The sequence below is a fragment of the Eulemur rufifrons genome, chromosome 8, assembly GCF_041146395.1.
Source record: "Eulemur rufifrons isolate Redbay chromosome 8, OSU_ERuf_1, whole genome shotgun sequence".
In the NCBI taxonomy this organism is placed as follows: Eukaryota; Metazoa; Chordata; class Mammalia; order Primates; family Lemuridae; genus Eulemur; species Eulemur rufifrons.
In genome coordinates this window covers 68,255,815-68,544,172 of record NC_090990.1, presented here as the reverse complement: position 1 = coordinate 68,544,172, position 288,358 = coordinate 68,255,815, and the positions used below count along the sequence as shown (strand labels likewise).

Sequence of the window (288,358 nt, the reverse complement as noted above, 5' to 3'; positions counted from 1 at the left end):
TCATAAACTTTTCTGTACCAGAGTTTCACACTCAAGCTTCACATCAAAGTTGTGACTCTGGGTTGTTGGTTTTTTTTTTTTTAAGAGGGTGGGTGTGAGAAAAGAGGGACTAAGCAAGACAACTTTGTTGGTTTAAACTTGCCTCATGAACATAATATTGATCAAATTTATATGGCTTGATTCAAAAGGGAATTGTTCAAGCTACTTCCAAATGAGAGTGATATCATTTTTAAAAAGGCACATAAGATGTAATGCTATCACCCAAAGGGCAAACTTTTGCTACCCACCAACCCTGCTTTCTCTCACACAAAAGCAGTTAGGATACTCTACAAGATGCAAGAGTAATTTAGAGGAATCCGTAGGTATTGTCCCTTAGCGGGGCTGAGGGTGGGACTCTGTAAAGCTTCATTTGGCTTTCATGTTTTCCTGATGTATAATGCAAGAGAAGGAATAAAAACAGCTATGAACAGGAAGGAAAGAACTTCCCTTTTGTTTCTGTATTTACATTTCACAAAATTTACCATTTTCCCTGAGGAAAAATCACCAGTGTGTTAATTAAGTTCACAACTGCATACACCAAGTCAGGAAATACCAAAAAAATAAATAAGTAAATAAGACACCACTTCTCACAGCAAAACTGAGTTGCTAGGGTTGCCCATGGCATATAAGGAAGTCAAACACTGCCCTCCTGTACAAGCCTTCCAAGTACTGAATGTGCCAAGTAAATCACTTCTTGATTATTGGGGGGTTTTAACTCATTTCTCCAAACCTCCTCTGCCCTCCCTCTGCCCAGTGCCCCTCCCAAGTCACTCTAAATATCTGTCTATTTTAACAAATTGGTTTTTAAGTCTTGAAGGTAGATTTTGTGTTGTATACTTCAATCAGAGAGAAAGGAATTTAGCACAAACATTCCAAAGGAAATTCTAGTAGGGCGATGAAATTTAGTGTGGAAATTTTTATCTCAAAGGGGACATGGATTTGGGAAAGTTCTTATTAAACAGCAATTTTTCATGGACAAAAACTGAACTCTTGTGACTGCTACTATGAGCATAATAATGGCCACATTTGTAAAGGTCCTTTGTATATCTATGCACTCATAGTTTTGAATGAAACCTCGACATGGAAACCTAAAGTCTATTGGGCAGTTGCTGCTTGAAGACTGGTGCGTAACAGATCACAAATTGCAAATGGATTGCCCTTCTTCCTTATTTAAAACAAAACAAACAAACAAAAAACTCTTTCCAGGTATGTCTTGGCATTTTCCTAGTAAAACTCTAAAAAGCTCTAAAAAGGATATAGAAGAACAGTGCACCCATAGTTTGCAGCTGAAGCTCAGACCCATAATTTCTAATGGCCAGCACTTTCTTCCTTTCAGTTCTTAAAAATGAGAGAGAATTGTGGCTTCCATTTTATAAATGAGGAACCTTAAACTCTCAGCAGCTTCCATAAACAGCCACAGAAAATGTTGGGCTGTCGGGCCAAACCCAAAGTTCAGAGCAAAACCAAGGTCTAAACCCTCCAATCTGATCATCTTGACTCTGAGAAACTTGTTAAAGTCATTCAGGCAATAGTTTGCTCAAATTTCTTCAGAAAGTCAGCCTCTCATCACATAGGAGAGACGGTACATCTTCCCATAGCATGTGATGTTCTGTTTTTGGCTGAGAAAGCTGTACCCTGCATCACACAGCTCTGCAGCAGGACCTCTCCCTACTAAACACGCTCGCTTCCCACATGAGCTGCCATATGTCTTACCCTTCAGAAGAAGTTGGGTGTGAATTCATTTTTATTTTAGCAAGGACTCTGATTCTGTTCGTCATTAATCTCCCCCCTTTGTCTCATCCCTCATCTCTTGCCAAATGACTTTTCAAGTACTCACTGAACTTATTTTAAAGGACAAAGCATTTCTACACTCCCTCTGTTAAGAGATGCCCTGAGAAATGAAGAAAATGGCTGGAGGACTTTTTTTGTTTAATAAGGGATTTGTGGACATTTTAGTAAACGCCTTTCACTGAGGGAGCCCATTAAAGACACGTAGTGAAAATTCCTCTCATGGTCCCTAAGTAGACACTCAAAAGCAGTGATTCTCAAAATTTAGTATCCTCTCAGAATCCTAAGGAATTTGTTAAAAATGCACAGTCCTGGGCTCCATTCCTGTCTGACCCAGTAATTCCTGGGGCCCAGGAATTTATGTTTTTGAAATCTTACCAAATAATTCTGATACAGGTGGTCTCTAGACCGCACCTTGAAAAACACTGATCCAGTGAATGTTTATCCACATCACAAAGATAATTTGCAGCCCTGGTTTGGGCAGAGCCTGGCTTCAGGATATTGGAATGTTAAGAGGTCAGGAACGTAGGGCTTGGGTTGACACGCGAGGGCCTGAGATGTCAAAGGTCACCTGCCCACTTCTCTTCTGAGTCTCAGGAATAACTTAGGTTGTCTTGTTTTCATGAGTTCCAAACTGACACATTAGGAAAATAAAGAATGGCCTGTTCAAATTCTTTCTGCGGATCTTTCCTGGGTTTCTTAGGAGCAAAAGGCCTATGTGCTCTGAGGAGCCGGCTGTGTTTTTTGTATAGCTCTGTGTTTTCTTCTCCCACTCAACCATCAGTACTCAGCCGATACAAAGCAGTTCCCTTGTTCTGAATCACATTTTCAGTGTGTACCATAACTAATCTGGATTTTGAAAATCAAACTGGGAAGCACAACATGTGACCTGAATGTGATTTTTTTTTTTTCAATAACTGGAGCTCTTAATATTTAGTTTTGCTTAATGACCCAGGACACGGGTCCACATAGACTACTCTTTCTGCCCTGTTCAATTCACACACAGAGTAGAATTCACGTAACCCGGATTTAATTTTTCTCATATAAATAATTAATTCTACATTTAAAAACACGTTAAGACGTTTTATTTCTTAATCAGCTAATTTGACTGGGAAACAAAGCTGCCTTTTATTCACATTTTCTTTGAGTCGTGTTACTGTAGTAAAAGTTCCCCACAAGATTTGGCCTTCGCTCACAAGTTTTGTGGCTGCCAATTAGTTTCCAGAGTCGCTATTTTACAAAAAAATGCTTCTCACTTTTAAAAAATGTAATTGAATGTCTGTTCATCACAGAGTTTCTTGTGTTCAAGCCCAGGGTGTTAAACATTTTTCGGGTTGACTTGGGTCAGCTTTGAAAAATTTCAGACAGTGAAACTTGAGAAGGGACTGTATGCTATAGTGTGTTCCTCACATCCTGTTAAGTAGTAAGTGGATATTTAAAATGGAGTTGTTATACCTCTTGACTGACTTAAAGTGAGCCATATAGTTTACAAGACTATTAATTAAATGAGAAGATTGCATGGGATGCACATGTATTTTCATAATCATTCACATTGGCCCAGAGCTGCCCTTTAATTTTCAGACTAATTAAAGTAACACATTGAACTGCAAAGGGTGGATGGCTGCGTTTCTGCATAGATGCTAACACTGATGAAAGTGGAATGGGGAATTTTTCTTTTTTAAAGGAAAAGGAGTGGGAGAAGAAAGAATTCGCCTGAGTGGACCTGACTCCATTCCATTCATGGCTTCCCTATTTGTTCCACTCCTGGATCAAGTTTTTAATTTAACAAGACTGCATTTTGGGGGGAGTTTTCAACCCCATCTGTTTGGGGCCAGAGTGTGCCCCACCTGGTGGTGCAATTGATTTTTGAATTAACTGGGCTTTATTTCAGTACAATAGAGCGATTGTTTAGTTGCTTTTTAAGCACTAGGATTCTTGGAATCTGATGGGCAAAAAAATAAATCAGACTGCAACGTGCAGCTCTCTGGGCTGCTAATTGCATCTGACCCATTATCCTCCACAGTCCTGGTTCAAACTTTGACACGGCTGACTTGGAGTTTGAAATGTAAATGGAAGGACTGCTTTTGCAGGTCATCGTGCTACAGAAAGTCTGTTCCTGGAACACTTTCCGAGGCCTGGAAAAGAGAAGAAACAGATATTAGCAATTATACAGGGATTGTGCAGCTGCTGGCATTTGGGGCTGGCAGACGCGGCCACTGGCCCCTTCTCCCTCCCTGCACCACCCAGTGTGGGGAGCAGTGTCGGAGGCGGTCGGGCTGCCCCAGAAAGCAGTGGCAGAGGTGTCAAAGGACCGTGTGTTCATCGCATCCAGGGAAAGCACCGCTGAGGGGAAGCCCCCTCCACCCTCCCACACCCCACCCTTAAAAAGCATGTTACACAGGCAACTCTTTTTCCTGCCATGCTAGCTTTATCCTCGCCACCCATAAAGCCTCCTGGAAAAAAAAAAAAAAAAGCACAGGATTTATAAAGATCCTCTCTTTCTTTACAAAGAAAAATCCCTCCACTCCTGGGAGGCTCATCCAAAAGAAATAGCTTGCGCTGCTGCCCAGCCTGGGTCTCACACAAGGGTACAGAGCGTTCACCTTCAGCTTCTGCTGCCCTCTAACCACAGCCCTCTCCCCGAGGGGGTGGATCTTAAGTTTACTTAACAGTGACTTTAAAAACAGCCGCCGGGATGGAGGTGTGCCCTGAAAGGAGTGAAGGGAGAGGGACGGAGCGTGTGGTGGGAGTGGGGAAGGGATGGTTTCCAATTCAGGAGGGGTTCTGGGGCCTCAGAGGCAAATTGCAGCTGGGAAAAGGAATGGAATCCAAGCCCCAGCTCTTCAAGCTGGAGAGAAAACAGGTCGGTCCTGGAAAGGCAGGCGACAGGGGACTCCCTGGGAGCAGGACTGCAACAACACAGAACTACCTGTGCAGGACCAGGCCCCGGCGCCAGCGTCTGCGGTCTCACTGGACGCTGTACCCAAGGCAGCAGTCTGGACAAGGGCTTCATTCAGGTCCACAGGGCAGTTCCACCCCAGCTTTGCTGCTGCGTAGCTGTGAGACCGTGGCTGAATTATATTACCCTTTTGCCTCAGTTTGCAAATTGCTCAAATGGGACAGTAATAAATAGTATCTATAATACAAAATAGCATTGTTGTGGGGAATTTGATGCTAAAACCTGGTACGTACTAAGTGTTTGACAAATCCCAGGTAATATGGTCATTAGAACCAAGGTTGGGCCTCATCTCCTTGTTTGCTGAGGAGAGGTCAAGGTCTCCCAAATGGGACCACAAGCCTGAGCTTCCACTGGCATTATCATGTGGCACGCGTGTAGGGGGCTGCTCCTGGCAGCTACACCTGTCACAGAGCAAAGGCGCTGGTGTCCTGTGCTCCTGGAAGTCCTGCAGACCTCTAAGTGCAGGGCCCTCCAGATGGCCCCTTTGGGATTCCCGCCCCACTCCGTGCTGAGCCGACAGCTCCTAGGTGTGCTCCCTGCCCACCACTGCTCTTGCTGTTTGTTGGTCTGATGGTTAATTTTGTGTGTCAACTTGACTGGGCTAAGGGAAGCTCAGAGAGTTGATAAAACATTATTTCTGGGTGTGTCTGTGCATGTGTTTCTGGGAGAGATTAGCATTTGAATGGGTTGGCTGAGTAAAAAAGAGCTCCCTCACCAACACAGACAGGAATCTTGCAATCCATTGAGGGCTCAGATAGAACAAAAGAGGGAAGAAGGGTGAATTCTCTTTCTGCTTGAGCTGGGACATCCATACTCTGCTGCCCTTGGACATCGGAGCTCCTGGTTTGGGGGCCTTCAGATTCAAACCAGGACTTACACGGTTAGCTCCCCTGGTTCTCGGGCTTGTGGGTTTGGAATGGAACTATATACCTCTGTCTTTCCTGGACCTCATCTTGCAGACAGAAGATCGTGGGACTTCTCAGCCTCTAATCCCTCCTAACAAGTCTCTTTGCATACATCTCTGTATAGCCTACTGGTTCTGTTTCTCTGGAGAACCTGGGCTGATATAGCTGGACTTGACCCTGATTTCTTTTCTCAGTGGGAAATCAGAAGATGATGCTTTTGTGAGAGTTTGATTACAGCTCCTATGTGTATTTAAAAAACGTGTAAGGCACTGACTTCGGCAGTAGTGCAACAGTCATCCCATCCTATCCTCGGCTCAGAGATGGAGAAGCGTACTATGCTTGGGGCCAGGTCTACACCGCACCTGGACCCCTATATTTGCCAGCAAATAAAAGCACATGGAGTTATTAATTAGCACTTATGAGTTCATTAGCATTCATAAGTAATGTCAACATAAGATGATGAACTAAGCCAGACTGTTTGGGAAGGGGATGTGAAGGAGAAAACTTCTCCCTCCACTTGGATTTATATAAATGTTACTTGCCCAGAATCGACCCCCACCTAGGAGTCAGCAGAAATAAACACAAACACACAGGGCAAGACAGTAAATTCCCTGCATATGAGGGTGGCCTCTCCAGAGTTTCTGGTTCCCATTACTAATCTACTTCATATTGAATGGATTTGAGACTCGGTTTAAAGAAAACATACAGTAGCAATATAACCATCCAGGGTGGCCACATGTGATTCTTTTTCATAAAATTTTCAAGTTGAAAGGAAACTCAGGGATCATTGCATCATCCCCTGCCCCCACCACCCCATGCGTCAGGTAAGGAAACCCCGGTCCTAAAGTTGCTAACAGAACTGGGTCTAGAAACTTTACATCTCTACCTCTATGATTCAAAAATGGATGAAACTGATACATAAGATTGGGGCTAGAAAGTCCATTTGGGGCCAATGCTATCACTTCATTTAAACAGCCATTCTCTCCACCAGGAAGGCATGCTTCTTTTATTTTCTCTATCGTCTTTTGGAAACCAAGCATCACTCACTCCCCCTTTCAGTCAATCTTTCAGCCCAGTTCAACAAGAATCAACGGCAGTTGGTGTCTGTACATCAGTCTCTTCTTGGCAGGGCAACCGAGGGAGCCACTATGGGAACCATGGGGCTTCTAATGGAAACAGGTTGGAAATCATACTGGGCTTAAAAAATCCAACTGACGAGGGACAAAAGAGGCCTGGTTGGGGGAGAGGAAGGAAAGCAGCAATCGAGACAGAGACACGATTAGAAAACTAGAAACCTCTAGACTTCTCAGTTCTTCCATCCATTTGGAAACCTGACCATTTTTAGGCAGATCTACAACATTTGAATTAAATTTAACAGCAGTTTTAATAGGTTAAAGAACATTTTATAAAGATTTCTCCCTCATTCAATCTGTACCAGGTGTTTTGCTCACAAAAAGCTACTCATAAGAGGATGTTCCCACAATTTGGGTTGTAGCATTCACCTTTCACTGTTGTCTTACAGAGCCTGGGCTATATTAAACTTGCATCTAATTTCTAAAGGGTACTCTGTATCATCACTTAGGATGCCTGGTTTCAAACTTAATTTTCAGTAGCAGAGCCTCTTTCTGGGTCTGCGGGCAGGATGTAGGTTGGCACCTTGGGCTATGTTGGAACAACATCCAGCACTATGTCTATGTGGACTAGATGGGAAACGAGGGAAGAGCAAGTGCTAACACAGGATACAAACGGTTCGGTTGTTAAAGAGTTTTATGAGTCCCTAATTTGGAACAGCTGACCCAAGCAGGACATCCTGCTGACATTATGATTTTTCAATAATACCACAAACCAACAGCATGGTTTCCGTCCCAGTAGACTGTCTGTAGTTCTCAAACCCACTGTTGATTATTCTAACCCACCACTATGTGTTCTGTGTGGTTGTTAGCAAAGAAAACCGCCAAGAAGCCAAAGGTGGTCTCTACCTCATATTTGAGTTCATCTATATAGAACACTAGATTCCACCAAAGATTCAGTGTCGACTTTTAACTCAGTCAGGAGCTTGTTGATAAAAATAGTTCATGCATCTGCTCGTCTCCTAACACCTGAGGGTCTTTCCTGACATTTTTTTCCTTCTTTGCCCCTCAGTTCAACACTAGATCATTGCCTGATCATTAGAGTTCATTGCTTTCTTTAAGCTCCCTTGCAACGCTGAAACCTCAGGGTGTGTGGCCAGGATTGTGTGGTAGTCTTGTGTGGATTCTCTGTCTTTGGAATTATCATCAGTGAGTCTGACTGACTTCAGCAAAGCAGCTCATGCCCAGGGGGCCTTTCCAAGCACTATCAATGTGCAGGAGCTTCTAGACAGCTACCTCTAAAATCCAGTGTTCTTCAGGAGCTCTGGGCCCATAACCAATCACCAACTTCCCCTGCTGTGCTTTTGAGCACTGCTGTTTTAAATAATTTGGGGGCTGGGGGAATGGGCAATTTTCAGCAATATAAAGAAGCTGAAAAGGCCTCAGCAACCCTGATGCTGAAGACCCTACCAATAGGCAGTGATCTCAAGAGTGTCTTTTCAGCAGCCAGATTTGCTTGGTATCTGCCAGAACTGAGATTTGCTGCCGGTGGAAATGCATCGCCCTCACATGCTTCAGGTAAGGCTTTTGCAAGGTGCCATATACAGCAACTAAAAGACACTCAAGCAGCCGCATTTCAGGGAACAGAGAGGCGACTGCAAGCAGGAGACTGAAGAAAAAAGGCTGAAGGACACTTGAGAACCACATTCCCCACCGAAAACCTGTCAATGGTTCCTCATTGTCCTCGGGATAAAGTTTGCTCCCTAGCATGGAGAAGAGGAGCCCTCATTATCTGACCCCTTCATTATCTCTGACCTTGTCCTCTATGCTACAGCAATACTCATCCTGCTATTTTTTAACCCATACCTTTGCTCTGCCTGTAATATCCTCCCACCACAACCTGATCTCTTTTTTCTTATTCTACAAGGCTAAGCTCAGGTATCAACTCCTCCTGGAAACTTGCCTCTCCCATCCTTCCTCTCAGACCAAATAAGGCATCATCCCCCAATGCTCACTGCTACCACTGCACTTACCATGGTGTTTATAATAGTTTGGCTAATTATCTTTTTCATCCACTTGACTGTGAGTTTCCTAAGGGCAAGGGCTATGTCTTATTTCTCTTAGTCATTTTCATATTCCCTATACCAAGAACAAAGCCTGATATCCATAGATGCTTTAAAAATATTCAGTGAATGAATAGTAGTCTTCAAATAATATGAAAAGGCTATGGAAAGATGGTAACGCTACCCAAGAGCTAACGTGGTACCTTGGAAATGGAAGCACTAAGTTTTAGCAGTGAGGTAGTCTGGAAGGTAAAGAAGTTGAGCCAGTTAGAGTCACAATATCTATCCCCCGCAGCCCCAGCCCTGTGGATGCAGACCCTGCTACTGTGGCTGTGACAAACTACATGTGCAGCTGGTCTCAGGATTGCCCCTGATACCATTCTCTCTCTCTTCCAATGACCATTGTTGATTCCCTTGACCCTCAGCTGCCTTCTCTTCTGATCTGGATGGCTTTCCTAGTGGAAAAGACCTCGTCCTTGAGGGATCTGAGCCCCTCAGCCTCTTTTCAGGCCATGGTTGCTACATTTGTCCATTTACCATCAAAATTGGGTGAAAGAATATCTAAAGACACCCAAGTGGTTCACCTGAGTGGTGAGCATAGGTCTCCCTGCCCCTGTTGTGCAAGAGCAGCACTATCTCTCCTTGGTGAGGATCAAATACCACTGCTAAGATGGTGTTTCCTTAGCATATGGAAGCTGAAGTGCCCCACCAGTATCTATAGCTTAGATTTCCATGGGACTCTGTTCCCTGGTGGAAGTTTTCTCTGTTTGGGAGCCAAGACCTCCAAGGCTGTGGAGCCCAGAATTTTGGGAAAAGACAGTACAAATTCCCCCGTGGGTAACTGGGAGTGATGGTAAGCAGAGCCACAGCTACTTTCACTCCTTGGCTCCAGAACCCATGTGTTCTGCCTATTGGGGAACATCTCCTTGTGTCAGCCATTGATTTAGAGTATACATTGCATCTTGGAGACGAGTGGCTGGTCCTCACAGACACCATCCCCAAGCTGGTCCTTCCATTGTGCCTTCAGCAGGCCATGCCATCACCCCAGCAAGCCAGATTCCTCTAGGTGGTGCTATGTGAGATAGGGCCAGAGGACCCCACGGCCATGTGTCCACTGGTACACCTCCCTTGCTGTGGAGTGAGTCCTTTGGTGCGATATGATGTGATGTGGGGCCCTGACCATGGATCAAATGCTCTAAACCCTCAGATGGTGGTGCAGGCAGAGGCGCTGCAGGCAACAAAGGCAATCTCATCCTGAAATATCATTTGTTTCAAGTTAAAATGAATTGGTGCTCCTTCCAGCCATGTAGTTAACTTGCCACCAAGTGGCTTCTTGGTGACCTCAAAGGAATATGTCATATTAGGAATTGTTCTCTGTTGCTGACAAGTCAGACATTTAGTAGCAGCAAGAGCTATCTTAGTTTGGTGAGTAGGAGCCATGCTGTGGACCCCTGGATAGCCTCCAACCCTGCCACCATGCTACGCCACTTACAGACCCATCGTGCCAACACTGGTGTGATCCATGGCAGAGGCTGACTCGTCATTCTATCTTCTTGGTTGTTTAATGCCTCTTCTGTGTTGGGTGCCCTCTGGTGGGTGTTAACCTGGGATACAAAGATCTTCACACTTCATGCCCCCTCCTACACAGTACCTCTTCCCCAGACCTCCCTGTCTTCTTCCTTCCAGACTCATGACTGTCTGACCAAGCCATTTCCCATTGCCTATATTCTCTTTCCACACAAAGTGGATACCACTTAAAGCTATGTCCATTGGGACAATTTGCACTAATTGGTGACTTCGAGGTCCCTCTGAGTAAGACCATAGTGCGATGGCAATCCATTTTCAGCTTGCACCCACATATCAGGCCAACCTACTCATACTCATGAGCCAAGCTAACCTTACATGTTCCATTAATTGGCCATAAGAGACGCTATGTGGCCACAGGTGTGCACTGAGGCAGAAGCAGTGTGATGGTGGAGGATGACGACCTGGGGGTCTGGGCCACTTGATCATGCAGCTTACTTGTGACCTCTGGCCCTGCTCATGCCTGGTACCAAAGGCTCCCTTTCCCTCTTACAATGCTTACTTCTGGTCTCACCTGACCTTATGACTACTTGGATCTGACAGAAAGCAGTTCTGGCCTCATAATCATGTGATAACTAATAGGCAGAATGCCAAAGCATGCCAGGAGCTGCTTTTCAAAATGTGCATAACATATCCTTTGAACCCTCCTACTGAACACAGTCATTTGGTGGTTTTCTGACCACGTGTATCACTTCCATCCTGTGATGCCCATTTCTCTGAGCAGGATCCCACGATCCTTGCCAGATGCCAAATCCTACATCCCAAGAGAATACTCCCTTGGCAGTAAATTTGCCCATAGATAACTTTATACTCCACCACCTTGATCCAGTACTCTCAAAACTAGTCCTCTAAACAATGTCCCATATCCTGCCAGTCCCCATTGGCTAGATCCTGCAGTTCCTCTAAGGTATAGTATCTTTCCTCCCCTGGCAGGCCCAGCCCTTCCCCAGCCAGACAATGCTGTGATTTCACCCTATTTATTAGTCTGGCTGCCAAGAGAGGGAATGTGGGGGCAGATCTTGAAGTGGGGAGGACACATTTGTCGGGTAAGTCAGAGGCCTCTGCATCTTCTTCAAGCAAGAGAGGAGTAACGCTAGCCTTTCACAGAGAAGAGTGGGCCACTTTTGCAGGCCCAGAGTGTTTAGGGGAATCTGGAGACTCAAAATGTTCAAGTGCATCAACTCAACCCTCTGCTATCTCAAGGTCTTGTTCTTTCCTAATCAGAATCCAGCCTGCCATGGCACCTTCCCTGGAACTCTGCCAATATTATGATTAGGTCCTGGCCTTGATATTAACTTGTTCTGCCTTCTAACTACAGGAGATGGGGCTTACTTGATATCCAATCAGTGAGGCCTTCTGGTTTGCACATTAATTGCTAATTAATTTCCCTCTTTTCCCAAAGCATTAATTGCCTCCAGTAATAGTCACTCAGCATCATTGTTCTTATCATTACTATTTTCCCATATTTCTCAAATCCCTGACACATTCACCCACTAGCGTATTTCCTTCCACCAGCATACAGTTCCAGTCCACCGTTGCTACCTTGTGCCAGGATCTATCTCTGCTCCACCTACCTCCAAAGAGGGATCCCCATTACCAGTGGCTGGCAGGTGATCCAGCTCCAGAATCCCATCTAGCATCACCTTTCTTGGGCTACTCCTGGTACCAACTGTTTAGGTTGGGTTCCCTGAGAAGCAGACTTTGAGTCAGAGATTTATGGACAGGAAGTTTATTAGTGCAGGCTCTTGGGACTGACCATTTGCAGAAGGTAAAGCAAAAGGAAAGAAACAGAACTGGGCCAAGGGAGAAGTTGGGCTCTGATGTAGTCACAACAAAGGCCTTAACCAACCTCACAGAGAGCTCTGAAGCTGGTTTTCACTTAGGAGTTGTCTGAATTGGGGTAAGGTGGACAGACCTTTATAACTCTGCAATGCCTGTCTTTGTATAGAGGCTACCCCAGCAAAGGGGTATGATGTTGAGTGAATACACTCACTTACGCAGAGGGCAATTAGCAGAGAAGGCTGTCAGCCAAGGAGGAGTAAGCCCTTTGATCCCAAAGAGGGATCTGTGTGGTACCAAATAGTGACTGCTACAGAACCCAGCTCCAGCTCTTATTAACATTATGACCTTGAGTAAGTCAGTCGTGCTCTCAGGGTCTTAGTTTCCAGATCTGTAAAATGGAAATGACAAAAATGCCTACCTCTTAGGGTTGTCATAGAGACTAAATGAAATAATAATGCAATGCACCTTAATACAGAGCCTAGTACCTAATAAGCACTGCAGCTTCTTTTAGCCATATGAAGCTCAGGGTTCATACGAGAAGCTAATACTAAATTATAGGCTATAACAGAAAGGGTTGCTAACTTGTGGGCATTAGGAGCTCAGCAGAGGTGGAAATTGAGGAAGCAAAGAAGAAGAGTTTCAAAGAGGAGATGGCCACTGGATATATGAAGTTTAGAAAGGTATAACAGAAGGAGACAGCTTCCAGGTGAGATATTCACAAGAGCAAAGGCCCAAGAAACAAACGCCGCCTTTGCAGAGCACTGATGAAGTCAGCCTGGCTGCTGTAGCGCCTCCTCCCACAGCACACAGGCAGAGGCGTGGGTTATGGGAAGCTCAGAAATCCAGGAAGAAACAGCAGGTCTGCACTCCCCACAGACCATAGTTCAGCTGGATTCAGACGTGGCTTCAGGGACATCCCTGAGGGATGGAATGTCTTGGCAGGACAGGGAAAGGGAGGAAGGTGGAGGAAGATAGGGAAGAGAGAGACAAGCAGAAAAGAGACATGTGGAAGAGAGAGAAGGCTGAGAACTAACTGTGGATGAAAAGCCAATCCAGACAGTATAAGAGAAAAATCAGAAATGAAGAAGAAATATGGAGTAAATAGATCTTTAAGAAATGATAGTCTTTTAATTTCAGAAGTTCCAATTCAAAGACTTAGACAGTTTAGCTGGGTTAGTTCATTGGGAAACAATACAAATACACTTATTAAGAAGCCCGTGTTTTGCTATATTATAAATAGTTCTGAATTAATGTCCCTTCCCAAAATGCCTACTTTTCCAACAGGTGCAATATTACACCATCTGCCCAACAAAAAAATCTAAATGTCACTAACTTCATAAGAAAATATAATTGACTGCCTAGGACCTTAGTTTATTATAATGATATTTAATAATTTGTACTTATAGCATGTAGGGGCATGAAATGAGTTATAAATGTTAACTCTCTAATTCACATAACAACTCCTCAGGAAAAGAAAGAAACATGACACTCCCTTTTTAACAGATCCATTCATTCAACAAACATTTATTGGGTTCCAACATGCTAGGCATGGTAATGATCAGAAATGTGGCTACATGGAGTTTGATTCATGTTGTTGGGTGCCTGCCTGCTCCCCAGGCTAAAGTGAAAGCCTCCCAAGAGCAGGAACCATGACTTTTACTTTCCAAAATCCTAGGGCCCAGCACTACACCTGGAAAAGAAGAGTTATTTGTAGATTTGTTTAAAAATGAAATACATAGAATTAGCTCTAAGTCTATGCTACTGTTACTAAAAATATAAACCCAGAAACTCTTGACTTCTGAGCCATTGGTGGCCACTGGACCTTACTTCCTGTGGAAACTCCTAATCTAGCCTTGTGTCTACTCTTTGAAATGGTCAAACGTTCACTCAACACTGGATTGTACGATTTCCGTAGGCCCCTGCATTTACTGGGGACAAGTTGAGGCTGAGACTGGGCCCCACGCTAAGATCTGCTCTTTTCTTGAAGACTTTTGGCTTCTAGGAAGATTTTTATATTGAGAGGAAAAATAGAACTCTGGATCTAGAAATTACTCCAAGTCAATATCCTCTTGTTAGTCTGCGTTGGGTGTGGGAATGTTCCATTTGGCAACTGGTATCAAACGGCCAGCACAGAAGAGAAATGAATTGGACACTGGGCTTCTCTCTGACTCAGGCCCCAGGGTCTCCCTGTGTGGGCAAGACCACACTTCAGTGAGATAAATTGCAGGTGTCTGGTAACTTAACCCCCTTATACAGGGTCCAGAACAAACCCATCGTGTGCCACAGCAAAGTTCTGGTGACCTGGGGAAAGAGATAGTCACTAGTTTGTGCCCAAATCTAGCACCCTCTGCCCTGACCACATCCCAATGTGGACACCATTAAAAACCTGGACTGCTAATATCTAGGAGATATCATTTGCTCCCAGAACTAAGGCCACAGCAGCACCTGGCCCTCATCACAAAAGCAGAAACTCCCCAAGGCTGAGGACGACAGTGGTACCCAAAGGCCCAGGTGCTCCAGCCTAAGCCTGGAGCTATAGCCCTTAGGTTAGTCACGGCAGGCGGTCCATTTTCACAAATGCCAAAAACCAGGCCCCAGACACTCACTAAGCTGGGGTACATCCTAAATTAGCTGCTGGCCATTTATATTATCCAGGTTATGCTTTCTTTTTACCTTTTGCTCCCTAACAGAGCTCAGCGAATGACTATATGAACTACTGCTCTCTAAAGAGCTTCAAACTGTAAGCAGTACCTCTGAAAAGGGCTGCAGAAGTTAAAAGAAGAGGATTTGGCTTCCCTCACTCCTTGAAAACGATATCCTGTATCCCTTGGCTGAATTTTACAGAAGGAAAAAAAAAAAAAAAAGCCCTCAGAGTTTCTTTCTTCTGTCTTCCGGGGAGGAAGATGGCACAGTCTGTCTACGGCTGAGCCCACAGTTGTACATGAAAGTTAATATTTCCAGGGCCCTGCGTGGGATACCTTTCCCAGAATTCATGTTCTCCATGGGAAACTGAAATAGCGCATGAGAGTTACCCTAAGTAGATTTAAATAATTAAATTCAAAAATTCTCAAACCACTTGCTGTTTCAAATTTATTTCTTTAATAACAACTCAGACTCAGCAACAGACTGGATTAAGGTTTCATTTATTGGAAATTTAAGGTATATCCAGCTCTGGGTGTTGTTTTTAAGTATTTAAGGGGAAATTTGTGCTTGGTGAAAATGAAGAGACTGCAGCATTATAAATTCATTTCCTCTATTAGAAGCAGGGCCGCGCCTGCACGCTGCAGCTGTTCCGGGAGGCAGTCCCGACAGGCTGGAGGGCCAGCCTCCAGCAGACGACCCTTTGTTTCCCCAACAGGGGAGATTTGGCCGGCCCCACACCCTCCGCAAGAACTATTTCCTCAGTGGCGCCAGGCAGTTGGGCAGGATCATCTGGGGTGGTTTTCATGTGGCAAAGTAAAGCATCCTCTGGGATTCCAGGGCGACTTCTAAGGATCCGTTTCCATCCGTGACCTCAAACCATGCCTTGGAACAGGCCCCAAAGATGGGGGGCCACCGTGGCCTGAGCCGAGTTCACTGACCTCTGAAATAACCCGCCCTGATACATTCGGCAAAGCAGAGAGCGCCTCCGAAAACAGGTGTTCCATCGCAGGTAACAGCCTCACGGTACTTACTATCCACGCTAACAATATTACAAACAAGTGAGTTTCTTAAACATTCATCGCCACCCCCAGGCATTCGTAGTCTTTTTAAGTACAGAAACCTTAATTAGATTTTGACCACAGACCCGGATTTGACTTACCCTGACAGGGTTTCCATTAGTGTAATCTGTGGGGGAATTCGCTGTTTTAACATCTGTGTGCCTGAGGCCTATCTCACATTTACTGCAAAACTCTGAAAAGCCTCCCTTGTATGGCTCTATGTTTCCTCATGCTCCCAATTTCACAGAAGTCATTTCAGCACCAAACGGTAATTAGCAAAGGGATGGGCCTCAGCTGACATGAATGCAATTTATTGTTTTCCACGAGGCCCTGAACCAAGCAAACAAAGAACACAGTCTAGCTGTCTGGCATTTTATTAACTTGTATTGTGTGGTGCACCTTACTGAAGGGAGATCTTCAAGAGAAATTCAGCAGTTTGTGTGTGGCAACACGCAGACTTTGGAAGAATATTAATTTCAGTTCAATTAGGCAAGTTTTGTGGTACCTCAGCCTGTAATATAGGACAGCCACTTTTATAATTATCTTCCATATTAACTTTATCATCACCAGACTTTTGCATAAATGCAACCTTTCATCTTTAAAATGCCAACACTTCTTCAATTTTGGCAACCGTACAGCACTGCTAATTATTTGCTCATTATGTGTGGTTAACTGATGAATCATTAATAAATGAATGAATGGCTAATATATTTTTATGGTAATTGGAGATATAACTGATTGCAGACTTCCTTAGCTTCTCAAAACGGCACTGAATGAGCAGTGGCTGCCTAATTGTTTACAGATGATATTTATGCCCCCACCCAGCGTTTCCCACAGTTGTGGTTTATCACTGGCATATTCTCATCAGTCCAGGGTGGCGGCTCGCAGAGGACCAGTCTGGGCAGAGGGGAGTGGGCGGCAGTATGACCAAGCTTCCTTTATTGTGTTTCTGTCACCTCATTTGTTTCAGCCCAGCTGACACGGACCTCATGACCGTGTGCTAGCGATTCGAAGACTGCTTGCGGACGCTATTCGCCTCGGCATTGGCAGGGCCACGGCTGTGACACTGATGTGGTTACCCCTGGACATCGATGCTGACACACAAACACTTGGGCCATCCAACTGCCACTTGTCTTGCTTGGCACACCCAAAGGAGCAGTGGCCAGTGGCCACCCAGCCTGCTGTCTCTGTGGCTGAGGAGCTCCTCAGCAAAGTTTGGTTGGAAGCCTGGAGTTCAATTTGCACCACTGACAAAAGTCCACAAAATAAAATCAACCAGAGATCCTTTAATTCCATTCACTGACTCACCATTCCACAGCTGGTTAATGGGTTTGGAGATTAACTGCTGAATTACAAAAATCGTACTTACCATGCATGCTGCAAATCAGTCAGCACCTATACGTTAAAAACAAATAGTCTGTAGTTGTTGACAATGCTTGTGAAAATGAAAGATAGAATACTGGCCAAATAAGGCTTGTTTAGCTTCATACAAACAGACGGAAGATCAACTTAAAAATGCAAAGGAGATTACCAATTCTTAATTATAATTATTTAACCAGGTGGGTAGTTTCTCCTAATGAACATTTCCATGAAAACAGAATAACTAATGACAGTCTTAAAGAAGCCTTTGTCTTTCCATGTACTAATGATCACATTTATAAATATGCAGCAAGGCCCCCGTGTACATTGCTAATGATAAGTAATTAAGCACCAGGCGTGGGAAGCCAGTGAAAAGGGTCATGTTAATGCAAGAGAGGAAATTAAAACTGCAATAAAATAAGTTGCCTAGAAAAGATTAAATAAACTTCTGGCTTCTCCACCTTCCAGAAGGAAAAGGACAGTTTCCCCATTCTCACAGTAAAGCCATGTCAGGCCATTCAACAGCTGGCTATAAAGTCAGACAATACAAGTGATCTGCTTGCTTTCTGCTCTCATCCCCATTTTATCCTGTAGGATTGCAGACAGAGGGTGTGGCTCAAAGTAAAGGCCCCTCTGGGACTTCCCTGGACAAAAGGAAGCAGTGGGCCCTCAAAGATAGATACCTGCCATTGGTGAATTAAGTGGGTCTTTGGTTGCTATTGCTAATGTACCATATTTATAAAACCAGGCTGACCAACCTGGGTTTTCACAGCTTCTAGATGAAAAAGAGAGGATAGATGGTACATTTTCCAATAGAGTGGAATAACCTGTGTCTCCCTCCACGTGGTCGGCTTCCCCACAGACTGCGAACTCCTAGCAGGTAATGACCATGTTATTAGACATTGTGTCCCTCGCACCTAGCACCACACAGGTGCAGTGAGTGCTTAATAAGCACTGGTTGAAGAAGTGCATGAAGGAATGTTCACAACAGACCATCTCTAAGCCCCGTAACAGTCTGCCCAAGAGCCCTTTAACATCACACCCGTCCCAGCAACCCAAACACAGGCCCACTCCAAAGACACAAGGTCTTTCACTCATTCAGTTCCTGAGAAAGGCACCGATTCCCTCTTCAACATAGCATCCTCAAAAGGAACAGAAATTTGAGGCTTTAAGAAAAAAATTGGTCTTTGCAAAAAAAAAAAAAAAAAGATACAGTTGGTTGTAAAACGCCTGTTTAGGGACTGAATAGGAATCCCAGCATTTCCTTTAAGCATGAAAGACACACGAAATGAGTAAGTGGCCTTCTTGGCAAAAGAAAAGGGACTTATATTTGGATCTCCAAAGCTCTTAAATAAGGGCAATTTTGATTCTTTTTTTAAAGTGTCTTAGTGAAGCTCTCAAACCACTGAAGATTTTTTTCTTTCAAACATTTCAGACTCGTTGATCTCCACGTCTCTCAAGACCTCCACATCCCCTAACGCTTCTATGTGGTTAATCCCTCAGTGGGGGGAGTCTAATTTTCTGCGGCTGCAGTCTAGGGTTAACAAGAAGGCAACCTTGATCTGAAGAAAATAGCAGCCAACGAAAATCTAAACCTTGGTCGGCAATTTTGGGGAGTTTTTCTTTTTTAAAATTTTTTTCCTCCTTTTTTTTTTTTTTTTTTGGTTTCTTGAACAAGTTCTAAGAAACAAGTCACAAGGCAGAAAATCCAGGGCTTGGCTGTTTCTGCCTTCTTTTAAGACTCCTTCGGAATTCAAATGAATCATTTCCTTTTACATAAAATCTTCAACAAGGCCACACTTCTTTTGTTATCTGAGTGTTGTCATCAGCAAGCCTGCTTGACTCTCATAAAGGCAATTTAGGACCTGACACTGGAGCAACGCGTGCGCGGGCCCGGATTTGCCTTACAAATAAGGGCTGCCAAGGGAACCTCCAGGGAGGCCGGCGGCCCCGCTCGGGGACACCTAAGGTGCGTCTTTCATCACCGGCTCGGGCAGGCCTTTGGCGCCCGGGGCGCGCCCTTCCGCGCGGGCCGCCTTCCCCGGCGGGCGGCGCGGGCGGCGGCGCGGCCTCTCCGCGGGCTTATCCTGACCCCCAGCGGCCGCCCCGGTCCTCGGGCCGCGCCGGCCGCGCTCGCGCGCGCGGAGGCGAGCACCGCCCTCAGGTTCCCCAGATCCCGGGGACCCGGGCACCGTTCGCTTTAATTGACAATTAAAACAAACTTCAGTTCTCACAAGAACCAACCGAGTGAAATGTCGCAACTGCGAATTTCACAATTCAATTCCCTCGAAGCAAAACCAACAGTTTCCCTGAGGTTTCACTCCACACCTCTCCATTTGTTGTTTAACTTCCCCCTCAAGTTTCTCTTCCCACACGCGATTTTATTTTCGAGTCAGTCATGGAAACAGTTTAATTATGTTGCTGGGGGTCCCCGCAGCCTCCCTGCCCTGGTGCTGAGTCAGCACTTCCGCGCAGCCCCGGGACGAGAACTCGGTGAGCGCGTTTATTAACGGAGCAGCGTGGCGCTCCCAGGGACCGGGGCCCTGAGGTGGCTATTTATGGCTTCTGCCCACCGGCCTGCCTGTTCAAGCTGTTTCATATTGTCAGCCACCGAAATCAAACAACCTGAAATTAAGCCTCCGTGGCCACGAATAGAATGGAGTCAGCACACACGCCTGATCCTGGCAGTAGGGTTGCCAGATTTAGCAAGTGAAAATACAGCATGCCCAGTTAAGTCTCAATGTCAGATAAACCACAAATAAGGTTTCAGTGTAAGTATGTCCCCAATACGGCACGGGACATATTTATTCTAAAAAATAGTTGTGGTTTTATCTGAAATTCAAATTTAACTCGGGGGCCCTCTATTTCATCTGGCAATCCTAGCTAGCAGGGAAAAAAGAGGTTCTGTTTTATGGTTTTACAGCTCAGCTTCTGACCAACCCACGTATAGTTCAGGGGGCCTGGGCTCGCCCTAAGAGGTGAGGACTTTTTTAAAAAACTGTAGGAAAACAGAATGTGGATGCCCAGAGCCTCTCCCAAAGCTCAGACCTCCCTGGACTTTGGCCCGTTTCTCAGTCCTGCCCTCTCTCCTTCCTTGTGTCTCCACAGCAGAGGAAGGACACGGTCCCTTTCCCACAGTCAACCTTCTTAATCTACCTCAGGTGTCCTTGCTCACAGATGTTGAAGCAAAAGTCAAAACCAAGGTAACTATTTTGGGGAGGTAATAGATTAAACTGCAGCTGGGTCTTCAAGGCACAGAAGTGGCTACATTCTGAACTGCTGTTTGTATCCACTGAAATGTAAAAAAGATCAAAAAAGCAAGTTTTGAATTACTGTTATCTTCCATTTAAAAAAAAAAAAAGAGTATAGCCTTGGGAATACTGTACATATCTGTTACCGACAACTCTGAAAACCACCACTGCAAGCTTGTCAGTTAAACCAAATGTTAAATGGAAAATATTTGGCGGGATTTAAAATTAGACCCGCACACATTACTTACAGATGTTTCCATGCAAAACACTTGAAACTGAACCACACCAAGTCATAAACCCCACAATGGTGTATTTTTTATACCCCAAGTTAATTTTTATTATATAAGTAGCCATATGAAGAAGGTATTGCATACTGCTTAAATTAAATACGGAGGAATGAAATCAGCAGTATCCCTTTACAGCATATGGCCCAGCAAATCAAATTACAAAGCTTTCCACATCTCATTAACTGCAATGAGTACAGTGAGTTTTCTAATAAGTCACATCTTTTTCATGTGAGTGGTGAGCAGTGACTTATTGTAAGAATTCACAGGATGACCCTTGTGCTGAAATTAAGAACTAATCCAAAATGGGCAGGGTCATCTGGTCAAGACTGATCATAACATTTCCTCATTATTGTTTTAGTTAGCATTGAAGCATATGTTTTCCTGGTGCCCCAGCTGAAAAATGCCTTTGATAATTTCACTGACAGCAAATAACCCCCACACTGCCATTTAATGAGTTCAGGCAGGATTAGCTGACAATAAAGAATATAGTATAAATGTTTTTATTAGAACAGATTTATTTTCTTAGCTAAAAAAAGAAAAGTCAGGCAGAAATGCTGAGCTGATTTCTACCTTTGGGACAGCCCCGTTGCAGGTGAGAGGCAGAAGACACACAGGGCCCAGGGTTGGCCAAGGCAGTGCCTTTGGGCTGCAAATGGTGAAAGGCAAATACCAGCTGGAACCTACACTCAGATGTCTGGTTCCTCCTTCGCACAACAAGAAAAAAATACTTCTACAATTGCTCATCATGTGGCCTTTGGTTGAGATGAATTACCAATTTACAACCTCTTGTGTTTGCAGAGAAGCAAACTGTGCTCTTTTGAGGCAAGAATCAGGAACCTAAAATCATTCAAGCCTTCTTGTATATGAGGCCATAGTGAGGCCAAAAATCCATTTTCCTCTGTGCTCTAAGCCCTTTCAATGATGAGTTTCGCACCATCTGCACTAATAAATATGGACTGGTGTGTGTATAACCATACACTGAGGAGAAGGGAAGAGTGAAAGGATTTTAAATGGTTGCAAATTGCTCTCCTGCTGAGATAACAGCAGTTTGCATGTGAGCCTCAGTTGTCACACATTAAGAATGGGCATTTGGCTTCTTTTCACACAGCTGTGAGAGAAAGGGTGAGTTTCAGAACGACTACAGAGAAAAGCGGTCTGTTGTTTGTAGGGAGACAGGCTTTCTAGTGGCATCTTGCCCAGAAGCTCTTGCTCTGCAGCTCCAGCCATGGGGGCTGGAGACGGGAAAGCAGACCAGTCCCAGCACATGGAGCAAAGGGATCACTGAAGCCCTGAGAGGGGACTCTGCCCAGACCAAAGGGAACAGGGTTGGAAGCAAGGCCAAAAGGCTGAGATGCTCAGTGTGTGAGAAAGTTATCCTTGAGGTCAAGGTGAGTTTTCTGGGAGGACCTAGAGGGTTAAGACTGGCCCATAGGCACAAGTGGTCACAGGAAAAGCTCTGACTGGGAAAGATGCAAAAAGCAAGCAATGTGTGTAGCAATGTGTGATGCAAAAAGCAAGCAGTGAGTGTAGCGCAGGAAAAGCAAGTCCCACATCGGTGAAAGCTGGGCACCCAGGGGTACCTGAGCCTGACGAGATGCAGAGGTCTCTTCCCAGTCAGAGAGAAGTGACACCCTGTTTTCAGCATAATGTAATGACGTACAACTATGGAAGCTTCAGACACTGTCCAGCCAAACAGGAAAGAGTCTCAGGAGCAGAGTAGCAGCCACATTTAGAGTGGAGCACCCAGGACATCTGCAAACGCAGGTCAGCAAATGCTGAGGAGCGTGAGAAGACACTTCCAAGTGCATCCTCCAGAAGGCAACCTGCCCCAAGGTGGGGATATGAAACCCAAGTCACCCACTTCCCCTCTCAAGTGATCACAATGGGAGGGGAAGGACCCTGGGAAGCTAGGGGGAGTAGGAAGCACCAAGCCCAAAGGAGGAGGTGGAAAGTACAGGCTGAAACTGAGCAGAGCCAGCACTGAGCCCAAGCAAGACAATGGGATCAGCTTTGGGAGACAGAGCCCAGAGACATCACCTGAGCAGGACAGACTCTTAAGGAGCACCTGTGACTGAGCCCCTGGGAGGAGAAGGCACTGTTAGTACCAAGCCTTCAGGAACACCCAAGGTCGAACGCTGAGAGGTGGGGAAGTGGGGGTGGGGGTAGAGCACACTATTAAATACATGACCAACCCCTGGAGAGAAGGCCTTGCTAGTTACCACCCAAAGCAACTGTTCAGGAGAATTACACATGGTTCACCCTTAGTGTTGTTTTAGGGCTTCAAAATGAAACCCATATTAAAGCCTTTATCACCTAATTTCACCCTTCACTTGTAATTGAAGGGGCCAAGCCTTCAGTTATATGGACCCTGATTACTTCACTGGAACCTAGATAAGGACAATCCCTGAGTATTGCTAGGTAACAGTAACAACTAATATTTGCACAACTTTACAGTCTACAAAGTGTTGTCATAACTTGTCTCGTGTGTCCTTCATGCCCAGGCCGTGAAGAAGGCAACTTACCTGTAGCTAGGAAGTAAACAGGGCCAGATCTCAGACCCAGGTCTCCAGATTCCAAGCCCAGTGTAATTTTTGTTACAGCAAATATCTTTTATATACTAGTCAAATAACACTCTAAAATGCTCTGGCAGGCTGAGGAAATATCCACTTTGTACTCTTGCAGGAATGTATTCAGGGATTCAAGCAAAGTTCTCCAGAAGAGACCATCTCTTCCCAACCTCCCTGAGAATAGCTCTGTACCTAAAGTGTATGTGACAGGCCTCTGCCTCAGGATGTAGTCACCGTCTAAAAGCAAGTGGGAAATTCTCCCTTCTCTTTGCATTCCTGCCCCCCAACTTTAGTGGGTGAATGGGGCCAAACTTAAAGATGGTTCTTGTTGAAGAAATAAATGCTTCAGATGAATGTTAAAGGTTGATTGTGCAAGTAGATTATAAGGATCCTGCTCTCATGTAGGAGGCCTTGGAGGCCTCATCCTCTACCATAGCTTCCTGAACTTGGCATTAGACACTTTTATCAGTTTACCCAAAGCAACCAAGCACAGTACAGAAGCCCAAGACATACTTATGCAAATAATCGACATAAGGCACAGGGCATACATTGATGAATAAGAAAAAGGTTTAAACCTAGGAAAACATTCCTCCTGACCCTATCTCTTCTACTTTCCCAAACCTCCCAAATGCCGACAGTGGCCCTACAGTATTTGTTGCAGCCCTGCACTTCAGCCAACTCTGGCTTCCTGTAGTCCCACCATTCTCCTTCATGTTACCTGTGAGCTCCCACCCAAGATACCCTCAAATGCTGGGAGCATCCCTTTCATATCTCTGTGCTGCTTTCCCCTCTTCCTTAGAAGTTCCTCTCACTGACTCTAGCAAGTCTTCCTGGCCCCATATTCTCAAACACGCAGCTTGCCAAGCCCCTAACATGTACATTTAGTATTGGAAAATTCAACAGTCATTTACAAGATTCCTATGTCTGCAGGGCTGGAAGCAACACTTGAATCAGAATCTGACAAGTCTTCAAATATTCCTCTAGCTTGTGACAACTTTCTGAGATTCGGTTTTTTTCAACCGTACAATGAGAGTTCTGGGTCTTCATTCTAACGTTCTGGAAGTCCAAGGCCTGGTCAAGGTCACACAGGTAGAGGTTCTAAATTCACGCTAGCTCCCTTCCAAAGGCCACCCTCTCTACCACATCATGTTGTGAGTTCGTGCACAAGCATGAGACAACTCGCCTGCCTCTACTCCTCTGTGAAAATACATATCAAAACCACACAGAACTGCCACGTGCCATATGGTTCAGCAATCCCACTTTTGAGTGTATCTCCAAAGGAATTGCAGTCCGCACGTTGAAGAGGGAGCTGCAGCACTATTCACGGTAGCCAAGAGATGGAATCAACCTAAGTGTCCCTCAATAGATGAATGGATTTTTTTAAATGTAGCATATATACACAGTGAAACACTAGTCAGCCTTTAAAAAGAATGAAATGTTGTCATTTTTGACAACATGGATAAATCTAGAGGACATTATGCTAAGTGAAATAAGCCAGGCACAGAGAGAAAAATGCCACATGATCTCACTCATCTGGAATCCAAAAAAGTCAAACTCATAGAAGTAGAGAGTAGAATAGTAGTTACCAGAGGCTGAGGAGGGGAGGGTGGGCAGGAAAAGGGAAAATGTTGGTCAGAGGGTACTAAGTTTTAATTAGATAGGAAGAACAAGTTCTAGTGTACTATTGTACAGTAAGTTGACTATAGTTAATAATAATGTATTATATATTTCTAAATTGCTAAAAGTACAGATTTTAAATGTTCTCAACACAAAGAAATGATAAGTATTAATATGTAAGGTGAATAATATGTTAATTAGCCTAATTTGATCATTCCACAATGTATAAATGTATTGAAACATCACATTGTACCCCATAAATATATACATTTATTTGTCAATTAAAATATATATGTATTTAAAAGCATACTAGTTTGAAACCAAGGAGCAATTTTTGGTTTTTATACCCTTAAATACTTCGTAGAGTATCGGCTACTGAACTGTGTCCCCTTGAATGCAAACACTCTATATTAACCATCTCTATATCCAACCACTAGCCCCTCTCTTGATGACTTGCACATCGAAAATGCCTAATAAGTGCCTTTGAAGGAGCAAAAGCATTGAATGAATTAAGGACCTCCCATTTGGGGTTATCTCAATGAGTACTGCTTTCCAGTTGATTGGAACTGGATTCCTGAACTCCCTGGCAAGTTTCACCCTCCCAGATATGTTTGCCTGGATCCACCATTAAATAGCTGCGTCGTTCAGCAATTATACAACCTTGGTGAGCCTCTGTTTCCTCATCTTTAAAATGAGGATAAGACAGTACCTATCTCATGGGGTAGCTGTCAGGATTAAGTGAAAGAATCCATAAAAAGCACTGAGAATGGTGCCTAGCAGTACACAGTGAAATGCTTGATAAATATTAGCTCTTGTTGCTCCAAAATACTTTCATCTAGCACAATCTTTATCACATATCACTGAGACTCCCATTTAATTTGTCCACTTTACAGAATGACTGGAAGCTCTGTGAGGTCAGGGACCATGTCTGCCTTGGTCTTACACCCAGCACAGAGGTCTGGCAGGTGGTAGGCAATCAATAAATGTCTGAATGCATCTCTGGAGATGATGAGTGGTGTACCTCCCTAGGCTATGTGGATGAAAGTGGGGACTGTCCCCTGGTACTTTGTAACTAACAGAAAATTTCACGACGTTTGAAGGCATAGGTAATGGTTCTGGCTTGCGCTCCCATGCCAGTTAGGAACAGAGGAAACCAGGGGCACTATTGCAAAGTGGAAGAACACAGACCGGCCAAGCCCGAGTGCGTAGATTTGAATCCCAGCTTCACCACTTACCAGAGTGTGACCTTACGTGACTTAACATCTGTGCCTCTGTTTCCTCATCTGGGAAATGGAAATAATAGTACCTACTTCAAAGGGATGTCATGGGGATTAAATGAGTTAACATTTGAAATATGCCTGGTGCCCAGCATTGTGTAGTGTTAGCTGCTGTCATCGTCACCATCATCATTATCATCACTCGTGAGTAAAGATGTCACACAAAGAGACCTGCGAATGAAAACAGATGTGTGGTTGTGGTTGTAGAAAAACACTTTGCCACCAGTACAGAGAATCTGTGGATGGCTAAAAGGCAGTGTTCAAAATAGCCACGATGCTGTGCCATGACAACTTAGCTGTCATCAATGTACTGTTGGGATGTTTTAGGTCCACACAGTCAAGGCCACACGTGAGGGTAGGGGGCTACGGGAAGAAGGTTTTCAGAAGCATGCCTGATTTGTACGATGTAAGCGCTGCCTTGCCCACCAGCTCCCACCAGCTCCCACCAGCTCCCACCAGCTCCCACCACAAGCCCTGCGCTCCAGTGAGGTGGAAACACACCTGTGGCCCAGCACCACCCCTCAGGTCCTGCTGTGGCCGGGGACCACTCTTCCCTCCTTACCAGCTCCTCCCAACATGGATTTTCTCATCACACTTCAGTTCAAGGACCCTCCAGAAACCTAGGGCACCATCTGTCCTTTGCTGTTGTGTCCTTTGCTGGCCATCAAAGAAGCCCAGCAGCCAAGACACCCGCTGCCCCCTGGGTGTCACCATGGCTGGGCTACAGGCAGCCCAGGATATCCAAGAAGGTGGCAAACCAGGCCTTCCCCAGGGTCTTGGCCACCTGCAGCAGGAAGCAGGGGAGCAGCTTCACCACTGTGTGAGGAGGGCAGCAGGACCCAGCTCTGGGAACATGTGGGACACTCTGTAGCTTCAGGAAAAGGAATCTTAAATCCCAGTGCAATTAAAGAGCAGGACTGGGATTGGAGCAAGGAAGGAGGAGAGCTTTGCACCTCCTGCTTCCTACTCTATTTCACCCTAATGGCTTTTCCCCTCTACAGCCAAAAGCCGGAAGGTGATTTGAAGCCACTACAGTTAGCCACAAATTGATTTTTTAACTCATTCATGAGTAGCCATCTCACCACTATCTACCTACCTCAAGATTAGATGCTGCCACTATCTTATAATTCTCTTGTAAGGAGCTGAAATCAAAATCTCCTCATGAATGGAATTTATCTCACCAGTTGTAAATACACACAGTGGTTTATTATCATGGAGTTCTTTATCATAGTATTTGCTTAAGCTACCTATCCAATTTATCACATGCATTAGTTTTTATATTGCAAACCCTACATTGTGTGCAGAAAGAAAATCACAACAGAACCTGTCATAGTTCTACTGGAAACAGTATCTTATCTGCACATCTATTGCATTTCATGACCTTTTGATGTTTAATGCCCCATCCTTCCTCCCCTTACCCATACACACAAACCAAAATGGGTCTCTGAAGATACCTCATGAATGGGTCAAATTTGCTCAAGATTCATGGCTCTTACATAAACACACTGGTGTGCTTAGGTTAGGTAATTTTAACAAGATGTTTATAGGTGAAAATCATTTCCTTGGATAGCCAAACTATCAAATCATGACGGCAACATGAATGCAGACACAGGTGCCTGGCTGCCAACAGGAGTTAGAGAACTTAATACCAGGAAGGGTCCCAGGAAGGAAGGACCCAGGACATGGTCCAGTGGGTCCCTCACTCAATAGAATGAGATGGAAAGCTCCTCTCCCTCGTTTATCTAACCTTGTGCTCATTGCCTGACCTGGTGGGCAGATTCCATCCACGTAGCATACCATTTTTAATGTTTTAAAAGGGGGATGATATCGCTCTTTAAATTAGTTAATTAATGACACAAAGGCTGAAATCAAAATTCCTCATGGCCTTCCCGTGGACAGCATTACACTGCTTGGTGGAGAAGGAAAGGAGATCTGGGGCTGGAATGTGCTGGGTTCGTGGTGTTGCGCCTCCGGAATCCAAGACAGGCTCAAACCTCTTGAAGCCAGTCGGAGTCCAAGGTAAGCTGCTTCACAGACACTCAGCCAATAAAAAAATGTTTTGAGAAGCACTTAAGCTTAATGGGCTGAGGTGTTAACTCAGTGGAAGCTTCTGTTGCTATGGAAAGAGACAGTCCGAGAACAGAGTGATGCCATGGGACGGGAAAGGGAACGCCATTAGGAAGAGTCATGCCACATGCATGCAGCAGACAAGCAAGGAGGCCTCCTGTACGTGACGGGCACCCACGTGGGGCCCAGAATGATGACCATGGGCCCAGGGAGGTCTGGTCGGGACTGGGATGGTTTTCAGATCCTTTGATGCCTCTGGCTTCTTGATTCCCCGCTCTCACCAGACCACAGACCAGACCTCCTAGGACCAGCCCCTCTACTTCTCATTCTTCCGCCCACATTTGGCCATCAGCTCAGAAGCCACGGACCATCCTAGACTTTCTGACTAGAGTGTATAGACTGGTGTGTGTTGTGCACCTGCCGGTATCACAGATTTTCATGCTACATTCCTCCAGATTCTCTGATGCACAAAAGGCCAGGGAGATGTCTTCCGGGCCAGGAATGCGTCCTGCAAGAATGATGATTTTAGTTTTCCATGACTACTAATTCAGTGGCCTGGATTAGTCTTATAATATTGTTTCCTATCAAATGAAGCATTGCCTTTAAAAATATTTTTGTCTTCAAACTTCCTTCAATTGCATCCCAGCCTGAATGCTCATGTTCTAGCATCCTGAGCCACCTGGCAGCCATTCTAGTTCCTTGAGGCTGTGCACAGAGGGAGAAAACTGGTTCGTCCTAACACCACTCAACAACGCGTTCCTGATGGCCTCCTATGGTGCAAGACATTGGGAGGGGCTGCATGGGCAGCCGGTTAAGTGCCTTCCTGACCCACACTGTGGAGTCATTTGTACAGTAATCAGAACCTTTGCCGTTAGCTCAGCAACAATTTAATACTTTGCAACGTACTTTTCATCAGGAGCATCCAGTCTCCTAGCCTGAGATTTATAACATTCTTTGAAATAGATAATATATATTTTTAAATGAAAGAGCAAAACATGATTATTTACCTACAGAATGGACAGACCTCTGCCAACCCAGGTGCAGATGAAGAGCAAAGGGTTTGATTTTTCTAATTACCCACAGCTTTGGATAGGGGTGGGCAAAAGGACAATTCATTCCTCTTCTGTAGTCATAGTGCTCTGTTGCAGCTAATCTAACCCTAATTCATTAGAAACTGGGACATGAAATAGAATAGAAAAATAAATAATGGCTTCCACCAGTCCATAAAGTCCTCCAGGAACCTCTGATTGAATTTGGCACCTGGGCCCTCCTGGAATGCGCTCCATGTGAGTAGAGGGCTTGTCTGGCTCGTCAACCCACGGATCCTCAGCACCTAGGCAGGTGCCCAGCACACTGTGCTCACTTAGTAAGCATTTGTTGAATGAAGCAATGAATGAATGAATGAATGAACCAACAAGGTATAGTCATCCAGAGCAGCTGAGGGGTCATGGTAGATCAAATGTAAAATCAGAATCAAGTGCCTTGGGTTGAATTCTGTCTTCTTACTAGCTGAATTTGGGTCAATTACCTCACTGCTCTGAGCTATTCCCGCACCATAAAATGGAAGTAACAATAATATATATTCCTCAGGCTATTTTGCAGACTAAGTGATTAGATTCACGTGAAGGTATTGCATAAACTATCAGTTTCACACACGAGAAACCTGGAAGTCACCCTCTATCCCAATGCCTCATCGCCACCTTAGAACCCTGTTAGCCTCCTAATCCTACAGGTTCTGCCTCCCAGCAGCTCCCATCTTTGCTTCTTCTTCCCTCTCTTCACCGCTACCTTTGTGGAGGTTCTCATGACTCGTCCTCTTCCTGATGAGTTCCCTGGCTCAAGTCAGGCTCTGCTCCCGTCCCCTGCTGCCAGTGGACTTTGTGGGTGAGTCACACAGCACAGGGATCCACGCTCAGAAGGACCCACGCATGAGGTCCAATACTCTGTGGTTGCCATCCCGAAATTCTTAATGATTTAGTGGTTTGGAAGTGAAATCCATGGGACATCGATGGACCACGGGCTGGGGGATTAGGGCCTTGGCTCACATGTGTGTACCCCTCGCCACCTCCTTGCTTCCCAGGTCAGGTTCTCAGCTGCCCACTCTCCTGCCTCCGGCACCCTGGGCCCCACCTGGCCTGTGCCTCAACCCCTCCCAGTGACCACGGCCAACTGCACCCCAGCGGAGGCCTGGGCACAGTGTGGAGAAGGTCAGGGTTAGGTGAGCATGCCTCTAGGGGTGGGCATGGCAGTGGCTGTCCCCATTCTGAGCTGGCAATGCCACAGTGTATCTGGCAGGTGACTTGGTTTGGGCAAGCCTCTTGTCCACCCCCAATCCAGATACCTAGTGCATCTTGACAAGGAAGTTGCGTGATATTGTTGGGGGTCACCTGCCCACTGAGGGTGGGGGCGCTAGGCCTCTGGGAAGGAGAGATGCCTGGCTTCACTCTCCTGTCCCCAGCTGGGGCACAGCCCATCAGCCCCATAGCTACTGAGAGGGGATCCAGCTGCTGGTGGGCCACACACTCCCGAGTCCCGGGGAGGGCCCAGGCTGCTGTGACAGTCTGCACTTGCCCCATGAGTGTCCTACCGTGAGTGCCTGAGGGACATGGCATTAAGGAGCAAATAAAAATGCCATGACTGATTGAGAGACTGCAGGATGAATGGGAAAGCTTGATATTTTAATACCTTTAACAGCACTTTTCTCCCCTGGTTTTTGAACAAGGGGCCCCGCATTTTCATCTTGCATGCGGCCCTAGGAATCGGTCCTGGCTGCCAATAGGACACTCCTAAAGCTTGACCCTGATCATGCCACTTACCTATGAGACTCCTTCAGTGCCTTTCCGTCATTCAGAGCAGAAGTGCGGCCCCTGGACAGGCTCCCAACTCCTCCCTCGCCTGGCACGTGCTGATTTCCTGAGCCCAGCCCCTTCTGCTAACCCACCCTCGCCCCCCTCCTCAACCACCTTGGGACGTTAGCAGCTTCTTGAACGTGTCTTGCTGCCTTGTGTCTCAGCTGGTCCTCAGTATTCTTCCCTCTGATACCGTCCCCTGCCCCCACTTTCATCTGACCATATCCACTCCACCTCACTTCCTTCTGTGGCCTCCCCTGACTACCCCTGGCCCCCTCCCAGGAGACCTCTGTCATGGTCCTTGTCACTGTCCTGTAATCACTGATGTTCCTACCTGGCTTCATCATCAGAGTCATGCAACGTTGTCCTAGTAACAGGTAGCATGGCGCCTTCCACTCCCAACACCAACACAGTGTCTGATACCTGTGGGGAGAACGGATTCAACCCTCAGCTGAACATGCTGATTCTCTGCCTTCACTTCCTGCTTAGTGGGATGATCTGAAGCCAACAAATCAGTCACACTGGCCACTTTTTCCCGACAGAGGAGTCTTTTCCATAACCAAGATGCCCAAGGCACCATTTTAAGCCTATTTTATAGACCTATCCTTTCTGACCATGTTACCTCTAATGATCCTTGAGTTTCAGTCCTTGCTTATTAGCAAACCGTAGCCACAGGGATTGGAGATAGAAAACGATGGACTCATTTTATTAAGAGAATAAACTATTTTTTTTCTTTAGCACATTCATAAAGCTCTAACAATGCAATCCCAGTCCCTAGATCTTCTCTCCACCACTTTCCTACGGAGATCAATGCCCCATGCAATGAGGTTTATGATCTTGGACCTAGAATCTAAGCATAAGCTATTCAATCACGTGGTCCAGGCCCCCCTCTTACAGTGGAGGAGGCCAGGCAGCTGCTCCAGCCCAACCCCAGATCCATGCTCTTCCCACGGGCCCATACAGCATCCTGTGAACCGGGAACAGCATCTCCAGGCTTTGATTCACCCTTGTACCCACTTCTCTTTGAAGATACAAAGTCCTCCTTGCTTCAGAGTTTCTCTTCTCCAGGGTCTCTAGACCACAGTGTTACCCCCTCGAGTGTCCACACTGAACTAACCTGTGACTCTGGCATTCTCCATTGTCACTTCTCACTGGTGCTTTATTTTCTTCCTGAATGTTCAGCAGATGGTTTGTTAAAAATCGGGAAGGGAGAGGAATGAGACTATTGATGACCCATCAGTGATGAGGCACCACGATCTCCTTCACGGCGACAGTTTACTTCACTAACTTGTGGGGGAGCCAACGATAAAGAGAAGATCCCGGCTGGCGTGCAGTATTGACACGGCGGCCACACAAACCACATTCAATCTCTCTCTAAACCAGCTGCTGGCTTGCTTTTGGGGGCAATGTAATAGCTGCTGCTGTCATGTCATGAACAGTCCCTCCTTATTCCGCCACCATTCATGGATTAGTTAATCAGCTCGCAGGACTCTGTTTCGGGCTGAGAGCAATCTGCAAATCAGAAGCTTTCCAAATACACCGGAATGGGTAGTGATGTTATACACATTCCCAGTCCCCTTGCTAACAGTCCTCAGGTTTCAGAAATGCCATTAAATATTCCATTCAAGAAACATAGGAACCCCTAAATGGGGCCTACCTCATCCCCACCCCCTCCCCACACCATCTCCATCCTTCAGGCATATTGTAAACTTAGAGAAATGTGGCCAGGAGAGAGTTAGACTATTTCGTGTGATGCAATACAGCCTGTTCAACTTTTGCATAGCAATTCAGCAAACACAGTTTTAAGCATTCAATTCTACTTCTACAGCTTCTTAAAATTCCCTGCAATATAATTATACTGATGGGAATGCAGAAAGATAATTGCTTTTAGAGGAAAGTTTCTCCTTTGTTCCATGTTCATCTGGCTTCCAGAAATGGAACAAGAGCCCTTGAACAGCAGAAATACGCATCCATGTGTCTCTAGTTATCATTTATTTACAAAGATAGACCTTGACAAATGTAATTTGTTCAATAAAATTAAAAGGATGCACGATAATTCACTTAGACAAAGACACTTGAAAGGGGACGTCATCGGCAGCAGCGCCGTCCATCATTCCAAATGATCAGCTGACTTTGAAGAAGTGGCAGGTGTTCCCCTTTTGGAATGCAGCATTGAAATAGTATTTAGAAGGGGGAAGAAAGAAAGAGAGCTAGGAATTGGAGCAATTTTTTATTCAGGCAATAATTATACAAATTAGATCTATGAAAGCCAGAGAATGACTGTGCCTTGAACCCTGTCTGTGTGCATAGAACAATGGGGAAATTAATAATTAAATCTATTACATATGCTCATAATTCAATACAAAAGATACCTCAGTAGTTCAAACACTCCTGTATTTTCATTTGAATAAGGCTTTCACACATCCTCATTATATATGTATTATATTTTAAATTTAACAGCTTATTTTGTTGCCTTTATGTTTGAATTAATAAGGGCACACTTTAATGCACTAATGGGGAATTGCATTAGCCGGCTTTGCAGACATAACTTTGAAAAAATCTCCAGTTTCCCAAGGGTGAAATCAATTTGCCCCATAACGTGTTGTCTCACAGACACATCTGGAATCTTGGAAGAATAGCTCCCCTCTACAAGCTTCTGATTTGGGCGTCTGTATTTGAAAGAGGATCCCCACAGTAGATACCTTTGCTAAATTGAACAGACCCATCAAGATCATGTTCTGGATTTTGCAGTCTCTTAGCTGACTTAACATGGTTTTCATGCCTGGCCCATGTTAGTTTACCAGGTAGCAAAAATAATTTTTCTGTGAAAAAGTAAAGATTTATTTTTAATCCAATAATTCATTTTCTCTTTTTAAATTTTTCTTTCTCACTCCCTCTCTCCCTCTGGCTCTCTGCGTATTCCTATTTTTAACTCTTCGTACTACCTCTGAGTCACAGACAGTGAAGACGACAAGGAAATTAAAGAAAAAAGAGAGAGAGAGAAAGAGGGAGATGCGGAGGAAAGTACATCCTATGGTGAGTAATGGTGAGAGGGTGCCTGCAATTGTTGAGGTGCCAACTAACAGCACCAGAATTACTGGAGTTCCAGGATTCGGGCGCAGGGATCAGTGGTTGAACTAAAGCACTGACATCCCAGAGAGCACAATGACTTCCCAAAATGGGGTCCTCAAGTTCCTAGAAAACGAGGTGACTCCACTGGAGGGTTGAACGGTAAGGTTAAAACCGTTGGAAAATACCTACCCCTCTGCAATGCAGAAAAGAGACAAATAAGTCAGTAGTTGTGAAAAAGAAAGAGAGGAAGCCTAACCAACTGCTCACATCTTGGTGCAAAGTGGCTGCCAGCATACCCGGGGCCGCCGGGGCACACGTGGAGGCACTTGCTGCTGCTGCCACTGCGGTATGACAGGGAGTTTTGTGCCTTCAGAGGAGCGCCAAATCCAATGATGCTAATTGCATTGCAGATTTCTAGCATCATTAGCAATTCTTAAAATTACATTTGCCCTGCTTAAGTTCTCTATTTCCAGCCTGGTATACGGAGGGGGCAGGTCTCTAAAGGGGATGTGGGTTACAGAAGAAATTCAATTGGACACATTGGCTTCAGGTGTGCAGGTGGAGGCTGGCCGGAGGGGATTCACAGACCAGGAAAAATGCTTGTTTGTCTTATTTTAAATGCTGATTGCCGGGAGAATAAACAAAACCCGCAGCTAAATGGGCCTTAAAGGAACACTGGGAATTTTGGAAAGAAAAAAAGCCTTACCGAGTAACAGTTGGAACTAGCCCTGTGGGTCCTATGGTGACAAGCACCATCCAACCACCCCGAGCAATGGAGCAACTTGCATTTGAAATAGTTGGTGCAGAAATAACCAGTCTCCTTTTGTTTGTTTGTATTTAAAACAAATGAATAAAATCCAAACGAATTGGTGTTTTTGCTTTGTTTGTTTGTTTCCTTAAAGAGAATATATTCGCTCATTAGGAAATCTAGACAGCCAGCTCTAGGAACAAGAGCCTGAACTCCATGTTTCTCCTGAGCTGTGGCAAGGACACTTTGCTCCAAAATTCCCTAGCCCAGGCATCTCAGTACTGTTGGGAAGGGGAAGGGACACCCCAAGAGGAGAGCAGAGGTCAGAACCAGCCTTTCCCAAGGCTGCTGGCTCCTGAAACTTGGGCAGGGCTCTGTGCAGTTGGGATTCCCATTGCGGCGTCATTGAGAGATCACTACACCATCCCCTCCCAGCATAGAGAGTGGCCTCTGCTCTGAATCTAGCAACAGAAAGCAGGCCAACTCCTGAGTATTTTTTCCAACAATTTATCCCATGTAATTAAATTGCTAAGCCTATATATATACACACACACATACATCTACACACACACACTTACAAATATGTATTATATACACAGCTCTATGTATAAACACACACATACAGGGAATGTATAGCTTTTAATTGGGCAGTCTTCTCAAAATAATTAAGCCAGTTTTAATGAAATACTGTTTAAGTCTGCTGGCAAGCAAAGGAGCCATCTTTAGCAGAGCATTAATAAACTGAGTCATTCGCACTAGGGGATGGCTAGCTCTATCAGTCACGTTCATAAGTACTAATAAACCAGCTCAGTTCTCTGCCTCAGGCCAAGGACCAGAGGGTCTGGAGCACAGAGACAGAGCACTGTCCTCAGAGCTGCAGTGGAGTGCACATTCCCCAGCAGGGAAAAGGGTTTGCCTGCCCTCAGAAAGGATCCCATGCATCCCTGCAAGGTCTCAGAAAAGAAAGCAGAGGGGAGGAGAGGGGAGGGCAAGGGAGGGAAGGGGAGGGGAGGGGAGAGGGAGGGGAAGGGAAGGAAGGGGAGGGGAGGAGAGGGGAGAGGAGAGGGGAGGATCCCAGCAGGAATCCAAGGCCATTTGTTCTGCCCATAGAATAGTAAGGTGACCAATCACAGGGGCTGCTGAGACCTTCAGAGCTCCTGTGATAGCATCAGTGGGTGCTGCTGGTCCAGGACTGGGAATAGGGCAAAGGGTGATCAGAGTTTCCCCTTTTTGTGTCCCAGTGTCCTCATCCAGAGTGACTTGTCAACCCCATATCAATAACATAAACACGCAGAGAGGATTATTCAAAGGTAAAGTGTTGATAGTGTTAATGTTAACTCTTAAATGAGAGTAGACATTCTCTAACAGCACGTGGATGATCACCACAGAGCACAGCCAGGAACTGAGACAGGACTTTTCCTATGTGTTCAGCAGCAGGAGGCATTCACAGGCAAACAAATGACAGCTTGGTTTTTCAGTCGAGGAGATGGTTTACCTGGTCTCATAGCGAGACATCTTTACAAACTGGTCTGACTTTCACCCACAGCAAAGAGATGGACTTGCTGCCACATACAGGTCCACGCCAATGAGACGGTACAGTACCATCTGGTTTTCCAGAATATTTCCTGAAAGAGCAGAGACTGTATAAAATTCCCATTGTACAAATGAGGAGGCTGACATGTCCCCAGCTGATACCATTTATCCCCAGTGACGTGGCCACAGCCTGAATCCCTCTTCAAGAGTATTGGGAGAAGAAAATAAACCAATTACCCTCTCTTCCTTTCTATCATGGAGAGGAGGGGCATATAAAATTAAGGAAAACACTATCAGTTCAGGGAAATTTTCTCCTAATCCAAAACAAGGTGGGAAGAGAAGGAGACTTTTGATTTCTATAAGATCAGTTTGGTGAAAGACAAGAACAGGGGCTTAGATTAGAACAGCGACCATTTATTGAGCCATTTTATTTACCAGGAGGGCAATTTATATGCCTACTAGTTCATAATCCTCACCACAACCCTATGAGGTAGGTAGTTGTATTCCCATTTTACAGAACAGGAAACTAAGGTTCAAGAAGTCAAGCAACTTATCCACAGTCCTGGAGCTCTCAAACAGCAAAGGCAGGATTTAGACACCCCAAGGCCAGCACATATGGGGTCCCTGGTTCTTGTAACACTTCCTGGTCCTCCCCCTCCCTTTCTCCTCTGCCAGCGCTGTAAGCTCTGTCGGTCCTGCGGCCTCAGAGCTGATGCTGATGTTGACATGGCCATCAAGTGCCAGGCCTGCACTCCCAGGAACAGCCACAGGTCTGGAGCCCTGGGCACAGACATAGCCCTTACTGGTCAAAAGGCAAGTTCTGGGAAAGAAAAACAGCTCACTTTCCTCTCTGACAGCCCCGGAAACCAGGAAAAGGAGAATACCTGGAGTGCGTTCAGCACGAAGGTGGAAGGAAACACACTGCAGTTGGCCTAATTCTTGGTTACCCAGAATCCGGAGGTGGACGGCAGGCTTGGTGTGAGCAGGGACCCCGGATCCCGCTTAAACAGCGCCCACAGGGTCAAGCCCGGAGTGAGGTCCCCGAGAAAGGAACTGTGACCTGGCGGAGGGTCCCGGGGAGCACGGTGTGGAGAACCCAGTGGGGCTGAGGAGCCCGTTCCCCTGGACGGCGCAGAGGAAACAGGCCACGTGGAGATGGTGACGCATGGGGAGAGGAAGGGACAGCCGCTGACTGTGAGGAGGGAAATACGCTGGAGATTTGAGAAGCAATTGGGAATCTGCAGGGTATAGACTCGGACGGCCGGTCCCCAGCCTGCCTCGGTGGACGCGCAGGGCGGGCAGGCAGGGCTCGCCCGCAGCGTCCGGGATGCCCCTGGCTGAACAGCGGGTGCCACTGTGGCCAGGCCCCTGGCTGAACAGCGGGTGACACTGTGGCCAGGCCCCTGGCTGAACAGCACGAGCCACTGTGGCCAGACACGGAAACTCACTCCGCTCCACAGCCGCCCCCCGCCAACCTCTCCAGCCCAACACTGAGGCATCGGCCATGCAAGCACACTCTGTATCTTTTAAAAAATAGGATATGACCTTTAAAAAATAGAAAAAAATAGGGAGTATATTTAGCACCCCAAACCCTTGTAATGGTGCCACTCCAGGCTAATGAATCATTAATAACCCAGGGGGCGGAGGCGGAGGGGGGGCCGCGACTGTTGGGGAACAAACAAGCTTGGCCCTTTGATGTTTAAAATGCTGCACTGGAGGCGCCTCACACCAAATGGGGTACGAGCCCCAACTCCGGAGACAGCACCAGGCCTCTCCCGGAGAGGAGCTGTGCTTCTGACGGGAGGGAGGGTGGCGAGAGGTGGCCCGCCGGCCCCCTGACCCTGCGTGGAAAACCGGCGAATGCCGCGGGGAGGACTCCCTGGCTGCCACCGCGCCTCGGGCCGCGAGGATGTTCCTGTGGCGCCACCTAGTGTCCGAGGCGCAGACAACGCCCTGGCTGCAAGGACGGGCTGAGACCAGTCCTGGGACCACAAACTCAGACCTGGACTTTGGGGTGGGTCTGTCATCCTGGGGGCCTCCCTGTGGACCGGTGACGCCCTTCTGCCGGGCAAAAAACCCTCTGGACCTTGCTTCTTGCTGCCACCAAAACTAAAAAGAAAATTTGCCAGAATGAATGGAATAAATGACGCTCCTTTTCAAGGAGACGTCCATGAGGTGATGTCTGGTTTTTCCTAAATACAATGGCAGTCGATTATTAATTCATCCCGAAAAAAATATAGATGCTGTCATCACATAAACATGAGTCCCCGAGCAGATCCGAGTCTCAGACCATCTGGAGGGGCTGCATCTGAGAAACACAGAACTCAAACTTTAGGTGGGACAAAGAAGAATCTTTACTTTTTATTTAATGGTAAATTAAAGACCTCCCCAGAAAAAGATTCTGCAGTGTAATGGAAAGAAAAAAGACCTGGGAGTCCATATACTGGGGTTCTGGCACGGCTCCGGCCCCAGTTATCCGTGCGACCTTGACCAGAGGGAAACAGTTTTTACCTCTCACAGCAATGCTGTGGGGTCTGGGTTGTTCTCTCCATGTGGCAGGTAAGGAAAGACGAGCTCTGGGAGTTTACCCAAGGCCGGGCATCAGATTGGTGGCCACGCTAGGCTGCAAACGCACGTCTGCACAACCCTGAGGGTGTGTTCCTTTCGTAAGACATTGAATCCCGCTGTGCTATGGCTTCTTCACTACAGCTCGAAGGGGCTGTACCAAGTTGTCATTTGGTCCTTTCCACATACAGCAAACTGCGATTCTAAGGTTTCACTGGTCCCTTAAAACCCAGTTTTAGTGCTCCCAAACCCCATGGTGATAACAAAAGGGCCTTTAAAAAGGATTTATCCACCTATAAAAACCATTGGATTTTATTTTCAGCTATGGGCAAAAGAACACCAAAACAAATGTGTTGGAACATCAAACCTCCTTTAAAATTTAAGACAGCAGGGAAAGAGGAGAAAATCCACACAGGGCGAGGAGAGAGGACTTATGGATCCTGTGGCTGAGACCAGACTGCAGGGCACCGCTTATCTGGAGCCACTGTCCTCCCAGAGGGGTAATTGCCTTTTGACAATTGTTTAGACTTGATAAATACACGAAATGGGGCAGCCAACGGTTTAGCTGGCTACCAGTTCAGATCCAGACAGAACTAGATGAAGGAGTCAGGCACATTTGCAATAACCTCAAAGATAAAACCTTCCTATCTGAGGCAGTTTATCTCCTCCTCAAGGGTGATGTTGCCCAGTAACATCCTTCCAAAAGAAGGAAGGGGAGAACACTTCTAGCAGATGGTTCATATGGGCCTTGCTTGCCTTGAACCCTCTCTTCCTGCTAACTCAACAGCCCACCTGCTTGAGAGCAAAGGGGTGGCACTCTGCGTGGCTAAGAAAGTGGTGAGTGCCACCACTCACCCCAAAGCCAAGGTCACCTAACTCTGGGATCAATGTTCTCCTCGTGGGCTCTTCCTCGACCTCATAGGGACAAGCTAAAGGAACTTCAGGCCTCCCCAGCAAAGATAAGACCATGATCTGTAGCTCAGAGGATCTTGGACCCTGCTGGGCCACAAACCCACCACGTGACCAAAGGCAAGTCAAAACTTCTCTGGACCTCAGTTTCCTCAACTCTAAAATCAGGAGTTTGAGCTAAATAATCTCTAAGATCCTATGGAGCTATTTTATGGACCTGAATCAAACCAGCAGAACCCCTGATGGTTTAAAAGAGGCCAGAGGTTTCACGGAAGTACCATCTCCCTCCCTTGCATTCTTCCTCATCAGCTTTTCTCTTCCCCACACACAGCTCTCTCATTCCCTGCCCACATACCTCCATCCTCAAACTCCTTTCCCACTGCTCGCACCTGGCTGAGCTGGGCAGACCATCACCTGACAAATCAGCCCACTGGGAGGATCAGGGAGCACTTCCCCTGGGCTGTGGACACGCCCTTTATTGTCCATCTGTCATCAAGAAGTGAAGCCACCTGTTGCTCATTTCCTCCTCCCATGCTTCTCCCTTCCCACCAGCAGCCTCTTCCACTTTCAAAATACTCTGATGGGGGATGGTGGGAGTTTGCCCATAACAACGTCACGTGGGGTCAACTACTGAGCAACCCCAGCATCGGCCCCACCCCTCCCTCACCCTCCAATTAGTAAAGCAATTGGCTTGACAGGACAACAACCAAAATCATCTCCTACTGCCCCAAAGCCCTGGCCTGAAACCTCTTGTTTCCCCTAATCCTTCAGGGGCCTTTTGAGGACCCATAATTGAGCTATATTCCACAGAAAGAACTTTCAGAGGAAAGGAATAAAGCATTGTTTCTCCAAGAGCCTTTTCTCCCTCAAGAAACTCCAAGTGAACTAGGAATCCTGTACCTTACTTTCCCTTTGGGTAAGGAAGGAACACCACTTCCCCTCAGTGCTGGCCTCGGGATAGGTATTTATTGGGTGCTGGCTAATTGGGTGAGTGGATGCAACGCTCTGATGGATTTACTCAGTGTACCATTAATAGATTACAAAACTCGATGCCAGCAGAGGCCAACCACCCCACCCACCCTCAGCCAGCCCCACACATCCACTTCCCTCTCTGCCTGGCCTCGGACCAAAGCGAGGGAGGGATCTAAGCCACACTCTCTGGATGCCCGGCTCCGACAGGCCACCGGCTTGACAGCAAAGGGGTGGCCCTCTGCTTGGCAAAGAAAGTGGGGAACTGGGCGACTAGACCTGTGCCAGCGCCTTGTCCTGGGTGCCTCAGTTTTCCTTCTTCCTTCTGGGCTGTGATTCACAGCAGATACTAGAAAGGAAACAGTGTCTTTCAGTTCTTCCTACGGTTTCTCTTATCTTTACAGGGTTCTTAGTAAGCAATATCTTCAAACTTATTTATGTGATGTCTCGCTAGGAAGCAGTGTTGTCGACATGCCACTTTCCATGAGCACTGAATTCAACATAAATAAGAGCCAAGTAACTGTCACACTGTCTCCGTGCAGACTCTTCTCCAGTCATGAGCCTGGACATCCCCAGAGACAGGGACACCCAAAGGTAATCAGATAATGGTGACTTGCTTGCTGGCACAGTCCAAAAGCCCCCTTTTAGAACATAGGGAGCTTGTTTGTGTAAGTGGCAGCCCTGAATTCACCCAGCAGACACTGGGATGCAAAAATAAACAAGACCCTGCCTTGGAAGAGCTCGTAGTGTCTTGGGGAAGCCCCCTTTTCCTCTCCTTTTCTGGGGAGACTGACCCGGGGATGCCAGCTTCTTGTTGGGGCACAACCTCTACACTGTCTTGGAAGCCAGCCCAGGGTGGGGACACAAAATCATGGGGAGCTGCCTGTGGCCAATGAGTCAAGCCATCACCCTTTGCTTCACGTTTTGGTTAGTTGTTTTTTTGAATGTTATAAGAGACAAACACGTATGTTTTTGAGGCCTGTTTTCATATTGGAAAGGAATGGGCAGGAGGAAGAGCGGAAGGGGAAGAAACAAGCCTTGGAGCCCGCAGGTGTCAGGCACTGCTCCGGGAACTGGGCTCCCCGTTCCTATTTGCATAACTGCTGGTACTAGAAAGCGGATGAACTGCATCTGCGTGGGGGCAGCCCCCGCCCCCGCCCCCCACCATCTCCACGTTTTCTCTGACAGCTCTGTCTTCTCATCAGACAGGCCGTGCTTCCCCCTGCTCCGGGGCTGCTTTAGTCTTGCTGTCCCATTTGCCTCCAGCGTCTTCCCACTCTCCACACCCCCATTCCCAGCCCTTCCACTTTTCAAGACTTGTTGAGATGCCACCCCCAGGAAAGCTCCCCTGATTCCCCACTGCCTGGTCTCATCTGGGTGGGCACCCAGGGAGATGTCTTGTCCAGCATTTGTCACCACGGTGTTATAACACTGCTTTCCCACTTCCCTAAGACACTATGAGCTCTTCCAAGGCAGGGTCTTGTTTATTTTTGCATCCTAGTGTCTATTGGGTGAATTCAGGGCTGCCACTTGCCCAAACAAGCCCTCTATGTTCTAAGAAAAAGATGTCCTTTCTGGAAGAATGCAGACCCATCCCTCCTACTCACCCCACGCATACAGTATCGGCCTCCACGCAAGGCCATGTGACTCCCTTGTTCAAATCAGAAAAAGGCGCTCCTTGCTCATGGTGGGTGCAGCCCTACAGCAAGGAGCAAGGCTTGCCGAGTAGCATGTGAGCTGGGTTTCTGCACCCGCTCACCCTTGCCTGCAGGCAACCTGCACAACTGTACTGGGCAGCCCTGGTTGAATCAATCACTGGATCCTGAGCTTGGTGACCCACCTCTCCTGACCTCTGGCTCAGCTCCTAAGACACCAGGCTGCTTTTCTACTCTGCTGCCTACTACGCCCCTCACCACGGCTGCTCTTGAGCACAATGCCCCAAGAAACCCAAACACAGAGCCCAGGAGAGAGAAGCTGAGGAGGTCCCATTTCTCCCAGGCCCATTGCCAGCCTCTGTTTGGGCCTGAGCACATGGGTTCACTTACATGGCTGGTTTGGAGCCTTTGGCAGATGAAAGTGCTCAGATAGTTTTATATGTGTTGCTCATCATTAAACCTCCCCTTCAGGGTTTCTTGCCGCCTTTGGTTTGTGTCTCAATCTGGAGCAAATTTAAGCAAAGGTTTAGGCCTCTGCATTTCCTTGGTTTAATTAATAATTCATAATAAAAATTTAATCAAGGCATAAGCTTTTGTGGAAGGTTATAAAACACTTTTATTTTCCCTGGAGATCAGAATGACCACTTTCTAAATCTGTGAAATGATAGGTTTTTTTTCCCCCAAATGAGGAGATTTTACTCTCAACTGCAAATTTCAGCTGTTTGCCATATGTAACCACAGAGAATCTGTTTATTGACTTAGTATATTAGAAGTAGTTAGGCAGGAAGAGAAATAAACCCAAACTCCAGACGGGAGAAAGTGTGGGGAAGGAACGAAGAGCTGGAGTTAGAGTCTAGCAAAACCTAGCCTCAGAATAGCAAGAAGAGACAAAAGATAGAACCCACCTCCCAGAGGAGAGGAGGCAGACAGTACCCAGATCGGGAGACAAAGAAATTGGCTGGATGCTAATCAAAAGCCACTCTAGATCTTTGGAGAAATAAGCAGAGAATGCAAAGAAAAAAAAAAAATGGAGCAGTGAAAGGATGTCAGACCCTGGGGGGACTTTGCAGCAGGGTGTGCAGTCCTGCTTGTTAGAGTTTGTAAAGACAGGACGGGTTTCACCCTCCTGGGATAGCAGAAAGGAGTTTGTACGGAATGGCAGAGAGAGGGTCTACCAGGGTAGCTCCACTGGTGGACAAAGCCAAACCACTAGGAAAGCTCCCTAAAAATACAGATTCCTCAGCCTCCACTTTAAATGTCTTTTAAAGATGTCAAGGTGACTTTGATGTGCAGCCAGGCTGGTTTGGGAACCAGTGGTCCAGATGACCTTTTGAGGTTCTTCAGCACTAACTCCGAGATTTGTAAAAATTAGGCCAGGAGAGGAAGCACAAAGTTGATACAAAGGAGCTGGATTCAGGGGATAAGGTATCAATATAATAATAAGTTATTCTCCATAATAATTGTTGTAATAACATGTTATTAAGTGTGTGGTTACCCCCCTTAATCTGACAATCCTGAAAGAAGGGTATTACTAGTATCATCCCTCTTTTGCAGAGGAGGAGATGGCGTCTCAGAGAGGTGAATCATGTGCTCAAGGCCACACTGCTAGAGAATGGCAAAGACAGGTTTTGGGGTATCCTGACGGCACATACTGTCTCCACCCTTATAGCCCACTCGGACGGCCCTCCTTGAAGTCAGACTATGTGTAACAAGGGGGTTAATAGGTGGTAAAAATTATGAAGAAGAAGAAGGCCCAGCCCCTGGAATGTCCACAGCATACCCACCCAAGACTGATTCAGGCTTATGAGGCCAGCCCAGAATGGACAAAAAGAAATGGACTTCTCAGCCCTTAATGGCCACCAACAACTTTCCAGTATGGAAAAATAACTCTGAGAAAAATAACTCAGATCCTAGCTTGGTAGCATTAGCTTTAAATAAGAAATCTGGGCCTTTCCTCATTCCAGCCATACCCCTCACCTCCAACCCCCGCCTCAGCCTCAATCCTACTCCCCAAATTCCCCTGGTCGGAGTGGCTAGCTCGTAACTGCATGCAAAGAGCTTTTGAAAGAAAGTGTTTAGTGGACTCCCTGTAGGACCTAGGTGTTTGCAGCAAGACGCAGAATAGTTTTAGAAACCCACTAGCTTAGACAAGTACATTTAGTTATAAGAAAAGTTCCCAGCCTTCTAAACCATACTCTGATGCACTGACTTTGGAGTGGAGGGAGTCAGCATGGGAGAAGAGTGAAGGTCGCTCCACTGCCTGAGCCTGTGGGATGATGTGCCGTCCAGTGGTGCTGATGGGTCCAATCAGATGGGTGAGTGTCACGCTGGCTTTAAGAAGCCACTTCACTGAGTGCTTGGTCCAATCCCCTCAACTCCTCCACCACCACTTGTTAGCACAGGTTGACCATCCATAATCCAAAAATCTGAAATTCAAAATGATCCAAATCCAAAAGTTTTTGAGCACCAACATAATGCTCAAAGGAAATGCTCATTGGAGCATTTAGGATTTCAGATTTTATAATGCAAATATTCCAAAATCTGAAAAAAAAAATCTAAATCTGAAACACTTCTGATCCCAAGCATTTCAGGTAAGACATATTCAACCTGTATTTTTAAATGTATACCCTTCCTTGTTACAAAGGGGATTGGAGATGCCTTATAGAAATGTCTAAATGATAAAGAACTATATGATAAATTACAGGTAGGTTACAAATTAAAAAGCATAAGGCTATAAATAGAAAATGGAATAAAGGATGAGGCTACAATAAAAATTGTGACTACATATGCTCATTTTGGATAAAGCATAGATTTGGCTTGTTTTCTAGCTGCCATGGCAAAACAAAAAGGTGGGGGAGAGGAGACATCAGATTTGTTAGAGAATTCTGTGACCATGAGATAGAAACAAACCAGGCCCATGAAATAAGCCAGTCACAAAAGGACAAATATTGTGTGATTCCACTTATATGAGGTACCTAAGACAGTCGAATTTGTAGAGACAGAAAGTAGAATGGTGGTGGCCAGGGGCTGCGGGGACGGGGCATAGGGAGTCACTGTGCAATAGGCACAGGTTTGGGAAGATGAAAAAAGTTCAGGAGGTGGATGGTGGTGATGGTAGCACAACAATATAAGTGTCCTTAATGTCACTGAACTATACACATGAAAATCGTTACGTGGTAAACTTTATATGATGTGTATTTTACCACAATTCTAAAAAGTTACAACTTAAAAAGAAAAAAAAAAAGACCCTCCAGAGAATCTGAACTGCTTCTCCTGAGGAAGAAGTTTCTCCTTAGATTTCCAGCAAAAGGAGACTTTGGGGTTGTAAATGACAGCCGCAGCGACATGCGTACAGCAGATGCATTTCTCAGCCCGCAGTATAGGCTGATGGCCTCACTGCAGAGCAGCTCAGGGAAAAGCAAACAGTGGGGCACGGGGGGGGCGTGACGCAGCGCAGGGAACCACACCGCAGTGTTCGCGGAGGCAGAAGCGTCTGCTCACGTGGCTGTGGGAGCGCGACCCACTGTGCCCCGCACAGGCCCAGCGAGGGGGGCTGCCACAGCACCACAGGGGCCCAGTTTAAAAGTGAGATTTCCAGATACAGTCCCTTGGCCACCCACTAGAGTTAACACGGAAGTGATGCTGACATTCCCAAGTTCTCCTGCCTTCGAGGCTCACCTCTTCTCTTAACCCCCAAATAACTGTGGCCGTACTTAGCTCCCATCCCAGGAGGCTGAGGGAAATCCCGTCTTTAGTGAGCTCCTCCAGTCGCAGGTACTTCTGAGCATCCCCAAAGAATGCATCCAGGGTGCAGAGATCAGGCCTGTTTGCCACTTGTCAGACTGGCCTGCACGGACCAGTGCCCCGCGCCCAGTCCCTCTGGCTCCCCCACAGCATGGACACAGGCCCCTCCCGTAGTTCCCCCAGAACATAATCAAGATCAGACTCTAATACCGATCAAAGTTTTCTGAAAGCTTAAACATAGCAGAAGGGAACTAAAAAATAGAAACAAAAAGCTTAAACCCTGGAGACAAGAAGCGCTAGCTATGTTTGCCCTTAACCCCTAACCTGCCCACACCACTTCAGGGGCCAGCCTACTTTCTCTCAACTAAATGCTTGGGCCATGTTCCCTCCACCTACAATCTAGGTTCCCCAATACCTTTTGGGGTCCAAAAGGAGGTAGAAACCTCTCAGACCAGCCTCCAAGTCCAGTGCAATAGTCATCTCAGAGACACAACTCTGCCCGTGGAGAAGACAACCTGTAGCGTTATTTTACAGAGCTGCTCAGCTCCTCTTTGACTCAGATACCTCCATTCCAGATAGGCTTTGTGTGGAGTTGACTAAATGCCCGTTAAAGCGCTTCCTCCAAAACAAAGTGCCATTTCCCTCAATGATGAATCATGAAGGTGCGTTGAGTTTATCCCCATTCCTAGCTGTCATGCTTCCAAAACTGTGGGGCACCATCTAAGTCCAAGCATATCCTGTGTTCGCTCCCACTACGGCGGAGCGGTGGGCCCGGGCTCATTCCTTCTACCACACGTACTCCTGGCGGTGCACAGGATGGCTCTGAATGCTTGTGGCTTGGTAATTTTTGGACTCATTTGCAAGGCAAATACAGACTATCTAAAATTAAGGTTCAGTAATGTGGGGCACTAGCTGAGGGTTTCTTTTGTTTTGTTTTTAAAACCACAATCTTGCTCTATAAGATTGTTATCACAGATCCAGTAAGAAGACTGGTAGCTTTTATTCACTGTGTAAAATCTATTCCACTCTTCCCGCTGAAGCGTGGATGAAAAGGTCCTAAGGGAAGGGACTATTTAGGCAGGGTGGTTGGCTAGATGAAGCGGAGTGTCAGTGCCGTAGGGAAAGGGCCAGGCTGGAAAGTTGGCCTGGCCTGGGGGTTGGTCTCTGTACTGGTGTTATTGGTCACAGACCCCAGTGGGAGGCTTTGGCTCTGATTCCTCTTAGTGAAGTATGGGGTGGAGTGTTTGGTCAACTTCAAAGCCCAGTGCAACTTCCTCAGATCTTTATTTCAGATTCAACCCAAGTCTGATCCAAACCTGGGGGTGGAGGCGGGGAGGGGTGGTGCAATGTTCAACTTAGTTTACTCTTGGCAAAACAGATCTTTCTGCTTCTCGCGGGGGGTGGGGAGTTGGAGAAAAGCAGCTTAGACAGACGTAAACAGGCTCTGAGGCCTTTGGACATCAAATAACACTAGTGAAACAAGGTTTAGATGAGTTAAGTGTAAATCAATCAGAAACATATGGACTACATTTCCCTGAAAATACACAGGGGTTTACAAATTACAGGCACAGGGGTTTGGCAAAATGCAACTCAGGTTTTGCCAAACCTAAAATGTTTGGAGAAGATTTAAAGAAAGTAGAATGACCCCAAATGCCTTCAACTCCGCCCATCCCTGACACTGATAATATCCCACATAACCACAAACCTTTAAGTGCATGGGTTTTAAGAGATTTATATGTTGAATAAACTTAACTACTCACAACAAGCTAAGATGCTTTTCCAGATGAATGTTCACAGAAAGCTGAAACTGCCAAGCGATCATACTTACAAAAGGGAGAAAACATCTACCTTTTGAGTTGGCTCAAAGAGATATACCTACATGTTTTAACTTGTAACAGAATGAGATATTTTAAGCTTTGGATTCATGGAGCACAGGCTCTGCTATCCCCCAGTGTGGGTCTGTGTTTGCACGACTAGCGGCAGGCAGCATCTTGCGCCCATTTGCTGTGTATGGGGACAGTCTGTTGACATACTCATGAGTGTCCCTGTTGCACTGCAACTTTCCCATGTGTCCCATGTGGCAGAGAGCTATGAGGCATTTCTGTCTCAATTGTTCCAGTGGAACTAGAGCACCCAAAATCCAAACGTTTGGGTTTTGTGATTCAAAAGTGAACTCTGCCAAAGATATGAAAGATTTGGTGGATGCACCTTGCTCCCCACCTTGAGATGAGGCCAAGTCCCCCACATGGAGCAGAGACAAAGGAGCGCAGAAGGAAAAAAGAAGACTCCTCAGTGGTCCTCAGAAAGAGCTGTATCGCCGCTGCCTGCTGGAGGATGGAGGGGAGTGAGAGAACAACCAGAGAGGCTGGGGATTGAAGAGCAAAGGACACCTCTGCCTTTCTTTTTTATGCCACCTACAAGGGCAGCAACATCACAAAGGAACTGGGCCCGCAGCACGGGCAGGAGCCAGAGTAGAAGTGGTTCCTGGTGTGCCCAGACCAAGAGGCCTGTGACAGCCCCAGAGTCTCCGTAGCCCTGGAGAAGTGTGGGAGGGCACCAGAATTCCCTCCAGGCCCTTAAAACAGGAATGGAAGTACTTAGGGAAGAGTCAGACGTGTACCGGTCTTGCAAGGGGGTGCGAGAGAGAGCGCAGCCGCAGACCTGCACGGACCAGTGACCAAGGATAGGACAGATGATACAGACCTGGGAGGCTGGTGTGGACAGACAGCCTGGGTCACAGAGCCCCTGCACACACACTGCTGCGGCAATAAGCCACATAGATTGGAGACACAATCCCTGGAGACAGAATACCCAGCAATAACTGAAATTGTCAGCCACCAAACCAATGGGAACTAGAAGTTGAAATTACACTGGTTTACCAAAACAAAATGTAATGCTTCTTGTGCATGTCAGCTGTGGTCGGAGATTCTTGCCTTCTCTTGAGATCACAAAGTTGGTTAGGGGTGGCATGCCTTTTAGACTGTTCCAGACACACCCCGCCTCTAGGAGGCAGACAGAGCTTCCTCTCCTCAGTCCATCCCAGGGAAACTTGATCTGGGTCGTCAGAGATGAGTGGAGGTTGTGGGAGGGGACCGAAGGGGGTGCAGATTTTAGCTGAAGGCGCAAAGGGATTGTCAGTAGGAGTGGACACCCCACCAGGAGCAGGTGGGGAAGAAAAGAGTGCAGGCCTCCTGGGGATCAGGCAGATGTCAAAGGCAGATAGATCAGTGTTCCATCGCCCCTCCAGTAGAAATCCTGGTCTAGGCCACGGGCACTCAGGCCACCCAGCTCACCACAGCCACCTGCTCTGGGGGACAAAGGGAAGGGCTGGAGACATGAGAGGTCTTGAGATGGCCAGTCTGCTAGAACCAGGGGTCTGCTGGGAGAGGAAGCTTCTGAGGCCCAAAGAGGGGGTAGAGATGCAGTAACTTTGGGGAAGGGAGGAGGTGGGAATTGTGCCGTTGGCTTTGTGGGGCTAGCCTACAAGAGGGAAGTTAACTGGAAGAGAGGAGTCACTGACAGCAGAGGAAATTCTAGGTCTTTTCCCTGCTTATGTGGCACACAGGGTGGTTCGAGGGCCAGCCCACGATGTTTCTATTTCCCCCTGCATCTTGCTTCTTGGTTAGAATGTGGTTCTAGGCATATGAGGCCTGTAGCCATTGAACATGAGGTTGCATCCATGTTTATGAAAACACCTGGTGGTTTTACACAAGCTTCATCAACATGAAATATGCAATGAAGCTGCAATAACCACCACTACCACCCCCTCCCCCAACTGTATTCGTTTTCTATGGCTGCTATAACTACCTACCACAAACTTAGTGACTTATAACAATACAAGGGTATTATCTTACAGTTCTTGGGATCAGAAGACTGAAAAAAGTCTCACTAGGTTAAAATCATGGTGCCATCAGAGCCATGTTTCTTTCTGGAACTCCAGGAATGTTTTTCTTGCCATTTCCAGCTGCCCACATTCCTTGGATCACGGCCCCTTTCCATCTTCAAAGCCAGCAGTGGCAAGTCTTTTTCACATGGCATCACCTGGTGTTGATTTTTCTTCCTCTTCCATCTTTTAAGGACCTTTGTGATTACACTAGAGAATCCAGGACCACCTGGATAACTCCCTATTTTAAGGATGACTAACCAACTTAATTCCCTCTGTAACCCCAGTTTCCCCTTGCCATGTAACATAGCACATTCAAAGGTTCTGGGGATTAGGATGTGGACATCTCTGGGAGGTTGTTGTTCGGACTAGCACACTCCTCTCAGCCCTGCCAAACACTGGCTGGCATGCACACACGTGCACACACACACACACACACACACCCCAGACAGATGCCCAAAGAGCAAAGTTCAACAATGAGCTCACTCATTTCTAGTGGCTTCTGCATCTGCTATATATGGTCCCTCTTCTAAATAAGGCTGACCTTTACTTTTTCAGACATCAGAGATCCACAACTTGCTTTTAATCTTATAAATAAGTCAGAAATGCTTTACCCCAACTAGGAACAGCATGTTGCATTCAGATGTGATCTCAAGCCAGTTATTTATTTCACCTGGGCATCCTGAGTGGCCCTTTTTTACCTACACTCCTGGAGATGGGCCCGGCCTCTGCAGCAACATGTAGATGCTTTTCAGAGCTACTTCCTAGCTGTGGAAGTGTTAACTTCAGGATTACAGAGGATGCAAAGAAATATTTTTAAAACCTCACAGTTATCGATCTTTATTATAAAAATCATATGTGCCTCCCCTTCTGTAGTAGATGTGTTCCTGACTGGGTATATGTAAATCAAATTCTTTATAGATTGAGTCATATTTTAAATGCACTAGGGAAGCTGGCTATTTAAAGGGATCCTGCTGTGAATGTTTTCGTCAAGCCAAGAGGCTGTTTGCGATGCTAATTTTCACCCCTTAATTTGTCTGTTTTATAGGTTCAGATTTTCATAAAATCTCCAAAATTCATATGCCAAAGCAAGGCACACCTGTATTCTATGTTTCAAGGGTATCTTCTTCATAAGAGCTCAAAGAGCTGTCAGGTGGATTATCTCATTTATCTTCCCAACATTCTTCCAAAGGAGTCTGGGACAGTCATTATTATCCTCAAAGGAGGTGTAACTGTCTCCCAAACTGCGTTACAGGGGGCCACATGAAAGGAAAAGGCATGTTCAGCTGAAAGCTATTTATTTTCCAATTAACAATGGGCTCCGTCTTGGGAGGGGTACTTTGGGAAGTTTTTCTAAGAGCCCAAAATGTTTTTTTCTGCTACTCTTCATCACTACCATCCAGATAAACTGAGGAACTGAGAAATTAAGTGCTAACAATGTTTTAAATGTTTACTCAACGCCCACTGTACACAAGACCCCGTGTTGGAATTGGATGGGGTCAAGGTCAAGAGCTGGCCCAGGCCCTGGCCTGGAGCTTGCCACCTAGTGGGGAAGAAGGGCAGGTCGACAACACCTAGAACACAACTTCGGAAACACCCAGGCCTTCAGCTCCCCTACAATTGTTGTTCTCCCAAGGATTTTATAAATGTGACCTCATTCAATCTTTACAGCATATAAGGTAAGGTTGGCTTTGGTTTGGTCTTTTGTAGCACATGGCATCTTAGAGATTAGTGATTTTCCAAAAGTCATATGACAGGTGAGAGAGCCAGAACTTAAATCCAAGTCTGCCTCATTCCAAAAGCATGTGCTTCACGTCACTATTATTAAACATAGGCACAAGCAATGGGCTTTGTGGGTATAGTGACAGGAGCAACAGATTCTGACTCTCAGGATCAAAAAAACTGTCCCAGAAAGATTCTGTTTGAGCCAGCTCTTGAATGGTGAGACGGATTTCCATGGAGAACTGGGAAAAGAATACGGGCAAAGCTACGAAAGTATGCATAAGTGGTCCGGTGAGTCCAGGTTACAAGAGGGCTGCGGTGGTAAACAGGGCTGAAAGGGGAGTTAGGGACATACTGTAGAAGGTCTTGAATGCTTCCTTAAAGGAGCTGAAACTCCTTTCCATAGTGTTGGGAAGCCCCTGAGACTTTCTGAGAGAGGAAGCAACATGAACTCTCTCTGGAAGACAATTCTGTCACTACCATGAAGAATGGGTTTGGCGCTTCTCCCCTCCCTCTGCACCCAGCAATGCCAAGCACGGTGGTGTAGGCCATGGTCTGTATTTCTCTCCCCCAGGTGCTAAGGATAGGGGTGTGTAGCCAAAACCTAATCCTTCCCTTTTAAGCTAACTCTGTCCTTCAAGGCATCCGTTGTACATCATCCTTGTTGTCTGTCCTAAACCACAAAACAATAAGCCGGGCTCAGGGAGCACCCATTAGACCCACAACATCGGGGGGCATGAGAGGCAAACATCACCACATTGACCTTTATCTCTTTCTTCTAAGACATAAGTTTATCAGACTCATCTAGATGCAGTTCCAAGGTCTTTGAGCTGCAAAACCAGAGAAAGAGAAGATGGTTAAAGCTGGTGGGACCTGAGACAGTAAGAAAGCGTCAGGTCTTCTTTATCCACCCGCCCACCAAAGTTTATGAATCTTTAAAGATCCACGCTACAAAGCAACTATGCAAGGCCATGAAGGAAAAGAATTGGAATAAGGTGTATATTTTCCTTCAGTTTCTATTTTTTGGCCTATAGCATAATTTTTGCATTTGTTAAAGACCTCAAGGCTCCTGAAAGAAAAGAAATTTAAGTACAAAAGCCATTATAATAGCATTGCTATTAGCAGCAGTGGGTTTGGCAGGAAGCCTGGGCCACCCGGACTCCAGAGGCCTAAGTGACTAAATGGGAGGCTCAGTGTGACTCAGATCGATCTGGTCTGTTAGCCAGGGAGGTGCTGGGAAATCTCCCCTAAACACAAAAGGAATGTTGCAGCGGGGCGGTGGGGGCGGGTGAGGAGTAGGGGATAGAGGCAAGAACAGAGGGTATAACCAGATTCAGGGGCTCTGGAGAGCTCAGAGCAGGTGCCACTTGGGAAGTGAGCTTTCTAGGCGCCGGAGGCCCTCCTACTCACTTGCCACTGTGCCAGCCCTCCTGCTTGAGGATGCCTGGGCTCCCACAAGGCAGAGGTTTTATTCCTTTGGCTTCAGGCTGTGTATACACTGCAAAAATTCAGCTCTGCCCTCCCACCGTGGGAAGGTTAGACTGCCTGGTCATGGGTATCTCTGAACCCCTCCTTGCAGAAAGGCCCTTGGGCACATGGAGGGAGAGAGCATTGTGAACAGCAGCCACAGAAGGGAGCGAGGGGATGACTACAAGGACACTGGGAGACAACCAGGCTTTGCTGGGCGCACATGTTGGATCTTGGGCCAAATCTGTTCCATGTAGTAGTGGCTTCCACCTCCCAAGAACAGACTGGACGACCTCCTGCCATGGTGGCTGTCGTGCAAAGGCCAAGGTTTGCAACACAGAGACCCTGGTAAAAGCAGAGAGCCCTGGGAGAATTCACAAGATACTCTGGCCGACCCCCTGGGAACTGAGGATTTGGACTTCGCCTGCACTCACTCTCAGGGACATTGAAAAGGGACCCAAGGCACTTAGAGTCATTTTCCAAACAATGAATCTGAAAATCTGCTTAGTTTTTAGACAAGAACAACACTAACAACCATTTATTGACTTGGGAATGACGAGTGAAGTTAGAAATAAAGACTAGGAGGAAGCATTTCAAGAAAACAAAATGGCCTAACTTTGCCCCTCCCAACTCCCAGTCCTTCCCCTTGGAGGCCCCGCTGAGTTACAGCCACAGCTGTGGCCCACATGGGTGGGTGCCACAGCCCCAGGTCCTGCTTCCCCTCTTGCCAAGCCCTGTGGGGCTGTGAGAAAGAGGCTGAAAAAGACATGTGGCAAGACTTTCAAAACAAACCCTCCGCCTGTCACAGCTGTCAGAGCCTATGTTACACAATGGTTAAGAACAGAAAATTTGCAGTCAGACATGGATTTGAATCCTGCCTCCACCACTTTCTAGTTGTGTTAACTGTGAGAAAGAGTATGGACTTCTGTCAGCCTCACTGTCCTCACCTGCAAAATGGGGCTAAGAGTAGCACCTTCCTTAGGAGGTTAAGAGGATCCAATGAGGTAACAAATGCACAGCACGTGGTACAGTGCCAGTACATAAAAAGGAAGTATTCTATATGTGGGCAACAGTCTTTCTCTTTCAAAAAGAATGTGCTGAGGAAATGCATTGCACCTGAAGGCTCAGGCTGCTCCTCTGCTGATCTCTCCTTTGAGAGTGTGGAAGGGAGCCTACAGGCATTGCTACACAGTTCTGAATTCCCTGAAATCCCCTGAGCTATGCACTAGGCCTTGGTTTGGGCTCTTGCTTCAAGGAGAAAAAAAAAAAATGTAGGTGGAATTCTTAAGAAACAGGTAGGCACTTCAGTTTAAGGCACACAGCTGGAAAAGCCCACGTGTGACCACAGGCTATGAATCTCATCTGAGAAATACTGCCAATAAGGACAGCAGCAAGCAGGTATTCCCACATTGCAGTCAACCCATGGCTCCACATATTGCTAAGACAGGGCAAGTTGCCCTCTTGCTATTAAATCCATCATACTAAACCAGTAGGCATGGACAAGGAACACTGGGATCACACCTACCACAGGAAAGGTCCGATGAAATGTGCTCACTCCGGGTAGCCATTCTGGGCCCTCAGCTATGTTTCAACTTCCTGGCTTCCTTTCCTGGGCATTCCAGCAGCCACTTTGAGGTCCATCCTTCATGTTCTTCTCATTAAAGTAGAAACTCATTAAAAGGGGCAGAATTTGTGCTTTACCACACATAGAAAAGCACAGCCAGAGACCTTTTTCTTTATCGACCTGCTCTCCTCTCCCCAAAAGGACATTTCAGAAAGGAATTTACCAAGAATGGCATACATAAGATAGACTATAAGGCAGCCCGGTGTAGAAAACAGATGGTGTTGGAGTGAGACCTGGGTTCAAATCCTAGGTCCTAACTTTTGTTATCAGAGGCCTTGGACAGGTTACTTAATCACTTAGGTTAAGCTCAACTATAGCTTCAGTCATCTAATGTGGAAACCAGTGCTCTAGTTCAGTAGTTCTTAACTTTAGCCTGCAGCAGAGCCACTGGGAAAGCCTATTAACAAACATATTGCTAGATCCTACTCAGAAGGTCTGGGGCCTAAGAATTTGCCTTTCAACAAGTTCCCAGGGGATCCGAGGCTATTTATCCAGAGATGGGAGTACAGTCTAAGTACCACTGCAACTATTTAATCAGTATTAGAGCCCTTGCTCACTTGAGACACAGGCACATAGCAGCAAGGGCCCCAGGGTTTGGTGGACTGGGAATCTTGAGGGGTGGGAGTCCATCTTCCATTTACTAGCTGTGTCAGTTCCAATTGTAAAATGGGAATAATGGTATCTACCTTCCACGTGAGAATCTAATGAGAGGATAAATGTGTAAGTGCCTTGCAAAGTATAAAGTTCCCAACAATTCTAAAGGATTAAATATGAGGATTATTGTAAAGGTTAAAGCTCATGGTGCATAGAAAGTCTGTCTTGCACATAGTGAAGGCTTAATACGTACTAAATTAAAAAAAAACAAAAAAACACAGTAACTAAAAATTGCCACTGACTCCATGCCATAGATTTCAGTCTTTGTTATACATTAAAATTGAAAAAAGGTAACGTTAAAACACATTAAGTCCATATTCCAATCATGGGTGGCAGGGACCTCCTTTTTGGCTTCTGATCCAATTCATTATGCAAATCTCCACTGATTAATGTGGGACCAACTGTGGATCTTGATAAGAGGAAAAAGCTGGGCTCTGTTTCCACTTTGCTCTTGGCAGTCCTCAGGACTCCCGTATAACTTTCTCACAAAATGAATAGGGTTGGCTCCCAGAGAGACCAATCTAATCTCATCTTGTCCACTCAGAAGATCCATATCAAACATTACAGACTGTCTGACTGCAAGACCACAGCTGGGAGGGGCATCTCATTCCACCTGGATTTGAATCAGTGATCGGCGATTAAACGATCAAGTAGGGAGCCATTAGCATGGTAGAAATGGAGAAACAAAGTGTAAGTGGCCTACTTCTTAAACACTATTCTTGTCTGAGGTGTTTTTCAAGGAGCCGCCACGTGAAACACAGACAGAAACAGCAAGCATTTGAGAGAGAGAAGGGAGTTTAAAGTCCACAGCCTCCTTTAAAAACAGACATGAATGAATCAACATCCTGCATTTTCACTGTTTATGGGTGTGACAGTTTGATTAGATAACCATGCTATGCCAAGAGACCTAATTACTAATCCTCTGGAGAATTTTAAATTACCTTTAAAGGGGGGGAGGGGAAAACCACTCTGGTAACTCTTGGTTGAATAAAATGTCACTTATTTCCAGTCAGCCATTTCCCGAAAGGCTCTGCCCACTTCAGATGGAGTTACTGGGGAGCTCAGTTACCCAGAAAAGGTATATTTCAGCCAGTCAGTTTTGAAAGATGCTTAAAAACATCGAACAGTTTTTTACGGGCCAAACCTGGCTGTGTTACCAAGGGGGCACCTAGAATCAATGAAACGGATACAAATTAAATGTTATTGCCACAAGCACTTTAAATAAATCTCTAGGGATGCTACATGAAATACTCAGATTTAAGCTCAAATTGATTCACATTTGTGAAAGCAAACCAAAGTTCAGGAGCCAGATCACTTGGGGACTGTAGGTCTACTCTTTGCCAGATCTTAACACTTAATTAGATGCAGGTTAAAGCTTTAATCTAGTACTTTGAGAAGGCACACTCTTTTTAAAAAATCACAAATTAGGAGTTAGTAACTGACAGTTTCTTTGATGTCAAGTTTCTATGAAGAGATTGAGTGATTTAAATTGAAAAGAAAAAAAGAAGAGAGAGGGAGGTAGAGAGAGAAAGAGAAAGAACTGTGATTCTAGAATCCCAGGATAATCACTCTTGGCTCTGCTGCTTAGGGAAATTTTACATTCTGACCGTTCAAAATACTCGTTATCACGTTGCCTGTTTCATGGGTGAAGGGACGTATTTAGCAACAAAACCAGGACAGGGGTCAGTTACTGCATTTACAGCCCATCCTCTTCCTTTGCCAGCAGCACTGATATGATAGGCTGAAGGCTCTAGTTGCCCAAACCCTTGACTGAAACCCTAAAATGAAAATTGATCCCATGATGTTTTCTCTATTTCCCTGTAAACGCTCTGAGTGCTAATGATGTGAAACATTTCCAGGCATGACTTTCATTTTTAAGCTTCAGCTTAGAGAAGTCACAGACTTAAGTGAGGAGCTGAAGTTGATTAGTGTGTTTCGCTAGAAGCCTTCCTCATCAAACCACAGGGCAGTAGAAAAGTTTCTTGGGGTGGGAAGGGTGAGGGGAAGTTCTTTACTAAATGTTAACCCAGGTCACAAAATCTGGATGAGCAAAAGAGTCAAGGAAATCAAACATTTAATAGGGAGACTGAATTCTGTCTTTGTGATCCTAGATTCTTTGGCAAACACTAGTCCATCACTGCATAAATGGGGCAAAGGGATGCTGATATGTGTACAGATGTCGTGTATTATAAACCCAATTTATTGCCTTCACTCCTCATTTACTGTCACCAAATGTGGGGGTTTCTGGCCCTGAGATTCAGCTGCTTCTCCCCAACCTTATCACTGCTCTTGACAACTGCACCCACTTCTTTCACAGGTTTTTGTGTTCCTAGCTTTCAAGCCTGACAGCCCATTTTTTACATTGTTGCTGTTATCATTCAAAAACTCAAAATATGACAACTTCATCCTCTGCTTACAAACGCCATCACCCACCATGGAAACATCCAAACTACTTAGCTTGGGATTCAAGACTGAAAACCTCCTTTGGGAAAATGGCAGAAAAACACAACAAGCCTCAGGAAGGACACAGCACTTAGGTTCCTCTGCTCTTAGTAAAGCGATAAAGCCATGAATATTTAAGGGGACTTTTGTGGGTAGGTATAATACTGGTTCTACATGGATTCCACATAACCTGTTTATAATGAATTCTGAGAACACAACCCATTTGTAAGACTGGGACTAAGCATATTGCTTTATTTGTATTTCTTGTTTAAATGACTTTGCAATTTAAATAGAATTAAAAACTGCATCTGAATGTCAACAATACCTATCATGGTAAAATCTGATCATTTTAATATATGAACCCAATTAGGTGTCTGGAGAAGTGAGAGGACAAATTCGTCATGAAATTAAGCCTATCATACAGATGAATGTGGAGGTTCACATTTTAGAGCAAATGGGTACTGGATGTTTCGAACTTGATCACCTGGATAGGGTGATGCTTATGCTATTTCCACGTTAAAACCAAGAAATGAAGTGCATTAAATTAAAATGTCCAGGGGGTTTTATGAATTCTTAGCATAAAAAAAGGAGATAGTCTATCACAGTGCTTTGTGTTTCTTCTTTACCCATCTCTTCCCAAAAAAGAGAGGCCATGACTCTTTTGTTCATCCTTCTCATTCCTCATGCCTGGTTCATGTTAATGAATGATTGAGTGGATATACACTTCAACACACTTTGTGCAAAAAGATGATTCCTCACTCTTTCTTTCATATTTATCACAGAAGGTAACATTAGCATTTACTATACTTCACTTAATTCTCAAACTAACTGTTGATATTGTTATTCCTATTTGACAGATTTAAGGCAACTCAGCCTTAGGGGAGTTAATTTGCTCAAGATAGTAAGTGGTGGCACTCCAGAGCTCATGTTCTATCTATCCTATAAAACTGCCTCTTTCATGGCCAATCACAGATCTCTCTACACCTTCTAATCATATCTTTCAAAAGTGAATTTCAGTTCCTAGCTATGAGAATATCCAGAAACAATATGCATATGGTGAAGGGCTATAGGGAAAGAAAAGCAGTGAGTACAGAATGTTGTGGGAATATGAGAGATCAAATTAAACCTGAAATCTCAGTTTTCAAAGTAAAACACAAGGTTATCAAAAGTTTTTCAAACAAGGGTATGGTGACCTAACTACATTGGTCATTGGTTTTTTATAAACACAGGGCCAAAAGGTGGGAAGAAAATAACAACAACTAGACAACTCTGAGTTGTCTGTTCTGTCCCTGTGGGTACAAACCAAATTCTGTTAAGAAAATCATCATTTAACTGGTATTTTATTCAAACCAATATCATACCTTTTCATGAATCCCCATTGTTTTCAAACCAAAACTAATATATTTAAGGGACTTTATTCTTTCTTATAGAATAGGTGAAAGGCAAAACAAAACAAAATTCTTTTACACTTTTTCCGTTGTTTCCCCTAACAGGCTTTAAGTGTTATCTATATTATCTAGAAGTTCATTATAGGTTAAACAGGCCTTGAAATATCTTAAAACTCTATCTATTGGCCGGGCGTGGTGGCTCACGCCTGTAATCCTAGCACTCTGGGAGGCCGAGGCGGGTGGATCGCTCAAGGTCAGGAGTTCGAGACCAGCCTGAGCAAGAGCGAGACCCCGTCTCTACTAAAAAAAATAGAAAGAAATTATCTGGCCAACTAAAATACATATTTAGAAAAAATTAGCCGGGCATGGTGGTGCATGCCTGTAGTCCCAGCTACTCGGGAGGCTGAGGCAGTAGGATCGCTTAAGCCCAGGAGTTTGAGGTTGCTGTGAGCTAGGCTGATGCCACGGCACTCACTCTAGCCCGGGCAACAGAGCGAGACTCTGTCTCAAAAAAAAAAAAAAAAAAAAAAAACTCTATCTATTTAGTCCCATGCTACTAGGAGAAACATAGCAAACCACAGGGAGGAGTGACTTTGAACAATCTTCCATTATTTGCTCAACTATTCTTTAAGTAGAAAGGGGGTAAACTTACATTTTGAAGTCAGTTTTGTTATTGATGCTGTTTGTTATTTTTTTGTTTTGTTGCAAGTTGCCACAGCTGTGCTCTGTGGTAACAAAGGCAAAATACTGTAATGAAGACAAGGTAAGAGGTGGGTGATTCCTTCAGAGAAAGAAAACAGATGGACAGTGATTTGGGATTTGCATTTTTGCACTTGTTACCTGAAAACTCAGAAACTTCAAGTCCCGCTTTAGAAAATAGCTGATGATCATAAGAGTACCATGAAAATACGCAGGTTTAGGTAAAAATCACTGCATACTAAGTTTATTTTTCCGATATCTTAAAAGCCTAGAATTCTAACATGATCAACTAATTTATTACTCTAGGGAAAAAGTGTCCTCTTTTCTTGCAGAGTATGGATAGTTTCCTTTCCATTGAATGAGTGCTAATCATTTTACTCCTGGTATCTTGAGTTTTATTCATGTACCACTTGACAGTCCTTACTGTTCAAATATAACAAAATGTGGATTCAGTCACTTCTGGAATAAGCAAGTCCGGTCTCCTTTAGAACAATCAGTATTTTCCCTATTTTCTCACGGATGATTTATACATGAAAATAATAGCAGGAGTGAGGACCAGGAATATCTATGCTACAGGTACATAGTGAAGAGGCATCAAGACAATAGGTTCTTATCAATAAAAAGTATTCAGTGGCATTCAAAACTATTTATAAAAATATCTTTTATTAAGTGACTAGTATTCTGCAGGGTGAGAAGGCCAGGTCAGCTTCCTAACAATATTCCAACATAGCAAATAAAAGCTATCATTTATTAGTGTACTCTGGGCTAGCACTTTGCATCTATCATGTCCAACTTTTACAATAATCCTGTTGTCTCCATTTACTAAAGTCACACTGTTAAATGCAGGTCCATTTGACTCTCAAATCCATGCTCTCTGCTCTGCATCTGTGGGTATAAACCAAATTCTGTTAAGAAAATCATTGTTGAACTGGTATTTTATTCAACCCAATATCATATAACATAAATAGAATTAATCAAGCATTGCTCAAAACAGTGAGCCAGTGGCTGCGAACTGGAAACCTGTGTAACTGAGATTTTTCACCTTTAAGGGTGAAAAACAATCATTAGAAATGTGTTTTCTCAATGAAACATTATGGATATGTACAAACTGTGCAATAAATGTTAATCAGATTAATGTTTTTCTTTTCAATTTCCTTTTTATTCTAATAACGCTTTCTCTATTTTTCTTTTGGGTATGTATCTTAAATACACCTTGGAAATTTTCTATCTGAAATTTCAATACCAACAACGAAGTACAAAGCAAAAGTAGCAGAGAAGCATGTCAATCCGGGTAAAATGTTGTCACAAGTAAGTCATAAAATCATTACTAACCAATGATGATGCATGCCTTTCGGATGGCAACAATATCTGAGAGTTAAGCTGATGATGCCGAACACTGAATCAGCTTGGGAAATGTCCATCAGCATCAAGGCTACAGAAGAAAATATTAAAAGAGGACACCAAACCATTTTTCCCCTTCCCACTGAGTGTTTATTTTATGAGCTTTTGCATCAGGTAGTCAACTGAAACACTTCAACAACAGAAAGCTGGCAGAATGTTAAGGAAAAGGAGTGATTATCTCTCCAACAGATGTGACAAAATGGTTTCAAGCCGGAAACAGTATTGCATAAATGAATCAACTGAATGGGGTAGGGAAGGGGCTGGGAAAGAGAAGAGAGACGCATAGCAAGTAGTGAGCATCTTCCAACAGGATTGTGAGGGGGAAAAAGGCACTGTTTAGCTGTGTATTTATAAAATAAAAGTCAAAATACACAATCCATGTTTCTCAGAATTACATTCAGCACTGTTCCACAGATGCTCATATACCTGATTCTCCGTAGAAAGCTACAAAAGCTGTCTAAAAAATCAAGACAGACAGCATCAGTGTGTCTCACCATGGGCTTACCAGTAATGTGTTTTAAAGAGATCATCACCATCAGGGTCCACTTTATAAACAGTACTGCGAAGGCCACAGAGCTGCATGAAATTAAATTATAGGATAAATCTGACTAAATGATCATTCATTTCAATCTCTAAAATTCCTGCTCCATGAAATCAGAAAGTAAACTCCACTCCAGAGGAGCTGAATTGGCAGATTTGAAACAGGGTTGCTTTTCCTTTCGGAAGGCTGCCTGGAGAGCAGTTTAGTTGGCAACACACAGCAACTTTGCATAGGGTCAATGGATGCAAAAACTTAACAGCAATTGGCCCACTTCCTCTCAAAGTAAATAGCACTAATTTATGAAGAGGTAAACTTTCAAATCACAAAGCAGAAGCACCTAGGCCTCTGAAAGGCAAACTTCATAAAAGGTTACAGTACTGGGCGCCTCTCACAATAAAGGATTCTAGGACCATAGGTGTGTTTGAGAATGACCAATGGGAAATCCAGCTAGAGGATTTACACAGATGTTCTCTACCTATAATTTGAATATAAATTAAAATGCCAGCTATGCATTCGGGAACCAGCCTTTAGTTAAATTCTCTAGTGTTTTTAGAATTTTTATTTCATTTTATTGAAAAAGAGAATCATTGTCTACAAACTATTTTCTTTCTAACTGTGCAAATACAATGAGCAAATCATCTGCAATATCAAAATACTGTTCGTAAATCACTGATGGCACCAATAATTTTAGGAATTTCCAGTGGAACATATATTGAGAAAAAGAAACAGTAGATTTCAAATTATAGGCATTAATTGAATTTTAAGAGTAGAAAATAAAATTAAAAATTTAAAACTCAGTAAGTTTAAGTTCTCTGATTTTCAGTAGTTTAAATCCAATCATCAGGAATTCAGGAGCACCTCGTATGTTCAAAGTTACACAAATGTATATGGATGATAGAAAAGTAATAATCCCCATGCAATATTTTAAGTGTTGCTATCAGATATATTTAAGTGACATTTTACAGAATAAAGGTGGGTAAAATCAAAATATATCCTCCCATTACATTTTAAAACAATCACAATAATTTATCAACAGTTGCCATTTCACAGCAATTAGAAAACAGGAGTTAATACAAGTTGAACAAAAAGGTACCTTTTCCTCTTTTAGGAAATAAACATAGATATATACGTGTGTGTGTGTGTGTGTGTGTGTGTGCGCGCGCGCGCGCATACACACACATAACATCATCTTCAAAATTCAAAGTGGTTAATTTACTTTTATATTATAAAAAAATTATCTCCCTATGGTCAAAATACTGAAAAAGCACAAAGGCTGAAAAAAAAAAAAAACCACATTTTTCACTTTAAAAAAATACATTATTGTCTCAGTGGTTCTATTTATTTAACCAATTATAAAGTTAGGTATTATTAGGACTCAGACTCCTAGGACTGTACTGGACCAGACGGAATTAAATATGCCCCTTTCTCAGTCTCCAGAAAAGATACTCCTAACCCACCCTAAAAGATGATAAAACAAATGCCCCTATTCTGAACTGTTATACTGGGAAAGAAAACATGCCCACCTGGAAACAATACAAACCATAAAAGTTTATGAATCTATGAGAGAGCCTGCATGAATCAGAAAGCAATTCTTTGGATATAAGTAAGGAGATTTTAGAAGTTTATAAACTCTTTTAGGATACTAGAGTACAGATACAAAAATGATTTCTCTACAAATAATGATTTATCTGGTGCAAGGGTTGGTAGCCCAGGTCCATATCTCAAATGCCATCTGTTTTTGTAACTAAAGTTTTATTGGAACATGACAATGCTCACTTGTTTACATATTGTCTATGGCTGCTTTTGTTACAATGGCAGAGTTGAGTAGTTGTGACAAGAAACTTATGGCGGCCTGCAAAGCCTAGAATATTTATTCTCTGGCCTTTTACAGAAAGTTTACTGACCCTCGCATCTAGTGCACTAAGTGATGTTCTAGTTACCTAAAAGTGTTAATGTACCTCAAGAAGATTTTAGCATGTACTCCAAGAATAACCTGCATCGTGGGGTTTGTTCATAAGTAGGTAAATGTCAAACCCCACTTTAAAGTGGTACTTTACTTTTGGACAAGAAAATAATTTGTACACATTTTCAGGAAATACCTATAAAAGTTAATTTAAAAAAAAGGAAAGGAAAAATCCAATTAAGAAAATTATGTCTGGCTATGTTCTCTTAATACTTTTATACTATTGAGAGGAAAGGGTGCTCAAATGATTTTGTCATTCCTTCAGTTTTTCTTTAGTTTGTTTATAAATGTTTTCTGATAAGCAGTGCTCCCTCCTCCCCTCCCACACAATTAATAACCTTTAAGGTAATCTGCCTAAAATGTAGTTTGAAAAAGCCTTGTTCAGAAATATTTACTTACACTAAAAATATTAAAGATTATCCTTTTAGAAAATATTTCTAAAATTCTTTGTATCTGTTACTCTAAGAAGGGGAAAGAAGGTAAAGAATGCACAGGGAAATTAAACTCTGCAAAACATACCCTAAAATGATAGGTATAAAATAGCGACCATTTCCGAAAAGCAATGTAAAATAAAAACAGAAAAATCTTTCAAATTTTAAGGGTAAAGCTTCCCTAACTCTAGTAAGCTAACCAAGTCTATTTCCAAAAGGGAACCTCCACAACTCAAGCAGCTGCTCACGAATCTTTAAGAGTTCACAGGTGTTTCATATTTCAATAGTTGTTGAAACATGGAAGATAAAACACTGAGAAGATATTTATCAAACACAAATTTATATCAAGATTAACTTTTTCAACCAGCTTACAAGCGGACTTTTCCCTTTGTTTAAAAAATGAATGATATGAAACTATATGTTAAAGATGTTTCTATAATAATACCTTACATTTATATAGCGCTTTACAATTTTCAAAGTGCTTTCACATACCATCTCATTTAATCCTCACAACAGCCCTGTGAGGTAGGTACAGCAGGTATTATTATCCTCACTTCAAGATGAGGAAATTGAGGCAGAGAGAGGTTAAGTGACTTGCCCAAGATCACACAGCTGGTAAGTGGCAGAGCTAGGCAGGACCTAAAATCAAATTTTTTGACTCCTTTCCCAGTACTCTTTCCACTACGACTACTGCCTCCGGTTATGAACAATGAACTGTGTATCAAAATCAAAAGCTTATTGAAGTTCATTGCAGTGATGTTTTAACAGTAAAGTTAAATGAGAAATACAAGAACAGTAGGTCTGATGGTTTTACTTGACATAATAAAATTGGTGCAAAACCACTTTTGTCTAATTACTTATAACCTTTTGGTCCAAATACATAAAATATGCAATATTTACAGCATTTTCCTTTTTTTTGTAAATGCAATGCTTTAAAACACATTATAAAGCACCTTAGTAAAAATAGTCTACAGGTAAAAGTACAGAAGAAGTAGGAAAATCCTACCCATACCACAGCTCACTAATGGAGGCATAATATGGAGTCACCAATATCTCAGTTTACAGCTTTACAAATAACACATGGAAAAACAAATAGTAAACTTACTTTTTTGATATTAATGTGTAGAAGTCTTAACTAAAACTTCAGACAATCTCGATATTCTTTGAAGTATTTTCCCCAATATTAGATTTTGGGAAGAAAGGAATGAGAAATACTGCTTTGACTTTTCATCTTTTTACAGTATTAGTCAATGGTTTAAACTGGTTTTTACCACTAATGATTATTTTTAAAAATTAAGATCACCTACATAAATATGGGCAAATCCAACTATAGCAGAAACATTTTTTAGCAAACATGATCAAACATTCCAATAAATTTCATGAGACGTGATTCACAAAACAAAGCACAAACTGCCAAACAGTTATCAACACTATTCAGTAGAGGTGTATAATCCAAACCTTCGGTGAAGGCGGAAGTGGCAAATGGATTCTTCATTCATGGTTAGTTGAAAAAAATGCTTTATCAAAAACAAGAGTATCAGAAACTTCTCTGAAACTGTATTTAGCCTTTTGATTAGACCTGCCATGTGTTTATCTTAGGTGACGTATAGGTTTTTTTCCAGGCAGGAGTTTGTAACTCTCACCAAAATTTAACCAGAAAAAAGAAAAATGCCTGAAAATTTAAACTTCTTAGAACACTGACATATCAGTCAGTATCTACTTCCTTGACATTAGAGTTTCCTAATTCAACTCAATACAAATTGTCATATATACCTATCAGCAATCCAGGTTGTGGAGCTGAGAACAAGTGTGAAGACAGGGTCGAAGTTTTAGTTCAAGAATCTAATAACCACATCTTATACTCAGTTTGATTTAGGGTAAATCTTTTCATAGAAAAAGTTCTGTGCAAGGATGTAGAGGTCTCCATCTTTTTCTCGAACAGCATGGGCTCTGATGAATTGGAACTGCTCTAGTGCAAATTCATAGAACTCATTCTCCATTTTCCAAATGTCAGACTGCTGTAGTTTTGCAATGGTTTGTTTAGTGGGGAGTTTCTTCTCTGTGGTTTTCCTAAGATGAGATTTCTTTCCTACTTACAAAGGAAAAAAGGAGAGGTAAATAATTCTTGAAGAACACACAAAAGATCAATTCCTCTTTATTTAAAGAGATGGTTTAATAGGACACATTGAAGAGTAACATAACCGTCTTGTATTAACATAATTTGGGCAAAAATGGAACCCTAATCATACTTGAACTGTGATTTATTCCTTTAAAATGTAAATCTTTAACCTGTTAAAAACTTAACGAAATGTCATATATTAAATAGTAAATATGCAAGGACTACCACTCAGTACAATGTAGGCTGTCACCTCATACACTATAATCTCAAGTCCTTGGCGCTCTAACACTAGTTTATTTTTTAAAAATTGATAAAATAACTATTGTCAAACAATTCTACTTTCTCATAACCTATATTCTCTAAAATTATGTGTTAGAAGCTAGGGCACATGCATACATACTCTAGAAAGAGTTCCTATCATTGCATCTCATCAAATAGGGAAAAAATCGTAATTCGATTATACTAGCACGGTCACTTTCAGAAATGTGATACTGCTAAGGCTGCTAAAGCACCCTTTAGGTATACTATATAACAGACATGACACATGACGATTGTATTAGTGCGATTCACCTCTTCTTTAAAATGGCAGTAGGCAGGAGTATTACTTAGGCCTAATGTTTGATATCTGTCACTATTGAATATTACATATTTCTAAAGCTGGTTCTGTAGTTTGTATCATTCCACTATTCCTATAATGCCTGCTAATTTTCACCTAATGCACATATATTCATTCAAAAAATATTTAATGAACACTCTCTCTGTGCCAGGCACTGTTTTGTATTGAAAATGATGGGCAGAAACAGACAATATATCTGCCTTTCAGGAGCTATTTGTTGTGTTTTACTGAAGAACTTCAAATCACATATGTTTTACAAGTTGCAAACAAACCAAAAAAGTTAAAGACAGCTTTAAAAAGAAACCTTTCATTTATATACCTGTACGATAGAGTTCTGTAGCACCCCTAAAAAACCGGGGCAAAGCTGCCTCCAACAACATGATAAAATCTTCAAGCTCTTCAGTGACTCCCACCAGAAAATATTCATTAATTAGGTTATACTTGGCTTGATCCATAGCCCACCTGCTTCCCACATTCCTGAAACCAAAGAAAAGGAATTAAAAACCTAGTGTGAAATCTTCTAAGTATTTTTGATGCCTTTGACATTGTATATTATGGAGAAAATAGATAAACACATGTATATCCAAAGGCTTAATGCCCTTTTATTAACGTCCTCTGGGAAGCACACCTGTTTTTAATTTCCTTTGCTCCCATCTCCAGTTTCTGCTCAACTATGCCGTGCTAATAATTCAGAGCTTACTGGAGGAATCTTAATATGAACATAGTTTAGTTTGAGGGCACTTAAAAAAAAATATATATATACACACCCAGATACATACCTGATATAGTCCTCCCATATGATTTAGTGTGAGTGTGTTTAATTTTTTTAAACTACTCTAAACTAAACTTTGTTCATTTTAAGAGCTCTCTAGCAAGGTATAAATAATTGTGTCCAGTGCTTATCTTAATTTGTGAATTCAGGGGTATTTTTTTATGAACTTAGCATTTTCTGAAATTTCTGAGGCACAGAAAATAAATAAGAAATAGTTCTGCTAAGCATCTTTTATTTTTATTTTTGTTTACATTGTCAGCTAATGCTGCTAATAGAGATTTTAGCACTGACATTCCTTGATCCTAATTCCAGCTCTGCCTTTAAGTAGCAGTGTGATCCTGAGCTGGTGGCTTCAGCTTTCTAGATTTTGTTTTCTCAGCTATTAAAAAGGAAGGGCGGGGGGCGCCAGTGATTAATTGATTTCTAAGGTCCCTCTCATTTCTGTGAATCTATGAAACATACTAAAGAAGTTCAATTAAAATATCCTCAAAAACGCCCAATGATGCAATATTCTTTATTGTTCTAAGGCAGGGATTAGCAAACTTTTTCTATAAAGGGCCAGAAAGTAAACATGTTAGACTTTGCAGACTATATGGTTTAGGTCCCAATTATTCAACTCTGATGTTGCAGCATGAAAACAGCTATAGGCAATAAGTAAAAAAATGTATGTGGATGTGTTTCAATAGAACTTTATTTATAAAAACAGGTGATGGGTAAAATTTGCTGCAGTTTGTAGTATGCCAATCCCTGTGCTAAGGAAATGGCTAAAACTTGAGAAGACATTCTTCCTAGACTTCCAGTTCTTCTTGTACTGTTATAAGGCTTTGATACTATCTATTGAGCAGGACCTTAAGCTTCACAGTAATCTAATAATATATCTCAAATAATGAAGAAATTCCTTGTATTTCTCATTATGGTTTAAGGAAAAAACTAACTTTGAATATGTTCCTTTTCCCCCTACTTTTCCTCTTAAAATGATTGAATAGAACAAATAAATACGTACTAAGGCAATATGTTATTTCCCCAGAATGTGCCAAGTTTTGGCTTTTAAAAAATACCATCATTTTTGAAAACTGAAAACTTGGCACATTCTGTGGAAATAAATTATTTATTAAAGATAAAATATCTTTATTTTCCACCTGTTTTTTAGCAAACTAACCATAACCATAACCTTGGCTTCTCTTAAAGTCAAAATCAGTTTAATAGTAAAACCAGGTGAATAATTTTCCTATTTTTTTCTTGATTTAACATGAATGGCTAAGAAAGTAAGCTTAGGACAAAGTAAGGTTTATGACCACTGGTCTCTAATTAAGAGATCTATTGAAATACAGCAAAAACATAAGACCAAAAACAAACAAAAAAATTTAAAAACCAGCATCTGAGGAAACAAGCAAGTATATTATATATGAGTAATTTTTTAAATACATTTAAAAGTAACACAAAACTAGATATTACTTAATTACATGTTATTTTTAGTCTGGTCTTTCACTGATTTCACTAGACCTACCCCTTGTGAAATATAGATTATGGAAATATTAGGTTATTAAGTATGAAATGTTCGATTTCCTTAAGTACTAAGTTTGACAGTTGATATCTCTGACATTTCACTTTGACAATTTTTGTTTTATTTTTATTGTGAGGTACATCCTCAGTCTTGCAAACGCTTGGTTTGGCTTGTGATTATCTTTCACATTTTTTTAGAGCCATTTTTGTGAAACTACTTCTTCCACGTTTTGAACCACTTCTTGCAAGGAAAAATATTCAATTCTCAACAATGGATAAGTAAAAAATTTGTGTTATTTTTGGATATTAGTTCCATCATGGAATATCAATGAAGTGTTTGAGAAGGATGTGGCTAATGAATGCACAGTACATCGATGGTTTGAGAAGTTCCATTCTGGTGATTTTAATCCTGAAAATAAGCCACGTGTGTGACCTGAGACCAAGGTGGATAATGACAAGCTGAAAGCTGTAGTGGAAGTGAATCCATCTCAACCTACAAGTAAATTAGCAGCAAGGTTGATGTTACTATTCCAACAATATTGGACCATTTGAAACAACTTGGCAAGGTAAAGAAGCTGGATAGGTGGGTTCCACATGAATTAAACCAGTGTCAGAAAAGAAATTGTTTCAAAGCTTGCCTTTCTCTTTGCTGTAACAACAAAAAAGTGAATCATTTCTATACTGTATTGTTAGATGTGATGAAAAATGGATTCTTTTTAACAATCGCAAGCATTCAGCACAACGGCTGGATAAAGATGAAGTGCCAAAACACAGTCCAAAACCGAATATTCATCAAAAAAAGCTAATGGTGTCTGTTTGGTAGTCTAGCGCTGGCATTATATCCACTACAGCTTCATGAAACCTGGTCAATTGATTACAGCGATGTCTACTGCAACCAACTGGACAAAATGATGAGGATGCTTGTGATTAAGCAGCTGAGATTGGAGAATAGAGACAGACCAATCCTCCTGCTGGCCAAGAACGCTCGAGTACTTGTTGCACAAACAACGCTGCTCAAACTATAGAAGCTAGACTTGGAAACTCTCTGTCATCCATTGTATTCACCAGACCTTGTACCAACTGACTACCACTTCCTTCCAGGCTTTGGACCACTTCTTGCAAGGAAAAATATTCAATTCTCAACAAGCCATAGAAAATGCCTTTCGAGATTTCATCGCCACTCACCCTCCAGGCTTTTCTGCTGGCATAAACAAGCTTCTGTTAAGATGGCAAAGCGTGTCGATAGCCTAGGTACATACTTCAATTAATTGTACTGCTTCTGCTTTGAGATATAATAAACTTTTGATTCGAAATCAGACATTTCATATTTAATGACCTAAAGCTAAGGAAGATGATCAATTTAAGCCAACTTTATCTGCCTACCAGCATTCGGAGCTGTGTCCACAGAAGAACGGGATTTGAAGCCAGAGCTTCTCTGGAGCACAGTCTGAGCCGCCCTCAGCTACACATTCATCAAAGGTCTGGAGCAAAGACAAAGCAGCATAGGTAAGCCATAAATCCAAGTCTCACCTATCAAATATCTTAATATGGTAAGTTGTTAAATAAATGGGCATAAATAGGTGGGATGAGACAGTAAAATGAAAGGGATAGGCAGGTTACAAAAGTACACTTGAGATACTGAAGAAAGTTAAACATGAATTTTTCTCACGACTTTGTTTTATGCTTGCGTTTGTAAGAATTATTTTACCATATGAATGGAAACTCCTCTAGATAATCTGTCCCTGAAGATAAGTACGAGTTCATTTTGAATTTGTGTATTTATATTTTTTTACCAAAGGAAATTATCTGTTTGAGATGATATAACAGAAATACCAGAAAACAAACTTGGGAGGTTTGGTTGTTGCTGTGAGCCACCTACAAACACGGCTTGTTACTTCTGCAAGGAGGAAATATGAAAAAGCAGAAAGAGCCCTCATCTTCAGTGCCAACCAAGTTTCTAGAACCAAGTTTGACTCTATTTTGAGTAAGTTCTTTAAGGCCTCCAGGTCTCACTTTTCTAGTCTGTACAATTAAACTCAGAGGGCCCTTTCAACCAAAGTTCTATAAAGAATAAGGCCCCAAAAATCCTTAGACCTGGCTATTGTTGGAGCTACATTGGAATGATTCTCTTTATTCTGGCAACAGAGGCAACAGCAAACTGCAACCCAAATTTATTCACCCGTTTCTTTTACAGATGACCTTCACCATGATATAGTAAAAAGATTCATGACTTGGATTTGAATCCTAAACCTGGGAAACTTAAGTTTTCTGTTAGTTTCCTCATGTGAAAAGTGAGAACATAATCTTACTTTGAGGAATAAAATCACAAATGTAAAAGAATCTACCACAGTAACTGGTTCACAGGCATTCCATAAATGGAACGTGTTTATGTCTGTGTCTGTCTCTTTCCCACCTCTCCTCCCTAATAGTCAGATACAATATTTTGTTGGTTCTTGTTCTCTTTGACCTTCATAGCATTTGGCCCCACCCTCTCCTTTCGGAAAACTCTCTTGATCTCTCTGCCACTGATACATTCTTTTGTATTTCTTTGAACATTCCATTTTGGCTTCCTTTGTTGGTTCTCTTTACCTTTCTGAATATACTATCATCATCTTCTTTGAAGGCATATTTTGGTCCTTCTACCAAGTATGGCAATTAATCTCAACTATGTTCTCTTTGTCCCCTCCATTCCTTAGCCCATTTCCTTGACTTAATAATTTCTAGGCAAAAGACTTCGAAATATGTACCCCCAGATCTATCACTTCTTATCTATCTTCTAATACCTACTGTGCATTTTTATTTGAATTTCCAGTGTTACTTCATATTCAATATTACTGGCAATGGGATTATACTGCCCCTTGTAACTCAGACTCAAGATCTCAGAACATTTATTACTCTTTCTTCTCCCTCACTTTACATTTTTGAGGTTATGTCTTTCCAATCCATCTTTTCTTTTTCAATCCTTACTTTCATCAGGATCTCACAATTTCATGTCTTAATTCTTAAAATAGATTCCTAATTGGGCTTCCTTTCCCACTTTTCCTTCCAATCTGCTCTGTACAGTTACTAGATTAGCCTAAGTAGTCATTTCTAACAGCCTCTACTCAGAAACCTACAGTGGCTTTCAATACACCAAAACCAAAACAAAACAAAAACCCAAACACTATATCCTGGCTTTTAGGAAAGCTTCACAATCTGACCTCAACGTGCCATTCTAACTTCATCTCTGTGTAACTTCCATCTTTACCAGATTAACCTGTTCAGTAGTTTCTCAGGCATGTCATGTGTACCCCTAATCTATATAACATTGCTGACTACATTTTATTCCTCTAAAAGTGTCTTCCCTCTACAATCTAGTTTATATGAAGACTGTCTTTCCAGTGACTACTCTGGCCTAAAGTCACTTTTATTTTCTTTCAAGTCATAGAAATTAATTACATACTGTCTTGTAACAGCCAGCTCTTAGGATCTGGCTCAGGATGTCAGGACAGATATATCTGTGTCTATACATGTCTTTATCTATATAATTTGCTTCATGTACTTTTTTTTAATGAGTATTATGTTCTCTCTCCCCAACTATAGTGAAATCATCTTGGAGGGATCATGCAGTATGTATTTGTGTCCTCTATGACACACAGCACAGTGCTATATAAACTGAACAAATAATATTTGTAAGTGGCTACTGAAAAGACTATACTTTGGGGATCTATTTACATCAGTATTAAAGGGACAGTTCCAGTGGAGATGAAGACAGAGGCAATAAAATTTTTTCATGAGGCATTTGACAGTCCTTTAGAGTCCTCCCAAATTCTCATAGAGTGTGTACGTGTGTAATTTTTAAGTGAAAACACCTCAGCTTACACTTAAGCCTCAATAAACCCCATTTCCGGGGCCATTACATTATATCTGAATTTATTTAGATGGTCTGACTTAGATTTACTAGCCTAAGCCATTTTCTAAAAAGTGGTTTTATTATCATTTATGCCAACTGGTGTCTCATAAAAAATAAATAAAAACCTTATTTGTCTGTCTCTATGATATCCTAAATTATAGCTATTCAAACTTGGGTATTTGGTAATATTTTCTCAAAATGAATAAATTATGCCTGTCACTTGAAAGAAAATAACTAATAGTGTTGATAGTTCCGTGGTTCTCAACTGTGAGCTGTTCTGATCCCCAGGTGACATTTAACAGTGTCTGGAGACATTTTTGGTTCTCACTACTGAGGTGGGGGGCATGCTACCAGGTAGAGGTCATAGATGCCGTCAAATATCCTACAACCAATATGCAGTCCTCCATGACAAAGAATTATTGGCCCAAAACAAACAACAGTGTTGAGCTTGAGAATCCTGTGGTAGTCAATGACAAGATGAAAGTTAAGCTTTCAAGCAAAAAATAAAATTTTGGAAAACTTATATCTGCTACCATAAACTAGACTGTTTCTCAATCCTTAAAAGACTTTTTTGATGAGATCAGTGATGATATTAATGAATGTAAATTTTTGATACTGTATAATAAAGTGTGTTAACATCTGAAAGGTCTACATAACTCAGTGAATCAGTATGTTCTAAATGACCAATCCATGATGTTTCAAAATTATACTTGGTTAAAAAATCCATTCAAGTATAAAATGTTATCAATGGATTTCAATGTAGCAGAAGTACAAAAAGTTCACTGCTATGGTTTCAGATTCCACACTGCAATTAGCTCTAAGAAACTACCACTTGTCAAGTTTTAATGTAGTATTAAAGAATGGCCATACTTTTTTGAAAATATTAAAATCCTTTTTTCAATTATATATCTGTGTGAAGTTGGATTCTTTTTATATATTTCAACCAAAAGTATGTATTGAACAGGCTGAATTCAGAAGCAGATATGAAAATCTGCTTTTTATAGTAAGCCAAATACTAAAAAGATTTGCAAAAATGTAAAATGATGCCACTCTTTTTACTTTCTTTTGGATGCAGGGAGAAATGGCTGTTTGCATTAAAATATTATATATGTTAACATGAGTTTCCTACTGTTGTTTTAATATGTTATAAATTTCTTAGTAAATTGGTAAATTTAGTGATATTGCTAAATATCGATATAATCCACATAAACAAAAGCTCTTTGGGGGGTCCTTAATAAATTTTAAGAGCACAAAAGGAATTCTTAGATTAAAAGATTTGAGAACCACTGATTTAATCTACATAACTATATAACTATTCAATGCTGACCTCTGGATTACTTAATATCCCTATTTTCCAGGTAGAGGACAGAGATTAAATTAAGAAAAACTCTAGTTCTAAAATATGAAAATTCAAAATCTCCCAAATAAAACCACTCTTTTGTGCCTTACAAGATCAACTGAAAGCTATCCTAGGTGTACATATATCTGAAATGTGTTTGAAATTACTGTTTGTGTAACCACAAAGGAATTCAGATTACTGGAGTACTACAGTTTCAAACATAACTGTTGCCGTGAGTGCTGAACTGAATATTGTCTGATGTTTCAAAGTATCACTTGAGGTGCAAATAATCTACAATTTCATGGCAATGAAGCCATCTACATTTTTTTGAGAATAAGTGCCATTGCAAGGTATTTCCAGCATAATCATGGCCACCCTTTAATCCTCATTATCTTTTTTTTTTTTTTTTTTTTTCTCTTGTTGAGACAGAGTCTCACTCTGTTGCCCGGGCTAGAGTGAGTGCCGTGGCGTCAGTCTAGCTCACAGCAACCTCAAACTCCTGGGCTTAAGCGATCCTACTGCCTCAGCCTCCCGAGTAGCTGGGACTACAGGCATGCGCCACTATGCCCGGCTAATTTTTTTTCTATATAGATTTTTAGTTGTCCATATAATGTCTTTCTATTTTTAGTAGAGACGGGGTCTCGCTCAGGCTGGTCTCGAACTCCTGACCTTGAGCAATCCACCCGCCTCGGCCTCCCAGAGTGCTAGGATTACAGGCGTGAGCCACCGCGCCCGGCCTCTCATTATCTTTTAATATCCTTCCATTTTTAGAAATGTTATATCCATGCAGTCATACCAACTTTACAGATATGAGTTTAATGAAAACTCTTGCCAGTTGTAGATATTAAGGAGTAATTTGCAGCATAATAACATCATTTAACTTGGTAGGTCTCAGAATATTACCAACATTGATAACATGAAAAACAAGCCAAAATATTAAAAATGTCTAATGATCTATAAATTTTAAGATCAAAAAGGTCCACTCTATCACAAAACTAAGTAATTTTCACTTGAATAAATCATTTATTTATAGATGGCCCTGTTCTCATAAAAGTTAAACAATGCAATAGTATTCTGATGGTGTTACTAATACTACATCTAAACAAACAGGTATATTAATATGCATTTTAAAAGGACATTAAAAAAACGCCAGACAAACCAAGACCTATTAGGTCAGGGCAAAGAATAGTTGAAGCTCCAGGGTGCTATGAAAGGGGGAGATGATGTTAAAAGATCTGCCTGGATTTTTCTATGAGTATTGAATATGCAACTTTAAAATATCTTTCACATAAAAATGTTAAGTAACATGTTGTATTTCTTTCCTCCCTTTAAAAGGATAGAAAGAGCTTAAGACTATGGGCTCTAGAATTAGAGTGCTTGAGTTTAAATTCCAGCTCTACCATTTACCAGTTGCATGACACTGGGCAAGGTACTTAACCTCCGTGCCTCAGTTTCCTTCTCTGTAAAAACGATGACAATAGCAGCAAACATCCCATAGAACTGTTGTGCAAACTACCCGAAAAAATACATATAAATAACTTAAAATACTGCTTGGTACACAATAAACAGTCAATAAATATGGGCTATTATTCTTAATATTATTATTATCACCCAATCCCTCAAACTACATAGCATAGCAACCATAAGACCATGCTGGCCGGGCGCGGTGGCTCACGCCTGTAATCCTAGCACTCTGGGAGGCCGAGGTGGGCGGATCATTTGAGCTCAGGAGTTCGAGACCAGCCTGAGCAAGAGCGAGACCCCATCTCTACTAAAAATAGAAAGAAATTATATAGACAGCTAAAAATATATATAGAAAAAATTAGCCGGGCATGGTGGCATATGCCTGTAGTCCCAGCTACTCGGGAGGCTGAGACAGGAGGATCGCTTGAGCTCAGGAGTTTGAGGTTGCTGTGAGCTAGGCTGACGCCACGGCACTCACTCTAGCCTGGGCAACAGAGTGAGACTCTGTCTCAAAAAAAAAAAAAAAAAAAAAGACCATGCTATCCAGGGCTGACATGACAAATGATGCATGTAGAGACCTATATGACTGTAAATCTTTTCCTTACCAACACTAATATTACTTTGGTTGTAGGAAGGAGATGGATACTAACATTTACTGAATAAGAGCTAATGTAAACAATAGGGCTAAAATTTGGGGAGGGGGATGGGTAGTAAACTCAAGTAAATTTAGAAATAAATATCAATAAATTCTAAAGTAATAGGTCATAAAAGAGTTGCATTAATAGATTTTATAAACTTTTGTAGAATCTCCAAAATGACAAATATTTTTAGAAGATTAAATAATGCTAAGAGATAGGCAGGTGAACACTAACGCAAAACAATTTGGTCAGTTACCTGTGTTTGTATTAGTACCTTCTACCTGAAGCTTTGAGGCTAAGGAAAGAAACAGCAATTTCTAGAAATCATAAAAAAGGAAAGCAAAATAAAAAACCACTGCCCCTTCATGTGACACAGGGGACACATCTAAGTTGGAAAAACATTGTTGGATGTTGATTAGTACAATACACCAAGTATGAGGCATCACTACTGTGTAACACTTTAGGTTTAGAATGTGCAGAATTCACACTTTTGACCATGTGCTAAGCACTTACAGGTAAACTAGGTACCATGCTAAATACTGGGAAAACAAAATGAATGAAATAAATGCTTCAGGAAGTTCACCATATTTTAAAGAAGACAATAGGTAAACAGATAATCCAATTACTACAAAATAAATGCTTAAGGATAGATTTGAATGGAGTGCTCCGGGAGCCCTGAAAGGGGCATGACTAACTCTGCTTTGAGGCATCAGGAAAGACTTTATGGAAGAAGTATTACATAAGCTGGATCTGAAAGGTAGACAAAGAATTTTCTAGAGTAAAGAAAAGGCATTCTTAATATAGGGAATAACACATGTACAAAAAGTAGGAAGCAACAATAAGTTTGAAGGACAATGACATTTTATGTGGGTGAAGCACAGGGTGCTGGAAGGAAAATTAGGCAGGAGAGGTAGGGCTCAGATCACGTCCAATTGTGTCTCCTATGTCCTGGATAATCTTGTGAGCAATGAGGTCCCAGTAAGAGTATCCCACCAGAAAAGTGACAAACCAGTTTGTTTCTTAGAAGAATAACTCTGGTGATACTCTAGAGGATACAATGAAATGGAAGACAGCCCAAACCTAAACCTGATAAAAACTTTGTTGAGCCACTATTCTCTCTTTGTCTGAAAAAATGGCTGCTTTAGCAAGACAGTGTCCCTAAACCGATGATAACAAATATAAATTGTCATCATCAAGACTAAGAGAACCAAAGAATATACAAAAATACATAATATTAATAGTGTCATAGAAAATTATTAGTAGGACTATAATAAAACAAATAGCCCTAGAACAGAAGTACAATATTTTTAAAAATCACAAAAAATTATGTATCTTACAAGATATCAACTATAGAAGTAGTCTTCCTTTTGCTCCTTTATCCTTTGGGTTGTTTTCAAAATTTCCACAATAAGCAAATAGTATATTTATAATTGACAACAAATTTAAAAAGCACATTGTCCAATGCATTTCCTAAACAATTATCTTTGTAAAAATCTTAAAACTAAGATATTACCTTTTTGTCTCCTTGTTTTCGTCTCCTTAACCCTGGTCTATAATCATCTCCAAATCTCAGAAAGTAATAGTAAGAAACTAGCCTCTCAATAGGATCCCTTATGACATTAATGTAAATTGGCTTCTTCTTCACACCAAATCTGAAATAAAACAAAATTGAAAGGGTGAAATCAATATTTTCATTCTGTTTAGGGGTACCCTGAAAATATACATATAAGTTTGAAGTACTGATCCGACATGGAAAGAACAACATGAATTAATTTAAATAATTTGAATACATGGAGAATACGAAATATTTCATGATTATTTATGTTACAATCAAGTAAATAGGAAATAAGAATTTAGAAATTATGGCTGAAGATAAAGAAAAGAAGGGAAAAACGAATGAAAAATAATTTTAAACTTTACTGGCAAGAATTACATAAAACATTTTCATATTATACCCTTATTAGATTTCAAGTCCAAGTACAAAATTCCTTTTTAAATTAGTATACACATATTACTAAGAAAATTACTAAGAAAGAATTTAATATTTACAATTTTAAAATGAACTCATAAAAAAGTATTTTTATTACATTCCATAATCTATCATCTGGTGCTACAAAAAGAGTTTCAAATCTGCATTAAATATGTAGCAATGATTTCTCATTTCTAGCTCACCAAACTAGGTAAACATCATTGATGTTATCAAGTACTAGTCAACACAAGAGTGACCATTTGAATCTACCTTCTGCTGCTGATTTTAAAGACAAGACAGAAGTAAAAGACATTAGGTTTTCAGCATTATTTCTTTAGGGAATGATAAAGAGTTGAAGGAACACAGACTTTTACTTTAGCAATCCTTGCAGACCCTAGAATTGTCCAACTGGCTCTCTGTTCTAACATCCTTCCCTGCCCCAGTCTTGAAATGTTACAATTATCTTGATTCTTCCCTTTCCATTATTCTTCATTTAATAAAATTACAAAGTCCTTTTGATTTTTCTTTTGTAAGCTTTCTCACAGATGGGACCTGTCATTATCATTCTTTTTCTTTACCACTTTCTTTACTTCCTCAGCTTCTTGCTTAGATTATCACAATAATTTAGTTGGTTTTCTTATATCCAGTCTCTTTCCCTTTCAATCTACCTTTCATATCAATTTTCAACTGTTGTTCCTAAATCACTCTTCTTAGGATTCTTAGGAATCTGAAATAACTCTACTGATCAGTTAATATCAAACTGAAATTCCTTTGCCTGGTTTGTTTGCCTTATGTCTTAGGTACAACCTTATTGATATAACTTTTTCTTCAACTCTCCTCAAACAAGAAACCATCTGCTATTGTTAGGTCAGCCTCTTCTACCTTCTCCCATATTTCCATACTTAGTCCTATTTCTCCTTATATGTTTTCTCTTATTCTGTCTTCCAAGACTAGATGCCATTTCCATTTTTCTATTCTTTCATTCAAAAAATACTTTTCATGTACCCAATATATGCCAGGCCATGTTCTACATACTAGGGATACAAAAAAGGAAAAAAAAAAAAAAAAAGACAAAATTCCTTGTCCTTCAAGAGCTAACATTCTACTTGGGGGAGACAGACAATAAAATAAATAAGCAAATATATTAGATGGTAATAAGTACAAAGGAGAAAAATAGTGCAGTGGAAGAGAATAGGGAGTGCCAGGGGAGATGAGGCAGAATACAATTCAAAATACTGTTATTTTGGAAAAGCATCACTGGTATTATGTAATGAGGAAGGAACCATGCAGATATCTGGGGCAAAGTGTTCTGGGAAGATGGGACTTCCAAGTATGAAGGCCCTAAAGCCAGGTGTTTTGAAGAATGGCAAGAAGATCAATCTGGCTGCAGAATCAGGATAGTAGCAGAGGATGAGAGTAGAGAGGTGGGGGTAAGGTGGAGTGAACACTGATCATGTGGGCCTTGCAGATCATTATAAGCATTTATAAGGTTTTAAAGAGTCAGGAAGGACCCCATAGGAGGATTTAAGCAGAGAAGTATCATGATATGACTTATTTTAAAAGGCCACTGACTGCTGTTTTGGAATAAACAGAGAGGCAATAACAAAATCTGTGACTTCTCTTCCTGATGACTCTAGCATACAGTTCTACTTGCTTTTGTTTGATATCTCCTACACCCAAGACCTATGGCCATTAGGCAATTTAATGCTTAGCTTGTCCTACTAGGGTTTCTCCTGTAAAGTCTTTTCTCCCCGAGAATATTATAAGTCACCTGAGGATAGGCATACTACCAATAATGCAGTAAAAATTTCTTTCATAATTTTTTAAAAGAGGGAAACAGTATTATTGCAAATATATAGCACTGCCACATTAGGTATTAGAGTAGATGCTCCATAAAGGCAGGGACTGTTTCTTTCTTGTTTATGGCTTTACCACTAGTGCTCAGTACTATACCCAACACATAGGCGTTGAATATTAATAGAATTGGGTTGAACAGACTGTTGTGAATTAGCTTTGTACTTTTGCTAAGTACAAAAGCCTTTCTATGGGACAGTACACTCAGTAGTGAGAACAAAGTAAGGAGGCACCAGGAACACACAGTTGCTACTTTAGCTCACAGAGCTGAGAGTCTTTTAACAGGAAGCTACAAGAAGAGAACACAGGATGATGGGTTACTGATTCCATTCTTAAGACCGAGATTCCCTGGGAACCTCCTCTATCCTCTCCATTATTAGCCATTGCCCCATCCTGGGCCATTCTCTTGGGAATTACCTCCTGGCAAAAGAATATCTCCCAGCAATGTTTCCTCTTCCCCTTTCCCTTAGTTGCTGACAAGTGAAGCAGACAGCAATTCTTACCAGGCAGCAGTGAAAGGGGATATTGCATTTTACGAAACTCTTCTTGCTGTCTAGGAAATGGCTATCTTGGCTTTGGGTAGCATTTATCATGTATGAAATATGATTTTAAGGAGATAATCTGTGAACTCATTCTGAAAATGGATAAGAACTATTATGTGTAATTTAGGTAATAGTTATACAGACATGAAGAGCTGGAGGCAAGGGATTATAACATAATAGGCATGATTAAAAAATAGTAATCTGGGCCACTCAGCTCAGCCAGTTAGAAAACAAGATCTAAGAAGCATTGCCAGTTTAACTCTCTTGCCAACCAGGTAGTTTATAAAGGGGTAAAAGTAAAGAGGTCATAGACTCCACCCTTAACCTTAGCCAGTCATTTGAGCTGTTCAGCAGCAAGGTTCAGGTGGCAGAGTAGAAAACCCATCCCTACTCATTGACCTGTTAGAACATAATCTTCCCAGGAAAAGAAGTACATACTAGTAGGAATCTGCGGGTGAAAATCAAAAAGGGAAAAACATCATCTGAGCAGCAAGTTGGTAAGATGTTTTGGGAACCTCATTCTTGCTATGTAAGCATATGATGCATGGCAAAGCAAGGAACATAAACTAGGTTCATTTCTTTACAATTACCCTCTATAGATAGCTTCTATAATCAAGTGAAAAAGAATGGTTAAAAGAACAAATGCATTCTCAGAACATGTGTAAGAAACCTTGTCAACTGGCTAGACAAGTCTAAAGGGGAGATGATGAAGCTGAAAGAGGGCTTAATGGCCTTTGGGAAACTTTGAGATTTCTGCTACATACTAGGTTTAACATCTCTACTTAAGCATCAATCTTGCTGGGGGGACATTTATACCTTGTACATATTTATTCTGGACCAGCTTAGCCCTAAAGGATTCACAGATGCTTTCTAATCCTACTGGCAAGTTCACACTGTCTTATTTTTTAAAAAGTGAATGACCTGTTGGTATTTGTTGGTTCCACTGACAATAATGTTGTAAATAAATGATTTTTAAAGAAATTTATTTATGTCTTAAAAAGGGCATTCATCTACCATGCATCTATTAGAATGGCTCAAATTAAAAAAAAAAAAAAAAAAAAAAAAAAACCAAAGAGGGGGTTTAACAATTCCAAATGGTGGTGAAGATGCACAGCAACTGGAGCTCTTAAACACTGTTGGTGCCGCAAAACGATACAATCACTTGAGAAAACAGTTTGGCAGTTTCTTACTGTTACTATACAATCTAGCAATCTCATTTCTAGGATTTTATCCAAAAGAAATTAAAACATATGTCCACAAAAAAGCCGTATACAAATGTTCTGGCAGCTCTATTCACAATCACCAAAAGCTGCAAAAATATCCAGAAACTGGTGAACGGTTAGAAGGTGTGGCATATCTATACAATGGAATACCACTCAGCAAGGAACTAACTACTGATAGATGCATCCAACTGGATGAATGTCAAAAGCATTATGTTAAGTGAAAGAAAGCAGACTCAGAAGATTTGGTGATTAATAAGACATAGGTAGTGACGAAAAGAGTTGTCCAAGATGACTCTAAAGTTTCTTGACTGGGTGTCATGACAGATAAAAATGTATAAACTTTCTAAAAGGGAATAATGGAGACAAAATCTTGTGCAATGCCTAATTAAGAGTTGGGAATAAGAAGGACTAGCAGAGATTCAGACAGGGAGAAGAAGAAAATACCAGTTAGGACTGAAAGACAAGAAAAATTAAAAAGAATCATACCACTGCTCTGTAAGAGGCACAGAACTAAGTGCTTCATATACATTATCATATTTAATCCTCACTACCACCCATGAAGTAGTTACTTTAATTATCCTCATTTTACAAAAGGGGAAACAAGCTCAAAGATCTGAATTAATGTGGCTGAGATAACAGAGCTGGCAAGGAGTCAAAGTGGATTTAATGGCAGATCTGTCTGACTTCAAAGCTTGCTCCTTAGCAGTCTAAAGGATCAGCGCTGTAGAAAGAGGTAGCAAAACAAGGTAAATAAAAAAGCAACTCCCCCATATTGCCTATAATAAATAAAATACATTTTTTTTTTAAGACAGGGTCTTGCTCTATTGCCAAGGCTGGAGTGCAGTGGCACAAGCATAGTTCACTGAAACCTCCAACTCCTGAGCTCAAGTGATCCTCCCACTTCACTTGTAGCTGGGACTACAGGTGAGTGACACAATGGCTAATTAAAATAAAATTTTTTTTTGTAGAGACAGGGTCTTGCTATGTTGCCCAACTCTTAGCCTCAAGCAATACTCCTGCCTGGGATTATAGGAATGAGCCACCATGCTCGGCCACTGATTAAAATAACTTTTAACTTTCTATGGTATTATGATATATTTGTTAAAAGTCGTAGAAAATGGTACAAACTTCCCCTGGGTCAGCAGAGAAGTATTAGGTAAAAAGAACAATGTCACATGAATCTATATACTAACAAATTCTATTTAGGCCTAAAATATGGTCATGTATTATTTCAGACCTAGTGAAGCATTTAGTTATTTGTTTCTTGTCTTGACGCATCTGCTTCTTTAATGATTCAGGTCACTTGTTCTGAAAATAATAGAGGTAATATGGAAAAACCAAAATGACCCTGATGAAAACTCGTTGTTTCTGGGAACAACAACAAAGGCATACACCTGAGGTGTGTCTGAATAAAACAGTTATATCAAAAACAATTTTCAAATATCTTTCTAAGACAGATGGTAACATGTGACCCTGAGGTAGTTAGATCATAAAAAAAAAAAAAAATCACAGCAGTGTCTGATGGAAAGTACAGCATTAAAAGTTTTCTTTTAGCTAATCATTCATTATGAAGGAAAATGTTTATTACTGAAAAGGTTTATGGAAGAGATGTTCTACTGCTTTTCTTTTCTAAAGTTTGAAGAAAATCAAAGTGGGATAATAGATACCACTGAAAAATAAACAGTATACATTTAAAAAGGGGAGATAATCTAATATTTTCACTGTTTATAGTAAAACATAATGAACTGATAATTACAGAAAAAAATGGGGTTTCAGTGAACTCATTAAGGTCAAGATCTGCAACGTATCCAACTTTGTATTTCCTCTACACTAGTATATTTTGAAAATGTTCAACCTAAACAATTTTAAACTGGAAAATTTCTAAATTTATGACATTATCATATTAATACATTATTTTAAAATTGTGTTGTCCACCAATGAAAAAGAAAACAAAACAGTAACTGAACATTAAAAGGAAAAATAGAAAGAAGAAGAACTAGGAAATATGATAAAGAAAATCAAAGGATTCAGAGAAAAAGGAGCAAGATAGGGTAGGAATACAAAAATGTAAAAAGAGGGTATTTGGTTATTATTCTAAAGTTCTCAAAAAAACCCCAAATATATGTAACCAAAACACGGCTTGAGCAGACAAGCTTGTAAATACAATGTGTACTGCTTAGTGGTAAGTCTAAACTAGAAAGGACTTTTCATTTTTCATTTCTTATTTCCTGGAGTTCTTTACACTCTTTTCAATGTCTCTGCTAAGGCAATTGAAAAACTATGTGATTCACTATTTCTCTTGCCAGTTCACCATTTTCTCCTAAAGGCAAGTGTTTCACTGGACTCCACGAAGTACTATGCCATACAGTACTTCCAAACTGTATGGAAAAATAAAGGACCCTTGAACAACACAAGTCCACTTATAGGTGGATTTTTTTCAACCAAACACAGAACAATTATAAATATGGTATTTGTGGGATGAAGGAACCTGTGAATATGGAGGACTGACTTTAAAATATGAGGGTTCCGCAGGGCTTGAGTATGCAAAGATTTTAGTATATGGGTGGTCCAGGAACCAATCCCTGGTGTATACCAAGGAATAGCTATATTTTTAAAATTGGTAATCCCTTCTTGACCTTTTGGCTAAGATCAAGTGTAAAAATTGGTAAGGTGATGTTTCTTTCCTCTTACTTACTCTTCATGGAGTGCATGGCTATCAAGCTAAAGGATATTTTAAAAGATATTAGTTATATCTACAACAGTTCTTGACTACATACATATATCACAGTATATTTCCTTTAGTTGATTTTGTTTAGGTATTTGTTTAAAATCTCATAAAAATCTATCAAAAATTTTCACAATACTTTTCACCTCCAATAACCTAAGACCCACTATGAAAATACTCAAACTCTTAAAAATTCATGTCAGTATTTAATAAACAAGATTAATCTTTTCAAAAAGCTTTATACCTTTCAATTGCAAGAACCCCAGTATATACCCGAGCTTTGTTTTTTTTTTTTTTTTTTTTTAATATTTTTTTTGAGACAGAGTGTCACTTTGTTGCCCTGGCTAGAGTGAGTGCCGTGGCGTCAGCCTAGCTCACAGCAACCTCAAACTCCTAGGCTTAAGCGATCCTACTGTCTCAGCCTCCCGAGTAGCTGGGACTACAGGCATGTGCCACCATGCCCGGCTAATTTTTTCTATATGTATTTTAGTTGTCCATATAATTTCTTTCTATTTTTTAGTAGAGACGGGGTCTCACTCTTGCTCAGGCTGGTCTCGAACTCCTGACCTTGAGCGATCCACCCGCCTCGGCCTCCCAGAGTGCTAGGATTACAGGCGTGAGCCACCGCGCCCGGCCCCGAGCTTTGTTCTAAGTACAAGACTCTGCCAAAAGCAAAAGCACTCAATATATTATTTTAATAATGAAAACCTAAAATATTAGAAACCAAGCTGTGTGTGGAAAAAATAAATCATTTAGGTGAAAGGGTAACAAACATTCAATTCAAGGATAATGCAGCCCTGAGGGAAAATATGCATATGAATGAAGTTTATGAAATTGGTTCAATGCCTCTGCAAAGAAAAAATAATTAGTTTATTTTAAAGCTGCCTATAAAATGTTTTCAATATTACAGTATGAATTATTTATAGAAAAATGTACATCTAACTTTAAAGCTACCATTTTATTGTAAGATCTTGAGTACTGTGGGAGAAACTAGAAACAGGAATATATCATTTCATATATATAATATTTGGGTGATTCCTTTTTAATTACATTTTTTTTCCAAAAAAGTTAAGATTTGCTATCAATCTGAATCTATACTATTTCATTCTATTCTTTTTCTTTTCAAATTTAAGAAGTCAAATTGAGGGTGGGATATCACTTTCATTTTAAATTTCATGAAGAATGCCTTTTAAAGTTGACAAATACAAGAGAGTATATTACTTTGAAGTCATAACTGCTAATTTAAAAGCTGAATGAACATGTCTAAGCTTAAATAATTAAAAAAAAATGTTAGTTTTTTTTTTTTTTTAAATTTTTTTAGAGATAGGGTCTCTCTCTGTTGCCCAGGCTGGAATACAATGGCACGGTCATAGCTCACTGCAGCCTCGAACTCCTGGGCTTATGCAATCCTCCCACCTTAGCCTCCACAGGATTTGGGAACATAGGCATGTGCCACCATGCTCCACTAATTAGAATATTACTTTTAACCTACTTTATGATTAATAATGTGGCACAGACTCTAGTGGGAGCCACAGAGTGCTTGAATACTATGAGGAGGACTGTAGTTTTCTGAACTTTTGTTAACAGAATTATGATAGAAATACCCTGATCCTATTCCTCCCTCAAAATACGGGATGAGATTTATTTATCTCCAATCACAGACAAATTCAAACATAAATGAAAATCATTATTAATTTTTAAAGGCTCTTAAGAGATCATAATTTGAAAGCTAAAACAAGGTAGCCCAAGGGAAAGTGCATACTTCACTACGTCTTGGCTGAGAAACAGATGCACTGAGGCACCAATAGCTGAGTGAGGCTTCTTTGCTTTCTTAGTTCTCAACGATGGGGTAAGTCATAATCTGACTGGCCTCTAGGTTAAGACTTGAGCTCTCCTGAAATAGTGTCATTCTGTTTGTACAAGAAAGGTAACGTAATGATGATAAATAACCTTAAAGAGTATTACCTAAATTTAACATAACTCAAATTTCTATATTATGAGAATTGACAATTTATGAACACTAGAGGGCAGTAAAACACTAGCAGGTATTATTAATATATATTTAAATTACAGATCTAAAAGTGGTAAAGTTAGTGCATTCTTTTTTCAGCAAAATCATAACAATTTAATAAATTTATTCTTTTGTAAGTTGCTAAACCACAAAGCATTCTTTGGTGTGTCATTTTAGGTGTAACTTACTTTGCAAAATCCAAGTAAGAAACATGTCCATGATAAAATCCTGGTTTCATCTCTTTCCATGAAGTTATGTTTTTTACAAAGCGCACCTAAAAAGGAAGAATGCACTCATTACTTAAGTACAATTTAAGGAAAATGAAATTTAATGATAGCAAAATACTAACAAGTTAGGAATTTAAACCCCTTATACCACTTTGGCAATTAAATTGGACTAAGGAAAGTAGTGTAATCTGTAACTACAAATTCATCACAGAGAACGCTACTATCACGACACTCAGGAAAGAGTAAAGGATGATTCTGAAAACAAAATCGCACAATGAAATCATTCACAATACTGTACAGTGAGTGCATTTACATGGGGTGGTGGGCTGGAAGGAGAGTGGTGGCAGGTATATGTATCTATCCCCTACTAACACCCACGTTGAAGCACGCAACACTGTAATATAGGGACATTCTGTACATATTAAATGTTTTCTTCTCAGAAGCTTGTTATTCATTAAAAAAAATCATTTTTAATACTGACTCAACAAATAAAATTAATCCTTAAACCAAAGTGATTTTTTCTTTTTTTTGGAGACAGACACTTGCTCTGTTGCCCGGGCTAAAGTACAGTGGCGTCATGATAGCTCACTGCAGCCTCAAACTCCTGGGCTCAAGCAATCCTCCTGCCTCTGCCTCCCGAGTAACTGGGACTGCAGGCACATGCCACCATGCCTGGCTAATTTTTCTATTTTTTGTAGAGACAGGGTCTTACTCTTGCTCAGGATGGTCTCAAACTCCTGGCCTCAAGCAATCCTCCCGTCTTGGCCTTCCAGAGTGCAAGGATTACAGTTGTGACTCACCATGGTTGGCCTGACAAAATTATTTTTTGAAAGATGATGATTATCAGAAGATTTTAAAGAATGAAGAGTAGATACCATAAGTTTGTTGATAAAAAGATTAAGTTAGAGATGTGATATAGGTCAAATAAAAAATTTAAATGTCTAAATATTATTTAATTTATTGGAATTAAAAGTATATAAAAGGTTCATTAATATGAAAAATTCTATAAGTGTAAATATATTTAAAAATTTCCAAGAGCAGTGATACGAAATTTCTTAAAGGAAAACGGTACAGATTTGTGATAAGCAAATCTCTGCATGATAAATAGCAAGTAGTTAAGAATCTCTTTTGGAGACTAGATACAGTACAGGGGGTAGGGGTGGTGAGGCCCACCAAGCTATGGTGCACGGAAAGCATCTGCAAGCTGTGACCTCAGCTTCTAAAGCACAGAATTTTCAATTGTATAATTCTGACAAATTATCAATCTTTCATTTACATTTGAGAATAGTCACATGGAGACATTCTGGAGCATTTCACACCAGCAATGAAAGATGATGGCGACCTCCTAGATAAGGCCTACTGGTAGGGTAAGAAAGGGAAGCAGTGCAGAGGCAGCCATATGTCAGAGAAAGTGAACTAGGGAAAATGAAAGCCGCTGAGAAAATTTATTTTTTAGGGGAAGCATTAATAACTCATACACTAAAAGAAATAATAGAGCTTTTAGAAGGGAAATTAAATAAGCCTTCCTTGATATCCTCTCCATATATATACATACACTTAAAATAAAATCTGAAAATTGAATGTAGATAAAATTAGGTTGCATTAGAAAATATACAATGTCATTGTAGCAGATTTTTTCAATTTTTTCCCCACTGAAACCAAAAGAGCCAAACAAACGTGTGGTTTGAGGGTATCATGTTTTTTCCTATTTGTTCTTCAACTAAGGCACCAAATAGAATGAAAATATGAAATTTCAAACAAAAAGGAAACACAAAATATAAAATTAGATAATCCAAAATCTGAATCCTCAAAAAAATTTTACATGTTGAATATGAAAAGATCTTATAACTGCCACTTAATGGTAAATTATTTCATACAAACCTTTGGTGTTGTGAAAATCAGTTTCAGTATTTCAGCCAAAAGTGAGAGGAAAATAGAAGGCAAAGAGAATAAGGAATTGGAGGTAGTGGTTAAAGGGAGCTTAAGATATATTTAGCAGCTCAGTTCTATTTTCCAGAAGCTGAGATTTAATATGGATGTGGTGGTATAGGGGGGAAATGAAAGGAGATGCTAGACTGATATCTGAGAAAACAGTGTCATATAAGCCAAATGTTAGGCAAGATCATAGTACAAACTTGGAGTATATTTTGGTGAAGGACTCGGACAGAATAACACTCAGGTCTAAACTTCAAGCATCCTTTTTCCTCCAATCTTCCTAAGGATGGTCAATATTAAACCAAATCCTCTCCTGGAGATGAATGAAATGTGTGTCCTTCAACATAAGTTGAAGAGCCCAGGAAGCTCGATTAATACCTGGACTGCTACAAGGCTTCTCATACTTGAATGTTGAAATGAATCACCTAGGACTCTTTTTAAAATGAAGATTCTGATTCAGTAGGTCTGGAGTGGGGCCCAAGATTCTGCACTTCTAACAAGCTTGCAGGTGAAGGCTACGCTGCTGGTCCATGGCCCATACTGAGGAGCAAGGCTTCAGCAGCTGTGGGTCCAGGGCCTCGCTTTTGATTAACCTGAGGCTTGTTTTCACAGTGCTTGGAAAGGAGGCCTGAGGTCTATACAAACTCTTTAGCAAGAATATTCTCATAATCACTGTTTCAGTAAAAGTATACTGAAAAAGAGCAAAATTTTTGGTAATTTTATAAGCTACCATAATATATAAAATAGAAAGGGAAACAGAAGTAGGGTGAACCCTGCTTACTTTGTTTGCTCTTTATGGCCACCCGGCCCCAAGTGATGCCTGAAGCACTTTGGAACCAAGCATTTCATGAAACATAGTTTAAAAACCAATGAAATATGAGAAAGGTCTGTGCTTCCAGTTGGTCTCAGGGAAGACTTTGGTGAAGGCAAAGAACAGAATAAGGTACGAATTTTCCTCTGTTGTTGCCAATCTCAAAATCTCCTGTTTACAGACTCAAAATTTCAGAGGTGAATTTTAGAGGTGAAAGGGACCCAGGCATCCTGTACTCTTTATTTTATAATAAAGAAACTGAAGTTCAAGAACCACATACCTTAAGTTTTCATACAATCATCCTTCTATGCCATTAGCTAATTTCCTTAATTTATTACTGTCCAACTTAAACAGGGAGACAAAAAAGGAAGGATTTAATAGGCAGAGACAACAGACCTCATTCACATCATGATTCTGGTTAATAAATTTAAACATTGAAAATTTCAGATTTTATCCACTACTAAATTAATCCCTCAGGTCCAGTCACTCAAACTCCCTCACCTCTCTGAGATGTCAAAGCCTTGTTGATACAACTCTCTCAATTGTTTATTTCTTTATGAATTCACTCAGCACCTTCATCATAATCTCAATTGCTAATCCACCCTGATCACTACTCTCTTACTGGACACCCATTTCAACAATAACACTTGATTTATATTCCCCTCTCTTTATTGTCTTGGGTAATCCCAGGCATTGCTGAGTGCTGCTGGTCAAAACCAAAAGACTAAGTCTAAATATCTATATAGGATTTTGAACTTTATTTCCTAAATTTATGCTATCTGAAGTAAATTCAGGTAGATTATTATTACTTTTAAATTCTCTAGATTCTACTATTGTTAAAGTTTCGAAAACACATGGAATCTCTTTCTACTCTCCAAGTATTAATAAAAGAATACCAAAGGCTACATACTTCATATATATATTTATGTTTTTCTTTCATCTCATCAACATTTAACTAAGGCCATGAAGTCTCATTAATAATGCTGTGGCTGATTTACAAATTGTGAAAAATCAAAAGATCTTAAACTGAGATTTACCTTCCCTTTATGAGGAAGAAAAAAAGTGCTAAGCAAACAAAAGATGTCAATAAAGTGGTTGTTCACACTAATCTGGAAAATAGCCTGAGCATTCAGAAGTGCCATTTACATACTACTGAAATTCCATACCATCTTTATCTCTTCTTCAAAACTGTTCTCCAAAGAAATATTACCTGCTTTGAAAAGCAGTATTTTTAAGAAGTTTTCTTTTTAAATTCTCCTTTCAGCCATGTTTAATATTTATCCTTAGTTCTCCAGAATTCTCCCTGTCTCTACTCTTTCACCTCCATCTCTTTCATCAATCTAGTTCCAGGCCTGCTCTAACATTTTCTGTCTTCTCACTTCCCCTGTACCATTTGCTTTGTCTTTCAGTTTGTTTTCTTCTGGTGTTTTCTCTACACGGGGGCATTTTGCCCAAGACTTCGAGACAAGACTCTGGAATTCAGAGGAGTAAGAAGAGTAAACTGAGATTAGGTGAGTAAGCTTCTACTCAGTTCATTTTAGGGATTCTTACTGACTACACTTGGTAGTATAAAAAGCTAAAGTGATAGGCAAAAAAGAAGCAAAATTTAACGGCACCAAATGAAGTTAAGAATACTAAAGACATTGAAAACTCTGGCTCGGGGAAAAGAAATACACTATCAAGAAGAATGTTTCAGAAGCAGTAGTTAGATATGGTACACAAAAAGATGTTTTGACCACTAGCCTGGAGCAGATCTTAAACTGTGATTTTTGTCAGATTTTATAACTCAAGCGGAGTCAGGCTAGCAAGTAATAAGAAGAGACCTTTAGGGAAAACACAAGCAATGTAGCTAGCGTTGTTGTGATTTATTTGTTAGTGGAATCAGACCTGAACCAGCGCTACAGGAAAAGGCTAAGAGAGCACCATCTCACTAACCGTAGTATCTCGACCTACATTCTTAATATATTAACCTCAACATTATGACTGTGATCACAAAAGAGCTTGTTTTCACTATCTAAAGGAGTAGAAATGTCACCCTGAAAATCCTGGCTAAATTCCAACTTTGTAATTACTATCTATTGAAAGAATACTGCTATTAACTTGAATAATTACCATATACAAAACTCCTACTTCTACATTTACTTAAAATAGACATTTCTTGTATGGCCATGGGTACTTTTATGAGACTAAATGAGACAGTATGTTTTCTACACTAGGTGGCAAACTAAGTAGTGGCTGGATAAACATATAAGCAAAGTTTAGCAGTAACAGAACATATCTTCACTGAAGTTCAGAGCTATGTTGATCATCTTGTTTTGGGTGATGATGGGGTGGGGGTTCCCAAATCACCTGAGAGGTAAGGATAGATTATATTCCCATCAATAAGAAGGATTCACTCTGCCAGTAATTATCATTCTGGTATCATGTTTAGCTAAGAGCTACTATCAGAATCTAAATTGGTTCATTTGTTTTTTCCTTTGTTTTTGAGACAGAGTCTCACTCTGTTGCCCAGGCTAGAGTGAGTGCCGTGGTGTCAGCCTAGCTCACAGCAACCTCAAACTCCTGGGCTTAAGCGATCCTACTGCCTCAGCCTCCCGAGTAGCTGGGACTACAGGCATGCGCCACCATGCCCGGCTAATTTTTTTTCTATATATATTTTAGTTGGCCAGATAATTTCTTTCTATTTTTTAGTAGAGACGGGGTCTCGCTCTTGCTCAGGCTGATAAATTGGTTCATTTGTTCGTTCATTTATCATTCATTTAACGAAATATTTAATAAAGCACCTACCATGTCTCAGGCAATATTCTGAGCATGGGATACAGTGGTGAACAAGACAGACAAGGTTATTGCCCTTAAAGACTTATAATAGAGGAAAAGACAGACAGTAAACAAACCAATATATAAGATAATTTTGTAATCTGATTAGTACTAGGAGAGATACACAGAATGATATGGTACAGAGTAAGTTGGCAGAGGTATTTAATATATAAGATGGCTAGGCAAGGTTTTTCTAAGGGGATGTCATTTATGCTGAAATGTTAAACGAATAACATGAAGCCAACTGTAGGAGAAGCCAGGAGAAGTACATTCTAAGACGAAATGATAAGTGCAGAGGCCTTAAAATGGGAAAGATTTGGTGCAAGCAATGAATCCCGAGGCCAGGGTGGCCAGTGGATAAGAGGATGGAGCAATGGACCAGTGCTACATTAAAAAGGTTCTGTTGGCCTAGGTAAGGACTTGGATTTTATAGGGGAGGTAGAAATATGAATTTAAAGGTAAGTACCCTTGGGAAGATTATAATATTCATCTTCCCATGTCCCCACTGTGAATCATGTTCTTGATCTTTGCTACTCCAACTGTAGTTTAAGGACCAGCAGCATCAGTTTTGGCATCAAGTGGGAGCATTTTAGAAATTCAGAATATAAGGCTCCATTCTTGGTCCTTTTGAAGCTGAACCTGCATTTTAACCAGTGGTCAGCATACACTTTATAGGTTGAGAGCTCTCATCTAAAGCATTGCTCTGAAAAGTATCTGTAAGTCATAGCAAACTGTGAGATCTAATGTAAATGACCAGAAAATGGCTTGCAGGTGAATTAAAAGAAAAAATTTATATTATTTTGTTGTCCTACAGAGACTAAAAATTTTATATATTTCCAGTGTCTTAACAAAAGGAGTTAAACATAATCACAGACCTAAACATATGAGGGCAGAAAAGAATTAAGAAAGATCATAGGCTGGGCGCGGTGGCTCACGCCTGTAATCCTAGCACTCTGGGAGGCCGAGGCGGGTGGATCTCTCGAGGTCAGGAGTTCAAGACCAGCCTGAGCAAGAGCGAGACCCCGTCTCTACTAAAAATAGAAAGAAATTATCTGGTCAACTAAAAATATATATAGAAAAAATTAGCCGGGCATGGTGGCGCATGCCTGTAGTCCCAGCTACTCGGGAGGCCGAGGCAGTAGGATCGCTTAAGCCCAGGAGTTTGAGGTTGCTGTGAGCGAGGCTGACACCACGGCACTCACTCTAGCCCGGGCAACAAAGCGAGACTCTGTCTCAAAAAAAAAAAAAAAAAAAAAAAAAAAAAAAAGAAAGACCATAAAAGATGCTGTCAATCACGCCTATCTGGCATACTTTAAAAACAAGATGTTCTCTAATGTAAAGATAATTTCATGATAGCAGAATAAATTCCATTTTCAAACTGGAGGAATTGATTGGTTACCCACATCTTGTCAATTCCTGTGGATTAACTGAGTCCATCTCAAAAATATAACTCTCATGACTGAGACTACCTCATTCTAATTGCTTAGTTTTTCATGTCTTATGTTTTTAAATGTTTATTTTTTAATCTTGTTTTAGCTTTTCATTTTATTTCATCCCAACTTTTTAATTTTAAAAAATCCCTAAACTACAGAAAAGTATAGTCAAGTATAGTCCCTATACTCTTCACCTAAATTCACTAATTGTTAACATTTTGCCAATTTTATCTCTTTTTTCTCCATTTCTATATATGCACATACTCAATTTTTTCTGACCATATGAAAGCAAGTAGCAGACATTCATACTTCACCCCTAAATAGGCAGGTTGTATTGTCTATGAACAAGAATGTGATCATTTTTCATCAAGGATTTGGCAACAGATTACACATTACATTTGGTTTCCATGTCTCTTCAGTCTTTTCTTGTCTACAGAGGCCTGCCCTCCACCCTCATTTTTGGTTGTCATGACATAAGACACTTTAGAAGAGTCCAGGATAGTGTTCTGTAGAATGTTCTGCAATATGAACTTTCTGGGTCAAACGTTTTGGCAAGAAACATTTTTGGTTAAACATTTTGGGGAGATTGCCATAAACTGATATTTTCTTTTAACTGTCCTCACAGTTCCTGTGTCTATGTTTTACATTCCCAAGTAAATTACAAACAAGCTCCTTGAAAGATGTGGCCTTGCTTTTTATTTCTTTGGTATATTTTCCCACATAATATGGCACAATTTCTGTATATATTACATACTCAATAAATAAATGAGAAACTTGAAAGCAGAGTTATCAGCGACTTCTAAGGATAAGCAGAATATGAACAGCTGTTCGATAATAGTTTTTTTACCAGACTACAAATATTTGAGCTTTGCCTCTAAAATTTTTGAGAGAAATAATTAAACATGTAAATAAAGTTAGCACAGTGCTGGTACAGTATGCACGAAATATGTCTAGGAAAGAGCTGGGGCTAAAGGCAGATATCAAGCAGATTAAATTGCTGAGGTTGGAAGGTGAAAGAATAAAGAGTATTGTCACCTATTTGGAAGCTGGGGCCAACAGCAGATTTAATAAATATCTCATCTTTTAAGTCGCTCTTAAGTCAAATACTGATTAGAAACTATTTCTCAGAGAAGAAAAAGAACAAAATAGGTCATTTAATTCCTATTTAAGTAGCTAAGTACACAAAAACTTTAAAATTTTTATATGTAAAACACTCCAAATTATAAACATGTTATATTAAAATGGGCTTCAGTGAATATTTTAAAAACCATTTTCAAGGAATATAGTACATTTTTACAGCTTATACTTAGACAAAGCTTACCAAATTGAACGTGAAATAAAAATGCTAATATATCATGCAAAAGAAAGGGAAGCAGTAAATATAACTTGTTTTAACAACTGCTTCTATATAGAACTCTCTAATTGTAGATATGGTGTATTAGAGAAAATCGTTATATAAGCCATTATTAATTAAGATCAGATTTTGAACTACCAGCTGACATTTTGAAGTATATCAGCTAATGAGATCAAGAATATTCCTCTTACTCTGCTCCACATAAACATGTTTTATATGTTGTTCATTGTGTAATTCAACTGCTTTAAAGATAGTGTTTATACTTTTCTCCTGATGTTTTTTTAAATATATGTAACAAGTTACTGAAAGAAAAACAGAAGATTTATCTCATTCAAATGCAACAGGGAAAATATACTACTACATGATGTCTATAAATGTCCATATGGGGTGAGCTTCTGCAGATATTTTCAGTGAAGAAATGGTTGATGTCATTGCCAGACATCTTGTAGCTACCAGAAAACTCTGTAATGCTGGACACAAAGTAATTCCAAAAACTGAACAAACAAGTTAACTTTATTCTTCTAAAAAATACTACTGAGTAAATCTGAAATTATTATTTAAGTGTTAAAGACATGCTGCTTTTAAACCAAGGAATATTTTGAAAAGCAAAAAGATTTAAATCCTACTACATGCTGCATAAAAACAGAATATTAAAGATATTTGCTCTTGAGATATATAATATTACATAATGAATAGTTTTTATGACCCACTTAGCTAAAAAAGCTCATGTTTCTTCTCATTTATAGAAGAGTTATTGGTTTGGCCAACAGATGCAGACTTTTGGTTCTATAAAAAATAATATTGGAGGGTCCTGCAGAGAACCAAGATTTATGTGGGCAGATGATATGCCATACACCATTAGCCTTTACCAACAGCTCTCTAGCAAGAAAGCCAATCTTAATCAAGTGTATCAATGTTATTCTCTTGCTTCAGTGTAAGGATTATAGTTAAGATAAATAGTAAGATGACAGTTAATTTTGTAACAAAACAAGTTCAGCTGCTTTCAAACAGATAAATATCATTCTAACTTTAGGACTATTAAAGATCTTTCTAAGGCTACTCCAACATGGTATTTGATCCTAAACAGTAATTTCAAATATTACCTTTTCTTCTTACAGGGCCAAATTCCCATACCTTTTAATATTTATAGAGAAAACTTTATTTATGATTACAGTAAGAACTACAGGTATGGGGGAAATATGTGCCACTAGTGCTGAAGAGATGAGTAAACGTCATTTAATAAGACGATTTCCTCCACTTTTCTTAAAGTCATTTCATAAAATTTTCTATTCATCTGTTTATCTAAAATTTCTTGAGAATTTAAAAGGGAAGATTATAATGAAAATATAAGCCACACTCTCTGGTCTCCAGGACTTTATAGCTAATATTTATATAAATTATTAAAGATGAGATAAGATTCAGGAGGCTAATCACAAAATTGAGTACAAGGATTCATCAACTATTTCTCTATCTTATGTGGAGAAATTTTTATTGCAGGGTATGTTGCCAAAATTATTTCATATTTTTAAAATGATACTATACTGAGAAGCATCAATTTTCTCTAAAAAAAAATTCAGGCTACTCATTAATTCCTTTATTTCACAAATATTTGAATACATATTATATGGAAGGAAATGCACCAAATACTGTGAAGTAAAAGTAAACAAAAGTTGGTTGGTCCCTTCCCCTAAGAGGCTTATGATTCATTGAGATTAGCACACATATTCCATTAAAACACTTTATCTTCTTGAGATACAAAATTTGAGGAAGTATCAGAAAACGTTTGTTTATGCATTCCCTAAAAAGTAATTACCTGATCTTGCAGTGACATCACTGGATTATTTTTGGTAGTGTTGATGTGAAGAACATGGTATTTATTCTTTGCACACAGGTCATAGGCGATATTGGTAAATGAGGTGCTTGCAGTTTTGGGAACTCTGTTATAAATGATCACCACGTCCTCTTCCTCATCTACGGCTGCATCTTGCCGGGGGCCATCCATCGTATGTCGTTGCTCAATTTCTCGGACTTCATGTCTTGCAATAGCCCTTTCTGCAAAGAAAACCAGATACAAAGTTTTTAATGACATTAAACTATAAGGAAGTTATAAACACTGAACTTTGGACCGTGATAAGGAAAGATAAAAACATAAATAAACAAAATAAAATAAAAGCAAAGGACCAAGGCATATGAAAAATATGGGTAAATCACTTGAGTTTTTAAGATGATCAATCTAGTTGATTCTAAAACAGCTATAGCCTAGAACATAATTTTCCTATTCAAGAACTGGGTAAAGAGGAATGGAAGAAATGTTTGGAAGACCAAAGCTTCAGAATTACTTTTGAAGGATAATACATATGTATATCAAGAACAAAAAAATAAAGAAAGTCATCAAGTATAGAATAGCACAGACCAGAGAGTACTTCAGTGCAGTTCAAAAGTCACTTTACATTCTAATAGAATTTCTATAGCTTAAATTAATTCTCAAACATTATATGGAATACTAAACTTCATAGTAAAAAATGCACTTAGAAAAGAAATCACTTATAAAATCTTTAGGATTTTAAAATTTATTACCTAGGATTTAGTTACTCCCTTGTTTATGAAAATGTAGGACAATGATTATAAATGCTAATATGACTTTAGGTAACAAGAGTAGAAACACCACCACCACAAAACTTTTTTCTTTTTGGTGGTGCATTACAGATAAGCCCTGGCTATGTTTATCCCTTAAATTTCATGGTTCTTCTAATTTAAATCACTGTCTGCTACACGGTTTGAAAATCAGTTATATTTCGCTTTCTACTGTTCTCTATTTAATGTAAACTTCAGCTTCCAATATTTTTTTAAGAGGGATGCAAAAAAGGAAGAAGGGGAAAGAAGGAAACGAGGGGGAAAAATCTCTAATAAGACTGCATATTAGTTTGTACAGAGATAGTTGGTCACACATATAGGATACACCCTCCTACCCCTAGATCTCTGTACAAGCTGTCTCACCTGTCTTGAACACTCTTCCATTCCCCACCCCCCCAAAACCCAATTCTGTCTGGTTAACTCCTCAACCTTCACACTTCAATTCAGTCACCTCCCGGGGAAGCATTATCTGATCTCCCTGACTAGGTCAAGTCACCTTTTAAAAAATATATATTTATCTTATACTACACATATTATATTTAGCATAACTTCAATTTTACATTATATGTGCAATTTTATATTATGTTACATTACATTATATTAGTCTCCCTCCTATAATGCCGACAATTTAATAACGGGACATGAAAAAGCAATGTGATATAATTATAATAACAAGTCCAGGCTTCAAATATTATCAAAGCATGCATCTTAAATTTTGATTCAGAAGTTACAGAGAGTATACTGTGAGCTGAGGATTTGTATTCGAAAGACTTGTATTAAAAGTTCTAGGCCTGCTGCTACTGTAGTGGGGTTTCCAAAACAAGAGGAAAAGTACATATATGACAGATACATACATGTGTTATATATTTATATGCAAATATACATGCCTTTCTTTCAGGGGGAGGGATTGGGAATGGGGACAGAAATAGATAATGAGCTTAATATTGAACACATCATTGGACCGCCTGGGATCCAGGGGGTATATATAACATCCAGGAGATGTTACGTAAATAACAGGGCAAATAGGTCTAGAGTTGAGATTAAAGGTTCAAGTAGAAGACAGCTCAGGAAACCATAGGAACAGAGCAAGCTGCCTAGATAATCTGGAATATGTAGCATGGAGGGAGACCCTAGGAGGGAATCTTAGGAAATACCAATATTTAAAAGGCAGGCAGAAAAAAAGACAATCAATAAAACAGGCTAAGAAGAAAAAACAAGGATAAGAAGCCAGGAGAGATTTCTGAGAAGCACATACCATAATATTTTTCAAATCAACAGTGCTTTATAAATGAACTTATAAATCAAGGTGATGTTATGATAAGCATCCGCACAGGATTTGGAAGTTGTCTTCTAATAAATTCAACAAATATTTACTGAGAACCTATGAATCTATGAACATTGTTATATGCAATTTTAGAGGAATCTTATCTTCCACACAACCTCAAACCGTCATTACAGTTCAAAACTATTATGGTAATGTTATGTCCAAACATCTTCCCTTTTCTACTAATGGAACTAAAACCGTGCTTTTGACATTAGACTGTTGACAGAAGTGAAAGAGGTTTCCTCTAGCAGCCCAGATATGCATGAAATTGCCTTTAAAAGATTCACCTACAATCAACAGTGCTGAATTTACTCTCATTAGTTTTTTTTTTTTTAACAAAATATCCGGAAAAGCAGATTTTTATGTACTAATTCATGAATAGGTATTTTATCTATAAAAAACATAATAATTAAAGACAAACTGCAATATCGTTTTAAAAATTATTGCATGAACTTATAAAATTTTATATACCTAAATAATTACTTTGAAAATTAGCTACTAAATTAATAAAAATTACATTTTAAAAGAAGTTATTTAGTCTGTGGATTTTTTATTTTTTAAGGTGTCAAAACTCTAGCTGGATCATGAAACTAACATATTTTTAAAAAGTAACTATTATTCTTTGTTCATTATGTATATTAAAGTATATATACTGCATATTTCACACAATTTTAAAAGTCTTAAATTATGAAAAGGTACAAATATTAGAATAACTACTTTCCTCACTCAAATAATATTTACATGCATTTCCTATTTTTTCAAGTGTTTTTACTTTGCTTAAATATACAGGACAATTACATTGGGCTTAAAACTATATGAAAAGGTAAAAGTAGTGTAGAATATTAACAGCAATTTTGTTAATAATATTTATAAAATCGAGGCCGGGCGCGGTGGCTCACGCCTGTAATCCTAGCACTCTGGGAGGCCGAGGTGGGCGGATCGTTTGAGCTCAGGAGTTCGAGACCAGCCTGAGCAAGAGCGAGACCCCATCTCTACTAAAAATAGAAAGAAATTATATGGACAGCTAAAAATATATATAGAAAAAATTAGCCGGGCATGGTGGTGCATGCCTATAGTCCCAGCTACTCGGGAGGCTGAGACAGGAGGATCGCTTGAGCTCAGGAGTTTGAGGTTGCTGTGAGCTAGGCTGACGCCACGGCACTCACTCTAGCCTGGGCAACAGAGTGAGACTCTGTCTCCAAAAAAAAAAAAAAATAATAATATTTATAAAATCAAATCTCACTTAAATAGAAGTAACTATTATTGATGGTAAATTAATTCAAAATTATTATTATATTTAAAATCAGTATGGGTGGTTGCAATATGGACATAGTCTTTACTTACTAAGTAGTCAGTAGTTTCAATTTGTTTTTATCAAAGATGCTCTATATCTAGTTAGTATAGCTTCTTCTGAGGCTCTCTTAAATCATGGAGGAAGATTTATTAGAGCACATTTGTAGTGCACTTAAAGAACGTAGGCGTATATTTAAAATACTTTGATGTAATGTTTTCTTCGTGTTTGAGTAATAAATTACAGTTGACCCTTAAACAACATGGGTTTGAACTGCATGGCTCCACTTATACAGGGATTTTTTTTTTCCAATAAAATTACACCAAGTGTGCCTACTTCTCCTGCCTCCCACCTCCTCTGCCTCTTCCGCCTCTGCCACCCCTGAGACAGCAGGACTAACTCCTCTACTTCCTCCTCGGCCCGCTAATTGTAAAGATAACAAGGATGAAGATCCTTATGATCCACTTCTACTTAATGAATAGAAAATATATTTGCTCTTCTTTATGATTTTCTTAACATTTTCTTTTCTCTGTTACTTTATTATAAGTACAATACATAATACATATAGCATATAAAATATGTGTTAATAGACTGTTTATGTTACAGGTAAGGCTTCCAGTCAATAGCTGGCTATTAGTTAAGTTTGGGAAGAGTCAGTTATGTGCAAGGAGTTGGCACCTCTTACCCTCTTACCCCTACACTGTTTAAGGTTCAACTGTATAGAGAATCTGATATGCAAGCTATTTCAGATTCATTACAAAATGTATAGCCCACAAATAATGGGGAACAATCTGAGAGTCATGAAATTGCAGGCAGGCCACGCACCACTGAAGATGGACAACGAACTCCATGACAATTCTAGTTTCTCTAGGCTCCAGTTGAAGGTGACACAAGCCTGAGCTTGATGAACTTTTCCATGTGGCAGATTATCAACAAACTCAAGTCTTTTTTAAAAAACCATTAATAATAGCAATATTTACCTAGCTCATATTGGCAAGGCCTTAAAGGCCTTATTTATTAAAAGAATATAATGATTAGCTAAGTATGAAACATTACATTACATACACCAACGTAAAATCTACATAGCATTAAAATTATAAGGATGTATCTATCAGACTACAGAATATCGGAAGAGAACTGAAAATGCATATTTCTGTATTTTGGATGACATTTTAAGACTAGAAGGATAAAATAAACAGCAAAGAGAAGGAATAATACATTGTCTTGACCTCAAATACCAAAACTTCTGCATGTCAAAGTAAAAACTAACATAAATAGGTTGATAACAGGTAAATGGATAATAAAAGGCAAAGAATATTAAGAAAAATATATGACCAAATTTTAACATCTGTAATTATAGGAAGAAAACATAGAAACTGGCAATAAAAATATTAACTCTCCAGTAGATAATAAGCTAAGATGGTTTATAGGCGATTAAACTATATATGCATAATACAGCAGAGCAAAAATATACATTAGTGGCTCACAGTAATTTTTTGGGTCATAGACTCCTTTGACAATATGATGAGAAAACTATGGACTCTCACAAGGCTGGCTTATATATTTCAGGGCTTCTTCTTAGAGCCCAACCATAGGCAAGGAGGGTCCATCATTCCGGATTAACTACCCCTAAAAAGAAAATAGCTCTAGGAAAATGAAGGCTGATAATAACCTACCTAAAGACATTGCTAAGCATGCAGAAAAAAGAGGTTAATCACAAGTAAAGATCAAAGGCAAGGAGAAATCAAAGAGTAAACCAGCAGTGACTAAGAATTGTCTGTGGGTGAGGGTGCCTTGACATATGAAGTATATACTTTATATATGCCTTGACATATAAAGAAGCACCAAATGGAAATTTTAGAGCTCAAAAATATAATAACTAAAATAAAAGTCTCAGTGAATGAATTCAATAGAATGGAAAAGATGGAGAAAAGTTTAGCAAACTGTAAAATAAAACAAAAGAAACTGCTGAGTCTGAATAGCAGTAGGAAAATGGATTAAGAAAAGAAAAAACTTCAAATCACAACTTGTTAAGAGAAATTAAAATAAAAGAAAGAAAGGAAAGGAAAAAACAAAAGTAAAAATGAATAGAGCTCAGGGAATTGTGGTCCAAAACAAAAGAACATTGGTACCACAAAGTTTTCAAAAGAGAGAAGGAAGGCAGGGCTGAAAAAGTACTCAAGAAATTACGGGCTGGGTGCAGTGCCTCACGCCTGTAATCCTAGCACTCTCGGAGGCTGAGGTGAGAGGACTGTTTGAGGTCAGGAGTTTGAGACCAGCCTGAGCAAGAGTGAGACCCCATCTCTACAAAAAATAATAAAATTAGCAAATGTGGTGGCATGCACCTGCAGTCTCAGATACTTGGGAGACGGAGGCAGGAGGACTGCTTGAGCCCAGGAGTCTGAGGTTGCAGTGATGATGCCACTGCACTCTAGCCCAGGCAAGAGCGAGACCCTGTCTCAAAAAAAAAAAAAAAGAGAGAAAGAAAGAAATGTTGGCTGAAAACTTCACACAATTGGCAAGAGACATAAACATACAGTTTCAAGAAACTGAACAAACTCCAAAATAAGATAAACACAAAGCCATCCATGTCAAGATACATCATAATTAAACTTCTGAAAACAAAGGACCAAAAAAACTCCTTAAAAGCAGCTACAGAAAATGAAGCCTTACCTACAGGAGAAAAGTGGAATAACAGCAGATTTCTCATCAGAAACCATGAAGCCAGAAGGAAGTGGCACAGAATTTTTCAAGTGCTGAAATAAAAGAATCCTGCACCTAGGGAACATAATTTCAGGAATGAAGGGGAAAATAACTCTTATGAAATAAAGTTAATTTATTGCCAGTAGACCTACCCTAAAAGATTGGCTAAACAATATTCTCTAAAACAGAAACAAAAGGATAAAACAAAGAAATCTCAAAATAGCAAAAAGAACAAAAAATGGAAAGAGTAAAAATATGGGTAAATAAACCTTCCTTTTCCTCTTAAGTTTTCAAAATTATGTGGGACAGATAATACAAAAATTATTATAACACCGTGTGATGTGGTTCTAAATGTATGTAGAGCAAATATTTAAGACAATTATATTGTAAATGGGGGAGAATAAACGGAGGTAAAGTTTCTACACTTTACTTGAATTGGTAAAGTGATGATGCCAGGAAACTGTTAAATGGTATTTATATAATTAATACATAAAACAACCATGAAAAAAACTATACAAAGACACTCTAGACCTGCAGTCCCCAACCCTCAGGCCATGGCACAGTACACCAGTACCCGTCCCTAGCCTGTTAGGAACCAGGCTACAAAGCAGGAGGTGAGCGGGGGATGAGCAAAGTTTCATCTGTATTTACAGCCGCTCCCCATTGCTCACCATCTCCCCCTAACCCCCATCTGTGGAATCCTGGCCCTTTGGCATCCTGGTGCCAAAAAGGTTGGGGACTGCTACTCTAGATAAATCAAAATGTAATTCTAATAAAATACAAGTAACCCATGGGAATGCAGAAAAAGAAAATAGAAGAAAAAAATAAAAGAATAGGAAAAAATAAAAGAAGTGCCAAGGGAAATTTTTAAAACACACTGAAATGAATGAAAATAAAGCATATCAAAATTTGTGAGATACAGTTAAAGCATGACTGAGAGGGAAATTTATAGCACTATATGCCTACGTTAGAAAAGAACAGTTTCTAAACAAGAAACAAAGAAGATATATGAATAACCAAAACAAACACATGAAAAGATCCTCAACATCATAGTCATCAGGGAAATGTAAACCAAAATCACAACAGAGTACCACTTCATACCCACTATATGGCTGCAATTAAAAACAAACAGAAAATACAAGTGTTCATGAGGAGGTGGACAACTTTGAATCGTCACACATTGCTGGTAGGAATGTAAGGTAGTATAGCTATGATGAAAAAACTTGATGACTTCTCAAAAAGTTAAATACAGAATTACCAGATGACTCAGAAATTCTCCTTCTAGGTATATACCCAAAAGAACTGCAAACAGGTACTCAAATAAATACATAGAAATGTTTGTAGCAGCACTACTCACTATAGCCAAACGGTGGAAACAATCCAAATGTAAATCAACAGATGAATGAATAAACAAATTATGGTACTATATACATACAGTGGAAAATAATTCACGTATAAAAAGGAATAAAGTACTCATACATGTTACAATATGGATGAACCTCAAAAATATGCTAAGTGAAAGAAACCAGATACCGAAAGTCACATGTTATATAACTGAATTTATATGAAATACCCAGAATAGGTAAATCCACAGAAACAGAATATAGATTGGTGGTTGCCAAAGGATGGGGGAGGGAGGAATGGGGAGCCCCTGATTAATGGTTACAGGATTTCCTTTGGAGTGATGCAAATGTTTTGGAACCAGATAGAGATAGTGTTGTATGACATTGTGAATGTACTAAGTGTTCATGAATTGTTCACTTTAAAATAATTAATTATATTATGTTAGTTTCATTTAAAAAATTATCAAAAATAAAGTATTCTTAAAATATTGAGATCTTAGGAGTTCATTTTAATAACACTATCATTAAAAATAAAAATGTTTATAAAACACTCAATAGTTTATAAAATACTCATTTATTCTTAATTTAACAAATATTTATTTAGTGCCTTCATGTGTAAAGACTTTTTCTAGGCCACTGTAGATATATATTTTACATATACATTATGCCTGCATGTTAACTATAAATTAATCTTTAACATTAATGAAAATATATTACAAAAGAAAAATCAAATTTTCCTTCCAAACTTCACTAAAAAATATTAGCTAATGCTCCTGGGATGATCTATTAGGTAAGACTATTAAAGTGATTGTTATATATCCCATCAATCCAATAACCAATATAATCCTTTCCTTTTTTTTTTTTTTTTTTTTGCTAGGGCTACTAAGTTAAAAGAATATGAAGTATATTTTACTTAATGTACTTGCCAAGCTTGATTATAGTTTTTAACAGTTATTACACTAATTTAAAATGTGAAATTCTTATAAGTTACAACTCACTTTTATTATGAATCTGAGAAACATACTAATCACCTATGTAAAATATTAATACTGACAATAACACTGACTTCTTACTATGTTTTAAATGTTTTAGATGCATCATCTCACGTTTTGATTCTTAAAACAATCCTAAGAGGTGCCATTACTATCTCCATTTAAACAAGAAAATTGAGTCTCAAAAATTTAAGTGATCACCAGCTGATTACCTGCGTCAGGGTAGCATTCCAGGTTAATCTGACTCCAGAGACTGTTTCACATTATACTGACTGAGATTCAGTTTGTTTCTGTATTAGAAAGGAGTAGAGCCTCACAGTTAAATACATTACATTATTACAAAAAAAATCTACTTTTTTTGCAAATGCCTTTTAAAAAACTTTAAAGTATTTTATTCTAGAATTGTAAAACCATTTTTTCAATTGTTTTCTGTAAGATTCTTGTGAATTAGGCATGGTAAATAACATGTTATAGTTAGTGAAACAGAAGGACAGAAGACAACTGGCTTCCAGGGTTTTTTTTGGAAATAAAGAGACTTGATGCTTCTAGGTGTTAAAAAGCAAAATACGCTGTACTGTCTTTGCAACTTCCTGCAAATATGTATTTCAAAATTTAAAAAGTTAAACATCCACAAAGCCAAAAACAACGTAATTCTTGAGATTATATCATTCCCCAAATTAGTAATTGTATAATACTCTAAATACCATTCATGAACAATAGGAAAGAAATACCATACAAAGGTTTTCCTCCTTTGTGGGTTACTACAATGATTCTAAGAAGGTTGAAAGTAGGTCCAATATACGACCTAAATTTTTCTCTAAATGTAGCAGTATAAATATAGATATGAGACCTATTATTAGAATTATAAAATGAAATATCTCCCAATTCATAGTTCAGAAAAACACCAATTTGTCTTGATCTGATTGTATCTAATGCAACATAGGTGCAAGACCAGAGTCAGAATTCACCTGCATCCATGTTTGGGGGATGGCGATGCCATAGCATTTCTGGGGAAAAGATTCTTTACAGACATCTATGGTCCATTCACCCTTGCCTCTTATTTCTACCTGCCAATAATGCCTGTGCCAAGTACCCATTTTTAAAATACAAAATATTATAGTTAAAAATCGTAGATGAGCCGACTTCAAGGCTTCGTTCTTTACTCATCTCAATCACTTGAAATGGGTACTCTGATACAGAATGGGGAGTCCAACCAATCTGCTTTTTCTTTTTCTTGAGCTTTAGGAAGACATTAAATCTCAAATCATCCCTTACCTTTTTATAAACTTCTCAAGTGAATTGTTCCTATTTTCAATTTCCATCTTGTACAAATTTGAACAAATGCCATTGTAACAAATGGCATAAGTGAGAACAAAATACTTGTGTATCCCAAGAATTGGGGGGGAAACTTCCAGAAAGTACACTGAATAAGCTGAGCCTTAAAAGAATGGGGCTGGCTTTCAAAATGGGGAGATGGCTAATGGGGGAAGGTGAGAAAGTCTGGGTAGTAGCAAAAGTTGATGAATAACAAATATATTAGTATAATGATTATAAAATTATTTAACAATAGTAGTATGAAACAGCTGGCAAAAAAAATCTATGGCAATTTTAGGCTATACTGATAAGCTTAAAATTATCAGAGTAACAACTACTTCCACTTATTGGGCCTTTACTATGAGCCAGGAAAAATGCTACACGTTTAAATGTACATTATTTCATTTAATTCTTACAATAACCCTCTTTGGTAATACTACGGAAACTGAGAGATTAATGACACAGTTGTTAGGAACAAAGTCAGAATTCAAACCCTCATCTATCTGATACCAAAGCCTATATTCCTAACCAAAACACAGTAATTACTGTCTTAAATCACAGGAAGGAACAGTCCCTAAGAAATTTGTATTCAATCACACAGGGATATTATGTGTCATTTCAAGTACACACTAAAAACTAGAGTACATCCAGTATGGGAATGAGCTGTATGAATCATGCCACACAAAGAGCTGTTTAAAAAAACCAACGCACTTAGCTTAGAAAAGAGAAAATACATAAAAGGATTAAAAGTTATTGTGAAAAGGCAGCATCCTTTCTGTAGTATCTTGTCCAGAAGACAATACAGACTGTGGCTCAAGGGACAAAGGGCTTTCAAATAATTAGTGCAAAGTAAAGACCCAGGCAGTTTAGGGGGTGGTGAGCTATCAGTCTCTGGAGATAATCATATACAGGTTACATGAAGACCTGCCAAAGTATGATGTAAACAGGAATTTTGCACTGATGAGAGCTGAAACCAGTGGAACTCTGGGGTTCATAACCACTAGACAAATTCCATAAAGCTATATCAATTTCTCCTCTACAGTAGATTGTCTTTGGAGGAATCCCTCCACCCACTCAACCCCCAGGCTTAAAAAAAAAAAAAAAATAGAAAAAAGCAGAAATAGAGACATAAGCAGGCCAGTGACAATTGAGCCAGAAAAAGGCAATGGAATGCTTACTCTCCCACAATCCTATTTTATTCAGTGACACCTAGATATATCTTTATCTACCTTGAGAAAGATATATCTTATGATTACTGCAAGAATTCAAGTAACTGAGTAAAGTCATACTGTACTATGTAGCTTTGAGTAAAGAACGCTATGATCATTTATAACCAAGTTCTTTGCACTGAATTCATTAACTAATTCCTAAACATTTACTGGGAATCTGTTAATTTATAGGTATCGCACCAGGTTCTAGAGATAAACCTACCCTTGAAGAGTTTAGTGGCACAGTGCTACAATAAGTTTATACAAGATGCAATGGAGTTCCCAAAAATGGAATGGTTAGGAAAGGATTCACAGAAGAGGTGACTGAGATAAAGTACTTTCTGAGTAGACAAAGACACATTCTAGGCAGAGGGAAATGCATGAGCAAAGCCCTTGGAGACATAATACTGGATTTAGGCCCTAAAAGTGGTTCTCAATAAACTTAGAATATAAGAGAATATGGGAGAAAGGTTAAGAGCAAGGTAAAACATGAGGCAGACAAGTGGGCAGAGGCCAGATCACAGTGTCTTCATGACAATACTAGGAATATGAACAGTATCTTATAAGCCAGCAGTTCTCAAACTTACTGGTCTTAGAACCTCTTTGTACACTGAAAAGTATTAAGTACATCAAAGACCTTGTGTTTATGCAGGTTATATCTATCAATATTATATTATTAATTAAAACAGAGAACCTTAAAAAATTTATTAACTCATTTAAAATAACATGACATGGGCCGGGCGCGGTGGCTCACGCCTGTAATCCTAGCACTCTGGGAGGCCGAGGTGGGCGGATCATTTGAGCTCAGGAGTTCGAGACCAGCCTGAGCAAGAGCGAGACCCCACCTCTACTAAAAATAGAAAGAAATTATATGGACAGCTAAAAATATATATAGAAAAAATTAGCCGGGCATGGTGGCGCATGCCTGTAGTCCCAGCTACTCGGGAGGCTGAGACAGGAGGATCGCTTGAGCTCAGGAGTTTGAGGTTGCTGTGAGCTAGGCTGACACCACGGCACTCACTCTAGCCTGGGCAACAGAGTGAGACTCTGTCTCAAAAAAAAAAAAATAAATAAAATAAAAAATAAAATAAAATAAAATAACATGACATGTTAACATAAATGACGTTTTTGTAAAAAAAAAAAATTATTTTTCCAAAACCAAAAAAATTTAGTGACATTATTTTACATTTTTGCAAACTTTTTTTAAATGTCTGGTATTTAAGAAAACAACTATTGATTTCTCATATCTGCTTCTCTATTCAAAATGTTACCATATACTATTTGAGTTGGAGTCTACAAAGAAAATCAGACTCATACAGTTACAGTTGGATAAAGAAGAAAGCTTTTACAGAGAATTAGGAATATTCTTTTTTTGTGACACTACATTAAAACTCAAGTGTTAATTTCTTAAAGGTTAGTTGCAATGTGACAGAAAATCATACTAATGAATATATACCATTCATATTAGTGAATATATACTGTTATACTGATCTACCTTGTACTGCCATCTAAAAAATATTGGTATACAGAATTAATCCTCCAAATGTTAACATATTTAATTATACATTTAAAAAAATACCTTCATTGTAACACCAATCTCATCAGAAAAGTCTTCAATTATTGGGAAACTCATTCTTATGGAGGTAGATCTAATTTTTTTGAACTTTATTGACAACTAATACTGTCAGTTGTTTTCGTTAAAGTAACAAGTTCACTTTGTTCATTTTTGAGAAAATATCTCCCAACAACCCAAGTCTGAATAGACACAGTTTGTCGACCTTTCTTTTAAGTACAAACTGTTTTAACTTATCTTGGTCCATCTTCTGTTGCTTTAACAGAATACCTAAAACTGCATAGTTTATAAATAAAAGAGGTTTATTTAGTGCCTGGTTCTGTAGGCTGAGAAGTTCAAGATTTGGCAGCCACATCTGGTGCCTGCTGGTGAGGGCCATGTACTGTGTCAAAACATGGTTGAGAAATGGAAGGGGAACTGGGCATGTGCATAAAAGGGAGAGCAAACAAAAGAGGTATCCTTGCTTTTTAACAATCTGCTCATGCAGTAACTAATCTAGTCCCAGGAGGAGAACTCACTCACTCCCAAGAGACAGCATTAATCCCTTCTTAAGGCAGATTCCTCATCACCCAAACACTTCTTAAAAGTCCTACCACCTCGCAACACCCTTCCTTTGAGTCTCAGGCCTCAGCATGAGTTTTGGTGGGGACAAACTATATTCAAATCGTAGCACAACTCAATCACATACATGCTTTACCTCAAGATCACCACTGTACTCTGGTATGCAGAAGGATTTGACGTACTTTACATTTTGTGACAGAATACTAAAAAGACACATACTAAATAGTCAAGATTTAATAAAGTTAATAGATTTATTGCCTTATAAAGGACATTCCTACAAGAAAATAGAATTTGTTCCCAGGGGGAGGGGGCTGTAAGAGAGCAATATTATTGCAAGATCATGTTCTCATCTATTAATGAACATTTTAAGTGTTTTTTGATCACATTGTTCGCTCTTAAATATATACTTAGTACACTACTGACAAAGAAGTTGTAGACATATATGCTTGCTTAACATCTTATTGATATGCCTTTGAAATGGTTTTTGAAGGCTTGATGAGTTTTGCAATTCACAAAGCACATAGTTGGGCCTTACTACTATAGAATGTATTTCACTAAAATAAATCTCTGCTAGCATTTTTTTCCAAAAGGAAACTAAAGATGTTGATAACATAGAAAATGTGAGGAAGGCTGAAAGTAAATTATTCAGGAAGACACTTAAAAATTATTCTTAAAATGCAAATACTGGTGGAAAAATCAGAGCTTTGTAATTCAGCTAAAATATTAATTTTGATATTAAATTAGCAGGAAGTTCCAGAAAATTCCTCAATTCTTAGAAGTCCAAACTGCCATTAAAATAGATGTGCTTTGATTGTTGAAATAAATATCATACCAAGAGGATTTGAAGCATTTTCAAAATCAAGAAAGAGATGCCAGCACTGTCTACAAAGCCGAATTATTTTCACACTTCAGCAACTGCACCTGGTGCTCCATTCACTAGTAAGTATAAAAAATAAGAAGTAACTAGGATTCAACTCCAGCTGGGTTTAGAGATCATTAACTGAAACCTAATGCAGCAGCTGCTTGAAAATTAGAATTAGCAATGCTAAAAACTTGCTATTATTTCACTAGAATATGCGTCATATTCTAGAGCAGTGGCTCTCAACTTAAGCATGCATCAGAATCACTTGGAGCATTTGTTAAGATACAGATTCCTGACTTCTCATCCTTCCTAGCTACTAATTCAGGACCTAAGAATTTGCCTTTCAAGTTCCCAGGTGATGCAGATAAGATGGTCCAGGAATACTTTGAGAATCACTGTTCTAGATGGCATTTCTGTTGGCTTATTAGGAAGACAGATGTGGAATATTCTCTTTTGCACATGACTAATTAATTGGTACCTGCACCATTAATTTGAAATTTTAGATATAGCTTAGATTTGTGAAAAACAAGGCTACTCAACTTAATGGTATAAACTAGCTGTGAGGGTATTCTGGTCATCACATACATTACCTTTTTACTAACGGCATTGATTCTACTGGATTAGGTGGGTGTCCCATCTCCTTCACTGCTCCCCACCAACCATTAAGTCTCCTAAGGCTAGGTTGTTCCTCCTTAAAAGATGCTGTAACTTATCATTATGAGAAGTGTAAGTGAAATGTTTAAATTGTTCTTGAAAATAAACTGTTATAAAACCCTTTGAAAATGCAACATTTATTAAATCTGAATGACTTTCACTGCCCTCCACCCGTTTAATCTGAAATCATAATTTTTGGGTACAACCAATAATTCAGGAACCATGTTAAAGACATTCATTTGGCAACATCTTCCCATATATGAAGAAATTCTGAAGAGACTACTTTCTAGTCCTAACTTACCAAAATACTTAAGAACTGAAGTTCAAGTTTAAGTAGATTACACATCATCTATTGTTGAGAGTGAAAAAGTGAGTTGAAAATTACCTTTTATATTTTATAGCTTTATATCTTCTGAAAAACCATGTTATATTATAGATTTTTAGTTGAATTCATGTTTTTAATGGATCTTTAAAAATTAGTTACAGGTCCTAATTCCTAATAGTCGAGAGTTGTTTTGTTTTGTTTTGTTTTTTTGAGACAGGGTCTCACTGTCACCCAGGGTGGAGTGCAGTGGCATGATCATAGCTCACTGCAGCCTTGAACTCCACACATGGCTAATTTCTTTAGCTTTTGTAGAGATGGAGTCTCGTTATGTTGCTCAGGCTGGTCCTGAGTTCCTGGCCTCAAGCAATCCTCCCTCCTCAGCCTCCCAAAGTACTGGGATTACAGGTGTGAGCCACCACGCCTGGCTGGGATGTTCTTTTTTAAGTATCAATTTCCAAAAATTCTCTTTCAAAAAACAATTCTCTTACAAAAAACAATCATAATTCAGCATCCTGTTAACTACAATTCTCTACTAGTTGACACTTCCCCATGCTCACAGTGCAATGATAATTGGCATACTCAACAATGACCTGAGATACAGGAAAATTGTGGACAGTCATATCAATCAACAAAAACTAAAACTTGATCACCATTTGGGTCTTGATCATGTTTCACTGCATTTTAATTATGAACATATGAAACAATTCAAGTATCACACGGATAAAATTCTCAAGTAGAATATTATTTTACAGACAATTAACATTTACTATACAACACTATTTATAGTCATTTTAATGTCTAATTTAAAATAAGTTATTATGAAATGATCTGCCAATATACCATATTAGTGTAACTGGCTTCATGAACAAAAATGCATTTTTGCAGTTCTCTTATGTTTCAAGTTCCAAGGCCAGTAAAATTTGCTGACCAGAACTTCTTAACTTTCAGTTTCACTAGTCCATTCCCTTTTTTATGTTTCCCCAGAAATGGCAGAAACTTCCTGTAGCCACAAGATAACAAGGCCTTATACCACCTGTTTGTCCAGAGAGATAAGTTACCTGACTTTGCTCAAGAACCTACTCCCCACATCCTGCCTGCACACAAGACTTAAAGACTGACCAATATTAACCCTTAGCTCATTACACCGCTAAAAACTCTGCCCTGGGAGGGACTTATCGGCCACTTTTTGATCATGTAATGTATGTGCCAGTATAATTTCTCACTGCACTTGCCATGCCCTGCACTCTGCCCCAAACATGTAATAATGTCCCTTCACTTTATACATTATTCATTTCAACTCTAGAAAAACCCCTGACCCCCTCAGTCCAGTCTGAGAGGCATATTTGAAACAACCTATTCCTTCCACCGGCAGGTTGATATCCTCTGCAATAAATCTTTCTTCCTTGACAATCCTCATTATCTCAATAATTGGCTTTCTGTACAGTGAGCAACTAAGGGGAAACTTAGTTTGCATGTTTGTTAACATTAGCTTTCAAATCAATTAATATTTTTGGCTTATATTCCTATTCTAAAAATAAAACTATAATCATTGTGAAAAGGTTATGAGTTAATGAGATTAATGGAGATGAAGCAAAGTAACAACTATTCAAAACTGTTTATTCTATAACCTTATTTAATCTACTTGAATTGGGCAACATAAATTCAAGTACATTGTAATTCTACATTGGGACCAATCAAATTGCAGAAACTGAAAAATTCACACAGAATTAATGTGACTTTGGGTCATGGGGAGCATAATATTTTAAAAAGCTACTTCCTTCTCTAAAAGAAAGGTGATGACTATTACCCAGCAGAGTAGACACTCAAATTTGCTTAGTAAAAGCAATACAGTATTACTAAATTAAATCATATGGGAGATAAAGTTTTTTACTGAGCAATCTAAGAAAGGACAATGTTCCAAAGAAGTGAAGGTGAAGGTTTGATGTGATTTGATTCCCACTAACCTAGCAATGTTACACACATCATAGTCAAAGCTAAAGCTCCCTACACGTCAAGGCTATTTGGCATGATATTCTGTAACAGGGGTATTACATCTAATCCTCAGGGTTTTTCCTTTAATGGTGCCAAGACTGTATGAGAAAGAGATAAAGGGGCAGAGAAGTCAGAGATTAAAGTAGTCAGATAATCAGGCAGGACCATAGTTTCTGGGCATAGAGAAATCTAAGAATTATATGAAAAGTTATATTATCTTAAGATTCTAGGGTATAATGGATTCTGTAAGGCTGAGAAGTATTTGGAATCTGTGTTTCTAAAAAGCTCCCAAGGTGATACAAGAGCAAGTGACCTAAAACCTGTACCAAATAGAAGCCATTACAAAGCATACTAGAACGTCACTGAAACCTGGTTAATTATTATAATAGATTTTTGTTGACTCTGGTTTGTGACCCTCTGGGTATCATTCTCCATTTCACCCTTTTATAACTAAAATGTTATAAAAGAATTCTCTGTTGTTTAATCTCTCACCTTCGGAGGTCATTTTATTTCTAATGTAGTCCCACTTTATTTCTCAATTTTGGCTTTTTTTTTTTTTTTGGTGGCCTAAGATATCCTATCAATAATAAGTCTAAATAAAACACAGTTTTGAAAAGTAAAGAAAACTGAAATTTTAGGAATAAGGTTACTTGATGGGATCCACCATATTATTCAAATTCTTAAATCTTTATTTATAATTACTAAAATTGATATTTGCACATTAAAAGTAAATGACCCATATGTCCCAATGAAAAGGCAAAGATTGTTGGACAAAAATAAAAAAGCAAGATTCAACCATATCCTGCCTAGAAGAAAACCACTTTAAATGAAAGAAAAAAATGAATTAAAAGAAAAAGGATGAAAAAAGATATATCATGTTAACACAAACCAAAAGAAGGCGAGTATGGCCATAATAATAAAATGGATTCAGAGCAAAGAATACTGACAGAGATAAAAAGGGTAATTTCATAATGAAAAAGCGGTCAATTTATCAAAAGAACAAAATAATCCTAAACATTTGTGTACCTTTATCAGAGAGTCTCAAAACATACAAATTAAAACTCACAGGAAAAACAGACAAATGCATAACTATCCTCAGAGATTTCACCATTATTCCCTCAATAATTGATAGAAGCAGAGAGAAAATCAGTAAAGATACAGAAAACTTGAACAATATCATCGACCACTTGATCAATTGGCATTTACAGACACTTAAACCAGAATACAGATACCCATTCAAATGCACATGGAACATTTAATAAGACAGACCATATTCTGAGTCACAAAACAAGGTTCCATAAATTTGAAAAGATTCAAATCATACAAAGTATGTTCTCTGACTACAATGAAATTAAATTAAAAATCAATAAAAGAAAAGACATTTGAAATGTTCACAAATATTCGTAACTAAATAACATACTTCAAGTATCCCACAGGACAAAGAAAAACCAAAAAGGAAATTAAAAAAGTATACTGAACCTAATAAAACTGAGACATATCAAAATTGTGAGATACAACTAAAACAGTGGTTTAAGGGAAACATACACAGTACCACATGAGCACATAAGAAAAGAAGACAGGTCTAGTATCAATGGCCTAAGCTTCAGCCAGAGAAACAAGAAAAAAAAAAAAAAAAAAGAGCAAATAAAAGTAGAAATCAATTAAACAGAAAACAATATAGAAGGATCAACAAAACTAAAGCTGGTTCTTTGTGGAGGGAAAAAAAAAAATCAATAAAGCTGATATACTTCCAGCCAGACTAATAAGACATAAAAGAAGAGAGAGAGAGAAGACACAAATTGTCAAAATCAGAAATGAGAAAGGAGAGAGTACTACAAATAACAAGAGACTATTATAAACAACTTATGCCAATATATGTGATAGCTTAGACAAAATGGCCAAAATCCTTAAAAAGCAAAAATTAACAAAGCTTACATGAGAATAGGTAGCAAAACAGAATAACCTTTTTACCTATTAAAGAAATTAATAGATTAAAAACATTCCCACAAAAACAAATACCAACAAACCAACCTTTCACACAGATAAAACAATAGGCCACATAACTTTACTAGAAAATTCTACCAAACACTTAGGAAAACACCAATTCAACAGAAACTTTTGAAGAAAATTGAAAAGGAGAAAACACTTCCCCAACTTATTTTCTGAAGCCAGCATTACTTTGATACCAAAATCAGACAGACATTACAAAAAAAAAAACAAAAAACAAAAAACTAGAGATCAAATCCCTTATAAACACAGAGGCAAAAATTAACAAAATTCAATGAAGTGAAAAGACAATCACGGCCGGGCGTGGTGGCTCACGCCTGTAATCCTAGCACTCTGGGAGGCCGAGGCGGGTGGATTGCTCAAGGTCAGGAGTTCGAGACCAGCCTGAGCAAGAGCGAGACCCCGTCTCTACTAAAAATAGAAGGAAATTATATGGACAACTAAAAATATACATATATAGAAAAAAAATTAGCCGGGCATAGTGGCGCATGCCTGTAGTCCCAGCTACTCGGGAGGCTGAGGCAGGAGGATCGCTTAAGCCCAGGAGTTTGAGGTTGCTGTGAGCTAGGCTGATGCCACGGCACTCACTCTAGCTGGGCAACAAAGTGAGACTCTGTCTCAAAAAAAAAAAAAGACAATCACCATACCCATATAGTTTATCCCAGGAATACAAGGTTTATCCCAAGAATACAAAACAGTATGGTGATGAGAATTTGAGAGAACAGATGATGGGAAAGAATCGCAAATGAGAAGCATCATCTGATATATTACATGAGAACATTTTCCACAGGTCCTTTTATTCTTAATGTAGAAAGCAGAAGAATAGTAAAATAAATTTTATGTCATTCTAATGAATTATTTGAAAATGTTTGACCTGATAATATAAATATGGTATGTGATTTAGAGGAAAAAGGCAGTTTAACATTGAAAAGTCAATGCTCTATTAACAAACTAAAAACCTTATATTCATATTAATACAGGCAGATGAACAAAAATCTAACATCCATTCATAATAAAAAAAAATCTCAGCAAACTAGGTATAGAAGAGAATTCCTCAAACAATAAAAAGACATCTTTGAAAAATCAACAGTTAACAACATACTTTATTGAAAGACTGGATGATTTCACCTTAAGACTGTGACAGAGGCAAGAATGTCCACCCTCACTACTTTCATACAACACTGTCCTAGAGGCTCTAGCCCATGCCATAAGTAAAGAAAAAGAGAGAACTCAGATATAAAACCATCCACATGTTGTCATTTGATTTTTGACAAAGTAGATAGCGATATGCACTGGGTTAAAGAATCCCTATTCAATAAATGGTGCTGAGAAAATTGGATAGCCATATGTAGAAGACTGAAACAGGATCCACTCCTCTCACTGCTCACAAAAATTAATTTGAGAGGGATAACAAACTTAAATCTAAGATATGAAACCACAGAATTCTAGAAGAAAATGTTGGAAAACTCTTCTAGATACCAGCCTAGGCATAGAATTTATGAAGAAGACCCCAAAGGTAATCACAGCAACAAGAAAAATCAATAAATGGGACTTGATTAAATTAAAAGGCTTCTGCACATCCAAGGAAACAATCAACAGAGCAAATAAACAACTTACAGAATGGGAGAAAATATTCACATGCTATACATCTGATAAAGGCTAATAACCAGAATCAATGAAGAACTCAAGCAAATCAGCAAGAAAAAAATTAAACAACCCCATTAAAAAGTGGACAAAAGATATGAACGGACGCTTTCCAAAAGAAGATAAACTAATGGCCAATAAACATGAAAAATGCTCAACATCACTAATCATCAGACAAATGAAAATCAAAACCACAGTGAGATATCACCTAACCCAAGTGAGAATCACTTTTGTCAAAAAGTCCCAAAACAATAGATGCTGGCATGGATGTGAAGAGAAAGGAACACTCATACACTGTTGGCAGGAATGCAAACTAGTGCAACCTCTATGGAAAATAGTATGGAGATTCCTTAAAGAATTAAAAGTAGACCTACCATTTGATTCAGCAATCCCACTACTACTGAGTATTTACCCAAAGGAAAAAAAGTAATTTTATCAAAAAGACACTTGCACTAGAATGTTTATTGTAGCACAATTCACAATTGCAAAGATGTGGAACCAAACCAAGTGCCCATCAATTCATGAGTGCATTAATAAAATGCAGTGTATGTATACCATGGAGAACTAATCAGCCATAAAAAAATGAATTCATACCTTTTACAACAACCTGGACAGAACTGGAGACCATTCTCCTACGTGAAGTAGCAGAATGGAAAAACAAACATCACATGTAGTCACTATTAAATTGGAACTAACTGATCAGCATTCTTGTGCACAGATGGAAGTAAAACTCAATGGAAATCATGCAGGTGGGAGGGAGAAGAAGGAGATCTGTGAAATCATATCTAATGGGCCCAATGTACACTATCTGGGTGATGGGCACACTTATAACTTTCACTCAAGCAATACAAAGGCAATCCACGTAACCAAAACATTTGTACCCCTGTAATAGTCTTAAAAAGAAAAAAAAAAAAAAGACTTATTATATAGTATTGGCGTAAAGATAGACATCTGGATCAATGGAACAGTATAGTGAATCCAGAAATATAATTACACATATATGATAAATTTATTTTCAACTAAGTTGGGATGACAATTCAATTGGGGAAATGATCATCTCTTCAACCAAACAGTATAGCCATATGTTAAAAAAAAAAAAAAAAAAGAAAAAGAATCTTCATTCTTACTTCATACCATATACAAAAATGAATTCAAAATAAATCATAGACCTAAATGTTAGAGCTAAAATTATAAAACTTCTAAAAGAAACAATCCTAGTAACTTTGAGTTTGAAAAAGATTTCTTAAATATGACACAATAAGCAAGAACTACAAATGCAAACAAACATCAATATATTGGACTTCTCTAAAATAAAATAAAAACATAAAAAAGACATAAAAATGTAAAGGAAAGCCAAAGCCTACGAGAGAATATCTGCAAAATGTATAGTCACCAAAAGACTTGTATAATATCAAAAAAAAATTTTATCTTTTAACTTAAGAAAACAGCCAATCTAATTTTTTTTAGATGAACAAAAGATTTGGGCATTTCCCCCCAAAAAACAATACAAATGTGAAAGATGCTCAACATAGTCACTATGGAAAAGAAAACTAAAACCACAATAAGATACCACAAAAACTTATTATAATGGCTAAAATTAAAGACTGAACATACCAAGTCTTGTCAAGAACATAGAGTAACTGATTTTCAGAAGCCAACACTCAGGAATTCTTGTGAACTACCAGTGGGAATATAAAATGGGACAACCACTTTGAAAAACAGTTTGACAGTTCCTTAAAAAGTTAAACATACATCTAACTATACAACCTAGCCATTCCACTCCTACAGTATTTACCCAAGAGAAACGAAAGCCCATGTCCACACAAAGTCTTGTACCCAAATGTTCATTGCACTTTTATTTTTAATAGCTCCAAATGGTAACCCACATGTTGTTCAGTCATTGACAAGTAAATGACTAAACAAATGGTGGCATATCCCATACAATGGATTACTGCTCAACAATAAAAAAAAAATGTTGATATATATACCCCATGAATGAATCTCAAAATCATCATGCTGAGTTAAATCCAGACCCCGCCTCCACAAAAAGAGTACATACTGTATAATATATACAGTAACGAACAATTAAGTTGCTAATTTCATAAAGTTCTCATTTTAGTTGACTGTTTCTTCCCAAACTAGTTTATGATAGTTTTATCTGTCATTGTAATTGCAAAAATCAATAATATATGAGTCTAAAAAGAAAGAAGACTATTGCTTTCATGAAAATCAAATTGAATACTCTGGAAAGACCTAGTAAATACTGCTCTTAAATCAGATATTAACAATGCAACTGCAAAAATACTTGAGGAAAACAACCTGGAGATCTAGATTGTTTTGCAAAAGTCTTAAATTTTTTTGTTACATTTTAAAGAAGTCCAAAGTGGAAAATACAGACTAAGTATTATGTGTTTGCTTTATAAAATGAACTCCCACAAGTAGACCCATATTCAAAGAAAAAAATATTGTTTTACATTTTTGATATGTGCATAAATGAACATACATTTACATACTTTGACTTAAAATATTTAAAGTACAGTCCCACATGCATCAACTAATAAAATAGGGGCTTTATCTCAACAAATAAGAAAAGTTCCTAAGGTCTCTGAGTTCACCTTTTTCCCTATTGTAAAAGCAGATATACTCCTAAAAATGTGGATTAATGAAACCAGAAAGAAGGGAGAAAATAACATATAATCTCACCACCCAAATATAACAACTTTATATATTTGGGAACATTACTTTTTTCCTGTGCTTTTATTAAACACATTCATAACACATAAACATGTTTGTACCTTACCTTTTCCCCTTAACTTTACAAACATGCTAGTTCTCCCATATTGTTGAAAACATTGTTATTTTAAATAGTTACATCTGGTACAGGCTTTTAAAATTACAGAATCTATGCATACACACATTGATGTCTACCTGTAATAAAATACAAAGAGTCACTCATTTCTCACTCTTCTTGAATTAATAATTAGGAATTAAAGATAATACAGATTAGTAAGAGCTAAAAATTATATTCCTGATTAAGATGCTATAAACAACACAGTTATTTAACTGCTATTTAATTTAAAAAAAAAAGGCCTGACCTAATATTTCTCCCTTTATTCTCATGTATTACCATGGTTTATTCAAATTTATAAGAGCAGCTTCTCAGAAAAACTAAGACAACCAACCAGAAAATTACTGTTAACTCAAATAACAACCTGTGGCAGTTATCAACACACTTCCTACTTCAAAGGTGAACAGTAAAAGCAATTACCTATGCGGAGTTTTTAAAAGGAGTTTCAAAAACATCCCTCACTTATGTGTTAACACAGAAATATAAACTGACATTTCATTCCTGGTATCTAGCTGCTGCCTTCCCTTGTTTGCATTCTAGAGAATCGATATAATAAAAATGACAGGAATGGTGTCAACTAGGAAGCTAGGAAATAGTAAAGTTGTAATGTCCAAAAATGTGGTTAGTATTTATTTAATGGCATTTATTTTCTTATTTTCTGGTTCCACATAATAAAAATAATGCCATATTTCAAAATCATATAACTAAATAATATTAGTAGTCAAAACCACAGAACCTTTCTCTTGCCCCATGTTTTGGCCTGTTGAATTGGATATAGATTTACCAAAGATTTGTTCTGAACCCAACATGTCAATGGTAGTATATAAATTCTATAGCACTTTACCCTACTTACTCTGAGACTTAAAACATAAAGGCACTTTTCAACATTTACCAAATTTACTAAAATAAACATTACTATTAATATTATAAATCAAAGAGAATTTATTCTCACAAAATGTATTATGGTACAAATATAGTCACCCAGCTAAAATATGAAATATATATTTCTATATGTGTATTTTATGGCTACATGTATGCATTTACTGATAAATACTAAAGCTGATATATATATATAGAAACAAAGAACTTTTTGCATTTATGATAGTAAAGTCATATTTTAGAAGCATTTTTTATGCACATATAGACATACATATCCACTTTTTTCAAACAGAAAGATGTCATTTCAGGTCCAAATGACCACATTCGTAACAGGAGATAGACTAAGCATGCAGAATATAAGACAGGACTATAACAACAAAGTCTTCCGTTACTTTTCACTACTGACTGACTACATTAGAATGTCATAAGCAACATCATCTCTATCAGTTCGTTCTATGGAGTGAAACAAATAAATAAATAAATCCAATTACTACCTTGCTTTATAATAAATTTTTGTTGATTATTAAATCAGTTAAAGTATAAGGCACTTTAAACAGGTTTTTTAGTCTCATAAAAGGGTTCAATCTAAAGGCTTAATTTAGAGTCACCTACAACATAATCCTGTAGTCTATGATGTTAATTAATCTTAGAAGATTAATATAATAGTTCTTAAATTTCCATAATTTCTTTTCTACCTAGAATCATCAATGGGGAATAGGAGTAATTCTAATGAAATAAATCTAGATTATTTCCCCTTCCCATCAACCCCTCTCCCAACAAAACAGTAGTGAAATTATCACATAGACCCTGTCTTTCTAATAGCACTCATTTACCTTGGAGTACATTTAGAATTAGAAGGCACAATTAATGAAAGTGTTTTCTTTATAGAAAGATTTGTTATAAGTGTCCCCTTACGCAGGTGTATCTGTTATTCCTTTGGCAAAATCTAATCTTGAAAGGGTGGTGGAAAAAAGGAAGAATAACAACTCCTCTTCCTCTTCATTTTAAATGGCCATCAGGAAGAAGGCTGGGTTTAGACATGCTTTATAGCAAGCATGCAGTCATTTAACTTTTTCACGTGGGGCAAGCTTGTAAACAAAAAGTCAGAAAAGGAAATTCCTATGAATCATATACTTTTTACACAGCATTTCAGTTTACATATTCCCAGACATACAGTATTACAAAATACTGCCAATTATAATCAATCCAATGATGACTATGGAAATATACATTTCCAATGATACAGTCAATATTTATCATCTTGATACTCTAGAAACAGTAATATAGGCTCTTTTCATCAGAAGTCAATTTGTTCTGAAAGAAAAGGGCTTATATGTTTAGGCATGCTTGGTGGACACTACAAGAGAGTACCTCCTCTCTCTATTTAACACAGCTAAGGTCTATCCAAAAATATCAAGAGAGGGCATACATAAAACGGAGACGGTTTTTTTTTTATTTTTAAAATAATGGCTTCTTTAAAAAGCATTATCAACTAAAAAAATGGCTTAAAGATTTAAACATAAGACCTGTAACTTCAAAATTTCTAGAATGTAGGGTGAGTTTTATGACACTGGTCTTGCCAACAATTTATTGGATATGACATCAAAAGCACAGGCAAAAAAAGCAAAAGTAGAAAAGCATGATTATGTCAAACTAAAAAGTTTCTGCATAGCAAAGAAAACAGAGTGAAATGGCAACCTATGAGATAGGAGAATATAATTGCAAACGCCATATCTGATAAGGGTTTTTTCTTTTTTTTTTTCTTTTGAGATAGTATCTTGCTCTGTTATCCAGGCTGGAATAGTACAGTGGCATCATCATAGCTCACTGTAACCTCAATCTCCTGGGCTTAAGCAATCGTCCTGCCTCAGCTTCCCAAGTAGCTGGGACTACAGGAGCACACCACCACGCCTGGCTAATTTTTTGTATTTTTAATAGAGACAGGGTCTTGCTCTTGCTCAGGCTGGTCTCAAACTCCTGACCTCAAAGTGATTCTCCACTTGGCCGCCAGAGTGCTAGGATTACAGGCATGAGCCACCACGCCCGGCCTCATAAGAGGTTAATATCCATAATATATAAGGCACTCCTATAACTCAATAGCAAAAAACCAAATAACTCAATCAAAATTGAGCAAAGGACTTGAATAGACACTTTGTCAAAGAGGGCATACAGTATAGGAAAAGATGCTTAACATTACTAATCATTAGGAAAATGTACATCAAAATAATAAGGTATCATCTCATACTTGTTAGAATGGACATTATCAAAAAACAAGAGATAACAAGTGTTGGTGAGGATGTGGAAAAATTAAAACCCCTGTGAACTGTTGGTGGGAATGTAAAATGGTAAAACATTAATGAAAAATAATACATGGGTTCCTCAAAAAACTAAAAACAGAACTACCATATGATCTACTAATCCCATTTCTGGGTATTTCTCTAAAAGAACTGAAATCAGAATCTTGAAGAGTTATCAGCACTCCCATGTTGATTACAGCATTATACACAGTAGCTGAGATGTAGAAACAACTTTAACAGCCATCAACAAATGAGTGAATAAAGAAAATGTGGCAGGCCTGGAGTGGTGGCCTCATGCCTGTAATCCCAGTGTTTTAGGAGGTCGAGTGGGGAGGACTGCTTGAGACCAGGAGTTCAAGACAAACCTGGATAACAATAGTGAGACACTGTCTTTACAAAAAAAAAAAAAAAAAAAAATTATCCAGGTGTAGTGGTGTGTGTCTGCAGTCCTAGTTTGGGAGGATGAGGCAGGAGAATCACTTGAGCCCAGGAGTTCGAGGTTACAGTGAGCTATGATCACGCAACTGCAACTCCAGCCTCGGCAACAGAGCAAGACTGTCTCTAACAAATAAAATAAAAAAAGAAAATGTGGTATTCAGTGAAGTATCATTCAGCCTTTAAAAAGAAGAAAAACCCATCATATGCAACAACATAGATGAATCTTGAGAACATCCTGCTCAGTGAAATAAGCCAGTCACAGAAGGACAAATACTGAAGACTCCACTTATGAGGTATCTAAAGTAGTCAAACTCACAGAAGGAGAAAGTAGAATGGCAGCTGCCAGGGACTGAGGGGGAAGAAGTCACTTGCTAAGTTGCTGTGGATTGTATATTGTATAGAATTTGTCTATAGCAATGCTGGATACACAGTAAATATGTAAGAAACTGATACATATTATGATCTACACTGTAAGTGAAAAACGAAGCCAAGAAGCCGCCTGCCAATTATCATGATAATATCATTCTCTAATGTGCATTTACAAACATCAGAATATCTTCTGGGCCATGGAACTCAACTATGTGATATTTCTAAAAGTAAAAAAGTAATTTAAAACAGGGCTTTTTTATTTTTCCTGAGTACACGAAAAGTCTAAATCCAACAGAAGAATACATTGTTCAAGGAAAGACATATGTAAAAAAATAATTAGAAGTAATGCTTATAATACTAATAGGCTGAAAATTGTTCACGGTGTATCAGTTTTCGATTGCTGCTATAACAAATCACCACAAAATTACTAGCTTATCAGAACACATTTATTATCTTACAGTTCTGAAGGTCTGAAGTCCTAAAATCATGGTGTTAGCAAGGTTATGCTCCTTCTGGAGGCTCTAGAAGAAATCCATTCCCTAGAAGCCTTTTCTAGCTTCTGGGGGCTACCTGCATTCCTTGGGTCATGGCGTCTTCCACTATCTTCAAAGCCAGCAGCACAGCATCTTCAAATCTTTCTCACTGATTGCTACCCTTGCTTCCGTCATCACATCCCTTTTTCTGACTCTCCTGTCTCCTCCTTATGAGGACCCGTGAGATTACATTGGAACCGCCTACATAATCCAGTATAATCTTCCCATCTCAAGATCCTTAATTTTAATCACATCTACAGAGTCCTTTTTGCCATGCAGAGTAACATATTCACAGGTTCTGGAGATTAAGGTGTGGACATATATGGGGGACCATTACTCAGCCTACCAAAATGGGTATATTTGGCTCTTTAATGTTATAAAGATTATTGACCTTTTTACTCTTTCATCCAATTTTTAGTAGTCTTTTAAAGGTAAAGTTTAGTACATGTAGTTATTAATAAGAGTTTCTCAACCTATAGAATTTAGAAAGGTGTTAAAACCTCAATATTCTTTCAAAATGGGATTATGAGTTCTTAGAGCTCATTGTAATAGCCTGAGTAGAATATGTGCATTTTGAAATGTAGTTCATTGAGTGGTCACATTTATTAGCACATTTGTTAATACAACACGATCATTTTAGTGAATAAAATCTCATAATGGAAAGAATTACTGTAATTTGAAAAAAATTTTAATCCATTGTTAAAATGTATTTTCTCCCCTTCATCCATAAATAGTTACCCTGGAGGCCACAGATCACAAAACTTGAACTGGGGGGGGGGGGGGGGGGGACTCAACTGCTCTAGAAAAATGATTCCCCAAGTGTACACTGTATATTTGCCATTCTCTTGTAACATTATATTTGCAATGTAAAAGAGTTTATATTTTCATTTGTCATGAAATAATTTACCATGACTTTCCTCACTGTATCTCATCAAAGCCATTCTAACCACTAATTCCATTTTTGTTTCTTTTGATCCTTTAAAACTAATTAAAGGGTAGGTGGTCTACTAATTTTTTAGACTTGCCAAAGAGTAAAAACTACTACTATTTCTTTATATTTGAAAATAATTGTATATTTGCAAAATATCACTCATTAGATAGGTAACACAATATGCTCAGCTACTGTGTCACAACTGGTGAACCAGTAAAAGTAACTTTTTTCCATTCCTGTCTCTCATTATTGAGCTCATAATTACTCATTATGGTAGTATGCTGTTACTCAGTATAAGGAATTATAAGTCCACTAATCATAAGTCAAGGCATTCTGCAAACTAAAAAATTTAACATTTTTAAATAAAAATTACATTGAAGAATCAGAGAAAGAAGATAATTTCAGAGTCTTTGTGGAGCTCCTGTGAGGGCATTTCATATTCACACTGCACAGCATCTAAGTACTGTAGTTTTACTATGTGACATGGTCTTTGAACTGTAACAGAAAATCCTATGTTCCTGCTAGCAAAGAGTCTTCATTACCTATTACTTTTCAGCTTCAATGGGATTCTTGGATTTCATCCATTCTAGTTCAACAACCATGTTTCAATAATTCCCTTGAGGAATATTTATGAATAAAATGGTATCATGTCTGAGATATGCTGCATTGGGGAAAGGCAGAGATGGAATAAGGTTAGACACGAATCAATTTCTGTAGGCTGTTGATAAATATATATTAGGGATCCATTCTACTATTCTACTTATAAATATCTTTAAAATATCCATAACAATTCATAAACATACATAATCTCAGCTTCCAACATTTACTAAAACATTTAAACCAGGCATTTATCATATTTTTCAATCCAGAGTTCCATCATGATTAGAAGATGAGGTTTACAACACACTAAATGAATTAGGAGAAACCAAAGACTGAGAATGAGTCAGATAAAAGGAAGAAAACTATTTTTACAAAGAACAGTAATCACAGATGGTCAAACTGAATCAGCTGTTTGCCCAGAAAATCTGTGGGAGTTTACTCATCATAGAGGCTATGCAAAACTTTTAATTATACTGGTCTTCCATATAACATTTCATAGTTTTCTTGGGCCAAGAATATCTGTTATTGGGCCTACCTTCACTGATCAAATAGTTCTTTAAAAGCAATAAAAGGAAGAGAAAAGTAAAGTGCATCTTTATTAAAAACAAGAACTCAAAGCAATAGAAAAATAAGCAGGAACATGAATAAAGAGAATCCCAATTACTTTGGAAATTAATCCAATAGTATAGAGCTGTCACTGCCAATCTAGAACAATCTATGCATACTTGCCCTAAGATAGTTAATGCAAATAAATAATTTCCTATAAAACTCTATAAATGAATCATGACAAAAAAATAAAGTCTCAAATAGATAAATGAGAGAAATAAAGATGATCTTAAATTTGTTTTAAAAGTTAGTGGGAAGGGCTAGGCATGGTGGCTCATGCCTGCAATCCTAGCACTTAGGGAGACAGAGGTAGGAGGATTGCTTCAGGCCAGGAGTTCAAGATCATCCCAAGCTGGTGAGACCCCCATATCTACAAAATATGTGTATATATATATATATATTTTTTTTTTTTTTAATTAGCTGGGCATGGTGGGATGCACCTGTAGTCCCAGCTATTCAGGGGACTGAAGCAGGAGGATCCCTTTGAGGTTACAGTGAGTTATGACTGTGCCACTGCACTTCAGCCTAGGAGACATAGGGAGACTCTGTTGCTTTAAAAAAGAAAAGAAAAAAGTTAGTGGGAGGTTCAGAATGGACTTTAAATTAAATTAACATTGTGGTCCATTTTTGATCTTTAACAAAGTTATGTGCAGGGTGGGGAAAGAGACCTGACACAGTACTATTCCAAAACAGATTAATTTTCACCCAATACTACTCCCAAAACTACTATCTTCAAATACAAAGAAGTTTATAAATTAAAAGGTTCACATCATACAATCAATTTTAAATGTTTTTCTATAATAGGCAAAACTTTCTCATGAGCTTGGTATTCTCACTCCACTCATAAACAATCCTTTTGGTATGAATTAAGTTATTCGCTGAATAGCATTTATTGATTAACTGCTACATTTAAGAGCAATTATTTTCTTAATTTTATTTAGCTACCATTATCAGAATCCTATTAAATATCACTTACACAGAATTTTTTACATGTTAAAACTGCTTTGCAATCATTTTTAAAAATTAACCATGTGTAATTTAATTATCTCTTGTGATAATGAAGAATGGTGCACTGAACCAGTAAATTATGCCATAAAATATTACAGTCACAATATGATGGTAAGAGTGGACCATTTTCCATTTTAGAAGACTGACAACCTAAACTTTTCATTTGTTCTTAAAAAAATTGTTGCCCAATGTTTTCAACCTTCCAAATTTTGCCATTTCTATCATTTAAATAACTTCCTTCTGTTTATTATAACGTTAATTAGTACTGAAATAACATTCTAGGTCAGCACATTTTAAACCATATTAAGTATTCAATCACAGACTTTAAGAACTAGGAAAAATCTTAATGAAGTGTTACTTCAACTACTGGTTTGAGACCAAATAAGGAGTTTGCGCCAGAATGTAAATTAAATTCACCACTTCCTTAATCAACAAAGTCTTGCTACAAAAAAAAAAAAAAAAGGCCAATCAAACTAAATAGAACACTAGTGCTTTAACTGATTGACATCCTGGTGCAAGCTCCACGTGTCCCTGTGTAATAAACAGTTTGTATATTGATAGCCAGTCTGTGGGCCACACTCTGAGTTCTGAGTAGCACTGCCTTATAGATCATCTAGTCCTGTGGCTTTCAACCATGGCTCCCCACATGAGAATCATCCAGAAAACTTTAGTAAGCATGAAGATCTGGGTTTCACCTACAGAGACTCTGATTTAATTGGTCTGGGGCATATGTACTTCCACTGATATAGGTCCATCCCATTTTGCAGATAAGGACGCTGAGACTTAGAAAACCAAACTACTTTGTCTTAGTTTATGGGACCTGAGAATAAAACAACCGACTCTCAGAACATTTTGCTTTCTGTTATACCCCATACATAAGATTAGTTAAAATTAATATTATAGCCCCACCCTGTATTCACGACACTGGAAGAACAGAAAACATTTCTTTTTTCTTTATTATTATCAAAGTAAGAGACGATAAAGTATAAGGAAAGCATTACATGGTTAAATTTAGGTTACCTGAAGGATTAATCATATATTCCTTAACATACAAATGAATAAAATTTCTTTCTGTTACTTAGAAAAAATCCAAAAAGGACTACTACTAACTCAAAACTCTGATTTCTTCAAAATATTGGTTATTAATTCTTGAGTGACAAGCTATTAGCAAATTAAATTGATTGCTTTAATGTCAAGTGGAAAGGCAATATTTTTCCCAGTTTGAAAAAGATTCTAAAAACACAAAACCCAAATTGACTTTTGTATCTGTGTATCCTGATTTAATGCTCATTGTAAAACAGTTAACCAGCACATCCTGGTCAATGACAAGGATGTGTTGGTTAAATAATGAACCGCAGGGCTTTGTGATTTTTTCTCCAATATTTATAAACTGGTAAAAGCATACATGGGAGGAAGATGAAATTCATATTTGCAACTGCTGGGGTGCTTTGCTTCTTCTGCATTTGAAGGGAAAAATGTACACTAGTTTGCTTTTGTTTTTACTGAAAACACTTTTCTTCTGGGCATGAAACCAAAAAGCAATGTGCACATTCTAGAGTCAAACTCAATTCTACTCACAAGACCAATACATTTAAAACTTGCCTTATCCATTTTTATGTGTTCTTTAATGTTTCTTCACCTTTTAGAGCTTCAACTTCCTCATCTGGATAAATCTCTAGCCATTTTCCCTAACATCATCTTCTTGTTCTCCCCTAGCTGAGTTAGGCACCTCTCCTTTTTGTTCTTTTAGCTTCCAATATACAGAAGGATGTTCCTATAGATTTCACATAAGTCAAAACACAATGTTGAATACTAATTTTCCCATAGGAAAAAGAAATAAAGTATGCATGACATGGTGTGAGAACACATAAATCTATAATCATGGTAACAGCTTTGTTTTAATGTTGCTTTTTGTTTTCCTTGTGACTAATATTTTGTAGCATTTTCTCTCTCAAATTAACAGCACACTTGCTTGGTCTTCTTCACTGCATTTTACCATAAATGACTTTTATCCCAAAGTTATTGATTTCTGGGAACATGTTTTTCAGCACTATCGTTGACAGAACTGCGAAATGACCTTGTTAAAAGATATAAACAAAGACTTAAAATCAAAACAAATGTTTAAAATAACAGCACAGTAGTAAGAGAAGTCATTTGCAAAAATTCTAATGCAAAAAAAGAATTCACATAACACTGTCAGAAGGTCATTATTTCTATTTAACTGTTAAAACATTGCAACTGTGTGGCAAAAGCACCCATATGTGGTTATGACTCACATGATAATAATTTGTTCTTTAATCTGCTCTTGTACTAAAATATATTATTAGGTAGAATTCCTAATACTAAACCATTCCTGCATTCCAGGGATAAATGTTACTTGGTCCTGATTTGTTCTTTTAAAACACTACTGGATTTGATTTGCTAATATTTATATTATTTATATTATCAATTAAAATATTAAAAGAAACACTTGGAAAGGTTTTTTCCTTATGTCCAAACTAAGGACATCCAGTTATTTCAATCAGGAATAGAACACTAGGGCAAATTTTGCTTTGCTACCTTTGTTTAAAATGGGTTCTAATTTCAGTAGAGGTTAAAAACAAACAAAAGACACAAACTATACTTTTCAGAAGAAATTTATTTTCACTAAAAAAATAATAAAAGAATGGTGGCAGAAAACTTCAGAAGTATCAGCTTTCCTGTTTTTACACTCATCTTTTCCTATAATCCTTTTCAATCATCCAGTTTGAAAATGATGGGCCAATATTACCTTTAGCTCTGGGGAAAGAATGGCAGTATCTCAGTCCTATACCATACCTCTAAAATATGTACCTGCTCTTTAGAAATACTTTTAAGAATATGTTGCTATTCTCCCAAAATTAAGAGTTTGCAAGTGTATTTGTATATTTTTGTATCCAATAAATAGTATATACACCCACTGCTCAAATACCAAAAGTGAGAGGTTTTAATTCACTTTCTAATTTTCCACAATCTATTCACAGCATGGTAATTAAAAAATGTTGTCAGTTTCATGTGGAAGAACAGTGAGGACAGCTCTTTAAAAATGAAATTTCCCCAACTGGCTATGCCAGCCACAAGAGGGGAAAATGGTGGTACTTGTAGGAATGCTCTTCAATGGTTACCCAAATTATTTTTTTAAAGACAGTGGAATTATTTTCTTCCCCCAATAAAGTCATTTGCAGACAAACCAGTTAAGTAAAATACAGAGAAATGTGGAAGTGCTCTGATTTGAGGGTTGATAGGAAGAGCAGGTTTCTCCCCTAGCTTTCAGCGTTGGCACTGAGTCACTTTTGTGAGGCTCTGAGGTTTCCTGGGAAGTGTTTAGAAATCATGGCTCAGATGTTCCTCAGATGGGAGTTTTAATCTGGAGTTTTCCTGATGTGAAAACCAATTGCCTAGTAGAGATATCTCAATGGTCTACTTAAAGTAGTTAACCTCTATTGTTAGCCTAGAACTTGGTTTAGCCCTTCAAAGAAATTTTACTAGACCTGGGGGATAGAGGAGGAAGGCAAACAGTCACTACCAAAAGATACCCACCCAGTTATAATCTAAGGCAGCCCTTAACATTTTTAAAACTTATGTCCTATTCTGATAAACATAAAAATCTTTTTTTTGCCATCCTTCTCAGTTCAGAATCTATAACTGCTCATCCCCACCAGTTATCAAACTTTACTCCTGTGGACTGTGTTACAAAACAGTATCTTTTTTATTTCCATTTTCCCAGTATAAAATTATGCTATAATATTAAATATGCTTTTTAAGACTATGTTACCACCTTTTTTTTTTTTTTTTTTAAAGATATGTCGCCTGGGCTAGCGTGCAGTGGTGCAATTATAACTCACTGCAAACCTCAAGGGATCCTTCCACCTCAGCCACCTGGGTAGCTGGGACTACATGCATTTTTTTTTTTTCATTTGTAGATACACGGTCTTGCTCTGTTGCCCAAGATGGTCTTGAACTCAAGCGATCCTCCTGCCTTGGCCTCCCAAAGTGCTAGGATTATAGGCGTGAGCCACTGTGCCCAGTATCCTCTATTTTGGTTTACCTCTAGGATATGCCTCCAGTTGAGAAAGAATGATCTGAGCTCTAAATGCTGTGAGTTCTCGTTCAGATTTCTAAAATCATGCCTCTTTCCCGTAGTTTTCAAACATGCTGTCCACTGTATGCTTTCCTCCCTCTAATTATTGGTAAAATGACTTAATATTAGTGCTTATCTTATAAATCTCCAAGAGCAGTGAATAAGTTAGGGAACATAAAATCACAGTAGTTTAATTATCAAATTGTTCTTAATTGATAAAAGAAAGTATACATCAAATATAGGGTGTGGAAGCAACTCACCAGAAAAAAAAAAATGCCAGATGGACAGAAGAATGGGGTAACACGGAAGCTGCATAGTCTTGAAAAGTGACAGTGGTGTTCTAGTGGTATTTCAAAACCAAACATCTCTGCTGCTTTCACCTATTGTTAAGTAATTTACTAATCTTCATGGCTGGTTAAAAAGATGAAGAAAATTGTTTCTATTCATGTTTCAGACTATTAACAATATATTACATTGTTTGTGAAGGGTGCTTTATGATTAATATTAATCAGAATAACAAGTGGACTTTAAATTTCACTATTAAAATCAATATGTTAATGAATGGGTTTCATTAAATTTTAGAATATTTTAATCAAGAGTTTTCTGATATTTATACTTAATATCATTTCTTTCAAGCTGGTAATAGAAAACCCTAGTTTTGTGCTGCCATTTCATCCAGAGGCTGTAGTGTAGTCTTCAGACATCTAATGTTGCAAAAATAACCCCCAAACTCCACCGCTGAAATTCCACTGAAGCTAGGGCATACAATTTAAACTTGTCATTGATGACATGAAAGAACACATCAAAAAATCCTAAGCAAGAGCAAGATCCCATTTCTACAAAAAATAGAAAAATTAGCAGGACCTGGTGACGCCTGTAGTCCCAGCTACTCGAGAGGCTGAGGCAGGAGGATCACTTGAGCCCAGGAGTTTGAGATTGCAGTGAGCTCTGATCACGCCACTGCACTCTAGCCTGGGCAACACAGTGAGACCCTGTCTCAAAAAAATGAATACACCAAAAAGAAGTTCTACTATGAATCTTTGCCAAAATATTTTCTGTTTTTTACTTAATCAGATATTCATTTACAAAAACCAGTCAAATTATAATATAAATTTTGAATAATTTCGTAAAATGTTTAAAATATTTAATAATGTAAAACCTCACCTCCCCAAATATTTTAAAGGTATTAAGACTACTTACTAACATTTACTTAACTTCTTTAAATCACTATTGTGCTGTGTGTGACATAATTCACCTAATGCCTTCACTCAGGCAAAGAAAAATTGTTTTAAAGTATGGTACTACTATATTTTTTACAAAGGTTGTATGCTAAAGTATGCTTTTTGAACAATTACGAGTATTCCTCATTAGAACTCACGAATGTATCTCAGTGAAAGCAGGAGCCAACAAACAATTGTGGCCTCACTGGGAACTGTGTAACTACCTCAAATTTAATGGGCATATCTAGTCATCACAGACTGTGGGTCTGCCTTAGTTATTTCTGCACATTTGCTGTAGACACCAATATTTGGAAAAAAAATTACTTTTTTCAAAAATACCACACTATTTTTAAGAGAAAATTCAACTGCAATCTACTGGCTCACTTTTGTAAAGGAGGATAAGAACATACCGTTTTTTTAAACACAACTGATCTTTTAAATCATAGAAATGGCCTTATCTCTGCAAGTCCACCCTGCTCTAACTGCAAGAAACTAAAAACCACATATAATTTTATGCAAATGATAAACTTATGATTGCAAAAATGAAGTAATAATAGTTCAGGTTTAATTTTTAATTCATGTTACATTCTGGAAATCTTAATTCCTAGAAAAATCACATACACTAAAGAAGGAAAAGGTTTTCCAGAGACTCATGAAACTTTATCACAAAGTTTTAACAAAAAGTTGGGGATTGGGGAGAAAGTAAATTATGAAGAATTCTTAGTGATTCAGTCATCCTTTCTGAAATAAACACATCTGAAAAATAACTGATGTAAAGTAAACACACAGGTAAATTCCTTCTAGAGAGAAAAACATTTTTAAATGCAAATTTTATACATGAAAAAATATATATAAATTTGGTATTAAAATATGGTAATAGAGATATTCTACACAGAAGTCTCTGTGCCATTTCTCAAGCTATTGTCTCAATTCCAAATTCACCCTTCTATACTCTGCTTTGTGATCCTGGGGCTGAGGATCTGCAAACTACATATCTCATTTGGCACCTGGCTTCCTGCTAGGTTCTGCCAACAAGGGACACTAGAGGGAGACTAGAAAGAAGGACAAACATACTCCCTGCTTGTTTGATATTCCTGTCAATGTTATACCAGCAACAATGCTTTGCCCTTGTCAGCAACTGTTGGTTTCAGGCTCAAACCTCATGGTAATTCTCTAGAGGTAGTAACAGCTGCCAGGCAGCACCATCTCCTCAGGTCTTTCAGCCTCAGTTCTACAGGTCCCCTGCTCCTCTTTGTTTCTCCATTTCAAGAAGTGGTAGCTGCTTGTAGCAGTTATTATTACTCAGTTACCTCAGTGCTCCCATTTTGCTCAATCAACCCTCTAACACCTATGTAACCAATTCTCTATATTATATTCCCTCACTGAAATGCATAGTGAATTTTTGTTTTACTGACTGAACTCTGGCTTACAGTCACTACTGTGGTATTTGTAGCTATCTGACCCTAGATAATTAACTGCAAAACACATCTTTTAATTATTGAGATATACATTAAGCATAATGAGTACACTGTAGAGGCACTTACTATATAATTTCTCACAATTCAAAATTAAATTTTTACTAAGATACAATTCAAACACAGATACATAAATGTATCTTAAAACAACAGGTAAAATAACACTTACAAAATATCAGCTTTAGAATGGAACTTAGAAACCAAAGAGCATAAACTTCTATCCAAAAAAGTACTCCTATTTCAATGGCAACAGCCATCATTTATTGAGGACCTACTATAACATGTGTTGGGTAATTTACCTTTTCTCTATCCTCACAGCACTCCCGTAAGATACATTTAATTATCCTCATTTCACAGTTTAGGAAATTTAAAAGGTTATGTTTCTTGCTCAAGGTCACAATAGTTCCCAAGTGGCACAGAACTTCAAACGTAGATCTGCTTGTTTCTAAAAAAGGACTACTGATCTCTTGATTTCATGAAGCTTCCTCCTTTCAATAATCCTGATAGGAGTTCTCTGCACAACGGCTACCAAAAGCCTTTATGACACTGCTCTTTCAATTGTTAATAGCTTATATTAATCTGAAATCTGTCTCCTTATATCTTCTGTATCCTTAGTCCTATTTTTGTCCTTTGGAGAAACACAGAACTTAAATAACACCTCCTAATGACAACACTTTAATTATTAAGGAACTTAACATGTCTGCTCTTTGTCCTGTTACCCCTTTCTCCAATTTCGTCAATGGCTCTTCAGTTAAGTTCTCTACTATGGATATGTTCCAGTGGCTTGACCTCAAAAGGTACATTTAAATCAAAATCTGAAAACAGAATGAAGTTCTAAGAATAGGGAAAAAACTCATTGTAAAAATCAGTAACACAAATGAATACATTAGTGACTCGATCATCTTCAGTTTTACATTTAGAATTCCATACATAAAATTTTCACAGAGACCTGAATGTTAAGACACATTCACTTACCCCATTCAGTATATGCTTATTGCGCACCTGATATGAGCTAGGCACTGTGCTACCTCTTGAGAAGAGAGAGAGAGAGAGAAACAAAACAGTTCTTTTTCTCCAGGAACTCAAAGTCTGGCTTTATCAAGATACTAGCACGTGCTTCAATTTTAATCTTCATAGAGGCACACAAGTATTATATTACTTTTTTTTTTTTTTGCCAACGATACCATGTTACACATACCTTCTAAACCCTAATTTTTAAATATATATTGAAGAATATTACACATCAATTTGTATAAGTGGTTGCCCTTAACGACAACACAGTATTCCTAAGAATGCGTGAACCATAACTTATTTAACCACTCATCTATTGATGAATGTTTAGGATGCTTATAATCTTTATTATTACAAACAATTACTTCAATAAATATCCTTGTAAATACATCATTTTGCATGGGTAGTTATTTATCTTTAGGATAACCAGAATTTGTAGTTAAAGGGCATGCACATTTAAAATTTTATATATATTTCCAAATTATTATCCAGAAGTTATTCCAATTTAATCAGTTCTGCCATACACTAGGCTTTGAAATTTGAATTTGTTACAACACAATTGATATACTGTGAACAATTTGAGCATGACACAAATTTTGTACTTGTTTATGCTTAATTCCCAAGAAACTAGATAAATGCAGAAAACTGCACCCAGCTACACTGAGCAGATAGGAATATATAAATCACACACACCTCCAATATCTACCTCAGTTTACTGCCTGTCATGAGCCACACCCATTCACATTTGATGTTACAAGTTTCCATCCCATTTCAGATAACTTTCCTTCCACCACTTTTACAATAACTTAGAAGGTACAATCCTTCCAAGGCTCACTTTCATAAACAAACTTCGGGTCTTTTTCAAGGAAAAGTACCATATTTATTGTAGTATTCCTGTACTTAGCCATTTAACATGTATAAGACAGTTACAATTTTTATTAGGTTCTTATATTTTGTGTGTGATTGATGAAGTTTTTGTGTTGTACTGCTAACCTCATTTTTATCAAAATCTCTGTGTTTTTTATGACCCAATTTTGTCTAGTACAGTGATTTTTAGAACAGATTCTAGAACAGATATGTTGAATTATGGCAGAACTGACTGTACTCCCTCATAACAACATATGAAAATGTCTGTTTCCCCATGATCATGAAAACAGGGTGTTGGCAGCTTTTTAAATCTCATTACTATGATAGATAAGCAAAGTACCTTATTAAGAGTCAACTTGCATTTTAATTGCATTTTTTAATGTGAAAAAAATTATCTTTAAAAAAATTTGAAAATTATCTTTTTAAGTATCTACATTTTTTGCCACTTAATTAAAAGCAGTCAATTGTTTTTTTCAAATTAAAATAATCTCTGGTAACAAAGACCTATTGACTTCAACTATTCTACTAATTTCCCTTTCTAATCACTCAGAATAATTTTGGAAACCCTGTGCCAAAACAGTATACCTGCTCCCTCCGTACATATAAGTCATCTCAAAGTACAAAACTGTGTTACCTTCATAGTCTTCTGTGACCTTGCACACCACATATTATAAGAAAGAAGATACATCATTTTCTAATTTGGTATAAAATAAATAAGAACAAAAATTCTGGCTGAAATATATAGTCAGATGGATCTGACTATAGCTGATGGATCTGTGGAATCACCATTTATATGAAAATAATATTGTCAACTATTGACTATCAGATGAGCCTTATTTAATTTCTGTTTGAAAAACTGAATTTGACAAGCAAGCTGAGTACCTGGCTTAAAAGAGTACACTTCATTATTTTGAGAAAGGATTCACGGAAGAAGACAGAAAGTTTGTAAGGCCTATTAATACTGACTAGTGGGAGGAACTAGTCAATATTACGTGGTCTCTGAATAAGGTCCAAACTGTGTACTTCTTGCAAACTCAAAACATGTAAGGTGGGAGTAGGGGATATACTTGGAGGGCAGGTAGAATGGGCCTGCTGGGGATCTATTTGTATGTAATGGAAGAATATGAGAAAGACAAATCAGTAGAAACCTTAAGGCAGACATGCTGAACTAAATTCCTTAAGTTACCTCTTAACTAACTTTCCAGCCAAGGTCTGGGATAGGGACAAAGATCATCCTAAATGGAAAAAGAGACACAGCTGGAGTACAAAGGAACTTCATTATAAGGTAGGGGAGAGAACTCTTTGGTGTGTCTCCATAGAATGATGCTCAGAAGTGTTTATGGCCATGCTTCATTTAGATGAGGGCTAAAGACCGTGTTTGTTATAGCCTGAGTTGTGTCCCCATCCCCAATTCATAAGTTGAAGTCTTAACCCCCAGTACCTCAGAATGTGACTGTATTTGGAGATAGGATCTATAAAGAGAAAATAGAGGTAATATGAGGTTATATGGGTGGGGCCTAATCCAGTACAACTGGTGTCCTTATAACAAGAAGAGATTAGGACACAGATACACAGAGACCAGGTGAAGACAGAAGATCATCTACAAGCCAAGGAAAGGGGCCTCAAAAGAAATTAACCCTGCCAGCACCTTGATCTCAGACTGCTAGCCTCCATAACTATGAGAATATAAATTTCTGTCGTTTAAGCCACTTGTGGTACTTTGTTGTGGCAACTCTAGCAAACTAATACAGACCTAAAGAGAACGAACTACAAAAACGATTAATCAAATTAAGAATTGCACCTAAAATCTGTTTGAAACTCAGGACAGAGCACTGATAGGGGACAAGTGTGGTTTCCCCCATTCACTTCAGCATTGCATCTACTAGAGCAGGAAACAATAAAAGTGAAATGACCAGATAGCAGCTGATCAGACATGAGAATGAGAGATGCATCTGTATCAGTTAATAGAGGCAAATACACACGATGGGAATTAAAAACCATGGAATTACTCAACACTTTATGAGATTCCAGGGATCATCATTTTTATCTCCTTTCTTCTATCCCTCAACTTCAGAGCCAACAAGATTTGAAATGGCCAAAGTTCCTTCTGATAAAGGGAATTGTTTTTATTCAGTAAATGTGAATAATCTCAGAATGAAATTTAGCAAAAATGTTACTGTCACATAATAAAAAGGCCAAAATAGTATCTCCAACCCTACTCCCAAAGTCACACCACACAAAATGAGAGAGATTCTCTATGGTAAAAGAAAAAAAAAAATTAAGTTTATTCAAATTGACTTATACAATAATCTCCCTGCCTGCTCAGCTCCCATTATTGGTACACATATGAGCAAACTGATAGATTTCTATGGGAGTCAGAAAAAGTTTTTATTGTTGACAGCACAAACACACTCTGTAGAGCAGATGCTGTCATCAAATTATAGTATTATTCAGTTACTCTGCTTTGAAATTAAGTGAAGTACTTGTTTAAAAATGTTTTCTCATTAGAATGTACAATGATCATTTTAAATTCTATCTGCTATAATAGGATATTTCTATCACATTGCAATCTGGACTATGCCATAAACACTATTGTACTTGAACAGATGGAAATCATAAAGTGATATTTAGCTACAGATTTTCTGTCATATAGTTTTGCAAACTGAAAAGGGAAAAATCAACATTTGCAACCAACTAAAAACAAAATACTATCTAGTAAGCTAAAGGGATGGTAATGTGACATAGGAATATAAATGCTTTCAATTTAATGTACTGTGGCTTTCAAGGAAAAAAGAAAATATTAAAATATACTTCACAAACTTAGTCAAGATTGTGATGGGGGCAGGGCTGGGAGAAGGCATGATATGTAAGACTTCTACAATAAACACAGTCTGGCTTTGTATGTAGTAGTTTTAACTGATCAAGTGCTATATCCTAGCGAACTTAACATTTGATGGTTAAGAAATAGCCAAGTGTATTAAGGAATAATGTTTGAACTTTAGAGTCTTAATTGTTCTTACAGAAATAGGGCAGTAATACTTGCAACCTGCTTCATAAAAATACTAAGGAAATGAATAAATGTATACAAAGTACTACAGAGTGAAAAGTGACTTTAATTCTATGAAGGGCTTTTTAACTCATTAACCACATGACATAAGATCACATTGTTGATTCATACATCTAAAATTCTAGGTTCTGAACTTACAGTTTTGAAAATCAAAACTAACATTATAGTGAAATATATTCCAGACTCATGTGCTCACGATTGCCAACCTAAAGAAACATCTTAATTAGTAATTTATATGCATAAGACTCCATGCATTTTATAAACACACAGTCTAACAGTCAAGGTCCAATCAGGAATTAGAAATCACACAGCAATCTGAACAGAGAAAGTTTAAAATAAAAAATTAGCTGGGCATGGTGGCACATGTCTGTAGTACTAGCTTCTTGGAGGGAAGGTATAGGGCCATAAGTGAGACAGGACAAAGTAGGATTCATAAATCAGAGCCACTTTACCTTTATGCTTATATACAAGAATCTACGATAGAAGGTGATATATGAATTCCTTGGAAAAAAAAATCTTGTGTTCTGCAACGCTACAAACTATAAATAATTGGTCTTGGGAGCCAAACAGCTTTAGGACAGACCATTCAAACCCTATTCAATTTGCACCAGAGAACTAACGGATATAATAACCACTCTGATAAAAAGACATGTTAAGTTCCTAAATAATTACAACAATAAATATAGGATAATATTTTTTAAATAAAAAGAGAGCTTGACAGAAGAGATATAAGGAACAGTTGAGTTATGGAAAAAAGGGTAAAGTGAACAAAATCTGTGGAACATTAAGAATAAATACTTCTACAACAGAGCATGTGGCCAAACACAGCCAAAAAGGTAGAATTAGGGTAGAGGAAGAGTGGGCTGCAGGCATTCAGTTGCAGCATTCACTTTAGTGTTTTGCATACAGCTGCTGCAACTTGGTTGTACTGGGAAATATTATAAACCAACTTACTTCCATATGATACTGACATTATTCCTTTATTTACCAATCGTGCATAAGCCAAGTTATTTTCTGAAATGAACAATATATTAACAGAATAGATTATGCTGTGTTTCTGTATAATTTTATTTGAAAAATAATTCTACTTTAAAAAGAAAAGAAGGGAAGGAAGAGAGGAGAGAAAAGGAGAGAGGAAAGAAAGAATAAGAAAAGGTAAATAATTAATTGCTTAATTTGGAAAACAACTGCATTGGACTGTCTTCCCTAAAAGCAAGGTCTCCTATCCAGGTTTCTAATGAATGGAAAGTGAAGAGGTAGTAATCTCAAGATTAAATATCACTGAAGATAAGCTAAGATTTCCAGAAGCTATGTCATTCTATTTTTAACTGGTCTTCAGAGAAGGATGGCACATTTGACTTCAAACTCTGAGTTAAATGAAGATATAATCACTAGAAAAATCCTTCATTCTCATTCAGAAAAAGAGCCAAATTACTTTTTTTTTTGAAGACAGAGTCTCACTCTGTTACCCAGGCTAGAGTGGCATGGTGTCAGCCTAGCTCACAGCAACCTCAAACTCCTGGGCTTGAGTGATCCTCCTGCCTCAGCCTCCCAAGTAGCTGGGACTGCAGGCATGTGCCACCATGCCTGGCTAATTTTTTCTCTATATATTTTTAGTTGTCCAGCTAATTTCTTTCTATTTTTTTTGTAGAGACAGGGTCTTGCTCTTGCTCAGGCTGGTCTTGAATTCCTGAGCTCAAATGATCCTCCCGCCTTGGCCTCCCAGAGTGCTAGGATTACAGGTGTGAGCCATCGCACCAGGGCCCCAAATTACTTTTTATTGGCTTTAATTTTCAACTCTATGGGAGAAATTCAAAATTGCATCCACTCCAAACCAGAAATTTTAACTTAGAGCAAGGTGGGCCACCTTCAGGCATTTTCTTCCAAATGCCCTTCCAGAAAACACCTAACATAAAAATTGACACCAAAGAAGATACTGCTGAGTAAAGGCATATTATCAACCTAAATAAAACAGAGGCTCTCTAAAAGAAAAATATATTTATTTAGGAATACAGCATTGTAAGGGGAATACTCATATCATAGTAAGCTATGTGTATATTTAGGGAAGTAAAGGAAGACAAAGGTTCTTAAAGGAAAAATGAGGATTAGATAATTGTTTTAAAATGATTATCATTGGCTACGATGATCAGCATTAAGGGTGATGCCAGTCCAAAGTTGGACAGGCTGTTACTGGGCAGATATTCTTGCAGAAGTATTTTTTGTGCAAGGATGTATTGGCCCTTGTGCAAGATTATGGTTTTGTAGAGTCTTTCGTGAAAGTTTTTGTTATCAGGCATACATGCACAAGAACTCTTGCTTCATGGCCCTCTCCAGCTCTATTTGTCAGAGGGTTTTTTTTTGTTGTTGCTGTTTGTTTGTTTTAATAACATTAGTGACTCCATTTCGATTTTGACAACTTTTACATTATACAGTTGTTCCTTCATTTTGCAAAATGCATGTTGATAGTGATGGAAAATCTATGGTTTGGACACAAATGCTAGTAAAAAGGTGAAATGCTGATGGAGAAGTAACCCTTTCTATCCTCTGAAAGCACTGCAAGACACTATTGTGGAGAGGGGAATTGATTAATTACAAATCAGTGCATTGCACACACACTGAAGGAACACTTTGATAATTATATGTTACAATGCAGATACAAAAAATGAACTGAGCAAGATTTCAAGTTAACTTTCTTCAGCCACTAACAATATAAACGAATTCCTATGTCCCAGGTATGCTACTTCTATCTCTAAAATCATGCATAAAGAAGAAAGTTGATGCACAGCATCAATTCCTCAAGGTACATATCTTAGACCTAAATCTGTCACTCTGATAAACTACTTTTGGCTTTGGACTATAGTGTTACCAAATAGGAAAAATTCTTGTCTATCCTGATAGAGGTGCTCAATATGATATTAACAATTACATTATGCTGATTTGTTAGATAAGACAGATGGCTGTCCTATAAAATAACAATATACAATGCCCTAATTCTATTATTGATGAGTTAATTGAGGAATGAAAAGGAAAGAGAACACATTTATAGAATCAAATCTTTCAAATGGTATTAAGAATATTGGGAACAAAATTTTGGCAAAAAGTAAATAACTGAACAAAAACATAACAGAACTGATGGCTTGCTGATCTGACAGGAAGGAAATTCAGAATCTCTATTTTATGTTCAGAATGATTTGCTTTTCATTAATAGGAATATTTTTCTGTAACAAATTTGTAGAAGCCTGAAAAATTGTTATAGGACTGTCACTATTCCCAGTTTCCTAAAGTTTTCTTGTGCAGGGTAATTTTTTAAATCTCACTTGGTTATCACTAGAACACTCCACTGCCTAAAAATTTCCTCAAAAAGCTTAACAATCTTACAAGGTAGGTACTATTTTTAGCCCTATAGATGAGGAATTATACCATGGAGAGGTTTAATTTTAATTATACCATGGAGAGGAATTTTTTCAAGATGACACAGCTGGTAAGGGGCAGAGCAGATACATGAACCTAGGCCACACAGAGATGAAAAGTTTCTGGTTTCTTCCCACCCAATTTTTCTGCGTAATTGATATCAACAGCAGTAAGTTTTCTAGGTAAGTTGATATTGTTAGTTAAATGCAACTTCCACACACAAAAAAGACTCTGAATTAGAAGTAACATTTTTTTCAAAACAAAACCTTTTTGTAATTTGGGAACTCTTTTTTATTTGGGCATATCAATTGTCTTGGGTGCAATAATATTGTGGGTAGCATGAATATCTCTTACCTATGTATACTTAAAGAGCAGAGCCAGGCAGGGTAGCATTATAATAAAATAAACGCTTTCGAATTTAACTGGTACATAATGCAGTTCAGTTTGGTTCAAATACTAATCTTTGTTTCATTCTGAAGGCTCTCTAAAACTTGAAAATTAAAGCAAGTAACAGGAATTTGAGGTTTTTTCCTAATGTTTCTATCTCTGGTATCTTAAAATCTCTGTTACTTTGTTGCTTTCTCATCCACCCATTTTCCTGCCTCCATTAAATTTCCTACAGGGTGCCCTTTCAATCTCTGTTACTTCCTATTTTCATTTGGTTCATCCCAGAAATCTTTGTTAAATCCTATCTTTCCACCTGCAAGGCTAAGGCCATTGTCATAGTTTCACCTTTTTTTTTATGACTGACTTGAATTTTATAACTGGTTTCCCTAAAAGCAGTAACTCTTTATTATTTTTATTATACTCCAAAGGGAGACAGAATTATTCCTTTAAAAAAAGCTTATTTTTTATCCTATCAAAAGAAGCAAAAAACTTTTTGATGACATAAGATAAAAACCCAATTCCTTAGCTTGTCAAGGAAGCCTCTAGTAATCTCACCCCAAACTACAATTCCCAGTTTCCTTCCCCATGGATTTCTCCCTATTCCATGGTGAACACAGAATTAAGTAAAGGCATTTACTCTAAATATTGTTCCCTCTTCCCTCTTCCTGGGACATCTTTCTTAATGTCCTACTCCATCTTCAAGGTCCAGCTTAAATTCTACTTCCTTGAATAATACATCCTTCCTCGAATACATCCTTCCTCTAGACATTAAGTTACAATAATTTGTTTCTATCTGAATGATAAAAGAACGTATTTTACATTTATTTACTATTTATATGTCTGTCTTCCAAACCCAAAGAGGTCCTTATGGACAATAAGCACATCTAGTTATCTTTATAACCCAAGCTTCTAGTCCAGAGTCTGGCAAAAATAATGCAAAAGCTATTTTAAAAAAAAATTTTCTAGGTTGAGCACAGTGGCTCATGCCTGTAATCCTAGCACTTTGAGAGGCTGAGATGGGAGGATCACTTGAGGCCAGGAGTTCGAGACCAACCTGGGCAACATAGCAAGACATTGTCCCTACAAAAAGTAGGAAAATTAGCCGGGCATGGTGGCATGCACCTATAGTCCCAGCTACTCAGGAGGCTGAGGAAGGAGAATCACTTGAGCCCAGGAGTTTGAGGTTGCAGCAGCAAACTATAATGACAACACTGCACTCCAGCCCAGTCAACACAGCGAGACTGTCTCAAAAAAGAAAAAAAAAAAAATCTAGACACGTTTTTGGTTTTCTTAAAAGCTATTTATAATAAATAATGTGGACTTAAGAGTTTACATACACATTCAGGGTTTTTTCCTTCATGTTTATCTTACTCTAATTAATATTTTTTGTAGTCTAGAATGCTTCCCCATCCCCCCGCTCCCGTAAGTTGCCTCAAATTCTTTGCATATTAAGAGAAGTTATAAATAAGTTTAAAAATAACATTTAAAGAATAAAATGAATTAAGTACAATTACTTGAAATTTTTTTTAATTTTTACAAATATTTTGGATTAACTGGAAGATATTCTGCAGTGATATAAAATGAGAGTTGGAATTTAGTGACTTAGAGAGAAGACTGCATCAAGTAAACCAACAATGTTGTTTCAATTATTCTAGAACTAAACATAATATTTATTATTATAATCATAACATTTGAAATGTATTGACAACTTTTTAAGTAACATCAAGGATTTGCAAAAAACCAACCAAACAAACAAAAAACCAATACCAAGTAAAAAAGTTATCTATTAAAATGTGGCTTACGGTTAATTCTGACTACCTTGACTCTGTTTTCTGTTTATTCCTAATATCTTAAGACCAACTTTTTCTCTGTAATCTTAGGAAACTGCCTGAGATTCAAGAAGCACAATCACCATTTTTCTATCTGTTTCATTGAAAGATGGGCAGGAGAGGAGCCTGGAAAATCTGAAGCACATCAAAATCAAGTACCCAGTCACTATATGTAGGGAGTACCCTTTAGGCTTTGTTGAAATGACTGTGTTGGGATAACTTCATCTCAACAATCCCATTAATCTGTACAGATAAGAGAAGTGCTTTTTCCATTTACAGTGTGAAGAGAAATGTACTGAAAATCTGTATGTGAGAACACTCTCTCAGACCTACTGTTGGCAAGTTCTTAGTGAAATAGTTTCAAGAAGCCCATGCAGAGGTATTAAGGCCATTATGTTACTAAATTCCAAACATAGTTTATAACTGAAATAGAACCTAGCTTTACAATATATAAAATCACTAGTACAAACCTCTATTATAGCACTTATATCGTATATTGACTATCTGACTTTCTCAAGAGAATGAATTTTTTATAAGTAGCAACAACCCATGACCTAAAACATTGTAAGCAGTCAAGAGTCTGCTGAATGGCTTTGCTTTCTAAAGCACTTTTGAAAGATTTTACCTTTCAAAACATAGTAGTTGATTTTAAACCCAAAACAGGGGGCGGGGGACAAAGCAAAATTCAAAAATAATTTTTCAAATTAAAAATAAATTCAGGATATCTAAATTAAATACAGGAAATAATTGAACAAAGAATGCAGAGAATTCTTCTGGTAGTAAATAAAAAAAGCCCACAATCGATAAAATGAAGTAGGACCCCTAAATATATTTAGATGTACCATAAGGTGTACTTTTTTAAAAAGGACTTACAATTAACCTCGACAATTTCCAGCGTACAGTGTGTTTATATTCTAAGCAGTTGATTGCTAAATTTGTGACTGATACATGTACCCACTGAAATTAAAGTACTGCCCTTTTTCCAAATCCTAAGAACAAATGTTTGATTAACACTATGTAAATATATCCCCATTCTGATCAGGACCAAGCAGAATATTTCATTAAGATATGCATATAAAACATCGAAGCCAGTCACACTGCCACAGCATTTCTACAGGAATAACTAAGTATTAACACTAAATGCAGAATGCAGGTTGGCTTATGGAGGAAAATACAAAAACCAAATACCTAACAGTAAAAATAAGAAATGTGTATTACTTTTATCAAAGTAAAAGCATGGAAGCCTATTTTGATTTTTAAGTGCTTATATGGCATTTTAAACAAGTAAGAAATCATTCTTTAAAAGCTTTGGTACTTCAAAATATTTCCAATTTATAGCCATATGAATACAAATGCAGAATATCTAGTTTTAGTCTACTTATGAAAATATATAACATGAAATATAAAAATATATAATTTGTTATTCTAAATTTGTCTATTGATTCTTTAATCACCAGAAAGGGACTCTGTACAAAAAAGAGGAGGAAATGATACATCTTTTTCCTACATTGTCAACTTTTTTTTGTAGTGACTAGAAGTGGTCACCAGTATGGATATGAATGACATAATATGCTCTGTAAACTAATCTCTCTACATTCATCAGTGTCACTGACTTTACTGTTACCTCCTAATTCCTGTTCCATAATATGTAAATAGTGATTAAGAAGAAAATCAGGAATCATGTAAAAGCTAAAAAAAATTTCTCTATTTCTCAACCATAAACAGTAGGGGTGGGGGTAAGGGCAGTGGTTGGTGGGGGTTAGGGACAGAAACGTTAATCCCTACAGTCCTAACAGCTATCCTTCTCTTATTGAGCCTACTCTCACAGAAAGGTTATGTATTTCTTGCTTCCACTTGACCTGTTTTCACCAATGCAAGGTGCATGTGCTATGTGCCAGTTCCAAGCAGAAGCTTTAAGAACCATTACACAAATTCTGCCATCACTCTTTTCCCGTCTCCTTCAGCCTAGGTGTCAGGACAAGAAGGCATACCGTAGAGCCACAGCAGATTCACAAAGTATACGTAACACGAGAATAAATAAGCCACTGAAATTTTCGAGTTCTCTGCTATCATAATTTAGCAAAAGCGGACTAATACACCAAATACAACATAATCTGTGGGAAGTGAGAGAGATGTCCAACATTAGAAACAATACAGACATCAGAAATAGTCAAATGGTGTAAGCCCATGGCAACTATTCAATATGAAGTCCACTTCTGTGTTCATAAATACTGGCCTACTTGTATGTCAGTAAACTACATAATAAGGCCAATAGCTCCTATTTTCTTGGATATCCCTTTGAGGTCTAAGATTGCATTTAATTTGAGCCTGTTCACCTTTTATTTCTACTACTTTCCAAAGATTACAGGAGGTCAATAATCACATCTATGGTTTTATACACAGTTTGAGGGGATGGGGAAAGGTAAGCACATAACACATACTCTATACAACAGAGGAAGTGGCTGCCAGCTAGGCATTAGCAATACTGTACATAGTAATTTTCTAATCTCAAACTCCCGAATTTTGTAATTGGGTAGCTATACAATTAGCACCTAGATTTTAATATTTTAAAATAATAGCTATGAAGATTTTTACTATAATAGGGCTTGCCAAACCTTCTTAAGCTATAGGCAGTCAAACATAAAGTTATTCTTATTTGACATCTTTTTAATCTTATCCGGCATTGTTTCCTAATAAATTCACTGACTTGTCATCTTAAACAGCTTGTCAAAGCATTAATTTATGAGTTGGACTAAAAGGTTACTTGCTGCTGAATTTAGAAAGTTCACTGAAGAATTGTGTTGAAGCTTTTGGGCAATAGTAGACCAAACGCAATTAAATAAAATATTCATATGTCATTTTTGATCAGCAATTATATTTCAAAATATTACAGTGTTTTGTCAAAACATGGCACAAGCAATCAATCTTCATTTCTGCTTAAGTGCTAGATATAATTTAGCAATCAAATTTTAAATATGAGCCATTAACTAATGGTATATGTCCTTCAACATGTTATACATTATTCTGCCCTAAGAACATGAGTTGTGAAAAGAAAAATGAGACAGATTTCCATGTAAAACTTGATTCTTATCTTAGTATTTTTGTCTTATTATCACATGTTTACTATATAGAGAGAAGATTTTAGGAAAGTTGACTTTCCTTCTCTGAGATTTAACATAGGAGACATTCTATTTAATAAATCACTGGTCAGGAAGCCTAGACCTAATGCAGTGTCCAACAACCCCCAATTTAAATAATTTTCTATTACACCATTATTTTCTTTTCTCCACAATTCAGAAATCTGAGTATTTTTAGTTGTTATATGCTACAATTTAAATATAATTTTTACTTTTAATTTTGAAATAAGCTTAGAAGATAGATTTCTTTACTATTTTATTTGGCTGAAAATAAAGATAACATAGTTGAGATTGTTGACATATTAAAAAATGGATGTACAGGAATACACAGAAAATTATACATACGGCACCTCAAGGAGAATTTGATGTCATTATCTTTAAATAAAAGAGAGATAAGAACATGGGAACTAGAAAAGTAATGGTATTATGCATTAGCATTGTACATAAATGATAAACTATGTCACACTGTAAAATACTGCTTAAATACTGTAAAGCCACGTGTCATGGACTATGCTTAGAATAGAAAAAATACTGTAAAGTTGTGAGTCATCAGAGAGATGTCAGAGGAGTGCCAAGTATTTTTAGGTGAAAAAAACTGAACAGAAAACAATAGGTATGAAGTGATTTCTTCCATCACGTTGGAACCAGCCTTGTTATGTTAGCAGTATATATGTAAGTACCAGCATAACTCTCTCACAGTGCTTGAGTTTATGTCCTTTGTGCATTATCTTTTAACAACTAGGGGCCCAAGCCTCTAGGTAATACCATAATTGTGGGAATGGTGGCAGGATCTATAAATTAAACATTTGGTAGTTATTTTTACGCATATGTTAGAATGCCAAGGACCACAAAATATAAAGGTAGATAGAAAAAGCAAGTACACATATATATGTATCTCTTAGGATTTTATATGAATGTGGGGGGGATGTGTATGAAAGTGTATTCTAGGATATAAATTTTCTTTTGAAGGCTAGATTAAATAGTCTCATGAACTTTGATGAATCTGACTTTCTAAATGACTTCCATGGGTTTCCAGTGTGACTGGAGGGCTGAAGAAAAGGGTAAGAGGTTTTTTAGGTATAACCCACACAGAACCCGGTGACCAACAAACCCTTATACTATTGTTAGAAAAGACCCTCCTGCCTAATGCAACGGACAGCATCAATCTTGGTTTAAAAGCACCAATCTGAAATGGCTTCTGTTTTATTAAGACTACTATTTCACTCAGTCTACAGTGTAGCAAAAAAACGTACTAGCAACCATATAATAAAAGGACTAGAAGCACTATATAACAGAATGTTAATGACTCTAGCTCAGTAGTTGCTGATGAACAAAAATTATTGTTAATAAAGGGATTAAGTAATTTTTTATGTTAGCAAATATTTGAAGATCATTCTTAGACTAATCACATATTAATGAGAACTGAATAAAATGATTCAAACTTTAGATAGAATATTCATAGCATGACTTACCTTTATGTAGCAATCTTAAGCTTTAATAAATTCATGTAGAATGAATCAATATAAAGGAATGATTCAATTTATATCATTCAGAATTTTCATCTTAACTTGACCATTCCAATTAACTAAAATATATAACCATTTGGCTATTATTTATTTGTACCTAGAATTACTGAAGTGTTGCCTTTAATAAATACAATCTCATAGTAATAAGTCTCATCAATCAGTAGGCAAGCATTGCCTATTATGCAAACCAAGCCCTATTGACTACTAAGTGCTCTATGTACACTATTTACTTTGATGCCCTTTATTTAAGCATTCCCTGCATATTTGGGTTGTGCTACAGTAACGAACTAGCTCAGCAACTCCCATCGTTCACAGCATTATTAAATGTCTGCTTCTGAATATTTTGGCAGCAAAAAATAAGTTGAGTGGGTCGTATCAATGCTAAAATTTTTCATTAATTCCCTACTATCCCTAGGCATTAGTAGTGCATTTTAAGGTGATGGAAAACATTACAAGAAAAACAGTAAGCATTTCTCCAAATTACACTAGGGATGCTAAATAGTCTAGTCCTGCATTGTTTCCTAATAAATTCACTGACTTGCCATCTTAAACAGCTAGTATAAAACTTGCCAGTATACTTCAAGAATTTCATAAGAATGTTTATCTAAAATTTTGTTTTCATAACAGATTAGTCAAGAGTTTTTCCTGTTCTACCTCATATTTAAAATATTATGAAAACCCTATTTTATATATAAATAATATGGCTCTAAAAAAACATCTTTCTCTTCACTCAATAAAAAATATAATAAGGATATTTTATTTACATGGAAGTAGATGCAAAGGTAATGTAATCTTCCATTTCCCATAAAATTGCTAATAGAAACCAACTCTTGGCTGGGAGCGGTGGCTCACGCCTGGAATCCTAGCACTCTGGGAGGCCAAGGCGGGAGGATAGCTCGAGGTCAGGAGTTCGAGACCAGCCTGAGCAAGAGCGAGACACCGTTTCTACTAAAAATAGAAAGAAATTAACTGGAGAACTAAAAATATAGAGAAAAAAAATTAGCCGGGCATGGTGGCACATGCCTGTAGTCCCAGCTACTGGGAAGGCTGAGGCAGTAGGATTGCTTGAGCTCAGGAGTTTGAGGTTGCTGTGAGCTAGGCTGACACCACGGCACTCTAGCCCGGGCAACAGAGTGAGACTCTGTCTTCAAAAAAAAAAAAAAAAGAAACCTACTCTTTTCTGCAATTATACTTATTCTTAAAAACTCCTAAGAAGTTATTTTACCATAGGAGAATCCTTCCAAATACACTAAATTTTGGTAATATGATTGGAGGAGAACAAGGATTGGCATGTGAGGACTTTCACTATCTAATTACATTTCAGGAACATCTCAGATCACCTAGTAGAAGAAAATCTCTTAAACATGCCACAAAAATCATCTGAATACTCACATATTCAACAAGTAATGATTTATAATGAAAGAACATTAAAAATATTTATCTCTCTCCTGTTATACAATCTATGACTGAGTGGGCTGGAAAATATCAGAGGCAAATGTATAGAACTCTGCCATTAATGCTTCTGCCCAATTATTAATTTTCTTAAAATTCTTCCCTTTACAGCTACTTTGCATCTTTCTAGAATCCTTTTCTCCCTAGTTTTCTCCATTATTAATGGAGCTAACAAAAATATACATTCATTTAATCTTTAATTATTGAATCCATGATTGCTACAAAGAGATCATGTTTACAGTGTTACTTTGCCAACTGTAAAAATCAGTGACATCTATTTAAACACAACTTCTAATATTACTCAATTTTGTCTTTTATTGTAGTTAATTTTTTCAATGGCTACACCACCTTAATATTTACTATGTCATTAAATATAATGATTTTAAGAGTCAATTTTTAAAAATACACAAAAATATTTAATAGATTAAAATATTTTCTTTGCTTAAAAAGGTATCAGGATTGATTCATTGGAACATTTAGGAAAATTACAGGATCAGGTACCCCCCAAAAAGTTCTCCAACAAGACATAAAACATTAAAAGCTCACACAAACAAAAAAACCAAACTCAACATATATAGAAGGGGATTCTGTTTCTAAGTGAACGAAAGGGAATTCATACCATAATAAACAACACCTCTCAAACTGAAATTTATAACAAAAGATATCGACTTAAAAACATACTGGTACAGAGGAAAAAAAGCTTACCAGAGGAACATGATAATTATTCTTTAACCATGTCAACTGCCATCCTGTGGGAAGCCAGATTAGATTGGGCTTAAATTTTTAACTCCAGAGGTTAAAACTCAGACCACAGAATAGAAAATAAGAGGCATCTTTAGTTCAACTAATTGTTCAAATAATTATTCCCAAAAATGAGAGTTATTTTAAAATGAAATAGGTTGTCCTTTACTAATGTCACTGTTTCCAGAAATTTTAAGTAGAGGACTGATGATGGCCTATCAAAAATGATATGGTCTGAATTTCATATTGAGGGTGAACTATGTGGCTTTTAAGTCTCATTGTAACTCTTAATATTCTGTGAAAAACTTAAAGTTCTATAGCACCTTTACTGTTCACCATGAGTCCACTGCCGATATTGCTAGATAGGATATTTTTTCTTTTATGTTTTCATATCAAACTATGTATTAAATTAATTCAGGGAACACAGGCACATAAAATTTTATTTTGTCATTCTTCAGATGACAGTGACTAATATAGAGTAAATATTTCTTTTATAAAAGCTCATAAACAATATTTGCTGTATGATGCATTCCTCTGACCAACAAACATCTCCTTAGTAAATAATGACACATAATCATATACATTTAACATCCTAAAGTTAAATATTGAGTTATGTGACTGGTAGTCAATAAATATTTTTTGAATCAATAAATGAACAACAAAAAGGATTCAGGAACTATGTTTGATGGCATAAGCAATTTCCTTAGCCACAAACTGAGGAATTCTATTGTTAAAAAGCATAAAAGGTAGCTGGTAACTAAAACACAAAGAAGTACAAAGAGTTGTCACTTGGTATCCATGGGGGATTGGTTCCAGGACCCCCTACAAATATTAAACTCCAAAGATGCTGAAGTCTCTTTTATAAAATGATGTAGATTTGCATATAATTATGCATGTCCTCCGTATACTTTAAATCATCCCTAGATTGCTTGTAAATGCTAAGTAAATAGTTGTTGTACATGTTAAGTACAGAAGAAACTATCCACTGGTTTTTCCAATATTTTTAACTGTGGTTGGTTGAATCCATGGATGCAGAACCCATGAATATTGGAGAGTAAACTATATTTAACTGTGTCTATAAAGGTAACAGCATCAAACAAAATTCAAGAGACAAACATAAAAGAAACTACAAAAATTGACTATTTTTATTCTAATACAAACCCAGAACATGCACCACTAAGTGCATTTGATTAGATTAAATGGGTCAGCGGCAATGTGAGCACTTAACTTTATAATGCTATTTCATGAAAAGAGAAAAAAAACCTCAAAGGTTTTAGTTTGTGAATACTGTATACATTCAAAAATTATTTTTCAACTTTGGTTAATGCATATAAAACCCCACCTAGTATGCATACTAAGCTTCCATCTAACTTTAAGACTGTGCAAACATTATTCTACTTTCTTCTGAAAGTTGGCCTCAACTAGTTTCATATCCAACACAAAACATATGACATAGTGCGTCTTAAACAGCTTTTGATTTAATCCTATGCCCTGTTTCTAAGAAATCAACCATAACCCATCAAAGGTTTCTTTAAAACTTATGAGGAAGCAACACGTTGCTTTCCCTTTTCTTTCTTTCTTTCTTTCTTTTTTTTTTAATCTGCATATTGTATGCTTTCCCCTTTCAAAGATCTTCATCTGACCCATCACTTACTAAAGAGACCCATTCTTCTAGTCTGGACTGGGATCTGTGGAGCCATCAGGGCTTGGGCCACCTATATTCCCTTGCTCACACACATAGGTAGGGCCCAAACCCCACCTCTGCACTTACTGCTTCAAAAAAACAGTACATTTATGTGACTTGCATTTATACACGCTAATTTTTTACAGAAGATTTTAATTAAACAGGTCCACTGTTACAAAGGTTGAAGAGCCATTGCTCTAATCTACATTCTAGACTGAGCAATGATTTCCAAATGGCCTCAGATGACCCAAAAGATCTAATCAGGAGTCAAACAAGGATTTTCAGGGTTATCAGTGACCAAAAAATAGACTATATGAGGTATTCCATGGAAATAGAAATTGATATTACACTGAAAGGCAAAAAAAAGAAAAGAAAAAAAAAGAAGAAGAAATTATCACGACATTTATTTTGCCAAAAGGGCAAGGAAAAGAATAAGAATCTTATGTTAAAAAATAAACACTACTGGCCAGGTGCGGTGGCTCACGCCTGTAATCCTAGCACTCTGGGAGGCCGAGGCAGGAGGATCACTCAAGGTCAGGAGTTCGAGATCAGCCTGAGCAAGAGTGAGACCCCGTCTCTACTAAAAATAGAAAGAAATTATATGGACAGCTAAATATATATATATATAGAAAAATTAGCCAGGCATGGTGGCACAAGCCTATAGTCCCTACTTGGGAGGCTGAGGCAGAAGGATTGCTTGAGCCCAGGAGTTTGAGGTTGCTGTGAGCTAAGCTGAGGCCATGGCACTCTAGCTCGGGCAACAAAGTGAGATTCCGTCTCAAAAAAACAAACAAACAAAAAAAAAAAACCAAATACAAAAAACACTACTTAGAGATTAAGTGAGATACACATATTTAACATTAAGAATCCAAATAGTAGCTATGTACAAAAGTTGTCTCACCCACCAAAAGATTGAGAAGCAAATGCTAAATAGAAATTGATACCACAATAAAAACTTTTCTTGGATAGTCTTTTCTCGGTTATACTTTATTTTTAAATTTTTAAATTCTGAGCACCGAAATTCTAAAAGGCTCTTTCTTTTAATTTTCAGAGCAAAACTATTTTAGATTTTCTTAACTATTTCAAAGTAAACATTTGAAGTTACATTAAATTTAGATCTCAAATTTTCTCCTTCACAGAGAGGCCATTATAGAAAACAGCAGGGCAAAGAAAACTTGGAAAATAATCATTTTATTAAAAGACTCTTTTCCAAAAGGAAATAAAAATTTGAATATCATGATACTGATAAAATTTAACCTGGAGATTATATGGGCAGTTTTTGGAGACAGTAATTTGATTCAGAAAGATAAACAATGGATTATGGGATTATGAGGAGTAGCCTGTGTACAGTAAATCCAAAGGTATGCACATATAGCACCTCTATTCTCCTGTTCCCAGAATACATTTTGGCATTTTAGGAAAATATAATTTTTAAAATATCTCACTCTAACTTTTCACCTACTTTTCCTATTCCCCAAAGTAACATACTGAGATTATCAGGGTTATGCCCATATGTATAAACACAAAAGCTTTTCCCCATTATACTTGAGATAAGGCTTCTGGGTATCAGCTGAACACAAGGAAACAAACCCTAAAACAAATATATTGTAGACATTAATTTTGATTCTGAGTGACTGGTATCAATATTTTTAAAATAGTAGGCATATTTGGCTACTCTTCAACAGAAACTAAGGGTAAAATGTTAAAATCGTTTCAGTAGTTATAATCTAGCAAATGGGGTAGTACTTTCCTAAGTGCAAAACTGCATATGTCTCCACTGTGCTATATAGCTGAAGCATACAGAAGCTACAAAAGGTAAAATGTTTGGCATGCCTTATAAAGAAAATAATGGTAGAAAAACTACATAGAGAAAAACATGGCAAACTCTTACAAGCTTTTAAATGCACAATTCTAGATGTCCCCCCCAATCCATTACAGCAAACTACTAAGTACATCCTACTCTTTGGATCACTTTTTGGAACATGAAGTCTTTTGTGTTAAAAACTATTCACATTCAGTCTGATGCCAAATGTCATTTAATTCAAGTACTAACCTTTTATTCCAAATTGGAAGTGAGCATAATTTGGAAATTTTTCATCTTCAAGTTTTTGGACTTTAGACTAAAAATCAAAAACTGAGAGATATGCTTTGCATAGTATTTGGCAAGAAATATTAGAAACAAGCATTTAATTGCTGTCTCAGTTTACTATAAAATAAGGGGGTTTTGATTTTAATGTTCCTCAATTCTAAAATTCTGTTTAAGTTAGTATTTCATTAGTTTATATTTGTACAGGCTAATATAGCCTTAAGAGATAACTACCTGTATATTTCATAAACATCAAATGTAAATGTTAATTCCACTTCTTATGTAACTAAAAGTATGTGTACTGATTATTTGCTTTATAACAATTGTTCTATTGTTGGGGTTTTCATTTATTTTTTGCTTTTTAATGAGTCAAGATTTGTTAAGAGTTGGTTGCCACATAATATGGAAACCTCGTTAACTGTAACACAGAGAAACATAAAAATTTAAGTTTATAGTCAACCAACAAGCAAGGTTGCTGGCATCTATTTTCAACTTAATAATATGGAGTATTATTGTAATTTAAAAAAGAGGCATTCCAAAGACACATTTTACTGTCAGAAACCTTATTATTAGAAGTAGAAATAATGTAGAAAGGAAGAGTTGCATTGAAGGCATGAATTCCAAAGCCACCTCTTACAGAAGATACAAAAAGCATTACAGGAGTAAAGAAAGGAGAAATCACTGTATACTAGAAAAGTTGTGAACAGACTTTTGGAGAATATTAGACTTTACTGGGCCCAAAACAGATATATAATTAACAAAAGGAAGTTAGGAGGGAAAAGCATAATTTGAAAAGGTCAATGATACATTGTTTGGGGCATGATGAATGTGAGAAATATAAGTTTAAGAGCCCAAGTACAAGAGCCCAAGGTTAGAGCTGATATTGGTTTATAAAGTCTACAAATAGCTGAAGTTGAAGATGTGAAACTAAACAGGCAAAAAGAAAGAGGCAAAATAGCACATTTCGTGAATTACACTGAAAAGATCAACAGAAGATGCTTTAAACAGGGCAAAAGTAAAGACGAATTCCGATGGAAAGGGCACTTTTTTAAAGGCCACATTAAGAGTGTGTGTGTGTGTGTGTGTGTGTGTGTGTGTGTGTAGAAAAAGAAACCTAACAAAATTCAAGATCTTGAAACTTAATAAAATCCATCTTATTAAAAACCACAAATTAATAATTCCCACTTAAAGAACGGGAATGACTTGTGGGCTTTTGTAGTAAAACTACTGTGAACAGTAAGAAAAACAGAGACATTATGTCACTTGAGACAACAATTTGTTTAGTGTTTTGCTGTATTTACTGCCTGGGAACTTTCTAGTGCAATGACTTATTGACTTAGACAAGCATATTTGAGAAGGTATTTTAAAAATAATTCTCAGCAATATCTCCGTAGAAAATTCATTGACCTGTTAAAGAAAACATGCTCCTGAGTGCTTTATGTTCCTGTGGATGCTGAATGCATTTGGTCATGCATAAACTGTACTGGTCAATCCTGAGGACATTTTAGTACTTATTTCCCTAAGCATTTAAAAGTCAGTTGTATATAAGAGCAAAGAAATACTGGAAACTGTTAGAAAGATAAAAACAAAGATGACTTAAAGAACACAAGGATATCCTTGACTTCTAAGTACCTCCTGTAGCAATCTGGCCCAGCAAATGAAAAATTAGTGAGAATTACACACTGCTTCATTCAGATAATGGATATAATTATGAATCAAAGTGTATTACTGTAGTCCCCCCTTATCTTAGGTTTTGCTATCTGCAGTTTCAATTATCCATGGTCAAACAGTCTGAAAATGAAGTTAAACGAAAAATAAAAAATTCTAGAAATAAACAATTAACAACTTTTACATCGCATGCCATTCTGAATAGGGTGATGAAATCTCACTCTGTCCCACCCAGGATGTTAATCATCCCTTTGTCCAACAAAAACACTAGCCACAATTAGCAGATTGACTGACACAGTGTATAGAGGGTGTGGTACTATCTGTAGTTTCAGGCATCCACTGGGGGGTCTTAGAACGTATCCCCTATGGATAAGGGGGGACTACTGTATTTCCATAGCTTAATCTCTAAAACCTCAAACAATATTTGCATTTGGGGCCAGCGCGGTGGCTCACGCCTGTAATCCTAGCACTCTGGGAGGCCGAGGCGGGTGGATCGCTCGAGGTCAGGAGTTCGAGACCAGCCTGAGCAAGAGTGAGACCCCGTCTCTACTAAAAAATAGAAAGAAATTATATGGCCAACTAAAATATATATATAGAAAAAATTAGCCGGGCATGGTGGTGCATGCCTGTAGTCCCAGCTACTCTGGAGGCTGAGGCAGGAGGATTGCTTGAGCCCAGGAGTTTGAGGTTGCTGTGAGCTAAGATGACGCCACGGCACTCACTCTAGCCCGGGCAACAGAGTAAGACTCTGTCTGAAAAAAAAAAAAAAAAAAAAAATTTGCATTTGAGACACAATCTAACTCTCCCATATACTTATAAAACAAAATATCACAGTCCCTGGCCTATCATTGTATCTCTTTAAACAGATTCTCTTTCATCTTTAGCTCTTAAAAACAAAGTAACTACATACAGGTAAATGTATCCTGGAGGTATATACTTTTTAGATAATGGCTTCAGTGTGCCACTAACTAGTTTTTGATGGATTTGAATTCTTAATCTGTATCCCCCCAGGTTGCTGAAATTTCTGCTCAGCTTTTAACAGTCACAGTTTTCTGATGGGTTTCCAGAAGTCCTGCACTGGGCCAGGTATTTATTAACTACCATACTTGAGGGAAAATTCATATGCAGATATTATGTACAGAATATTCAATTCTCTGCACTTCTCTCCCCTCCATAATTGGCCTTAGTTCTCAGCCGCTCTGGACTCCTTAGCCATGTAAAACTGCTTTTCTTCTTGAGCTCCATCTGGCACTGAAAATTAGAAAATTCCCTCAAGGAAAAAGATACAATAAATATGGAGATCACTTCATGAGCATCCCTTTTCTCAGGAATCATAGCTCCTCAAGTCTGGCCTACACTGGTTGCTCTCCAAGGCCTTCAAATAGCTGTTTTATATATGGCCCAATTTTTATAATCAGTTTCAGTAGGAAGTTTCATTTGATACAAACTACTCAAAACAGACAGAACCAGAAGGCTCATTCGATTTCAGTTATTGTGGTTTTCATTTCTAAAAATTTTGTCTGGTTCCTTTTCAAATCTGCTATGTTGGTTTTTATGATTTTTTTTGCAGATATCTTTATGTGTATCATAATTCATAAGCACAGTTGCTTTAAATCTGTGTCTAATCATTTTAATATCTGAAGTCTATGGAGTTCCAATTCTGCTGTCCATTCTTGCTGGTGCTCATTCAGCTGTCTGTCTCTTCATGTGCCTAGATATCTTTGACTACTTGCTAGAAAATGCAATTGTAGGGGTTCACTGAGGTCCAGGATCATTACTGGACCATCTCCAGCCAAGGTAAGCTATGCGAACCTGCAACACAAACGCATATGAAAGGCAGTTTGTGGCTATACTTTTGCTACTTTCTTTAATAATTTCTTTCCATTTCTATTTAGAATTGAACTAGTCTTCTCTTTTGTCCCTATCTGGTTATAGGCTATCATGAAAAAAGTGGCTATTTTAGAGCTTAAGTGTGTTATTTTGTTGTTGTTTTTTTTTGTTGTTGTTGTTTGTTTTTGTTTTTGAGACAGAGTGTTGCTTTGTTGCCCTGGCTAGAGTGAGTGCCATGGCGTCAGCCTAGCTCACAGCAACCTCAAACTCCTGGGCTCAAGCAATCCTACTGCCTCAGCCTCCCGAGTAGCTGGGACTACAGGCATGCGCCACCATGCCCAGCTAATTTTTTCTATATATATTTTAGTTGGCCAGATAATTTCTTTCTATTTTTAGTAGAGACGGGGTCTCGCTCTTGCTCAGGCTGGTCTCGAACTCCTGATCTTGAGCTATCCACCCGCCTCGGCCTCCCAGAGTGCTTAGAGCTTAAGTGTTTTTAAGGCATTTAAGAATATGTTTTATCCAGTATGTTTTACTAATTTCTGTGAAAAGGTTAATATGAGTAATCTTACCACTTAAGAAACCAGACATCACTGGCACCCTCTCATCATCTTAATTATCTTTTCAGCAAAACCTTCTATGAGCACTGAATCTACAATAGTTCCCCCAATCACTCTTTATCACTCTACCTTCTATTGTTTCCTTCAGAACTTATTACTCCATGAAATTACCTTGTTTACTTATTTTTTGCTATCCTTAAACAGAATATAACCTCCAATGAAGCAGGAAAGGTTCATCTATCCCATTTAGTATTGTATCTCCAGAATTTATCTAGCACATACTGACATAGTGTGATTGTTCCAATAGATAATAAAGAAATACATTAGGCCGGGCGCGGTGGCTCACGCCTGTAATCCTAGCACTCTGGGAGGCCGAGGTGGGTGGATCTCTCGAGGTCAGGAGTTCGAGACCAGCCTGAGCAAGAGCGAGACCCCGTCTCTACTAAAAATAGAAAGAAATTATATGGACAACTAAAAAAATATATATAGAAAAATTAGCCGGGCATAGTGGCGCATGCCTGTAGTCCCAGCTACTCGGGAGGCTGAGGCAGGAGGATTGCTTGAGCCCAGGAGTTTGAGGTTGCTGTGAGCTAGGCTGATGCCACGGCACTCACTCTAGCCTGGGCAACAAAGTGAGACTCTGTCTCAAAAAAAAAAAAAAAGAAATACATTAAACCAATAAACAAGATCAGAAACCTGAGATTTCCAAATAAACTAGTACAAACCCCACAAAACTTTTCATTTCATTTTCTCTCTTTAGACAAACGTACTATTTCTGACAGCTCAATCCCAAGTGACCAAATCTAATTCCTCCTCTCTCTTACTCTTCATATCATCTCTATGTTGCCCAGGAATTGCTATGTAGTGAGACAAATAAAATGTAATACTGTTTTTAAGAGCTTTTAAACCACACTGTGAAAATGATTCCAGATCATATCCTGGTAAACAGATTAGTATCAGAGCTCTGAAACACCAAGGTAATTATACAGGCAATAAGAGTAGCTATTTTTACACAGATATGTTAATACTTAGGGTAAATGGTTTATATTAGATTTAAATTTCATATTTATGTGAATACATTTGAAAACAAATAGGTCAATTATGAAATCAACTGAGCTTTTAGTTTTAATTTCCCAATTAAGAAACAAGAAATCCGGCCGGGCGCAGTAGCTCAGGCCTGTAATCCTAGCACTCTGGGAGGCCGAGGTGGGCGGATCGCTCAAGGTCAGGAGTTCGAGACCAGCCTGAGCAAGAGCGAGACCCCGTCTCTATTAAAAATAGAAAGAAATTATATGGACAGCTAAAAATATATATAGAAAAAATTAGCTGGGCATGGTGGTGCATGCCTGTAGTCCCAGCTACTCGGGAGGCTGAGACAGGAGGATCCCTTGAGCTTAGGAGTTTGAGGTTGCTATGAGCTAGGCTGATGCCACGGCACTCACTCTAGCCTGGGCAACAGAGTGAGACTCTATCTCAAAAAAAAAAAAAAAAAAAAGAAAGAAACAAGAAATCCAACAGCAAAATAAACATACAGGTTTAGACTCTGATCTCAAAGGGCAATGATAATAAAGCAGAGTTTGGAAAGGGAGAAAAACTTCCTATAACTTTCTTTATCAAGTTGAAACTTTATTTTTGACATATATAGCATGTTTTGTGGTTTTTAAGCAAGGATTAGAAACTTTATTCTGAAGTAATATAGTTAAGGCTACAAAGAAAGTTTTGTCAAAAGAAATGAATGATTACAAATTTAAAATTTTCACATTCCTATTCTAAGGAATTCTTACTCAGTTAACTGAATTCCAGAAAATTTCATTAATTAACATAAGTATGTACTTTCAGTTATCTTAAAATACTTGGTCAAAATGCTACAAATCAGAATGTTACACAATAACCACGCATTTTTTAGCTTACTAAATTCTTTAAGAAACAATAGGGCTTCCATTTGGTAATAAAAGAGCCTAAAACAACTTTACTTCTTCCAGCATTAGGCTTAACCATTCAGATCCCACTACAAAGTCTCACATCTCACCGTTAAAGATTAAATTACACTTTTACACTCTCCGGAAACCACCACTATTGTTAATTTTTTTTTTAAAGAAATTGAATCCTCAGAAAAGGGGAGCAACATCTTTGTGTTACAAATTTCAATCTCACATTATAGCTCTACAAGTACTTCTGTAATCTAGAATAAGCCAACAGTCAACTCAGCTGTTTTAACTATGGGACCTAGTAAACTGTAACAAAGCAAAGGAATTTTGTTGCCCCTAAAGAAGAGAAACCTCATCTAATTTCTCTACACACCACAAACACACACACACACACACACACACACACAGAAGAGCATCGAAAAACAAAATGTGTAAAACTGCATTATCTGTGGAACATTACCGTCTATCTACACAAACACCAGTTTACCAAATTGCATCAAGAGGAAATGCAATCATATTGAATAGATTATATGATTATGAAATGATTATATTAAGCTTTCCCTCTTGGTGCAATTTGGCAAATGTGAATTTATGTAAATATGTAATGATGCTTCATAGGTAATATAATTCACACAGAAATGGGAATAAGGTGCTTCTTTAACATAATTCTTAGAACACTACATTTATAAATTGTTAAGTAACTGAAGAAAGCTAAAATATTCTTCCCTAAAATACTAACGATTTTTATTATAGTTAAAAGGTTAAAATATACAGGAGCACACTCACTCTCCCCCGTCTTTCCTCCCTAAATGGTGGCCCCTTTAAAATACTTACTTACCAGTTCAAAAACAGAGCTCAGAGACCACTGCACCATTCATTTACATTTTCCTGCCTTTTAAAAGCAGAAGATACTCTCTTCTTTGTTTTGTCATTATATAAGATTTATGGCACTTTGTTAAACTACTATTTAAGCAAGGGCCCCAAGTCATTGCCTTGAGAGAGAAATATTTTAGAACTGAGGCCACTTCAAGTGATGCGCACAGCACGTATTAATTAACTACTTGTTTTTCTTTTGTTAATCTGACTTCTGTTTTCAGGAAAATGTCTCAACTAAGAACCTAAAAAGGGAAAAAGAAATAAAATTATGTTTTCTGCCCTATAAATCAATTAGTATTTTAAGGTACAAGGACATGACCTACATAGAATCTAGATGGGTTGCATTAAAAACATGTATTATTGATAAGAATGAATTTATGAGTCCCGGAGAAGAGGGTATCTAACCAACTTTTAAGTTAGTTAGAAATAAAGACAACAAAACCTTAAAATAGCATGTTCCAGCACATATGTAATTGGAGTTTAAAAAAATAGTACTGCTATATTTTTTATAAAGGGAAACAATTTTGATCTAAGCACTAGATAAGCATATGTAATAGACATGGGGCTTCCCCGCCCCTACCCCAATCCTCTTGTGTATTTTTAGATTTCTAAGTATGGCTGCATAAATTACAAACAATACCTGTTATCAGAGAGGATTAAAATGCTTTTGAAATGAAAGCCAGTTAATGGAGTTCACAATACACTACCCCAAAATATGACACCTGGTATACTGAGTATTTTAAACTTAAAGAATTTGAGAAACATCATGTACAGGAAAAGACTTTCTAACTTTCCCCTGACACAGGTCATCAGACCCTTATGTGAGAGGAAGAAAGGAACATCCATATCTCCATAGACACAATGACGCCAAAAGAAATCTGAACAGACCTTGCTAAGTTTCTCTAGTTTATTATACTTAGCTCATACTTTTTATCTTATTATATTCTTCTAAAACCTTTTACTTCATCAAACATAGCATAAGAACAGGTTCAGCTGTTTTGGGTCTTCATTTCCTTTTAAAGGCTCTAGTGTCACATAAAACTTATGTTAAATAAATTGCTTCTCTCTGTTAATCTGTCTTTTAAAGGGCCCCAGCCAATGAACCTCAGGTAACAAGACCTATTTCCTTCCCTACATAGCACATAAAAGGAACAGAAAGTTAAAGCATTACAAAACTCCAAGTAACCTGAATTCTCAGAGTTTGAGTTACTCAAGATAGGAAAGTTTTCCAGCCAGTTAAAACCTAATCTCTTTGAGGCTCTAAGTATACTTGATGCTTTTGATTAAAATGTATCTTCTTTCTTATAAAGAATATTTTGTACATACTTTATCCTCTTCTATTGATATATTAAATGTATCAAAGGGTAAAATTATGCTAAGTATTTTTACACATTTTTCTTATTTAATCCACACAACTTCTCTGAGACATGTCTTTTTTTTTTTTTTTTTTTTTGACAGAGTCTCGCTTTGTTGCCCGGGCTAGAGTGAGTGCCGTGGCGTCAGCTTAGCTCACAGCAACCTCAAACTCCTCAGCTTAAGCGATCCTACTGCCTCAGCCTCCCGAGTAGCTGGGACTACAGGCATGCACCACTATGCCCGGCTAATTTTTTCTATATGTATTTTTAGTTGTCCAGATAATTTCTTTCTATTTTTAGTAGAGACGGGGTCTCGCTCTTGCTCAGGCTGGTCTCGAACTCCTGACCTCCTGACCTCCTGACCTCGAGCGATCCACCCCCCTCGGCCTCCCAGAGTGCTAGGATTACAGGCGTGAGCCACCGCGCCCGGCCTGAGACATGTCTTATCATCTCCATTTTGCAGAAGAGAAAACAGAGCCTTGGAAAAGCTAAGTTTCTTGTCAAAGGAAGTAACACACTTGAGATTTTAAACTTAGTAGGTTTACCTCAAATACAAGCTCTTTATATTCTTAAGTTTAACCTAAAGCTGTCTCCTTACATATTTTAAGTTCAGTCTAAATGTTTCTCCCTACATATGAACTACAGCCCACCTTGATGTATAAAGAGGCTGTAATCACTTATACCAATCACAGAGTTAAGGCCAATTAGAGGTGGCCAACTGTTTAGTGTTCAAATAAAGGCAAACTGCTGAGCTGTAACCACCAATCCAGCTGTTTCTGTATCTCACTTTCATTTTGTGTAGTCACTTTACATTCTCTGTCCATAAATACTATCCAATTGTGGCAGGGAGCTGTTCTGGTTCCAAGGGCTGCCCAATTTATGAATTGTTCTTTGCTCAATTAAATTGTTAAATTTGTCTAAAGGCTTTTTTTAAAAAAAAAAAAAAAAAACAGATGGCATCAGAAGAAGCATCACATGACCAAGAGACCAAGGGAGGTACCTGCTGGGCACATTGTGTCCACTGCTCTCTCGCAGTAACTAAGGATTATGAGTAAATTTTCTCTTGGATTCCAAAGCTCTCCAGATTTGTGTTTTTCAAGTACCCAGGTTTGTTTGAGCAAATTTTTATCTGAACTGTGTTCAGAAGTCACAACAGGAATTGGACTGGGTCCAGGATCAGATTGGATCTGATAATTAACTTGATTGGGCCCAGCTAAAGGCCTTGGATGTCTGTCTCAGAGAAACTGGCGCAATGCTCCAGGGAGTGCGAACTCTGACTTTCCAAAACTTGCAGGGATTTTTGCGTTCTATCCCCTTTGTTTCTTTTTCTTGATATGTAAGGAAAAAAATCATTAGCTAAGCTGATGAAAGGTATCTGAGAGCCAAAGTCAAGATTCAAGGTAAAAATGGGATCCTCAATTTCTGAAGAACTGAGAATTTCACCTTCCATTTACATGTATATTAGGCCTGGGAAGCAGCAAACACAAAAATGGCAAAATCACAGTAACAATAATTTCAATTTACAGTGCAACATTCCAAATGAACAACACTGCATTTTAAGAAGTGCATTTAAAAATGAGGTCTCACAAAGTAGGCTAACCAAGGAATGCCTATTGATGTCCAGAAGCCCCTAAGAAGACTGCAATATTTTTTATTCCTTCTTTTAAAAGACTTTTAAAAAGGAAAATAAAAAAGCTTAACTAATGGATAATAAAAACTGAATCTGCAAACCTTTACCCTTAGTTACTATCCTGCCCTGAAGATGAAAAGCAATCTGCATAAAGTGTTTACAAAAGGTAGGCCCTCAGGTAAAGTGAGCTAGCTTCTTTTTCAGAGCTATCCATGCTGAGTCCAAGCATAGAGAATGCTTTCTTTGCCTTATTAGTTAATGGACTCCACCCTAAACTCAGTAATTTTATCTAAAGAACCATAGCTAAATTAAAAAGACCCATCTATTGAACTAAATTGGGCTCAAAAATACACCTTTCCAACGTTTAGCTGGCTTTTTTGAAACTTTTTATAAAAGAAATTTATATTTATAGAGGAAATCTCCACTTGTAAGGGTGTCCTTTGCACCAGGAAGAGAGGGAAGACTGAGTATGTAGAAACTCTTACATTGGTTTAAATTTACAAAACAATTCTTTTGTTTGAGGTGTTTTTCCTGGCCATCTTGTCTTAACCCAGCTTTTACCTACATTCTCATTCCTTAGATTGAGCAAATGATGGCATAATATTTAGACCTAAAGTCAGAGCTCTGTGTTTTTGAGATACAGATTTTCTGCTTTGTTTCACCTAAGAGTCATCTCTATAAAAGTGCAAATTTAGGGTTGCTTAGCTAACAACTGCTTAGGGCAATGAAACATGTAATTGGAAGACTAACAGTCTGAGTGGGGAAAGAAAAAGTATTTGGAAGCTGGCAAATGAAAAATCTTAAGGAAAGTTATAAGATCTGCTTCTGTCTCTATGTTTATATGCCTATATGTTATGCCTATGTGATATTTCTATGTGATCTAATATTTGGTAAAGTTAGTTTGAAATTGTTGGTAAAATAAAATAGGAATGTCTTCAGAATTGTCAGAATTAAATATTATTCAGACATTTTTCCCTGGGTCTACTGGTCAGACAGGTTTATGCTGTTTCTGTTACATGTTTTAAAATCATAAAACTAGTGTTCTGTAATAGTTTTGATACTTGCTTGTCTGTGAACTTATGTATTTGGGACTTTAGATTCTGGGATATAGACAGAACATGGCGAGGCCTGGGGACATATCTGTGGCCACTGCACCTATGCCACTGGCTGCAAAGCAGAGGTGAGCCCAAAAGGGCCCCATCTTCTCTGACTGGGCATTGCTTCCTGCCCATGCTGGGAAAGGTCAGATCCTCTAAGCATGCTTTTCACAGCTCTATTCTCTGTCCTGAGCTCTACACCTGATATGTAAATTCAGCATCTAGAAGGGCCCTGCCCTTAGGAGACTTTCTTGGCTGCCATGCGGGTACTCAGGACCCAGGACAACTGGGGAAGACATTAGGGAAGGTACCTGTATCATAGCTTCAAAATTCTTTTTGAAAGAGCTCAGAATTTCACCCCAAAATATGACTTCTTAGTACAAAAACTATTTTGAATTAAAGGCCATTACAGATCAACAGGTATTGAAAGAGGCTTTCCCTCTTTATTAAAAATCAGATGGACCCAACAAGAAGAACAATTGTCTTTCCTTCCCCTCCCCGTTATCCCAATATATAGCAAGAAAAAAGATCAAGAAAGCAATTAGACCTGGCCCAACCTATCTTAAGATACTACCTGTATCTCAGGTTAATCTAATTTCCAAAGTGAATCATTTACAAGTTAATTTGTTTCCTCCATCCATTCATTCTTCCAAGTATCTATTCATCCTCTTGGTAACCATTTATTGTCCTTCAACAGAATTACCTATATTCCTCATCTCCTCCTGCCCTCTAAAATGAGGGTAAACTTCTAGGCCCCCACTGAGAAAATGGGTAATCACTCTGTGATTCTTGCTGTGCACATGGTAAATAAATTTGTGATCTCTTTCTCTTATTAATCTGCCTTACTATGAGTTGATCTTTCAGCAAAACTTCTGGGGGCAAAGGGGATGTTTTCCTTCTCCTTCACATTTTTGAATGATTCTAAAATCTCAGTCATGTTATATTAAATTAAGTAATAGACAATCATAAAACTTCTGAGTCATTTCTAAGTTAAAATACTGAAACATTAATTATTAAACATAAGCTTAAGTTTATATACTTTGGCATCGTATTTTTATATAATATAGAAAAGCTAATTAGATCTGTTTATAAGCAAAATAATTGAGGAAATATCTTTCTAAAAATTATAAAGTGGTTTTCACCTACTAATACTTATATACACCAGTTCAAAATTACATACTTCCTGGGTTTTCCCTGGACATTAGGGATACTAAGTTAAAATTGTAGTTAATATATGTAATTACGTAATAGAGGAAATGGCCTTAAAAAAGGTAAAATGTTTACGGGCTGTCCCTTTGAACCCTACCCCCGCACTGTTTTTGGTAATTAAAATCTGCTTCCCTGCTCAAGGCCAGTAATCAGAGGGGCAAGGGAGTGTTCTTTATACCACAGGAGACGGCTCAATGAAATTGTCTGGACAGAGGTCACGAGATTGTCTTCACCAAAGATGCTATAGTTGAACAGCAACAGGCCAAAGCTGAAAAGTCCCTTTAAAAGCTCTGTAGGTCTGCTTATAAATAGGACAGCGGTACTTTAAGACATGAGTCTACCATTCTCCTCATTTGCCGGCAAATTAATAAACCTCTTTCCTTCTCCTCAAACCACTTGCCCTTGTTCTTCTGCTGTGGCCTCAGGGACGAATGCCAAGCCAAACTTTCGGTAACAATCACAACTACTAGATATAAGAAAAACAATTCTGTATAAAGAGTGTATAAAGAAAAATAAGATATGTTTTTGGTGAGTAAAGTATGTTGTCAAGAAAAAAATAATTTTGTCTAGTTTAGAAGTGATTTATAGGTTGATTCAAAATGAAGGAGAAATGATACAGATAAAACTAAATGGATATAAAGTTGGGAAAAGAAGAAAATAGAAAAGATTTTGTAAGAGGTTATATAATAGGTTTATAAGAAATCTTATGTGGTCAAAAGCTGATTGAAATTGGAGTTATTTATAAAGTTTTATTAAAATTGGCTTTAGTATGTATAACAAACTAACAAAAAAGTAAAATTTGTTTTTCTCTTTTGAACAAGAATTTCATGTAACATTAATAAGAGAAAGTAAAATATTGCTATTAACCTTTTGAGTAAAACTGTGAGGAAAAAAAAAAAGAAGGGAGAGAAGAGACAGATTCTGTTTCATGCTACCTTTATTAGGTCTTTCAAATGTTTGGAAAACTAAGTCTCCTTTCTACCAAAGAGTAAAGGTTTTTGCTTTTTAAAACCTTTTAAATATCACTTTGGATAAATGAATGACTATTATTTGACAGTGACCTGTGATCCTATTTTGATTGTTTTATACCTTTGACATATTTGACATACTTTCCAAAATCAAATTTCAAATTCAAAAATTAAGTATTTTTGACCACAAACTAACTTTGGGATGTTACAGAGGGCCTCTAAAGCATCCAAAAGAGAGATAATAAACAGGTTTTTTGATATGTTAAATTACATGCAAAGCATTTTCAAATAAATGTTTAACCTTCTTTGAGTTTATTTTATGGATCTATTATGTTCCAAAATTATATGAGATTCCTAAAATTCTGATATGTTGTGGTATACATTATCAGTCATAATTATGGTTATGTTGAACTATTGTAGGCCACAGAAATAATCCAATTTCCTTGTCAATTGCTTCTTTAATAATGACCATATTAAGTCATGTCCACAGTTAATTACATAATTATGATGCATTTTTCTGAAAGCTCTTTATAAGCAAGCAAAATTTTACTGTTGTATCTTTAAGGACGTTCACGGAAAGCACAGAAAGGACCTAGACAAGTATGATTAAACATAGGTTTCTGATAACTTTATGATCATTTCATTTGGACTGGGTAAGAATTCCCAGAACTCTAATAAAGAGACTGACTGGTTTATAAAACTGCTAAAAATTATCTGAATGCCAAGAAAATACTTTGCTACATTTTCATGCTATATTAGCCAGTACTGAGATTGTTAAGGTATGCAATTGGAATGAACTCCATGGTCCAAGTCAAATTGCCTATAATAGTCCATTCAATAAACAGTGCAATGCACCAGAATTAGAGAAACAAAATTGGTATTTAAGAGGATATAAATCCAATGTTAAGCATGGATTCATGGAGAGCCTGGATGGCTACCTGCTCCTTCCTGAATCCTTAAAGCTTCCATTATTAAAAGCTCTGCACTCCATGACTCATCATAGAAGAGATAAAATGATCCAAATAAAATATGTATATACATGTATCTGTAGTGACTTTCACAACTGTAAAATGGTTTATGATCAATGTATGGTTTGTCAAACCCATAATTCTAGGAAGATAATCAGATCTAATTGCATTAAGCAAAGCTAACTGAATCAGCTGGATTGTCCCAGTCAAAGATATTACACATGGATTACAATTAGATCCACTTCAATGGAAAGTATACATTGATCCCTTATGAAATAAGCACTGAGAGGCCTATGCCCCTAATAATAGAACCTCATGTATTTTCTGTTCCTAAACTCTGATAATGACTAAATGCTGCAAGGCTTTAATGCATTATGCCAAACTATATTTTCATCAGGTAAAGGAAGTCTTTCATGATAGTCTGATAGGATAATCAAACCCTTCACAATGTAGAATCCAAAGATTGGATCTTCTAGAAACTATCAGAGAAAGACTACCCTTGCCAACCACACGGTAGCAAAACCTGGGGGCCTTCAACCTTGAGTCTATAATCTCACAACTCTGAGAGCTCCTCCAGACTCTTGGGACTTTGGAGACCTTACAGTAAACTAATCAGGGAAGTTTCTCCCCAGAAGCAGATAGCATCCTATATGTGGACATCTTTCCCAAGATCACAGATCAAGACTTCTTTGCTATCATCAAATTCTTACCTCTCTTAATTTTTTCCTTGTGTATGCCTCTATGAACAACAGAATTGGAAAAGGGGCTTTGTGTGCACCTATGAGGTATACCAGGGTTGTCTCCCTAGTGGGCTGTATTCACTTCAAAGTTTGAAATGTTTCAGCCATGTGTAGAGTACCAAATGTTCTTAGATTAAAATGACAATATCTTAAGAAATGCATGATAATGAGAACACAACTTATGAATGATGTGTTGAGACCGGAAACCCAAAATTATGGTAACTAAGAGTAGCGCTAAAGCCCTAAGTTTTGGTCACACTCTGTGGGGTAACTGGGGATCCTGACCCCAATCCTGCTCAGGAAGGTCGAAAGAGCTAAAACAAAGAAAGCTACAGGGGACTGGCCAACCCCTCACAGAGCTAGACTGAGAACCAGCTGATCTTTATGGAAGACTGCCCTACCGCATCTGGTGACACACACCACATCCCCAAATTACTGTTTGTTTGTGCTTGGCTATATAATCACTTGCTATTTGGGGGAGTGGTGCAAAGAATTGCCCTGATGCCACTGGTGCCTCACATGTAAGCCCCAGAATAAACTCACATCTCTTTTCTCTAGTCCTCCGGTTTCCTTCTTCAGTGTTGGCTCACATTATGCAGAGGCTGTGAAGGTCCTTAATTTGCATAACACACTCCCACCAAGGTAAGAACCTAGCCAAAAGTGGAGAACTGTTAAACAAAACTATGGGAGGCCACTGTTTTGGACTGAGCTCATGCACTAGGCCCCAGCAGACAAAATCAAAATGGGGTCACTCACACTAAATACTGTGTAATCAAATTGAAACTGTAGGGAAGCAGATAGACCCCAAAGCAGACTAGTTTCCCTACCCCACCCCCAAACAGGAGATTCAAACATAATAAAGAAGTCCCCTGTGCTCTAACCCTTACAAAAATGTCACCTAAATTAATCAGTTTTTCTGTTCTTCTGTTTCCTTGTTCCCACCTTACAAATCCCATTGCTCAAATCCCAGTGGGATCTGAGACCAAATAAGTCCATTTACAATAATAAAAGAGGGGCATCAATATCTAAATTTGACATAAATGCCAAAATAGAGAGGTTGACCAAAAGGAGGGACTTGTTAAATTAAGTTTCCCTAAAGCTGTCTCCTTACATACTTTTTTCCCTACATGGTGGAACTGTAACCTAACAGGAAGTATAAACAGGCTGTAACCTACTCTTGTACCAATCACAGAGTTAAGGCCAACCATAGGTGGTCAACTCTTCAAACCATGTTCAAATAAGACAAATGCTGAGCTGTAACCAATTCAGCTGTTTCTATATCTCGTTTCCGTTTTCTGTACTCACTTTCCTTTTTCTGTCCATAAATACTATCCAATCACATGGCAACTGGGAGTCGCTCTGAACCTATTCTGGTTGGGGGGGGGCCCGCCCAATTCGCAAATCACTCTTTGCTCAATTTAACTCTGTTAAATTTATTTAAAGTTTTTCTTTTAACAACACGATATAATAAATTGTTCACTGCAACTAAAAAAAAACCCCAGACTATTAACATGGACGTTATCTAACAAACACAGACACAGACATTCAATAGTGAAGGTAGACCCTGTAATATGCTGAAATAAAAAAAATTTTTTAAAAATAGTGAGGGTAGGCCCACTATATGCCAAGATATTTCATATCGATAATGACTTAATCATTAATAATCTTTAAAGCCAAACTTTAATGGCTTTAAAGATTATTAAAGCCACATTCAATGGAGGTCTTATTTAAAATTTAAAAATCTCAAGAAATTAAAAAGTATACAATGGGTTACCCAGTCTTTCCAATTCTTGAAAAACAAGGCCCTTTCAGGAATGTGAAATTCTTTGAATAAATTTTTATTGCACATAATGTGTCAGTACTAGTCTAGGCATTAGCAATACAAAAACAACAAAAAAATTGCTCTAATGGAATGAAACAGATGATTTTTTAAAAAATCCAAATGAGCCAATTACGCAGTACAGATGCTACTCAGCCTACAATGAGGCTGCATCCCTATAACCTATGATGAGTTTATCCAGATGGAGTACCATCATAAATTAATGAGTGTACTGAATACATACTGCTTTCACACCATCATAAAGTTGAAAAATTGTTAAGTTGGACCACCTATGTGTTAAAAGGTGATAAATACTAAAAAGAGAAAGTTAAGAAGACTGAGTGTACTCAGATAGGTCAAGATTGCAATTTTAAACAAGATAGGCAGGGAAGATGTCACTGCATTAGTGTTATTTAACTGAAGAGTTGAAGGTGAGAAAGTAAAACATCCAGCTATCTGAAGAAAGGCTTCGAGGTGGACAGAACAGCAAGTCAAATATTAATAAATGCTCTGTGCTGGTGTAACGGAGAGAACAGCCTAAAAAAGGGTAAAAATGTTTTATGAGCTGTCTCTTTAAAATGGTCCCCACATTTTTTGATAATTAAAAAAATGGTTGGGAGGGGCAGGGGAGATGGTACCACAGGAGATGGCTCAAAACAACTGTCCGGAATGGATTAGAACCATCATCTATAGTTAAAAAGAAATAGCCTGAAGCTGAAAACACTTCCTTTAAAAGTTCTGTTATTTCGGCCTATAGTTAGGAAAACTGGTACTTTAAGATGGAAGTCTATTACTTTCGTCATCTGCCGGTAAATTAACAAATCTCCCTTTCCTTCTCCTCAAACCACTTGTCCTCGTTCATCTGCAGCGGCCTTGGGGACAAGTGCCGAGCTTTCGGTAACATCAGGAGCATGCTTAATATGGTCTAGAAACAAGAAGAAGACAATGTTCCTAGACCAAAGTGAGTAGGAATAAGGTAACAGGAGATAAGGTCAGAAAGATAATGGCAGGGTCAGATAGTCTATGGCAGTGTGAACCACCGTTTAAGATTCAGATCATGGCAAAGGCAAAATACTTTGGAGCCAGATCTAAAAATGAACTGGGAGCTGAGGGAGCAGTCACCTGATTCTATGGCTTTCAGATCAAAGTAGAACTATCAACTCCTTAGGCTAATTCTGCAGTGTGGTTTTAGAGCCCTTCTTGGAAGCTCAACTTGCTCCTTTAGCCCTCCTAACAATTCCCTACACTGTAAAACCAAAAAAAAAAAAAAAAAAAAACCCTCTGTGCTAAAACTAGCTAAAGTAGATTTTTTTGTCTGTAACTAAGAACCCTGAACAACACAACTCTAATAATAGAGGAAAGCCTACGGGCCACTGAAGTCAGGTGGAAAAAAGCAGCCCCAGGCAGAAAGGGAGTATCTATCCAGACCTAGGGTGAGTAACAAAAAGCAAAGGTCATGGGAGATAAGCTGTATATTTTTCTTCTATGGCTGTCATAACAAATTGCCATAAATTTAGTGGCTTAAAACAACACACATTCATTATTTTACAGTTCTGCAGATAAGACTAAAGTGAGTCTCACTGGGCAAAACTGTCAGCAGGGTTGTGTTTCTAGAGTCTCTAAGGGAGAATCCATTTTCTTGCCTTTTCCAGCTTTTAGAGGTTGCCTTCATTCCTTGGCTCATGCCCTCTTTGCATTTTCAAAGCTAGCAATGGCCAGAAGTCTTTTTCACGTAGCACTTCTGGCTCCCTCTTCTGCAATGTAAGGACCCTGGTGATTAACACTGGGCCCTTGGGGATAATCCAAAATAATCTTCCTATCTTAAAGGTAGTTGATCAACAACCTTAATCTCATCTGCTATTTTAATTCCCCTTTGTCATGTAAAGTAACATTCACAAATTCTAGGGATTAAGATATAGACAATGAGGTAGGAGGAATTACCCTGCCTACCACAGATGAGAGAATCAGACTACTAGCTGGGTAATAGGGTGCTTAACACAGAACAATTGTGTAGCAGTAAGATACCAACTTAGTGAAACTAATGCTGCCCTGAAGCTGACAAAGTATAGGTGAGGTAACTGAAACAAACAAACATGGTCCAGAAAAGGCTTTTTGTGTTGTGAATTTACATAAATAAATAATTTTATAAAGTTCTTTAAAAATAAAACCCACTAAGTGATACAAATCTTAAATCACATTCTTAATAAAATCATTTTTAATATGGCAAATTTGAAAAGAAAGTAAAACAATATTTAGCAAATACACTAGAGAAAATAATCCTTGATTTTCAGAAATTAGGGCTGTTCTGTATAATCTGGGAGTAAGATTGAAAAAATGAGGCCAAACTCATTAATGCATTACAAACAAGTAATGATCACATTAACATGTCAAGCAAAGCCCATAAACTTTAGGTGATCTTATAAAAGCAGCATGATTTGTGTTTTTGCTTAAAAAAAAAAACAAAAAAAAACAGGTGTCAATTCCTACTTTCCAGTTGAATAGAAATGATTTGTTTCCTTTGTATAGTTACTATAGATCAAAATTATAAGTACAATCAATTAAGGTAGAGTAAGGGGAAGTATGCATGCAGTATAATATCATAAAAGGCTAAGCAGCTTTGGCCTTTGAAAATTTCTTCTTCTTCCAGATAAAATCTCCCTAAACTAATGAGACTAAGAGTGCTATTTATGCTCTACTCAGATATTTTATCAAGCAAGCAATGTAGGCTGTTTGGGTTTTTTTGGGGGGGGAGTGGAGGGGAATTTAACCTCATCAAATGCATTCCAAAGATCACTGTAAATGGGTATTAAGATTGAAATTGGAATTATTCTGCTAGAAATGTATGCATTTTTGGAAACTATTAATATTTGACCACAAATACCAGGAGCTACATTGTGGAATAGGCTTAAATTAACAAATTCCAGGCTTAAATTAACAAATTCCAACACATTAAAGAGCATTGGAATAAAAACAAAATTGGCTTAAAATTAACCAAGGACTGGCTTTACGGATTTATACACAATTTTGAGAAACTATTTCACATTAAACAGAGAAACCTGATTTATCAATCAAAAAATCCAATTTCCAGTATTAATTAACAGACAAAGTTAAGAGGAAGGAGGGTCTCTCTCTCTCTCACTTTTTTTTCTTTTTTTTTTTTTTAGAGACAGGGTCTCACTTTGTCACCTAAGCTGGAGTGCAGTGGCACAATCATAGCTCACTGCAACCTCCAACTATTGGGCTCAAAGGATCCTCCCAACCTGGACTTATAGGCGTGAGCCATGCCTGGCAGGGTTATCACTATATTTCAATAACCACCTACATACAAACAAAACAAACAACAAAAACCATAGCTAAAATGTATTTAACTGGTAATTAATGGATAATGATAACTAAATAAAGAGTAAAACAAAGTTTGATACATCTTTTAATTTCCTGTAAATGCTAACAGGATACTTGTTAATAAGCAATTTATTGTATTCCACTGGATTAAACTACTATCTCTAAGAAATGGCATAACATTCTTTTTAAACATTTAACTCACATGAAGCTACTTAAACCTCATAAGAAAATAGGATTAAGCTGAGGATATCCTAAATCTTTCATTTGCCTTTCTTTTATTGAATTCTTAGACACTCAAACCCTAATTAGTCACCTTACCCCCATTTTCTCTCATTTCAATGGTGTGGGAGTGTTCTTGAGATAAAACTTCCTCCTACAGAGTGTTGAAGTGACAAAATAAATACAAAGCTAGTTATCTTTTTGTAAACTACGCAGGTTAGGTCATTATGTAGTTGGTAATTTTGAACCAAACATCAGAATTCTATGAAAACATCCATTTCTAGGCCTTATTGGAAATTAAGTTTCTCTCTTAGTAACTATTTTTTTAACCTCAAATATATATTAATTGTGACTTTGGAAAAATCAAATGACATTGCTAGGCCTCAGTTTTCTTATCTATAATATCTACTTTTACAGGATTAGAAATACTCCATGTTAATGCCTCATGCAATATCTGGTAAATATTAGGCATCTAGTAAATGGTTATTACTCAGTTGAAATTATACTTTTTAAAGGAGCATTTTCTGTACTAGTTAGGAAAAATTAAGGGAAAGGATCACAGAAAGGTTCTCTAGCAGTGGTGGTCTTCAGCGGTCAGAATAAGAGAGTCCAGGATGAAAGGGAGCGAGAAAGTGAACTGGCTGTCTCTTTTCCTTTCTTCTTTTGAAAGCATTTGAAGCGTCAATCCTGCCATAGCCTCATTCTCTGCTGTAAACACTTTGCTCCTCTCCAAAGTTCCTCCTGGGAGCATTATTCTATTACTAGGCAATATACTATACTGTTATGCTGAGAGGTACTCTTCAAATCAGATTATGCCATCAATTCAGAATAATAGGGTAATTCAAAATTCAGTAATATTTTATGTGCTCATGTAGTACTAATGCATTGTTTTTTAGCCAGAAAGAACTGACTATAGTGAATTTTCCATTATTTCTTTTCTTTTTGATAAAATGACAACTTTCCATTAATAAAAACTGGCTGTTTTTAAAAATGATACTTTTTATTTTGTCTAAGATATCCCAATATTACTGGAAACTAACCAAATATAAAAACTGCTTTCCTAGAGCTAAAAGTAACATTCTTCTTTGATCACAATAAACTTTGAATTTACTTGGCCTAAATTCAAGGTAGATAAAATGTTCACTAATACTTAGCATTTTGGTCACCATTGGCATCATAAGAGAAAGTAGAAGTAAACATTATTCCTAAATTTCTTCCTTTATTGTTTATGTAATCATTTGCAATTTCTAAAGTAATAACATATGCACACTTTAGAAATGTTAAGAAATTAAGAAAAAGGAAAAAAAAAGAATGAATTTGTTCATCATCCTAGAACCACTGTTACCATTTTTTTGACATTATCAGTGTCTTTTCATAAACATTTTTACAAAGAAGGTTAAAATTGGTGTACATAATTTTGTAATATGTATTCTTTACTTAATATTACTATTTTCACTGAATATTGTACAAACTGTCTTTGAAGGCACAATGTAAGATAAATTCCACAATAGTTATATTTTATTTTTGTGTTCATTAATTTATTATCTGTCTCTCCCACTATGCTGGCAAGTTCCCTCAGGGCAGGACCATGATCTTCTCGTTCATCACTATAAACTCAATGCTTAGCACAATGCCCAATTTGGAGTAAGTAGGTGTTCGAGGTAGAAGTGATCCAAGTGTCCATAAACAGATGAGTGGATAAACAAAATGTGACATATACATACAATGCAATACTATTCAGCCTTAAAAATGAATGAAATTCTAATACATGCAATAACATGGATGAACCTTGAAGACATTATGCTACGTGAAAAAAGTCAAGACACAAAAAGACAAATACAGTACTGTATGATTCCACTTACATAAGGTACCTGGAATAGTCAATTTATAGAAACAGATAGAAGAATAGTGGTTACCAGGAGGAGGTGGGGGGAGGAAAAAAATGAGAAATTATTTTAATGGGTATAAAGTTTCGGTTTAGCATGAGGAAAAATCTCTGGAAATAGTGATGATGGTTGCACAACTATATGATTGTACTTAATGTCACTGAACTGTACACTTAAACGGAATAAATTGTTATGTATACTTTATCACAATACAACATTACTAAAAGCAAATAAAGATTCATAAGTAAAAAACCCCAGGGACCAGTATTTTCCAATTAAAAGATTTCACCTTTTAGGCCAAGGTCTGTCGAAAGGAACTGAGATACAGTCCTGTATCTATTTTACCACTACCAATATATAATTCTTAACTAAAAACAATTCTATCTCTATTATTATACATGAACAATTAGTCAGAATGCAATTATGATGAAATACATATGCTCAGTGTTCAGATCTTCTGTAACATGCCAAATTATACAACCACAAATTTATTAAACATTTAACCACAATATCATCTGATAATTTAGATGCTAGTCTGTTCAAATAACAGAAAATCTGACTCGTGGCTACATATGGATATGCAGACAAAAGAAAAAGAACATTTCTCAAGGATTTCAAAATTGGTGTTCTAGACCTAGAAAAGAGAATAGAAAATGGCCTTTTAACAAAATTCTATTAGTATTCCATATCTTTTAGAGTTAAAACTTGTCTAACACATATATTTCAATTTGTCCTACCTTGTGACACTGCCCAATATTTATTAAGTGACTAAAATACACATGGTACGTAATAGTTGATAAACTCCTAAAATTCACTAAAAACTTACAAATATTTACGATTTTATAAGATTTTTATTAATATTAGCTTTTAAATGTGTACATTCATGCATCACTTAGTCACAGACATACATTCTGAGAAATGTGTCATTAAGCAATTTGGTTGTTGTGTGAACCTAAGAGTATACTTACACAAACCTAGACGGTACAGTCCACGGGTGGAGAAACTTCGAGGTCCTTAAGTGTGGCCTTCTGACTGAATCCAAATTTTCCAAAACAAATCCTTTTATTTTGATTAATACATTTTTGTTCATCTTTTATATTTTTATTTTATTTTTCAAATGAATGTATTTAAAATACCAAAGAATAAAATAAGTTTCAACAAAATAATCCTCCCAGACTGACTGTCACAATTAGAACATTAGCAAGCCATAAGGGCTAAATCAACAGCTGCTACACTCATGACTTAGTTCTAACTTCCCCTACCTGGCTGGGGTCACTACTGCACAAGGCTGGTTGGCGAGATTTTATGGGGGGTCCAGTACTCCAGTCTGCTATCAGCTTTTGACAACCATGCACTATGTTTCTGTTTGAAGTGGAATTTGTGCATTGCACAGCTCAATAGTGTTTTTAATTCTGCCCGCTTAACAGCCCATCTAGTCAAAGGAGACCAAGAGAATGCTGAAGGAAGAAAACAGATTTTTTTTTAAGAGGATTGGGAATTCCAATATTATCTTGTTTCTGCTAAAGATAAGATGATTTGTTTGCTTTGTGATACTGCAATATCAATGTTAAAGAAATTTAATGCTCATAAGCATTTTAACACTCAGAAGAACCACAAACATTTTAAATTAGAGGGAGAGTCATGAACGGTTAGATTGCATAAATTAAGAGATGAAAAGCAAAAGCAGAGACAATTCTTTCAAGCAGCAATAAGACCTGGAAATAATGCCACTGAAGCAACTTATAAAGTAGCTTATACACTGGGGGGGAAAGGGAAGCCATTTAGTGATGTAGAAATTGTGAAAGAATGCATTGTCAAAGTTATAGGATGCTTAGACCATGATAACACTTCAAAGTACAGACAACTGCCTTTTTGAAAGAGAACCGTAAGTGATCGGCAGCATGAATTAGCCTTCAACTTAACAACTTCATGCAATACTTCAAAAGGAAAATAAGTATTTATTCAATCGCTTTATATGAATCAATTGATATTACTGACTCTGCACAGGTTTTATACTTCGTTTGGGTCATAACAGAATATTTTCTTTGCTATGAAGAATTACTCGCTTTGTGCACTCTTGCGAACAGAACACAGGGAACAGATATCTTCAACAACTTTCCAGATAAATGTCACAAAGTTGGACTGAATTTGGTAAATTTAGTGAGTGTATGTACAGACAGTGCACCTTCCATGACAGGAAAACAGGAAGAGCTTATTGCACAGATTAAAAAATAAAAAAACTATTAAGAAGCCCAGATGCTCTCATTTCTTTTCACTGTGTCTTGCATCACCAAAATATCTGTGCTAAAGCTACTATCAGGTTGGTGCTAAAGTAACTGCAGTTTTAGCATTGTTAAAATTTGCCTGACTGTTCAGAGGCATCCTGCTAAAAAAAGAAAAGGGAAAAAAAAAAAAAGAAATTTGCCATTTGATATTGGAATACTTCCTTAAATAAATGTGGGTTATGTTATACATCATTTTAATGTGCATTTCTCATTTTATGTTTTTTTGCTAATGACTTATTACTTGCTGTTTATTTTATATTTATTTTAGACTATGGAAATGATATTAGACAAAAAGCAAATTTGAGCAATTTTCTGATTTGAGTTCAAAATGGGTCATAAAGCAAGATGTTGGAGACAACTCCCAACATCAACAACGAATTTGGCCCAAGAACTGCTAAAGAACATATAGTGCAGTAGTGGTTCAAGAAGTTTTGCAAAGGAGACAGAAGCCTTGAAAATGAAGAGTAGTGACTGGCCATCTGAATTTGACAAGGACCAACTTGAGAGCAATAATCAAAGCTGATCCTCTTACAACTACAGAAGTTGCAAAGGAACTCAATGTCAACCATTCTATGTCATTTGGTATTTGAAGCAAATTGGAAAGGTGAAAAAGCCTGATAAGTGGTTGCCTCATGAACTGATCAAAAATCAAAAAAATCGTCATTTTGAAGTGTCATCTTCTCTTCTTGTATGCAACTACAACGAACCATTTCTAAATCAGATTATAAAGTGTAACGGAAGTCAGTTCAGTGGACGGTCCGAGAAGAAGCTCCAAAGCACTTCCCAAAGCCAAATTTGCACAGAAAAAAGGTCACTGTTTGGTGGTCTGCTGCCGGTCTGATCCCCTACAGCTTTCTGAATCCCGGTGAAACCATTACATCTGAGAAGTATGCTCAACAAATCAATAAGACGCATGGAAAACTGCAACACCTGCAGCCAGCATTGATCAACAGAAAGGGCCCAATTCTTCTCCACGACAACACCCAATCGCATGTTGCACAACCAACACTTCAAAAGTTGAACAAACCAGGCTACAAAGTTTTGCCTCATCCGCCATATTCAATTTACCTGACCTCTCACCAACTGACTACCACTTCTTCAAACATCTTGGCAGGGAAAACACTTTCATGACCAGCAGGACGCAGAAAATGCTTTCCAAGAGTTCGTGGGATTCCAAAGCACGGATTTTTATGCTACAGGAATAAACAAACTTATTTCTCACTGGCAAAAATGTATTGATTGCAATGGTTCCTATTTTGAATAATAAATATGTGTTTGAGCCTAGTTATAATGATTTAAAACTCACGGTCTGAAACCACAATTACTTTTGCACCAACCTAAATATTTTATGTGACACTTTGCACCAAGTTATAAGTATTGTTAACTATATTCCTGCAAATGCAACATGGCATCCTCAGTTTCGTAACGTGCTAAACTTGAAAGATGAGGTATTCAGTGTGGATTTGCTGTATCATTCTAATATGTGTTGGCTATCACAGGGACAGGTGTTAGCCAAAATTTTTATCTCTGGAAGAAGAGACAGTTAAATTCTATGAAGAACAGAATGAGCAATGTGAATTACTGAAAGAACATTTCTATAGGAATGTAGCATTTCTGTGTGATATCATGTCAAATCAAAACAACTTGAATGTTTCTTTGCAAGGTAAAATTAAGTCTCTATATATGATATGTGGCAAAAAAGCCCAAGCATTTTAAAAGAAGATAGCTTTTCTTCTTCAAAGGGAAATTTCAGAAGAACATTTTCCCCAGTTAGCAAAGATCATTGATGAGCAGGGTGATACATGCAAATCATTTGACGAATATGCAGCTATTATAGACCTATTAATTGGAGAATACAATGAAAGGTTCACTGACTTTGAGAATCATAACACCACACTCAAATTAGCATTTCAGTCTCACCTAGTTGATATCACCAACGCACCTAAAAACCTACAGATAGAATTGATTGAGCTCTCAGCAGATGACATTTCAAAGTCATCGTTTGATGCTGAGAAAAATCCAACTGAAATATGGAAAAATGCAGAACACTCACGCCTTCGGCAACATGCCCAAAAAGTGCTTTCTTGCTTTTCAATCACTTATTGCTGCCAATCTACATTCTCCTACGTAACCCAAATCAAGACACCTTTAAGGTCATAAATGACTGATACCATCTAGAGGATCAACTGAAACTGCGGACCTCCATGCTGCAACCAAATATTCAAATGCTTTCCAACAAAAAGCAGACACAACAAAGTCACTAAAAGGTTAGTTAACTTTAAAATTAACAAATAGTTTTCATTTTTTGAAATTATTAAGTACACAGTAGTTAGATTTTTACAATATAATGTACATTTTTCAGTCTATCTAATTGAAGTTTCTTGAATGTGGCCTTATTTGAATACAGCTAAATTAATGCAGCCTTCCAACCTGAAAAGCTTCCCCACTCCCAGTATGCAGCCTATTACTCCTAGGCTACAAACCTAGTAACAGCATGTTACGGTGCTGAATACTCTCCTGTTGTCCCCAAGCCCCAGGCCACAGCCCAATACCGGTCTGTGACCTGTTAGGAAATGGGCAGAATATCACTACCTGAGCGGGGCACCACCTCCCCTCTACCCACGACATACCACCCCACCACCCTCAGTCCATGGAAAAATTGTCTTCCATGAAACCAGTCCCTGGTGCCAAAAAGATTGGGGACCACAGCAGAGCAACTATAACACAATGGTAAGTATTTATGTATCTAAACATATCTAAACATGGAAAAGATAATGTGTTGCACCACAATGTTATGATGGCTACAATGTCACTAGGAGATACGAAATTTTAGCTCCAGTATAATTTTATAGGACCATCACCATGTACGTGGTCCGTAGTCATGTGGTATATGACTACATTAACTCCTCAAAATCAATGCCTTGAACATTCCTTCACTTTTTTTTTTTTTTGGCATTAGAAAATATGTAATTCTTACTTCTAGCCCTTCAGTTACTTTTTAATTCCTGATTTCTCCACCCTTCCACAATTCTGCATCTTTGAAAAACAGAATATAAGTGTTACCTTCAGCTAATGTACTCATTTTTCTCAAGTAATTAGCCATAAAAAGCATTACCAAATAGCCAGCAGAATATAGAGATAAGACTTGAAAAATTTCTAACACTATCTTGCTTTCTTTTGTGCTTGAGGTTAAAAGGCCTTTCTTATTTGAAAGGCTGCTTAAGTACTAAGAGAGTGTCTATCCTCATTTTAAATACATGACTCTTGATATTTTATTAGATGATCTTTCACATGCTCAGATGACCAAGGAATCTTAATTGTCTCAGTAAATGTCACAATAGTTGCATTATTTTAGGATATGACATTACAAATATATAGTATGTCTTAAGGCTGCCAAGCCAATATGATATCAAATATCTCAAATTAATCAAAGACACATCAGTCGGCCTTAAAATACTCGCAAGATACTGCATATATCTCAATATATACATTAATAGTCAAAGCCACACAAATTGAGGGCAAATGGCAAATTGTCATTTACCGAAAAAGGCCTTTCAATTAAAAGAATTTGACTTTCAGAGGCACACAAAAGGGAGTGATGACATTCCCTCCAGTAGTTCTATATGGTCTGATGACAAAAACAAGTAAAGAAAAAGACCAGGCTTTAGTTTGGGGTTAATTTCTATCAGGTAGATAATTATTAGTCTGGCAAGAATTGAATTAATATTCAGCCTATAAAGAAATTTACTGTAATAAAAATAAAGTTAATGTGAAACACAAAAATCATTTATACCAACCAGATTATGATGGCATGGTTTTCAAGAAAACGAGAGAAAAAACGGGCAGCAGGAGGCATTGGTCATGTTACTTTCTTTTAAAAAAACATGGATATACAATTTCATACAGAAAATATTAATTTACATATTGTTTCATGCTGTAGAAATAATAGACTCATTCAAGGAAAGCAAATCCTTTTCATAGCATATAATTTGGATATGCTATTCATTCAATTTCTCAAAAGTACTGTTAAACTAGGCTCATATTTTTCTTCTTTAAAAATGTTTTAGCTTTATCTTGTCTGTTTTTAATTGAGAAAAATCAATTCTAATTATACCTAACCAAAGCCACGGTTTCAGAAAACTTTAGTCTCCTAACTTATATCCCATTAGGAAGCATTCAGCACTGTCCTAATGAAAGCTTTTCAACAGAACGGTTCATCCTCCCTACTCCTGGGAGTAAGAAGCCAGATAGATCACTCCAATGACAAAGATAAAAAGATGAGATAGCAAGTTATTTTGCCATGGCAACAACTTTAAAAATTCTAAACAGATCACTTTCACTTATTTAAATATAAATGTGGTCTAAAGCAGTTGCTACAATGACTGACAAGGTCTCAATCAAAATCTATTACCAGGAGGGTTTCCAACTTAGAATGTGTAACAATATCTGCCATTGAACAGAAACAGAAGCTTTAAATATACCATCCCAAACTATGTTTCAGCCATAGATACTTAAATTGCAGCGTTTCAGTATAATCTTAATCATATACTTAATAAAAGTGTACTTTGGTTTTATTTTAGAGAACTAGGACCAAAAAAATCCCAAAGATACACGTGCCATGACATTTTAAGTTTGGGTTTGTAAAGCTGGATCTCATGAGAGCGATTTAAACCCTCCAAAGTATTTGTTCAAAATTTATAGCCTGTAGAAACAGTCAGTATAAGGTGGTGATTTTTAGTTATTAGCCCCTAAACTCCACCCTGCAATAGTTAAGTTCTTATAGTAATATAACCAGAGAACAAAATTTATAAACTTTTTTGATCAATAACGCCTTTAAATATATATATGAAGATTTACCAAATGCCATCAGTTACATTTAAAAGAATAACATTATATTTGGTACAAGGTATAAAAATAAACAATATCTTAAACTGTAAAAATTACCTCGGGTTTAAATAAAACACATATTTATAAACTATCCAGCATAGTTCAATGTCATCTTGCTGTTGACAAAATTTTATTAAATACTAACTACATGTGAGTCAAAAAGCTCTGCCATTCCCTTCCAACAGTCTTAATAGCTTATCTACAAATTCAGATTTTCTATTTAAATATATTACTATCTAAATAGCTATATGTCATTGTTTATGCTTTTTCCCTTCAGTCTTTGGTCTTTCTAGGGGAAGAGCTATCAACTAATTTTACTTCAATCAGACAAAAAAAAAAAATTAAGCTGCCTTTTTTATGCAGCCAATTAGCATTTTGAGCACTATAAATTCCAACAGTACTCCTTCCTTTGCCTACCACCAAAATAGGAAAAGCTTAAAAAAAAAGAAAAAGAAAAAAAGCTAGAATTTTAAAACACTGATCTCCTTTCCATAGAAAGTGACTTTTAGATCACATGGAAAGTAACATGATTTTAAAATATGTACATAGAACTTACTCTTCTACCAAAGTTCTTAAGTACTTTGGAAAAGAATAAATTAAATGTAAGACTCATGTGTGTATATATATATATATATATATACACACACACACACACATAGTTATGCCAACAAAATAGATCTTTAAAACAACAGATTACCAAATAACCTTCAGGAGCTTGTCAGAATTCAGTCAGTTCTAGGGTTTTAAAGGAAAGGATAAACTTCTGTACTCAATGAGTCCAAAGAAGTTGACTTCAGTCAATCTGAACCCCAAGGTAATCAATTTTAAAGATGCTAAGGAGACAAAAGAGATCAGGAAGACCCTATAAGTTTGGAACCCACTTAAGAAACTTGAGAGTCTCACATCTAAAGACATGCCAAAATGTGATGACTACTAGAGGAAAATACTGTTTTTCTTCTACACTCACAACACTTGCGGGTCTTAATGTGTGGGTTTTCCACACCAAGCAATTCTCCAGTTCTCTGTGGACACCGAGTGTCCTATAACTTAACTCAATTTTGACACTAACTGCCTAGAGTTGGCACAGACCCCACAGGTTAAGGGTTCAGTCCCAAAAGCCTGCCCCTACCTCAGATGCCACTTACAAGTAGTAGGTCCCCAGGGTACCCACAATCCCTGACTTGGTTACAAATCAAAGGTTCCTATGACCAACCCCCTCCATCATGTTTAACAATTTCCTAGAATGGTTCACAGAACTCAGGAAGGAACTTTACTTACATTTACCAGTTTATTATAATGAATGCAATTCAGGAACAGCCAAATGGAAGAAATGCATAAAACAAGGTCTGAGGAGGCATACACAACTTCCATGCCCTCTCTGGGCTTGCCACCCTCCTAGAATCTTGATGCAATTTAGAAGCTCTCCAAATCCAATGGTTTAGGTGTTTTTGTGGAGGCTTCATCACCTGGCATGACTAACCAATCTCCAGTCCCTCTCTCTGTTCTGGAGGATGGTGTGGGGCTGCAAATTCCAAGCCTCTAATCATGGCTTGGTCTTTCTGGTAACCAGCCCCATCCTGAAACTATCGAGGAGCCCACCAAGAGTTGCCCCATTGGAACAAAATATATTATAACCCCCAAAATTCAGAGGGATTTAGAGGTTCTGTAACAGGAACCAGGGTCAAAGACCAAATATTAGAACAAAATAGACGACAGCATTCCTATCACTCAGAAAAGTGGTTTTATGAGGGTTTTATGAGCCCTGTGTCAGGAATTGGGGGCAGAGACCAACTATATATTTCTTATTGTATCACAACTACAAACCTAAACTCTTAGATTACTCTGTGAATGCTAAATTGTCACAGGTTCTTCTGGATAAAGGAGACCTAGATAATTTCCAAAACCCAAAGGCTTTCATGGATTCCAAGTATCATATTTTATGCTATTAAATGGGAAACTGGGTTCAAGGAATTTTAAATCAACTTCACTATGGTATAATTTACATACATTCAAAATATAGACTAAGGTATGATTTATATACAATCATTTCAAATGTACAGCATAAAGAGTTTTAGAAAAAAATTAAGATATAGCATATTTCCTTCATCCCAGAAAGGTCCCTCAGCCCCCTTTCAGTCAACTTCCTACCCTTAACCCCAGGCAACCAACAATGCACTGTCATTCTGGACTAGTTTTGCCTTTTCTGGAATTTCATATTTAGCACTTACTAATAATTCTACGAGATAATTTGAGGCCAAATGAAGTTAAGCGACTTGCACAACTTCACACAACTCCAAGATTACAATTTAGGATTTAAAATCAGGTCTGATGCCAAAGCCTACTATTAGGTGATACTACAGGACTTGGGTATTGTTCATTTTTGTATACCTAGCATTTTTGTATACCTGGCCTCTGAATAATGAAATGAATCTAAGGAAAATGATGTGAACTGGGACCCAAGAAAAAGAAAGATTTGAATGACAAATCAGTAGGTCTTGATAATTTGTTAAAGACAACAAATAAAGATAAAGGATCCTCAGATTTTATTAAATGCATAGTCTCAAAGTATCTCCCAAGTAATTTATTAAGTGCAAAGGGAAAGATGGTAGCTTTACAGTGGAGAAACCAAGCAGAAACTACCTTAACCAAGTGACTAGGGCCAAATACCACCAGTAAATAAAATATATTGATATCATGAACCCCATGATAAAAGATACACATCATTTCTGTGGTATTCTTATCAAATATATATAACTTCAGTCCAGTCACGAGAAACACTGGACGAACTCAAATTTAGGTCATGAAAGACCAAAAATCTGAGGAATTATTAAAGACTGCAGGTAATAAAATCACAACTAAATCTATTTCAGGGTCCTGGATTATATCCTGACTAGAAAAAGGGCATAAGTGGAAAAACAGGTGGAATTCAAATAAGGCCTATAGTTAATATTGTATCAATGTTATTTCCTAGTTTTGATAGCCAATGGTTATGCAAGATATTAACCTTAGACGAAGCTAGGTAAGGGATACAGCAGTCCCCACTTAGCTGCAGGAGATACATTCCAAGACCCTCAGTGGATACCTTAAACAGCAGATAGTATTAAACCCTATATATACACTATGTTTTTCCCTACCCATACATATCTATGATAAAATTTAATTTACAAATTTGGCACAGTAGAGATGAATAATAAACTAATAATAAAATACAATAATTATAATAATATACTATAATAAAAGTTATATGAATGTGGTCTCTCTTTCTCTCTCTCGAAATATCTTATTGTACTGTACGCATTTACTTTTGGACCAAGGTTGAACTCGGGTAACAAACTGTGTAAAGTGAAACCTGGGATAAAGGGGATCTACTGTATATGTAAACTCCGTACTTTTTTGCAACTTTTCTGTAAGTCTAAAATTAGTTCAAAATTAAAAGTTCAAAAAAAGTCCTTGAATATTTTTCTGAAAGTCAAACATAATTCATAATATTGCAATAATGAATGAATGTATTTAAACCAATCTTCTGATGAAATTCTAGGGTTAATTTTTGTTATATTGAAATCATGGCAACATTTATTAAACATGTTCTATGTATATTAGTATAGAATGTGGTGATAGCCTTGAAGCTATTTATGATTTAATAAGGGAGTTATAACAAATACAAAAAGTTGAAATCCAAACTACTGAAAGAGCTAGAGCTAAAAGAGCTGTGTTCAAAACACAAGATCAATAATTATGAAAATACTTTTCCTATCTCCTGAGCTCAGGATATTTTTGCTTTTCTTTCTCTCAAGAATAAAGACTTCAACCTCAGGCAATTAATAAATATATGCACTAGATCCTCTCCTTGCACAAAATTCCTACAAATTCTTGATGAAAACATGAAATACAATGGAATAAAATTTGGAAGTCCTAACAAAACACAATACTGTATATGTGATGCATGTACACTATAATGCTATGGTCCGCGGCCTATTAGGGACTGGGCCACAGCTGCCTCCCCACTGGGGCAAGTGTCCCTGCACAGCAGGAGGTGAGTCAGTGACTAGGGAGCAAGCTTCTTTCTGCTTGGGCTTCAGCTTCGGGCTTCCCCCATCGCTGCATTGCTGCCTAAGCTCTCCCTCCACCCCACTCCTCCCCTACCCCTGTGGAAAAATTTTGTTCTGTAAAACCAGTCCCTGGTGTCGAAAAGGTTAGGGACCACTGCTGTAGTGGATACTGTTTTGTACAGAACAAAACTTTCTGCTGTGAAATGCTCATCTCCCTACTTTAACACTGGAATTGTAAAGAAGCTACTATTTGTATTCAAATCCCACATCTTCATTGCCACACTTTCATGGCCACTCAGATGGAGTAGACATCTGACCTAAGCTGAGTCCATAATAAAACCCCACTCCAGGTCCAATTTATATATTAAGGTCTTTTGGCTTAAAACAAATTTAAGAAACTAAAAATAAGAGTAGCAGGGAAGTGGTCAGTTTTATTGGAAAGATTGGAAGGATATTAGGGTAGCTCACAGAAGGAAAGAACTAAACCATCAGGCATTTTCAGGAGGGCAGGAAACAAGGGAGTTTTGTAGACAAATTTATGGACCTTCCCTCGTGTATGCCACTATTTCTATGTCTAGCCACCATTTAATTTATTTCTTTGAGCAGAAACTTTATATCTTTTCCATCATTGTATCTCCAGCAACCTATCATATAATAGGCCCTCAATAAATACTTGCTAACTGAACTAACAAAATTAGTTAATAAAATAATTCCTGAGTGAGACAATCCAATCGTCCCAGCTTATTTTAGTTATCTATTCCTAGATCAATCAACTGGCCTAGCATCAGTTGAAGCCATTTGGGGACCTTTTCCATAAAAGAGAAATTTGTCAATGGTGCTAATTCACATCTAGTACATATGTAAATATTAAAATATGATGTTAATTATTCTACTGCATCAAGTAAAAGAGTTTTCATGTATATTTTAAGGTCTCTAGACTTGAATATTTGCACCATTCCTTAATTTACTTGTATAATTTTTTTCCCTCATAAATAATAAACAAAAGTCATGTGTGAACCAAAATAACTTTAGGCCGGGCGTGGTGGCTCACGCCTGTAATCCTAGCAGTCTGGGAGGCCGAGGCGGGTGGATCGCTCAAGGTCAGGAGTTCAAAATAACTTTAAACAAGGATATTCACTCATGCCATCACTGGCAAAACTAAATAAAAATCATAAATTAAAATCAGGCTTAAAATTTTTTAATTTAGATTTCATTAAGTAGATTTGTTCACTCAATTTTTTGATTTACAACTGACCTATATTTCTTTCAGGTTCTTCTCAGTGTTGTTAGATTGCTTACAGAGGAAATTATTTTAATCATGTTTATCTGCATCAATACATTATTAATTACAAAATGTGTACAAGTAGAATGAATAAATAACCTAAACAAGATTTAATCATTCTGTTATAAAATGTTAAAGATGTCTCTTTAAATATTCTTAATTAAAAGATTTTATGAAACTCAGTCTTGTCAGTGAATAAGTTTGTTACAGCTAAAAGTAAAAAGCCAACTAAACAATTTACCAAATTTTTAAAATAAATTTGTAAAATTAACTCTTCTACTTGGTGTCATCATAATTCTAAATTTCAGTAATGCCTATACAAGTATCTATGTGTTTATGTTTTAACATATAACATTATTATAAAAGTCTAGCCCTTAGAAAATCATTAAATCATTCCAACCTTCACAATGAAAAGAATTATGTGAAATTAGCTGAGAAGGAATGGCTTGTGCTACAATCTCCCACAATCCGTACATCTTTCTACACAGACATACACAAAATTGTTTATAAAGCTACTTTAGCAAGTTAAAAGTGGAGAAGGGGCTCCATAAACAAAATAAGATGTTTGCTTCAGAAAGAAAAGGCATAGAAAGAAAATTTATCCCTAAATCTTAATTGAGGATTCAGAAGAACTTAACCAAGGACTTATAACTGTGTACAGAACTAAGAAATAAAATTTTAAACCTGAAAGATTAATGTAGCTTTAAGATCAGGCTTTTAAGTAACAATCTCTGTAAGTAAGTCAAAGTAAAGTTGTTATAAGTATGAAAAGTAACATTTTATACTTAGGACATACTTTGACATACACATATTTTAAGAAATCATATATTTGGAGCAAACTTACTTAAATGGAATTGGTACCAAAAAAATTTGATGAAAATATTTTTATTGTATCCCTTCAAAAAAAAAAAAATCTGGTTTTCTACACTACTCAGCTGAATGGTACTAATGATTTCATATTTATGTCTCCAGGCAAAAGAGAGAATAAAATTAGTTTACAACATTCATTTTTAACAGGGTTGAAATTAAATTTCCAAATATATGACTTCTTGATATCGTAGATCTTAAAATCTAGCAACATGAAGTTTAAAAAAAAAAAAAACAATAGAAGCAAAGACATTTAAACAGTCTATAGAAATGGAGGAAGTTAGAGAAACCACTTACAAAGATTGGAGATATAAGTAATCCAAAGATGACCTAAGCAAAAATCATACAAAATCCACTATGGTTTTGCTAGCACTTCAAAAACTCCGCTACTAAATACAAATATATGCTTTCGATATCATGCAAAGCCTATCTCTAAAGAAAGAAATATAGTGGAAATGGTTACATTATAATAAACTAGTTAATACACTACTTAAAAAAACCTAAAGATCCTAAAACTCTTTCAAAGACTAAGTAAAGAACTATAGGCCGGGCACGGTGGCTCACACCTGTAATCCTAGCACTCTGGGAGGCCAAGGCAGGAGGATCGCTTAGGGTCAGGAGTTCGAGACCAGCCTGAGCAAGAGTGAGACCCCGTCTCTACCAAAAAAAATATAAAGAAATTAGCCAAACAACTAAAAATAGAAAAAAATTAGCTGGGCATGGTGGCACATGCCTGTAGTCCCAGCTACTTGGGAGGCTGAGGCAGAAGGATTGCTTAAGCCCAGGAGTTTGAGGTTGCTGTGAGCTAGGCTGATGCCACGGCATTCTAGCCCGGGCAACAGAGCAAGACTCTGTCTCAAAAAAAAAAAAGAACTATAATTACATTGATAAACTTAGCAAATATATCTAGCATTAGCTGCTTTAACACTGTATTCCACAGATCCCTAATGATTAACAAACATCAGGAGACAATCAATTAGATAAATTTTCAGTAATATGCTCTAACAAATAAACCAATACAATAAGCTATAATCTTCCTTTCAAAGGGAAAATGTATAAAAGAGGATGCTTGTTCAAATAACCTCCCTGTACACAAGAGCTCTAATCCTAAATCCCTTAAGAATGGAACACACTCTATTTTTTTTTAAATGATCCAAGTTAAGGTTTAGTAAGAGAGATTTGCACCATGAGTTAATAAAATGTTAAAAGTAGTTGGGACAGTATTCTTAACAAAGTAATTAATGGACAAGAAGCATTATTAAAAAGATGATGATTACAAATAGTATCTAACAATGAATTGTAGTCAACAAGTTCATGTTAAAGATATATTTCCCATTAGGTTGTATTAGATTAAATATAACAACATTGTATGAATGCTTTGTACATTTCAAAAAGCAAAACTAAGAAGAAGAAAGAACATCCCATAAAACTAGAGACCCCAATTTAAGAGGCAACCTCCCCTAACCCCAACTGTTATAAATATTGTTCATAATTCCGTTGGATGTCACTGGAGCAGGAAAAGTACCAAAGAAAAGAAAGAACGAATAGTGGGAGTATAGGATAAAAAAAGGAAAAAGAAGTACAGTGTAGTATGTTACATACTACAAAAAGCAGCATATTATAATATGTATCAGTAAGAGTCCAACCAAGAAAACAGAAACCACTCAATATATTTCAGAGAAGACACAGCTACCAATATAGGAAATTTTCCCACAGATCCTGGGACCAGAGAGGGAGGAACTCTCTGGGAAAGAGCTAAAGTCACAAAGTAGATGCAACCACCACCAGAGACACAGCCTTTATCAGAGATGGCAACCAAGACAAAACAAGCAAAAAAATACCTGGCTTCTCCCTTCTGACTGTCCTCCAATCTTTTGCTAGTAATCTGCCAATGGCCAAATCCAAGTAGAAGCCTATGGGCTCAGCCCTTAAAACAGAAAAAAGGAAGTGCAAACTCAGAAACGGATCTAAAAGCAAACAGGCAAATGATAAAGAATACCCCCCAAAATTCTCTTCTGGTATTAGTAGATATTATACAGACCTTAGATTTTATCACTTATCTGTGTCACTTCCTTGCCTAAACTATGCTTTTCCTGAAGAGGGTGAAAATGGTCCTATATTCCTCACTTTAATATTATTTTTTAAAAATCCATTATGATATCTAAAAGTATGAGGACTATATCTAAGTAGTTAAGCCCTACAGGATCCCAAGTGTCATCTATCCCAGTGGTTGGATTTTAATCAGTGGCTGGAGATTTTAATCACCTAAGGAGCTTTTTAAAAAAATACCGACATCCATTCTTCTCCTCCTCCATCCGTAGACCAATTAAATCAGAATCTCCAAAAGTGGGGGCCATGCACCAGTATTTTTTTAAAGCTCCCCAAAGTGATTCTAATGTGCAGTCAGGCTTGAAAACCACTGGTTTACCCAAGATACTGCTAGAATTCCAAGGACTAAAAGCTAAAATTTACTCAACGACACCCTAATGTCTCAGCCAGAAGAGGGCAGCAAGGAGCTATTCTGGAAAGCCAGAAATGAAAAAATAGGGTATTAAGCAGGGAGTTGTTCTCAGGGAAAAACCCCACCGAGATTCAAGTATTCTGGGAGAAATGCCATGCCTCAAGTGGGAACTAATGAATGAATGGGAAGGAACCAAGCAGAGATAAACCAGCAAGCAGAGTGAGTTGAAGGAACAAGAGAGAGCCAGGAAATGTCAGAAAAGTGCCTGGCACAAAAAGCCACTCAATGGAAGAAGAGGCTAAGATCAGAGTCACTAGCAAGCAGAAGGTAATTCTCCAAAAGGAGGAGGCAGAAATTAGCCCAGTATCCTTAAGCTTCCATTTTCAACAATAATGATCCCAGCTAAACTAGAAAAATAGTGTGAATCGTGAGAGGTGGTTTTGGAATTCACAAAATAGAATAACTTGAGCACAAAACAAGTCACTGAAAATCTTTGACAACACTATATAAAGAACCAATGTGATGTCAAGAGTGATCCACAAAAAGAATATATTATTGTTTTACAATCAAAACTATAGAACTTATTACTTTTAGGCAAGGGATATATGACTTCATTTCCCTCTTCTAGAGGATGCTTGGGGAAAAAACCTAAATGTTCCAATTCAGGCATTTATCTACATATATATTACATAATATATATATATATATATATATGCAAAAGGAAAAAAGAAAAATCTCTCTTATTGCAGATTAGTCCCTCTTTTCATTGGCTCTCAGGAATCTCAGAAATTTAGTCTTTTAAGAATGAATTTTATGGCATACATTTTGTGTGTTAATATTATCCTTAGAACTACATATCTCCCCTGTACTCATTTTCCAGCCATCCTGATTTCCTTTATTATTTACTTTGTCTTACTGTATTATTGAAAGATGCATAAAATCCTTTTTGAACCAAGGCTGAGATTAAGGAAATCAATTAAATTAAAATATGACCCAGACTCATCTAATCTTTGCTATCAGATCACTTAGTACAAGAACTATCAGCCATACTACAAATATATGATGTTCAAAGGGGGTCTAGTGCAAGCATACCAGTGCAAATCCATAATGACTTCTAGAAAAATAGCTTTAAGTACATGGGAGATTATTGTCATTCTTTATATTATATATAAAGACAGTATATCCACTATTATTATCACCACAACTAACCACATAACAATAAAAACAAATAAATTGAACTCTATATACTTGACATTCAGACTGACGTTGAATCACCAGTCACTTGCTCTTCATAAATATATACACACACACACACACACACACACACACAGACTAAAAAACAATCATTAGAGAGTATTTTGAAAAAATATTTAGCCTTAAGATTTAATGAACACAAATTTTCTGTACTTTTTAGCAGAAAAAGAAATACAAGAAAGTATTCAAAATTTCTTAGAAATTTTTGTGTTTAGCAAGAAATTAGCCTCTGGCTTTTAGTTTATTCAAAAATACAGACACCAATACCACCTTTTTCTAGGGATTGAGGATTAGAGAAGAATCACAAACCTTGGAAGAGAAGAAATCAATTATCAGAGATTTTCACTTCTAATTCATCTATAAATTAAAGATGTCTAGCTGACCACAACATCCCCATAAGCCTAATATCTTAACCAATCATCATGTTTATTTTATAATTGTTTGTATTACCTTAAAATCATTTCAAGAGGAGCCTTAATTCTAGTATATTGTAAAATGTGTACAATAAAATTCCATATGCTCTATTGTTTAAATCTCTTGGAGTAAGGACCATGGTTAATTCATCTTTGTCTCTCTCAACCTTTAAAACAATACCATTAGTGGTAATGCATAAAGTTACAACAAGATCTTTTTCCCTCTCATTTTTTCCATTGTGATATGTATATATCTTATATATAATGCATAAAATTAGATGTACAGAATGTTTATACAGCAGCATTATTCATAATTCCCACCAAATGGAAACCTAGATGTCCATCAGTGGATAAATGGATAAACTGTGATATATACATATAATGGAATATTATTTATCCATAAAAAGTAACAAAGTACTGATACATGCCACACTTGGATGAATCTCGCAAACATTATGCTAAGTGAAAGAAGTCACACAGAAAAAGTCACATATTGTATGATTCCTTTTACGTGATATATTCAGCATGGACAAACCCATATAGACAAAAAGCAGATTACAAATTACCAGGGGGTTTGGGGGAAAGGGATATTGGGGAGTGATTACTAATTGGTATGGGATGTTTTATGATGAAATGATTTAAAAAAATTGAAACTAGAAAGACCTGTTGTTTGTACATCATTATGAATACTCTAAATACCACTGAATAGTACACTTCAAAGTGATTAAGTGTATGTTATATGAATTTCACCTCTCAAAAAACATATTTGAAGAAAAACCGCAAGTACAATTTAAAGACTTATAAAATGAGCACCTGTATAACTTACGACCATAAAGGGCAATAAAACTCTCCCAGTACTCCTAGAAATCACAAGTGTTCCTCCTTAATTCTCCCTTTTCTACAAAACTAAAAACAATCCTGATTTTCAGTAATCATTTCCTAGCTTTTCTTTATCATTTTACCAACTACATACACATCCTTAAAACAATATAGTAAAATTTCATCATATTATATGAACTCTCTTGCCTTGCGTTCTTGCACTCACTCAATATTGTATCTGTAAGATTCATTCACATTGTTGGAAATAACTGAAGTTCATTTTATTGCTTGTACAGTCCAAGGAGTTTTTTTAACTTAACAGACTTATGCAGGTTCTTTTCATGGTGTGATAGCTCATTTCTTTTTATGGCTGGAAAATACTGTATAGCTGGATATACCACAATTTATTTATCCATTCACCTACTGAAGGACATCTTGGTTGCCTCAAAGTTTTTGCATTTATGAATAAAGTTGCTATACACATTTGTGTGCAGATTTTTATGTCGACTTAAGTTTTCAGCTCATTTGGATAAATACCAAGAAGCATGATGGCTGAATTATATGGTAAGAGTATGTTCAGTTTTGTTAAGGAACTGCCAAATTGTCTTTCAAAGGATATCACTTTGCATTCCCATCAGCAATGAATGAGAATGCCCATTACTTTCATCTTCACCAGCATGTGGTGCTGTCAACGTTTGGGATTTTCTCCATTCTAATAGGTGTAGTGGTATCTTATTGTGGTTTTAATTTGCAATTCTCTAGTGACATGTCGAACATTTTTATGTATGCTTATTTGCCATATAGATATCTTCTTTCTTTCGGGAGGTTCAGATTTTTTTGTCCATTTTTTAATTGGGCTGTTCATTTTCTTATTGTCGAGTTTTAAGGGTTCTTTGTATATTTTGCATACCAGTCCTTTATCAGATATGTATTTTGCAAAGATTTTCTCCGAGTCAGTGGTTTGTCTTTTCATTCTCTTACCAGTACCTTTCACAGAAGTTTTTTATTTTAATGAAGTCCAACTTATCAATTTTTTTCTTTCACTGATTACACTTTTGGTGTCATGTCTAAAAAGTCATCACCAAACCTAAGGTCACCAGATTTTCTCCTATGTTATCTTCTAGGAGTTTTACATTTTTGTGTTAATATTAATAACCCACTTTCAGGTAATTTTTGTGGAAAATGTAAGGTCTGTGTCTGTTATTTGTTTTTGCTTTTTTTTTTTTTAACATCAGGGTGTCTTGTCCTTCCAGTACCATTTGTTGAAAAAAACTACCCTTTTTCCATTCAATTGCCTCTGCTCCTTCCTCAAAGATCAGTTGCCTATATTTGTGTAGGTCTATTTCTGGGCCATTATGTTTCACTGATCTATTTGTCTATTTTTTTCACCAATACCACACTGTTTTGATTACTGTAGCTTCACAGTAAGGCTTCAAGTACAGTAGTGTCAGTTCTTCAAGAATATTATATTGGCTATTCTGGGTCTCTAACCTCTCCATATGAACTTTAGAATCAGTCTGTTGATATCCACAAAATAACTTGCTAGGATTTTGATTGAGATTACATTGAATGTATATATCATGCTGGCAAGAACTTGACAAATTAACAATATTGAATGTGCCTAAGCATGAACACAGAAGGAATATCTATTTAGATCTTTGATTTTTTTCATTAGAGTTTTGTCATTTTCCTCATGTACATCTTTTACATATTTTGTCACATTTACACCTAAGGATTTTAATTTTTGGTGCTAATGTAAATGATATTGTGCTTTCAATTTCAAATATCAACTGTTCACTGCCGCTACATAACAAAGCAATAGACTTTTACATATTAATCTTGTATCCTGCAACCTTGCTATAATTACTTATTAATTTCAAAAGATTTGTTGATTCATTGGGATTTTCTATATACACCATCAGGTCCTCTGTGAATAGTTTTATTTCTTCCTTCCCAATCTGTATACCCATTATTTTCTTTTCCTGTCTTATTATATTAGCTAAGACTTCCAGGATGATGTTGAAGAGGAACAGTGTGAGGGGACATCCTTGCCTTTTTCCTGGTCTTAATGGTGACAGTTAAGTATGATGTTAACTGTAGGTTTTTTGTAGATGTTCTTTATTAACTCGAAGAAGTTTCTCTTATTCCTAGTTTGCTGAGAGACTTCCATGACGAATGTTGGATTTTGTCAAATGCTTTTTCTGCATCTACTGATGTAACCATGCAATTTTTCTAATATGGCCTGTTAATGTGATTGATAGAGTACATCAATTGATTGGTCTGTAGTTTTTCTTTCTTGTATGATCTTTGGTACTGAGTACCCTTTGGTATGAGAGAAATGCTGGCCTCACAGAATGAGTTAAGAAGTATTCCCTCTACTTCTATTTTTTGGAAGAGATTTATAGAGAACTGGTATAATTTTGTCCTTAAGATATTAAAAAATAAAACATTTACCTTTTCAGGTAGAAATGTAGATGATAGTATGCAAAATGTTAATGTGCAAAATAGTATTAGTTGGCCTGTGAACAGCGTGGGTCCACTTATACAGATTTCTTTCACCTCTGTGATCCCTGATACAAGACCAATCCCTCCTCTTCTTCCTCCTCCTCAGCCTACTCAATGTGAAGACAATGAGGATGAAGACCTTTATGATGATCCACTTCCACTTAGTGAAAAGTAAATATGTTTACTCTTCCTTATAATTTTCTTGGTAACATTTTCTTTCCTCTAGCTTACTTTATTGTAAGAATATAGTATATAATACATATAACATACAAAATGTGTTAATCATTAACTGTTTTATCTTATCAGTGAGGCTTCCAGTCAACAGTAGGCTATTAGTAGTTAAGTTTTTGGGGAGCCAAATGTTATTTTCAACTGTGCCAGGGGGTCAGCACCCCTATTCTCGTTATTCAAGGGTCTTCTGTCGATATCTATTTTTAAACCCTTAATATCTTCCAAGCAATGGTTTTAATACTTTAAAAATTGTACCAGTGTAATCTTTTCAATAAATCTAAGAGTTGTTAATCCCCTAACTAGTCCTTATTACAGATTTTTTAAAAAGTGAGCTCAAAGTAACTTGTTTGTGGTCACACAGCTTTGACAGATTTGGTCTTTTAACCCATGAATACTTAACTCTAGCAGTTCTTCTATTTCCTCTACTTTTTATTATTATAAAAACAAGCAAACATCAGGGATTAGGAAATAAAAAGAGAAATCAAATGAAAGAGCAGACACCTTGGCAATTCAGTCTTAGGAAAGAGATGGGATGTAACACGCTGCAATTGTGTTTATTACAGACATTTTGAAAAGAAGCAAAGTGTAGTGGTTAAGAGTAAGATTGTCAAGGTTTAAATTTTGCCTCTATCGCTTGCTACATGTGTGACCGTAAGCCATTTATCCTATGGGAGTCATGTTTCTTTCTCTGTAAAATGGTATGATTAATATTACTTACCCTTATAATGTTTTTGTAAGAATTATTATATCAAATTAAATAATATAATCCATATAAAGAACTTAAAATTCAGGAATTTTTCTTTAATAATTTTCCATTTCTCTTTAAAATGACAAAATTTATTCAAGAAACTTAGGTTATACATTATCAGAAATTTGCTAACTACCTAAAAATTCACTTGACACAATTTGTAGCCCACAACTCGCTTGCCAGTTTAGGTTAATACAGTATCCTTCATAACACAAGGAGCAAAATGTGGTACGTCTTTACCATCTAGAATCTCAAGAAACAAAATTGTGAATGGTCTCAACATTAAAAAATGTATTTTTACAGTCCAAAGATATACAGAAATAAGTGAAGAAGTTCTATTTTAAAGTTTCTGAATATATTTCCTTAATCCCTTAAATTCAACTAGCAAGGATCTGTGTGTAACAAGAAAATGTTATTCAAAGTCTGAAGAGAAAACCATGCAGCAGTATAAACCTCTCCAAACAAAGGATAATTTACAATGAAGATTCATCAAGCACACTAGACTAAGGTGGTATTTTTCCTGGCAGGAAAGTCTTGGTGGCACCCTATAAAGAAGCTAATCCTTCCTAACCAAGCGGCAGGTTTTCCTAAAAATCATAAAATCAAGGTAGCAGAGCCAGAAAAGACAGATCATGGGAAGTGACTGAGGGTAGGCATCACAAAGAGATAATCTAAAGAAGTAAAAAAGTACCTCTCAGCATCAGTTCTTTCTGGGCAGGTTCACACCACTCAAAACCACAGTTTCAGGGGAGCATTACTAATACTTTTCTATAGGCTTAGTGGCTAACAGGAAACACTTGTTTAATACTATCTTTCCAACTAAAAGGATCTAGGCCATGCTATGTTTTAAAGAACTTTGAGAACCTGACTGATTCCTTTTCAGGCCTTGAATCAGACACAGAATTGTTCCATCAGAAAAATCCTGGCTTTACCTGCAGGTTCTCTATTGGTCTACTTTTCTCCAAATGTGGGACAATCTTGGAATCAAAAGGAAATCTTTTTTAAAATTCTGAATTTTCAGAAAAAGAGTCATTATTGCCACTTATTTATTCTTTAAAGCAAGAGATTCACCCCTAGTCAATAACCCAAAATAACTGCTGCTCAAGCACTTTCCTTACCCAAGTCTTATCAACAAATACATTCAAAGAAATTATATATATGTGTATATATAGACATTTATAATACATACATAATAGTATATATACATTAAGAAGGTACATATAAACATACATATATGTATGAAGAAAGACAATGGCTATCTTGAGAGATACGCAGATCAACCATTTCTTGATATATTCTAGGTTCCATTTTTTGACGAACATTATTTATTTAGCTCCCTCCCCTTCACTCCCATTAAAAACTGTACCTCAGCATCATGATTTCAGCTTTCAGATAGGATGCTGTTAAGAAAACAGCTTTGTGAAACTCACTACATCATTCAATACTCCCCATATTGAGGCCCCATTAAAAAATCTTCTTTCAGAAATAAGCAGTTTCACCCCCCTCCAAGAAACTAGTGTATTTTTGTCTTTATACAGAAGGAAACTCAGAACCAAACCTATAGCTCAAATTTATCAAGCTGTACACTTAAGATCTGTGTACTTTACTATATATAAATTATAACTCAAAACATTAAAACATTTCAGCTCAACTTTAGTAAATGATTTAGGACTCTGAGACCCTAGCTGTTCCTAGTCTTGACTTTCTATTCTAATATATATTTTACCTTGATCCTAAAATTCTATTCCTTTTTAATCAAATATATATTTTTCCTGATCCTAAGTTTTTCCATGGAGATATTCACAAGAGACTTGACAATGCCCTGCAATATACTTAAGAAGAAAGTGGAACAAAATAGACTGGGACTTTGATTTAGCCAATCCTGTCCAGTGAATTATTATCATCAATTTCTCAGAGAAGAGGAATTAGTACTCAAGTAAAATTCATACTGGTTGCTTATACTATTAGTACATAGGATATTTATAATTAGTTGAATAATGTACAATTACACAATGTCATAAGCCCAGTAACAATGTGTTTACATTGAGCATGGACACGTTCTCAAATAAATGTCTTATTTTAAAATACCAATTCAAGAATCAAGAACACATACCTCATTTTATTGTGCTTTGCTTCAATGCACTTTGCAGATGTTGTGTTTTTTTACTAATTGAAGGTTTGTGGCAACCTTGCACCAAGCAAGTCTATCAGTGCCATTTTTCCAACAGTATGTGCTCACTTCATTTCTCTGTGTCACATTTAGGTAATTCTCGTGATATTTCAAACTTTTTCAGGATTATTATTATTATTAATATATCTGTTATGGTGATGGATAATCAGTGATGTTTGATACTGTTATGGAGATAGATAATCAGTGATGTTTGATATTACTACTGTAATTGTTTTGGGGCACCACAAACCACACCCACAAAAGATGGTGAACTGAATTGATAAATGATAAATGTATGTGTTCTGACTGCTCCACCAACAGGCCATTCTGCTGTCTCTCTCCCTCTCATAGGGCCTCCCTATTCCTTGAGACACAAAATTGAAATTATGCCAATTAGTAACCCTACAATGGCCTCTAAGTGCTCAAGTGAAAGGAAGAGTTGCATGATTCTCACTTTAAATCAAAAGCTAGAAATAATTAAGCTTGATGAAGAAGACATGTCAAAGCCAAGACAGGTCAAAAGCAAGCAAGGCCTTTTGTGCCAAATAGTTAGCCAAGCTGTGAATACAAAGGAAAAGTTATTGAAGGAAATTAAAAGTGCTACTCCAGTGAACACAAATGATAAGAAAGCAAAACAACTTTTATTTCTGAGATGCAGAAAATGTGACTAGGTTGGAATAAAAAAGCAAACCAGCCACAACATCCCCTTAAACCAAAGCCTGGCTAGCAAGGCGCAAGCTGCTCTCTTCAATTCTATAAATGCTAAGAAAAGTGAGGAAGCCACATAAGAAAAGTTTGAAGCTAGCAGAGGTTGGTTTGTGAACTTTAGGGAAAAAAGCCATCTCCATAACATAAAAGTGCAAGGTGAAGCCACCAAGTGCTGATGCAGAAGCTGCAGCAAGAAGATATAACTAAGATAACTGGTAAAGGTGGCTACACTAAACAACAGATTTTCCATGTAGACAAAACGCCTTCAAATTGGAAGAAGATGCCATCTAGGACTTTCATAGCTAGAGAGGAGAAGTCAATCCCTGGCTTCAAAGCTTCAAAGGACAGGCTGAGTCTTTTGTTAGGTTCTAATGCAGGCTGGTAACTTGAAGTTGAAGACAATGCTCATTGACCATTCCAAACTTCTAAGACACTTAAGAATTATGCTAAATCAATTCTACCTATGCAGTATAAATGGAACAACAAAGCCTGAATGACAGCACATGTGCTTACAGCATGGTTTACTGAGCATTTTAAGCCCACTGTTGAGACCTGCTCAGAAAAAAAGATTCCTTTCAAAATATTACGCTCATTGACAATGCACCTAGTTACCCAAGAACTCTTTAGAGATGTTTAAGGAGATGAATGTTGTTTTCATACCTGCTAACACAACATTCATTCTGCCGCCCATGAATCAAGGAGTAATTTCAATTTTCAAGTCTTATTTAAGAAATACATTTCTTAAGGCTATTGCTGCCATAGATAGTGATTCTTCTAATGGATCTGGGCAAAGCTAATTGAATATCTTCTGGAAAGGATTCATCAATCTAGATGACATTCAGAATATTCATGATTCATAAGAGATCAAAATATCAACATTAACAAGAGTTTGGAAGATGTGGATTCCAACCCTCATAGACGATTTTGAGTGGTACAAGACTCCAATGGTAGAAGTCACTGCACATGTGGTGGGAATAGCAAGAGAACTAGAATTAGAAGTAGAGCCTGATAATGTGACTGAATTGTTACTATTTCATGATAAAACTTAAATGGATGAGGAGTTGCTTCTGAAGACACTGTGAATGTTGTTGAAACAATGACAAAGGAACTTAGTTGATAAAGCAGCAGCATGGTCTGAGAGGACTGACCTGAATTTTGAAAGAATTTCTATTGCAGGTAAAATGCAATCAAAGAGCATCACATGTTACAGAAAAATCTTTTGTGAAGTGAATAGTCAATCAATGCAGCAAACTTCATTGCTGTCTTATTTTAAGAAATTGCCACAGCTACCCCAACCTTTAGCAACCACCACCCTGATTCGTCAGTAGTCATCAAAATCAAGGCAAGGTCCTCCATCAGCAAAAAGATTACAACTCATTAAAGGCTCAGACGATTGTCTCTATTTTTTAGCAATGACTAAGGTAAGTATGCATTTATTTTTAGACATAATGCTATTGCACACGTAACAGACTACAGTAAACCTAACTTTTATGTGTACTGAGAAACCGAAAAATTCACATAACTTGCTTTACTGCAATACTCACTTTATTGTGGTGCTCTAGAACTGAACCCTCAATATCTCTGAGGTATGCTTGTATATTTGTAACAAATATCTGATTCTAGGTGGTCATCAGAATGTTAAGAAGGTAGAAACAGGCAATCCCTAATTGAGTCTACCTGCAGTTGCCTACCTTTGAGACGATGAGAACACATATGTCAGGGAAAAGTGCTGTTACAGAATTGATATGTAAACGTTTCTCATAGGCATTCCAATTTGCCATAAAAGGAAAAGAACAAATCTGAACAATGTATGGCTAATAAATTCTAGCTGAAACAAATATTAAAACATACAAACTACTAAGATGCTTTTACTTATGCTGTTTCCTTGTCTGAAAGCCTATCTTCCCACTAGGTTAAACTGACTTACTATCCCTTATCAGAGGTTGAACTCAGCATCATCTTCTCTGGAAAAGGACTGCAGAAACTTGAGGGATCCATGCCATTACAATCATATAGCAGGCTTTTCCTGGAATTGTCTGCTAAGCAGACAGCATAAGGGGCTTTGTCTTTTACCCTAACCTTTTATTTTGAAAAAATTCAAAACTAAAAAAAGGCTGTAAAAAAGTACAATGAAGATACTCTTCATCTTAATCATTCAGTCTCAGTGGAGGCAACATTGCTCCCAAAGGGATAAGATTGGATTTGAGGTACGGGGGTGGGCAGTGGTGAAAAAAATCTTAGATATTACAAAAACATTCAGAAACCTGGACTGACCAACTGTTAACATTTTGCCACATTTGCTTTCTCTCTTTATACATACTTATACAGACATAATTTTGATCGAACCATTTGAATGTTATTTGCAGCATCATAACATTTCATTCCTAAGTACGTTAGTAAGAGCAAGAGTATTTTCCTAAATAATCACAATACAATTGTCACACTCAGAAAATTTAGTATCATATGTACATTATTTAATACATCACCCATTCTACAATTTCTTCAATCACCCTAATAATGCACTTTATATCTGTTTTGCCCCCCAATTCAAGACCCAGTGCAGGATCCACCACACAATGCAGTTAACTGCCATGTCTCCCTAGTTTTCTTTAACTTCCCTACCTATTTATTTATTTAGTCTTTCCTGATACTAACATTTTTGAAGGGTCCAAGACAGTTGTTTCATTGAAGATTTACTATTTGGATTTGTCTGGTTATTTCTTCATTAAGCTCTGACCAAAAAAAAAGAAAAAATATATATATATGTATATATGTGTACACACACACACACACATACACATCTCAGGAGTACCACAGGTGAAGGTGAACTCTCCTCAGTGAATCACATCATGAAACATAATGTCAGTCTCAAATTGTTGATACTAAGTTTCATCATTTAGTTAAACTGGTCAGATTTCTTCAAATCCTGTCCCAATAATCTTTCTTTCTTTTTTTTTTTTTTTAGATCAATTGCTACTTTTTTATTTCCTAACACAGATACACAAACACTTTTATAAAAATGGAGTCACATCCCACACACTGGTTTGTTGATGTTGTTAGTACAGTCTTTTTTCTTCTGGGCTTGCTTGGTTCTGCCATCTCTTTCCCCAGCCCCACCTTAGTCAGCTCCACAGCTCTGCGTTAGTCAACCTTCCCAACCACATCATAAACCCATGTTAATAGTCTGTTGCATATTTGCCATACTTTATTCTTACATAATTATTTTTTTTTCCTTTTTTTTTTATTTTTTTTTTCAATTTAATTTTACAGAATCAAAGAGTCTAACAGTATATCTTGTTAGATACGGTATGTCCTCATAGTGTATACATTATTTCTTGTACAATGATATGAAATAATATGAGAAATATTCATGATAAATTATTAAGTGAACAGTGCAAGTTAAAAACAATAGTTTCATATTTTTCCCCACCCCCCCTTTCCCGAGTCAGCACCAATAATCTTTCATCCAATGGTTTCAGCAACTTAATCTCAATCAAATATGTTTTATAGTATGTTTTCTATTCACAGATTTTCTATTTTATAGTTCTTTCCACATTTATCAGTTGATTAAAAAAAAACAGAAAATGTCCTGTTTCCAGCCAAAAGCCCTGTGCTCTGAGGGCCACTGGGAAGTTAAGTGGAGTGAATTCTGCATCTCCTGAAGAGCACATCTGCATTTTATTATCTTCTATATGGGATTCTGTTTAAAATTTTATGATAACAGGGTTCAAATAATGGGGGAGAATCAAAAACCATTACCTTAGAATAGCACTAATATAACTTTCTCCAAAGATAAAAATGCTCTACACTGTCAACAGGGGCCACTAGCCACATGTAGCTATTGAACACTTGAAATGTGGCTAGTAGGACAAAGGAACAGAATTTTTTTTTTCCTTTTTTTTTTTTTTTTTTTTTTGACAGGGTCTTGTTCTGTCACTCTAGGCTGAGTACAGTGGCATGATCACAGCTCACTGCAGCCTCAAACTCCTGGGCTCAAGCGATCCTCCTGCCTCAGTCTCCCAAGTAGCTAGGAATGCAGGCACATGCCACCAGGCCCGGCCAATTTTTTTAATTTTTTTTTTTTTCCCCTAAGAGATGGGAGTCTCAAGACGTTACCCAGACTGGCCTCAAATTCCTCGCCTCAAGCGATGCTCCCACCTCAGCCTTCCAAAGTGCTGAGACTACAGGTGGGAAGCCACCATGCCTGGCCTTAATATACTTTAAATATAAACGACTGCATATGGCTACTTATTGGCTACTGTATTAGACAGGCAGTGTAAGCTTAGAGAATCACTACTTTGAAATTTTATCATCATTTTTTAGGACAGTTTGCATCTAAATGCAAATATATGTAGCATGAACTTACTCAGCTTTAAAATGATAGTTTTCTATAGGCCAAGTTTTACATTAGTAGTTTACATATACTCTCATTTAAGCCTCATTATGATGCTCTAATCAAATCTTTTTGAGAAATTTTTCATAATGAAATTACCCATGTAATCATAGCCCAGCTCTCTTGAACAAAATACATTTTAAAAAACTAGAGCCACTTATATTGTTAATTGGATCTTTATCTTAATGTGCTAAAAATTTTAATAACAGTGTAAAAGCATTACTTGGAAGGAACCAATAGCTAATGAAAATCTCTAATTGTTAGACTTTTTTTTTTTTTTTTACAACTGTACTATTCCAATTAAAAATAAATGGCACAAGGGAAATTTTATTTAACTTCTAATGTCACAGGAGAGTTTAAGAATATGAACCATATATCATACCTGGAGCAAGTAATTAAGTTTTTCAAGTGAAAAATCAACCACAACTCTTGTCAATAGGCAAATATAGAGGTCTGGTTAAATAAAGCTAATTTGAAAATTTCATTACTGAAAACTATACAAGAAAGAAAACTATGCTTTAAACAGCAAACCTGGCAGACGAGATGGTACATTCCTACAGTCCCAGCTACTCTAGAGACTGAGGTGGAAGGATTACTTGAGCCCAGGAGTTACAGGCTGCAATGCGATATGATGGCACCTGTGAATAGCCACTGCACTCCAGCCTGGGCAACATACCAAGACCCCATCTCTAAAACAATAAAAATAATCAAAACCAAAAAAAAGAAACGAAACAGCAAATTCATAAGCAGTCTCCTCAAAAAATCAATACCTTTTATACTAACATTCTAACACTAAAAGATATATAATGGGATGTTTCTCTGCTTCCTTCTCAAAAAAAGAGATTTGAGAAGTCTTCACAGGATTCATATATAAGCACAACCACTGAGGCCCATAAAATCAGAACTTCACTCCCTGATAGAGTACAATTTGCAATCTCAATAGTTTAAATTTGAAACTTTAAAAAATAGGTTAATATCATGAAGTACTCACAACCTACATTCTTTCTCTTTTCTGAACCTTCACCGTCACATATATTACTCTTCTTGAGATGCTCTTTTCTGCCTATCCCATCTTCTTCAAATCCTTTGCACAGACTATTCACTCTCCTAGGCACAGTCTTCTAACCGTTAACCTACCCTGGGCCTCCTTCCCTCGAATGGCACAGTTAGTGTGATTAAATAAATGTGCCTGGCATATAATAACTCTGAATAAATGAACACACAATCTTTTATATCTATATACTCAGCTAGCATAGCGAATCTGGCCCATGATAGGCACCCTGTGAAGTATTTGCTGAAATTAAAACAATACAAAAGATAAATGTTTTGAGCTAAAAACAGGAAGAGAGGAGACAAAGGAATAGGATGTGTCCTTTTGCCATAAGGGAATTTGAATACTTAAAAAGAAAATTCAGTTAACCAGAACAGCCTTCATCAAAACTGAGCAAGTTAACTTTCATATTACTATACTTACAAGGGCAGGTAATACGCAAACAACAGAATTTTTTCCAGAATTATAAACAACATGCACAGTGGTCATATTTCTGACACCCTGAGAATTTCTGAACATATTTCATTTAGATTGAGACTAAACAATGACCTAGTTTCTGTAATATAATATGATGCCTTTTGGGAAACAATTCTCTTTTGGTCTCACATTTGTTCATGTCCTGCAAAGAGAGGCACTGACTGCTCTTTGCTCCACACTATCTTTTCCAGGGTGGTTGGCTAGCAATACCTTTGGAAGATAAAGGTAGTGTGTTTCCCTCTGGAGCAAAAATTTGGGCTCCATCAAGTTAAAGTTCCTGTCTAATAACACACCCCATGCATGCGCACTTGTCATCCAGCCAACTTCATGTCACCCTATGGTAGCTGGAGCTCAGGAAACTGGGTCAAAAATGCTGACACTTATATCTTCTTACCTTCAGTTATCCATGAAACTGTGGCAGGCTAATTTATTAGCTTGCAATAAATCTCAGAACCTTCACAGTTCTTGACAAGAGAGCCTATACATCCATAAAAATAATAATGTGGAAAAATAAGAGGTCCCGCAAGTCTGATTTTTTTATTAATAGTCTTTTAGAACATATATGGTAATTGAATCAAATGTCTTTTGTTAGTGAGCACTGAAAAGGATAACTTTATGGTATGCATCTGCAATGCTTTCATTAATTGTTATTAAGCTACATGCTTACTAGACATCTATTTCTAAAATACAAGAATATTTTGCATATTTCTCTAGCTACAGGGCCTATGCTTACTGATTAAAGATGGTCTTAATATCACAGGCTCTTTAGCCAAGTGGTTTTCAAAGAGGGGTCAGTATATATATTTTGCAAAAGAAGCCTAAGAGATTCTGATATTCAGTGGTTCCCAACCTTTTTGGCACCAAGGACCATTTTCATGGAAGACAATTTTTCCATGCAATTGGAAATGGGGGGGTGGTTTCAGGATGATTCAAGTGTATTACACTTATTGTGTACTTTATTTCTATTATTATTACATTGTAATATATAATGAAATAATTATACAACTCACCATAGGTCAGGAACCCCTGTGTATGTGACCATTTATATCTCACCAGCTAAGACCATTACTTTAAGCAAACCAGCTCATAACCAGTAAAAGACTCATACACTGTTATGGTGGTAGTCTACATATACCCTCTGGAATATGTACACTAGAAGTAGTACAGTTTGATAAAAAGAGTTCTAGTCCTAGGTCTAATAGCATTAACTGAATAAGTAACTGCAGCTACATTCATCTAATGCAATACTTCATTTGCCTTACCTGTACCATAAGACTTCACTAAACAATTACTAACATCCCTCCAAGTCTAAAATTCTTTAATTCACATGCTAGCAGTTACTACGATTGTTGTGGTTCAATGTAGGACATTATTAGCCCACCAAACTACAACAACAATACTTCAGTTTTGCATTCTTTTAAGATACAAATAATGCTACCATTGGGTTAAAAAAAATAAACACGTAAGAACCAACTTCTAAATTTAAGGAGATAAAAGGTAGCCATATTATTAGTAAAACCAGACGTCTTTTGGCCCAGGCCTACACCGCCAAATACTTAAGGCCTAGAAAGAGTGACAAAGATCTCCTTGAACATACAGCTTTAAGCATTTGTCTCAGAGACTTTAATTTTGTTTTAAAGAGACTCAGATATCAAGAAGTTATTTTCTTATCCAAAATAAGTGCAGTCTTTTTCAGGCATCAGTTCATGTTCCTGTATGAGTGAATTTATATTTGAAGTTTTTCTGAAGCCTGGCACATTAATAATCATGGTTCTTCCCTTGTCTAACATAATCATCTAGACTATGAAGACAAGTTCAAGATCGTTGCAAATTTCCTCTTGTATAAAATCTAGAGGTCACTGCAAAACAACCTTAATTAGATAGAGGGGCCTATAATGGCAGCATATTTTAAAAGAGATAGAGATTCAAATCTAACTTCGAGTCTCCCCAAACCTCAGTTTCTTCAGAGGATAGTATTTGCCACACAAGACTGTTGTTTGTAAGAATTAAATGAGATTTTTTTTTTTTTTCCAAAAAGGGCCTAACACAGCACTGAACATGTAGTAAAGGTTCAATAAATGATAGATAATATTACTAAATGACCTGGAACTCACTGAGTTCCCCAATCTTTTCTCCATCTTCCCAATGATATCCCCTACTATATCCTAACAATATTCTACATTTCTACCGTAACATTTCTCTTATGTCGAATACACCTTATATGCCTCCATTTCTACGCTTTAAGATCATGTCATTCTCTCTGTCCGAATTTTCCTTGCCCAATTCCTATCCATTCTTAAAATCCTTGCTCAAACCCCACTGTCCTTCAAGAAAACTTCAAATACCTGCTCCTTTCAGATAGTCAGCCTGACCCCTGGTGCTTCCCTGGTGACGCTCAAAGGAAAACATACTATTAACCCTCAAGAAAATTTAGAGGGTTGTAAGAGATAATACATGCTGGTGTTGTAGTAAGTAGAATGTAGCAACTTGAACATTAAAAATAGGCCAAAGGAATAAATCTTCAATTTGAAGCCAAACTTAACAAAGAAAGCGAGACAAAGACAGCAGAGTATTCACTGAACACAGGAGTTGCTTCATGACAACTGGAGTTCATGAACATAAACAAAAAGGCTTGGGAAGTTAAAAATCTTATTTTTCATAGTTCTATGCAGATTCAGCAATTGGGATAGTCATGTTAGAGAAAAAGGCTCACCACAGCCTTTATAGTCTTCAAGCAACTATGTTTTCTATCATTAAAAAAAAAAAAAAGATTTCCTAAATATCAAGAAGCCATTTTTTAAAATGTCAATTTTTACTAACACTTCATTTTTTAAATCACTAGGTCAAAAAAATTTAATGTCATTCTGGCACTTACCATTTTCTGATTTATCCACGCAAATTTATCTCCCACCCTACCTCAAAAGTCATATCCTCAAAAGTTCTGTCTTCAAAACTTTGTTTATGCTTCCTATAAACTGTCCTGGACATCTCTTTCCACTGTCAAATAAATTTTTTCTTAATTTTATAGTATTTGTATAAGACCCACCTATACACTATAGTCTTTTTTTTACAATTTATTACCCACAAAGGAAATAAATATTAATAACAGACAATAAATACTTCAAAGTGAAACATTTTAATTGAAAAATTTTATTTCTTTTGGGATCAGATTCTCCCAATGTCAGTAACTGGAGGGTCCTAGTTGTCCAGATGATAGTTAAGACAGTACAATAAATTTACTCTTCTTTCCTCAATAAGAATACAAAATTCTTTCTCCATAAAAAAATAGATGCATCAGACAATTAAATGGTGTTAATAAATAGTCAGTGATTTATATATAAAATTAATACTAAGACTTCACACAAAGTACAAAGTTCTAAATGTCTTACTCTGAATTTTTAGAATCCTTTTAACTAGGGGAATCTAAACTAGGATCAGTATTTTTAAAAATTATTATTAATATTTCTTCAACAAGACTTTAATTCCACATTTCAACTTTTAATTTTAGATCTTAAAGGTCATCATAGTATCTTAAAGCTGAGAAAAACCTCTAACAACTCATGCATGTTATGAAATGTAAAGCTTAAAGCAAACCTCAAAGAGACAAAGAGAATCCAGAAAGTTTTGTGACTGACTGTATATAACGGGAAAAGGAATCAAGGATGACTCTTAGTTTTCATGCCTAAGTGATATGAAAATATTAAGGAATCATTGATCAAAGCAGAGTTCAGACAGACAGCTAATTTGGGGGCAGGGAGAGTGGAATAAGAGTGTTGTTGTTTAAAAAAAAAAAAAAAAACTAAGTATAAGGCTAACTTTACCTTATCAATGAAGGAAAGCTTATTTCTTCTTAGGGAGATAGAGGGTAGGGGGACAAGGGGTTACTCATCGCCTCACCCTGAAGTAGGAACTGTCTCTACCCCAACACATGGATCCTTTTTCATTTGCCACAAATAAATAGCTAAACAGTGCTCCAGAATTAGTTCTCCAAAAAAGTTGATTTCCTTAGAAATGATACAAAATATTTTCATCATTTCTGAAATAATTTTACTTATATTTAGAACTCTAAAAATGTTTATGCTCTCTTTGTTCCACCCTCTTCAGCATTACTTCAGCTCTTTTCATCTAAACCAAATAGAATAGCATAAAGAACCAAAATAACCTAATCAATGGCAGCCAATCTTAACTGCATTGTAAAGTCTAAATGAATTCTATTCATTATCTAAAATTTAAAGGGATGGATCTCTTATTTGACAGAGTATTTACCAAAGATAAAAGAGTTGGCTGGTTTGAGTGATGCTGGCAGTAGTAATTGTGCCTGCCAACAACCTAGTTCCAAAAACACTGAATTCTGTTCACCCAATGGTTCCTTGTCAACAAGCCATAATCACATTTCAACACACATTAGTAGATTTTAACAAAGTAGAATTAATCCTTTGTGTCCCCTTATAGCCTAGGTTTGCGAGCATTTACAATTTTTTAACAGGAAAGTCTTTAAACTCTGACTATTCAAACATCAAAGGATAAAAACAATCCAGATGCAGAACTGGCTTTATCAACTATTTATAACCTGTAAGTACAATATTATGCTTCTGCAAACAAACACTTCCCTCCCAAATTTCACTCACTTTGATTTATTACTTATGAGATTGATTTGGTTTCTGAAAATGTTTTTGAAGAAGATAAACTCCACAGAACAGTTAGTTACCTGTGAGAGGAAAGGAGGAAAATAGGTTCAGTGGGAAGTACTAGGGGCTTCGATATAGCTGCAATATTTTATTATAAATGCAGACATATATTAATATTTAATAAAGCCAAGTGGTAGGTACACAGGCTTATGGGGATACAATTGGGGGAAAATGGTGTAAATTGCTTTGTCTGTCTCTCAACCCACCAACCCTTTCCTCAGAATGAAAACTCCATGGCTAACAAGAAATTTTGGCCAAAGGAAAAGAAGAAATATTTTTGGAATATTATACACTTCACACAAAGACAAATCCAGTAGTTTATAGACAGTGAATGAAAGAGACAATGTCACAGCACTAGAGACAGTAGGAGGAACTCCAGAAAACAGGCAAGGGCCAAATAGAAACCAATGATATAATTTTGCCAAGAATCAGCGTGGATCAGTAAGGATTCATGATGATGCCTCTAAAATTATCCTTAATATCATTTTTTCCAGTTCTACAGCATATTACAGATGTTTGGGCCACACATCTTTATTTAGATGGCTCATAAGCAGCTCTTCTATTTTCCGTGTATTTTTAATAGTCATCATTTTCCCAAATCACATGAGAATTTTGGTTTAATTAATTTTCCCATACCTAATATACTGAAATAAGAAGACAGCCACCAGCCTCTTTCCAAGTGACATCAATTATTCTAAGTAGAACATTAAATATCAGTTTGGACTTTCTATCATAGCCTATTGAATTTGAAAATAGCATATGTGAAGTCACCTAAAGAAGCTCTTAAATATGCAGCTTTAGTAAATAGTAATTAAGTATTAGAATGATGAATCTAATTTAATAACGTTTGCACATGTAACTTCAAAATTCTCTGTTTCAGTTTTGAGAATGACAGAAAAAGTACTAGACGGCATACAATGGATTTACAAAAAAACCTTAAAAGAAATATGGCTAGCAGTAAATGGACTGACTAGAATTTTATTCATTCCCCTGAAATAAATGTTATTAGGCTACCTAAGAAAATGGTATTTCTTCATCTACCTTGTTATTTCTTCTTATATTTTGAAGAAAATGAGAGGTCACCATTAAAGAGAGTTAACTGTTGAGGCTTTTGGTCTTTTGGCCAAACGTGGTAAAAAACTTTCAAAATATATGTAGTATTAACAATGCTTATTTTAAGGTGGCCATGGTAAATTCAAGAATATAATTTAAAACATTCATGTTGTATTAGTCTTATAACTATAAAACAAGAATTTTTAGGAGCTAATTAAAAAAAAATGTTACTGTGCATGAGGAGTGAGCAGGGTCAGCAAAAGTCTCTAGAACAGAGGCCCCGGACCTTAGCTGCACATAAGAATCACCTAGGGAACTGAGGCAGAGGCCATACCCCAAATCAATCAAATCCGTCTTCGGAGGGTGAGACCCACACACCAGCATTTTTGAAACCTTCTAACTTTAGTCCAACACACAGCCAAGGTGGAGAACCACCACTCTAAAATCTTAAGAGTATGAACTTAATTCAGTATTCTACAAAGTGAAAGAAAACACAAGCACATCCACAATATGGAGTAAAAAAAGTTAAGTACCATCTGGTTTTTTTTTTTTGTGGGACAGCATACAGTAATTTTTTGCTAATTAATCCTGACACACTTCAGCTCAAACAAATTAATTTTCCCACCACAGAAACAAACTCACAGCAAATTGATTCAGACAAGAGAGATAAGCCACAAAAACTAGGGAGAAATGGAAACACTTTTAAAACTGATTACATAGCTGCAACTAGATTTTACCCTGAAATAAGTGTAATATGAAACATTTATTTTTCCTCAGAACTTACATTTAACTCTTGTCCTTAATGAAAATAAAAGTCCAAACAGTACTGATGAAAATGGTTCATCACTATCAATGAGAAAACACCAAGTCTGAAAGCAAACCATGAGAAGCCCTCCTACACATTTTATACGGCAAGAAATTTAAATTGAATCCATTTGCATAAACACTTCACAACTGTATTTTTAAAAAATAACACTGTAAGTTTTACATATGTTCAAGTACTAATTAGTATTCAGAATGAAAGCCCATACAGAAAATCAAATCTAGTCTCTCCCTTAAAGAAAGTTTCATCTATCAGTTGAATTATTTTTTTTCAAGGCCACTTTTACTTTATCATTAAGTATAGTTTGAATTTATACTGTTTTGACATTTCCTAGGCTCTCTAAGAATCAATTAATCCATCTAACACCTCTGTGAGGTGGATACTAATCAGTTACCCACATATTATTCTCAACTCCTTAGTTTCTAAGACAGTATGAAAAATTTACTCATAAGCAGTTACTGAACTGTGCCAAGGTAAAAGACACACAAGCAATATCTGAACACTTGCCAACATTCACTGGTTTATTTATTTATTTGTTACTAATCCACATCAACCCAGCCAAAAAAAGGGAAGTTATAACATGTGAACATTTATTCTACTGTTTTTCATAACTGGGTTATCACAAAAGCTATGTAGGGAGTCTTCACCATCCAAAAAAAAAAAAAAGCCGTCAAAAGAAGGCAAGAATTAAAACTCAACTGGGAAGAGAATAAAAAAGCTGAAGAAAAATAGGCAAGAAGAATTATTCACAGCAACTTAACTGAAAGTCATTGATATTTTAAGTATTGGGAGAGATCTTTATTAAAAAATTAAGCAACTTTCCATTCAACTGAAGGCATACGAAAAAAATGTTTTAAAAATTTTAAAAAAAGAAAAAAAAATTAAGCAATAGTGCTTTAATCGAGTCTAGAAAATTCCCCCATTCCCATACAGAAAATCCTTTATACACAATACTTTCAAAATTTCAAGCCATTTGCCTCTGCAAGAAAATTAGCTCACTCAATTTCTCATTAACTTAGAACTTCTGAAAAAAAGTCTCTAAATACAGTCCATCTACACACACAAAACAGAATACAGATTATGCACTCTGTACTACCAATGAGCCTTTCCCATGACAAGAAATCAATATAATCTTATATTTCCTTCCAGAGGACTTCAGAGTATCAATATTACGATAACAGATTAGTGCTAGGCATGCAAACTAAATACATGATCTAATTCGATATCAGAGAATGATTGTCCGAGTACACTATATAATAAAGGTCAATGGCAAAAATGTAATATATTTTAAAAGGTTTATACATAGTTAAGATCTCTAAGCACAAGTATGGTTTTACAGATTTTACTTAAATCTAAGTTACTAAAATAAGCGTCTAAGACCCGTGAAAGAGAAGATACTAATGAATGCCAATACAAAGGATAAAGGTACCTAAAGAAACCAAAGCTACCATAGACACAAGGTCTGTCCAGAAAGTATTCAGCCATTGTTAACGAGAACAGTCTGCAAGACACTGATGTACCCTGGCAGCCAAGGCCAGTTAGAGTGGACTGTAATGTGTATGCGTGAACAATGACGATTTCACTGTACCAGTCAGTGGGGCACTAGACACCATTGAGTGAGCATGTGTACTGTGTGGCCGTCCAATTCAAAATGACTGAGTAGAACAATCTGCATCAAATTTTGCGTTAAGCTTGAACATTCCTCCTCGGAAGCTATTTGGATGATTCAGAAGGCTTTTGGGGAGGATGCAATGAAAGCAGCGCAAATAAAAGTGTGGCACAAACACTTCAAAGACAGTTGAGAATCTGTTGAAAGTGATCCACATTCTGGAAGGCCTGCAACAAGCAGAACACCTGAGAATGTTGAACTTGTACAGGTTAGGTTAAGAGACGCTGTGGGAACCGTGTGAGATTCCAAGGTGCCTACTTTGAAGGGGACTGAGGCGTCACTGTCCTATGTACAATGTTTCTTGTATTTCCTTCAATAAATGTCTTTATTTATCATATCACATGGCTGGATACTTTCCAGACAGACTGTGCGCGTGCGTGTGTGTGTGTAAAAAATATATATCTATACTCTATGAAATAACTGGCCTGTATGCTTCAAAAATGTCAGTGTCACAAAACACAAAGAAAAACAAGGGAACTGTTTCAGATGAAGGAAGACCAAAGACATGAGAACCAAAGACAACTCATGATCTGGAGCTTCTTTTATTATTATTATTATTATTGCGATAAGCGACGAAATCTGAACAAGGTCTGTAGATTAAATGCTAGCATTGCATCAGTAAAAATATATATATATCTCTATAAAAAAATTCTGATTCTCAGATTTAAAAGGGATATATATACAAGATATAAGAAAAGGCAATCTAACAAGAATAATATAAGAGTACCACAAAATATGAAGAAAACTGTTAAAGACTACAGCTAGGAATAAAAAACTAAACTGTTTCCCCCAAATAACATGCTAAAAAAATTTAAGAGAGGGAAGCATTCCCACAATGGGAAGGAAACTGAGTAAAATGTCCTTCAAGGCCTCTTTCAAACAAAAGATTCTATTACTGTATGATTCATTTACTCTATGCCACATTAAAACTTTGACATCATCTTAAAGTTACCAGAAATAAGAATGAATGTATACTGAACTTATACTATAGAAAAGTTAACACTTGGTGTTCCTCAAAAAGCTAACTATACATTGTCTTTCATAGTTAAGTATAAAATATTAATTTCTTTGTATTCCCACACTTAATTCCATATCCACCTAAATAAATTTTGACATATTTATATTCTCAATAGTGGCAGTATTTCCCAATAAATACCTCTGAAAGGAAGGAAGGAAGAAAAGAGGGAGGGAAGGGCAGGATTAATATTTCAATGCTTTAAAATACAAACATACATCTTTGCTAAGTCTATTTAAACATCATAATACCAGTTTGCAAAACAGTGTTTAACCTGAATTTTATTTATGAAATTAATTTATTTAATTCCAGAATGCTACTAGAATAAATGTATGCTCTAGAATAAAATTCATCTGAATAGCTTACAATTGATCTTTTCTATTGCTATAGAAGAGAATGTAAAACAATGGTTAAATGTGAAATGAATAAAAAAATTTAAAACTTGAATTTGACCTACTTCCTAAGCTGTGTGGCCTTGAGCAAGTAAATTATTTAACCTAACCCAACTTACTCATCTGTAAACAGGGATAATACTGATACCTATTTTAGTAGATTGTAAGGATTAAATGAGGTGATTCATTTGAAGTGATCAGAACTCCTGAAACATGGTAGAAGTATTCATTACATATCAATGATTAACTTTAATACCAGATATTAGAAAAATCAAGTAATAATATACATAACTAATTTTTCTTAATGGGAAGCCCAAAGACTATTGCATAAAAATCAGGCATCAATAAGTATAATTTAGAAATCTAGCCAATGCAATATGACATGCTATAGAAAAAAAACAAAAATGTTATTAACAAATGAGAAGAGTACATGCCTAAACATTTAAATGAAAGCAACTAAAATCTTTTAGAATTTAAAATCTATTAGTAACGCAGCTTGCTGAAAATTAATAGCATTCTTACTCTCCAGGAGGTGGGGAAGGAGAGAAAAGAGACAAAAGGACAAATGTAGAAGGCCATTCCAATAATAATAGTAAAAATATACATACCAAAAAAAGCGTACATGTAAAAACTGGTGAAATCCAAACAAGGTCTTTAGTTAATAGTATCATACCAGTATCAATTGTGTGTTTGATAATTGTACCATGGTTTTATATCAGAGGAAGCAGGATGAAGGAAAACACAGGAACTCTGTAATATCTGTGCAATTTCTATGTGACTCTAAAGTTATTTCAAAGGAAAACGCTTTTAAAAATGCAGAAAACATATTTCACAAGAAACTTGTATAACTGAGACAAAGAAAATTATGAAACCTCCAAAATGTAATAACAAAGAGAAATATGTTTCCAGCCGGGGAAGTCTAAACATCATAACACTATCATTCTAATCATATTAATCTTGAGCAGTTCTATTTATAATCCTAATACCTTTTTTAATAATTTGACAAAATAATTCCGAAGTTCACACAGAATAATAAATAGGCAAGCAAAGAAAAGAATCATGCAGGAAAGATTAGCCCCACCAGGTACTAAAGAATATAAAGCTATAAGAATTGATGGTGGTATTAACATAATCCTAACAGGAGAACTGACAGAGCAGTGTAATAGAAACAAAGGTATACTCCATTTCCTGTATCACTACACAGCTAAATTCCAAATAGACCAAAGAATGAAACAGTCAAAAATTAAAAGTAACAGAAAAAATTATTTGACGATTTATAAAATACCATTAAGGGTTTCTGGTCTGCCACATACAGAGCTTAGAAGTCATTACTCCCATCCTTACAACCAGAAACCTAAACAAACTGAAAATCAGTAACTCTCCTTAGATCCAACAGAGAATTGAAGTTTTGGACAAACTGCTGCCCCTAAAACTGGAGAGAGATATGAATACAGAAAAATCACAATTTACAGGAATTACAAAGCCCAGCAGCAGAAGCCCACAGATGGAGCCAGTACCTGTAGGAACACTTAAATTGTAATGTAAATTGCTGGAGGCTCAATGTGAAGTAGCTTGAGTTAAAAACTCAGGAGATTAGCAGTTGGGGCAGCAGGAGGTAAGACAAAAGTTCCGGAGTTTTACTTCCAGGTGCCCCACCAGGTTCACAATGTAAAGATCCAAGAAAAATCCCCTCATGCTTCTGGTAGGAAGAGAGAAAAAGTAACCATTTTGAAATTGCTCAGAGATCTCTGTTCTCAATAACAAAGGCCTGCCCTCCAATGAAACTGCAATAGCAACCCCTTATCTGCAGTTTCACATTCCACAGTTCAGTTACCTGTGGTCAACCTTGGTCCAAAAATATTAAATGAAAAATTCCACAAATAAATAATTCAAAAGTTTTAAATTGCACCCCGTTCTGAGTAGCTGATGAAATCTTACACCACCCCACCAGGATGTGAATCATCCCTTTGCCCAGCATATCCATGCTGCATATGCAACCTGCCTATTACTGTATAGGGAAAAACACAGTGTAAATAGAGTTCAGTACTATCTGCAGTTTTAGGCATCCACTAGGGGTCTTAGACCTTATACCCCATGAATAATGGGAACTACTGTAATTTACCAGAGCCTAACCAACTTGTGGGAAGGGAAATACCAAACTCCAGCCCCCTGTAGCCTCCCTATTTCACCTACATTTGGGGGGCAGATGAAGGAAGAGCTAAAAAGTATTCATGAAGGTCACAGACCAAAAGCACAGGCCCACTAAGAGACTGAGACATAATCAAAGGACTACAGAGCACTTACCCTGCCCCTACACATTACAACTGCATCAACAGGGCTCCTGTGTAACAACAGAGGATTATAGCTTAAAGAAGTATAAACCTCAGACCCTACTTAAGAAGGAGTTATTAGAGAAACCCAAAGACAAGAGAGACAAAAACAAATACACTGCAGGAAATTTTAACCTCTGATGCCAAAGCTACACCAGCATAAACACAGTCTAACTCCTAGCTAGATGGCAGCATAAAAATTTCACACCCTTAAGGCCTATTTATTTCAGTTCCTTTTACCCCATATTCCACACCCAGCTAGCAATAACAACAAAATTACAAGCCATGATAAAAGGCAAAAAACACAGTCTGAAAAGTAGCAGGTATCAAAACCAGATTCAGATCAAAGTAAGAATTATTAGTAACTATGATTAATGTGCTAAAGGCTCTAATGGAAAAAAGTAAACGCCACTCCAAAACATACATAAGCAGAGACATGGAAACTGTAAAACTCAAACAGGAAATAACAAAAATCAGTAACACTGTAACAGAAATGAAGACTGCTATGGCTTCAACAGTAGACTAGACACAGCAAAGAAACCAACAGTGAACTTGAAGATATGTCAATAGAAACTTGCCAAACCTAAAAGGAAAAAGGAATCAAAAAAATAGAGAATATTCGAGAACTGCTGGACAATTACAAAAGGGATAACTATGCATAATGAGAATATCAGGAGAAGAGAAAGGAACATAAGAAATATGTGAAATTAACAACACTGGAGAATTTTCCAAAATTGAGAGATACCAAACTACAGATCCATGAAGCTCAGAGAACTAAAACAGGGTAAATACTGAGAAATCTACACCTATGCATATAAAAATAAGTTCTATCTAAGGAATCCATGTGAAAGAAGTTTGCAAAGAATGATGTTTTATAATGTGTGAAATAAAGGTTACTTTTTCCTTTTTTCCAAATATTATTTAATTATTTTTACAATTTAAAATTTTTAATTATACTTCTTAACTATGGCTATTAATAAAAATGATCTTGTATAGTTTTCAAACTCCTGGCCTCAAGCAAACCTCCTGTCTCTACCTTCCAGTGTGCTAGAATTAAAGGTGAGCCATGGCACCCAATCTTCTGAAACCAACTCCATAAAGAATTTCAAAATATTTTCAGCCACTTTGATTTTTATACATAAGGTCTCGCTCCATTGCTCAGGCTAGAGTGCAGTGGCATCATCATAGTTCACTGTAATTTCAAACACCTGGGTTCAAATGAGCCTCCTGCCTCAACCTCCCAAGTAGCTGGGACTACAGGCATGCACCACATGCCTAGCTAATTTTTCTATTTTTTTGTAGAGATGGGATCTCACTGAGTTTCTCAGGCTGGTCTTGAACTCTTGGCTTCAAGCAATTCTCCTGCCTCAGCCTCCCAAAATGCTAAGATTACAGACGTGAGCCACCACATTCAGCCCAGCAACTTGTTTTCTCATATATAATTTTCTCAAGGTGACTACTTTGAAAAATAGTATTTATTATTATTTTTGTACCATTATTTTATGACCACAACATAATTATGTTACCTACTTCAGAAATGTATTCAGAAGCTTTTGAGGAAGACAGGTTCATCATAGTAACCTAACCTAGACTGTTGTACTTTTTCTGCCTTCTTTTGTCTCCTACCCTTGAAAAAAGCTCCAACTTCTTATGTCTAACAGTACATGTGCTTTTAGTGACTATTCTGCTTGCTTCCTATTACTAATGCTGTTCTAATAGAGAAAAAACTGACAGGTATCACTATTAATTAAATTAGTAATTTTAATATTTAATCATGACCCTGGCCTAAAATGAAAGTTTATGACTTTTGTGCATCACTTAATTCCGAAATATTTTTATTCCCAGGCAAGATTTTGGCTGCTGTTGCTTTGACTATAAAATAAGTGGGTATATTGCATTAATTATGTTAAACCCAGACTAACATATGCCTAAGTTTTTGAAAACAAATTGAAAATTAAGACACAGTTTCCACCTCTGGGATACTACACTTCATGGGAAGGTTAGGTGAAATATAAAAGGTTCATGCTGTTTTCCCATTCTGTCATTCTCAATTCTAGATTGGTAAAGTCACTAAGAAATAAACTTTTTAAAGTTTTAAAGGTATAGCTAAAATGCAAGTAAATAGAGCTCCTAATAATTCCAGCCTCTCTTTCAAAATGTTTTCACTGCTAATTAGGAAAATTTTTAAAGATACCCAAAACATAAACCGCTATTATAATATGCAAATCAAATCAATGCTCTACTCATGAAATTGTATATAGTAACTAAATGTTAAATCTTCAGTAAGACTGACCTGTACTTAAGAATAATGCTACGATGCCCCAAAAAAGAAGTAGCAATAATATATGAAAGAGTTTATCGCAATATAGTTTATCTCTCATACTCTCTATCAGTTTAGTCTATCAAAATTTCTCATTGTAGAATGGCAAATAACTGTTCACCTGAGTTAATAGTCTTTGAAGCTGTGTTAGATTCAAGAATTTTGGGTTTTTTCCTAAAATCATTCTCATAAACTCAGCAATAAATATGAAAGTACAAACCCATACTGGTCTATATTTGAATGAAAAAGTAAAAAAAAAGCTGAACTTACTAAAGTAAAGGATACACACATTTATGTTTTTTCCTCTATTTGAGATATGACAATGAATCACCATGGGAAAACTGAAAAAGTTCCTATATTAAAGGAACTATCACATAAAACTTTTTCTAAAATGGAGAAATAAGCTTGGGAAATAAGTCCTTCCTTCATTAATCTGGCTATCATTTAAAAATTAATCTGGCTATGCTTTAAAAATTATTTAGATGCTAAGGAATTACTTTATACATATATATACCCACACATACGTACACACACATGCAGAAATTCCCACCACAAATTTAATTTGCATTTTATAAAATTCTATCTTTAAACTACCAATTCATCAGGAATTACTAGGAAAGACTAAAAAGAATTTGTAAGGTTAAAAAGCTAGAGCTTCTCTAGAATTTTTATGAAAGCAAACATTTCTATCTTTAGGTGGCAAATAACAATATGAATTGCCAGTGATTATTCTTTCCTAAAAGAGGAAAGAATAAAAAGCTAATCTGAATGTGAAATCTAAAACTCATGTAATATAATCATTTGATTTATCTAAACTCTTATCAGACTAGTGTCATCCTATGAGGTAGGGCATGGGAAAAACCATAGCACCACAAATGCAAACTTTAGACTGTATTAAACCATGAAGACAACAACAGCAAAGAGAAAGTAGTTACACACTATTAATGACAACTTAAACTATAGTGTTTGTATAGTTCACAAACATTTTCATATTCATTATCTCATTTGAAGATCATTTACCTTTAGAGCAACTCTCTAAGGCAAAATAAGCATCATTTATGTTAAATGAAATCATACACATAAAACATTTAGAATATGCCTAGTATACACTAAGTATTCAACATCTGTTAGTTATTATTTTCTAGAACAGGTGGAGGTTCAGAGGTCATGATGGCTTACCACTGGTAAGAAAAGCAAAAAACTATTTAAGAAACATGGGTCTAATGGCAAAGATAGAAGAGATTCAAAACAAGTAAAAAAAGATAAAAGGGAAGTCAGAATGGTCATGAGGAAGACTAGATTGTTTTATAATTAGTCACAGGGTTAATTAACCACAAAGTTCCAACCTAAGACAATGGAAGAAGAGCACACAATGGCATCTCATCTATCAGATATAGCCTGGATGGGCTTAACCCAAGTCAAATAGAGACTATCACTAACAAGCCCCAGGTTCAGGAGCAAAAGTCACACATATCCCTAATTGTGCTGGCTGAGAAATCTAGACTATTTCAAGACACTCAAATATCATCATATAAGTTTGTTTGCTTTTTTGTTTTAATCTTCAAAACAAGAAAAGAAATTTATGTCCTAGAGGACAATGGTGAATGGTTTTTATTTTATCCTATTTAACAAAATGAAGAAGCTGTTTATTGAAATAAACCTTAAAATCATGTCAAGCCAATTGTTCTAGTCAGCTATTTTATAGAGGAAACGACTGACCTAACCTAGTTTTTTGCTAAAAGTATATATAACATATTGGGGGAACATCTAACAATTTTATAAAAGAATTGAGTGTGTTTTGTTAAAAAGTAATAAAATTGAGTTGAAATAAAAAATGCTGGCAATTGGATGCAGTTTCTTAACATCCAGATACAGAATAAGAATCAAGAACCTTAAATACGTATTAAATCTAAATACAGATCAAGAATCTAGTGTGAAAACTTACTGCTGAACTAGTTTCAGTTTGGCATGGACAAAGCTTACATAAGTAAATTGAAGACAAGGTTGAAGGAGGATTTTATTGATTTTATTTTAAGCCAATAACTCAATTTTACTCAAAGCTCCAACATCCTGCATATATTCAAAATAGTACATTTCTTATCATTAAATACTTAAGATATTGTCCTTTTACATTATACTTTAGAAACTGAAAGAACCATAGACAGCCCTGATTAATCACCAAGCTCTTAGAATGAAAATAAGGTAGAATATGCAACTCTTTATTGAATACCAAATAAAAATTCATGTTTGCAGTATGATTTTAATTATAATGTTTATGTAACACAGCTAGTGTTTTCTAAAGACTTCATTTTTTTAAAGTTACTATTAATGAAAATAGAAGATATACTGTAACAAGGCATTATTTTGAAAGCATAATAGTAATAGAGCACTTAAGACAGAACTCATTGTCTAAAGACAAGCCATGTATACTCAGATACCAAAACCTACTGACTTATTTAAGCAAATAAATAAATAAACAAACTAGATTGATCAGCGTATTTCCTATACTATTTTGCTCCAAAGCATAAAGGGAATATTTACCAACAGTGTCTTATCAGTAAACCAATAACATCTCTAAATTACTTTCATTAAGCCCAACTCAGTTTATAACCAATGACAGAAATAAATATGCCAAGAGCTAGTTTGCACCTACATAGCCACTTAACCTCAAATCCATAACCACACTAAGAAAAACTTTAAGGAGTTTTCCAACTGAGTTCCCCTTTCCCAGCCCACACCTGATGAGTCTCTAAAGTCATTTCTGAGTACAAATCGCTTATTTCTAGCTATGTAACAAACTTAAAAAGAAATAATGGAATAATACAAGGTCCAATTAATAGACAATTCCTAACTTGTACTGGAATTTAGGAAAGTGACCATGACTTTGCCTCTAAATCCAGTTTTAAGTTGCCACATGAGTACCAAATCAATTTGCAATTTTCAAACCTCCTTCCAACAGAAGAATCCAACAGTTTCAATTAAAAAGGGTTGTCTCTGACACTTTATTTTCCCCACAGATTCAATATAACCTACCTACCTTTAGCAAGAATTATATCATGTAAAGTTGAAGACCTGAGAACAATAATGATAATATTCACCTTAAGATAAACTAGATGCATTTTCTGTACACGCAACATACTGATTTTAACTACCATTAGCACCACCATCCTTCTGATTCTCTTCCCCACTACCTGGCTTGGAATAAGGGTGTAAAAGAAGGAATACAGGAAAGAAGCCTCTGAAGAGGGCTATCCATCCACCCACATCCAACAAGAATGTTATCAATTAGCTCAAGAGCCACACTAACAGGAAAAGCAAAAATCTCTCCTGAAGCCAGATACTTCATTGTCCAGTCTGAAAGAGCCTCCATCTTAGACTAAGCTGCATCTAAAGGGTTACAATAAAGCCTGGTTTCTTGAACTCAGAATAAAATTGGTAATACTCAAAAGAATTCCGTGAAGTCCAGTTGAAACTTCCACGGGGAAGGAGGGAGGTGGGACTATCATGGCTAAGTCTTGCCTCTAACTTTCTGTTAACAACTTCCTAAGGGCCTGTGCTCAACATACCATGCTAGAGATTATGAAGAAACAGAGAAGCATAAAACATGATTCTTTCTCTGAATTTACAATAGTAGTTTTAATTGTCAATTATAATTCAAATGATTCAAAACTTCACTACTTTCCCCTAAGTCAATCTAGGGACACACAATCAAAGATCCACCAATCCACCCAGCTTCCACCTCTAGCCAAGATGGAGTAACAGGGATTTACCCTCCCATCTGAAACTAAACAGAATGATAAAATATATAACAAGTTTTGAGACACTGGACATTAGACAAGAAATCAGCATAGTATGGTGATCCCTGAGAAAAAGGAAATGAGTGCTATGACTGATTAAAGAGAGTTGCCAGGCTATAGCACAGGGAAGGAGAAAGACAGTCTAATTTAGGGGTCCAACAGTTTCCCTGAATTAAGCAGCCAAAATAGGGAGTTCAGGAAGGCCAAGATAGCTGAAGTTTGCTGGGCAGTATACTGAAGAGGACAGAGTTTCAAATAGAATTTTCAGCAGAGTACCAATCAGTGCATTTTTGTGAAGAAACTAACAGAGACCTAAAAAGAACCACTCAAAAGGGGAATGTGGAACACTCACCCAGTGTTCCCATCAGTCAAAATGGAAAAACCCTGTAATACACAGGGCACTGGGTAGAGTACTTTGAAGGGAACTACAAAGGTATTGACTCAGTAGTGAAGCGAAATTAGTCCTAGACTAAAGGCTATTCTGGCCCTGTTGAACAAACTTAAAAGCAGGCCTCAAAAGAGTCAAACTGTTTCTATAAAGGAGGAAAATATGGCCCATAATATAGAGAAAAGTAAATCAATAGAAAGCACCCAGAAATGACATATAAGATGGAATTAGTAGACAAGGACATCAAAAAGAATTATTATAACAATGTTCCATATGTTCAAGAAAATAGCATGTTCAAGCAAGAGCATTTTAAGGACAGAAATGGAAGATAACTTTTTAAATATCCAGATTGAACATCTAGAAATGGAGGTAGGGAAACTGCCTGAGATAAAAAAAAAAAAAAAAATACCTTGGACAAGATTAAAAGTGGATTACAAACTGCAGAAGAAAGCATTAGTGAATTGAAGACATAGTAGTAAAAGCTATCTAAAATACATAAGAAAAACAGATTGGGAAAAATGAATAGAACATCATGAACTGTCGGACATTTTCATGTGGTCTATCATATGCGTGAGTTGAATTCCCGAAAGAGAGGAGAAAGAGCACAGAAAAACTGTCTGAAGAAATGATGGCCAAAAAAATTACAAGTGTAATTAAAAACTATACACCAATAGGCCAAGAAGCTCAACAAACCCCAAGCACAAGAAACATAATGGCAAGGGCCATTATAATCATGCAGCCGGTGAAAATCTTAAAGAGCAGCCAAAGAGGGGGAGGGGGAAGACACATTACACATAGTGGAATAAAAATATGAATGATGGCAGCCTTTTCATCAAAAACAATGAATGCAAGCCAACAGAGAGTGGAGCAACACCTATAAAGTACTAAAAATAAAAAATGCCAATTTACAATTCTATACCCAGCAAAGATAACTTTCAAATCCTAAGGCAAATAAAGGCTTTTTCAGATATACAAAAGTGAAAACAATTCATCACTAGTATATTTTTTAGTGTAAATAATGTTAAAAGAAATTCTTCAGGATGAAGAAAAATGGTACCAGATGAAAATCTGTATCAACACAAAGAAAGGAAGAACACTGGAAATAGTAAATATGTAAGTAAATATGAAATACTTCAAAAAAAAATTTTTAAATCTCTTTAAAAGATAACTGATTACTGAAAGCAAAAGCAATACCAATGTATTATAGGACTTACGTACAGAAGTAAAATGTATAACAAAAATGGCAAGAATCCAGGAAAAAGAGAGTGAAAATATATTAAGGTTCTTAAACTATATGAGAAGTGGTACAGTGTATACTATATACCCTAAAACAATCACTAAAAAACACAACAAAGAGCACTACTAATAACTCATCAAATGAGATAAAACAGAATTTAAAAAAATAACCCCATTAACCCTAAAAAAGGCAGAAAGAGAAAAAAGGGAAACACAGAACGCATAGGACAAACAGAAAATAAATAGCAACTCAGACACTTAAACCCAAGACACCCAACCCAGACACTTAAACTACATTAAAGTAAATGCTATAAACATCCCATTTAAAAGAGAAGTTGTAAAACTGATGCCAGACTCAACTATATAATGCCTACAAGAAATTCACCTTAACTATGAAGACACAAGCACAGTAGCATTAAAAGGATGGGAAAAAATACCATGCCGATACTCATCCAAAAAAAAAAAAAAAACCCCCGAACTGCCTATATTAATATCACACAAAATAGGTGTCATAGTCCATTTTGTGCTGGTATAACAAAATACCTGAGACTGGATAATTTATGAAGAACAGATACGCATTTCCTCATGGTACTTGAGGCCGGGGAGTCAAAGATCAAGACACCAGTATCTGGTGAGAGCCTTCTTGTTACATACTCACATGGTAGAAGGCAGAAGGGCCAAAGGGGGACAAACACTGTGTCTTCAAATGGCAGGAAAGAACCCACTTCAACAAGCCCTTTTTATAACAGTATTAATACATTCATAAGGGTAGAGTCCTCATGACCTAACCCTCTCCCCACAAAAAGGCCCCACCTCCTAGCACTGTTACAATGGGGATTAAGTTTCCAATACATGAATTTTGGAGGACATATTCTGACCATAGCAGTAGGTTTCAGAGCAAAGAATATTACAAAGGATAAAGAAGGTTATCTCATAATAAAAAAGGGGTTAACTAATCAAGACGACAACACAGCCTAAACATTCATGCACCTAACTGATGACTGTCAGCTAAAAATCCCCATTCCTGGCCTCACCCCTTGCATATAGATGGTAACTAGTCCTCACTAACAGACTGAGGGTAAAAGAGGTCAAAGTTTAGAAGGGGGCACCTCCTGACCCTCCTCTTGTCTCTTCCCCAGGCTGAGAGCAGAGAACTCCAAGGCCAGAGGGGATGGTAGAACCACAGACATTAGGTACCTAACACCTTGAATCATCCATGTAAACTACCTACCAAAAAGACCACCTAATACACGAATAAGTAAAAATACATAACTGATTATTATGATTAGTCAATAAAACTTTAGGCTTTATTTTAAAAGCAGCTAGCACCACTCTAATTCAGGAAGCTTCTAAAGAGTTTTATGCAGTAGTTCATTCTTATAACACTCTAGCTGTTATGAGACTAGTCTGTAGGGAGGCAAGCACAGAAGCAGAGCGACTAGTGAAGATGCAGCAGTAATCCAGGGAAGAGATAATGGTTATCTAGAATTAGAGAGATAACAGTGGAAGTGTTGAGCAGTAGTCATAGTCTAGAAATATTCTAAAGGTAAAGCTAATAAGATTTTCCTGACAGATTAGATGTAGAGTGTCAGAAATAGAAAAGTCAACCTTAGAAACTGGAAGGATGGAGCTGCCATCAACTGTCCTTTCTGCCATCAGAAAGGACAGAAGTGAAAAGGGTTGGGTTTGGGTGGGGTAAGGCAGGGAACACAGAGATCAGAAGATCTGTTTTAGACACAAGAGGTTTAAAAAACCTGTTAATTACCCAAAGAAAATGTCAAGTGGGTAGCTGAATTACATGAATCCAATGTTTAGGAAACAGGTCTGCAGTAGAAATATATACCTGAAAGCCGTCAGCATACAAATCACCAACTAAGGGAGAACAGAGAAGAGTTCCAAAAACTGAGCCTTTGGAATATTCTTAGATTAAGAGGTTGGGAGAGAAAAGGGGGATCTAACACAGGGGACAGAAAAGTGAACAATGAGGTAGGAAGACAACCAAGAGTGTGGTATCCTGGAAACCAAGCAAAGAAAGTCTATCAAGAAAAAGGAGGCCAGGGGCGGTGACTCACGCCTGTAATCCTAGCACTCTGGGAGGCCGAGGAGGGCTGATCATTTGAGCTCAGGAGTTCGAGACCAGCCTGAGCAAGAGCGAGAGACCCTGACTCTACTAAAAATAGAAAGAAATTAGCTGGACAACTAAAAATATATAGAAAAAATTAGTCGGGCATGGTGACACATGCCTGTAGTCCCAGCTACTCGGGAGACTGAGACAGTAGGATTGCTTTAGCCCAGGAGTTTGCGGTTGCTGTGAGCGAGGCTGACACCACTGCACTCTAGCCCAGGCAACAGAGTGAGACTCTGTCTCAAAAAAAAAAAAAAAAAGAAAGAAAAGGAAGTAATCAATTTTACCTAATTCTGCTGTAGCACAAGTAAGAAGATGACCAAAATATGACCACAACACTTAAGGATGTGATTGGAGGCTTTGGCAATTAGAGAGTGTGAGAATAAACAATTTTTTGGACTTTTCCTGCAAAGGGGAACAGAAATATGGCACAGAGGTTGGCTGAGAAGGGGAAAACAAAGTTAAGTATTGTTTCATCTTCTTGATGGGAGAAATGATATCACTTTCATATGCTAGTGAGAATAACCCAGCAGAATGGGGGGAAATTATGATTTTAGGAGAATGATGAAAAGCTTCTGGAACCACATCTCTAGGTAGGCGAGAGGATAAGATCAGGTGCACAAGTGACCCAACAGGAGTACTGACAGTTAATCTATAGTTAACAGGCAGAAAGACAGAATACATAACTGCAGGTACTGGTAGGTGGGTAGATAATTATAAGTAATTAGACTATAGTGAACCATGATTATGAAGTTCATCTGTAAGTACATTCTTCAAAAATGGTCTTTTTTGGAGAGCTGTGTTTGAATATTCATTATTATTTCATTTCACTAAGTGTGAAAAAGCTATTGGAAGGCTTAACAGAGTGGAGGACAGACATCCTGAAATTATCTTAATTGAGATCAACTGTTTCAGGTGACCACTCCATGGCACTAGATATCCTATTTAGGACTCCTAAGTGCGGCACCAATTAGCAATTCTAGAGTAACTGCATTCCTGTTAACCCAAAGTCCTCTAAACAGTAGTAGCTACTGTGAAGTTTTCCAAATGATTTCAGAAGTGGGGAAATCTATATTCTCTGGAACATTTTTACAGGTATTATTGCATGGTTTCAGGCACTTGTAAAAACGACCAAATTCCAAAGATCTGTCTCTCAACCTTGGCCCTGGAATTAGTTCTTTATTCGAGTTTTAAGAACATAATAAGTAACAGAATTCTCACCAATGGAGATGACTACATAATCCATTCTGAATTACTTTCCTCATGTAAAAGATTGTATCCTAATGCATTCATAAACTTATATAGTAGTGTTATAAGCATATGGTTAACAAATATTATTTACAATGCTTAAACCCTATGGAAAATAAAATTATCAAGCTCATAATTCTAACATTTATGTTAGAACTATTTCATCAGTTAACATCAGCAACAAGTGTGCTCTCGAGATTCAGAAAGAACTACTATTTGCAGGCCATACATTCTGACAAGTTCAGTTCTGAGTCACAGCTAAATAGTTTTCATTTTGATTCCCTGTCCTTTTCCAGTTCTCATTAGAAAATAAAGTATACATTTTAATAAAATGAAGTTTTTTCAAATGAAGTTGAAAAAACTTCCCTGACAAACTTTTTCGTAACTAATGTACTTATCTCCTAAATTTGACTTAAAGGTGCATGTTATAATGTTATTAAAAACTAAAACACACTCCATCAAATATGAAACAGCTACTACAAATCTGTGATTCTTACCATAAAAGGAATCATATATAATTTTGTAAATTTGATGAAAGTTATGCATATAATTTCAGAGAATCCAATGATACCTTGAAGCCAACATATGGGTTCCTGAGTTTTAAAGAATCTCTTATTAGTGGAAAAGAATAGAGTCAAAAATCGATCTAAGAATGTATGAAAACTTAACATATGATATATGGACTGTTAACATACAGTGGGAAAATGGATTATTTACTAGTATTTGCCATTAGTGGCTATTCATTAAGAGAAATTATGATAAATCTCTTTAAACATATAAATGGTTTAAAGAGCTAAATATAATAAACAATAACGTACTACAACAAAACAGAGAATGCACACAATCTTGACTCAGGGAAGTCTTCTTAAGCAACATACAAAAACTACTTGCCTACATTGATAAATGTGACTATGTAAATTTTAAAACTTCTGTATAAGCAAAACACACCATTAAGTCAAGAGCAAAATGACAAACTTGGAGAAACAGATGCAAGACATGACAGATAAAGGATCACTAACATTTAAAAAAAAATCTAAAAATGAGTAAACCACCTGATAGAAAAATAGACAAATGAAAATGAACTAGCAAGTAAAAGGGCAATAAACACATGTAAAAAACGTTCAACCTAACTAGAAATTGGGGAAATGTAAATTAATCCAACAGCATCATTTCACAGCCTCAAACTGGCAAAAATGAAAAGCCGATAGCTTTCAGTGCTTGTGAGTGTGTGCTGGCAGTATGGATTACTGTAACCTTTTGGAAAATAGAAAAATTCTGGAAAGTAACTGATTTTAAAGTCTGTTAAATTATAAAATAGGTATATCCTTTGTTCCAACAATCCCATATATAATTTACCCTAGTGAAGAAATGACATCAACACATAATGAGTTAAATAGACATATAAGGATGTTTCTTGTAACATTGTTTATAATATCAAGAAAAGAAACAGTAAAAAAATAAGTAAATAAGGGGGATGTGGAAACAAACCTAATGTCCATTATGAGCACAATGGCTTAATAACTCATGATACATGAATACTTTGGAATATCATACAGCTATTAATCAGAATAAGTCAAATTTATATGCACTGACTGGGAAAGATGTCTATGATATTCAATGAATAAAAAGCAAGCTGCAAAATAATATGCATACCATGATCCCATATTTGTCAAAAAAGAAAAATAAAAGAAAACTGTATTATGTGATACTAGGTTTTTTAAACTCCTATTTATACACTGAATTTCCCAAGCAGTCAATGAATACACCTTGGTTTTGAATATATCCATAACTCTATTAGAGGTCTCACCATCAAAATACTGTACTCTCTCAAATCAAGGTGCACTAATGGCACTATCAGACAATACAATCTTTTGGAATCTTCTATAATGGAAAGGATAATAATAAAAACCATGTTAAAGGGCAAAATGTTTAAGTTTTTTATGCCAAAATAAAAACGCTTTTTAATGTTGTGATTTTACACTTACAGAAAACAACCAGATTTTTTTTTTTCCTGTAACGGAAACAAGCCATCTATTTCATTGAGTAATATAATTATGTTCATTATATGGATATAAACAATGGGCAAACATTACAACCCAATTCTCTGTCAGAAATTGAATTTTCTCAGAATGATACTCATTCTTCCCAATAAATGCAATTAAACATTGATATTACAATTTAAATATTCTACTCAAACAGCTAAATCTTAGTGTAATGTCAATATAAAGTTTCAAGCAGCCTGATATAATTAAGTAAAGGAGCACTTGATTTGGAATTAGACATGGGTTCCGATCCTGACCCACCACTATTAGTACTGTGGTCTTGGGCAGGTTATAACTTCTGAGCCTGCTCCTGCATCTGCAAAAAAATGGCTCTCTATGGTGTTTTTGGAAGATTAAGAGTAACACAGATCAAAGGTGGTTAATACAGAGTCTGGTCGTCAAAATATGCCTTCTCCTGCCTGGCACAGTGGTGTGCGCCTATAGTCCCAGCTACTCCAGAGGCTAAGGCAGGAGGATCGCCTGAGGCCAGGAGTTTGAAACCAGCCTGGGCAACATAAGGAGACCCCCCACCTCCAAAAACATAAAAATTAGTCAGGTATGGTGGTGCACATCTGTAGTCCCAGCTACTACGGAAAGTGAGGAGGAAGGATTGCTTAAGCCCAGAAGCTCAAGGTCAGCCTGGACAACATAGTGAGATGCTGCCTCATAAAAAAATAAATAAATAAGCAAGCCGCCTTCTGCCTTTCTTTTCTAAGGGGTCAGACTAAAGCCTTTTATAAGAACTTTTTTTTTTTTTTTCTTTTTTGAGACAGGGTCTTACTCTGTCACCCAGGCTAGAGTGCAGTGGTGTCATCATAGTACTTGGTAGCCTCAAACTCTTGGACTCAAGTGACCCACCTGCCTCAGCCTCCAAGTAGCCGAGACTACAGGCTGGCTAATTTTTCTGTTTTGGGGGAGTCTCACTGTGTTACTCAGGCTGGTCCCAAACTCCTGACCTCAAGGAATCCTCCCACCTCAGCCTCCCAAAGTGCTAAGATTATAGAAATGAGGCACTACACCTGGCCCTTGTAAGACTTTAAAAAACAAAACAAAAAAAAAGAATGCTGATAGAAACATAAAGTTATATTTTACTTGTCATATTTTTGCAAAGTATTTTGTTTTTGCAAAGTATTTCAAGTGTTTTGTATTTGAGGCTCCTTTTCTTGAATCAGTTTCAAGATTTATTTTGATGCGTATCTACTATTGCTCATGGAATTATTTATTTTAGTGTATATTATTTCTGATGGAAATTTTCTTTCTTGTAAAAAAAAAAAAACACATGAAAGCATATTATGTTCTACCTGTGGCATCCTACATCTTCAGATAACTTTCTTTTTAAAATCATTCAGGTTGTGTCTATGGAAATCATTTTCAAGTATCATGGAAAACAACGGTAGGCAAGGGGGAAAAATAAAAAATTTAGGTTATTCCAACCCATTGTAATGCATCTAAGTAATCAGCTCCAGAGAATTCCAAGTAGCAATACAATAAAGTACAAATTTTATTTTATTTTAATATAATTTTCAACTCCCTCTAAGAGGAGTCACTTTTTTCTGTAAAGCTGGATCATTGAGCCAGACTGAATGTGACCCTGAATGTTGCTAAATGGATCCAAATGAAAAGAAAAACCATACTGGCTAACCCTCAATACTGAAAGTGAACATCTTTTCCATCATACAAGACACATATTAATAAAATAAAATCATGGCAAATAAATTGGATAGCTCTTCAAATTTTACCCTAGAGTTGAGGACTTTATGAGGTACCTTTATTTAGCTCCTCTTCAACTTTAGTCACACTTCACATTTATCTGATGCTCTTTGATACAACGCTCTTTAAAATGCCAAGGCTTTTGCAAAGTCCACCAAAACAGCTACTATATGTAATACTACAATTACTTTCTGGTACATTTTTCTTAAAAATTAACCATCACTCACTGCAGCATCTAGCTGTTCGAAATTACATTGATGAAGGTTTTTTTTTTTTTGCTTGCTTCTCAAAAGGCATTTGAAGTGTTGCTGAGGTGAAAGTGCATACAAAAAAAAAAAAACCACTTCAGATTATTTTTCCATATTCATTACAGCCTCTCTTGAGCTGATTAAGTGCCATGTACATTTTTAAATCAAAACTTATCACTGTCAATTCTTTTAACACTTCCTCTCCATCCTGAGATGTTCCAAATGCCAAAAGTCCCTAATAACCGGAAAGTACCTATTATCTGTGCTTTTTTTCTGTTCTTTCACAACTTCATACTCCAACTATTTGTACTTCAGATCCCTTCACCCATTAAAGCACTAACTCTTTAGGGTACTTAACCATATGGTTAACTTTCCGGATAGTTTAACTTTTCCTATGACAAACGGAAACCTCACTGTAATTCCCCTTCAGCGTTCCCTCCTCTTCTAAATTCACTACATCAACACCGCCGCGAAAGAACTCATATATACATCCTTATTCTGAAGCCCAAATTAATCAGTTTAGCGACACTAAAAAAGAATTTAAATCCCAGATGCTTCGTTTCGGTACTCCGTTGAAGCTTTTTACTTGCTTTCTTCTCCTACCTGGCCAGCCTACCTCAACTGTCAGTGGTGAGGTCCCTTGCTGCCCCCAGGACAGGAGTGCAACTCACTACAGTGCATTTCTTTTACTCCCTGTCATTCCCAGCATCTCCTTCCATTTCTGCGCATCTACCCCTTGGTGAACCCCTCCAACCCCAAAACAATCAGTACCCAGGTACCTATATCTCAAATTAGAATACCCCTCGCTGACATTGCCGGGGCTTTCTGTACGACTTTTAGAGAACACGCGAGGCTGAGCGTTTCTATCTGCTCCAGCAGCACCCGCTCCCCACTGAGTTCGGTCTTCCCTCGCTCTTTCTCCGTGGAATGCCTACTTCGGGGCAACCCTTTGGCTCAGGGAAGCCCAACCGCTGCCCCATGACCTCGCGAGCGCAGCACGCCACACAAGCTTAATTCGCCCCCTGCATGGAGCTTGTGCTCTCGATGCCCCTCAGTCCCAGCTCTCTTTGCAACCTCTTTCAGCCCCCAGCCCCTGAGCCAGACCCCAGATTAGACGAACGCCCACTTGCTCCGGCTGCAGTGCGTCCCCGGCCCGGCCCCTTCCACACCACTCAGCCCGGAGCAGTACGGCTCCTCACCTAGCTTCAACCGGGACTCCTCCAGTTTCTGGATCTGGTTCTCCAAGAAGAGCATCGCCACGGCGAAGGCCACCACTGCCAGCAGCTGCAACTTGGGCGGCATCATAATCCTGAGGAGCCCCATGAAACCCGCTGCTCGGGATCAAGACATACCGCGGGGGGCGGGGAGCGGGGCCCCGGAGGCGAGAGAGACGCCGGGAGGAGCCCACCGAGCCGGGAGAGAGGCAAGGAAAGCGAGCGCGACAGCGAGAGAACCACCGCAGCGACCCCCCTTCTCGCCTCTCCGGTCCCCCGCCCCCAGGCGCTAGCACCAACGCCGCCGGTGCCCTCTTCTCCCCAGCCGACTCTACAGCCACCCCCTCCAAAAGCCCGCGCAGCAAACACAGCGCGAAGCGGCTGCCGGGCTTTCGCCTCCCTCTACTGCCTCAGTTCCCGACCCCCGCGCCCGCCTGCCTGCCCGCCTCCCTCTCTTCCTTCCTTCCCTCCCTTCTTTGCTCGCGGCCGCGCGCTCCTCCACCAGCGCTGCGGCTGCGGCTGCGCCGCCCTCAGTCCCGCCCCCGCCCATCCCCCTCCGCCACCACGCGCACGCATCCACGTACGCTGCTAGGCAACCAGAGGCTCCACCCCCTCTCCCTGTTCGGTGGTACGTATTGGTCCGAAGAACCCCTACTCTTCGTTCTCGATTCGGTTTACGGTTGGCTTCCTCTGCCAAGGGCTCTACCGAGGCGGCATTCGATTGGGTAAACTTGGAGAAGGCAGGGCAGAAACGGGCGAAGGCAGGGCTTCTTGGCTGCTTGACGGAGTGTCGTGAATGAAAGAAAGGAGGACTGAGTAGCAAAGAAGTGGGGAGTTTAAGAAAGTGCCTGATTTGGGTAATCGAAAGCACTCAGTGACTGTCTTTATATTTGATCACCTTTAAGCTTTCATATGCTCTTGGTTTATACCCGTCTCTGCAAAACAAGAGGTTTGACGGCAGCAGCCTTTAGCGGCCTGTTTTGGATCAGGCTCTGGAGTGGACGCCCCTAGCTAAGGGGTCCTCTAGGCAGCCAGAGAACTACAGAAGATGGAGGCGATGGCGGCAGGGCTCGATCGATGGCTTGTTCCGGCGTTTGGGCTGCGTTTGCTGTTGGCGACTGTACTTCAAGCGGTGAGTGTAAATCACCTCCGCAGCTGCCCCAGGGCGAGTAGGAGGAGTGCAGCTGAGGAAAACAGAACGTTCGGTCCTGTTTGGGAGCCACATTTGAAAAGGGTGGGAGGACTGGGCTTCCGTAGTAACTGCTGCGGCTGGAATGCAACGTGGCTTTAATTCTTAGGTTGATGCTTATTCTTCCCTGTCTTGGGTTTCTAGGAGCAGTGCTTTCCAGACTTCATGTCTTGAGTACTTATTTTCTCTTACACAGCTCTAGCTAAAAACAATCAGTAAGTCACACACAAGGCGGGGCAATAAAGATTGGCAAAGAGTGAAAGTGGTTTTTAAACGGGCGGAAATTCAAGGGAACTACTGTTCCTTGTGACGAGCCTCCCAAATGTTAAGAGGAAAGTCTTCTAGTCTTTGGCCCAGGCGAACAATTCCTGTTGACATCTCTCTCCCTGTCTCTCTCTCTCTCTCTCTCTCTCTCTTTCTTCCTACTTAACTGTTAATCTCTTATCTCTCTTTGGCATTTACATGCCACCGTGAGATTTGTGGTTTTAAACAATGTTGTTGCAATATAAGGAGCTTCTGTATTCCAAAGCATAATATATTTTTAAAATTGATTTTTTAGTTGATGGCCATCATTTTGCTTAAAATTGGGCAGTGTTTTTGTATTTTGTTTTTCATTTTTTCTCCATTAAGAGAACAGATGGGTTCTTAATCGTTGAATGGGGAAAGGCTAGTTTTGACTTTTTTTTTTTTCTTCATTCACGAAACAGCTAGACGTTGGCCAGCTCCTCATAAGAAGTTTGCAATCCATGTTTTGCTATGGGAATAATGGAATTTTAGGCACTGCGTTCTTACATGTCTTAATTCTTCAGGTATTCCCTGCTGAGCCTGCTGAAAAGTTTTCTCCTAGAGAACTGGTTTAATTGATTTGTCCAAGATTTGGGGGAGTTGGGAACTATATGGTAGGCCTCTGTAAACACCTGCTTTTCTTTCATCAAGGAGTTTGAAAGCATCCTGCCTGTTTGCTTTTGCTATCTTACCCAAAAGGTAGATTCTTTACTTGTCTAATTAACATTCCAATACTCTGTTAGGGTATTTGGTGCCTTAGAAATTACTGGAACACTCCTCTCTAAACTTTTACTTTTTAAGTAATTTTTTGTGCATCTTAGGTCATAGGAGTTCACCATTACCACTATGGAAGGATAAATAGCACTTCAAGTTGTCTTCTGATCTCTCTATCACTGACTTTCAGTTGTCTGTGGCTGTTTAACCACCTCAAAATTTAAAACAACAGTGATTTCTCATAACTCTGTGGATTAGTAGATTAGTTCCTCTGATTTCCGCTGGACTCATTTATGCACTGTGTTGAGCTAGTAGGTCAGCTGAACTGAAAGGTCCAAGGGTACCGCCATTCATAGTTTGTGCTGTCAGCTGGGGCGACTTGATTCTCCTACATCCTCTAATAGACTAGATCAACTTCTTTTCATGGCAGTCTCAGGGCAACACTCCAAAAGAACAAAAGCTACAATGCCTCCTAAGGCTATGCCTTGGAAATCACATAGATCACTTCTACTACATATTTGTCAAAGCAAGTCACAAGACCAATCTACATTTCGGGGATGGGGAAATAGAGTCCTTCTATCTTTACATGGGAAGAATGACAGGTCACATCGCAAAGATGTATGCATTATCAGGATAGGAGGAATTTATGGCAGTTAAATAATGTACCACAGTGGCCATCCATAGAATTTAAGCCTTAAACTAGGGTGTCATCTTTGACTCCTTCCTTTCCTTACATATCTCACTCCCAGGCAATTACCAAATCTTATTGCTTTTACTTTGTAAACATCTCTCAGATCCCTCCACTTACTGTTAGTCCCTCATTCAGGCCAAAAACATCTTTCACCTTAGAAATAAGAGCCTCCTGGTTCACCCTTTGAATTATCTCTGTCTATATTCAGAATTTAAATGGTTGGCTTTGCCAACTACCCAATTACCTAAGCCAGAAATCAGCCATTTTAAATCCTTTTTCCTTTCATTCTCTGAATTCAGTTAGTTACTTGACCCTTAGAACTCTCCCAGGCAGTCCACTTAATTCTATTTCTTCAGGTGGTAACTTAAATTCAAGCCACTGTCTTTGCTTGCCTGGAATTACCCCAACAGTTTCCTTAACGGTGTACCCATCTCATTTTCTTCCTTTCTAATCCGTCCAGTCTCTCCAGTGTATCCAGAGTGATCTTTCTAAACCTTAAATTTGCCATAATTAAAACTCTTCAGTGGCTCCCTGTTGCTTTTAAGGTGAGGTCTCTCCTCCTCAACATTCCTTAACAAGGCACTTGTTTGTCCAGGCTTAGTTTCCCAACATTTGCCTCTACTGAGAGAGCAAAAAGGTAGAGGTGGAGAATTGGCATCGTTTGTTTTAGTATATTTCACACACTATGTTCTCATTCAGCAGGCCTCTGAACATGGTGTTCAATTAGCTTATTAGTGACCCCAACTGAAGGTGTCTAGGAGAATTATAGAGGAAGGAGAAGTTAAAATACACATGCTTGGACTCTGCCTTAGATATGCTTCAAAAATTTCCTGGTAACTCTATAACTCTTGCTAGTAAGTACAGACTAACACCTTTTGAGGACAGGGATCAACTTACCCATTCTTTTGTGTGACCCCCACAAGAAAAAGCATACTAACTTACACACAGTAAACCATCAAATAAAACTGCTGGGTTATTGGCCACAGCCACACCATTCCACTTAAATATCCCCATAGACAGCCATCATGCACAGCCCCTCTCTCTCAAACTCTGCCTATTAAATTCATATTCTTGGTGTTGTGTAACAGTGAAAAACAACACTAAACTTTAAGGAAATCTATTATCTGGTTTAACTTCTAATAACTGACTGCAATCTAAGGCAAAGTAATTTACTCTTGGCCTTAGTTTCCTTATTTCCTTCTTGTTTAGATAGAATACAAAGGTTAACCCACATTCCACTGCCAGACTTGCAAAGTCAGATGTAATTTCTTCCTTACATATCCTATCATCATACTTTATATTGTATTGCCCCGATCCACACAGTCTTAACCAATCATATCTGTGTGTGTCCATCTGTGTCCACCCCTCTACTCCTCCTGCCCCTGTGCCAATTAGAATGTAACCAAAGGGAATACAGGGACCATTTTTTTTCGTAATTTTTAATTGTGCCTCATATACTTCATTTAAATCCGTCTGAGGTATAAATGGCCTCCCAGTTCATTCATGTTGCTCCATGCTATCAGTCATGAGGATATCTGCAGTTTGTGTATAGCAGTAATAAACCCCACCCACTCCCAAAAATACAAAATGACTCAGGAAAGAGCTGAGTCCTGGAGAATTCACCCTTAATAAGCTGTTTTAACTTCCCTAAGCTTTATTCTGTCTCTGCCATAATGACTAATGTTTTTAAGAAAAAAAAGCAACAAAAACCTTGAAAATGAAAAAGAATGTGGAGAATTGTTGAAAAAACAGCAAGAAGTTAGAAAAACTCCTGAATTTCAAAGTCAGCCAAAGGAAATAAAATACCAGAATAAGTAGTTGGCAATACTGAAAATTAGCCAAATCTTTGGAACCTGGCATGTGAATAAAAAGGGGATGAGAGAACAATTTCTTTACACCTTGAGATTGAGATACCACTAGGGATAGAGAATAAACCTCTCCTTTGGACTTAGCTCATATTTTGTTAATTCACACCTCTGAGTCCTTAGACTAGATAAGTTGAGTTTTTATGCCTATCTACACCTCTGAATAGCTATAATTTCAAGTTAATGGCAATGCATAGTTATCAGCATTTCAATGGAGTGGCAACTGGGAACATATAAAGTGATTTAATCTGGAAATACATTCTGAGTATGCTTAAGCATTAGAAAAGTAATATTTTAGTACAACCTAAGGGAGCTGTTTATAGAAGCTCCCCAAAGTGGTATTTGATCCTTCATTCAGATCATGTATATTTCCTCATTCAGGAAAGCACTGTACTGAAAAGCAGTTTAGAATGATATTGTCTGTTATTGAGTCTGAGACACCCTCCCCCATCCCATTTCTTCACGTTGATATCTCGCTGAGTCCTACAGTGGATGGGTCACACAATTATTGTCAGCATTTTTCTTATTCTTAGAGGTACATGCAATAATGATGTATCATGGATTCTGTAAAATATGGTAGTTAGTAACAGTGGTTAGGGGTTTTGAGGGCAGGGTTAGAATCCTTCTTTTCCCCCCAGCATATTACGGGGGTACAAATGTTTAGGTTACATATTGCCTTTGCCCCACCCAAGTCAGAGCTTCAAGTGTATCCATCGTCCAGATGGTGTGCACTGCACCCATTAGGTATGAATATACCCATCCCCTCCTCCCCTCTCCCACCTACCTGCCTGATACCAGATGAATGTTATTACTATATGTGCACATAAGTGTTGATCATTTCATACCAATTTGATGGTAAGTACATGTGTTGGTTGTTTTTCCATTCTTGTGCTACTTCACTTTTAGTAGAATGGGCACCAGCTGTATCCAGGATACTATAAGAGGTGCTAGATCACCATTGTTTTTTGTGGCTGAGTAGAACTCCATGGTATACATATACTACATTTTATTGATCCACTCATGTATTGATGGGCACTTGTATTGTTTCCACATCTTTTTAATTGTGAATTATGCTGCTATAAGCATTCAAGTGCAGATGTCTTTTTTATAGAATGTCTTTTTTTCCTTTGGGGATTGCTGCATCAAATGGTAGTTCTATTTGTATCTCTTTGAGGTATCTCCACATTACTTCCCGCAGACATTGTCCTAGTTTGCATTCCCACCAGCAGTGTATGAGTGTTCCTATCTCTCCGCATCCATGCCAACATTTATTGTTTGGAGACTTTTTGATAAGGCCATTCTCACTGGAATTAAATAATATCTCATTGTGGTTTTGATTTGCATTTCCCTGATGATTAGAGATGTTGAGCATTTTTTCATGTTTCTTGGCCGTTAGTCTATTTTCTTTTGAAAAGTTTCTGTTCATGTCCTTTGCCCACTTTTTGATAGGGTTGTTTGATTTTTTTTTTTTCTTGCTGATTTTCCTGGGTTCTGCATAGATTCTAGTTATCAGCCCTTTATCGGATGTGTAACATGTGAATATTTTCTCCCATTCTGTAGGTTGTCTGTTTGCTCTTGTGATAGATTCCTTGGCTGTGCAGAAGATTTTTTATTTGATCAGGTCCCATTTACTTATTTTTGTTGTTGCCGTGATTGCCTTTGGGGTCAGGATTAGAATCTTAATGCTGCCACCTATTTTCTGTGTGATCTTAGACAAATTACCTTAACTATCCTAAGCCTCTGTTTCCTTCTCTGTAAAATGGAGTTAATAATTCCTATTTCATAGGGTGGTTAAGATTAAGTGGAATAATAATGTGAAGTGGTTAGCAAAACATCTGGTGCTTGCTATGTGGGCCATGTTTCTGGTATTCATTTTCATGGGGGTTCATTCTGTAAACTCATCTATTTGCTTTTGTCTCAGATTTGAAATTTGTTCAGAATTACAGGAAAAACATGCGTTTCCTGAGAGTAAAGACTAGTTGAGACAACTACTGTGTAGATATAAGTATAATAAAATACATGGTGATGCCAGACTTTTGCCTCAAAAGGTAGTGGTACAATATAGTTAATCCAGTTTCCCTGCTGCCAACTCTCATCTATAAGGAAATCACTAATACTAGAAAAATAAAACAATGAATAATGCATGGAGAACAAGAGAATGGAGTCTCTTAGTTTGTCAATTCTGCTTTGAAAGAAAGTTAAATGGTTATCCCAGTCAGGAACCCTATTAGAATCTTTGTCTTTCTTACAAGTGTGACTAATTATTTTAAAATTTAATATTTGGTCTTAATGTGCAAGTTTAAATGTTAATTCAGTTACTTTGTGGCAATAAAAAGATGGCAGGCATAATTTTGAACTCTTCTTCTGTATTAATTAGCACTAGATATTTATCTGTGAAGTGCTTAAAAATATGTTCTAATGTCCTTAAATTCAAAGCCTTGAGTCTGCAAAACCGGTGATAGAATAGCTAGAAAAAGTAGTTCATCCATGAAATTCGAAAGACCTTACATTTCGTCTACACTTACCTTTATCCCATGTTTAATGTAATGATTAAAACACTTTACATGGTGTTTTGTAGTTTTTTTAAGTGTGCTTTCACAGTGGAAGGTGGGAATAATACCAACATATATTAAATACCTACTGTGTACTGGGCAGGATGCTAGATGCTTTCTGTACATTTTCTCCTTTAATCCTTAAACTGTGAGATAAGTGATAGTTCTCCATAATGAGAGGTGAGGTTGCTCTGTGCTGGCATTTGAATCAAGATGTCTTAAGACTTCAAAATACATATTGTGCATATTCATGCCACCTGTCAGTAGGTGCTCAGTAAATACAAGAATAAAACCAAATAGTGCAATCGTATGATTATACATTTGAGATCTTTGTTAAACAAGCTTTAGTAACAATTTCTTACATTTGTTAAGCAGTTCACAGTTTTCAAAGTGATTTCAGTTTTATTGCACTTTTATTACTATGGCTGCAAAACAAAATTACCCTAAAATTTAGTGGTGTAAAACAATTGTATATTTTGCTTTCAGATTCTGTGGTTCAGCAATTCAGACAGGGCACAGCAGGGATGGCTTGTCTGTTCCATGGTGTTTCAGAACTCAGTTGAAAGACTGGGGCCTGAAATCTGAAGGCGTTTTACTCACATGTCTAGTAGTTGATGCAGTTGTCAGCTGGAGGTTTCAGTTGCTCTCTACATGGGCCTTTCCACATTGTCTCTTTAGTTTAGGCTTCTTTACAGCACAGTGGCTAAGTTCCAAAGTTGATGTTCCCAGAAAGAGTACTAGCCAGGTGGAGGCTGTTTCCTTTTTTATGACCTACCTTCAGAATCACAGAATACCACTTCTTTGACAACTCTGTTGGTGAGAACAGTGACAGCCCCTGCCCAGATTCAAGGGGAGGGGACATAGACCCCATTTCTCAATGGAAGACTACTAGTCACATTGGAAAAGATCACGTGAGATGATATGTATGTAGATAGATAGATAGATGGATGCATGCAGCCATATTTGGAAAATACAGTCTATACCATTGCTATACTTGATTTTCAAACTAACCTCTGAACTAGATCAAGCAGGTCATTTTATTAATGGAGAAATTATGCAAAGTACAGTAGCAAGTGTCTTATAGTTAAACTAGAGGGATCAACCACACAAACTAACCAATAAACTCATAGGCATCCCCCACTAGGCTGGGATATTTGATATATTTTGAAGATTATATACATTCTAATTTATTACAGAGATAGGGTAAAAGATGTAAAAAGTATCAAATGGATGATCACCATTTGAAGTGTATATGCCAGCAATACTTAAAATTTTTTTTCTTTGGGAATGCCACTGGATTTTAATCTACCAGATAAGTTTAGAAGAGGATTGACAAACTGCAGCCGATGGGCCAAATCCAGCTAACCCTGTTTTTGTAAATAAAGTTTTATTAGAGTACATTCATCCGTGTATTGTCAATGACTGCTTTTGCACTACAATAGTTGAGTTGTTGAGTAGTTGTGGCAGAAACCATATGGCCACCAAAGCTTAACATAATTATCTGGCCTTTTACATAGTTTGCAGACCCTTGGTAAAAGATCAATCAGTTGTCATCAAATAATCTGAAATTCCCCCTACCTGAGGGTGTGGTTTTAACCAATTCATTATTCAGCAAACATGTGAAAACTAGCACTAGTGCTGGAAATACAGAGAAACAACTTAATGCTTGCCTTCAAAAGACCTTATAGTATTGTTAGGGAGTCAGACAACCCTGTATTTACATAGTACAGTGTCATGAGTAGTACTGTTTTGTATAGCTGTGCACAAATTTCTTTATCAGAGAAGTACTATGGTTAAAGATTGAGGTTTGTTTGTTTTTTTTTTTGGAGAAAGCTTCCTAGAAGACTGATATTGATCAGGTTCCTGGAAATAAGTAGGCATTAACAAGGGGGGAAAGAGCCTTATATATAAGGAAACATGTGAGCAAAGGTGTGTTGGAGTAGTTTTATACTTCAAGGTACTGTCAGAATTCATTGTAGATGGAAAATAGAATAGAGTTGGGGAAGTAATGAGAGGTAGTGCTGGCAGTGAGTATTTAAGCCACTGAGTCAAGAAAAGACTTGAGAACCCCTTAAGAGACAGAATTGTGAAAATGCATTAATTGGTTGTACAAATGGTGATGGTTGTGGAGTGTAGGATGACTGACCTGGAAAACCAGCTGGTCAGAGAAATGATACCAATTTATGAAGATACTGAATACTTCAGGAGGAATAGATTTAAGGAGAAAAGATAAGTTTCGCTGTTGGAGATTTTGAATTTGCAATGCATATGCAACATCTAAATGAGACATCAAGTGGGCTGTTGGCTTTGGAAGCTTGGCATTCAAGAAAAAATATTGGGAGTTTTCAATAAATTAGTATCTGAGGCCATGGATAAAGATTCAGTTGTCCATGGAAAGTATGTAAAGCTAAGAGAGAACCAAGAGCAGAACTGTGGGAAGCAGCAGCATGTAAGAGATCATAGAAAAGGATGGAAATGGAGGACAAGCCTCTGGAAGGAGCAGCTGAAGCAGAACAGTTTTGAATGCCTTTGCATTTGGTGGTTTTTGGCAAATTTAGTGGAGTAGTAAATAGGATCAGAAACCAGGCTTTAGTAATAATTCAGAAATGACAGAATGTGGAGAGAGCAATTAGAACCATAGGGCTTGAATATACCGATAGATTGTGTTATTGATGAAATGAAATCCCTGTGGAGATGAGAGAAGATAGAATCCAAAGCACAGGTAGAGGGACTGTCCTTCTAGACAAATGAAGGTATACCACGTTCACTGGGGTGTGAAAGAAAAATAGATGAGGGAAAGAATATTTTTGAAAGCCTGCTTTTGTGAGTCATTCTGATTGGTTACTTTAAGTCATTTCATTTAATCTTTACAACAATCTGTTTTATGTAGGAAACATTATTCCTTGCTTTATGAGTGAGGAAATGAAAGCTTAGGGAGGATAGCTTGCCCAGGATCACATATCTTGTAGATGATGGAGCTAGTACCTAAAACCAAAAGTTTGATTTCTTCTGTGCTCTTGCCTACTCCCACACCATCCACCTTCTTTCTCTTCCCTTCCCCTGCTGGACGTGACTGCAGATGGATCCTACAATTAGTGTTACTCCATAGACCTGTATGAACAGGTGCTAAGTTCTTATAATGAAATGGGCATTATTTTTTCTTAAAAGAAAATTCCTTTTAAAAAAACAAATGTTTAATAAACTATGTAATATATATATCATGAAAATGATATATCTTTTTTTGTATTTTAGCTAAGCTGAAAGATGATAGATTTTTAAGGAAAAGGTTTGTGTGGGAGGTGGGAGGCACCAAAGACTCTCATATAAGGTTATAGAGTTTAAAAAAGAATTTGTCTCCAAATGAAATATTTCAGTAACTTGTCTCCAGTGTGTTTTTAACAACCCATTTTCTCCTTTTTGGAAGGTTTATAATGTAAATATGGAGTTATATTTTATTTTTTATTTTCAGGTGTCTGCTTTTGGGGCAGAGTTTTCATCAGAGGCATGTAGAGAATTAGGCTTCTCTAGCAACCTGCTCTGCAGCTCTTGTGATCTTCTTGGACAATTCAACCTGCTTCAGCTGGATCCTGATTGCAGAGGATGCTGTCAGGAGGAAGCACAATTTGAAACCAAAAAGGTACTGTTTTCTAGTATATTTCTTCCATTGGATGGTTTAGTTAAGGTAAAATATATAAATTGTTTCATCAACTTAAGTGTAAAGAAGTCTCTAGCTTTTATATTTTTTAGTAAAACTCAACTGATTTCTTTGCTGTGTCATTAGCTCAATCAAAGCAAATAGGAAGGAAAAGTATGGTTCCGTACCAGGATCCAATTCCACTATGATTGTCAAGCAAATTGGAAGCAGAATCCCTATAACATGCTGGATCCTATGGTTCTCCAGTCTTCCTAACTCTTAGCCAAATGAAGCCAAAGAATAATTAATAGGTTCTTTTGTTCATTTGTAATAAGAACACAGTGTTATCATGAAGCTTGAGATGAGAGTAAAGCATGTAATACTTGACTCATAATGATAGACAATAAATTATAACTTTAAATCTGGTTAACAAAGAATGTGGTCTGTTAATTTACATACCTGTTACTAACAATTTGAGACACCTAACCTCACCTTTAACATCTGAAAACTGAACCAAGGATAGGTAGTTCTATCTGTCCAATTCTGCTGTTTTAAACCTGCTGTTGAAACAAATTAATGGTGAACTTGCTCAACTTTTAAATCTTTTCATTAAAACCCTTAGATTTCTTTAAATTCTAAAATGGCCTGGAAAGATCATTTATGTTATCCAGATAGAACTGAATTAGTGAGAAGCCTGTGTTTGGAGTGAGAAAAACTTTTGGCATCTCTCTGTTAAGTTTCCTTTTTATACTCTCTTTCACTTGTACATGCTTAATTCTGTTTGAAGTGGTACAGTTTATAAAGCTTTCAAACAGTAATATCTTCTCATTGTTACATAGTAAAGGTTTATTTCTAACACTAAGTACATTTTTAGAGTTCTAAAAGGAAAACATGCAGACAAGCTTTAAAATGTTAGTATCCAGCCAAAATTTAATGCTTGATTTCTCAATATCATGAACCTGAAATTCCCATTGTCCCAAAAATGGCTTATAAAGTCTTACATGTTTCTTACTTTATTATACCAATAATATATTTAAATGTTGAGAAGCCCTCCATACATATAAGTTAGTCTTTATTACATGTAAATAAAATCTAAACAACTTTTAAAAACTTGATTTTAAATAGATCTAAAACATAGGACTTATCTTGTTTAGTATGACCCTTCCCCTTCTCTCTTTTTTTGGATGAGATATTCACATGGAACAAATTGCTGAAGGTATCTGTGAGTCATTGTCTCCTTATCATTAAACTATTATTCTGTGGGCTACACTACTACTCAACTAACAGTTTATTCACTAAGACACCAAACTTAAAAGGATAGAGGAACAAGGAGTATTTTACAATAAACAATCTTTATCTCACCCCCTTATGATTACAAGTAAATTGAGACATTCATTCTTTATAACAAATATGCCTAAACTGTACACCAAGTGCATACTTATATAAGCTATTTTTATTTGTTGCCTTTTCTCAGTAGTTCTTCTTAAAACTCTAGTTCTGTGTTATAATTTTAGTGGAACCAAACTTGGATCACACACTTCTAAAAATAATTATATTTCTGTTCAGTTTTCATTATTCATTTAGTTATGTGTTGTATTTTGATACCTTTCAGCAGTTACAGCTCAGCAATAACAACAGGCAGGTAAGGTAGTCTGCCAGTTAATATATGCCCAACTAATTACAAGCTGGAATGATTATTATATCTCAGTACAAGTAAGCCTGTGTCCTAATACAACTTTTATACTGAATCCAGTTTTTTTCTTTACTCCTCACCCCTAATCTCTAAGATGTACTTCTTATTAAGCATTTCATAGCACCCTTTGCACAAAGTTGATGAATGACTTTCTTTAGTAAGCCTAGTGGAACCAAAACATATCAAAAACACTTAAAAATAATACCAGAAACTGTAAGAGTATAGCATGTTGGGCAGGCCCCCATTTAGATGCAAACCACATTCAAGTATAGAAATAGTACTTGTTTAATCTGTGTAATACCTCTCTATGAATTATTGCTACATCATCATAGGTAACACAAATCATAGTTAAATTGTCCTCATTTAATAAAAATAAATATCTATAATATATAGACTAATGCCTTACATTAAAAATACTTAAACATGGCTATGTGTGTGTGAATCATTGTGAATTTACAATTCTTTTAGAAAAGGAAATTATAGTTTATATACAAAAACTTTTAGCCATTTATCAATATGACAAAGAAACAATATTAGGACATTCATTTTTGGTTCCTGCTTAGTTACATGCTTTATAGGTCTATCCAAGGAGGGAGACTAATCATTTTTAGTAATGGTCATATTTTTTTTTTCAGTTTTAAATGTTTTGTTTCATAGTTCATAAAAAAATTTGTATAAGACTCAGATAGAAAGGCAGCTTTCAATCACAAATGAGACAGTAGTCCTTCAAACTCTACTGTGGAAGCATACCTAGTGCATACTCTTCTATGTTACGCATAAATAATTTAACTATGCCGTCCAAGTTCTAGGTTTTCTATTACATCTGCATATATAAGACACTTGTGGTCAGATTTTAAGATTGGTAACATCAATTTCATGCTGCTTACATTCTGAGTACAGACTTCACTATTGAAATATGTGATGTTAACTAACTAAACAGTAATCCTCCAAGATCTTCTTTGTCCCATGTTCACACATTTGTAATCTGAGTCTGTTTGCCAATTTCCTTTCTTGTAGTTAGTCTTCAAATTACAGTAGTTATGCATTAAGTTCTCGATGCGTCTCACCCATCTCCTTTGTCTCAGCCTTCTCATACTCTGCCATTCTCTTCTTTCTGGAAATAACCAGCACAACAACTCTAGCAATAATTGCTATTGTCACAACCGCAATGACAGCAATAACACTGGCTTTTAGACCCTGGATTGAAAATTCTGGTGCTTTTTCATCAACATAGTAAATTAAAGTTTGACCAGGATCCAGCTCCAGTTGTTCTCCATTTGTTCTCAAATCCATTTTCTTAGAAGAATAGAACAAGGATTCACCTTAAAGATCTTTTTCAAAATAATAAGCCACATCAGCTATGTCCACATCATTCTTAGTTTTCTGAGAAGAATTTTGTATCAGATCAATAGTGATAATGTTATTCTCATACAGAATATCTGTGATATATTTTGGATCCTGCTGATAATGAGTTGTGATTGTCTCCTGAAGCGCAGTCTGCAAACTTTGAACATGATAAGGTTTTTCTCTTACTTTGTGTTTTAGTTCAGTGATGAACCAGTAGATCCTCACTCATTCGGAGCAGGTTATTTCAGTGTCCTTGTCAGTTCTTCTGACCCCAGCAGTGTGCACACACCAGCATGTGGCAGTTGGGGTCATAAAGCCCATCATTGTTCTGCAGAGCCCCTTCAGGTTTCGCTCTTTTCCCAGACTTTAAGCCAGTCATTTCTGCCTTCATCACCAAACATTTGGAAGCCAGTTTTGAGCAAATAACAGTATTTTGTGTACCAATTGAAGTACACTGGCACTGACCATTTATGTTCAAAGAGCAGTCTGTGGACAGCTTGTAGTTTTCACAGACACATTGTCACCTTGCTGAACTGCAAGCAAGAGCCTGAACGCAAGGACCTGGGGTGGCGCCATGCTGCGTGTGCTGAGAAGAGGGGCGTGGGGTGGGCCGGGACTTGCATGAGGGCGCCGGGAGGCCCGGAGGCTTGCGGGTTGGCCTAGGGAGGACCGAGGGACAATGGTTCCTGGACCGGTTTAAGGTCTGAGCTCTCCAAGGGACTGTGCGCTCTGGGCAGTAATGGTCATTAACAGGCTGCATTTAGTCTTTGATAGCCAGAAGCATAAAATTTTGTTAAAAATTATTCCAAAGTAAAGCAGAAAATATCTTTGAAATCCCTTGTCATTCTGCTAATGGATATTATGTTATACTTTTTATTTGGTCTCTGCCCACATACACACATTTTGATAATAAAGGACCTACTAAGCATCTCAAATACTAGGTGGCTAGAATGAGATTTTGGTAAGCTATTTTACTACTATTTTAAGTAGCTTTGCTCACAACTGTGTACTCAGGTATAGTTCACAAACATTGGTAAGGATGTTGACTTGTGAAAAAATAACAATTTGTAACTTGAAGAGAGGTGTAAACTAGTGGAAGAAAAAATATTTAAACTTGAGTACTATTTTTGTACAGATAATATTTACTAAGTAGCATGATTTCAGCTTTATGTATAGAATCTTAAGATAAAAGGGAAGGCACTATAAAGATACCCAGTCCAATTAAGGAGAGCCATTCCCATTGATCTTATATTTGAACTTCCTTGTCCAATAATCTTAGCTGCCTGGTTTAGGGAAAACAGTTAATCTTTCAACTCATGGACCCCATAGTTGAGCAACAACCTGGGCAAAAGGAGGTGGATAGAAATCAGAGACTCACTGGATCTTGCAGTCTCTCTCCTTTGTCTTTTGTGTGTTAATTCCATTCTTTTTTTCACTTCTGACTGGCTTTTCGAAAATACTTTAGACAAGGATTGTTACTAGGTCAAGTTGGGTCATTAAAGTTATCAGCTACAGTTGTGGAATAAGGCAAGAACCTGTTAGCTGCCACAGTAGCTGTGTGAAAAGATTTAACTCAGGTGTCTCCTCTCCTGAGAATTTTCCCCACCTTACCCACCACCTCTGTCACTCCCACATTATGGTAGCTACAACGCCATATTCCCAAAGCATTTGGGGATACCTTGATTTGTACTATATTATTCTATCTATTGTTTGGCTTTTCTTTTTCTTCCCTACTCCCCCCCCCCCCCCTGTTTTGCTTTTCTTTCTCTCCCAGTAAATTATGCTCTTTGAAGTCTAGGACTTCTTTTTAATATGTTTCTGAATTCCCCTCCTTTAGCACACAGTATTCCATAACGTTTTGTCCTTGAATACGGCACTTTTACTAAGAACAAGATGGACAAGGTGATTTTTTTTTTTTAAAAAAGTTATGTTGAAAATATATTTGAACTTTGTAACTGCTTGATAAATACCTTCTTCACATATTTCACTTATATGTATATCCTGAAAGATATTTTTAAAAACTGAAAAAATAAGAGAACTTGTCTCCATGTTGGCACTTATCCACTGGTAACACTCTTTGGTTATAATTATCTATCTACAAATATAGATCTCTCATTTCCACATTTTATTTATAAGGATATCATAGGCACCTCAGATCTATCTAAAAAGAGATATGTTAATTAATTAACACAACTTTTTTGTGATTCCAGTCTGACCATTAATCTTAATAGATATTTTTTCAAAGTATACATGACCATCAGATTAAAATTATTTCCTGGGGACAAATATAAATTTTTTTCTGTCAAGAATTTTTGAACTACTATTTTCTAGGGTTCTTTAGATTAAGCATCGTATTTCAATGGGTGAGTGGTTTATTTTTCTCATCTTTTTATAATCTTGCCAATTCTGTGAACTTGAACTTGCTTATGGCTGCTAGGTGCTTTTTCCTTGTTTTCTTATTCATTTAAGGTGCTCATATAATAACAATGATTTCACCTTCATTCAATCATTATTATTATTATTATTATAGAACTTTTGTATTTCTCCTTGACTATATGCCCCTATTTCTTCAGCTAGTACCTGTTCGTTTTTGGATCTTCGTTCCCCAAGATCCCCATATACCACTGGTTTCTTATTTCTTCCTTCAAAATATTTTGATTTAATTGGTTTTAGCACTTTTATTCCTTTGTATTTTCATCTACCTTATTTCTGAACTATTTTGAAGGTCAGGTTACTTACCAAACCAGAGCACCTTCTGGAGAAACTAATTTGCTTAGCTTAATTACTTATCTATGTGAACCAACAAACAAATTGTTTCAACCTGATTTGCTATTCATTCAGTCTTACTTGAATCAGGAGGGAGTTTAGAGTGGTGATTAAGACACTGGAATCAGACTACCTAGATTCAGATCCTCCCTGCTACTCAGCTGATGTTGTTGGACAAATTAATTGGTTACTTCTGAATCTATTTTCTCATCTATAGTATAAATTGAGGGTAATAATAATTCCTATCTCATAGGGTGGTTATGATTAAATGAGTTAATATCCGTACTCTGCTTAAAATTGTGCCTAACATATAGCAAGTACTAGGTAAATACTTGCTGGAGGTAATGATGACTAATAGTAGTAGTGGTAATAGTATCTGGTTTGCTGATTTAAAAAAAGCAAGAAAGAAATAGAAAAGTTGGAGAAATCAAAGAAAAACATAATAATGATTGCTTTTGACAAAGTGGTATAAAAGGAAATAGATAAGAGATATAACATGAACTATTAGATTTGCCAACGATAAAAATTTGGAACAATATTTTCTTTTTCTTTTTTTTTTTTTTTTTTTTTTGAGACAGAATCTCGCTCTGTTGCCCGGGCTAGAGTGCCATGGCATCAGCCTAGCTCACAGCAACCTCAAACTCCTGGGCTCAGGCAGTCCTTCTGCCTCAGCCTCCCGAGTAGCTGGGACTACAGGCATGTGCCACCATGCCCGGCTGATTTTTTACATATATATGTATATTTTTTTTTTTAGTTGTCCAGATAATTTCTTTCTATTTTTAGTAGAGATGGGGTCTCGCTCTTGCTCAGGCTGGTCCTGAACTCCTGACCTTGAGCAATCCTCCCGCCTCGGCCTCCCAGAGTGCTAGGATTACAGGCCTGAGCCACTGCGCCTAGCCCTGGAACAATATTTTCTATTATTCCACTCACGCTCCTGGATCAGCTGAATTAAGAAGAAATATCTTAAACAGAATTAGCAGTATAAAAACTATATTTACTATGTACAAATACTCGTTAACAAAATACAAAAATAAATTATGTCAAACATATAATCCTAGATTTGAGATTTTTGAGTCCTATCAATAGACACATTTTAATAAGGAAAATACTACTAATTTTAACTTATAAATGTGTGTCGTTTTAATCGTTTTAAAATGTTGTATGAAAGATTCCATTTGGATAAAAAAGGTTTTGCTGCTAAAAACAATTTTCCAAACCATTGCTAAAGTAGAGCTGAAATTTTCTCAGGATAAAACTATTTTCAAAATTAAAGGAAACCCACATTTTAAAGTTAATTTAGAATAAAATATATTATTGGTTTTCAGACTTTTTCAGGTGGCAGATCAAGTAGAAGCCATGGTATTTTTGAAACCAGAAATGATATTATTGTAACAGCAAATAAATTAAGCCATATGTTTATAGTATAAAAATAATTATGAAAAAAATCAAACTATCAAATCACAATTATTTCTGATTTTTCTACTAACATTCCTCTGCTATTTATACGTTTAATCTATTGTCTGGTAACAGACTTCAGAAGTTTAAGAAAAATTAGGAAGAGAAAAGCTTAAAAGTGATTTTTTAAAAAAAGAAAAAGCTCTACAAATTGAGAAGAGATTTCTTTTGAGTTTTAGAACATTTTGGTCTCATTCACAGAATAGCAGTAGAAACCAACTTGTTCTGGAAAATAACCCAACAGTTCAGGTATTTGATAATGGACTTTTATTTTCACTTAAAAATCTACTTTTCAGATAATAGGAAAATAATAAAAATATTTATGTTTATTATTAATCTTTACACTAGATTTGAATAAATGGACCTAAGCAGTGCATAAAATAAATTTATGAATATAATTAGATCCACTCCACTTCCCACTCCATTACCTAGTTAGAACTGGACTAATTTTAATTCACCATCTTTATGTAGTTGCATTATCATTTTTGATGTGCATTGTACTCTGCCTCAATATTTGCATGCACTTCAGCAGGCCAGAGACATTACACAGGTAATATTAACATGTGTGTATAGCTCATTAAGAGTTTATCCCCTTCTTTTTATAAGTGTTTTTGAGAGTTGAATTTTCATCTCAGCTTCATTGCTTACTGACATTTTGACTTTGAGCCAGGAAATTACTCTAGGATCCTCAATTTTGTTATGATAATTACATTGGTTCATCTTTGTGTGTTTATTTTTTACCCTGGTTATATGCTAAATGTTTTACCCACATTATCTATTTCATCTTCACAACAACTCTGTAATGTAAATACTATTATCCCTATATAACAGAGGAGGAAACTAGGACATAATCTGCCCAAAGCTACCTAACTCTAGATGCTAGCGCCTGGTTTCATCTCAGGTCTGTTTGGCACCAGAACCCCAAGTTTTGTGAGGTTTTTGTTTTGTTTTGTTTTGTTTTTTTTGCGGGGTTGGTTTTTTTTTTTTTTTTCTTTTGAGACAGAGTCTTGCTCTGTCTCCCTGGCTGGAGTGCAGTGGCATCATGATAGCTCACTGCAACCTCAAACTTCTGGGTTCAAGCAATCCTCCTACCTCAGCCTCCCAAGTAGCGGGAACCACAAGTGTGTGCCACCATGCTTGGCTACTTTTTCTATTTTTTGTAGAGATGGGGTCTTGCTTGGCTGGTCTCGAACTCCTGACTTCAAGCAATCCTCCCACCTTAGCCTCCCAGAGTGCTAGGATTACAGGGATGAGCCACAATGCCCCGGCCAAACCCCAAGTTTTTAAACCTCTATGCTATTTTGCCTCTCATCTTAAAAACATTAATAGTAAGACCTGCTTCGCACAGTTACTGTACAATAATTCCATTACTAGTTTTTATTAAAATTATCAAGTTTTTTCATTTCTCAGTTTACCACAGACTTTAATGGCACCCATTACTTGGTGTTTTTTCAAAGATATTACCAAATTTGCTTTATTTAAGGCCCAACCAGACAACATGTTAAATAAATCCACATAATTTTTTCTTAATTCTGATAAAAGAGTATGAAAACATTTAGTTGTTTTCGATTTGCATGGAAATTCTGTAGTCAGTTTCAGAGTAATTCAGAGGTTGGCTTAAACAGCATTATTCAGGATAATGGCAACTTTTAAGCTTCAGCCTGTCAGACACAAAATGCTACTGATGTGTAAAACATAGAAGGATGAAATGGAGGTTAAGCTAACTGTGTGTGAAATTGTAGTTGCTAAAGAAATTTCACAGTTGCTTAAAATAGTTTTGCTTTTATAGTGTGTCTGTAGCATCAATACATGAACTGATTTCTTCAAAGGAAACAAAAATATAAATAAATGTCTTTTCCAGATTCTAATTATAATATTAAAACATTATTCACAAAGCTTTTTTAAAGATATGAATGATGTTTGGCAGCAGTTCAAATTCAATGTGAGTATCACTAAGATTCCTAAATAGCAATAATTCTAAATAATGACAAATATTTACTTAATAATAATAACCACTAGCATTCATTAAGTTCTTAGTATATGAAGGCACTGTTCCAAGCACTTTAAATGAATTAATTTATATAATCCTCACAATAACTCAGTAAGTACCATTATTATCTTTATTTCATAGGTGAGCCTGAGGCATAGAGATCTTGCCTAAAGTCATAGAGCTAATAAGTGGCTATAAATATATGTATCGTGTATTTATGTTACAAAAGTTTTAAAGTTTATATTATGGAGCTCTTTAATTGAATTGAAAATATTTAAAATTTATCTTTTATATTTACCTTTAACATGTAAGTATGTCTGCGTAGACATGCTTACCTCAGAATCAAAATAAACTTTCCATTTATACACTAAATATTTCTTCTTAGAATAGCCTCTGAGAATGTCAAAATAAAACAAAATCACTATCTTCAAGGAGTAAAAGAAATAGACATGGAAATTTGACTGCCATAATATAGTTTGTGTGATATTCTGTTTCTTGGGCTAAAACATAATATCTAATATTATGAAGGTAACCACTAAAAGAATTAAAAATAAATAAAAGTTGGAAGGAAGAGGGAATCATTAATAATCTCTTAATGTTGGTATATCGTGAACTATAGTTACAGCCATATTTTGATCTTAGTGGAAGTGACCAACCGAAGAACTGAAAACAAACAGTTTAAAAGTCATTAAGTGCAGGGTGGGAGGCAGAGGAAGATTTTATTATTTCCAGATGCATTGGTTTTTCTAAAGAATTCAGTAAAAGAAGTACTATAAACAAAACAAACATATGTGCTGTGAAAGCACCCAGAAGGAAGGAGGGGCATAACAGTTTGACAGGTCTGATAAATATCACCAATTGCTTATATAGGAGTTGATGCTTATGATAGGTTGGAAAATAATTAGGAGAAGGTCCTCTCTGGCAGAGGGAAAATTTAATGGAAAGGCAGAGGCATGACAGTATGGACATCTAAGATAAATCAGATAGGTGGGTTATGATGAGAGATGATGACGGTTAGGTAAGTAAGGGCCAGGTAATATAGAGCTTTATGTACCTTGATAAGAAGTTGGACTTTATTGTATATGCAGTTGATGAAATTAAATTATAAATAGTGAACTAGTATAAGATTTGTATTTTCATTATTTTTTGTTGTTGTGAACAATAGTTGATAGAACAGAGGGGAATAGTGTTATCAAAGAAAAAACTTATATTGCCATTTTCCAGTGGGAAAATACAAAGGCTCTACCCAACACATTAGCAGTGAAAATGGAAAAGAGACAGATTTGAAATAGATTTAGACAAAACATTTATTTTATTGGATTTATTGGACTGGATTAGAGGGGGAAGGGGACGAGTAAGGATGCTTCCAAGTGTTCTTATTTGAGAAATAGTCACCCCAACACAAGAGGACTGCAGTAACTTAGCTAGTTATAAGATCATTAAGGCCATGGTGATGGATGAGAAGAAGGGGCAGCAACAGAGAATAACTTTTAGTAAAGCAAATCCCTTAGCTATAAACAATTTGGGTTTTGAAGAAATAAGTGTTAAAAGTTTTAATTTAGAAGACCATGAATTTTATCTGGCTACCATAATGAATTCTTAAAATAGTATACTTGTCAAAGAACAAGCAAAAAATAAAAATGAGTGGAATGGCCTGATTTCTTTTTTTCTAGTTTCATATTGCTGCTCTTGAGTTTTCGTATAATATTTAAGCTTTTGGATTACTATAGCATTATTTTTGTATCTGTTTTTAAAGTTCAAGTATTTTAGTTGATTACTTTCTTTAGTTTTAGTAGAGATATCATAATTTAACTCGTGCTGGCTGTTTTATGTGTTGTTTTCAGATATTTGGAACCTTTATTAAAGATGATCATAATTGCCTCTTTATGGCAATCAATGGTTGTTCAGTGTTAGAGTGGTAATATCAACACTAACACAAATAATTGATTTTTTCTGAAAAGCTGGTTTTGCTGCTATGTATTGTTAGCACTTTCATATTCAGTTTTTGGGGCTATTGAATGTTTGAATGTTGAACCATATTTTGACTGGATCTCAGTTTGTCAAATTAACAGGAAAATAGGCTGTATTTTTTAAACAATCAGGAGCAGACTATTTTTTCCCTGCTGAGTACTGGGTAGTAGTTTGCCATTTTCCAGAATATTTTTACTTTTAGTTATTACCAAGGGGCTAGTTGGTTTCATTTAAAAACTGCTTATTGGCCGGGCGTGGTGGCTCACGCCTGTAATCCTAGCACTCTGGGAGGCTGAGGCGGGTGGATCGCTCAAGGTCAGAAGTTTGAGACCAGCCTGAGCAAGAGTGAGACCCCGTCGCTACTAAAAAAAAAAAAATAGAAAGAAATTATCTGGCCAACTAAAATATATATAGAAAAAATTAGCCGGGCATGGTGGTGCATGCCTGTAGTCCCAGCTACTCGGGAGGCTGAGACGGTAGGATCGCTTAAGCCCAGGAGTTTGAGGTTGCTGTGAGCTAGGCTGACGCCACGGCACTCACTCTAGCCCGGGCAACAAAGTGAGACTCTGCCTCAAAAAATAAATAAATAAATAAATAAATAAATAAAAATAAAAACTACTTATTAAGATATTCAAGCTTTGAATCATTTTAGTGGCCATGTTCTCATTTTCTCTAATTATTTTCTTTCGTCATGTGATGCTTCCTAAGTATCAGTAGAATTGAATGTGTGGTTCCCAAGTGGTGACCCTAGATCATTCATATTTGTAGGTGAAGTATGCATGGGGCTGGGAGGTTTGTGTATGTGCATGTGTATCTGTGGTATATTTGTTTCTAAATAAAAGTCTCATTACAGTTTTACCTTCTTGTTTTAGGTATGTATACAAATTCTATTAGGTATATATAAAAATCCTATTTGTCATCACAGTATTGAAAAAAATCTAGTTCTTTTTTTCCTCAGGTTTCAGAGTTAGAATGGTCTGATATAGAATGCAGTAGTATCAAACGTTTTCATTTCCAATTTATTTTATTTTTGTACATTTTCATTGAGCTTTTTAGTGGAAAATTGACTGTATCTTCATATCTTTATGGAAAGATTCCCCCAGTGTATTCTTACCTTAGAGCCTAATTTAAATTAAAGTAGATGTTACATGGCTTGTTTTGTAACTTCTCAATCTCAAGCCAGGAACTAAAGGTACAAAAAGAAATAGCACTTTAATAGTGTAGCAGAATTAGGTTTTAAGCTTAGCTTCCTTTAGCATAAACTCACTTCCTTAGCTTCATTTAAGCATAAACTTACTGCTTTATGTTTTTTTCAGAATTCAGTAGAAAGCAGCCAAAAATGAGTAGTAGTTTAATCTCATGGGAATAGTTTGGAGAGTTATATTTGTCAGCTCTGTTTGCTTTAACAAAATTTTATTATAAATCTGAATTTTTCCCCCTAATCCTCAGTGTGCATCCATTATTCCTAAGCAAGAATGACATCAATCGGAGTGGGTATTGAAGTGTCAGCAGTTATACTGTTTGCCTTATACATTGTGGAAAATCTGCTTCATGGCTTAAACTATGAAATCTTGACAAAGGGGTGCTGCTAGATCACAGATAATTTAGTGCTCTAATTGTCTGTCCATGTGTAATTGTAGCTTGTTGTTTCTAGCACTCCAGGCACTTTTCTAAAAGTCAGAAAATATGTGAATGATTTGATGGTACACAATGAATTCAAAACATCAGCAGGACCAGTCACAGTGGCTCACACCTGTAATCTCAGCACTTTTGGAGGCTGAGGCAGGAGGATGGCTTGAGGCCAGAAGTTTAAGACCAGCTTGGAAGACATAGTGAGATCCCTTATCTACAAAAAAAAAATATTTGAAAAAATTTACCTGAGTGTGATGATGCATGCCTGTAGTCCCAGTTACTCTGGGATAGCTTGAGCCCAGGGTTTTAGAAGTTCAAGTTTGCAGTGAGCTATAATTGCACCACTGCACTTCATTCAGCCAGGGTGGGTGACAGAGTAACACCCTGTCCCTTAAAAAAAAGAAATCAACAGATCACTAAACATGGTTAGGTGAAACATTTTCCCTGAGAATTAGCTGGCTAAATTTTGCTAAAAATAGTTTCTGCATGATATATTTTTTCCACTATATGAAAGGAGTAAAGTTGATTTTAAAAAATTACACTGGATGCAATTAATGTTTGGAAAGGTGGCTCACATATTTGAGTATATCATAATTGTTTTTTCATTGGGATCTCAAATAGTGTTCAGCTCTCACTATACTGTAAGCCATACTTCCTTACTTTAAAATTCCTTCATTTTATTTAGCGGCAATCTTTCAATAGACCTTTAAAGTACTCCTCAGATCTGAATTCTGTTCAGCAGTTAAAATTTTTGCTTTTATTCACCTAACAGAGCATTTTCTTCATATTGCTACTTGGTATTCATAATTATTATGTTAATGGTTATATTAACTTGGTTTGAAAACTTCTTTTAATATAAGCAAAACCAGCACTTTAGGAGAATAAAAAGCAAGTTTAATTATAGTTTTAAAAATTTTTTTTGTTTTTTCCTAATGGTACTATTGAATCTTCTTAATACTAAAGTTTTGCCTTTGAATAAAATAGAGGGCTTCCAAAAGGCAAATGTAGAGCTACAAGCAGTACCTCATAAGGAAAGAAAAAATGTACCATTTGTCTTGCTTTAGTCAACGCTTACTTGGTTTACCTTTTAGAGTTGTTTTAGTTAGTCTGTTTAAGCAAAAGCCTACTGTTTTATTATTTTGTAATTTCTGCTTTATTAACATAGTATAGTACAAGGCAGTGTTTCTCATCCCAAGCTGCATATTACAATCATTTGGGGATCTACAAAAGTAGTAGTAATTAAAATACTGATGCCTAGGTCTCACCCCTAAATACCCTAATTTAGTTGATCTGGGGTGGGTTCCAAGGATCAGTAATTTTCAGAACCTTTCCAGGTAATTCTAGTGTACTGTCAGGGTTGAGAACACTCCTCTGCGGTAATTTGAATTTGAAGCTTGAGAAATTTTTCAGTGACTATTCTAATTACAGGAGAATAATAAATGATAGTCCTGAAAGTCCCTGAACTGAAAATTCTATTAACTGTGCGTGACAATGGATTTCAAGTACACAATTTGAACTTAGCCAGTAGTGTGAAAGAAAATATAATAATAATAGCTGTTATTTATTGAGCATCTAACTCTCTCTAGCAACTCTGGAAGGTAGGTAATAACCATTTCGTTTGAACGGTAAACTGAAATTCTGAGAATAACTTACCCAGGGGGGAATGTGGTGCTTGCAAGTGACAGAGCCAGAAATGGTCCACATGCATATTTGATTTTATAACTTGAACTCTTTCACAATACCATGCTGTATGAAAACTTAAGATTTAGTTTGATTCAGCTTACATAATTAAATAGATTATTTCAAGGTTTTCTCTTTCTTTATTCAATATTTCAAGGTTTTCTTAATGTCATGTTTCTTTAGAGCCATGGTTATGATCAACAACAAATATATATCAAATGTTTAGTATTGGCAAGTGGTAGAATAATTATCACTTGGACAAGATTTACAGATTGGTGGTGGTAGTAGTAGTGGTATGATGATAGCAGCTAAAGTTAATACATACAACACTTGTTTTTGTTTAGTTTAATTCACATAATTCACAAGTATCACCTTTGTTCAGTGTTATAGTTAACTTATTTTGAAATCTAGCTATCTGGTGAGAAAGAGCATAGACCAGCTTTCTGTCTTACTGTTTAATCTGAACATTTCTGTAGCAACTAGTTGGACTTTACTTACAATAAAGTTATCACCACCAAAGTAATTTGTTACCAGGGAAGTCTTTCCATGAGTCAAAGAATACATTGTCCCAGAAATCTTAGTAAAATATATGAAATGTATAAAATCTGAAATTGAGATACATACAAGTAATAATCTTAGTACAAGCTGGGTGTGATGGCGTGTACCTGTAGTCCCAGTTACAGAGGAGGCTGGGGCAGGAGGAGCCCTTGAGCCCAGGAGTTTAAGGATGCAGTGAGCTATGATCCAACCCTACATTCCAGCCTGAATTTAGACACAGAGCAAGACCCTGTCTCTCTCTCTCTCTCTCTCTTTTTTTTTTTTTTTTTTTTTGAGACAGAGTCTCACTCTGTTGCCCTGGCTAGAGTGCCGTGGTGTCAGCCTAGCTCACTGCAACCTCAAACTCCTGGGCTCCAGCAATCCTTCTGCCTCAGCCTCCCAAGTAGCTGGGACTACAGGCATGTGCCACCATGCCCAGCTAATTTCCTCCTCTCCTCTCCTCTCCCCTCCCCTCCCCTCCTCTCCCCTCTCCATTTTTTTAGTAGAGACGGGGTCTCACCCTTGCTCAGGCTGGTGTCGAACTCCTCAGCTCAAACAATCCACCCACCTCAGCCTCCCAGACTGCTAGGATTACAGGCATGAGCCACCATGCCCGCCCTGACCCTGTCTCTTAAAAAAAGAAAAAAGTAAAAATGCTAAAGTTGAAACTTAAAGTCAAGGAATTCCAAATTTTAACATTTTTTTTTTTAGTCTTTTCATACTTTATGCAATAGAAAAGTCTTACTATATAAATAATAAGTAGCACGCATTTCATTGTATGTGAATTTGTGTGTGATGCCAAGGATACCTGTGATTACTTTATAAAGTGTTTAAAATTTACTATATAATCTGTAGTTAATTTAAATTACTTATTCACCATGAAAAACAAATATTTTCCTATGAACACTACAAATTCATAAGTAAAATGCCAGTTAGCATCACAAATTATGCTTTCAGAATTTGACTTTAATAATGTTTTCTGGCCGGGCGCGGTGGCTCACGCCTGTAATCCTAGCACTCTGGGAGGCCGAGGTGGGTGGATCGTTTGAGCTCAGGAGTTCGAGACCAGCCTGAGCAAGAGCGAGACCCCATCTCTACTAAAAATAGAAAAATTATATGGACAGCTAAAAATATATATAGAAAAAATTAGCCGGGCATGGCGGTGCATGCCTGTAGTCCCAGCTACTCGGGAGGCTGAGACAGGAGGATCGCTTGAGCTCAGGAGTTTGAGGTTGCTGTGAGCTAGGCTGACGCCACGGCACTCACTCTAGCCTGGGCAACAGAGTGAGACTCTGTCTCAAAAAAAAAAAAAATGTTTTCTAACTTCGAGTTACATTTTCTTTTGATTACCCTGGACTGGAACTACTCTACAGAGTATGTCAAAGGAACCTGAAATATTTTTAAAGTTACATGATGAATAAAGAGACATTTAATTTTGTTAAGTGAATAGTTCTCTCCCTTCAGCACACATAGGTTGAGCAGCTTTATGTCCAGTTCTGGAGAAAAATTAAGATAAGACATTTCCTGCCCACAGTCAAGTTATAGAACATTTGATGTTCATTATGTTGAGAGCAGAGTTCTGCGCAAGTTTACTAGGAAAGTCCCTGAGACTAGGAAATCAACAAATTTTCCTGGAAGAAGTCACATCTGAGCTGCCTGTTCATTAAAGGATATGTTCCTAATATTTTTAATCAGTTGGTATTTTGTGGTGTAGAGACATGCTTTCTGTGAATGGATTATGGATGTGGTAGAATACTGAGTCTTTGAACCCTTGAGACAACACATGTGGGACCTGAGGTAAGCAGGACTCCCAGGCTCGTCATCCCCAATTATGAGCAGCTTCCTCCTTTTACCCTGGTGCTCCATACAATCATTATCATTTTCCACATGTATCATGATATGAAGAATATTGGGAAACAGTGGTATAGAGAAATGCTCTTATCATGTAAGGTAGTAGAATCTCCACCAAGAGTTTCCAAGGGATCACAAACAAGATAAATCTAATAACCAAATTTTAATATGGCCTTATATGTTTCTAATTGTGGTAAAATATACATACATAAAATTCACCATCTTAACCATTTTTAAATGTACAGTGCAGTGTCATTAAGTGCATTCACATTGTTGTATATAGCCATGTTATCGCCATCTTTCTCCACAACTTTTTTCGTCTTCCCAAACTGAAACTCTATACCCATGAAACAATAATTCCCTGTTCCTCCCTCCCCCAGGCTCCTGACAACCACCATTCTTTCTGTATCTGAATTTGACGACTCTAGTTACTTCATTTAAGTGGAATCATACAGTATTTGTCCTTTTCTGACTGCCTTATTTCACTTAGCAAGGTATCTTCAAAGTTCCTTTATGTTGTAATATGCATCAGAATTTCCTTCCTTTTTAAAGCCAAATAATATTCCATTGTATATGTGTATACCACATTTTGTTGATCCATTCATTCATTGATGGACACATGGATTGTTGCCACCGTTTGGCTGTTGTTAATAATGTTACTGTGAACATGAGTATATAAAAAAATCTGTTTGAGACCCTGCTTTCAGTTCTTTTGAGTATGTTTCCGAAGTGGAATTGTGGACCATATGGTAATTCTATTTTTAATTTTTTGAGGAACCACAATTCCATTTTTTATGGTGGCTACACCACTTCATGTTCCCAGCAGCAGTGCCCAAGGGTTCCAATTTCTCCACATCCTTGCCATTTTTTTTTATAACAATTATCCTAATGAGAGTGAAGTGATATCTCATTGTGGTTTTGATTTGCATTTCCCTAATGATTAATGATGTTGAGCATCTGTCTCTTCATTAGCTTATTGGTAACATGGCCTTATATTTTTTAGGATTTTTTTTTCCTGAAGTTATCTAACCAAGATTAACTAAATCTCATTCAAAAGCAACTTACTGTATAGAATTAAGTTAACCTATTCTTAAATTTTTAGTGCTGCAAAGACTCTTAGAGATCATGAGTTCTTAATCTGAAATCCATCAGTGGTTTCAGAAAGTCCATGAACAGCCAGATTAAAGAAAAATTCTATTAGATTCTCAAAAGGATCTATGACCTTTCAAAAATTTAAGAATTCTTGATCTAGCCCAAAATCAACAAAATGTTAAAAGTTATTATCTTTTTAGATCAAATTAAGGTGATTTTTAAATTTCTACTTTATACTTTTCTGTATTTTTCAAAGTATTTTAAGTAAATGTGCATAGCGCTTATGATTCTTTTTTTTTTTAATTAAGTAAATGCTATCTTAGAACTTTAAAAAGTGAAATCCATCTTTATATCTCGGACCTCCATAAAAAGCAAATCTAAAAACCAAGAAGCAGTGAAATGGGTATTGAAATTGCCAGCCTTCTCTTGCAGTCACAGCATTCCCAAATATATCCCTGGCCCTATAAAAAGAACGGACAGGCTCTATAGCTACAAAAAAAGTGATATTTACCATTGAGTCCATTTCAGCTGAATTCACGGCAATAAAATATTTGCATTTGAGTTTTTTATAATAAGCTTTTACCATAAAAAGAATGTGCAGGTTCTATAGCTAAAAAGGCGATATTTACCATTGAATCCATTTCAACTTTATTTCATTAAAGGAAAATATTTGCATTTGAGTTCTTTATAATGAGATTTTACTGGTTTGCCTATAATATCTTTACGTAGTACTTTCTATAATAATTACTTTTAAAAAGTATTGAGCTTTTGTTTAAATTTTAAAACATTGATCACTTAATATTAAAAGCAACCAGAAAGAATTTTATTAAGTATCTATCTCGATAGATGGATATATACCTGTGTTTAATTTATCACCCTAAGAAAACTATTAGGAAATCTTTTAAAATTTTGCACAGAGCTTCCTAGGACATCTTACCTATTAAACTTCACTGTCAAGTTTCCTTATCTCCTTCTGTCTTTTTGACTAGACTTAATAATAATCCAAGTAGGGCATAAGGTCCTCTACCATTTATTGTGCTCAAGCCTCCATTTTCTCTTCTGTTCGATTAGAACTACATGGTCCTGTCCAGCTCTGACATTTCTTTGATCTATATACCTTCTTAACTATAATATTTATACTGTGAAACCTTATGTTTATTTCTTAAGTACATACTTAAATTTATACCAATTTTTTAAATTCCTGTTTTTCCTTTTGTAGCTCTATGCGGGAGCTATTCTTGAAGTCTGTGGATGAAAATTAGGAAGGTTCCCTCAAGTCCAAGGTATGTAAAATTAACTCTAGTAAATTCTGTTTAATGTCAATATCACATTTCACAAGAATAGTTTCATTAAATATTTCCAAGAATAAGAATTTTTAAAATTATACTTTCAAACAGTATATGAATTTTTTTCACATTTGTTTTTGTGATGGTTTTATAGTAATTGGTAAATACTAGGTTACTTTACTGTCAGCAAACAACAATATGTGAAATTTAGATTTAAAATACAACACATGAAGTGGTTGTTTTCTTAAAAGGAGAGCCTCTCCTTACCAGATCTAAGTGTAATTCCTTTAAATAACCCACCATTCTAATACATTTTAAATGTGAATTTGTTTTATATGAAACTCCTAAGGAAGAATTCCATTAAGGGAAAGTAGACGTGCACAAAATGACAAGTCACCAAGAAGAGAAGTAATTAATTACCATAGAATTTGGGATACAAAAAAGAGAAAATCATATGTGTGTATCTTCACAGGGAATTTTAAGGATAAACATGTTAAAGGATAATTGTGAAAGTGTATTCTTTTGGTTGACATCAAACAGTAATGGACCTTTATATTGCCAAAAAAGTCTTGAACTAAGGCTTTTCTATTGTGTCTTGGCATGTCACTTTGAAAATCAGTTTTATGAAACTGAACTTGTCTGAAGGTAATGATGCTTTTTTTTTTTAACTGAAATACATAAGTGTTCAATTTATGTGCCTCATTCTGTTTTGATTTTTGCTGATTTTCCCATGATTTCTTGCCTTATTGACTTAAGTCGAGAAATTTTTGGATTTAGTATTTGATAAAATTGCCTTTTCTAGAATTGTTTATAATAAAATATTGCTCATTTTGGCACAGAAAGGTAATATAGCAGTTTGACTTGGGGGACATTTTTTATGAGGCCCAAAGCAGATATACGTCTAATTAAATACATTCTTTGTTAGAATAGCACATATTCTGATGTAGCACAGAATACATCTATTTCTGCTTGGAGGGGAAATTTTCTTACCGTTTTTGTTGGGGATTTTTTGGGGGGTTTTTTTGGGGGGAGGGTTGGGGGGTATTTTTGCTTTGAATACTTAAACTCCCAATTGTGTCACAGTTGTTTTGACTTTTTCATATTAGTTCTCTGAATTATAGTGTGATTGTGCTTACTTCTAAAAGTTTTGGCAGTTGCTTTTTAATTGCATTATTTGTGTTTACTGATTTGTTTTATTAATAACCTTTTATAACTTAGATTTTCATGAGGATCAAGAGCAGCTTTGATACTACAATTAGCCCTCCTATTTATGATATCAGATTTTATTATATCTAATGTATATTTCTTATGTATAGTTAAATTATCAAACCTTGGAGTACCTGTGGTCATGCTGCTGTTTTTTCCTTTTGAAAGCAATTGAATTTTAATGCTATGTATAAATATTAAGTATAAGCTTGTTTCAAGTAAAAATGTTTAATTCCATAATGTATAACCATGTTAATATTGTTATATATAATACCGGTATTTTCTGAGCCCAAGAGAAGTTGGTATATTTGTGATAAAACCATTATTATATTTCCACTTTCAGAATTTTCATCTTAAAAGTATTCTGGAATAGAGCATGGAGAATTGTCAGGTTTTGTAGTAATTATAAAAACCAAACTAATTTCATGTCATTGCTGCTTCATATTCTTTATCTTCAATATCAAGTAGCTTCTGGGATTATCACAATAACTAACCTTCATTATACATACTTTAGTTTATAATACATTGTAATTTTTTAAGAACACTATTTAAATTAACCATTTCATGAAACAAAAGACTTAATGTTTAATTATTTCAGAAGAGGGAAGATTTTAAGTTTTGGTACGTTTTATTCACATTAAACCATTCAAAGTTGTGCAGAAAGTCCCAGATCATATTCCTTAGTCAATTCCAAATATGCTTTCTAAAATACTTTTGTTTTCCATGTTCTGGTTGTTCAAGGTGAAAGGTGTTATATAATAATTTCTCATAGTAAATTGTACCTAGTGTTCTATCACTTCACTTGTGGTGACAACAAAGTAATTATATAAGTAATCATGTTTTTTTTCCTCTAGCATGAGTCTTACCATGTTAAAATGTCTGTCTCTCAAAAAAAGAACGTGGATTTTTCCTAATTTATAGAGCTTGACAAACTTTCTGTAAAAGACTAGATAGTAAAACTTTCAGCTTTATAGGCAACATGATCTCTGTTGCAACTATTGAACTCAGCTATTGTAGTATGGAAGCAGCCATAAACGATACTTAAATGAATGTGACTGTGTTTCAATAAAACTTAATTAATGAAAACAGGTCAGATTTGGCTCATGGGCCATAATTTGCCAACCTCTGTATTAGAATCATAAACCTTCAGACACAGAAAGGAGTTTTGAAATAATATAGTACAGGTTGAACATCCCCCTAATCCAAAATGCTCCAAAATCCAAAACTTTTTGAGCACTGACAAGATACCACAAGTAGAAAATTCCACACCTGACCTCATGTGACAAGTGTACAAAGTTATTTAAAATATTGTATAAAATTACCTTACAGCCATGTGTATAAGGTATATAAGAAACATAAATGAATTTTGCATTTATGTTTGGATTCCATCCCCAGGATACCTGATTATATGTATGCAGACATTCCAAAATCTGAAGCACAGTCCTATGCATTTCATGTAAAGGATACTCAGCCTGTACTGAGATGGCAAATGGTTTTTGACTTCTCATACCATCTATTATTCATTGCTGGTGATGCTTAAGGTTGTGATGCTACATTGGAGATTTGCTGGAAAAAATACTGATCCATTAGCATTATCTTCTTTGATTTTCTTATAAAATGGGTTACACATGAGGTAAAATAGGTTAGTGCCTATGTTATTAGGCTGTTTTGAGGATTAAATAACATGTAAATCGCTCATTATACGTCTGGCACTAGCAAATACAGAGTACATCATTCATTAATTCTCTATTTATTGAATGCTTACGTTAAGCACTATTTCAGTACTTATTAAATGGTAGTACATATTAAATGATAGATTATTTTTTTTTTTTTTTTTTTTTTTTTTTGTTGAGACAGAGTCTCACTTTGTTGCCCAGGCTAGAGTGAGTGCCGTGGCGTCAGCTTAGCTCACAGCAACCTCAAACTCCTGGGCGCAAGCGATCCTACTGCCTCAGCCTCCCGAGTAGCTGGGACTACAGGCATGCGCCACTATGCCCGGCTAATTTTTTCTATATAGATTTTTAGGTGTCCATATAATGTCTTTCTATTTTTAGTAGAGACGGGGTCTCGCTCAGGCTGGTCTCGAACTCCTGACCTTGAGCAATCCACCCCCCTCGGCCTCCCAGAGTGCTAGGATTACAGGCGTGAGCCACCGCGCCCGGCCTTAAATGATAGATTATTGTTTGTATCTTATACTCCTTCATTGGTATAAGTTTCAATTAACCATCAAGCATTTACATACTCATATTTGTCACCTTTATTAAAAAATATTCAAATCAATACATCTATTATAGCTGTAGCCTGTCTCAAAATTATATGCAAAATTCTATATATTCACCTGTAGCCATTCCTGAGCTTATATAATCTGGCTTCTCTTTCTACCATTTTTACCTCCTGAGTACTAAATCTCACTTGACTCTAGCATTTGAAATGCTGTTCTTTTCCCTTGCATTACTTGTTATCTCCCAGTTTTCTTCTACTTCTAACACATCTCTCTTTTCTCCTTTTCTGGCATCTCTTCTACTGCCTACACTTCAAATGTTACTGTTAACCAGGGTCTGTCTTCAGATTTTCTTCTCTTACTCTCCTGAATGATGTTCCACTCCCTTAGTTTCAATTACAGCACTTACCTGATGACTCCTAATCTATATCTTTAGATCAAACTTTTTTTGTTAAAAATTATATTTCTTATATTTCTGACTGCCATTCATCATTTCCTCTTGGATGATCTAATAGGTACCTTAAACCAATGTACCTATGAATTACGTGGGGTCTTCATAAAATGCAAATATAAATGTGTACATTTTGGATGGGTCCTGAGAGTCTGTATTTCTAACAGTCCTAGAGACTATGCTCCACATTTTTAGTAGAAAGCCTTTCAACCCAGCATGTCCAAAAACTGAATCAGTCCTCTTCTCTAGTAAAAGTATACCATCTTCTTCCCTGTTTCCGTGAATGGCGGTATTATTAGGCAAAAGAATAAGCATGAAACACAAGAATCATAATTAATCTTTCATACTTATCCAGTTAGTCACCAGGTTGTGTCTCTTCTTCCTCCTTAATAACCTTAATATCTTCCCTTCCTCTTCTCTGTGCTTTTAATTAATCCCTTAATATTTTTATCCAGAAGGATTAGTTACTTGTTATCTAGTCCTACAGTCCCCAGCCCCCAGGTTGTGGACCAGTACCATCTGTGGGCTGTGGGGACAAGTGAGTGAAGCTTCATCTGTATTTACAGCCACTCCCCATTGCTCACCATCCCCCTCCACCCAACTCCCGTCAGTGGAAAAATTGTTTTCCATGAAACCTTTCCCTGGTGCCAAAAAGGCTGGGGACCACTGACTAGTCTTCCTGTCTCTGTTCCCTTTTCTTTTTATGTCACTTTCACACAACTGCCAAAAAGACCTTTTCCACAAGACAAATCTGATTATATCACTCACTTGCTTAAAATCCTTTATAAGTTCTTCATCACATACATCATAAATACCAGGCTCAATAGTATCACATACAAGACCCATGATGACATGGTTTCTCTTTTCTCTGTTCACATCTCTAGTTCATGCAAAACTATTTGCAGTTCTCTGAATTCTGGCCTCTGTGTCTTTGCTCACGCTGAATATTCTTCCTAACTTTTGCTCCTTCCCAGTTCTTGTGGCAAATTCCTATTCATTAAAAATTTTTGGGTGGCCATTGGACAGAGATTTCTAGTCTCCCTTTTATGTTTCATAACAGATCCCACAAATACTATAATATATTTGGCATACCAGTCTTTGCCTCTACCAAACTAGTAACTCCTAGAGCATAGAATTTTTTTATTTTTTGTTTCTCTCATTAGTGTACCCAGAATCTACCTAACACTGTACCTATTAAGAGGAGTTCAAATATTTACTGAATGAATGCATTGATTTATTGAATTTATCTAATTCAAGAGATGCCTCCACTTTAGACAAGTGAGGATCTGGTGAAAAGCCTGTGTTTCACACTGGTTTCATACTTTCGATGAACTTACAGGCTTCAAACAGTCCTAAAAAGTCCTAATTTTCCCCTTAAAAATAATCATCTTTTTAGTTGTCTAGATTATTTATTGTACCTCCAGTCTCCCAAATTCTCTTAATTATTTAAGTTGCCCTTCTCTGTTTTTAAATGCTTTTAAGTTTTCTTGTTGGGATGACCCAAATGACTCACTAGATGGTTTGTACATGATAGTAAATTTTCTTGTTTTAGAAATACTCTTTTTAGGTTACCACTAGCTTTAATTGAGCTCAATGGAGAACTAGGTTGTTATTCGTTGTTGTTGCTGTTCTCTTTGTATTATCGTTTCTGGCATTATTATTTAGAGTTCTGGTTCACATGTACTTATTTCTAATCAACAGGAAAACACCTTAATTATTCATCCCATTATGTGAAAGTGTATAAGTCTTCATATTTGCCTTAAGCTCTTACATCTTAAAACCAATATAAAACAGTGTACTCATTGTATGACTGCTTGTAATGTGATCAGAGATGTATCATTAGATCTAGCCAAGTGTATTGTCTCTTTTTTCATTTATATTTTCACTTGTTTGTGATTTTGAAAATAACAAAATTCAAACATTTTTCTTTAACTTCAAGACATATACTTCCTTATTATCCCCGCATCTCCACTTATGCCCTCCTCTTTATAGAACAAGGAGCATGACAGATGTGTGGGTTTTGGGGAGGGGTGGGGGGTGTTGGTGTCATCATAGCTCACTGCAACCTCAAACTCTTGGGCTCAGGTGATCCTCCTGCCTCAGCCTCCCAAGTAGCTGGGACTACAAGGTGTGCACCACCACACCTGGCTAATTTGTCCATTTTGGTGGGGGGCGGGTTTGTTGGTTCTCGCTCTTGCTCAAACTGGTCTTGAACTCCTGGCCTCAAGCAGTCCTCCCACTTGGCCTCCCAGAGTGCTAAGATTACAGATATGAGCCACCGCACCTGGGCTAATACTCAGAAGTTAGCTCTGAAGAGCCTTTGAATTATGAAAAGAATCTCTGGACATTCCAAGCAGTGTGTATAGCAAAACTTAGCTCTTTTCCTAGGGGGCTGCACAAATGACATGGTAAGAATATCAAAGGAAAAGCTGATATATTTAATCTGTTTTTTAATCACTTCTGTATATTTAATAACTTTAAGTGTTATTTACAAAGTTGCCTTTATAGCTGACAAATAATCAAGTTGACATAAGAACATTTACTAGAAATTAGAGTGATTGGATTTTCTTTAGAAATCTCCAAATGGTTATCATTGAGCTATTTTTAAAACAGCAGAAGGTAAACTAGAAAATAAATTACCATTATGAAGTCCTTTTGCAAGGTCTTGGACATTGTTTAACCGTTTGTATACTATCAGGGTCCAATGGACTCAATTTTCTTTGAATTTCTTTTTTGGGCTGTTCATACTATTTGACTTTTATTATTAGAGGTTTTTTAAAGAACAAAGAGGAAATTTACTTATTTTTTAATAGAATAAAACTCATTCTGTGTTGCAGTTACTCTATCAGCACACTGAATCTTTTTGTATATCTTTGATATATTATGGAATCATTAATCATCAGTTATTTACAGCTATGTTTAAAAAGACTAAAGTTATGAGAAGGATAATGCAATAGCAAAATAAATCATCACTGTTAACATCATTCTTTGATTTCCTTGTTGCATGGCCCACATAGTATGTTACCTTAGCTGTAGTCTTTTTTTTTAAGCTTTCATTGAGCACGTTTGAGAACTCAAATTTTTTGATTTCTACCCATAATGGTAGAGAAGAAAATTGACAAAAATGTGTTGTAATGATTAGATGGATCAGAAGATGAATGCAAAGAGAAAACAAAAAGCACTTTAGACCTGGACTGTCCATTTAGGTAGCTGCTAGCCAAACATGACTGTTTCAGTTAACTTTTAAAATTAAATAAAATTTAAAATTCAGTTCCTTAGTTATAGTAGCTACACTTCAAATGCTCAGTAACCACCATACCAAAAATAGCAGGTATAGAATATTTCTATTATTGCAGAAAGTTCTATTAGTGCTGTTCCAGACTCCTCTAATGATAGTAAACTTGATTATGTAAGCAAAATTTCAGACTGTGAAACCTCATTTGATAGTACTCTGAATGAATTTTCTAAAAAAATCAAGAATCAATGAGTAATATATTACCAAGGACAAAAAAGAAATATAATATTTGTATCTTATTAGGCATCCAACAAGAAGGACTTCATCACAAAATATTTTTCAACAAGAAGCTAGACCATCCTATTTTCCTAAAAGATCATATGACATTATTCTTTTAATTTTTATGATGTTTATATGTGAAAATTTACTTGATAAATTTCATAAGTGTGCAAATGCTAAAGGCTGGGATGTGTACGAAAATGATTAGAAAAAAATCGATGATGTAGACATGACAAATTCATTAAATTGATTATTATTGGTATTTATACTTCTAAAAATAAATGTTTTACAAATAAGATGATGATCTTATTAACAAAGTAAGCCATCAAAGATTTCAAAAGTATTACCCTTTAATAATGTAAGTGCAAGAAGGAGAACCAGAGTGATAATAAGCTAGAACCTATTAGAAATGTATTTGAAATCTGGAATCAATATTTATAAGATGGCTACATCCCAAGTTCACATATGACAGTGAACAGTTAGTTGCCTTCAAACCACATTTCCCATTTTGATTACATTGATCTTCAAAACCAGGAAAATATGGAATAAGTTTTTGAGTTTAATGTGTTTAATTCTTATTAAAATTTCTAATAGATTTGGTTTTCACTTTCCCTTTATTCTTTTATAAAATTATTCATAAAATCACTTGAAAATATAAAAAATAAAAACCAGGTTCACTCAAATGCTAAATGGTGATGACTGTTTTTCCTTGTATACTGAAAGTTAAAGTATTCCAGATCTCCTCTTCCAGAATCTTTTAAAAGAAAAAAATGCCTCTGGAAAGATTGCCGTAAACCCCATCATTTGTACTCCTGGACTTTATTAGCTGTTTGCGTATTTAATGACTCATGCAGCTGTACAGCACGTGAAATTTGATCATTAAATCAAAGGGATACTACAAATAATACTGTATATTCACACACTAATCTTTTTGTAAAATTTTAAAATTCACTATTGTGATTTTGCTTATAATTTGTGAAATATCATGAGAATTTTCCCTTATTCATAACGGAGCCATGCTATATAATTTATAAATACAATACTACGTTTAGTAATAAAAGGGAGACAAAAACATTGGACTTGGGGAATCATAATTTTTTTTCCTGACTGGCTAAAGATCTACCAGTACTGTTGCCTTTCTTAGCATACATACTTCTTCAGGTTACTTTCTTTAGTAAAAAGTTTGAAGTTGACTTTGGGGCTATTTTGGCTCTTACGGAATGTCAGATTTTAGGAATAAATTGTTTGAAGTATTAAGAGATAAAATCCCTTTGAATCCTTTAGAATTATGTTGAAGGAGAGACATCATTTTTGTTCAAGTGAGTATATAAATTCTCAGTTCTCAAGTGTTGCTTCTTATAGCTCCATTTTTGTGGCCTATTTCTTTGTGACTCCAGCATATTAAAATGTCTTTTCTCTGAATTCAGAGTACTTATTATCTATCATTAAATTAACATTGTTATTATGACCACCTTGTATCTTTTTATTTGTTGCAGATCTGTTTAATTAAGCAGACTTGTAGATTTATTGAAATTAAATATCTCACTTCCCTCATATTCTTATATAGCCCATCCAATGCCATATGTATATAATGAGTAGTCAAATATTTGTTAAAACGTTCACTTACTGCCTGTAAAATATGATTTGCTACTAAAGGTGTTTAACAGATATTCCTCTAATTCAAAATTAGAAGGCTTATGGATCTATCTTTAGCAGAGAGAAAAGGAAAGAACTGATAAAAAGAGTTGTCAGTGACTCATCTTAGTATTCCTTTTAAATTTGATCACTCTTTTCAGTCTTTAAAAATCTGTTGAATGATTGAAAGTTATTAAATGTGCTAAGCTCTGTAATGGATACAAAAAATATTGAAGAATAGTCCTTTTCCCAGAGAGGTTTCTTATGTAGTAGAGAAAGTATGTAGACACAGTTACTGTGTTACACAGTATATGATGCAAAATATGCATATAGCATTTGCCAAAGGAACATTATAAAATGGAATAGGCCATTATAAGATCATTTTTGTTTGGGGATTCAGGAGATTTCAGACAATTTGGACAAATCCTACAGATAGTTAATAAAGAAGATAGTTTGATAAGCCAAAATAACATGACCAGTTTTATTTTGAACTAAATTTTGTAGGAGAGGATTAGATGATATATATATATCTGAATCTCTTCCAACAAGTCCTCAAAACCTTAAAAGAAAAATAAAAACTACTTAACTAATCTTTGTTTTGTTGTCCTAAATAAAAGTAAATGAAGACCTTCATAATGATACATATCTTAAAAATAAACATTTGATTTGTATTTATTTTAGACAAATATAAACTTTTTAATTTGGACAATTAGACATGATCATTATTGAAAGTTGGTAAAATGTAATTCAGTAACAACCAAAAAAGGGGAAAACATTCATTTAAAACTTTCCCAAATTCTATGCTCCAAGTATAACCCTCTGTTAAAATGATAATAGTTAACATTTTTAAAAGCGTTAGGTACATTTTAAGATTTTCTTTAGTGCTTCTGAGCTTTTTCATTTGGGAATGAAAATATTTATGGATTAATATTTATCTTTTTTTAACAACCATAGGAAACAAATTGATCTATAACTGCCTTTTACACATAACGGGAATTTTCTTCTGCGTCACTAAATACAGATTAATGTAATTTTTAATGATTTGATGTATTCGATAGTATGATGTATGTTAATTTAGTTGACCAATAGCCTTTCACACATTTAGATTTCCTCACACAAAAAAGAAAGTTTTAGAGGTGGACTTGGCAGGTTGAAAGAGTATGTGAATTTGAAGACTTTTGGTTCATTTCACTAAATACTCATTTATACTCCTCCCACAGTTCACCCCCCAACAAAATCCCCATCCCTGCTCCCTCTCTAACCTTAAGTATTCTTTTTAATCTTCGTCATTCTCTATGTACCTCCTTGTTTTGGCATTTCTTTGATTAGTAAAGTTGAACCTTTATTTCAAATGTTTATTGACCATTTGTATATTTGTACATTACATGTTCTTTAGTCTGTTTTGCTACCTAGAGCGTTTTTTCCTTAATTATTTGTAAGAACTCTTTTAAATATTCTATGTTAGGGATAATTTTCCCCAGTTTATCATTTTTTCCTTTAATTTTGTTTACGGTTATGTTTTGCTGTCCTGAAGTTTAATTTTTATATAAGCATATCTACAAAACATTTTGGGGGGGGGGTTATGCTTAAAAGTAGAATTTTATATTCCATATTCACATAAATTCTTTTGCTATGGTAGTATTTTGAACCTCTCCTTTTTAGCAGTTATCACAGTCATAATTATTAATTTTATGATTATTTTTGCCAAACAGTTTAGCAATTTTCTCACAACTATTTGTTGAATGATTCACACACACCCCAGACACATATATCCCTCTCTTCTCTTCCCCCTCCTTCCCTCATACCTCTCTCTGATTTAATAGCTTTACTATATTAAAAAAGGTCAGGTATTTGTATCTCTCTAAATCTCCTAATCTGTTTCTTTGTTTTATCTGTTCTCTTATCAGCATCAGATATATAAATGATGGAACAAATCCTCCCCCCATATCTTACTTTTTTATAAACTGTCCTGGCTGTTCTCGCACATTCACTTTTACAGCTGAGCTATACTGTCATTTCATCAAGCCCTAAAAATCCCGTTGGAATTTGGTATTGTGAATAATTTGAAACAATTAACATCTTAAAATATTTAGTCTTCCTATCAAAAAATATGGTATATCTCTCCCTTTGTTCATATTTGTTTAAATTTTCTTATTTTTTTATATAGGACATAATGCTTTATTTGTTAGGTTTATTTCCACTTTTTGTGTTGAGCTTTTCAGTTAGCTTGGATTTGGAAATGAATGATTTGAATATTTTTTTCTTATTTCATAAGCTTTCGTCAGGAGTGATAAACCCAAACTATTCAGAGGACTGCAAATCAAGGTAAGGGGATTGTCATGGAATGTCTTTTTTTTTTCAGCATTAATTTTTTTCTTTTTAAAATTCAAATATTCAAATAAATAATTTTCCTCATTCATATATATAAATATTAGATATCAATTTAAAATTTTAATTTTACCAAAAAGATTAATTTTTTTTAACTAATAGACTTTTTTATAGCAGTTTTAGGTTTACAGAAAAACTGAAGCATAATTACTGAAAGAAGTTCTAAGAGCTCACTTCATTATCACTGCTACATTTTTAGTTATCTGGTTCTCCTTAATTTAAAATTGAAGATTTGGTCCCTTTAACAAATGGGTTCATGTTATCACATTCACCCAGAGATAGAATTTCTTGGCCCTCTTTGGAAAAATGTTGGACCACCAACTAAAGGGACTGACGTTTTGGAAATCCTGCCTAATTCTAAACTGATTAAAGCAAAATCATTAGATTTGTTAAGGAAAATTTATGATCCATTTATATGACTCTGTGTCTGATCATTTATACGCACAGCCTTTTTCAAAACATTGCTCTTATACCATCATCTTCTCTCATTAATTATTTTGAACTGGTCTGCCTACATTGGATTTAAATCTCATTTGAGTTTGAGAGTATCATGTATACAAATAAATACTTGTTATATTCAGTGATAAGCTCACATCCCAAATAAACTCTCTTGATACCAACAGGTATTTTTCTCTTTAGAAGTAAATTAATTTCTTAAATTCTCATTTTCTTATGAAATCCCATTAAATTCTTTCCTGAAAGACTTCCTTTAAGAACTGTTGATTGTGGTATTATGTCTAAAAGCTTTTTTTATTACTGTTAGATTTAATTAAGCTGGATTGAATTGTTCTGATCTTGGTTGAGGCTAAGAAACCTCTTTCTAAGCAGAAAATAATGATGATGTCCCTCTTTTTTGTAGTATGTTCGTGGTTCAGACCCTGTACTAAAGCTTTTGGACGACAATGGGAACATTGCTGAAGAGCTAAGCATCCTCAAGTGGAACACAGACAGCGTAGAAGAATTCTTGAGTGAAAAGTTGGAACGCATATAAATCTTGCTTAAATTTTGTCCTTTTTGTTACCTTATCAAATGAAATATTACAGCACCTAGAAAATAATTTAGTTTTGCAAGCTTCCATTTATCAAGCTTTTATTATGAGGTGTTAAACATAAAATTAGATCTTGAAGTGGCAGCACGGCCCATGATATCTAAGGAATTGGCAAGCTTAACGAAACCCATTTTTTATAAATTTCCATCCTCCTGTATTTGTTGATACCACTAACGAAATGCTTTGTAGCAGACTTGTGGTTAATTATGCTAATGATAGTTTCTGATAATTGGTCCAGTTTTACAAATAATAGATTTTTAAATTAGGGAGGTTAGTAAGACAGATGATTACTATGCTTCATGTGCTGTGTGCTCTTTGAAAGTAATGACAGAAAACTACAAAGCAAAAAAGATATACAGATTGCCTGCTCCTCAAAGTCTCTCATATTTTTTTATTACCCAGCTTTCTTTTTAATAGAAATGTTATTTATAGTTTATAATGAATGCACTGCATTAAACTTTATAGCTTCATTATTGTGAAACAGATTCAAGATCTACAGTAAGAATGAAATATTCACAAAGATTTGCATTAATGAAGGCTACACAGAAAACCTTTCTAAGGATTTGTGTGGATCTGATACTTGGCAAATTTTTGAGTTTTATGTTCTTACAGAAAAGTTCATTTTAAAATGATCATTTGTAAGACCAAAATAGAAATAAAAAGTTTTAAAAATATATCCGAATTTGAAATTCTTCTGGTTTGTCTTTTCATGCTTAAAAATAAGTTTCTCAATGTATTCTTATTTTCTTTTCATAAAGCTTTTTTTAGCCAAAATATAAAGATGGCTATACTGTTCAAAACTTATAACTTGTTGGTAATATTGCTTTATATTTGTCTGATTTTATTTTTCAAAGTTCTTTCATTTATGAATACATTTTCATTGGATCTAATTATATAAAGAGTATCTCTTAATAATACAGAATTTTTGATATTAAAAATTATGGTTTTTCTTTACTGTCTAGTCAAAGTAAATTCTTCATGAGAGATGGTTCACTAAGACCAGCATTCATCCAAATGACCCCTATGTCATTTAAACTTCTTACTAACCCAGCAAATTGGTCTAATATCTTACTATGTCAACTTTATCTCAGAATAAATTCTTATAGTCTAGAAACTTTGCTAATCATTGATTTTGAATTACTATCTTAATGAAGAATATTTGGAAATCTATAAAGGCAACTCTATCAGAGAATGTTTATAAAATATTTATTTTTAATAGAGATCAGTTACTAATCTTTACTAACAGTTTGTGGTTTTATATATATTGTGTTATATATATTTAAAATTAAAAAGTCTACTTTTAAAGCTAATGAGAATGAATATAAACCCTGACTCATTTGGCTAATCAAAACAACATAAGACATCCTGGCAGACAGATTATGATCTACGTTTGATCATCCATAGCAATGGAGAAGGCCATCATTTTGATAGTGTGAGGCCCTGGTTAAATGTGCCAGTGGTCCCTAATGATGATTACTGCTTCAGAACAAGAGGAAGATTAAGCTAATTATGGACAGTGGAAAAAACAGCATGATAGTATTTGACACTACATGCAAAAGAATAGTGGGATTGAAGAATGCAACTTCAAAACTTTAGGGATTAGCATAGAGATCTAATGGACTGGTTTCTAGGTAGGAAGAGCATCTGGCATTGGTAATTTTTTTTAAAAAGTGAAGAGAAGCCTAAGAACTCTATTGTGTTTAAATTATTGTGAGAGATCAAAGAGCTTGAAGAATACCACAGTATCTTAGAGCTTCCAAGTTCTCAAGTTGATGAATAAAAGGGTATCTTCCAAGCCCCGCTGTTTTAATTGAGAGATTCAAGTTAATCAGCCAACTCCAACTGTTTTTCACCAATTATAATCAAAGAACAGCTTTTTAAAGAAACAAAACTGCTGATTACCAATAAAGAGGTATAAATACTGATCCAGAAAGTACCGTTTTGTAGCCAAATTCTGACATTTGATTAAGCTTATTCATATTCACAAACATGGATATATAATAGTCATTTGATATTTATGACTTTGTTCCCCCTGCCAAAATTATGTTACTTATAGCCTAAAACAGTTAATTTATTTCTAAATTTCTGAGTTTGGTAAAAGCCTCTTTATAGGAGCTATGAGCAAGAACTGCCGTTTCCTGTTTTAAGAGGATTTGAGGCTTGAAAGCCATTCTAGAATTAAAATTAATAAAATGCAGAAAATATTAATACTTTTGAAAGCAAATACTTCAAAACTTTGGAAGTTAAAATTGGCAGTAGCTAGTATGTGAAAACATGTCTACAAATACGTGGGAAGTTAGGGGTATAGATTCTAGATACGAGCACGGATGAGTATTTCTTTTAGTTGAAAATTACCTTTAATGATATCTTCATGGTGACAGAGGACTCTTTTGGGAGGAGAGAGCCTATATTTGTGATAAAATCAAAATAAATTTTTGCTGATGAAATATAAACTTTTTACCTTTGAACTGGCCCTTGGCCCAGTAATCGGTAGCATGAAACATGGTTACTGGGAAATACCGAAGGGATAAAACTAAGGATAATTGTATGAAGCCTCTAAAACTAGATTTTTCCTGTTAGCTACCCCTGAAACATATATCCCAGATATTGTATTTTATCTGTCTAGCAATATGAAGGGATTGAAGTTTAGACCTTGAAATTCCAAACCTTTTAGAAAACCATTTTGGCAGAAAAACTACAGTTTTATCTTCATTTTTCACAGATTTCCTTTATGAATTTACCTAATTGCTAAAATTTATTTGTAACCTCATAATATTCACAGCACTTTCGTAGTCACAATATGCACAGAGCATAAAAAAATTTGAGTTGCCCAATGTACATGTTCCCAGCTGAAATTGAACAAGGTGACACTGCCTTGTTTAAACTCTCATACCATAAACAAGTATCCCTTTCACAGCGTATTTAGTGCCACATTTTTTGCATTTTTGTGCTTTTTGTTGGTGGTTTCACTGTTTGAAATGGCCCCCCGCTAAGTGTAGTATTGAAGTGCTATTTAGTGTTTCTGACTACAAGAAGGCTGTGATGCATGTTATGGAAAAAATGCATGTTTTAGATAAGATTTGTTCAGGCATGAGTTACAGTTCTGTTGGCCATGAGTTCAATGTTAATAAATTAACAGTATGTATTAAATGAGATGTCTTTAAATAAACACATAATACAAAGTTACAGGTTGATGGAAATGTGACCAGAGGTTCCCAGGAACAATGGTTCAGCATTGACTAATTCAGTGCTTGCAGCAACTTTATTAAACATAACTACTATGAATAACAAGAATCAACTAACTTTTTAAAACATTTTTATTGAGATATAACTCACGTATCATAAAATTCACCCATTTAGAATATACAATTCAGTGGTTATTTTAGTGCAGATTGAATATCCTTTAGCCAAAATGCTTAGGACCAAAAGTGTTTCAGATTTCAGATTTTGGTATATTTACATTATCGATTGAGCATCCCTAGTCTAAAATACTGCAATGAACATTTCCTCTGAGATAATGTCAGTGCTTAAAATGTTTCAGGTCTTGGAGCAGTTTGGATTTTAGATTTTCAGATTAAAAATGCTCAACCTCTATGTTCACAGAGTTGTACAACCATCACCACAATTTAAATTTAGAACATTTCATCAACCCAAAAAGAAACCGCTATACCCATTAGTAGTCACTCTCCATACATACTCCCCCAGCCCTAGGCAACCACTGATCTGCTTTCTGTCTATGGATTTCCCTATTGTGGACATTTCATATAAATGATATTACATATCATAGCCTTTTGTTTGGCGTCTTTCACTTAGCGTATCTTCAAGTTTCAACTGTATTATAGCACGTACTTCATTCCTTTTTATAGTTGAATAATATTCCTTTGTGTGGATATACCATATTTTATCCATTATCTGGTGGGCATTTGGGTTGTTTCCATTTTTTGGCTATTATGAATAATGCATTTATACCCTTTCATGTACAAGTTTTTGTGTGCAAATATTTTCATTTCTCTTACACATATACCTAGGAGTGGAATTACTAAGTCACATGCTTTGTTTAACTTTTTGAGGAACTGCCAAAGTTTTCCAAAGTGGCTGCACCATTTTGTATTCCCATCAGCAGTCTGAGGGCTCCAATTTCTGCACATCCTAGAGTTTCTTCGTCTCTCCTGAAGAGAATACTCATTATTTTACAGTTTTACCATAGCCTATTTAGATGTATTAAGCACTTTGCCCTCCATTAAATGATCTTTAGACTGCTATTCTTTTTTTTTTTTTTTTTTTTTGAGACAGAGTCTCACTCTGTTGCCCAGGCTAGAGTGAGTGCCGTGGCGTCAGCCTAGCTCACAGCAACCTCAAACTCCTGAGCTCAAGCGATCCTCCTGTCTCAGCCTCCCGAGTAGCTGGGACTACAGGCATGCGCCACCATGCCCGGCTAATTTTTTCAATATATATTTTTAGCTGTCCATATAATTTCTTTCTATTTTTAGTAGAGGTGGGGTCTCGCTCTTGCTCAGGCTGGTCTCGAACTCCTGAGCTCAAACGATCCGCCCACCTCGGCCTCCCAGAGTGCTAGGATTACAGGCGTGAGCCACCACGCCCGGCCTAGACTGCTGTTCTTTAATTCTTGAATGGTATTTTTAATTCTCTCAATTTTACCTGCCTTTTCTACCTTCTGTCACTTTTCTGGATTTTAACTCATTTTCCTCTTTCCCAAACTTCAGTCATGAAAAAAAAAAAAAAAACCATCATATCCTCACATCTGGTAGAGGTCACATTCTAGTGGGAGTGGCAACCATTAAACAACTGAACACACAAATATACACTGAGAATTATGGTAAAAGCAATAAAAAAAAGTTACTAAGAATTACAAAGGAGGCATACATGAATTTAAGGGTGTCTGAGGATATGACATTTAAACTGAGGCCTAAAAGATGAATAGAAGCTGTCTAGGAAAAGAGTGAATTAAAATGCCTTCTAGTCAGGGAAGAACATTTGCAATGACCCTGACAGGACAAAGTCTAGCACTTCCACATACCTGGAAGAAGGCCAAGTCTGGAACCTAGTGAGCCAGGGGGAGGAGTCGGAAATGGGTTGGGAAGTGAGGCAAAAAGGATACAGTTTGTGCCATCTTAAGAATTCTGTTACTTGTAGAATAAAACCAGAAAAGGAAAAAACCTTGAGCAGAGGAATGACAAAATCCAACAAGATCAACTTTAAAGTTTGTGAACAATCAGCAAATAATTATGTCTTTGTAAACACTTAAGTGCTTTAACTAATGACAAACTCTTCAGGAACCTCTAGTATACAATTTGCTTTTTAAAACTACTCATCAACTTGCTTTGAGAACAAAAAAAGACAAGCCTAAGTATAAATGTTAAATTTTTTGAGATTCCAATATTCATTTGAATATACTTAAAGAATTCTTAGAATAGTCACTAGTTACGTGAATTAATGGGAAGTACCTATTAGTTTACGTCATGCTTTGGCACGCCTCCTTCCCCCATCTCTGAGCTGGGTGCTAATCTCAATTCTACCTCTTATGAAAGATCGCGGAGCTCCAACCTTGGAAACAGTTGACTCAGTATCTAGGGCAGTCTTTCTGTCCCCACCCCCACTCTAACTAATACCTAAGGGTCTTGGGGCTGGTTTTACCTCCTACATCCTGACTTTTAATGTAAGTCCCTGGTCCCTGTTGCCTGATCTCTCAGATCATGAATGCCCGTGTGACCCACCTAGGCCACCCTATTTGTCATTCCAGATTTTGAAATCTGTTCCACTGGCTTAAATTGTGTTTCTGTTTTTTCCTTCTTGGCTTGAACATCTGGATACCTACCTATTGCCCAAACTCTCTGATCTGATTTCTGCATTTTTCTACCTAACCTTATCCTATGAACAATGATTAACTTGACTACTTTAGATCCACATATCTTCTGTCTTCATTTTAGCTCAATATAGAACTCTCCAGTTCTTCCCCACATGGAATGAAATCCCCTTTTCCAGCTCTACCACTTGCCTATCCACTCAGTGTCAGGTAGATCTCACCCACACAGACATAGCCCAGAGCCCAGCCAACCCTTTTCTAGTCTAGTTTCTATTGCTTCATAACAAACCACCCCTAAAGTTTTAAAACACCAATTATTTCTTTTGCTCACAAATCTAATTTGGGCAGAGGTTAGTGAGGACAGCTCATCTCTGGACTATAAGGTGTCAGCTGGAACAGTTGACGATCTTAAGAACAAGATTTCCAAAGCAGAAGAAATTCTGCCTCAAGGACGCAACATAGAAACCCTGCCTGTGTTTCCAGCCTACTGGCCTTCCCTGCAAATTCAGGCTCAAGACTGCAATATCAACTCCTACCTGCATTTCCAGCCTGCTGGACTGTGCTGCAGATCTCAGACTTCTCAGTCCCCACAGTTACAAAAGCCAATTCCTTAAAATAGAAAAATTCCTTAAGACTTACATAGATATATAGAGAGAAAGATTCTATGGATTCTGTTTCTCTAGAGAATGCAAACTAATTCGCCTTTTGCAATATTCTGTGCATTAATGATTTACTTTGATTTATAAAGATTTGCAAGGAAAAGGTCAACATAAATCAAGACTACTTTAGGCTCTATACAACCTATGCTCAGAGATTGTCAGTCTGTGAAACTGAACAGAATTTTGACAGACTCCTCCTCATAGCCGCCTAGCTAAAGTGCCTTTGCCAACATGGTGGTGGTTTCCTCAGTAACAGTAACATATGGGATTGTGTTTATGTTTAGCTGTACATAGGATATACCATCAAAGCTGATTAAATGAGTAAACTCAACAGTGTTTACAAGAAAAGACTTAACAAATGTAAAAAAAGACAAAAACAGTCATTTTTTTAAGTGTAAACAGTGATGTTGATTAGTTCAGAAGTTTCTGAAAGGCAGAACAATAGTGGAAAAATGTGTTTTGTAGTTGATTCACAAACAGAAGTGAAAAAGTTACTGGATAATAAACTAACATCGCTCTGGAAGAAATACCTCTTGCCAAATTAATGTAATCTCTTTTGACAGAGTTATTGGTCTGTTAGAACAGGAGGAAGTGATGGATGTAATCTGTCCTCAATGTAGCCAGGTATTTTATCCTATTTGACATTACATAGTTATTCCCCAACTACAAAAAACATGATTTAACACCTCATTTCTTAAGTGGGTGCATTTAAGAATGCTGAAGGATTTGTTCTCAGTTATTTTCAATAGATCACCATCAACACAGAGCAAAGTAAGTGGCATCTTCAGGTTTCCATTATGATATGACTGTTGCTAGAATCATGCTTTTGGCAGTGAGTAGCCAACATGGAGAGAAACGGGTACCAACAATTGGGAATTCTCCTACTCCCTGTCATTCATTCCATTGCCATTTGACTTTTATTGTTTCCCCTTCATGTGATTTGTGGAATAGCCTATAAACTTGCTTCTATGTCTTACACTTCATGGTGCCAGTCACCTCTAAAGGTAGTGCCTCTCCCCTCCCTGTTAAGTAGTTAGCATTATGTTGATTTGTCTCATGACCACTGGGTGCACTAGAGACTTGTCTCCTCAACTCTTCTTTGCTCTTGCCCTGAGGAAGCCCTCTAAGATTGCTAAAACTTTGAGTCAAAAGATTTCTTTGAATTTTGACCTTTTCATCCCTTCTTCCACTGCCATGAGTCAGCAGTTGGCATTAGAGTCTGCCCCACGTTAAGGTCACACTCACCCACACTTTCTAAACAAATAAATTAGAAAGCAATAACATTTTTAAGGGATTCTTTATTGAGTGATACATCACATCTTTTCTTTAGGAGCCAAAATTTAATGTGTTTAAATTATGGCCTAATTTACAAAAGTTCAGTTTAACAAACAACTTTTCGGGAGGAACTTATCAATGCATGTTAAGAAGCTTGGACTTTACCC

The 288,358-nt window shown here is 37.1% G+C and overlaps 2 protein-coding genes and 1 pseudogene across 5 annotated transcripts; 1 reads left to right on the top strand and 2 right to left on the bottom strand.

Moving 5' to 3' along the window:
* Nucleotides 1-66,098: 66,098 nt before the first annotated feature.
* On the bottom strand, nt 66,099-238,241 carry HS2ST1 (heparan sulfate 2-O-sulfotransferase 1). Of its 3 annotated transcripts, none has more exons than XM_069478170.1 (7): nt 237,726-238,241; nt 97,633-97,871; nt 87,431-87,516; nt 78,432-78,570; nt 70,969-71,066; nt 67,630-67,787; nt 66,099-66,667 (listed from the first exon to the last, which is right to left on the bottom strand). In XM_069478170.1, exons 1-7 carry the CDS (start codon nt 237,847-237,849, stop codon nt 66,438-66,440), a joined length of 1,074 nt encoding a protein of 357 aa, XP_069334271.1. In that variant the 5' UTR covers nt 237,850-238,241; the 3' UTR covers nt 66,099-66,437. The 3 variants fall into 3 exon arrangements, with proteins under 3 accessions (XP_069334271.1, XP_069334272.1, XP_069334273.1); XM_069478171.1 differs by having other exon boundaries at nt 66,099-66,664; XM_069478172.1 differs by lacking the exons at nt 66,099-66,667; nt 67,630-67,787 and having other exon boundaries at nt 70,965-71,066.
* Nucleotides 238,242-238,658: 417 nt separating this feature from the next.
* On the top strand, nt 238,659-281,104 carry SELENOF (selenoprotein F). 2 transcript variants are annotated; one of them, XM_069478167.1, is made up of 5 exons: nt 238,667-238,872; nt 248,506-248,673; nt 267,904-267,967; nt 279,273-279,322; nt 280,245-281,104. In XM_069478167.1, exons 1-5 carry the CDS (start codon nt 238,789-238,791, stop codon nt 280,374-280,376), a joined length of 498 nt encoding a protein of 165 aa, XP_069334268.1. In that variant the 5' UTR covers nt 238,667-238,788; the 3' UTR covers nt 280,377-281,104. The 2 variants fall into 2 exon arrangements, with proteins under 2 accessions (XP_069334269.1, XP_069334268.1); XM_069478168.1 differs by lacking the exon at nt 279,273-279,322 and having other exon boundaries at nt 238,659-238,872; nt 280,245-280,365.
* Nucleotides 251,402-252,286, bottom strand: LOC138389661 (epithelial cell adhesion molecule pseudogene; annotated as a pseudogene).
* Nucleotides 281,105-288,358: the final 7,254 nt, after the last annotated feature.

Coding starts and splice junctions, on each gene's coding strand:
- HS2ST1 (XM_069478170.1), bottom strand. CDS start 237,849: ATGGGGCTCCTCAGGATTATGATGCCGCCCAAGTTGCAGCTGCTGGCA. Junction 97,872..237,725: donor GGAGTCCCGGTTGAAGCTAG/GTGAGGAGCCGT, acceptor TTTTCTTTGCAG/AAAGGGCTATTGCAAGACAT. Junction 78,571..87,430: donor TCTTACTTGGATTTTGCAAA/GTAAGTTACACC, acceptor GTTTTATTTCAG/ATTTGGTGTGAAGAAGAAGC.